Below are 288,358 nucleotides of genomic sequence, written 5' to 3' on the forward strand. Positions count from 1 at the left end.
GTCAGCAAATTTGGCTACAATACACTCGGTCCCTTCATCCAAGTCATTAATATAGATCGTAAATAGTTGAGGCCCCAGCATTGATTCTTGTGGTACTCCACTGGTGACCGTTTGCCAACCTGAAAATGCCCCATTCGCCCCAATTCTGTTTCTTCTTAGTTTGCCAATCCTTTAACCATGCTTATATTACTCCCAACATCATGAGCTCTTATCTTGTGTAGTAACTTTTTATGTGGCACCTTATCGAATGCCTTTTGGAAATCCAAATACACTGCATCTACTGGCTTCCCTTCATCCACACTGCTCATTACATCCCCAAAGAACTCTAATAAATTTATCAAACATGATTGCCCTTTCATAAAACTATGTTGACTGCTTGATTGCATTATGATTTGCTAAATATCCTGCTACTGCTTCCTGAGTGATGGAATCCAGCATTTTCCCAATGACAGATGTTAGACTAACTGGCCTATAGTTTCCTGCTTTCTGTCTCTCTCCTTTCTTGAATAAGCGCATTACATTTGTGCTTTTCCAATCCGCTGGAACCTTTCCAGAATCCAGGGAATTTTGGAATGTATTCACTATCTCTGCAGCCACTTCTTTGAAGACTCTAGGCTGGAGGCCATCAGGTCCATGGGACTTAACAGCCTTTAGTTCCATTAGTTTTCCTAGTACTCTTTTCTAATGATCGTTATTGTTTCAAGTTCCTCCCTTTTGCCCCATGATTTTCTATTATTACTGGAATGCTTTTAATGCCTTCTACTGTGAAAAAAAATACTTGTTCACAGTCTCTGCCATTTCCTTGTTTTCCCTTATTAATTCTCCAGTCTCATCCTGTAAGGGACCAATACTTACTTTAGCTACTCTCTTCCTTTTTATATATTTGTAGAAGCTTTTACTATCTGTTTTTCTTCCTAGTTTACTCTCACACTCTAATTTCTCCCTCTTTACTTTTTTTAGTCATCCTTTGCGGGTTTTAAAACTTTTCCAGTCTTCTGGCCTACCACTAATCTTCACACCATTGTACCCCTTTGGTTTCAATTTGATACCATCCTTAATTTGCTTAGTTAGCCACGGATGGTCCATCCTTCTCATAGAGTCTTTCTCTCTCAATGGAATGTATCTTTGTTGAGAGTTATGAAATATCTCCTTAAATATCTGCCACTGCTTCTCTACTGTCTTACTTTTTAACCTATTTTCCCAGTCTATTTTAGCCAACTCTGCTGTCATAAAATGAAATAAAGGAAATTACAAGGATGAGACATTAGTTTCAGACCCAAATTTCTCACCCTCAAACTGCATGTGAAATTCCACCATGTTGTGATCACTCTTGCCTTCAGGATCCTTTACTACGAGGTCATTAATTAATCCTGTCTCATTATACATTATCAAGTCTAAAATAGCCTGCTCCCTGGTTGGTTCCAGAATGTATCGTTCTAAGAAACTGTCCCTAATACACTATGAACTCATTCTCCAGGCTACCTTTGCCAATTTGATTTGTCCAATCGAATGAAGATTAAAATCACCCACGATTATTGCAGTACCTTTCTTACCAGCCCCCATCATTTCTTAATTTATACTATGCAATCTAGAATGAGAGGTCATAGTTTTAGGATAAGGGGTAGCAGATTTAAAACAGAGATGAGGAGAAATTACTTCTCTCAAAGGGTCGTGAATCTGTGGAATTCACTACCCCAGAGTGCAGTGGATGCCGGGACATTGGATAAATTTAAGAACGAGATAGACAGATTTTTTAATTAGAAATGGGTTGAAGGGTTATGGCGAACGGACAGGAAAGTGGAGCTGAGGCCGAGATGAGATCAGCCATGATCGTATTGAATAGCGGAGCAGGCTCAAGGGACTGAATTGCCTATTCCTGCTCCTAGTTCTTATGTACTCTGTCCTACAGTGTAGCTACTGTTAAGGGAGACTACAAACTACTCCCACCAGTGACTTGCTTCCTTTGTTGTTTCGTATCTTCACCCAAACTGACTCTACATCTTGATCTTTTGAGCCAAGATAATTTCTCACTACTGTACTGATCTCATCCTTTATTAACAGAGCTGCCCGACCACCTTTTCCTTTCTTTCTATCCTTCCAAAATGTCAAATATCCTTGAAAGTTCATTTCCCAGCCTTGGTCACTTTGCAACCATGTCTCTGTAATACTCATTTATTTCTATTTGTGCCATCAATTCATCCATCTTGTTACAAATGCTGTGTGCATTCAGATAAAGAGCCTTTAATTCTGTCAAAGAACAAAACAGCACAGGAACTGGCCATTCGGCCCTCCAAGCCTGCGCCGATCTTGATGCCTGCCGAAACTAACACCTTCTGCACTTCCGGGGCCCATATCCTTCTATTCCCTTCCTATTCATATATTTGTCAAGATGTCTCTTAAACGTCGCTATTGTACCTGCTTCCACCACCTCCCCTGGCAGCAGGTTCCAGGCACTCACCACCCTCTGTGTAAAAAAACTTGCCTCGCACATCCCCTCTAAACTTTGGCTCTCGCACCTTAAACCTACGTCCCCTAGTAACTGACTCTTCCACCCTGGGAAAAAGCTTCTGACTATCCACTCTGTCCATGCCGCTCATAACTTTGTAAACCTCTATCATGTTGCCCCTCCACCTCCGTCATTCCAGTGAAAACAATCCAAGTTCTTCCAACCTCTCCTCATAGCTAATGCCCTCCAGACCAGGCAACATCCTGGTAAACCTCCTCTGTACCCTCTCCAAAGCCTCCACGTCCTTCTGGTAGTGTGGCGACCAGAATTGCACACAATATTCTAAGTGTGGCCTAACTAAGGTTCTGTACAGCTGCAACATGACTTGCCAATTTTTATACTCTATGCCCCGACCGATGAAGGCAAGCATGCCGTATGCCTTCTTGACTACTTTATCCACCTGCATTGCCACTTTCAGTGACCTGTGGACCTGTACGCCCAGATCTCTCTGCCTGTCAATGCTCCTACGGGTTCTGCCATTTACTGTATACCTCCCACCTGCATTAGACCTTCCAAAATGCATTACCTCACATTTGTCCGGATTAAACTCCATCTGCCATTTCTCCGCCCAAGTCTCCAACCGATCTATATCCTGCTGTATCCTCTGACAATCCTCATCACGATCCGCAACTCCACCAACCTTTGTGTCGTCCGCAAACTTACCAATCAGACCAGCTACATTTTCCTCCAAATCATTAATATATACTGCAACAGCAAAGGTCCCAGCACTGATCCCTGTGGAACACCACTAGTCACAGCCCTCCATTCAGAAAAACACCCATCCACTGTTACCCTCTGTCTTCTGTGACTGAGCCAGTTCTGTATCCATCTTGCCAGCTCACCTCTGATCCCGTGTGACTTCACCTTTTGCACCAGTCTGCCATGCGGGACCTTGTCAAAGGCTTTACTGAAGTCTATATAGACAACATCCACCGCCCTTCCTTCATCAATCATCTTTGTCACTTCCTCAAAAAACTCAATCAAATTAGTAAGACACGACCTCCCCTTCACAAAACCATGCTGTCTCTCGCTAATAAGTTCGTTTGTTTCCAAATGGGAGTAAATCCTGTCCCGAATAATCCTCTCCAATAGTTTCCCTACCACCGACGTAAGGCTCACCGGCCTATAATTTCCTGGATTATCCTTACCACCCTTCTTAAATAAAGGAACAACATTGGCTATTCTCCAGTCCTCTGGGACCTCACCTGTAGCCAATGAGGATGCAAAGATTTCTGTCAAGGCCCCAGCAATTTCTTCCCTTGCCTCCCTCAGTATTCTAGGGTAGATCCCATCAGGCCCTGGGGACTTATCTACCTTAATGCTTTGCAAGACACCCAACACCTCCTCCTTTTTGATAATGAGATAACTGAGACTATCTGCACTCCCTTCCCTAGGCTCGTCATCCACCAAGTCCTTCTCCTTGGTGAATACTGATGCAAAGTACTCATTTAGCACCTCGCCCATTTCCTCTGGCTCCACGCATAGATTCCCATCTCTGTCCTTGAGTGGGCCATATATATATATATATATATATATATATATATATATATATATATATATATATATATATATATATAAATAAAAAGCCTTGGGGTTCTCCTTAATCCTGTTTGCCAATGACTTTTCATGACCCCTTTTAGCCCTCCTAACTCCTTGCTTAAGTTCCTTCCTACTGTCTTTATATTCCTCAAGTGCTTCATCTGTTCCTAGCCTTCCAGCCCTTACAAATGCTTCCTTTTTCTTTTTGACTAGGCTCACAATATCCCGTGTTATCCAAGCTTCCCGAAACTTGCCAAACTTGTCTTTCTTCCTCACAGGAACATGCTGGTCCTGGATTCTAATCAGCTGACGTTTGAAAGACTCCCACATGTCAGATGTTGATTTCCCCTCAAACAGCTGCTCCCAATCTAAATTCTTCAGTTCCTGCCTAATATTGTTATAATTAGCCTTCCCCCAATTTAGCACCTTCACCCGAGGACTACTCTTATCCTTATCCACAAGTACCTTAAAACTTATGGAATTATGGTCACTGCTCCCAAAATGCTCCCCCACTGAAACTTTGACCACCTGGCTGGGCTCATTCCCCAATACCAGGTCCAGAATGTCTTTTTACCATTTTTCCCTACTCTGTCCTTCATTGCTGGTACATTATGTTTGTACACTCTGATCATTATCCATATCGCCACCCTGCACTATTGCCTTGTCCTTTCTCTAACTTTCCAAATCTCCCTCACATGAACCCTCCACCTTCCCACTATTTAGGTTAAAGCCCTCGCTACAGCCCTAGTTATACAGTTTGCCAGGACACTGGCCCCAATACAGTTCAGGTGAAGGCCGTTACAATGGGACAGCTCCCTCTTTCCCTAGTACTGGTGCTAGTATCCCATAAACAGAAACCCATTTCTCCCACATCAATCTTTGAGTCACGCATTCAACTCTGATCTTATTTACCCTATGCCAATTTGCTCGTGGCTCAGGTAGTAATCCAGAGATTACTGACATTGTGGTTCTGCTTTTTAATTTAGCCCCTCGGTGCTCATACAGAATCACAGAATAATACAGTGCAGAAGAGGCCCTTCAGCCCATCGAGTCTGCACCGATGCATTAAAACACCTGACCTGTCTACCTAATCCCATTTGCCAGCACTTGGCCCATAGCCTTGAATGTTATGACATGCCAAGTGCTCATCCAGGTACATTTTAAAGGATGTGAGGCAACCTGCATCTACCACCCTCCCAGGCAGGGCATTCCAGAGCGTCACCACCCTCTGGGTAAATAAATTCTTCCTCAAGTCCCCCTTAAACCTCCCACCCCTCACCTTAAACTTGTGACCCCTCGTAACTGATCCTTGAACTAAGGGGAATAGCTGCTCCCTATCCACCCTGTCCATGCCCCTCATAATCTCGTACACCTCGATCAGGTCACCCCTCAGTCTTCTCTGCTCCAGTGAAAACAACCCAAGCCTATCCAACCTCTCGTCATAGCTTAAATGTTCCATCGCAGGCAACATCCTGGTGAATCGCCTCTGCATCCCCTCCAATGCAATCACATCCTTCCTATAACTTGGAGACCAGAATTGCACACAGTACTCCAGCTGTGGCCTTACCAAAGTTCTATACAACTCCAACATGACCTCCCTGCTTTTGTAATCTATGCCTCGATTGATAAAGGCAAGTGTCCCATATGCCTTTTTCACCACCTTATTAACCTGCCCTTCTGCCTTCAGAGTTCTATGGACAAACACGCCAAGGTCCCTTTGTTCCTCGGAACTTCCCAGTGTCAGGCCATTCATTGAATATTTCCATGTCACATTACTCCTTCCAAAGTGTATCACCTCACACATTTCAGCGTTAAATTCCATCTGCCACTTTTCTGCCCATTTGACCATCCCATCTATACCTTCCTGTAACCGAAGACACTCCACCTCACAGTTAACCACTCGGCCAATCTTTGTGTCATCCGCGAACTTACTGATCCTACCCCCCACATAGTCATCTATGTCGTTTGTATAAATGACAAACAATAGGGGACACAGCACAAATCCCTGTGGTACGCCACTGGACACTGGCTTCCAGTCACTAAAACAGCCGTCTGCAGCAGAACCTTTTTCTTAGTGCTACCTATGTCTTTGGTACCCACATGGACCATGACAACTGGATCCTTCCCCTTCCACTCCAAGTTGCTCTCCAGCCCTGAGGAGATGTCCTTAACCCTGGCATCAGGCAGAAAACACAGCCTTCAGGACTTTCGCTCCCAGCTGCAGGGAACAGTATCTATCTCCCTGACTACCTTCACCAAACTACTGCACTTACCTCCCGTGAGAGCAGCAGAGAGGAGTCCAGACGCGCCCGAGTTTGAAAAAACAAGGTGCATGTGTAAATAGCAGGGTTATAGCGTCCCAACAACTAGCAGACTAAAAACGAGTAAAATTACGTATTAATAATAAGGAACAAGTGAGTAGCTGGTGAGTTTTTTTTTTTGAGTAGGGTTTATTTTAACTAGTGAACTGTATCGATTTTTAGTAGGATTTATGAGTACTAGTAAGGTTTTATTAATAATTCTAAGGTGTAGTATTGGTAAGATTTTTTTAAGCAATAGCAAAGGGTCAACTAATAAATAAAGGAATGACAGCAGTGCTTCAACCTCAAGAGTGCACCTCCTGTGCTATGTGGGAGATCCAGGATCCTGGATTCCCATATCCTGGAGAACCACTTGTGCAGGAAGTGTCGTCAATTGCAGCAGCTTGAGCTCTGGGTTTTGGAATTTGAGCGGCAGCTGGCAACACTGCGGGGCATTCATGAGGATGAGAGCTACGTGGATAGCACGTTTATAGATGTGGTCACCGCACAGCTTAAGAGTATGCAGGGAGAGAGGGAATGGGCGACCGCCGGGCAGTCAAAAACAATCAGGCAGATAGTGCAGGAGACCCCGAGTGCATCTCAGTCTCCAACAGGTATTCAGTTCTGAATACTGAGGAAAGTGATGCTTCACCTGGGGAGTGCAGCCAGAGCCAAGTCCATGGCACCACAGATGGCTCAGCTGCACAGGGGGTACATGGAAGACTGGAAGAACCATAGTGATTGGTGATTCAATAGTCAGGGGAACAGACAGGTGTTTCTGTGGCCGCAGGCATGAATCCAGGATAGTGTGTTGCCTCCCTGTTGCTAGGACCAAGGATGTCACTGAGCGGCTGCAGAGCATCCTGAAGGGGGAGGGTGAACAGCCAGCAGTCGTGGTCCACATTGGAACCAACGACATAGGTAGAAAGAGGGATGTGGTCCTGCAGTCAGAATTTAGGGAGCTAGGTAAGAAATTAGCAAGCAGGACCTCAAAAGTCGTCGTCTCCGGATTACGCCCAGTGCCATGTGCAAGTGAGTATAGAAATAGAAGGATAAAGACAGATAAATGCATGGCTGGAAAGATGTTGCAGGAGGGAGGGCTTTAGATTCCTGGGACATTGGGACCGGCTCTGGGGGAGATGGGACCTGTATAGGCTGGACGGGCGGCACCTGAACAGAGACGGGACTGAGTTCCTTGTGGGACATTTTGCTAGTGTTGTTGGGAAGGGTTTAAACTAGTTTGGCAGGGGGATGGGGACCTGAGGGTAGACTCAGTTGGGACAAAATCAGAAATGAAAATGGAAGGTAGAAAAATAATGGATGAGTCTGGAAGACAGAGGAAACAAAGAATAGAAAATTTTTTTTAAAAAGAGTTTGGCAGTGCACGAGGGTATCTATTTCAATGCAAGGAGTATAGCAAATAAAGCAGATAAGCTGAGGTCACATGGTAGTATGATATCAGAGCTATTACAGAAACATGGCGTAAGGAGGGACAGGAACGGCAGCTCAACATTCCTGACTACAGGGTTTTCAGACATGATAGGGAGGGGGATAAGAAAGGAGGGGTAGTGGTAGTTTTGGTCAAGGAAACTATTACAGCTGTGAGGAGGGATGATATGTTGGAAGGTTCATCAAATGAGGCCATATGGATTGAGCTAAGGAACAAAAAAGGGGCAATCACACTGCTGGGAGTGTACTATAGACCCCCAGACAGTCAGAGGGAGATAGAAGAGCAGATATGTAGACAAATCTCTGAGAAGTGTAAGAACAATAGGGCAGTAATAGTAGGGGATTTTAATTACCCCAATATTAACTGGGATAGTTTCAGTGTGAAAGGAATTGAGGGAGCAGAATTCTTGAGGTGCATTCAGGAGAACATTTTTGGCCAGTTTGTAGCAAGTCTAACAAGAGAGGGCGCAATTTTAGACTAACTCTCTTCCTCAAAAGGTGGTGGAAGCAGTCTTTGAATATTTTTAAGGCAGAGGTAGATAGATTCTTGATGAGCAAGGGAGTGAAAGGTTATCGGGGGTAGGTGGTAATGTGGAGTAATCAGTTCAGCTATGAACTTATTAAATGGTGGAGCAGGCTCGAGGGGCCGAGCGGCCTACTCCTGCTCCTAATTCGTATGTTTGTAAATGAAGCTGAACAGCTGGAAGGACTGGCAGTGGAAGAGCATTTTGGTGGTAGTGATCATAATTCAGTCAGTTTTAACATAATTATGGAAAATGACAGAGATAAAACAGAAGTTTAGAGTTCTTAATTGGGGCAAGGCCAATTTTACTAAACTGAGGAGTGATTTAGCGAAAGTAGACTGGAAACAGCTACCTGAAGGTAAATCAGTGTCAGAGCAGTGGGAGGCATTCAAAGGGGAGATTCAAGGGGTTCAGAGTAAACATGTTCCCACAAAGAAAAAGGGTGAGACGGCCAAATCTAGAGCCCCATGAATGTCAATGAGCCTACAGGGTAAGATAAGGCAGAAAAGGAAAGCTTATGTCCGACACCGAGAACTCAATTCTACAAAAAGTCGAGAGGAGTAGAGAAAGTAGAGGGGTGAAATCAAAAGGAAATTAGGAAAGCAAAGAGAGGGTATGAAAGAATATTTACAAGCAAAATCAAGGTGAACCCAAATATGTTTCATCAATACGTTAAGAGTAAGAGGATAACTAAGGAAAGAGTAGGGTCCATAAAAGACCAGAAAGATAACCTATATGTAGGGGCAGAAGATATTGGTACTGTTCTTAATGAGCACTTTTCATCTGTCTGCACAAAAGAGGGGGACGATGCAAGTATTGTAGTTAGGGAAGAGGGGTGTGAAATATTGGATGTGATAAACAGAGGGAGAGAGGAAGTATTAATGGGATTAGCATGCTTGAAAGTTGATAAATCACCAGGGCCAGATGAAATGGATCCTAGGCTTATCAAAGAAGCAAGAGAGGAAATAGCTGAAGGTCTGACCATCATTTTCCAGTCCTCACTGGATACAGGTGTGGTGCCGGAGGATTGGAGAACTGCTAACCTTGTACCTCTGCTTAAAAAGGGAGCGAGGGATAGACTGAATCATTACAGGCCAGTCAGTCTAACCTCAATAGTGGGCAAATTATTGGAATCTATTCTTGAGACAGGATAAACTATCACTTAGAAAGGCACAGGTTAATGAATGATGGTCAGCATGGATTTGGTAAGGGAAGATCTTGTTGATCAAATTTTTTGAAGTAGTAAAAAGGAAAATAGATGAGGGTCGTGCAGTTGATATGGTCTACATGGATTGTAGCAAGGCTTTTGACAAGGTCCCACATGGCAGACTGGTTAAAAAAATAAAATCCTATGGGATCCAGGGAAATGCAGCAAGGTGGATACAAAATTGGCTCAGTGGCAGGAAACAAAGGGTAATTGTTGATAGGTGTTTTAGCAACTGGAGGGCTGTTTCCAGTGGCATTCTGCACGACTCAGACTGAGTCCCCTGCTTTTTGTGGTATATATTAACGATTTGGACATAAATGTAGAGGGGCATGATCAAGAAGTTTATAGACGACACAAAGATTGGCCGTGTGGTAGATAGCAAGGAGGATAGCTGTAGGCTGCAGGAAGATGGGCAGAAAAGTGACAAATGGAATTCAACCACTGAGAAGTGTGAGGATTGCATCTGGGGAGGTCAAACAGGCAAAGGAATAAATGATTAATGGAAAAATACTGAGAAGTGTACAGGGAGTGAGGGACCTTGGAGTGAATGTCCACAGATCCCTGAAGGGTGCAGTACAGGTCGATAATGTGGTTAACAAGGCATATGGAATCCTTTCCTTTATTAGCCGAGGTATAGAATATACGAGCAGGGAGGTTATGCTGGAACTGTATAACTCTTTGTTTAGGCCACAACTTGAGAACTGTGCAGTTCTGGTTACCTCATTACAGAAAGGATGTAATTGCACTAGAGAAGGTACAGAGGAGATTTACGAGGATGTTGCCAGGACTGGAAAAATACAGCTATGAGGAAAGATTGAATAGGCTGGGGTTGTTCTCCTTGGAACAGAGAAGGCTGAGGGGAGATATGATTGAAATGTACAACATTTTGAGGGGCCTGGATAGAGTGGAGGTGAAGGGCCTATTCACCTTAGCAGAGAGGTCAGTGACTAGGAGGCATAGATTTAAAGTGATTGATAGAAAAATTAGAGGGGAGATGAGGAAATCGTTTTTCACCCAGAGGGTGATGGGGGTCTGGAACTCACTGCCTGAAAGGGTAGTTGAGGCAGAAACCCTCAACTCATTCAAAAGAAGTCTGGATACGCACCTCAAGTGCCGTAATCTGCAGGGCTATGGATCAAATGCTGGAAAGTGGGATTAGAATAGGTGGATCGATTTTCGTCTGGCACAAACATGATGGACCAAGTGGTCTCTTTCTGCACCTTAAACTTTCTATGATTCCAACTATACTGTCCCCTATGACTATTGCATTCCTTTTTACTCCCTCCACCCCACCCCACTTGCAATGGCTTCCTGCAGCACAGAGCTGTGGTCAGTTTGCTCATCCTGTCTGCAGTCCCTGTTCTAATCCACACAAGCTGCAAGATCAAAATAATTGGACAAGTGCAAGGACTTAGGCTATCTTCTGGATCCCCATACCTACCTCACTAGTAGTCACACCACCCCTTCCCCCATTCCTGACCATAGACCAAATCTGAAGTACCTAGCCTAAGAGGTGTGACTGTCTCCTGAAAGAAATTGTCCAGGTGACTTTCCCCCTCCCTTGGATACCAGCTAACTCTGTGCCGAAGTTCTTCAAGCTGCAGACATTTACTGCAGATGTTGTTGCTGTGGATCACACTGGTGTCCACCAGCTCCCACATGCTACAGCTGCAACACATCACCTGCCCTGCCATCTTTACTGTGCTTTATTTAACTAATTAGGTTTCAAATTGATAAATATCACACATTGATAACTTACCAGTTTAAACTACTGCCCCGGTTTAGAGGGGGGTGGGGAACCTTTAAACTTACCAACCAATCACCCAACTGCTCACCTAATTAAAGCCTCTGGTCTTCAGCTCTCAGGTTTTGCTGTCTCAGGCTCCCCCTCTTGGATCACTGCTTGTTCCATAAAACAACTCCAGAACTGAAGTTCTGGAATTACCTGAGTGACGGCGGCTGGCGGACCTGCTCTCTCTCTCTCTCTCTGCGGCGGCACTGAGACTCGAAAAAAAAACTTAGTGACATCACGTGAAATCTGCACGGTGATTGATTGGGTGAGTAGCAGCTGTTAGTGCATTTAAATAGCTTAAAAATAAGGGAAAGTTTTTTTTGTTAAAAAAAACTCTAGTGATAAAGTGAGTACTAAAGTGTTTTTTTTTAATTCAGTGTAACTTATTAAGGACTTTAGATTGTAGTGGGTAGAACTAGGCCCCTAGTGTAATTAGTATTTTTTAATTAAGAGAGTAACTAAGTAATCTAAAGGCAAGTCATGACAGGAGAGCTCAGCCCCGTGATATGCTCCTCCTGCGCTATGTGGGAAATCAGGGATGCTTCCAGTGTCCCTGATGACCATGTGTGCAGGAAGTGCATCCATCTGCAGCTACTGGCTACCCGCATTACGGAGCTGGAGCTGCGGGTGGATTCACTGTGGAGCATCCGCGATGCTGAGATCGTGGATAGCACGTTTAGTGAGGTGGTCACACCGCAGGTAATGGCTGCACAGGCAGAAAAGGGATGGGTGACCACCAGGCGGAATAGTAGGCGCAGGCAGGTAGCGCAGGAGTCCCCTGTGGCCATCCCCCTCTCAAACAGATATACCGCATTGGATACTGTTGGGGGGTTGGGGGGGGGATGGATAACCTCCCAGGGGAAAGCAGCAACAGCGAAGTTCGTGGCAACACGGAGGGCGCTGCTGCACAGCAGGGGAGGAAAAGGGGTGGAAGAGCTATAGTGATAGGGGATTCTATCTTAAGGGGTGCAGATAGGCATTTCTGTGGCTGCAAACGAGACTCCAGGATGGTATGTTGCCTCCCTGGTGCTAGGGTCAAGAACGACATAGGTAGAAAGAGGGATGAAGTCCTGCAACAAGAATTTAGGGAGCTGGGTATCAGATTAAAAAGCAGGACCTCAAAGGTTGTAATCTCTGGATTACTCCCTGTGCTACATGCTAGCGAGGATAGGAATAGGAGGATAGAGCAGATGAATGCGTGGCTCAGGAGGTGGTGCAGGAGGGAGAGCTTTAGTTTCCTGGATCACTGGTCTGTTTCTGGCAAAGGTGGGACCTGTTGGACGGGTTGCACCTGAACCAGAACGGGACCAATATCCTTGCTGGGAGGTTTGCTAGTGCTGTGGGGGGGTTAAACTAATTTGGCAGGGGGATGGGATACAGAGTGGAGGTAAAGTAGGGGGTGAAGCACAGCCAAATATGGAAGAGAAACCGAGTCAGTCTGGAGGACAGAGCAAATATAGACCTGTTAGGGCACAAGTGAAAAATGCAAGGCTGGATTGCATATATTTTAATGCAAGGAGTCTTACTAATAAGGCAGATGAACTGAGGACATTGATTAGCACATGGGATTATGAGATTATTGCTATCACAGAGACATGGCTGAGGGAGGGGCAGGACTGGCAACTCAACATTCCAGGGTATAGAATCTTCAGGCGTGATAGGGGAGGGGATAAAAGAGGAGGTGGTATTGCACTGTTGATCAAAGAGTCAATTACTGCAGTAAGGAGGGATGATATTTTAGAAAGTTCCTCAAATGAGGCCATATTGGTAGAACTTAAAAACAAAAAGGGGGCAATCACTTGGCTGGGTGTGTACTACAGACCTCCAAACAGTCAGGGAGAGATAGAGGAGCAGATATGTAGGCAAATCTCAGAGGTGTAAAAATAATAGGGTAACAATAGTAGGGGATTTCAACTTCCCCACTATCAACTGGGATAGTCTTAGTGCAAAAGGCTTAAAGGGGGAGGAATTCTTAAAATGCATACAGGAGAGCTTTTTGAGTCAGTACGTTGGAAGTCCTACAAGAGAAGGGGCAGTACTGGACCTAATCCTAGGGAATGAAGCTGGACAAGTGGTAGAAGTATCAGTGGGGGAGCATTTCGGGCATAGTGACCATAACTCTCTAAGATTTAAGGTAGTTATGGAAAAGGACAAAGACGGGCCAGAAATAAAGGTACTGAATTGGGGAAGGCTGATTTCAATTTGATAAAACAGGTTCTGGCCAAAGTGGACTGAGAGCAGCTACTTATAGGAAAGTCTACATCAGGGCAGTGGGAGTCATTCAAAGAGGAAATAGTGAGGGTTCAGAGCCAACATGTACCTGTTGAGGTGAAGGGTAGGACCATCAAGTCCAGGGAACCCTGGATGTCAAGGGATATAGAGTATTGGATCAGGATAAAAAAGGAGGCTTGTGGCAGATTCAGAGCACTGAAAACAGCGGAGGCATTAGAGGAGTATAGAAAATGTAGGGGGGTACTTAAAGTAATTAGGAGAGTAATTGGTCCCGAAAAGGGGACATGAAAATCATTGGCGGTCAATATAAAGAAAAATCCTAAGGCGTTTTCTAAGTATATTAAGGGCAAGAGGATAACCAGTGAAAGAGCAGGGCCCATTCAGGACCAAAGTGGCAATCTGTGTGTGGAGCCGGAGGACATAGGTGAGGATTTAAATGATTACTTTTCATCTGTTTTCACTGTGGAGAACGACGATGTAGGTGTAGAGATCAGGGAGGGGGATTGCGACATACTTGAACATATTAACATTGAAAGGGAGGAAGTATTAGATGTTTTGGTGGGCTTAAAAGTGGATAAATCCCCAGGCTGTTGTGTGAGGCAAGGGAGGTGATAGCAGGGGCTCAAATTTTCAGATCCTCTCTGGCCACGGGTGAGGTGCCAGAGGACTGGAGGACAGCGAATGTGGTACTATTATTCAAGAAGGGTAGCAGGGATAGACCAGGTAATTACAGGCCGGTAAGTCTAACATCAGTGGTTGGGAAGCTACTGGAAAAAGTGCTGAGGGACAGGATTAATCTCCACTTGGAGAGGCAGGGAGTAATCAGGGATAGTCAGCACAGCTTTGTCGGGGAAGAAATGTGTCTAACTAACTTGATTGAATTTTTTGAGGAGGTGATTAGATGTGTAGATGAGGGTAAAGCTGTTGATGTAGTCTACATGGACTTCAGTAAGGCTTTTGATAACCAATCTCCCATGCGGGACCTTAAGGAGGTAAGAGCCCATGGGATCCAGGGCAATTTGGCAAATTGGATCCGTGGCAGGAAAGAGGGTAATTGTCGAGGGTTGTTTGAGTGGAAGCCTGTGACCAGTGGCGTACCACAGGGATCGGTGCTGGGACCCTTGCTGTTTGTAGTGTACATTAATGATTTAGACATTAATAGAGGAGATATGATAAGTAAGTTCGCAGATGACATGAAAATTGGTGGTGACGTAAATAATGAGGAGGAAAGCCTTAGATTACAAGATGATCTAGATGGGCTGGTAAGATGGGCAGAGCTGTGGCATGGAGTAGTAGAGGCAAATAACACAGATGCATTTAAGGGAAAGCTAGATAAGTGCATGAGGGAGAAATGAATAGGTGGTATGCTGACAGGGATGGAAGGAGGCCTATGTGAAGCATAAATACGGCATGGATCAGTCCCCAGTTGGGCCAAATGACCTTTCTGTGCTGTACATTCAATATAATTCTATGTAACTAGTTTTATGACAACACAAAGCTAGGTGTGAAAAGTAAACTGCAAGGACAAAGAAGCTGTAAAGGGATATAGGCTGGTTAAGTGACTGGGCAAGGTGGCAGAGAAGCATAATGCAGGAAGTGTGAAATCATCAACTTTGATAGGTAAAGCATTTTTTAAAAAGGTGAGAAACTCTCAAATTGGATTCAGAGGGATTTGAAGGCCCTTGTACACAAAGCACACACATGCAGGTCCAGAAAGCAACCAGGAAGGCAAATGGCACATTATACTCCAGTCCTCTTGCAATAAAGGCTCAGTGAGGAAGTCTTGCTGCAATTATATAAGGCTTTGGTGAGACCACACCTGGAGTACTGTATACAGTTTTGGTCTCCTTAGCTAAGGAAGGATATACTTGCCTTAGAGGTGAAATGAAAGTTCACTGGATTGATTCCTGGTATGAAAAGGGCAGTTCTATGAAAGATTAAGTAGAAAGGACCTATATTCTTTGGAGTTTTGAAGAATGAGAGGTGATCTCATTAAAACAAAATTTCCAGACATCTTTTACAGGGTAGATGCTGAGAGGTCGTCCTCCCCCACCCACCCTACCCGGTTGGAGTGTCTAGAACTAAGGTTCACAGTCTCAGGCCAAGACAACTGAGATGAGGGGAAATTTCTGCACTCAGGGTTGTGAACCTTTGGAATTCTGTATCCTAGATGGCTGTGGATCCTCAGATGATGATACCAAGATCGATAGATTTTGGGGCATTAATGGAATCATGGGATTTGGGTGGGAAAGTGGAATTGATGTAGAAGTTCAGCCTTGATCTTATTGAATCGTGGAGCAGGCTCGAGAGGCCATATGTCCTAATCCTGCTTCTATTCTGAGACAATCAAATCTGAATTTTTGACCAAAAATATGAATGAGGCATGGGGATTGTACTATATTTGTGCCAAACAAGTTATGGTGGGTCTAGTACTGATGAATGCAATTGAAATTATCAATTCTCCCTGCCTGGAAGAGATCTAGCAATAATGTTCAGTAAAATAACCAAACAAAGTAACAAAAAAAAACAGCAAAGTGGCAGTCTTGAGCGGGTCCAGGGTGTTTGTTCTGAACTGGAATTCAGTACTTAAGTGTAGTTGGTTTTAGATAAGAGTTTCCTCGTCCTTTGAATCCATTGATTACACACTTAGTGAGTTTGGTCTTTCCAATGTTCAACTGGAAGAAGTTACACCACCAAGAATGAATGCGAGACATGAAGTGGAGGGATTGAGGTGTGGCTTTGGAGAGCTGCGCCACATTGTTAGCTTGTGTATGCGAATGACAAAAAGCACAAGAGTGTAAACAGCAATAATCATGATAATCTTACCAACCTGTGGAGACTGAGAAGGTACACATTTATCACAGAGATTAGAAATTAGAATTCTGTGTCACAAACCATTGTTGAGTAAATTCCATCAAATTATTTTAAGAGTTTCACTGTAAACTGGCTCATTAATTTCATCACTTTTACCATTGTATCTTCAGCTGGCACTTCATTTTCTAAATTCTACTGACCACCTTTACACCATTTTTGACTGTCCCGAGGATCCCACAATCACCTTTGCTCCTGCTGACCAAATAGGGTAAATGTTTTTCGTGAGTGATGCAATACGGTGAAATTCTGATCCTTCTACCTTATATAAAGTTCTGATGAAGGGTCACAGACCTGAAACTTTAACTCTGCTTCTTTCTCCACAGATGCTGCCTGACCTGCTGAGTATTTCCAGCATTTGTTTTTATTTCAGATTCCCAGCATCTGCAGTATTTTGCTTTTATTCTAAGTTACTATGCTTGGCAGGTGCATGATCAAAGCAAGTAATGGATTTCTTCAAGAACGTAGTTGCACTCAACACCAATGATGAATAGGGTACCAACGCAAATTTTATTTTTTGAAAAACCCCTCGTTCTAGTTAATTTCAGAATAACCAATTTGGTGCCAGTGAGTTGAGAAAGTGGCACCCGGTTAGCATTATAATTTTGTAAAAGTTTGATGAACCTGCCACAGCTGGTCAATGCTCGACTTTTCTCAGGTTGCTTTGGAGTGTAGATTGTTTTATAAATTCATGCTTGCATCTAAGGTAATTGGTCAGTAATTTTTCTTAGCTATTTGTGCTTTCCTTGTATAGTAACATTTTCCAGTTTTTATATTTATACATATCGTATGTTTTCAAAATAAAAAGTAATGAGGCCTGAATAACTAATTTCTTGTGAAATACTGCTTCTACTTGTTTACCTTGTGTACTTGCGATCCTTTTGCAGTTACATAAAAACACTCAAGATCAAAGGTCCAATTTAGGTGTTAGGGGAATAGAACATGATCCTTTCTCATTTTATACCCAGTGCAGCTTAAGTTATTTTTACAGTTGTGTTATGCAGATTGTGGGAGAGTAATGTCCACGTGTTTGGTCCCACTTTAACATTACTAAAACTAGCTCCTGTAACCTGATAGCAGCATTTTAGACACAAAAATGTGCATTTTCAATTCTAACACCAGAAATAAGCCAGTTTTAGCACTGTAAATGGCCAGGGTGAGTACGCAGTGGCTTTTTAAAAATATATAGTTGCCAACTCATAATTGGATGTATGCATTTACAATTGCACTTTCAAAATCCCAACTGTCTAACCTTTGGCCCTCCATTTGCCACTTTTCTGCAGCTACTGATTTGCTCGACCACACCCTCACCTGCACCTTTGATGACCTAGTCCCCTATAAAACCATTACTCTCTCTCTCTCTTGCACTGGCTGTTCACCCGGTACAGTCCTCATCTCTCTCTTGCACTGGCTGTTCACCCGGTACAGTCCTCATCTCTCTCTTGCACTGGCTGTTCACCCGGTACAGTCCTCATTTCCACTTAAAGTCCAAGGGATGCAGACTTGAAAACATATGATGGACAACTAGTTTAGCAATCCACTGCCAGATCTCGCTGGACCACACAATGCACCGGCCTGCTCTCATCTGCTCACTATTCCAGAATCATCCTGGAATACAGATATTCCCTGGTTTCTTTTCTGTACTGCAAACCATCTTCTTAAACCCCTCTCCTGTGCCTCCTCCACCCTCATCTCCAACCATCTGCCTCTGCGGTGTCCCTCCCTTGCACTAGCCCACTGGGCCAGACTTCCTCTAAAGCTCCCCACTGCCCTAGCCTCGCATCTTTCTCTAGTTTCTCTCCCATCTCCAAGCTCATCTTGTCCCCGAGACCCACCTCCTGCTCCTTCAACCCTATTCCCACTAAACTGCTGACCACCCAACTTCCACTCCTGGTCCCCATGTCAGCCAATATTTTTAACGGTTCTCTCTTCAGGTGTTATCCCTCTCCTAAAAAAAAAACCCTTAGAAAAGAATCATAAGGTTTACAGCACAGGAGGCCGCCAGTTGGCCCATCGTGTCTGCGCCAGCCGAAAAACTAGTCATCCAGTCTACCCCACCACCCTTGCAAACTACCATAACATCTCAAACCTCCCTTTCCTCTCCAAAATCCTTGAACATGTCACCTCCCAAGTCCATTCCCATCTTTCCCAGAACTGTTTGAATCCTTCCAATCAGGTTTCCACCACCAAAACAGTACCAAAACAACTCTAAGTCACAAATAACATCTTATGTGACTGTGACAAAGGTAAACTTTCCTCCTTGTCCTTCTCAACTTATCTGTAGCCTTTGACCCAATTGACCACACCATTCTCCAACGCTTCTCCACTGTTGGCCAACTGGGTGGTACCGCTCTCACCTGGTTCCATTCTCATCTTTCTAATCATATCCAGGGTATCACTTACAATGACTTTGCTGCTTTCTCCTGCACTGCTACCTCTGGTGACCCCCAAGGATCTATCCTTGGCTCCCTCCCATTTCTCATCTACATGCTGCCGCTTGGTGATTTATCCTAAAACACAGTATTAGTTTTCACATATATGCTTATGGCACCCAGCTCTACCTCAATACTGCTCTCGACTCCTCCACTGTTGCTAAATTATCAGACTGATCATCTGACATTGAATATTAGGTGGGCACAAATTTCCTCCAATTAGAATATTGGGAAGACTGAAGCCATTATTTTCAGTTCCCGCTCCAAACTCCTTTTCCCGAGCTACCGACTCCAGCCCTCTCCCGGGTGTGAGATTAAACCAGTCTGTTTGCAACTTTGGTGTCATATTTGACCCAAAGTTGTGCTTCTGGCCACATAGTCACGCCATCACTTAAGACCGCCTATTTCCACTTGCATAACATTGTCCCTCTCAGCTTATGTTGCTGAAACCCTCATTCATGCCTTGTTCCCTCTAGACTTGACTATTCCAACACATTCCTGGTCTCCCAGGTTCTACCCTCCATAAACCTGAAGTCACCCAAAACTCTGCTGCCCATGTCTTAACTCACACCAAGTCCAGTTCACTTATCACCCTCGATTGCTGACCTACATTGGATATCAAGCAACGTCTTGAAATTCTCATGCATATTTTCAAATCCCTCCATGGCCTCACCCCTCCCCATCTAATATCCTCCAGCCCACAACCCTGAGATATCTGTATTCATCTAATTCTGACCTTGAGCATCCCGAATTTTAATTGCGGCACCATTGGTGACCACGCCTTCAGTTGCCTAGGCTCTAAGTTCTGGAATTCCCTCCCTAAATCTTTTCTCCTTTCTACCTTGCTTTCTTCCCCAAGACTCCTTAAAACCTATCTTTTTTGGTCATCTGACCTAGTATCTCCTTCTGTGGCTCTGTCACATTTTATTTTATAATGCTTTGAAGCACCTTGGGTTGTTTTTACATTAAAGACACTATACAAATAAGTTGTATTTCTGGAGGTTTCATCACGACTTCCAGCCTCCAAACACCCCATCCAGTGTTCTTCCCCATCTTTCAATATTTTTATATCAAAAATGATCAAAGTAAACAAAAATGCTTTTTAATGTTGTGACTTTATCCAAATCTGTGCATAGCAGCAGCCAGATTAATCTTTAATTCCTGTAGACATCAGGACAATCTTGTAGAATTGACAATCCAAGATGCAAACTAAACAAGTGATTAGCATAAACGCACCTTTAAACACTTCCTGTGTCTCGTGATATGTGCTTTCCACGTTACCATAACGATATGCATAAATCCAGCTTGCAAAAGGTCTCCCCGCACCAGCTCACTTCCATTTACCAGAAGTTGAACAAACAACGGTCCCAAATCTGAGTCAGTTTTGCAATTCAGATACACTGGGAACTAGCTTAACACCACATTTTTTTGCTTACATATAATTAACATAATTAACCAGAAAGGAGACTTTAACCCATCTGTTTGCACAGGGCTCTGATTAAAGTTTGAAAAAACCCAAGGGGCCCCATTTAATTTTTGCTTAAACATCAGAATTTATGCAAATTACAAGTCTAATGTATTCCTTAATGACATATTCGAAGACCTAGAAATTTGTGAGTGGGCAAAAATGTTATCAAAATATTGCAATCACTTCATAACTGTATCCATTTTATACTCTTGGGCAGGTTTTATCTCGATACAATGATCAGTAGTTGCATATAGTTTTTAAAATGGAATTCCAAGCAACTAAATTGGCAACTGCAATGTAGGATTTTGTGTATGTTTGACTTTTGATTTTAAACTATAGCCTAAGTCAGGCAAACAGATGATGCTGGATCTGAAACCAAAACTTTATCACTCCTCCGCTCCACCTCATAAAATACTGTACTCATTCCAGCATACAAGTCATTGCCTGCTTACTGCTGAACTACAGTATTTAACCCTTACCAATCCAACATGCATAAAATATTTACCTATCATGATGGCATGCTCTCAGTACAATCAGGGACAATTTACAATGATAGGAATCTGGAAATATTTGGAATTTATGGGCGGCACAGTGGCGCAGTGGTTAGCACCGCAGCCTCACAGCTCCAGCGACCCGGGTTCAATTCCAGGTACTGCCTGTGTGGAGTTTGCAAGTTCTCCCTGTGTCTGCGTGGGTTTCCTCCGGGTGCTCCGGTTTCCTCCCACATGCCAAAGACTTGCAGGTTGATAGGTAAATTGGCCATTAGAAATTGCCCCTAGTATAGGTAGGAGGTAGGGAAAATATAGGGACAGGTGGGGATGTGGCAGGAATATGGGATTAGTGTAGGATTAGTATAAATGGGTGGTTGATGGTCGGCACAGACTTGGTGGGCCGAAGGGCCTGTTTCAGTGCTGTATCTCTAAAAAAAAAAAAAAAAAATTTGACAGGTGGGAAATGGTCAAGTTAAATCACAAGTGATATAGGCTTCCACCAATATTAGCCCACATGATGCATGCTGTAACAAAACATAGTTGAAGGATTAGGTAATTGTTGATCATCTTCCAAAAGTTAGTGGAACGTTCCAATGTTTTGTTTTAAAAAAATGAAGGTCACATTGCATACTGTGAAAAAACAGTCTAGTTTTGGTTTGTTGATGGTTTGGGCTACATTAAACAGTTTTGATGTGCAACAGTTTTAGCGATAACTATTTTTGTTATCTCACCGATCAACAGTCGTTTTAAATGTAGCTTTCAAACAATAGATTTTTTTTTTAAATGGAGGGTTTCTTGATAGCATTACAGGATACAAAAAATTCTAACCCAGGGAGCTGGGATCTGTGCACATAGCTGGGGCCGAAGTAGCCAGGTAACTAAACATTAGAGGTTACTATATTAACAGTGAGGAGAGGAAAGAGGGAAATGCAAAGAACCAACAAGATTATTACTAGTTCATAAAGCTGCTGGTGGAAGTGATTGATTTTTTTTTGGAAGGAGAAGGGAAAAGAAAATCTTCGACATTTTCACAGGAAACATTGCTTAACAATTTAAAAGCTGTTTTTATAGGTAGAAATTGAAAACAGCTTTTACTAATTTCAACTGACTTGGATTTATGTTGTTGTTGCAAAATAATTCCCACTAGGGTTTGAAGGCAAAACATCCCTGAACTATGTCATTGTTTTCTTGCCACAAACTAGGCCTAAATATTTGATGTCACTACACATGTTGCAGACTGTGCCAACAGCACAGATGCAATACACATAACATTTCTGGATACAGTGTTCAGCAAGAAAAGAAAGTAATTCAGATTTGTTACTGAAGGCCTGGATCATCTGTAGGCAATGCTGCGACATCTATCTTTTACAATGCAGCTAATTCATTCCTAGTTAAATATGGAGCAAGGGCAGAATGCTGATTGATCTCAATCTTCAGGGGTCTTTGATTAAAGGCAAACAGGTCACACACCAAGGCAACGCTTACCAAAAGTGAGATAACTGTTTACCTGTGCATAAATTCCAATAATCTTTATTATCCCATCACTAGTGACAGGTAAGTGGTTAGAAACACAACAAACATAGGTTTTAATGTCTTCATAAAACATCTAGGGGTCAAACAAGCATCTGATGGAGATTAGAGTTTGGTGAAGCAAGGAGGTGGTGCTCCATTCTTTTACTTCTTTAACCCTCCAGTATTTGGTTCCTGTTTCGGTGCAGTGGAAAGAGCTGTTTGGTGAGTACCTGGTAAGCTATTCTACTTATAATAAATAGTATGCAAAGTTCAGGTATGGCAGGGCAGCTCTGCCGAGTGGAATGTACAGCCTGTGACATGTGTAAAGTCATGGATGCACCATGTGTCTTAGACAAACATATCTGCAGGAAGGGTTACCGGCTGCAGAAGCTTGAGGTCCAGGTTTCGGAACTCAAGCGGCGGCTTGAGAGTCACTGTTGTGCATCCACAAGGTGGTGACCACCGGGCAGTCTAAGAGAACCAAGCAGGTAGTGCAGGAGTCCCCTGATATGATCTCACTCGCTAATCTGTTTTCCATTTTGGATTCTGGTGAGGGTAATGTTGCCTCAGAGGAGTGCAGTCAGAGCCAAGTGTGGGGCACCACAGGTGGGTCAGCTGCACAGGAGGGAAGAGGAGTGGAAGAGCAGTACTGACAGGGGATTCGTTAGGGGGACAGACAGGCATTTCTGCAGCAGCAAACATGACTCCAGGATGGTGTGTTGCCTCCCTGGTGCCAGGCTCAATGATGTCACTGAGACGCTGCAGGACTTTCTTCTGGGGGAGGGTGAACAGCCAGAGGTCACGATCCACATTGGTACCAATGACATAGATAAGAAAGGGGATGAGGTCCTGAAAGCAGATTTTAGAGACGTAGGAAGATTAAAAAGCAGGACCTCAAAAGCAGTAATCTCAGGATTACTCCCAGTCCCATGTGCAAGTGAGCACAGGAATAGGAGAATTGAGCAATTGAACATGTGGCTGGAGAACTGGTGTAGGAAGGAGGGCATCATATTTCTGAGACATTTGGACTGGTTCTGGGGCAGGTGGGACCTGTACAAGATGGGTGGTAAAAGGAAGAGTGGGGCAGATTAGGGACCAGAAAGGGGATTTTGAAATGGAGGCAGTAGGCATAGCTGAGGTATTAAATGACTACTTTGCACCTGTCTTGACCGAGGAAGGAGATGCAACCCAGGCAATGTTGAAAGAGGAGGTAATTCAGACACTAGAGTCGTTTAAAATTGATAAAGAGGAAGTATTAGATAGGCTGTCTGTACTTAAAGTGGATAAAGCTCCAGGGCCAGATAAGATGCATCCAAGGATACTGAGGGATGTGAGGATGGAAATCGGGGAGGCACTGGCCACAATTTTTCAGTCTTCCTTAGACTGAAGGTGCCAAAGGACTGGAGAACTGCAAATGTTACACCCTTGTTCAAAAAAGGGTGTAAAGATAAGTCCAGCAACTACAGGCCAGTCAGTTTAACTTCGGTGGTGGGAAAGCTTCTAGAAAAAATAATTTGGGACAAAATCAATAGTCACATGGACAAATGCGAGTTAAGTAAGGAAAGCCAGCATGGATCTCAAGGGAAAATCATGTTTAACTAACTTGCTGGAGTTTTTTGAGGAGGCAACAGAGAGGGTTGATGAGGGCAATGCTGTTGATATGGTGGACATGGATTTTCAGAAGGCATTTGACACAGTGCCACACAACAGACGTATGAGGAGACTTGTAGCTTGTGGAATAAAAGGGACGGTAGCGACATGGATACGAAATTGGCTGAGCAACAGGAAACAAAGTAGCGGTTAATGGTTATTTTTTGGGCTCGAGGAAGGTTTGTAGTGGAGTTCCCCAGGAATCAGTGTTGGGACCCTTGCTTTCCCTGATATATATTAATGGCCCAGACCTTGGTGTACAGGGCTCATTTCAAAGTTTGCAGATGATACAAAACTTGGAAGCATTATAAACTGTGAGGAGGACAATGTAGAACTTCAAAAGGACATAGACAAGTTGGTGGAATGGGCAGACAGGTGGCAGATGAAGTTCAATGCAGAGAAATGTGAAGTGGTTAATTTTGGTAGGAAGAACATGGAGAGACAATATAGAATAAAGGGTACAATTCTAAAGGGGGTACAGGAGCAGAGGGGCCTAAATGTACATGTGCATAAGTCATTGAAGGTGGCAGAACAGGTTGAGAGCGCGATTAATAAAGCATACAGCATCCTGGGCTTTATTAATAGGGGCATAGAGTATAAGAGCAAGGAAGTTATGTTGAACTTGGATAAGACACTAGTTTGGCCTCAGCTGGAGTACTGCGTCCAATTCTGGGTGTCGCACTTGAAGAAAGACGCGAGGGCATTGGAGAGAGTACAGAAAAAGATTCACGAGAATGATTCCAGGGGTGAGGAATTTCAGTTATGAAGATAGATTGGAGAAGTTAGGACTGTTTTCCTTGGAGAAGGGAAAGCTGAGAGGTGATTTGATAGAGGTATTCAAAATTATGAGGGGTCTGGACACATTAGAGAGAAACTGTTCCCACTCGTGAAAGGATCGAGAACGAGTGGGCACAGATTTAAACAATTTGCTGAGAGAAGCAAAAGTGGCATGAGGAAAAACTTTTTCCACACAGTGTGGTTAAGGTCGGGAATGCGCTGCCTGAAAACTTGGTGGGGACAGGTTCAACTGAAGTATTCAATTGGGCGGCGCAGTGGTTAGCACCGCAGCCTCACAGCTCCAGTGACCCGGGTTCAGTTCTGGGTACTGCCTGTGTGGAGTTTGCAAGTTCTCCCTGTGTCTGCGTGGGTTTTCACCGGGTGCTCCGGTTTCCTCCCACAGCCAAAGACTTGCAGGTTGATAGGTAAATTAGCCATTGTAAATTGCCCCTAGTGTAGGTAGGTGGTAGGAGAATGGTGGGGATATGGTAGAGAATATGGGATTAATGTAGGATTAGTATAAATGGGTGGTTGTTGGTCGACACAGACTCGGTGGGCCGAAGGGCCTGTTTCAGTGCTGTATCTCTAAATATAAATAAAAAATATAAAAAGGGAATTAGACAGTTATATGTAAAGGAAGAATGTGCAGGGTTATGGGGAGAAGGCAGGGGAATGGAACTGAGGGAGTTGCTCTTTCAGAGAGCCGGTGCAGACACGGTGGGCCAAATGGCCCCCTTCTGCGCTGTAACGATTCTGTGATTCGGTGAAAAGTGGTGCCCGTGATCTGTGCAAATAGTTTTGAGTTGTCATGTAGCTTGACTGTATGTTCTTTTCAGTTTTAAGAAAAACAACAAGCCCTAATGATGGTAACCTAAAAGATATTTTTTGAAACACAAAGTCTTAAAGATTTTTGTTCGATACTTTAAAAAAAAATCGGGTTTGGAAAAATCTATGAAAAAGTGCGTGCCTGTAAAAATACAAGACTATAGCTACACCTTTTGCATCTTATTTACATGTATACATTTATGGATTTAAACATTTACCAGCAGGTTCCTTCCATTTCTTGGATCAACATTTAACACATGGTAGAAAAATTAAACTTTCAGTAAATAGTTTAATATTGTTTACACCAGAAACATTGGCAACACATTTAAATGTCAATTGCTCGTGTGCAAAATGAAATAGCAAATCAGATATACAATTATCACCTGTGATATCTGTCTTAATATTCTTACCTGAACAGAAATATTAACGGTCTTACTTTAAACGTTATAACGGAAGTGAATGTACCTTCCAAAACAGCAGCCAAAAATCACCCCCTTCCCCACACCCAAGGATCAAGGTCAATTGTACACTTTTAAGCCTTTAAAAAAAAACATGCAACAGTTGCAAAAGACTCAATAGCTCATTTACAAATTTACTATTTATAATGCATGTACTGATACACTGACCTTTATAAAAACAAAACAAAGGCAATCTTTTTATATAGACACAACATAATAAACAATTTGTTTAAAAATGTTTGTTAACTGGTTTGTACATTCTTAATTTTGTGTGGATCTAATGGTCTGATTACACTACCAAACAAAAATATTTTGTGCTATCTGGTAAAAGGCCTGCCAAAAAAGGTAGGCAACAAAGTAACCGAACCATTATTTATATCCTGGTTGAATTAGCCAAATTAGCTTCTTGAAAATCTACAAGGGCTGGTGCAGAATAATTGATAAGTTACTCGTTGCCTTTAGGGATATGCTTGTACAAAATCCTTTTATTAAAATTGCACTTAAATTCAAGATGTGTCTTGTATTATGTGACTTACTAATTTTTCACTTTAAGCTGCTTTCCCTTCTCAACTCTATTTTCAAATGCTGTATTCTAGATAATACTAATGTAGCTTTATGTAGGAGCCACAGTAGTAAAACTGTAGAGGACAGCAGCCACCCAAAGTGATTAGCAATAACTAAAACTGCAAGGATCTAACCCTTTTCAATTTGTTGGATACAACAGTCACTATGACACAACCTTTAACTGCACATTTTTCACCAGTCACATCCCAAATCGGAGAGAAATTATGAATTCTGCAACTAATCTGATAAAGCAGCTGTGCGAACATTTTCGTACTGTATTTTGCTGACATTCTAAGGTTTATTTTCTTTCATTCCCACCAGGTAAAGCACAAAGCATGAAAAAAAGAACTGTATAACATCTCTCACCTTCACCTTCATGCAGTCAAGAGGTCAGAAATGATGCACATTAATGATTACAGAGTTTAACAAATTTCCTCATTGGAATCCCAAAAATACATTTATAAAAAGTTGAACTGTACGGCTAAAGTTAAAAGGGAGTACTATTCATTCTTACTTTAATGTACCAGTGAACACAACAATAAAGTGAATACTGCAGTTTTAAAACTTCACTGTGTGGCTGAAAAACTTGTTGGGCCATTGCTTTTTTAAAAAAAAATAAAACCAGAAGCACAAAGTTTTTGTTCGGCTTCACCATGGATCAGAAGACTAGTCATTTTTTCATACTTGCTAAGTCATGTGTAAAAGCAGATCATGCGCTACAGCAAGGCAAAGATAGACAAAAAATCAAAACTAGAGATATTAGTACATACAGTATCTGCTACAGACTTTAGATTAAAAACTGACCATGTAGCACTCTCCTAGTGTTCCATAAAACAATACAATTAGCACCCTACAGTTCATACACTGGAATAACTACAATTACACTGAATTACAGTTTATACTGCCCACTGTAGTTAAAGGTACTTTGCTGTGTAGAGTCAATGCTCCTTTTTTTTTTGTCTGCTTGACATGTTTTAACTACAATAAAACTTTACATTTTCATCCTTACTGCATGCCAAAATTTCTGATCTGTCAAAAGCGAAACTTGGAACCACCAAGCCTTGCTCAAATTATGTTCACATTCAAAATACAAATCAGTGACTGTTTTGCAAAGGAAACTTTACAATTGTACAATGTAATCTACTCAATACACATTGGGGAAAAATGGTTTATGTGGGACAACTGGTCAACAAAGCATACAGCGGCAGCATAGTAAGCATTTAGGCTAAAGAATGCTGTTCTAATGTAATTTTTTGCAACTTTAAAATAGGCTTTATTGTGGGCACTAATTTAAAATGTCACCACTGGGGTTAGGTTCTTTTTTTTTTAAACTCTGCTGTAAATTTCTATGATTCTATGCTATATTTTAGTGGCAAACTGAAAGGGGGTGTACAAATTTCATGATAGAAACTGAATAAGGATATTCTAGACATATACATCTGCTAACGACTCCTTTTCCAATAAATTAGCTCTTTTGACAGTTTTCCAAATTGTGATCTTGACTGCAATTCATTCAACAGTTGCAGCTATATCGGATACCCATAAAATAGCCCTTAGTTTACTGAGATCAATCTCTGCCTTGTAAATTTTGCAGGACAGTAGTCCCTTAGAAAGGGATAAGACAACACAATTGACCTGGACAATAGGTTTATAATGGCTTCATGCAAAGCTTGAAGTGGACATCTACTAACACATGGATCTGAATTTGTCAAATACAGCAGCAAATTGTAGACAAATGACAATTCACTCATTAATAAGCATCACCTTACTGTTGCAGGAGACACAAGTGGTTTCATTTCAGTGTAACTTCTGAGTTTTGCCAACTTTTGAAAGGGAAGTGAAAAAAAATGCAATTTCTTTCAGTAAACCAGTGAAATTTAAGCCTTAAAAATGCAGCAATATTTTTGATAGAGTACAAATCAAACCATTTAAAAGCCTTCCTGTATCCAAAAAGTTGCTGACTACATGCAGTGATATGTACCTATACTAACTTATAAAAGGCAACTGGTAATAGCCTGTACAGAGAATGAATTAACTATTTCTAACTGTGGAACATTTGAGTGAATACAGGACAGAAAAACTGGCTTATATCAATACTATGTGCATCTCATTATTTATAGAACGATTCCTAAAAACTGCATGATGTTTTTCATGGTTCTACTGCACTAGTATTCACATTAACTGAGACTAAAAGGAAACTGCTCACACTTGATTAGCCCACACATACAAGTATTTGGAAAAACACATGCAGCAGCAAAAAATGTATAGTACGAGGAAAATTAGTCCTCCGTACATAGCTTCATGCGCAGATGCAACATGAAGGACAGGAAAAAATACTAAAGCTTTGTTTACTTGAACAGACTTGACACAGATCACCATACGTGCTTGCAAGCTGTAAAAGTATTGAGTAAAAGGTGGTTTTGTCACAGGACTTTGGGGGAGTGAGAATACATTTCTATGTATTCAGGGCCCAAAATTCTTCAGACTTTATATAGAAGTATTTCATATTTATTAAACGTGAACCCTTCCCTTGAGTCATTTAGGAAAATGTTAGTGAGTTTCAGACCATCTGTTTGCTTTGCTCTGAAGCTCCCATTTCTACCCTCAATGGAACAAAATGATAAAATAATGGGTAACAAACTTTAAAAGCCATATTGCTGTGTATACTAGAGAGGTCATAATACAGGTAAACTATGAAGCAGTGTACTTTATGACCAATATATCCATATATGATGCATATTGACTATCAGCATCACAATATTGTTCAAATCAAGTGCTAAATCTTGGTGACTATAAACATTATGGAAAGGATCAAGAATGCAGCAAAATTATTTTTAAGGAAAACATTTCACTCCCAGAAAATCATTTTAGTAGTCTTTCAAATATACAACACACTTGTGTAGGGAGAAGACCTTTTAATCTTTCTATCCTTGGTCTCAATTTGCTTTTTTTCCTATTTCCCTCTTTGGTTTTATTTTTCTTTCCATCCTTTGCTGTCATTTTTTTTTTTTGAGAGTTCTTAATCTTTAATGCCTAGCTTTCCTTCCTTTTTTCATCCCTTTATCAGCCTTTCTCCCTAAATCCTCCCTTCCATCTTTAGACTTCACAATCGGACTTTCAGCGATCACTGAATTAGACTGGGGCATGAAGGAAAATGCCAGACGTGGAACATTTACAGGCTTTTGCAATGATGAACATGATTTAGAATTTACTGGCGGCAAAACAAAGGTGCATGACAACTAGCAGGAAAAACGAAGGGTCGTATTTTATCTGGGCAACGGGCGGGTCTTGGCCACTAGCTGAAGAGATGGTGAGAGCCCGGTGTCCCCTCTTTCCCGGAAGGCTCGCCGCATCACATGCCAATCAACCACTTAACTGGGCAACAGCGGGTCTTCCCCGGGATTAAGGAGCCCGGCGACGGACGTCCCGCCCACTGAGAACTACCAGCCAGAGGCCAGCAGCTCTTTTACTGAGCAGTGCTAGTGCTGGTAATGCACTGTTCTGAGACCTAGGATCATTGCGGGATCCAGGCCACAGGTGAGGTGTGTGTGTGTTGGCAGCAAAAACAAGGAGTGTCTTTGAACGAGGGACACCAGCACCCCCACCCCCCACACACACAGCCGACAACCAGTATGGGTTTACTTGTCATGCTGCCCGTCTGGCAACAGAACCACCTGCTGCTGGGCTAATACGAGCAGTGGGGGTATGAGACCCTAAAATTGGTGTTAGTTGCCCACTTAAGGTCCTCAATTGGCAGTGCAGCAGGAAGGACATCCACAGGCCTTCCCACTTAATTGGGGTAGAGGCAGGAAGGTGGCAGGGTTCCCACCCGTCCACCATCCCACCCAATTAAATGCTCTCCCCACCTTCAAACTTGCCATGGAGGAGAGCATAAAATCCAGCCCTTGACTGAGATTGGCACCTACTTCTTCAGATTGGGATTCCCCAGCTCTTATGCTTGCCATTTTAAGCACAAAAAAGTTAATCAGAACAAAAATACTACACTGTGTATCAACTACGCAGAACAGTATCTTAAATGCACACTATTTTAAAAAGTCATGCTTGTGATTTTGCAAGACCCCACCTCCCCCAAACAAAAAAAAATACTCACATTAACATACATCCACTTAATTCTGCGAGGAAACCTCAATCCAGCACTGTAATTCTTTACAGGTTTTTTTAAAAAATTCTAAATGGCTACGATTCCTCTATTACCAGAAACACATACTGCAGTCTTAGTAAAATTGCTTTTATATATAATGACAATAATGCAATTTATATTTTGTACAGTGTATGCAACATTTCCATTCGTTCAGTCAGACCATGGCCCGATAAGGGCCCTGCATCTTCAGGAACTGGATGATGAAAGACGGACCACCAGCTACAATCTGTGGTGGGAGGTGGCTGAGTGGGCAGTTCTCAATGCTCATGATGGACAACTTGCTGCAGAGTGCCAGCTCAAAGGGAAGGCTGTGTAGGTTTGGATTATCGTTTAAATACAACTCCTCCAGATTTTCCAGTGTACCTGCAAAATATCCAAGTTTTTAATTAACTGAATGAATTTCTTGCATTTGCTTTGCAACTTTTATAAAGGTTAGATTGCACTGACTTAGAAACAAGTATCGTCTGCTTTAAAGCTACTCTCAACTTCCAGGATGAAAGACAGTTAACAAAGACCTCAGTGGTCACTTTTTTTTCCTGAGGTACAGCACTTACTTAACCAGCAAACAAAACTGTAAGGGGTTCATGTCAAAGACTAGAAGTTAGGTTTTATGCCAGTAAGCTCAGTAAGGAGGTAAATTTCCATAACACAAACTTTAATAAATTAATTCAATTAACAACTTAAAATGTACACTTCATTTAAGACTTTCATTCAAGAATGGTTTACATATTATAAGAGCACCTGGTTTTGACCACTGGAGGGCTTTAGTAAATTTAATATAAAATGGCTTCACTATTTTAAAAAAAAGGGTTCTGAAATTCTGCAAGATCACTATTTAAAGGAACTTATTTGCTCAATTATTCGGTACACTTTTATCTATTCTACCACACAGGTTTTCAAACCATAGCTTAAGCACATCCGTAAGTGAGATCAAGAGATTGGCAAGATCAGGTTTCTGTATCTTTCTATATTTGTCTGTTTTCCAATAGATCATTTCAGTTGTGATACATAACAATGTTTTCTGCACTGGCAAGTTTTCTTCTGGAATTGAGGTCAGAGTGCCCCTGAAGTGTGTCAATATTTATGAAGGTTACCATGAATGTGTGAATACCTGCAGTGCATCCTTCACAAAAAGTTTGAAACCTCAGTTTAATCCTTGAAAGGATTATTTATACTAATTGAAAGAAAAGTTGCAATTCCACACAGTGGTAAGAGTTGCAAAACGGAATGCGAGAAAAAGCATGCGAGAGATATTGAACCTAAGAACAATGATGGACAGGTTATCATCCTCTAGTCTATCCAGCCTGTCCCACACAATTGCAATGCCTTGTGCAGCCTACTATATATACACCCCACTCCTGGGAGAGGCGAGAAACCAGATATAAAATCAGGCCAATTTGAAGGGAGAAAAATCCTCCCTGACCCATCTAGGTGAACGAAACTAGTTCCTGAAGCATCTACTTGTAAGAAGTGATGTTCGTCCTAACTAGAAATAAATCCTGCCCTCGCTTGAAGGAACTCAGCGCCCAAACAGGACGGCAGCCTATTCCCAAAGTCCACTCTTCTCGGAGAGGAACCACCTTCTGATATCTAACCTAGATCAGCCGTACACAACTTAAATTTGTGGTCCCCTCTTACACATAAAATTGGGACAAACAGTCAACTGGAACACACGCCATTGCCTTCATCATCTTATAAACTTCAAACAGATCACCCATGAGTCTACATTTCTCTTATGTTCACAGCCTTATTAGCCTATCATCTGAAAGCACAGTATTCAGGGGAGGTGGTGGCATAGTGATTTTGTCACTGGACTAGCAACCCAGAGACCCAGGGTATTACTCTGGGGACATGGGTTTGAATCCCACAGCAGAAGGTGCAATCTGAATTCAATTACTAAAAAATCTGGAATTAAAAAGCTACTCTAATGATGGCCGTGAAGCCATTGTCGATTGTTGTAAAAACCCATCTGGTTCACCAATGTCCTTTAGGGAAGAAAATCTGCTGTCCTTACCTGGTCTGGCCTACATGCGACTCCAGACCCACAGCAATGTGGTTGACTCTTACATACCCTCTGAAATGGCCTAGCAAGCCACTCAGTTGTATCTAACCACTACGAAGTTAATAAAAAGGAATGAAACCAGACGGACCACCCAGCATCGACGTAGGTACCGGAAACTACTACGGCAAACCCAGCCCTGTCGACCCTACAAAGTCCTCCTTACTAACATCTGGGAGCTTGTGCCAAAGTTGGGAGAGCTGTCCCACAGACTAGTCAAGCAACAGCCTGACATAGTCATACTCACAGAATCATACCTTTCAGACAATGAACCAGACACTGCCATCACCATCCCCGGGTATGTCCGGTCCCACCTGCAGGACAGACCCAGCAGAAGTGGAGGCACAGTGGTATACAGTAGGGAGGGAGTTGCCCTGGGAGTCCTCAACATCGACTCCGGACCCCATGAAATCTCATGGCATCAGGTCAAACATGGACAAGGAAACCTCCTGCTGATTACCACCTACCACCCTTCCTCAGCTGATGAGTCAGTACTCCCCCATGTTGACCACCTGGAGGAAGCACTGAGGGGGACAAGGGCGCAGAATATGCTCTGGGTGGGGGACTTCAATGTCCATCACCAAGAGTGGCTTGGTAGCACCACGACTGACCGAGCTGGCCGAGTCCTAAAGGACATATCTGCTAGACTGGGTATGCAGCAGGTGGTGAGGGAACCAACAAGAGGGAAAAACATACTTGACCTTGTCCTCACCAATCTGTCTGCTGCAGATGCATCCATCCATGACAGTATTGGTAGGAGTGACCACTGCACAGTCCTTGTGGATACCGTCCATCGTGTTGTGTGGCACTATCACCGTGCTAAATGGGACAGATTTTGAACAGATCTAGCAATGCAAAACTGAGCATCCATGAGGCGCTGTGGGCCATCAACAAGCAGAATTGTACTCAACCACAATCTGTGATCTCATTGCCCGGCATGTCCCCCACTACCATTACCATCAAGCTAGGAGACCAACCCTGGTTCAATGAAGAGCGCAGGAGGGCATGCCAGGGGCAGCACCAGGCATACCTCAAAATGAGATGTTAACCTGGTGAAGCTACAACAAAGGACTACTTGCATGCCAAACTGCGTAAGCAGCATGCGATAGACAGAGCTAAGCAATCCCATAACCAACGGATCAGATCTAAGCTCTGCAGTACTGCCACATCCAGCCGTGAGTGGTGGACAATTAAATAACTACCTGGAGGTGGCGGCTCCATAAATATCCCCATCCTCAATGATGGGGGAGCCCAGCACATCAGTGCGAAAGGCAGATGCATTTGCAACAATCTTCAGCCAGAAGTGCCGAGTTGATGATCCATCTTGGCCTCCTCCTGAAATCCCCAGCATCACAGATGCCAGGCTTCAGCCAATTCGATTCACTCCGCATGATATCAAGAAACTACTGAAGGCACTGGATACCGCAAAGGCTATGGGCCCTGACAAGATTCCGGCAATAGTACTGAAGACCTGTGCTCCAAAACTTGCCGCACCCCTAGCCAAGCTGTTCCAGTACAGCTACAACACTGGCATCTACCCTGCAATGGGGAAAATTGCTCAGGTATGTCCTGTACACAAAAAGCAGGACAAATCCAACCCAGCCAATTACTGCCCCATCAGTCTACTCTCAATCAGTAAAGTGATGGAAGGGGTCATCAACAGTGCAATCAAGCAGCACTTGCTTAGCAATAACCTGCTCAGTTTGGGTTCCGCCAGGGCCACTCAGTTCCTGACCTCATGACTTTATTTATTTATTTAGAGATACAGCACTGAAACAGGCCCTTCGGCCCACCGAGTCTGTGCCGACCAACAACCACCCATTTATACTAACCTTGTAGTAATCCCATATTCCCTACCACCTACCTACACTAGGGGCAATTTACAATGGCCAATTTACCAATCAACCCGCAAGTCTTTGGTTGTGGGAAGAAACCGGAGCACCCGGCGAAAACCCACGCGGTCACAGGGAGAACTTGAAAACTCCTCACAGGCAGTACCCAGAATTGAACCCGGGTCCCTGGAGCTGTGAGGCTGCGGTGCTAACCACTGTGCTGCCTTGGTTCAAACATGGACAAAAATGCTGAACTCAAAAGATGAGGTGAGAGTGACTGCCCTTGACATCAAGGCAGCATTTGACCGAGTACGGCATCAAGGAGCCCTAGCATAACTGAAGTCAATGAGAAATCAGGGGGAAAACTCTCTGCTGGTTGGAGTCATACCTAACGCAAAGGAAGTTGGTTGTGGTTGTTGGAGGTCAGTCATCTGAGCTTCAGGCCATCACTGCAGGAGTTCCTCAGGGTAGTGTCCCAGGCCCAACCATCTTCAGCTGCTTCATCAATGACCTTCCTTCAATCATTAGGTCAGAAGTGGGGATGTTCGCTGCTGATTGCACAATGTTCAGCACCATTCGCAAATCCTCAGATACTGAAGCAGTCCGTGTAGAAATGCAGCAAGACATAGACAATATCCAGGCTTGGGCTGATAATTGGCAAGTAACATTCGTGCCACACAAGTGCCAGGCAATGACCATCTCCAACAAGAGAGAATCTAACCATCGCCCCTTGACATTGAATGGCATTACCATCGCTGAATCCCCCACTATCAACATCCTAGGGGCTACCATTGACCAGAAACTGAACTGGAGCAGCCATATAAATATCACGGCTACAAGAGCAGGTCAGAAGCTAGGAATCCTGAGACGAGCAACTCATCTCCTGACTCCCCAAAGCCTGTCCACCATCTACAAGGCACAAGTCAGGAGTGTGATGGAATACTCTCCACTTGCCTGGATGGGTGCAGTTCCAACAACTCAAAAAGCTCGGCACCATCCAGGACAAAGCAGCCCACTTGATCGACACCCCATCCACAAACATTCACATCCACCACCGCACACAGTGGCAGCAGTGTGTACCATCTACAAGATGCATTGCAGCAACACACCAAGGCTCCATAGACAGCACCTTTCAAACCCACGGCCTCTTCCAACTAGAAGGACAAGGGCAGCAAATGCATAGGAACACCACCACCTGCAAGTTCCCCTTCAACTCGCACACCATCCTGACTTGGAACTATATCGCCGTTCCTTCACTGTCATTGGGTCAAATTCCTGGAACTCCCTTCCTAACAGCACTGTGGGTGTACCTACCTCACATGGACTGCAGCGGTTCAAGAAGGCAGCTCACCACCACATCAAGGGCAATTAGGGATGGGCAATAAATGCTGGCCTAGCCAGTGACACCCACATCCCATGAATGAATTTTTTTTAAAATTAGCTTTCATATCTATGCTCACAACACCCAGCTCTACCTCACCACCACCTTCTCGACTCCTCCACTGTTGATAAATTATCAGACTGCTTATCAGACATCCAGTACTGGATGAGCAGAAATTTCCTCTAATTAAATACTGGGAAGACTGAAGCCACTGTTTCGGTTCCCACTTCAAACTCCATTTCCTAGCTACGAACTACATCCCTCTCCCTAGCAACAGTTTGAGATTAAGCCAGTTAAGCCAGTCTGCTCGCAACCTTGGTGTCATATTTGACCCAAAGTTGAGCTTCCACTCACATATTCGCACCATCACTAAGACCACCTATTTCCACTTCCGTAATATTGTCAGACTTCACCCGTTTCAGCTCATCTGCTGCTGAAACTCATTCGCACTGTTGTTACCTCTGGACTATATTCCAAATGCACTCCCAGCTGGTCTCCCACATTCTACCCTCTGTAAACCTGAGGTCATCCAAAACTCTGCTGCCTTTGTCTTAACTCACACTAAGTCCCATTCACCAGTCTACTGACTTACACTGACTCCTGGTCAAGCAACATCTTGATTTTAAAATTCTTGTCCTTGTTTTCAAATCCCTGCATGGCCTCACCCCTCTCCATCACTGCAACCTCCTCCAGCGCCACAACCCTCCGAAATATCTGCGCTCATCTAATGCTGGACTCTTGATCATCCCCAATTTTAATCACGCTAACACTGGCGGCTGCCCCTTCAGCTGCCTAGGCCCTACGCCCTGGAATTCCCTCCTTATATCTTTCCACCTTGCTTTCCTCCTTTAAGACACTCCTTAAAAGCTACCTCTTTGACCAATCTTCTGGTCATCTGACCTAATATCTCCTTCGTGGCTCAGTGTCATTTAATTTTATAATGCTCCTTTGATTGGCCTTGGGATGTTTTATGTTAAAGGCATTATACAAATATAGGTTGTTGTTGTTGATAACTAAGGTACTTTATACTGGAAATTAGTCTAGTGGCCCTCCTCTGCACCCTTTTCCAAAGCCTCAATATTATCCATGTGAGGAAACCAAAACAGTATACAGTATTCCAACTGAGGTCTCATCAAGGTCTTGTACGAGCACAAAATTGTATGTCTCTTACAATCAATTGGCGTATGAATGCACCCCAACAGCCCATTTGCTCTAGTTATTGCTTCATAGCATCGCTTCACACTCAGCCAATGCTAGAAGCTTTTACAAATTTGTAAAGAGGGTGGCTAAGTGTAATGTGAGCTTCCTAGTGACAGATGCAGGTGATCTTTTGGGCCTCCTTATCTCGAGAGACAATGGATACGCGCCTGGAGGTGGTCAGTGGTTTGTGAAGCAGCGCCTGGAGTGGCTATAAAGGCCAATTTTAGAGTGACAGGCTCTTCCACAGGTGCTGCAGAGAAATTTGTTTTTCGGGGCTGTTGCACAGTTGGCTCTTCCCTTGCGCCTCTGTCTTTTTTCCTGCCAACTACTAAGTCTCTTTGACTCGCCACATTTTAGCCCTGTCTTTATGGCTGCCCGCCAGCTCTGGCGAACGCTTGCAACTGACTCCCACGACTTGTGATCAATGTCACAGGATTTCATGTCGCGTTTGCAGACGTCTTTAAAGCGGAGACATGGACGGCCGGTGGGTCTGATACCAGTGGCGAGCTCGCTGTACAATGTGTCTTTGGGGATCCTGCCATCTTCCATGCGGCTCACATGGCCAAGCCATCTCAAGCGCCGCTGACTCAGTAGTGTGTATAAGCTGGGGATGTTGGCCGCCTCGAGGACTTCGGTGTTGGAGATACAGTCCTGCCACCTGATGCCAAGTATTCTCCGGAGGCAGCGAAGATGGAATGAATTGAGACGTCGCTCTTGGCTGACATATGCTGTCCAGGCCTCGCTGCCATAGAGGTGATATTGTAATTGGAAATCAGGAAATGGCAGATTAACTAAGCAACTACTTTGTATTGGTCTTCACACTAGAGGATGAGGATAAAATACCAGCGATAAAAATAAAAATAGATTCATCAAGAAAAACGGGGATGGCGAATCTTGAGGTTTAGGGTAGACAAATCTCCACGACCCAATGGTTTCCACCCCAGGCTATTAAAAGTAGGTGAAGAAATTGTTGATGCAATAGAATGATCTTCCAAAACACATTTGATTCAGGAACTGCCCCTCTGGAATGGAAAACTGCCAAGGTCACTCCATTATTTAGGAAGGGTAGGAGAAATTTAGTCTAATACAGTTGGGTAAATTGCTAGAATCTATTAGGAAAAAAGTGACTTAGCATCTGGACAAATACGAGCTGATCAGAGACAGCCAGCATGGATATGTAAAGGGTAGGTCATGTCTGACGAACCAAATTGAACCTTTTGAGGAGGTTAAGGATGATGGTTTATGGATGATATTTATATGGATTTCTGGAAGGTATTCAACAAGATTCCACATAAGAGACTTAAAAATTAGAGCACATGGAACTGGAGGCAACCTATTGACTTAGACAGGAAATTGATTAAGACACACGATGCAGAAGGGATGATGGGTTTTGTACTCAAATTAGCAGGATGGTGGTATCCCTGATGAAAGGTCACTGATCTGAAATGTTAACTCTGCTTCTCTCTCCACAGATTGCTGAGTATTTCCAGCACTTTGTTTTTATTCCTGTCTGCCTACTCAGGCATACATAAAAGATCCAACGGCCTCCCTCAATAAACACCAAAAACATTAACTCGCCATTCATTAATTTGCTGTCTGTGGTATCTTGCTGTGTGTCAGTTGGATGCCCTACATGCGTACAAAACAGTGGCTGACTGCAAGTCAAAGGTAATTCTTTGGTTATAAAGTGCTTGGAATGTTCCGAGAATGTGAAAGTTCTACATAAACGCGAGTTCTGTAATAGTTATAGTTTCCAAAATCACTTAATTTTAATGCTTTTTTCAAAAAAAAAGATTTATTTGTTCCCTTCTTATTCTTGTTAGTTGTTTACTTGGTAATAAAGAGATGAGGGATATGGAGTGAGGGGGTAGAAAGAGAGAGAGTGGACCAGTGAGAAAAAGGTCAATAAATAGATGTAGATCAAATGTTATGCAAAATAATTAGGGCATCAAAATCTGAAAAAACTGAAGATGTATGCGAGAAGATTGTGAGCCATTTCAATCTAGTTCTTAGCTGGTACAGGGTAACACAAAACTAACCAATCTCACCAAACTAACCTTGCCAATCTCACTCAGGCGCTAAGAGGTGCTCCTGTGGCTTGCACAGGAAATAAAAATGTTACATTAGGGCAGCAGGAAGTGCTCTTTTGAGGACAAGGGACATTGCTACGGCAAAATGGAGGGTATTTAATGCAGCACATAACCAAAGAACTCAAACAAAAACATGAAATGCTGGATTCACTCAGCAGGTCTGGCAGCATCTGTGGAAAGAGAAGCAGAGTTAACGTTTCGGGTCAGTGACCCTTCTTCGGAGTTTTTGCTTTTATATTACCAAAGAACTCTTGATGCTTTTATTTTTCATTCTTTCATGGGATATGGGTGCCACTGGCAAGATCAGCCTTTGTTGCCCATCTCTAATTGCCCTGGGCAACTGAGTGGCTTGCTAGGCCATTTCAGAGGGCAGTTAAGAGTCAACCACATTGCTGTGGGTCTGGAGTCACATGTAGGCCAGACCAGATAAGGATGGCAGATTTCCTTCCGTAAAGGCCATTAGTGAACCAGATGGTGTTTTTATGACAATGATAGTTTCATGGAACCATTACTGAGACTAGCTTTCAATTCCAGATTTTTATCAATTAATTGAATTTAAATTCCACCAGTTGCCCTGGTGGGATTTGAACCTGTATCACCATAGCATTAGCTTGCGCCTCTGGATTACTAGCTCAGTGACATTACCACTATGCCACCTGTAATGGGAACTGTTCCATTCTCCAGCAATAACATTTCTCACTTTAAAAGGGCACAACAATTAGAATTAATGACAAGAAAGGTACTATGAATGGAATTTTCATACATGCTAATTCAGGGTGCAATATTTTGGGGATATGCACTATCGGTTGTAGACTTACCAATCTCTTCAGGTAAGTGAGTAAGTAAGTTCTCTCCCAGGCCAAGGTGAGTTAGGCTGGTTAGGTGACCTATCCCTCTAGGAAGCGTAGTCAACTGATTGTTGGTCAAGACCAGTTTCTGTTGGAGAAATATTTATAGTTTTAAGCGTGTGTGCACACAAAATGAAAAAAACTAGAAGGTGCTTCGGGATCGGCAATTACACAAGTGAAGCACCCTCCACAAAAACAAATGGATATTCAACCTCTCACTAATATTGCGATCCCCTCCAAAATTATTAATTTGTAGCCATTTGGGATGTGATCAACAACTGAAAAGGCCATATTTAAAAGAAACTAAGCTTCTGCTGAATCACTCCACTAGAAGATTTTAAATGAAATTCAAACTTGAGACATCAACCTATTACATAAAAAGCAGCATTAACAAGTTGGGACTGCATAAGAAATTTAAAGTATCTACATATGAACAAGGAGGAGTATGCTACTTGGCCCCTCGAGCCTGCTCAAAATTCAATAAGATCATGGTTGATCTGATTGCAACCTCTACTCCACATTCCTGCCGACCCCTGGTAACCTTGTTTATCAAGTATCTATCGACCTCTGCCATAAAAATATTTAAAGACTCTGCTTCCACTGCCTTTGGAGGTTGAGTTCCAAAGATTCACCACCCTCAGAGAAAAAATTCTCATCAGTCTTAAATGGCCGACCCCTTATTTTTAAATAGTGATCCCTAGTTCTAGATTCTTCCACAAGGGGAAACATCCTTTTCACATCTACCGTCAAGACCCCTCAGGATCTTGCAGCTTTCTGCAGTTAGTTGGGAGATGGACTTTAATGCTATAGAACGATTACATGCACATTACAGTAGAGACTAAAATATTCGAAGACGAGGGAGATTTCAATATTAATGAAAGGCTGACTATCCCATTTTGAAATGACTTCAAAACTACAAATAAATGCAAGTAACACTCAAAAGTAACTAACCACAGCATTAATAAAATTGCAACACTTTTTCCAAAATTGATCATAGCTCTCTAAACACAAATAATTGCAGAACACAGTTAGCACCACAGAACATCTATTTGTCTTATGCCAAAAATGTTAAAACATTCAGCGACAGAGCAGCCAAATCTCTCAGCAACAAGGACTGAAAACCCAACTGAAGACAGAGGACTCTGAATACAATATAACTGGAAGACATGCCTGGATATACCAGAATACATAGCACATCTGAAATTATATTTGCCATCATACCATTTTATGCTAAAGTCAGCTTTTCACACTGCATCAGTGTAACTACACAGCTATATTTCTGTAAGATCGTTAAGTTTAACCACAGTGCACTTTGACACAATTCTTATTAGACCGCATGACAGCTCTGGAGCTGCGGATGGACACACTTTGGAGCATCCGCGATGCTGAGGAGGTCGTGGATAGCACGTTTAGCGAATTGGTCACACCGCAGATTAGGATTGCTGAGGGAGAAAGGGAATGGGTGACCAAAAGGCAGAGAAAGAGTAGGAAGGCAGTGCAGGTGTCCCCTGCGGTCATCTCCCTCCAAAACAGGTATACCGTTTTGGATACTGTTGAGGGAGATGGCTCACCAGGGGAAGGCAGCAGTAGCCGTTCATGGCACCGTGGCTGGCTCTGCTGTTCAGAAGGGCGGGAAAAAGAGTGGAAGGGCTATAGTCATAGGGGATTCGATTGTAAGGGGAGTAGATAGGCGGTTCTGTGGTCGAAAACGAGACTCCCGAATGGTATGTTGCCTCCCAGGTGCACGGGTCAGGGATGTCTCAGATCGGCTGCAGAACATTCTGAAAGGGGAGGGTGAACAGCCAGTTGTCATTGTGCACATAGGCACCAATGATATAGGTAAAAAACGGGATGAGGTCCGACAAGCAGAATTTAGGGAGTTAGGAGCCAAGTTAAAAAGCAGGACCTCAGAGGTAGTAATCTCAGGATTGCTACCAGTGCCATGTGATAGTCAGAGTAGAAATGAAAGAATAGTCAGGATGAATGCGTGGCTTGAGAGATAGTGCAGGAGGGAGGGGTTCAGATTTTTGGGACATTGGGACCGGTTCTGGGGGAGGTGGGACTATTACAAATTGGGTGGTCTACACCTGGGCCGGACTGGAACCAATGTCCTTGGGGGTGCTTTTGCTAACGCTGTTGGGGAGGGTTTAAACTAATGTGGCAGGGAGATGGGAACCAAATGAGGTCAGTGGACAGTAAGGAGGTAGTAACTAAAGCCTGTAAGGAACTAGATAATGAAGTCAGCGTGACTAAGGGAAAGAGTAGACGATGAACGCAAAGGGACTGGTCTGAGGTGCATTTGTTTTAATGCAATAAGTGTAGTAGGTAAGGCAGATGAACTTAGGGCTTCGATTAGTACCTGGGAGTATGATGTTATTGCTATTACTGAGACGGTTGAGGGAAGGGCATGAATGGCAACTAAATATCCCAGGATATCGATGCTTCAGGCGGGATAGAGAGGGAGGTAAAAGGGGTGGAGGAGTTGCATTACTGGTCAAAGAGGATATCACAGCTGTGCTGAAGGAGGGCACTATGGAGGACTCGAGCAGTGAGGCAATATGGGCAGAACTCAGAAATAGGAAGGGTGCGGTAACAATGTTGGGGCTGTACTACAGGCCTCCCAACAGCGAGCGTGAGAGGTACAAATATGTAAACAGATTATGGAAAGATGTAGGAGCAACAGGGTGGTGGTGATAGGAGATTTTAATTTTCCCAACATTGACTGGGATTCACTTAGTGTTAGAGGTCTGGATGGAGCAGAATTTGTAAGGAGCATCCAGGAGGGTTTTCTAGAGCAGTATGTAAATAGTCCAACTCGGGAAGGGGCCATACTGGACCTGGTGTTGGGGAATGAGCCCGGCCAGGTGGTTGAAGTTTCAGTAGGGGACTACTTTGGGAATAGTGATCACAATTCCTTAAGTTTTAGAATACTCATGGACAAAGACGAAAGTGGTCCTAAAGGAAGAGTGCTAAATTGGGGGAAGGCCAACTATACCAAAATTCGGCAGGAGCTGGGGAATGTAGATTGGGAGCAGCTGTTTGAAGGTAAATCCACATTTGATATGTGGGAGGCTTTTAAAGAGAGGTTGATTAGCGTGCAGGAGAGACATGTTCCTGTGAAAATGAGGGATAGAAATGGCAAGATTAGGGTACCATGGATGACAGGTGAAATTGTGAGACTAGCTAAGAGGAAAAAGGAAGCATACATAAGGTCTAGGCGGCTGAAGAAATACGAAGCTTTGAAAGAATATCGGGAATGTAGGACCAATCTGAAACGAGGAATTAAGAGGGCTAAAATGGGTCATGAAATATCTTTAGCAAACAGGGTTAAGGAAAATCCCAAAGCCTTTTATTCATATATAAGGAGCAAGAGGGTAACTAGAGAAAGGATTGGCCCACTCAAGGACAAAGGAGGAAAGTTATGCGTGGAGTCAGAGAAAATGGGTGAGATTCTAAACGAGTACTTTGCATCGGTATTCACCGAGGATAGGGACATGACGGATGTTGAGGTTAGGGACAGATGTTTGATTACTCTAGGTCAAGTCGGCATAAGGAGGGAGGAAGTGTTGGGTATTCTAAAAGGCATTAAGGTGGACAAGTCCCCAGGTCTGGATGGGATCTATCCCAGGTTACTGAGGGAAGCAAGAGAGGAAATAGCTGGGGCCTTAACAGATATCTTTGCAGCATCCTTAAACACGGGTGAGGTCCCGGAGGATTGGAGAATTGCTAATGTTGTCCCCTTGTTTAAGAAGGGTAGCAGGGATAATCCAGGTAATTATAGACCGGTGAGCCTGACGTCAGTGGTAGGGAAGCTGCTGGAGAAGATACTGAGGGATAGGATCTATTCCCATTTGGAACAAAATGGGCTTATCAGTGATAGGCAACATGGTTTTGTGCAGGGAAGGTCATGTCTTACCAACTTAATAGAATTCTTTGAGGAAGTGACAAATTTGATTTATGAGACAAGGGCTGTAGATGTCATATACATGGACTTCAGTAAGGTGTTTGATAAGGTTCCCCATGGTAGGCTGATGGAGAAAGTGAAGGCGCATGGGGTCCAAGATGTACTAGCTAGATGGATAAAGAACTGGCTGGGCAACAGGAGACAGAGAGTAGCAGTGGAAGGGAGTTTCTCAAAATGGAGACGTGTGACCAGTGGTGTTCCACAGGGATCCGTGCTGGGACCACTGTTGTTTGTGATATACATAAATGATTTGGAGGAACGTATAGGTGGTCTGATTAGCAAGTTTGCAGACGACACCAAGATTGGTGGAGTAGCAGATAGTGAAGGGGACTGTCAGAGAATACAGATAGATTGGAGAGTTGGGCAGAGAAATGGCAGATGGAGTTCAATCCGGGCAAATGCGAGGTGATGCATTTTGGAAGATCCAATTCAAGAGTGAACTATACAATAAATGGAAAAGTCCTGGGGAAAATTGATGTACAGAGAGATTTGGGTGTTCAGGTCCATTGTTCCCTGAAGGTGGCAACGCAGGTCAATAGAGTGGTCAAGAAGGCATACGGCATGCTTTCCTTCATCGGACGGGGTATTGAGTACAAGGGTTGGCAGGTCATGTTACAGTTGTATAAGACTTTGCTTCGGCCACATTTGGAATACTGCGTGCAATTCTGGTCGCCACATTACCAAAAGGATGTGGATGCTTTGGAGAGGGTGCAGAGGAGATTCACCAGGATGTTGCCTGGTATGGAGGGCGCTAGCTATGAAGAGAGGTTGAGTAGATTAGGATTATTTTCATTAGAAAGACGGAGGTTGAGGGGGGACCTGATTGAGGTGTACAAAATCATGAGAGGTATAGACAGGGTGGATAGCAAGAAGCTTTTTCCCCCCAGAGTGGGGGATTCAATTACGAAGGGTCACGAGCTCAAAGTGAGAGGGGAAAAGTTTAGGGGGGATATGCGTGGAAAGTTCTTTATGCAGAGGGTGGTGGGTGCCTGGAACGCGTTGCCAGCGGAGGTGGTAGACGCGGGCACGATAGCGTCTTTTAAGATGTATCTAGACAGATACATGAATGGGCAGGAAGCAAAGAGATACAGACCCTTAGAAAATAGGCGACATGTTTAGATAGAGGATCTGGATCGGCGCAGGCTTGGAGGGCCGAAGGGCCTGTTCCTGTGCTGTAATTTTCTTTGTTCTTTGTTCGTATGAGGAATAACACTCAAACCCAAATGACGTGCAATAGGTTTTGAAAAAATATTTTATAAGTCATCAGTTGAGCAATACTGCAGGGTTAGGTTTGAGGTCAGAAACTAGGACACTGCAAGGAATACAAAATCTTCTGATTCTGTGCAGAATTTGCAGAGACAGAGCTCCATTATGCTTCAAACAAGAAAATGCCTATTTTTAAAAAATATGATTTTAGACAGGCTGCAAATAAAAATACACAAAAGAGTCATGGGGAAGGCATTGAGCCAAGCTGATTGTGTTGTAATTTACGCGTCATTCTGTGGCAAACAGGCTGTTTGAACCAACCAATGTTGGGGTCAACCGCCAAATAATTAACAGTCCATCTCATTGTCCCGTTTCCATACCCATGTATTCTACTTACCTTTAATCATTTATCTAACTTATTCTTAAAAGTAGACATGATCTCTGGCTCAATCACTAAATCAGATAATCCTTTCCACAACCTCTCAACTCCTGCTCTCGGTCTTAAATCTCGTATATTTAACGGCTCAGAGGTAGCACTCTGGCGTTTGAGTAAGGTGGTTATGGGTTCAAGTACTTGAGCACATAAATGTAGACAGATAGATCAGTGCAGTACTGAGGGAGTGCAGCACTGTCAGAGATATGGTCTTTTGGATGTTTTGTTAAAGGAGGTCTTTCTACCTTCTAAGGTTGATGTAAAATATTGCAAAGACCTATTCACAGAGAAATGAAGCTGTTCTTCTGGTGTCCTAGTCAACATTCATCTCCCAACCAACATCACCAAAACAGATTACCTGTTTTATGTCATGGTTTCTTGTGGGACAATACAATGGTCAAATTGGCTGCTACATTTCCCTACAGTTCATTAGCTGTGAAATGCTTTGCAACGCCTTGTGGTCATGAAAAGCACTATAAAATTGCAAGTTCTCTTTTTAAAAAAAAAATCTATGTTCCTTGTTCAAGACCTCTCAACTACTACAAAGAATCTGGTTCTATCGACGCGTCCCAGTTTTCACAATTTTAAACACTATCAAATCACCTCTTGATCAAATGAAAACTAGAGTTTATAAAGTCTTTCTCCATTTTTGTATTTCCTCATACCAGGGAGCATCCTAACGCATCTGTGCTACACACGCACTATTGCCTCACCATCCTTCCTATAGTGTGGAGTTCAAAATTGCATAGTACTCCAACTGTGGCCTGACTAAAGTTTTATGTAGATTCACCAGTACATCTCAACTATTATGTTCAAACCTCCTGCCATAAAACCCAGAATCTATTAGGGTCTTTAAAAAAGGCCTTATCCACTTGAGGTGCTGTTTTTAACATCTTTGTAATTAAAACTCTCAAATCCCTCTGCTCTTCTGCATTCAACATCTTCCTTCCCACCCCAAAGTATAATTATGCCTTTTGTTAAAAAGGCCAAATGTACCATCTCACATTTACTAACACTAAATTCCATTTGCCACTTTTATGCATATTCCACCATCTTATCAGACTTATTTACCATGCTTATTTTGGTATCATCTACAGATAAGGGCACAACTCGACACAGTCTATATCCTAATTACTGGTTTAGAGATATCATTGGCAGTATTCATAAGTTAAATGCATCAGAATCTGCCACACTCCTTTGAAATACTGCTGCAAAGCAAACTTGCATAAAATGTTTAGAATTATTTCCCTGAAGGTTAGGTTAAAAGAACAAAACTCAATAAACAACAAAGAGACTGAAATTCACACCATATGTATTTGAGTGATAAAATATTTGCCTACCATGAAGAATTCCAGAGGAAATCTGGGCTTGCAAGTCCCAGAAAATAAAAGCAGAGGTTTTCTAAAGCACTTTAGTCTTCTGCTTTGATGGCAAAGAGGGGGTGCATGGCTCATCATCAATGTTTCATCAATGACACTGGAAAAGATCTCCACAGATTTTGGACTCCTCTTAGAACACTTTAAATATTGTTCAAGCCAAATATTGGTACTACTCATTGCTTGCTAGGTATACACTGTTTCTATATAATTATCTTGTTTGTAAATAAACCCACTTTTAGTCTTAGCCTGATGCAATAATCTGACAATAAGATATTCACCACTTTTTGGTGTGGATTACAGATCATGGTGGGCAATGCATTTAGTCTTCTGTATACAGTACTGCAGCAAAAGCATTAGCAGCCCTTTGGCACACTATTGCATTCATTTCATGTAAAAGGGTACAAGTTTCAGCTCGCAAAAGATGTAGGTCCGCTTAAGGAAAGAGCGTTATTACAAAAATAAGAGTTTAAAGTGCTGGGAGAAAGCCCAAAGCCATCATTCTTTATTCCTAAAAAAGGCTTTCATATATATAGTGCCATACATGACCGCAGGACATCCCAAAGCAGTTACAGCCAATGAAGTACTATTGAAATGCAGTCACTGTTGTAATGTAGGAAACAGCAGCCAATTTGCAACAGCAAGGTAATAATCAGATAGTTTGCTTTTGTGATGTTGACTGAGGGATAAATATTGGCCAGCACACTGTGGACAAATCTCCACCTCTACTTTCAAATGTATTATGGGATCGTTTATGTCCACCTGGGAGGACAGACAGTGCCTCAGTATATCCTCTCATCTGTAAGACACCATCTTCAACAACGCCTTCAGTACTGCACTGGAGTGAGCGCCTAGATTTTTGAGCTCAAGCCCTGGAGTGGGACTTGAGCCCACAACCTTTTGACTCAGAGGTGAGTGCTACCAACTGAGCGACAAGTGACAATGTGGCGTCATGGTTATACGTTCTACAATGCTCCTTTATGGCTAACCTTACTGAGAATGGCGAATTGTGTTTCACCTTTGAAACAATGTCTTCGATATCAATGTAGTTATTAGCAGACAAGATGAAGCTTCTATCTAAAGTTTGTGAACTTCCACTGGAATCAGTGCATGGGGATAAACATGATTTATTAATTCAAAGTTTCAATGCATTCGTCAAGGAAGATTTCCCTATGCTTCCTGCAGTATTTGTTTAAATAAGATACAGAAAAAAATAAAGGATAAGAAAACACAATGTAGCCTCAGGAATTTGTCCCGCTATTACTCCAATTTGCCCAAACTAGCATTTAAATGTATTGTGAATTCCCCATTAGTCCTTCACACGCAAATCCCACCTTTTGAGTAAAGAATTTTAACATCTAATATCAGTTTTGAATCCACATTTTATTAATCTATTAACACATATTTGCACCATCACTAAGACCGTCTATTTCTACCTCCGTAACATTGCCCAACTTTGCCAGTGTCTCAGCTCATCTGCTGCTGAAACCCTCATTTGCGCCTTTGTCACCTTTACATCTGACTATTCCAACGACACTCCTGGCTGGTCTCCCACATTCTACTCTCCGTAAACTTGAGGTCATCCAAAACTCCGCTGCCTGCGTTTTTTAAAAAATTCATTTCATTAGATGTGAGCATCACTGGTGAGGCCAATGTTTATTGCCCATCCCTAATTGCCCTTGAGAAGGTGGCGGTGAACTGCCTTCTTGAACCGCTGCAGTCCATCGTGTGTAGGTACTCCCACAGTGCTGTTAGGGAGGGAGTTCCAGGATTTTGATACAGCAACAGTGAAGGAACGGCGATTTAGTTCCAAGTCAGGATGGTGTGTGGCTTGGAGGGGAACCTGCGGGTGGTGGTGTTCCCACACGTCTGCTTTCCTTGTCCTTCTAGGTGGAAGAGATCGCAGGTTTGGAAGGTGCTATCGAAGGAGGTGTGGAGAGTTGCTGCAGTGCATTTTTTATATGGTATGCTCTGCTGCCACTGTGCACTGGTGGTGGTGGAAGTGAATGTTTAAGATGGATGGGGTGTTGATCAAACAGGTTGTTTTGCTCTGGATGGTGTCAAGCTTAAGTGTTACTAGAGTGGCACTCATCCAGGCAAGTGCAGAGTATTCCATCACACTCCTCACTTGCACCTTGTAGAGGTGGACAGGCTTTGGGGAGTCAGGAGGTGGGTTAATTGCCAAAGAATTCCCAGCCTGACCTGCTCTTCTAGCCACAGTACTTATGTGACTGCTCCAGTTCAGTTTCTGGTCGATGGTAGCCCCCCCCAGGATGTTGATAGTGGAGGATTCAGTGATGATAATGCTGTTGAATGTCAAGGGGGAGATGGTTAGGTTCTCTCTTGCTGGAGATCGTCATTGCCTGGCACTTGTGTGGCACAAATGTTACTTGCCACTTATTAGCCCAAGCCTGAATGTCGTCCAGGTCATGCTGCATATTGACATGGATTGCTTCAGTATAAAGGCTGGCTCGGGTCTGCAAATGAAACCCGACCCGAGCCCGACAGAACCACATCCGACCTTAGCTCAACCCGGCCAGAGTCCTTTCATTTTTTTCCCACGCCCGACCCGACCATCAGTTAACCTAGCTTCCGTTTTTCACTTTGTTGCTTATCTGCACAAGCTTAAAAAAAACTAACTAAACTGCCTTTCAAGTCCAAAAAGTATATTAACATTGGAGCCACGTACCGGAGCTGGTGATAGAGTGCATCCGATCCGGCCTGACACGAGCCGAGCCCAAATGCTGGACCCAGAAGAGCGACCCAACCCGAACCAGACACATATCGCCGGGTCCCGTCAGGTTCGGGTCGTGTAGCCATGCTCTACTTCATTATCTGGAGTTGCGATTGGTACTGAACATTGTGCAATCGGCAAACATCCCCACTTCTGACCTTATGATGTAGGGAAGATCATTGATGAAGCAGCTGAAGATGGTTGGGTCTAGGACACGACCCTGAAGAACTCCTGCAGCAATGTCCTGCGGCTGAGAAGAATGGCCTCCAACAACCACCACCATCTCCCTTTGTGCTACATATGACTCCAACCAGTGGAGAGCTTTCCCGATTCACATTGACTTCAATTTGTCTCGGACTCCTTGATGCCACACTCAGTCAAGTGCTGCATTGATATCAAGGACAATCACTCTCACCTCCCCTTGAGTTCAGCTTTTTTTGGCCATGTTTGGACCAAGGCTGTAATGAGATCAGGAGCCAAGTGACTATGGCAGAACCCAAACTGAGCACTGGTGAGCAGGTTGTTGCTCGCTTGATAGCAGTGTCAACAACACCATCCATCACTCTGCTGATGATCGAGAATAGACTGATGGAGCAGTAATTGGCCAGATTGGATTTATCCTGCTTTTTGTGGACAGGACATACCTGGGCAATTTTCCACATTGTTGGATAGATGCCAGTATTGTAGCTGTAGGGGAACAGCTTGGCTAGGGTCACGGCGAGTTCTGCAGCACAAGTCTTCAGTTCTCCTGCCAGGATGTTGTCAGGACCCATAACCTTTGCTGTATGCAGTGCCTTCAGCTGTTTCTCGATAACACCTGAAGTGAATCAAATTGGCTGAAGACTGACATCTGTGATGCTGGGGATCTAAGGAGGCTGCCGAGATGGATCGTCCACTCGGCACTTCTGGCTGAAGACGGCTGCAAATGCTTCAGCCTTTTCTTTCATACTGATGTGCTGGGCTTCTCAATCATTGTGGATATTTGTGCAGCCTCGTCCTCCGGTTATTTAATTGTTCACCACCATTCACGACTGGGTGTGGCAGGACCGAGGGGCTTTTATCTGATCCGTTGGTTGTGGGATTGCTTAGCTCTGTCTATTGCATGCCAAACAGTGGCAGCACAATACAAGTCGTCCTGTGTTGTAGCTTTACCAGATTGACACCTCATTTTGAGGTATGCCTGGTGCTGCTCCTGGCTTGCTCTCCTGCACTCTTTATCGAATCAGTGTTGATCCCTTGGCTTCATGGTAATGGTAGAGAGAGGGATACGAGGTTCACGCAGTTACAGATTGTGGTTGAATACAATTCTGCTATTGTTGCTGGTGCACAGGGCCTCATTAATGCCCAGTTTTGAGCTGCCAGATCTGTTCTGAGTACTAGCTGAGTAGCAGGCGAGTGGGACTGGCTGGACTGTTCCGCAGAGAGCCGGCATGGACTTGATGGGCCAAGTGGCCTTTTTGTTATTTTCATGGGATGTGAGGGTTGCTGGCAAGGCCAGCATTTATTGCCCTTCCCTAATTGCCCTCGAGAAGATGGGTGGTGAGCTGCCGCTTTGAACCACTACACTCCATTTGGTATAGGTACACCCATAGTGCTGTTAGGAACAGAGTTCCAGGTTTTAGACCCAGCAAAAGAACAGCGATACAGATCTAAGTCAGGATGATGTGTGACTTGGAGGGGAACTTGCAGGTGGTGGTGTTCTCCTGTGTCTGCTGCCCTTGTTCTTCGAGGTGGTAGAGGTCATGGGTTTGGAAGGTACTGTTGAAGGTGGCTTGGCGAGTTGTTGCAGTGCATCTTGCAGATGGTACACGCTGCTGTCACTGCGCACCAGTGGTGGAGGGAGCGAATGTTTAATGTGGTGGATAGGGGTGCTGATCAAACAGGCTGCTTTGTCCTGGACGGTGCAGAGTGTTGTTGGAGCTGCACTCATCCAGACAAGTGGAGAATATTCCATCACAACTCCTCATTTGTGCCTTGTAGATGGTAGATAAGCTTTGGGAAGTCAGGAGGAGAGTTACTCGCTGCGGAATGCCCAGCCTCTGATCTGCTCTTGTCATAGTCATACAGCATAGAAACAGGCCCTTCGGACCGTGTCCATGACGACCATAATGCCCATCTATATTAATCCCACCTGCCTGCATTAATTCCATATTCCTCTATGCCTTGCTCTTTCAAGTACCTGTCCAGATGCCTCTTAAATGTCACCACTGTTCCTGCCTCCACCACCTCCTCAGGCAGCTCATTCCAGATACCCACTATTCTTTGTGTGAAAAATTTACCCCTTTGATCCCCTTTAAACCTCCTCCCTCTCACCTTAAATCTATGCCCTCTAGTTTTAGTCACCCCTACCATGGGAAACAGACTCTGGCTATCCACCCTATCTATGCCTCTCATAATTTTATATACCTCTATCATGTCCCCTCTCAGCCTCCTTTGCTCCAGGGAAAACAGACCCAGCCTATGCAATCTCTCTTTATAACTCAAGCCCTCCAAACCAGGCAGCATCCTTGTGAATCTTTTCTGCACCCTCTTGCTTAATCACATCTTTCCGGTAGTGCGGCGATCAGAACTGCACACAGTACTCCAAATGCAGCCTAACCAACGTTATATACAACTGTAACATGACGTCCCAATTCTTGCACTCAATGCCTCGGCCGATGAAGGCAAGCATGCCATACGCCTTCTTCACCACCCTGTCTACCTGTGTTGCCACTTTCAGGGAACTATGTACTTGCACCCCAAGGTCTCTCTGCTCAACAACACTCCCCAGGGCCCTGCCATTCACTGTATATGTCCTACCCTAGTTTAACTTCCCAAAATGCATCACTTCACACTTGTCTGCCACAGTATTTATATGACTGGCCTAGTTAAGTTTCTGGTCAATGGTAATACCTAGGATGTTGATGGTGGAGTATTCAGCGATGGTAATGCCGCTGAATGTCATGGGGAGCTGGTTAGAATCTCTCGTGTTGGAGTTAATCATTGCCTGGTACGTGTGTCATGCATGTTACTTGCTACTTATCAGCCCAAGCTGTGCTGTAAATGACTAAGACGGATAATCATTTCACTTATTACAGTTTAAAAAGTAATCCCATTATAGATTTCAGTTTTATGAAGTTCATGGGAAAAACTTTAAATTAGTAATAGTAATTCCAAAATTTGAATGTGCACAACAGCCTTAATACAAGACCATTTTCTTCTCTCGAGCGTCATTCAATTACATATGTACAATTAATCCCTCAAATACTCTTAACAAAACTTGACAAGTGGAAAGAAAATCAAGGATAAATGTTCTAGATACAAATGCCAAGTGGCATAATGTCTGACTGATTTAGGGGACACATTCTACTTTTATTTTTAAATTTCCAGAGATATTTTATTAAATATCTTTATTGTCTGGGTTAGCCAAACGTGCTCTCAATTTACCGTATTGCAAATTAATATGACTGTGTACCTTACTGAACAGTAACACGCAACTCAAGAGATAGTGCTGATACTGTACACTCCAACCAGGATGGGGGAAAATGGGTTTGGGGCACTGAAGATCTCAAAATCTATCAACTGTAGTAAAATCCACAATGGAAAATCTAGGAATAAAGCATTCCAACAGTTCACTGTTCCAATTAGGCAGTCATGCAGTTTTCTTTAATAAAACAGATGTGCATTGGTTCCAATCCCTGTAACTGCGAAGAACTAAAGGCACGGAGCAAACTTTGAAGATTGAGCTATTACATAAGCTCGAGCACAAAATGGTCAAAATATCAAGGATGGTAGACTATTTTACATGGACTTAGAGGCTAAATTCAAAACACCCACCTGCAGATCCTTAAGGTAAGCAATTTCATTTGGAAGAGATTCAAGCTTATTTTCTTCCAAGTCCAACTCTCGTAGTTTTCTTAGGTGCCCAATGCCATGTGGCAATTTTCTAAGAAGGTTATTGGATAAGATAAGAACCTAGACAAAAACCATTAGAATTAGAATTGGAACATTACAGCGCAGTACAGGCCCTTCGGCCCTCGATGTTGCGCCGACCTGTGAAACCATCTGACCTACACTATTCCATTTTCATCCATATGTCTATCCAATGACCACTTAAATGCCCTTAAAGTTGGCGAGTCTACTACTGTTGCAGGCAGGGCGTGGAACACCCCTACTACTCGCTGAGTAAAGAAACTACCTCTAACATCTGTCCTATATCTATCACCCCTCAACTTAAAGCTATGTCCCCTCGTGTTTGCCATCACCATCCGAGGAAAAAGACTCTCACTATCCACCCTATCTAACCCTCTGATTATCTTATATGTCTCTATTAAGTCACCTCTCCTCCTCCTTCTCTCCAACGAAAACAACCTCAAGTGCCTCAGCCTTTCCTCGTAAGACCTTCCCTCCATACCAGGCAACATCCTAGTAAATCTCCTCTGCACCCTTTCCATAGCTTCCACATCCTTCCTATAATGCGGTGACCAGAACTGCACGCAATACTCCAGGTGCGGTCTCACCAGAGTTTTATACAGCTGCAGCATGACCTCATGGCTCCGAAACTCGATCCCCCTACTAATAAAAGCTAACACACCATATGCCTTCTGAACAGCCCTATTAACCTGGGTAGCAACCTTCAGGGATTTATGCACCTGGACACCAAGATCTCTCTGTTCATCTACACTACCAAGAATCTTCCCATTAGCCCAGTACTCTGCATTCCTGTTACTCCTTCCAAAGTGAATCACCTCACACTTTTCCGCATTAAACTCCATTTGCCATCTCTCAGCCCAGCTCTGCAGCCTATCTATCTCCCTCTGTACCCTATAACATCCTTCGGCACTATCCACAACTCCACCGACCTTCGTGTCATCCGCAAATTTACTAACCCACCCTTCTACACCCTCTTCCAGGTCATTTATAAAAATGACAAACAGCAGTGGCCCCAAAACAGATCCTTGCGGTACACCACGAGTAACTAAACTCCAGGATGAACATTTGCCATCAACCACCACCCTCTGTCTTCTTTCAGCTAGCCAATTTCTGATCTAAAGCTCTAAATTGCCTTCAACCCCATACTTCCGTATTTTCTGCAATAGCCTACCGTGGGGAACCTTATCAAACGCCTTACTGAAATCCATATACACCACATCCACTGCTTTACCCTCATCCACCTGTTTGGTCACCTTCTCGAAAAACTCTAAGGTTTGTGAGGCACGACCTAGCCGTCACAAAACCGTGCTGACTATCGCTAATGAACTTATTCTTTTCAAGATGATTATAAATCCTATCTCTTATAACCTTTTCCAACATTTTACCCACAACCGAAGTAAGGCTCACAGGTCTATAATTACCAGGGCTGTCTCTACTCCCCTTCTTGAACAAGGGGACAACATTTGCTATCCTCCAGTCTTCCGGCACTATCCCTGTCGACAATGACGACATAAAGATCAAGGACAAAGGCTCTGCAATCTCCTCCCTGGCTTCCCAGAGAATCCTAGGATAAATCCCATCTGGCCCAGGGGACTTATCTATTTTCACACTTTCCAAAATTGCCAACACCTCCTCCTTGTGAACCTCAATCCCATCTAGCCTAGTAGCCTGAATCTCAGTATTCTCCTCGACAACATTTTCTTTCTCTACTGTAAATACTGACGAAAAATATTCATTTAACGCTTCCCCTATCTCCTCTGATTCCCCACACAACTTCCCACTACTATCCTTGATTGGCCCTAATCTAACTCTAGTCATTCTTTTATTCCTGATATACCTATAGAAAGCCTTAGGGTTTTCCTTGATCCTATCCGCCAATGACTTCTCGTGTCCTCTCCTTGCTCTTCTTAGCTCTCCCTTTAGACCCTTCCTGGCTAGCTTGTAACTCTCAAGCGCCCTAACTGAGCCTTCACGTCTCATCCTAACATAAGCCTTCTTCTTCCTTTTGACAAGCGCTTCAACTTCTTTAGTAAACCACGGCTCCCTCGCTCGACAACTTCCTCCCTGCCTGACAGGTACATACTTATCAAGGACACGCAGTCCTTGAATAAGCTCCACATTTCGATTGTGCCCATCCCCTGCAGTTTCCTTCCCCATCCTACGCATCCTAAATCTTGCCTAATCGCATCATAATTTCCTTTCCCCCAGCTATAATTCTTGCCATTGTAAGGGTTGGTAAATTTATTTGAATTTTATACCCTAAGGTTCACCCACTTGTTTATTAAAAGAGCACTCAGGCATGAAAAAAGTGAAAACTACAGATCTAATAACACAGGAGCAAATATCCAGGGAAAAGAACAGGCTGAACGGAACAAGGGCAAGTTCAAAAGCATATCGCTCAAGGACAATGAAGAGATACCACAGGAGCAGAAGCCATATTAAAATCCAAGGACGGGAGGTGCTGACAGTGGTAGAACACAGTAACGGAAAAAAAATCTGGCAAGGTCAACAAGAACCATTTAGAATCAAAAAAGATCTTTATCTTTAGGAGAATTAGCAACAGAACCATCAGAATTGAAGAGAGGTAAGAGGATAATTTATAGCATTTTCTGTACGATTTTTGCAAGGAAACAGAAGGATGACTGCTGATGGAGGAGGAATACAGCAGTTGATGCTTCTGAATAAATTTATGCTTAACCTTTGTGCTCCATTTTATTCAGTGCTGTTACAAAAAAGAATAAAATCAAAAACAAAATCATTAACAGATATAAACGACTCTGCATGCTGGCACTAAGCACGGACAGCTTCTAAAATCCATCACATTTCAGGAATTTTGATTTTTTTTTCCTTCACAGAAAGGATTTTCGGATCAAGTTATATTACAGAGTTGAACACTGAATTCGGAAAATTTATGAGGGAAGCTACGGTTGCAGATGTGTACTGAAACAAGACTGGCTATTTGTGAAATGTTACAGCTCAGTCCGCTTCAAACTGCTACAATAAGGGTCAAATCTGCCCGACACACTCATTTTGCTAAGATGGCCCCTATTTGATGTGAAAATAGCATGGGATAGTTTTTTTAAATACTCACTTCAAGGGAATGGGTAAGATACAGAAAGTGAACTTTATGTTTTAACCAAGTGGAATTATCTCTAAGTTCAGTAAATGGCAGGTGTTAAGTGCTCCCCCAGTTAAGGACTCTGATTTTTTTTTTTAAAAAGGTGTTCTTTTATCCCATCAATAGTTTGGGCAGGCAAGCGGATCAAAGACAACAACGAATTACTTCAGACTTAAACATGAATTCTTTTAATCCACAACCAAGCTCTTAAGTACACAGTTTTTGCGTTGGCCCTGCTTACATAAAAACATATCCTTTAACTAATATATAACTATAAGGAGTTTTCAAAGCTTCCAACTGTATAAGCCTCAAGCTGATTTGAGAGCTTGAATATGAATAATTTTTCTGGTCACTAGGAGAACCTTTGGTTTGATGGATAATGCAGTCAAGGATATCTTGCAAACCATGTCTATAGTTGGTAAGCATCAACCTAGTCAACATCTTTCTGGTAAGCTTTGTAGATTTGAATTAGATGGTCAATCTGTTCAGATTTTCTATCTGGAGTACCATTTTCCCTGATTGAAGAATTGACTCTCACTACCCCCTCCTTAAATTATGCTCGTTGTGAGGTAAGTGAATTTATCCCATGCTATTCTAAGTCAGCTAGTCATTGCAGATCCTGTCAATAATTCAATCTTGCAGGCTGAATATGGACCAAATACAGGTTTCCCTCTTCACTCTGCAAACGTATGAATAGAAACATGACAATGACAAGATACTAAAAGGAATGGCCAGAACAGACATAGGCCACAAAAAGGATACAGGTGACTGTTCGCTTTTAAGATACAGGGTCCCAATCTTATTCCATGGCATTTGAAGGACAGGTTAAGACATTTACTTTTGCAAATTATAACAAAAGAAATTCTGCAGGTTGAACGCATTAATTCTGAGCAATTAAGACACCTGAGATTTTCCTGCATTGTGTGTGAAACTAATTTCCACAGTTTCTATAAAAGTGCAGTATAAATCTATTGACTTGTTCACTTTTACAAGTGAAGCCTTTAAGCATTTAGCAGGATATTGTGGTCAGCTTTCTCACCTCCAGGGAAGCCAGTCCTGACACATCCTCTGGAATCTTGGTGAGTTGGTTGGTGGCAAGGTTCAGTTCTACCATGCTTGTCCAGGTTCCAAAGTCCAATGGAAGTGAAGTTAGCTGATTGTCCTATGAACAACAGAAGAGGGGTTCAGGTCCTTCAAATCAGAAAAAAATTGAAACTGGGTGTGCTTTTAAGTAAATTATTGGTATAACTGTTTTTTGATCAAGCCGATCTTTAACTTGAGAAATCTGAAAGCCCTCAAAACTATTGCTTTCTGTAACTATTGATTTAAAAAGAACTTGGCACTTTTTCATAAACTAAAAATTTACTTTAATTCTTGAATTTTCCTTTATATTTAAATGGGATAACAATTACTAAATGAACAGCTAGTAGTGGAAAGACAATTTATCTAATTTTTAATAAATGCCACTGAGTTGTCTGATGGATTGTCATGTGATGGGTGCTTCAGACAATTTAAAAATTAGTGGTAGAAGGATTTCTACAAATTCTAATGTGCAAAAATGACTACACTTCAGTAACTCAATTCCAGATGTGACGGTCTGTAGCACTGGAAAAAGAACAGATAACCTATCAATTACTTTACTAGAAAATGGGAGTTAGAGCAATTTAAAAATGCATAAAAGCAACAAAGGAAGAGCAAACCAACTTGTTTTACCACCTAAAGTAGATCTTTCTATAATTACATTGACGAAAACTCACAACTCCTGCCAAAATGATAATGCTTGATAAATATGGAGTTTGAATATTAATTATGTGAGCAACAAGCAGCAGAAACAACTTTAACAATGACAAATCCTTGACGAGATATTTAAATTTTCATATAAAAGATAGCATAACTGCCAAATTTAGCATGCAAAGCAGTTAAATAAGTGGTAAACAATGGGAAAAGAAGTCTAAAAAACTAGTTGCAGGCAAATATAAGAGCCAGAGCACAAAATGCACCGAACACCACAAGGGACAATGAAGCCCGATAACAATGCGATGAAAACTATAAATGGTCAAGTCAAAGAATTCAAATAGGCTGGGTGCCAGCCTATTGTCAATAAGCATGCATAATGTACACTTCCAATTTATTTCTGAAATCTGAAAAAGGACAGTAAATTTTAAAACTCTACTGGTAATAAATTATTTCCAAAAATTTGGAACTTTAAAATACATGATCAGTTGTGAACAGCAGAAATACTACACAAAGGACAGCCTCAACAGCACTATAAGCATATTACTGAGAAAGTAGATTGCATCCAGTTTAGACCTTAGTTGATTGTAATATAAAATGTTCAGAACTCCTATTCCTGTCAGAATCAAACATTAGAATCAGATTCAGCCTCAACCTGTAGCCTACAAACTTCACCACCTACCTTCATATTCAGCTTACTCAACACTTTTGCTCTGGAGAAGATTCCGAAAGGTATTTTATTGATGCGGTTGTGTTCCATGTTGAGAGAGTAGATAGTTGAAAACTGTGAGGGTCCACCAACTGGATACGACTGGAAACAATTCCTCGCTAATGTTAAACTGGTCAAGTTTGCAAGGCTTGAAAGAAGACCCTGTTTTGGGGGCCGGGAGGGGGAGGGGAAGAAATATTTTAATACTGATCAATTTTTTTTTGCAAAAACATATTTTTAAACATATAATGGCTGTATCAAGTATTTATGGGAAAAATTCACCATCCCTAATCCAGTGGAAAATATTTAACCAAACCTTTTTAAAACAGTCCTTGCAATGGCAAGCATTTTAACATAGGCACTATCTTCACATTATTTAAGGCTAAGGGACTGAAATAGATTTCTCTCAACAAGCTCCCACCATTAAGTCTAATTAACTAATTAATTAATGTCACAAAGTTTAAAAAAAAGTTTTCATAAAGTAATGGAAACTGAAGACAAGAGCATGGCCAACAAATACTATGTCGAAACTATTGCTCAGCCTTCCCTAGAGTATTGCATGGCAAATATTGAGCAACAATTATGAAATTTACCAAATTAAAACTGTGAAATAAAACCACCTTAGTTTATTTTGTTTTATTGTTCCAGCATCAGACCTATGGCTACAGTAACCATCACAAAGCCAGCTCCCAGTAAAAATCAGTAATGTTAATGGGTCCTCCAGTTTTTCTAGTGCATGATTTAAGCCAAAAGCTCAAACTCAGCTCTAGCAAGCAACTGCACTTAATTTTACACAAAATACAGTGAAATCTTTATTTAGCAGTGACAACTGGAACTGAAGCAAGTGGCTAATTAAAGATAGAAGAGAGTTTGTTTTAACTTTGTGCTTTTAGGTTTAGACAGAGGACTGTTGTATCCTGGCATTAGACAGTGAAACATTCAGTTCTAAACTCAAATTGAATACAGTTTCAAACAGGAACCACCACGGAGTAGTTGCTTAATTAAAACAAAGAGTCTATTTACTTATTGTAATTTTTTTTAATGCAGTGGCTATGTTCATACAGTTATTGGGCTTTTAAAAAAGCTACTCAATAGGCATGGTCACCGCAGTGGCAGTGAGACACTTATCAGCAAATCATATCTCAGCCTGACCTGCTACTCCTCTGGCACTTTCGCCACCTTTGAAAATCTCAGTCTGTTCCAACCCTCTCACCTCTCATTCCAAAATCATTCTCTTCCACCCTCCCAAATACGATCAAAAATTTCTCACCAAGATATCTCCCTTAAGTCCAACGGACTCAGATGTGAAAGGATATGGTGGACATCCACTGCCAGATCTGGCTGGACCACATTAAGCACCATCAAGTCCTGCTCTCATCTGCTAAAACTACTCACTGCATTCCATCATGCTTGCTCTCCTCTGAGTTCATTGCATTCTTGTCCTGCCCAAATCTCTCCCTCTATGTAGAGTCCACAACCCATATGCATGACCACTCTCTTAACTTTGCTATCTCAAGTGGTCTTGCTAGTCCCATCAAATCAATCACAGGTAAGGCCATCTCTGATCACTTCCTTGTATCACTCCCCACCACAAATGCCTTCCACACCCCAACCCTACTTCCTTCTGTATCCACCCTTGGAAAAAAACTATCCCCTAATTCACTTACAACTGTACTTTCAAAATCCCAACTGTCTAGGTTTTGGCTCTCAGTTTGCCACAGCATTTCTGCAGCTACTGAATTACTCAACCACACCCGCACCTCCACCTTTGATGCCCCAGTCCCTAAAAAAACCATTACTTTCTCTCACCCTGTCGCTTCCCCCGGTAGGTCCTCATCTCTGCTCCCTTAAGTCCAAGGGACGCAGATGTGAAAGGATATGGTGGACATCCACTGCCAGATCTGGCTGGACCACATTAAGCACCATCGAGTCCTACTCTCATCTGCTAAAACTACTCACTGCATTCCATGATGATCCTGGAAAGAATCCCCGGCTTCTTTCTCTACTGCAAGCCATTGTCTTAAACCCCTCGCCTGTCTCCTTCACCTTCAACAATACATGCAAGCAGCTCGTGGATTTCTTCGTCACCAAGATAGACACCAACTGATCAGCTGCTTCTGCCGCATCCCTCCCTTCCACTAGTCAGCTGGGCCAAAATTCCTGACGTTCCCTACTGCCCTAACCATAACTCACATTTTTCTCTAGTTTCTCTCCCATTTCTTCGTGCTCATCTTGTCCATGAGACACACCTCCTGCTCCCTCAACCCTATTCCCACTAAACTGCTGACCACCCAAGTTGTATGTTAACTGATATTAAAAAAAATCTCTCTTCAGATGTTGTCTCTCTCCTTTAAATCTGCCGTCATCACCCCACTCCTAAAAAAAAAACAACCCTTGATCCCACCGTCTTTGCAAACTACCATCCCATCTCCAACCTCCCTTTCTCTCCAAAGCTCTTAACATGTTGTCGGCTCCCAAATCTGTGCCTATCTTTCCCAGAGCTTCATGTTTGAATCCCTGCAATCAGGTTTCCACCCCTGCCAGAGTACCGAAACAGCTCTTATTAAAAAGTCATGACATCTTGTGTGACTGTGACAAAGGTAAACTATGCCTCATCCTTTTTGACCTGTCTACACCAGTGATGGTTGACCACACCATGCTCCTCCAATGGCTCCCACTGTCATCCAGCTGGGTGGTACTGCTCTCACTTGGTCCCATCCTTATCTAATCAAATCCAGAGTATCGCTTGCAATGGTTCACTTCCCACTCTCATACAGTTACATCTGGCACACCCCTCCCCACCCCCCCGCTCGATCTAGCCTTGGCCCCCTATTTCTTATCTACATGCTCCCCCTCGGCGACATCATCCAAAAGCATAGCATTAGTTTTCACATGTATACTGACAACATCCAGCTCAACCTCACCACCTCTCTCAACTCTTCTAGGGTTTCCAAATCATCAGACTGCTTATCCGACAACCAGTACTGGATGAGCAGAAATGTCCTCCAATTAAATATTGGGAAGACTGAAGCCACTGTTTTCAGCTCCTGCTCCAAAATCAATTCCCTAGCCACAGACTCCATCCATCTCCCTGGCAACAATCTGAAACTAAACCAGTCTGTTCACAAACTTGGTGTCATATCTGACCCTAAGATGAGCTTGCAACCACATATTCACACCATCACTAAAACCGTCTATTTCCACCTGCGTACCATTGTCCGACTTCACCCCTGCCTCAGCTGATATGCCTTTGTTACCTCTACGCTTGATTATTCCAACATACTCCTTGCTCTACTCAGACATTCTACCCTCCGTAAACTTGGTCATCCAAAACTCTGCTGCCTGTGTCTTAACTTGCACCAAGTCCCGTGCACCTATTAAGCCCATGCTCTCTGACCTATATTGGCTTCCACTCAAGCAACACCTTGATTTTAAAATGCTCATCCTGGTTTTCAAATCCCTCCATGGTCTTGCCCCATCCGATCCGTGTAATCTCCTCCAGTTCCACAACTCTCGGAGATATCGGCGCTAAATTAATTCTGGCCTCTTGAGCATCCAATTTTAATTGCTCTACCATGAGTGGCCGTGTCTTCAGCTGCCTAGGCCCTAAAACTCTGGTCAAATTTTGTTTCATAGTGCTTCTGTGAAGCGCCTTGGGACATTTTATTATATTCAAGGTGCTATACAAGTGTAAGTAGCTTTTGTCAGTACAGTCAAGGTAATCAACTGAAGAGTTACACTGCAAGACTCCACATTGCTGTTCTAGTCACTCCAGATATATTAGCAAAATATACATAGCTAGTTTAAAAATGCTTCAAGGATTAAATCATAACACAAAATACTGTCACAGAGCATTGATTTGACTCAGTGTAAATCAGTGGCCTTGATAATATGCTAGAACACACCATTGTTGTAAAAACAGCATATCCTCTGATTCATTGCAATGTTGCAGGAAATCTATTACTAAATGCAAAAACCAGATTGTTTCAGCCAGTGGCTCACTGCTGAGAAGGATTAATTTCTTGTATAATTATCTTTTTTTTTCTGAAGAAAGTAAATATGAACTTAAGACTTCCAAAGATGTGCTCAATTATAACTAGTCTCACCAGAGCCACCATTTTAGGTGTATTTCTAAAGTGCCTTGAGGCTGGCTACATAAAGGCATGCTATTTCAATATCTAATTTGCCTGTGCGGAGTTTGCAAGTTCTCCCTGTGACCGAGTGGGTTTCCACCGGGTGCTCCGGTTTCCTCCCACAGCTAAAGACTTGCAGGTTGATAGGTAAATTGGCCATTGTAAATTGCCTCTAGTGTAGGTAGATGGTAGGAGAATAGTGGGGATGTGGTAGGGAATATGGGATTAATGTAGGAGTAGTATAAATGGGTGGTTGTTAGTTGGCACAGACTCAGTGGGCTGAAGGGCCTGTTTCAGTGCTGCATCTCTAAATATAAAAATAAATAAATATAAAAAGTTTAAATAACCCAAGAACTTCCCTTACTGCACACAATATTTTGAGAGTGGAGTATTTGCTATTTCTACTACTACCATTTATTCAGTTATTCTATCTCTTAACTACCTGGAAGGATATACACCCAAAATGTCAACTTGTCTTCTCTCTATAGATGCTCTATACCTGGTACGTACGTCCAGTATTTTATCATTTCATTTTGCAACATGCTCTGGCCAAAAGAAACTACTGCATAAGCTACCTGAAATATCGCATATTTTCACACCTCCAGCTTTCACTCGTGTTTATATGGGGAGGGGAAACAGAAACTTATCGATCTAACATAGTTTAATTCTTGGCTATCACTTTTTTCTGTCCATTTACTTGAGGTGTTAGCTGGGAAATCTATGCAAGTTTAGATTCAAATATTCTTAAAACTCACATTTTACATTTAGAAGAGCAAGAATGCTCCCATTCTTTATGGTATGGAGAAATGATGGAAAGGCTGTCAAATAACTCCAGTAAAGAAATGCACACTTTTGAATAACCTATATAAAAAAAATTACTCTTAATTTTCAGAAATTCACAGACATTTTACAACCAATTTATCTATTTCTTACCTCAGGTAATGTTGAGATATTATTATTCTCCAGGTTAAGTTCATCCAACTCACTGCACTTTGCCAATGATTTGGGCACAGCCGACAGTCTGTTGTACCTCAGCCCCAAGCGACTCAGACTGGACAGATTACCTGCAAGGAGCAGTGTTAAGGTTCTAGGTCATACTGATCATATTGACATTTTTTGTGTACAAATACATAGGTGGCAAACAGTGCATCTTCCACCAATATATAGCCCTTTAATTTAAGAAAAGGTTGATTAATGTACAGATTTCAACTTGCTGTATTTTGCTATGTAAACAAGTTGGTTTGAAAGTGGTCCCCCACTAAAATTCGTTACAAATTAAGTACAACTTCAAAATATGCCGATATAGAACACAACATATGTTTTGCTGGTTCTACACATCATAGAGCAATCAGAGAGCAGTTACAGCACAGAAGTAGTTCATTTGGCCCATTGAGCCCGCAGTCAGTTTTACTGGTCCCACTCTCCTGCGGCCCTGCAATTTTTTTCCCTTCAAGTGCTTATCATTAAAGCAACATTCCAAGATAACTCCTTACAACTGAATCAAGTATTCATCCAAAAGACCATATCCTTTAATTTAAAAAAATCCTGGTTTTAAAGAAAATATACCTCTTCATTGCTTAATGATCTATTGAGTGTAATCAACTATTTATGAGTGACTCATTAGGGATATTTAGCTCCACCAACACATCTAACCAAATAAACCAAATTCACCAGTTACACTGAAACAAACTCAGTATTGTTCTCCATTGACAGAGTTACAATTTTCCATTCAATGTATTTTGTGGCTCTTTTCTTCAACAACCCCAAAAGTTTTCCAGAGTAGGTAGGTACACTAAGTAAAGGGCACTACTGCCCACCCTTCAATTTGCCATCTGCTTTAAAACTAGCCTCCACTTCCTGTAACAGTACATCGAAAGCACAACTCTTGGGCAACAGCTATCTAACACCCTATCCGGTGTAACCGAGCGCTGGACCAGCCAACATGACTTCACTTTCACAAATGCAAGGTTTTTTTGAAAATCAAAGCACTGAAACCCATCTACAATCAACTGAAAGAGCTGACAACTTAGAGATACAAGTTGGTGCAATGTGAAAATGTTTAGATTCTACAAGAATAAAACTAACCAATGTTTAAAGAGAAATCAAACTACATTGTTGCATGTTGGTATCATCCAAATTGCAAATCAACTGTAGCATCTTAACCTTAACTGCTGTGCCAATATTCATGCTAAATGTTGCAATTATAGCAACATTTGATTCCTACTTAAATCTATATTCCCCTTCTATAATGCTCAAACCAAGAGAACGTAAATTAGGGCATCCCAGCTCAATATAATTAAATGGAATTAAGCTGAATTGGAATTACTAAATTGTCTACTGCTCAGTTCTAACTAGTACTAATGAGCATCAAGACAACCATCAATATTCATTTAAAAATACACATTCATTATAGCAAGTTGAGACCATAATCAATACACTAATGGAGACAAAAATAAACTTCTACTAGGAGAAAAGATGGAAGTATTGAAAGTATTGATAACTGTGACAACAAAAGCAAGACAGAGACTAGGAATTCTGCAACGTTACTCACCTCCTGACTCCCCAGTGCCCGTCTACCATCTACAAAGCACAAGTCACAAGTGTGATGGAATACTCTCCACTTGCCTGGATGAATGCAGCTCCAAAAACACTCAAGAAGCTCGACATCACCCAGAACAAAGCACCCCGCTTAAGTGACACCCCATCCACCACCTTCAACATTCATTCCCTTCACCACTGACGCACAGTGCCACCAGTGTGTACTACTACCTATAAGGTGCACTGCAGCAACTCACCAAGGCTCCACTGACAGCACCTTCCAAACCCATGACCTTTACCACCTAGGAGGACAAGGGCAGCAGATGCATGGGAACAGCACCACCTGCAAGTCCCCCTCCAAGCCACACAACATCCTGACTTGGAACTATATCAGCTATAGCACCATTCCTTCACTGTTGCTGGGTCAAAATTCTGGAACTCCCTTCCTAACAGCACCTACACCCCAAGGACTGCACAGGTTCAAGGCGGCAGCTTACTACCACCTTCTCAAGAGCAACTAGAGATGGGCAATAAATGCTGGCTTAGCCAGCAACACACACATCCCATCGAGTCAGAGAGCACAGAAACAGGCCCTTTGGCCCATCATGTCTGTACCAGCCATCAAGCACCTATCTATTCTAATCCCATTTTCCAGCACTTGGCCTGCAGCCTTGTATGCCATGGAGTTTCAAGTGCTCATCTAAATACTTCTTAATGTTGTGAGGGTTCAAAGAACAAAGAAAATTACAGCACAGGAACAGGCCCTTCAGCCCTCCAAGCCTGCGCCGATCCAGATCCTCTATCTAACCATGTCGCCTATTTTCTAAGGGTCCTGCCTCTACCACCTCTTCAGGCAGTTGGTTCCAGATGTCAACCACCCTCAGTGAAAATGTTTTCCTCAAATCCTCTCTAAACCTCCTGCCCCTTACCTTAAATCTATACTACCTGGTTATTGACCCCTCCACTAAGGTAAAAAGTTTCTTCCTATCTAATCTATCAATGCCCCTCATAATTTTGTATACCTCAATCATGTCCCCCCTCAGCCTTCTCTGCTCCAAGGAAAACAACTCTAGCCTTTTCAGTCTCTTTTCATAGCTGAAATGCTCCAGTCCAGGCAACATCCTGGTGAATCTCCTCTGCACCCTTTCCAGTGCAATCACATCCTTCCTATAGTGTGGTGACCAGAACTGTACACAGTACTCCGGCTGTGGCCTAACTAGCATTTTATACAGCTCCATCATAACCTCCCTGCTCTTGTATTCTATGCCTCAGCTAATAAAGGCAAGTATCCCATATGCCTTCCTAACTACCTTATCTACCTGTGCTACTGCCTTCAGTGACCTATGGACTAGTACACCAAGGCCCCTATGACCATCTGTACTTCCTAGTGTCCTACCATCCATTGTATATTCCCTTGCCTTGTTAGTACTCCCAAAATACATCACGTCTCAGGATTAAATTCCATTTGCCACAGCTCTGCCCATCTTACCAGCCCATCAATATCGTCCTGTAATCTAAGACTTTCCTCCTCACTATTTACGACACCAATTTTCGCGTCATCTGTGAACTTACTGATCATACCTCCTATATTCACGTCTAAATCATTAATGTACACTACAAACAGCAAGGGTCCCAGCACGGATCCCTGTGGTACACCACTGGTCACAGGCTTCCACTCACAGAAACAACCCTCGACCATCACACCCTCTGCCTCCAACCACTAAGCTAATTTTGGATCCAATTTGCCAAATTGCCCTGGATCCCATGGGCTCTTACCTTCTTAACCAATCTCCCATGCAGGACCTTATCAAAAGCCTTACTGAAGTCCATATAGACTACATCAACTACTTCAACCTCATCTACACATCTAATCATCTCCTCAAAAAGTTCAATCAAGTTAGTTATTCATGAATGAATAAAAACATTTTTTTAAAAAAAAGTCACAACTGTGCGCTAAATTTTCTTTCACATTTCTTAAGTCCTCAAATTCCACACACAAACTTTGGAACTACCATAATGTTCTGCAGTGAACGTTTTTGTTTAATTCATTTCATTAATTCTATTGCTAGCTACTTGATAACTGCCAATCGAAAAAAGAAAAGGACTTGCAATTATATGGCAGCTTTAATGACCTGAGCACATCCCAAAACGCTGTTGTAATGTAGGAAACACGGCAGCCAATTTGCACACAGCAAGCTCCCACAAATAGCAATGTGAAAATGACTAGATTTTTTTTTTGAGAGGTTGATTAAGAGATAAATGTTGGCCAGGGTTCCAGGGATAATTCTCCTGCTCTTCGTCAAAATATTGTCTTGGAATCACTTGCACCCATCTGAAGGGACAGGCGGGGCCTCAGTTTAGCCTCTCATCCGAAAGACAGCACCTCCAGTGCAGAACTCCCTCAGTATGGCACTGGAGTGTCAGCCTAGGTTTTGTACTCAAGTCCTTGAGTGGGACTTGAACCCACAACCTTCTAACTCAAATGAAAGTGCTACCAACTGAGGACACAGCTGTCACCTGAAATCTTGTAACTCAGTGCAGACTAGGGATTGAAGCATGGAACTTCCTGATGGTGATTTTACCAAGATAAAAATCAAGCAGCATAGCTAAGAAATTTTGCTCCTCCTTTGTAGTGGTTCTCAGTGGCTTCCAAAACACATTATATTGCACTATGAAAATATTTATTGCAGCTCCAAAAATTGAAAGAATGCTAATCTATGATAAATGTAATTTCTAGATATATGCACGAGACTGAGTAAAAATAAAAATCTTTAGTACCGTGCAGTCCAAAGCTTTCACATAGGAAATACTGTGTGGATTTATAAACCAAAAATTGATTTTAGATAGCTGTCAAAGAGTAGTTTACGTGATATTTTAAATAGTTTAAAAAAATATTTTTCAAACATTGAATACAAGCCTAACTTCCAGACGTAGTAGAATGTTAGCAGATGAGATGACCTAAAGGGATAAAGCTTCCTGAAAAACGAGGAACACTGTAGAACAGGCAGGCACACCACAGAGCGGACCAGAGAGCGGGGGTGGGACATGTTGCTCGATTCGTAATTTACTCAGGATAAACAGACTGTCTCGGGTATTGACCAAGTTGTACTGGATAAGCTCAGTCATTCTGTGCAATGGTATACTCTATTGTTCTTTAATTTTGGTTCTACAGCTGTGACTGGGGAGCTTTTGGTTTGGAATATCTACGAGACTTTTGATACCAGTTTTGAACCAACTTTTGAACTCCATAGGCCAACATAGGAATTGTATCACTCTTGTGCAGCTTTACGTCATTGAAGGTCAGTTATCAGAGTTACTATACAAGACTCAAAGTACGTCTTACTGCTTTCGTGCAAGTCAATATTTAGTTTTTGCCTATATTCATTGGTCCAATGGTGTAGCACATACTGTCTAACCAGAGTGAGGGGACAACACTTTGGGCTATCATGAGATCACCAAGCAGTCCACATCACAACAGGATGCAGTATCTAGTTCAGAGAAAACAGGTCTGTTAATACAGCTCTCTTGTTGTAATCAGATTCAAAGTGTTTGGAGAAAGCCGGTACTGCTTTATGGTGTCGGTGAGAAAAATCCAATATAAAATACAAGAACACAGAGAACCCAATTCAGATAAAAGATTTTAAACAAATTTAAGTTATTCAGTCATTCAAATCACAAAAGTCAATGTAGCAGAGGATAAGTACCACCAATAATTGTTTGATTCTTCAAATTGCATGTTCTTTCACATACCATGAATGTCCTCTAAGTTCTTATTCAGGCAACATATTTAAAATACAGGAAAGCTGAAACTGGAAACCACATTCATTTTGGCCCAGGAGCTTTAGTAGCCTAGATAGCAATGATTGCTTTTACTACCTTAGGTGACACTCATTGCAGAACACAGTTGAAATTTCTTGCTTTCTGACTTGCCTACAACACAAAGCAACTACATTCATTTAATAAGTTGTTTGCAGAGCCCCCATTAAGCAAGCAAAAAACCAATCCTCTTGCGAATTCCGCCTATATTCCATAAAAGCATGAGCTCCCTGAACTTCCGCATCTTTAGAGTTGTGCAACAAATTCTTGATGGGAGACGTATGTAAAGCTACTGGTTGCAGTTTGCCAGTTCGAGTCCTGAAAAACTGCGCAGATGTTTGTTTAATCAAGTTTCATGTCTCATTCCAAAAAGACAAAGAATGCAAATTCTCAATAGCGATGTTTCCAGCATATTCCAGTTAAGGGTGCTCCTAACTCCCCTGATGGGAGTCAAGGAAGGCAATATTCAGTAAGCCTGAGTTACATACAGGGGAAAGATTCATGTTCTTCCTGTAGATTGAGATGCCTTTCTCCTTTTCTTCCCCCCAGTTATATTTATTAAGTTCAGGAATGATACCACTAGGAAAACAAAACACATCCCCATTTCAGCATAAAGGACTGCAAGGTCGGGCATATAGTACTGACAGCTAGCCACAGAGTAAACTAACATCTCCACTCTTCTAATCTCACACTATTCCCGATTGCATCATTGTGACACTTCAATCACCAGCCAATGCCTCTCAACCTGCCAACTTGATACCAAATTAGAAGTAACTTTGGCCTCATCCACTTGGGATGAGTATTTCATATTTCAGGCCCTTAAAGGTAAATTGACAGTATCCCAAACTGAACACTGTTCAAAGAGATTCTGAAGGTGTAATGCAGTGTACTAACTCAGTTATTCAGTAACATTTTCAGATTTCTACCCTGCACATCATCAAGTAACATTTTAGGCTATTCTGACATTTCAACTGGTAAGTTATGAAACAAAAAACATTTCCAAACATGGGATTGGAACATTTCTCTAAGTAAAACTTTACACACAAATGCCACTCAGGTCTCACCTACACCATTTCTAGACTAATTCAATTAACCCTCATTATATAACTAGTTTGTGTTTTAAGTTGAGCGATTTTAGGATCCAGCACAACTTAGCTCGGTGTCTAATTAATGACAGATATGCAGGTACCAGTTAGCTTAAACAGACATGTTGGTTTTCTGAAACAGAATCTATAGGGGAAAACACCATGCGCTTTTCAGATGACCAGCAGCCAATTATCCTCAAAAACCCTTACAAAAAGCAGTGATAATCAAGCCCTGTTAAATGAAATCAAGGTTCAATAATACAAACTAATATTAATCCTTTTTTGAAGTCATATGACTTTCACTTCAACACCCTCTCCATCCCAGCTTAAAAGGAAACAGCAAACAGTTGGGTACTCTGCAACCTGCAGACAAAGCAAATGTGTTAAGCCCTGGAGTACAGAAAAGGTTCCAAAATCAACAATGTAAAAAGAATAATTTAAAAGTTTGAAATATTCAATATCATAGTGTGAAATTCTAGAGACAGAAATCCAAACAGCTGATGTGGTTCAATCCTTTTGCTGAAAACCTGCCCACAATACACGAGTGGGTAAAATAGTAGTCACAGTAACTTTGATTCAATCTGTGGATAAGGATAGCAATTGGAATTTTTTTCATATTAGATCAAATGATTAATGAATTAAGCTTCATATAGAAGACATTGATATTCTGCAATAATAAGCAACTTATTGTCTGCTTTGTGTGCATCAATTTCACTGCCAATCAATGGACAGCAGCATAGTCAAAGTTATCTTCCGACATATTATTGCAGATGAGAAAATCCACAAAATAATGAAGGCACTCTAAAGCAAGCAATGACAAGTCCAATGATACTGTGGCACAAGTCCCCGAGGTAAGAATGTTAGTAATCCAGGAAGAATCCTTACACAAGCTTGGATCGCTACATGAAAACATGCAGTCTGACCCCACTCAGTCCAATTTAAGGACATTCTTTTACAAAGTTCCCCCTCTCACTACCAGATCAGATTAGATCAAATCAAAGCTCTGCAGTTCTGCTACATCCACTTGCGAAACGCAGTGGACAATTAAGCAACTAAACAGAGCAGTAGGCTCCATGAACATCCCCATAAATAATGATGGGGGGGAGCCCAGCAAGCGAGTGCAAAAGAGAAAGCTGAAGCCTTTGCAACCATCTTCAGTCAGATATACCAAGTGGATGATCCACCTCGACCCCATCCTGAGATCCCCAGTGCATTGGCTCCCGCATTTTGCCAAGAGGGAGCAGTGGATTAAACAATGAATGGGTGGGATGGGGTTGGGGGGGGGGGGGGGTGAAACTGTGCCAACTGTATTTGGTAGTGTGGGTTTTTTCCCCCAAAGTTTCAAGATCTGTGTTCTAACTGAAGTGCAATGTAAGAAGCCAGACTTCAGCCAATTCAGTTCACTCCACATGATCAGAAAACAGCTGAATGCAATGGACACAGCAAAGATGATAGGCCCTGACAACATCCAGCCGTAATGAAGACTTGTGCTTCAAAACTAGCTACACCTCTAGCCTCAAGTTGTTTCAAGCATCACTACAAAACTGACATCTGTCCAACAATGTAAAAAATTGAACAGGCATACCTTGTCCACAAAAATCAAAAGAGATCCAATCTGTCCAATTACCACCCCGTCCGTCTAATCTCAATCATGAGCAAAATGATAGAATGTGTCGTTGACAGTGTTATCAAGCAAAGAACAAAGAACAGTACAGCACAGGAACAGGCCATTCGGCCCTCCAAGCCTGCGCCGATCTTGATGCCTGCCTAAACTAAAACCTTCTGCACTTCCGGGGTCCGTATCCCTCTATTCCCATCTATTTATGTATTTGTCAAGATGCCTCTTAAACGTCTCTATGGTACCTGCTTCCACTACCTCCCCCGGCAACAAGTTCCAGGCACACACCACCCTCTGTGTAAAGAACTTGCCTCACACATCCCCTCTAAACTTTGCCCCTCTCACCTGAAACCTATGTCCACCCTGGGAAAAAGCTTCTGACTATCCACTCTGTCCATGCCGCTTATAACTTTGTAAACCCTCCATCATGTCGCCCCTCCACCTCCATCGTTCCAGTGAAAACAATCCGAGTTCCTCCAACCTCTCCTCATAGCTAATGCCCTCCAGACCAGGCAACATCGTAGTAAACCTCTTCTGTACCCTCGCCAAAGCCTCCACGTCCTTCTGGTAGTGCGGCGACCAGAACTGCACGCAATATTCTAAGTGTGGCCTAACTAAAGTTCTGTACAGCTGCAGCATGACTTGCCAATTTTTATACTCTATGCCCCGACCGATGAAGGTAAGCATGCCATATGCCTTCTTGACTACTTTATCCACCTGCGTTGCCACTTTGTGACCTGTGGACCTGTATGCCCAGATCTCTCTGCCTGTCAATACTCCTAAGGGTTCTGCCATTTACTGTATACTTCCCACCTGCATTAGATCTTCCAAAATGCATTACCTCACATTTGTCCGAATTAAACTCCATCTGCCATTTCTCCGCCCAAGTCTCCAACCGATCTATATCCTGCTGTATCCTCTGACAATCCTCATCACTGTCCGCAACTCCACCAACCTTTGTGTCGTCCGCAAACTTACTAATCAGACCAGCTACATTTTCCTCCAAATCATTTATATATACTACAAACAGCAAAGGTCCCAGCACTGATCCCTGCGGAACACCACTCGTCACATCCCTCCATTCAGAAAAGCACCCTTCCACTGCTACCCTCTGTCTTCCATGACTAAGCCAATTCTGTATCCATCTTGCCAGCTCCCCTCTGATCCCATGTGACCTCATCTTTTGTATCAGTCTGCCATGAGGGACCTTGTCAAAGGCTTTACTGAAGTCCATATAGATAACATCCACTGCCCTTCCTTCATCAATCATCTTTGTCACTTCCTCAAAAAACTCAATCAAATTAGTGAGACACGACCTCCCCTTCACAAAACCATGCTGCCTCTCGCTAATAAGTCCATTTGTTTCCAAATGGGAGTAATTCCTGTCCCGAAGAATCCTCTCTAATAATTTCCCTACCACTGACGTAAGGCTCACCGGCCTATAATTTCCTGGATTATCCTTACTACCCTTCTTAAACAAAGGAACAACATTGGCTATTCTCCAATCCTCTGGGACCTCACCTGTAGCCAATGAGGATTCAAAGATTTCTGTCAAGGCACCAGCAATTTCTTCCCTTGTCTCCCTCAGTATTCTGGGGTAGATCCCATCAGGCCCTGGGGACTTATCTACCTTAATGCTTTGCAAGACACCCAACACCTCCTTCCTTTTTGATAATGAGATGACTGAGACTATCTACACTCCCTTCCCTAGGCTCATCATCCACCAAGTCCTTCTCCTTGGTGAATACTAATGCAAAGTACTCATTTAGTACCTCGCCCATTTCCTCTGGCTCCACACATAGATTGCCTTCTCTGTCCTTGAGTGGGCCAACCCTTTCCCTGGTTACCCTCTTGCTCTTTATAAATGTATAAAAAGCCTTGGGATTTTCCTTAATCCTGTTTGCCAATGACTTTTCATAACCCCTTTTAGCCCTCCTGACTCCTTGCTTAAGTTCCTTCCTACTGTCTTTATATTCCTCAAGGGATTCGTCTGTTCCTAGCCTTCCAGCCCTTACGAATGCTTCCTTTTTCTTTTTGACTAGGCTCACAATATCCCGCGTTATCCAAGGTTCCCGAAACTTGCCAAACTTATCCTTCTTCCTCACAGATTCTAATCTGCGGTCCTGGATTCTAATCAACTGACGTTTGAAAGTCTCCCACGTCAGATGTTGATTTACCCTCAAACAGCCGCCCCCAATCTAAATTCTTCAGTTCCTGCCTAATATTGTTATAATTAGCCTTCCCCCAATTTAGCACCTTCACCTTCATTACTCTTATCCTTTTCCACAAATACCTTAAAACTTATGGAATTATGGTCACTGTTTCCGAAATGCTGCCCTACTGAAACTTCGACCGCCTGGCCGGGCTCATTCCCCAATACCAGGTCCAGTACGGCCCCATCCCTTGTTGGACTACCTACGTAGTGTTTCAAGAAGCCCTCCTGGATGCTCCTTACAGATTCTGCCCCATCCAAGCCCCTAGCACTAAGTGAGTCCCAGTCAATATAGGGGAAGTTAAAATCACCCACCACTACAACCCTGTTCCCTTTACATCTTTCCAAAATCTGCCTACATATCTGCTCCTCTACCTCCCGCTGGCTGTTGGGAGGCCTGTAGTAAACCCCCAACATCGCGACTGCACCCTTCCTATTCCTGAGCTCCACCCATATTGCCTCGCTGCATGACCCCTCCAAGGTGTCCTCCCGCAGTACAGCTGTGATATTCTCCTTAACCAGTAATGCAACTCCCCCACCTCTTTTAAGCACCACTTACTCACCAATGCTCAAGTTTGGGTTCTGCCAGGACCACTCAGCTCCAGACATCACGACAGTCTTGGTTCAAACATGGATGAAAGAGCTGAATTTCAGAGTGAGGCGAGAGTGGCTGGTCTTGACATCAAGACAGCACTTGACCGAGTGTGGCATAAAGAAGCCCTAGCAAAACTGGGCAATGGGAATCGGGGGAAATGCTGGCTATAGTCATACCTAGCACAAAAGAAGATGGTTGTGGTTGTTGAAGGCCAAGTATCCCAGCCCCAGGACATTGTTGCAGGAGTTCCTCAAGGCAGTATGCTAGGCCCAACCATCTTCAGCCATTTCACTAATGATCCTTCCTCTATCATAAGGTCAGAAATGGAGATGTTCACTGACGATTGCATCGTGGTAGTTCCATTCGCGACTCCTCAGATAATGTAGCAGTCCATGCCTGCCTGCAGCAAGACCTGGACAACATGCAGGCTTGGGCTAAGTGGAAAGTAATCACACCACACAAAAGCAGGTCAGAGGCTGGGCATTCTGTGGCAAGGGACTCACCTCCAACCTCCCCAAAGCCTTTCCACCATCTACAGGGCACAAGTTAGGAGTGTGATCGAATACTCTCCACTTGCCAGGATGAAAACAGCTCCAACATTCAAGAGGTTCGACACCATTCAGGACAAGTAACCCACTTGACTGCCACACCATTCACCACTTTCAACAATGACTCCCTCCACTGCCGTGCACCATGTCTGCAGTGTGTACCATCTACAAGATGCACTACAACAACCTGCCAACATTTCTTAGACATCTCCCAAATGTGCAACCTGTACCACCTAGAAAGATAAGGGCAGCAGCCACATGGAAATACCAACACCTGCAAGTTCCCTTCCAAGTCACACACCATCCTTCACTGTCACTGGGTTAATTAAATCCAGGAACTCCATACCTAACAGCACTGTGGGAGTACCCTCACCACACAGTACTGTAGTGATGCAAGGTGGTGGCTCACCAATTTCTCAAGGGCATTTAGGGATGGGCAATAAATGATGGCCTTACCAGCAATGTCCACATACCGTGAACGAATACAAAAATTCTGTCTGGCATTATGTTGCGAAGCTGGTGATTTAGAAATGCAAGGCAAGTTAGACAAATGCAACTCAGCAGAAACGTCCAAAAATTAATTCTTCATTTAGGCAATCAAGGTATATTACTTAAATGAAAAGACAAGTCATGGCACACCCACCCATTTCAACTTTCTAATTTATATCTATCCTAAAGGATTAATTGTATTTGTGTTTTATGTTAAGTCTCATTACATTCTTTAAATTATACTTACACTACATATATGCACATCATTTTTTCAAGGCAATTAGAATACACAATTTGTATTGAACACTTCTTTTGGATGCATTTCTGAAAGTCACTATATCAATTCAAGATAGTTAGTTTGTATTAGTTTGAGAGGGGGTGACTAGGCAAAAACTCAGGTTAGTGCTTTACTCGGAAACGGTGGGAAACCATAAATCGTCTGAACAGGAGTTCACCAACAGAGAGTGGGATAGAATCTGCAAGACCAGGCAGTTATGTATGTACATACTGTATAACCTATTTTGAAAGGATTTAAACGGTTGCATAAGCAAGAAACAATCAAGTAATTAAGGCTAGTATAGCAAGAAAACAGCTGAGTCTTGAAGTTTGCTTTAACTAGAGTTCAGTACTGAACCGTAGTTGGCTTGAAACTACTTCGTTATTTTCTTCCAAATCCCGAGTCCATTTAGCACTATATGACAGTGCAAACCTGTGTGCGCAAAACTTAATGAGAATTTTAAAAATCTATGAGCATTAAGGATAACCATGGATGCAAGAAGAGTCTCAGGTTCAAAATTACAGAGTTCAAGAATAAGGGGGCGATATATGGAGGAAAAGTACCTGGAGTACATACTGCAGGAGATTGCTGCCCCACCACTTGAGGGGAATAGTTAGGAAGGGAAATGCAAGTTGAATTCGAGAGGGTTGAGAACAACATGGTAGTGCTAAAGCAAGCGTATATAAAGGCAGCTTAAAAAGAAAGTTTTAGGTATAGAAAGCTGATTAACTGCCAAATAAATGCATTAATACAAATGAACGTAGGAGTATTTACATTTCTTCAGTGCAGAAACATGAATAAGTTATTTTAAAATATATTAAAATTAAACCTTGTTTTTACCGTGTTAAATTCACAGGACAGCTGGATTGAGAGGTGTGTTTTTTTTTTAAATTCATTCGTGAGATGTGGACATTGCTGGCTAGACCAGCATTTATTGCTCATCCCTAACTGCCTTTGAACTCAGTGGCTTGCTAGGCCATTTCAGAGGGCAGTTAAGAGTCAACCACATTGCTGTGGGTCTGGAGTCAGATATAGGCCAGACCAGGTAATAACGGCAGATTTCCTTCCCTAAGGGGCATTAGTGAACCAGATGGGTTTTTACAACAATTGACAATGGTTTCATGGTCACCATTGGACTAGCTTTTTTTTTAATTCCAGATTTACTAATTGGATTCAAATTTCACTATCTGCCGTGGTGGGATTTGGACCCATGTACCCAGAGCACTAGCTGGGCCTCTGGGCTGTTAGTCCAGGGACATGACCACTACACCACTGCCTCCCCCTTTCAGACAATGCGTCTGAACCCAAATTTTCCAGACACATTTGAAGATAATTTGACATTTCAGCAACCATACATGCCCACTTCTGCTGCAGCAACACCTTTCATTTAAACTTAGCACCAGTCATTGCTAAATTACATTCCTGGACTCCGCTATGGCTGGGAGAAGGGCGGATGGTGGAGAAAGAAAGTCAGTCAGTTTCATTAAAATCTGACACCACAGTCAAGCTTTTGAAAAGAACAGACAAGTTCATTCAGGCTTATAAATGCTGCGGGAAGGTTGAAAAAGCAAGATTACAGGCTGGACTGTAGGATAGAATGCAGACATTATTCTGTTTAAGTTGTGCAAGACAATCACCAGAGAGAGACTATATTATGCATTCATTTGTGTCACTACTACAATAAGGTGCATTTGCATAGTGCCTTTACTGTAGAAAAACACCCCAAATCACGAGGCAGAATCAAGAAATGGATGCCAAAAAAGGAGATACAAGGATATGTCATAGATTTGGCCACAGTTGGGGGTATAAAGTTGGGTCTTAAAAGGAGAGGGAAATGGAGAGGTGAATGTCATTTCATAGTGTGGGGCCTGGGACAAGTCAAATAAATTGTGCAACTGAACTAAGCAATTCTCATCATATCTCTTGCTTTGTACATTTCACCTTTCTATGGAATAAAGTAACTGATCACAGCTAAACTTTACCTAGTATAATGTTAACTAGAGAGAGATTAAAGATCTGGCCCAGATCATAAGGAGCTTTACTGTTATAAATAGAACATAAAAGTGGATTTAGAACAGTGAGAATTAACTATAAAAGTTAAGTCCTTCAGACAGTTTACAGGTGTGACTGATGCTCTGGAACAGAACATGTTTACAGTGATCCAAATTTTTTTTAACAGTAATATATTTTTCTAATAGTTAAGCTTAGCTAGCGTGTGTAACGGAATATAAATAGCTCCCAACTGGTACATGGACCTATAATATTCTTATGCATCAGCTTTCCTTTTCTTAACATCTACAGAAACTACCTGGCCTAATTGAAGTTGCCATAGATCCTGCAATCGCAGGAGGTGTAATACCTGCCCATTTACCTCCTCTCTCCTCACTATCCCAGGCCCCAAACACTCCTTTCGGGTGAAGCAGCGATTTACTTGTACTTCTTTCAATGTAGTATACTGTATTCGCTGCTCACAGTGTGGTCTCCTCTACATTGGGGAGACCAAGCGCAGACTGGGTGACCGCTTTGCGGAACATCTCCGCTCAGTCCGCAAGCAGGACCCTGAGCTTCCGGTTGCTTGCCATTTCAACACTCCCCCCTGCTCTCATGCTCACATCTCTGTCCTGGGATTGCTGCAGTGTTCCAGTGAACATCAACGCAAGCTCGAGGAACAGCATCTCATCTACCGATTAGGCACACGACAGCCTGCCGGACTGAACATTGAGTTCAATAATTTCAGAGCATGACAGCCCCCCACTTTACTTTCATTTTTAGTTATTTTTTTCAGGTTGTTTTTCTTCAGGTTTGCACTTGCTGATGTTCTATATTCAGTATATTCACACCTAATCTGTACTAATGCTTTGTCTTTCAAAACACCATTAACATATTGTTTGCCTTTGCTCCGTGACCTTTTGGTCAGCTATGTGGCCTGGTCCAATCTGCACCTTCTCCTTTGTTATCTCTTGCCCAACCCTCACCTCACTTGTTTATAATCTGTGACTTTTCTAATATTTGTCAGTTCCGAAGAAGAGTCACTGACCCGAAACGTTAACTCTGCTTCTCTTTCCACAGATGCTGCCAGACCTGCTGAGTGAATCCAGCATTTCTTGTTTTTGTTTCAGATTTCCAGCATCCGCAGTATTTTGCTTTTATTATTGCCATAGATCAGTTGGTCTGGAAACAAAAGGCCATTAAACACTTTACTGGGAGTTTTCTATAGACTCCCCAATAGCAACAGAGACACGGAGGAACAGATTGGGAGGCAGATTTTGGAAAGGTGCAGAAGTAACAGTGCTGTTGTCATGGGTGACTTCAACTTCCCTAATATTGATTGGAACCTCCTTAGTGCAAATAGTTTGGATGGAGCAGCTTTTGTCAGGTGTGTCCAGGAAGGTTTCCTGACTCAATATGTAGATAGGCCGACTAGAGGGGAAGCTATGTTGGACTTGGTGCTTGGCAACGAACCAGGCCAGGTGGCAGATCTCTCAGTGGGAGAGCATTTCGGTGATAGTGATCACAACTCCCTGACCTTTACTATAGTCATGGAGAGGGACAGGAGCAGGCGGGATGGGAAAATATTTAATTGGAGGAGGGGAAATTACAATGCTATTAGGCAGGAGCTGGGGAGCATAAATTGGCAACAGATGTTCTCAGGGAAATGCACGACAGAAATGTGGAGGTTGTTTAGGGAGCACTTGCTGCGACTGCTGGATCGGTTTGTCCCGATGAGGCAAAGAAGGGATGGTAGGGTGAAGGAACCTTGGATGACAAGAGATGTGGAACAGCTAGTCAAGAGGAAGAAGGAAGCTTACTTAAGGTTGAGGAAGCAAGGATCAGACAGGGCTCTGTGTGTCCTGGGGAGAGGGCAGGTGTTTGTGTCCTGGATAGTGTGGAAGTCTGTTGTAGGTTGCAACGGGCCATTGACAGGATGCAGAGCTGGGCTGACAAGTGGCAGATGGAGTTCAACCTGGAAAAGTGTGAAGTGATTCATTTTGGAAGGTCGAATTTGAATGCAGAATACAGGCTTAAAGACAGGATTCTTGGTAGTGTGGAGGAACAGAGGGATCTTGGGGTCCATGTCCATAGATCGCTCAAAGTTGCCACCCAAGTTGATAGGGTTGTTAAGAAAGCGTATGGTGTGTTGGCTTTCATTAACAAGGGGATTGAGTTTAAGAGCCACGAGGTTATGCTGCAGCTCTATAAAGCCCTGGTTAGACCAAACTTGGAATATTGTGTTCAATTCTGGTCGCCCCATTATAGGAAGGATGTGGAAGCTTTAGAGAGGGTGCAGAGGAGATTTACCAGGATGCTGCCTGGACTGGAGGGCATGTCTTACGATGAAAGGTTGAGGGAGCTAGGGCTTTTCTCATTGGAGCGAAGAAGGATGAGAGGTGATTTGATAGAGGGCTACAAGATGATGAGAGGCATAGATAGAGTGGATAGCCAGAGACTTTTTACCAGGGTGGAAAGGGCGATCACCAGGGGGCATAATTTTAAGGTGATTGGAGGAAGGTTTCGGGGAGATGTCAGAGGTAGGCTCTTTACACAGAGTGGTGGGTGTGTGGAATGCACTGCCAGCGGTGGTAGAAGCAGATGCATTAGGGACATTTAAGCAACTCGTGGATAGGTACATGGATGATAGTAGTATGAAGAGTATGTAGGTAGTTTGTTCCTAGAGTAGGTTAAAGGTTCGGCACAACATCATGGGCCGAAGGGCCTGTACTGTGCTGTACTGTTCTATGAAATCAACAGTGAAATTTGTAGTCAAATTGCAGGGGCATGTATTGATAGATTCATAAATGCAGATTTTAATTATCCAAAAATACACTAGGATTGGAAAAATGTTTGCGATGAAAGGAGTGTTTATTCTTTTGCAGTGTTGTGGATACGTCGTTATTCCAAAAAGAGAGGAAGGAAGCAAAAATGACCTGATTCTGGACAATCAGGTGCAGCAAGATGACCTAAAAGTAAGGGGAGACTTGGAAGCAGTGAACACAAGTAGGTTCAGTGCAAGAATGGAGAAGGAAAAAAATATTGAGAAAAAAAATATAAAAGGATCTTGTCCAGATTTAATGCAAGAAGAAATGGCAAATAGAATTGTAGAACAGCAACAGAAAAGATCATGGAAAGTTATAAAGGTTAAGTTTTCATGAACAAGAGACACTGACAACCGTAGTGTAATTCCCTTGCCAAACAGAGCTAGAACATGCACAACAACTTGCAGTTTTTTAGTGCCTATCATATAATAAAACATCCCAAGGTGCATACAGGTTTGAATGTAGATGGAGTATGAAAAGTACACAATGAAGAATCATCAACTTGGCTGCAAGGATCCTTGGTGAAATGAGATTTGAAATGGCCTCTTCCAGTTCCTGGTGGATAAAAGTGAAACTGGATCCTAGGCAGTTAAGAGAAGCAAGAGAATAAATAGTGGAGGCTTTGACCACCATTTTCCAATCCTCTCTGGCTACAGGCATGGTGCCAGAGGTCTGGAGAACAGCTAACATTCTACCATTGGTTAAAAAGAGACAAAGGGATAGACCAAATAATTAAAGGCCAGTCAGTCTAATATCAGTGGTGCGAAAATTACTGGAAAAATTGAGGGACAGGATAAATGTTCATTTGTAAAGACGTGGATTAATTAAAGACAGCACAGAGTTGTTAAGGGAAGGTAGTGTCTAACTAACATGATTCAACATTTTCAGGAGGTAACAAGGAAGGTCGATGAGGGTAGTGCATTTGATGTAGTCTATATGGATTTTGGCAAGGCTTTTGGTAAGGTCCCACAAGGCAGACTGGTCATAAAAGTAAAAGCCCATTGGATCCAAGGCAAAGTGGCAAGTTGGATCCAAAATTGGCTCAAAGGCAGGAATCAAAGGGTAATAGTCGATGTGTGTTTTTGTAATGAGATGGCCGTTTCCAATGGGGGTTCTGCAGGACTCCTCAGAACTAGGACCCTTGCTTTTTGTGGTATACATCAATGATTTGGGCTTGAATGTAGGATGTATGATTAAGAAGTTAGAGGATACAAAAATTGGCCATGCGGCTAACAAAGAAGAAAGCTATAGACTGCAGGAAGATATCAATGGACTAGTCAGGTGGGCAGGACAGTGGCAAATGGAGTTTAATTCAGGAGGTGAGGGGAAGGATAACAAGGCAAAAGAATACACAATAAATGGTAGGATACTGAGAAGTATAAAGGAACTGAGGGACCTTGGAGTGCATGTCCACAGATCCCTGAAGGTGGCCTGACAGATAAAGTGGTCAAGGAGGCATTTGGGATACTTGCGTTTATTAGCTCAGGCACAGAATATAAAAGCAGTGAGGTTATGCTGGAACTGTAGAAAAACACTGGTTAGACCACAGCTGGAGTACTGCATTCAGTTATAGACACTGCACTATAGGAAATATGTGATTGTGCGACAGAGTACTGAGGAAATTTACGAGGATGTTGCCTGGACTCAAAAATTTTAGTTATGGGGAAAGATTGAATTGGTTAGGGTTGTTTTCTTTGGAACAGAGGAAGCTGAGGGGAGACCTCATTGAAGTGTATAAAATTATGCGGGTAGAGTGAATAGGAAGGCTCTATCCCCTTGGTTCAGGAGTCCATACCAGGGGGCATAGACTTAGGATAAGAGGTAGGAGGTTTAGAGGGGATTCGAGGGGAAATCTTTTTTAATCAGAGGGTGGGAGGGATCTGGAACACCCTGTCTGAAAAGGTTGGTAGAGGCAGAAACCCTCATAACATTTAAAAAGTACTTGGATATGTACTTGAAGTACCATAACCTACAAGGCTATGGATCAAGAGCCAGAAAGTAGGATTAGGCTGAATGGCTCCTTGTCGGTTGGCACAGACACAATGGGCCAAATGACCTTCTTCTGATCTTTAAATTTCGATGATCCTATGACATCAGTCAAAAGTAGAAAACATTTAGCCCTAAACTGCAACCCTCAGCAGCCCTTAAGCTTTACAGGTATTGGAAATGGAAAACACCACTAGTACAGTTGGGATGATTCAAAGTTGGAGTTAAAATACATTAAGGCAAAATACATTAAACTTTACTGTGTTTAACAAAGTGCTTAATGCCAACACTGTGTAGCAAAGGTGATGGCGAGCACTAAACATACTTAATACAGTTGTAACAAAACAGAAAATAATAACTTGCATTTTTATAGCACCTTTAAAGTAGTAACATGTCCCAAGGTGCTTCACAAGAGCATTTGTTATCAGACAAAATTTGTCAGAGATACAGAGATATTAAGGTGACCAAAAGCCTGATCAAAGGCTTTAAGGAGCATCTTAAAAGAAAAAGAGGTAGAGGTGCACAAGTTAGTTTAGCATTCAAAACAATTCAGGATTTATAGGTTTGATGAAAAACTGGTTTCGAGGGTTGGGAGGGCAATGGGGGGAGGAACTGGTCCTTCCATCATAAAATAGTACCAGATTGTTGGTCACTTGTAATTATGAAAAACCAATGCAAACCAAATTCAAATGGTATCAGTTATAAAAAGTCAAATACCAATGAACTCCAAAAAGTGGGGGGGCGGGGGGGGGGGAAACAGCAAAAAAAAAATCCATGCAATTCAGTGCTAAAGTTCACCCAGAAACTTAAGATAAAAATCATTTTTCAGAAAGAAAATAATCCATTCTGCACAATTTTCCATCCTTACAGGCAATCTCCTCTATTATAGAAGCAGCCATTGTATAAACAAATTTACATGCTGTTAACAATTACATTGGGAAACTTCGTGAAACTGGAGTCTCCGGAGACTGAATGGTGCAGTGGTTTAGCACGTTATCCATTCACCTCTAGTAAGAGTTCATTTGAATCTAGCCCATACTACTGGGATGAGAGATTTCTTCCTCTACTAGCTAGGAGATTCTTCGTCAACATGATCTTGGACAATCTTAACAGGATTTTCCATCAGTGTAGGTCTAGAACAGAACCACCTATAATTCAATGCCATTTGTGGTTAGAATATGAAACTTGCTACCATATGGAATAGTTGAGGTGAACAGCAGATACGAAGAAGGGTCACTGACCCGAAACGTTAACTCTGCTTCTCTTTCCACAGATGCTGCCAGACCTGCTGAGTGAATCCAGCATTTCTTGTTTTTGTTACATTTAAGGGGAAGCTGGGTTGTAGTGCATGAGGGAGAAAAGCATGGAAGGATATGCTGATAAGGTTAGAGGTGTAGGAGGCCTGTGTGGAGCACAAATGCCAGCATACCCCTAGGCCAAATGATCTGTTCAGGTGTTGTAAATTCCATCTAATTTGGCTGTCTCGCAAGTCACAATGTCAGCTGGCTTGCGGAAACGGAAAAAATCATTTTGGTGCACAACTGGTATGCTACTGAGGTTAGGGTCATCAATATTGCTGAGAGAGAATAATGTAGAATGCACTGACTTTTAGTCTGTGCTCTACCTGACCCCAATATTAGGTTCTTAAAGAGTAGAAACTTTCCCCCCCCCACCCCGAGCACCAACATCCAGCAACTTGATTTTTTAAAAAATCGGAGAGTCAATCACTGCATCTCCTTCCTCTCACAATAGGCTGAATTATGTTGTCCTGCCGCCAAGAGTGGCAGCGGGTGCAGAAAATGGCGGCTGCCCCACACAGGAGCCGCGCTGCCGCAATTCCGCAGTAGACGTCCACTTAATGTATCGACTGCAGCCACACCCCCCCCCCCCCCCCTCCCACGTGGCGGGGGCGGGCTTGGTGACGCTGTGAACGGCATCAACTGAAGCAGGAGCAGGTGCTGGCACCATCTTAAAAAAGGCAGCCAGCCCGACATGCAAGCTCTGCCTGCGCTGCTCTGAAGCTTGCTGGAGCAACAAGTCAGGACTGTTGCAGAAATCATTCAGAAAGCGACACCACTGGGCACTTCTGGGCATGGCAAAAGGCCGAGCAAGGGCGGCCCCACGGTTCAGTGATGCTTTCCGGCTTATTTTCATCCAGACTGCAAGGAAAAGGCAGGTGGTCCTTATCCCCAGAGACGACAAGAGGTCCTCCTTCCTGACCAACTAAGCCTGGAAAGAGATCGCATAGGAGGTTAGCAGCTGTGGGGTCACCCCATGAGACTGGGTCCAGTGCTGGAAGAGAGTGAATGACCTCCTGCGCTCAAAGGCAAATGGCACATTTCAAAAGTGCTCGGTGTAATCTGGTTGGCACTACACAGTATGCCAAATGGATGCCACTGACATTTCATAGACAGGGAGGTCAGGGAGGATTGATGGCACATGACTGGCTGCATACACAAATCAAATCTCCCTCGTGAATACCTCAACATGGCACACCCATGAAAGGGTGAGTCCATATGCCAGACAAAGCAACCCTCCCCCCCCCAAAGTTGTTGAAGTGCCCATGGTGGTACAACTGTGAAGTTGATGTTTTGCAATGTTCTACATCTGCATTTTTGCTTTCAAGAAAAGAGGGCCCACAATAATAGGGAGGTGTTCAGGACTGGAGGCGGTGTGCTCGACCCGAGGCCTCTTTCGCAAGCCGAGGCAGCAGCCCTGGAGTTAGCCAGGAGCCAAGGAGCACATGCCATCACGGACGTGGAGCTCAAGGTCCCAGTTAGAGTGATTGCCAAACACAAAACGATTCCAAATTTACATCTCCGAGGTTATCATTGCAAAAAGTGTACCATAACACCTAAATGTATGATCTTCACATTAATTGTGCATGATATGGCACTGCACGGATGCAGTCACATGGGCAATGGCTCAACCAGCTCCTTCCAGTCATGTTGGAGAGACGGAGGTTTCAGAGGCAGAAGACTTCAGACGAGTTGCATGATGATGGTTTGTGGTGTGAAGAGCATTTTTTGCACTTCAGGGATTGTGGAAGTGCTCAATAATCAGGAGTTACCTTGCCTCCCTTGCTCGCTGCTCGCCATGTCGGCCCTCCATCAGTGCTCTCTGTGCTCCCATGCGTGGTTGTTCCTGGTTGCCCTGTGTCCTCATCATCGGAGGATGTGTCCTGCTCCCATACCTCTTCATCCTACAAGACCTCCCCACTCTGTACTGCAATGATGTGCAGAACGCAGGACAATGAAGCGCCCAACCCTGTCTGGGGCATACTGTAGGGCTCTACCCGATCTATTGAGGCAGTGGAAGTGCATCTTCAGCACGCCTTGCTCGATGTTAGCTTGGCTGGAGCCATAGCAGACGTTGCAGCGCTCTTCTGCACCATTTCTGGGATTCTTCACTGGCGCCAGAAGTCACGTCATAAAGGGATAGCCCTTATCCCCAAGGATCCACCCCCGAAGGTGAGCTGGTAGAGTGAACAGCAGCAGCACCTGGGACTAGCTCAGTATGTACGAGTCATGGCAGCTGCCAGGTAAGCGGGCACACATTTGCAGGAAGCCCTTTCTGTGTTTGCACACTTGTTGCAGATTGATCGAATGAAAGCCCTATTTGTTTATGTATGCCGCTGGTTGTTCCACGGGAGCCTTAATTGTCACATGCATGCAGTCGACGACTTCTTGTACCTGTGAGCATCCCCTCAATGGCCTCAAATCCAAGGGCTCTCTCGATCTGACTCTCAGGATCTGTCCTGAAGCGCACATAGTTGCCGGCCCTCCCATATAAAGCATCATTAACATCCTTGATACAGTGGTGTACTGCAGATTGAGACTCCCCCGCAAGAGTCGCTGGTGGATCCCTGAAATGATCCAGAGACATAGAGGTTTAGTGTCACCATAACCTTGAGGGCCACAGGCACAGGGCAACCACCAAAGCCTATTGGTTGCAGGTCAGTATTCAACAGTGCGCAGAGGTGTGTGTCGACCTCTTTGGTCATCCACTGTCATCTCTGGCACTGGTGCTCCAACATCTGCAGGTATGTCATCTGAGTCCAATAGACTCGCTGGCGTATCTAGGCTACTCTGTGCCTTGGTGGCTGCTGCTCCTCGAGTCGGAGAGCTTCCTTGTGGGCCACATCTGCTCCTTGGTGCCGCCTTTGGCAGAGATGCCTCATCACGGCAAGAGGATCCAGGAAGACAGGGTGAATCATACCCATCTCTATGCTCCTGGTAACTTCAGGTTACTTCACAAGGTCAATGACACCTATCTGGGCAAAGAGTTGTGTTCATTCCTGCTTCAGCAGTGTCCCAGCATGAGCTGTATGGTATGGCATGAAGTTGCCCGCACAAACATTAAGCGAGTGCAAGCCAGCCTTACCACTGTTATATCATTTTTTGTTGTCTGCACTGGACCACTGACAACAGGAACATACACACTTTCCCAGTTGTGTCTCCAACCCACCCACCGCCCAAAAACAGTTTATTCCACTTCCAGTGTTGCCCCCCTTTCCCCTGCACCATCGGTGCCTGAATGCATTGTGGGCCCCCTTCAAGAAACAATGCAGGATTCTAACCCCTCCTCCTCACGGAGCATGGATGCAGAGGTCCAACCCTCCCCCCCACCCGCCCACCCAAGGCGATTTAACTCGGGTTCACAAAGAAAATGGAGGAGAGCAAGACATCACTTACCACCCTTTACAGGCCCCGGGGATTCTCGCCTCGGTGGCGCCAGCTTTTCAAGGAAGGGAAAGCGAAGGCACGTCAGTGCCACATGTCAAGCTCAGGATTTAAAACTGCTGGTAGAATTTGCAGACGATTACGTTTAAATGTATGCAAAGAGCTATTTAACACATTTAAAATAGGATCCCATTGCAGAGCGACGCAAGTGCTGCCACAGATCCTCGCCGCCGCCAGGAAGATTGGGCGCGGCAATCCCTGTGGTGAGCTCGGTGGCAGCCGCTGCCGCTCCGATTCTCTGGCCCCCACCCCACTGCTACCACGGAACCGGATGTCAGGCTGAGAACACAATCCAGCCCAACGTTTCACAAAACTACTTGGAACTGCTTCTTCCCCAAACACACTGAAAATAGATCAACCCTAAAATGCTCAGATGTTCAAATTAATGTCCAGCCCTTTAGTTTCTTTTATTCATTTTCACTTCAGGACCTCTGTAATGGAAAGTGTAACATTGGTTTGTGGAGGGTAATCAGACAAGAAGTTGATTAAATTACTAGTTTCCCTTTCAGTCAGTCAGATTGCAGGCTTTCATCCCATCTGTCAGTGCTGAATTTGAATGCCCCAGAGGTGAAAAGGTAAGCATTCTACTCTAATACTGGAGCAACATCTGCTGACTAAGAATACAAGCAAAGGAAAAAAACAAACTGCAGAAAAAAAGCTGGCTTTCCATAGTCATAGCCCACGACTCACTGCAAGTTCACAAATAAACTGAAAATCTGGAAACACACAGCAATTGACTCAATCTGTAAAGGGAGAGGGTAGATGACGACCGTTTGGGCACATATCTTCATCAGGACTAATGACCAAAAAGATACTCAGGAACTGAAAAAAGTTTGGAAAGCAGTGGGGGAAGGGGAAGAGAATGAGCAGGAGGGAGAAAAGTTTAATACCAATCACAGAAAGGGTTAATGGGTTGAGTGACCTCCAAAATGCTTAATAGAAAGCTGTTAGATGATAAAGATCAGTGGGAGAAATAAGAATGGAATGTGAAAATAGTTAAGTGGGTGAAAAAATGAACAGTCCACACGAGTGAAAACAAGAATGGGAGCAAAATGGAAAAGGAGAGAAAAAGACGAGCTGCAAATACAGTAAATCCAAAACTGCAACATAAATTGCTGCTGAGTTGTCAAGTCTTCAGGTTTCAAAGTGACAATTAAAAATCCTTGAACAGAGCCGCATGTTTTTCCAGTTTACAAATCTTAAGTGCTAAAACCCAGCATAAAATGCGCCATACAGGAAAAGGAGGAGACAAAAACATTATACACATAGTCCTTCAACTTTACTAGTCTCATGCTTTGTACCTTAGAAAGCCCTGGTATGAAAGATCATGCTGTTAGATACAATGAAATCAAATTAAAACCAAACATAAAAGTTTTATTCATATAGCATGCTAACAATTGTATTTATATAGCACCTTTAAAGTAATTTAAGCGCCCCAAGATGCTTCAGAGGCATTACAAAAAACGACACCAAGCAGCAGTAAGCTCGAGAGATATCAATTAGGAATTAAGTTCGACAGAAAGCAAATTATCAATCTGAAATCTAAGTACACATTGAACTAAGTGGGCATTGCTGAAGCTTTATGTAATAAAACATGACCGAATTTGAAAATAGCATCCGAAATTTCAGTGTCAGCTTTCACATGTATGCTGATTGACACTCATTTCTAACTCACCACCACTTCTCTCAACTTCTCCACTGTTGCTAAATCATCAGACTGCTTATCTGACATCCAGCACTGGATGAGCAGAAATGTCCTCCAATTAAGTATTGGGAAGACTGAAGTCACCGTTTTTGGTCCCCACTCCAAACTTCCTTCCCTTGCTACAGACTCCATCCCTCTCTCTGGCAACAGTCTGAGATCAAGCCATCCGTTCGCAACCTCGGTGTCACACTTAACCCCGACTTGAGATTTCAAGTCATCACTAAGGACACCTATTTCCACCTCCATAATGTTGTCTGACTTTGCCTGTCTCAGCTCATCCGCTGCTGAAATCCTCATTCATGCCTTGGTTACCTCGAGACTTGACAATTCCAACACATTCCTAGCTGGTCTCCCACATTCTACGTTCCATAAACTTGGAATCATCCAAAACTCTGCTGCTCATGTCTTAACTTGCATCCTATCACCCCTGTGGCTCCCTAACCTACACTGGCTCCTGGTCAAGCAACATCTCGATTTTAAAATTCTCATCCTTGTTTTCAAATTCCTCCTTTAATCACTCCAGTTGTCTATGCCCCAAGCTCTGAATACCCTCCCTACACCTCTCCACTTTGCTCCTTCAAAATACTTCAAACCTGCCTCTTTGACCAAGCTTTCGGTCATCTGACCAAATACCTCCTCATGTGGCTCGGTGTCATACTTTGTTTTATAATGCTCCTGTGAAGCACCTTGTGATTTTTTATTATGCTAAAGGTGCTATATACTTCTTGTTGAATTTAAAAAAGTACAGAATACGATGAATGTATAACCAGCTTCAAATTGCATTCTACTCTACAGGAGACTATGGGAAAATGTGAAGCTCAATCCTTCCTCTGCAACTGTACTAATAAAGGCATGATGATCAACATTTGGCAAAGAATTTATATTAAAAAATTAGGTCCACATCTAGAGTTTAACATTGCAGTGCACAGGCCAAACTTATGGTGGTAATTTTCCATGCTCCTCAGTGCCAGCAAAGCCTGATCCAAAAAAATGTTTTTGATGTTAACTGCATCTATTTTACATTCTGCTGCACACATCAACACAGTACAATAGGAGGAAATTTTTATTTTCTATATTCTCCATACAAAGCAGCTTTGAAACCAGACTATATTCACTGTATTCTATACTTCTAAAAAAAATTCTGCAACAGTAGTTACATAGATTTTCAGGTCATCAAAACACTTTTACTTCAATGTGCGTTTTTCTGATTTATTTTGCAGATCGCTTTCTAAAAGATATGCAACATGTTATTGAGGCAACACTTCCAAAAAACCCTTCAGTAAGATTGCTGGCTTCATGGCTCCCGCCCTGTCAGTGCTCATCTACTACAATACCATGAGTGACTGGCACATGTAGCGAGCATCAAGTCTCTCTGGACAAGGAAAGCAGCATTTTGTCATGCTAGGCCCCCACCTGCAAAGAATGAGGCACATGAATTTTGTCATGAACATTGATTTTAAACTGTTACTGGAGTGAACAAAAGGACTTGTTAAACAAGTTATGGGCGGCACAGTGGTGCAGTGGTTAGCACTGCAGCCTCACAGCTCCAGCGACACCGGTTCAATTCTGGGTACTGCCTGTGTGGAGTTTGCAAGTTCTCCCTGTGTCTGCGTGGGTTTCCTCCGGGTGCTCCGGTTTCCTCCCACAGCCAAAAAAAGACTTGCGGGTTGATAGGTAAATTGGCCATTATAAATTGCCCCTAGTATAGGTAGGTGTTAGGGGAATATAGGGACAGGTGAGGATGTGGTAGGAATATGGGATTAATGTAGGATTAGTATAAATGGGTGGTTAATGGTCGGCACAGACTCGGTGGGCCGAAGGGCCTGTTTCAGTGCTGTATCTCTAAATTCTAAAAAAGATCAACTGTGGCTGAAAAAGACATGTGCATATTAACAGACAGTGTTGGGAAGGACAAAGCAGCCATTCCCTGACACATTCAACCCACAATGGACTTTTGATCACCAGACATTGAAGGTGGGGGAGCTCGCATTCCAGGTTGACCACTAAGATGGCCAGATACACAAATGGACATGGCCAAACCAGCTAGTCACATGACTAACCTGCTGGGCAACCTGAGTTTTTAAAATTTGTACAAACAGTTTGAGCAGAAAGTCTGCTTGCTCCTGGACTGAGAAGATCTCACTCCTGTCTGCTCCCATCTCTTTCTCACAAGCATCTGAATCCACTGAAGACACATGAACCCGAAGACAGAAAAGTCTCCTACAGCAAACAAGGTTTAAGAATAATACTGGGCCCCAATGAAAAGCAAGATCTACCGACAATCAGGACTCTACAGTGAGCTCAAAGAACTGTAACAGCAACTGTTCAGATATTGCCTCAAACTTTGCCACTTTATTTTTCTTCTGCTCTTTTCTGTCTCCATTTGCATGCGTGTATCACGTATGCATGCTAGCGTGGGGCGCAGTGTGTATCCATAGGCGTTAACTGAATTAGAGTTTACGTAATTTCAACTTTTCTTTAAATCTAAGAAAGCCTGTTTGTGCTGGTTTCTTTGCCTTATAATTGGAAAGCGGTGAACACGGTGTGTTTAAAATTAAACTCTGTTACAGTAAGATAAAAGCAAAATAATGCAGATGCTAGAAATCTGAAATAGAAACAAGAAATGCCGGAAATACTCAGCAGGTCTGGCAGCATCTGTGGAGAGAGAAGCAGAGTTAACATTTCAGGTCAGTGACCCTTCATCAGAACTTCTCATGAAGGGTCACTGACCTGAAATGTTAACTCTGCTTCTGTCTCCACAGATGCTGCCAGACCTGAGTATTTCCAGCATTTCTTGTTTTTATTTCTGTTACAGTAAGACCAGGTGAAGGCTGAAAGGGAACCAGAAACCTCTTTCTCACCTGGTCACAACAATTTTCTAAGAGGCTTTCACCCTTCAAAACAATTAGTTCCATCCATTGTCTTCATGTGGCACCATTTTGTCCAGTGTCTGACTTATATGTCTAAATTTAACATAACAAGCACATCTTAAAACACCACAGGACAGAGAAACTGGTGCATAGTAAGGTGTAAAAGTAACCCCCAAAAAGAATTTCACATACTTTATAAGTTTTTGTGAACTGAAGTTAACGCCCCAATTTAGGCAATTCTTTCCTACCCTGCACTTAGAGTATGTCCTTAAGGGTACCTCAACAGTGGCAGTAGATAGCCAACTTAACACTACCCACTTAAGAACTTAATAGGAATAGACCTTACGGCCTCTGGAGCCTGCTGTGCCATTCAACACAATCGTGACAGATCGTCGTCCTCAACTCCCCACCTATTTCCCATATCTCGATTCCCTAAGACACCAAAAATCTGTCTCTCTCAGCCTTAAATATATTCAACGATGGAGCATCCACAACCCTCTGGGTAGAAAATTCCTAAGATCCACAACCCTTCGAGTCAAGAAATTTCTCATCTCAGTCTTAAATGATCGGTGCCTTATCCTGAGACTGTGCCAGTGTTCCAGATTCCCCGGCCAGAGGAAACAACCTCTCAGTGTCTACCATGTCAAGCCCCTTCAGAATCTTGTAGGTTTCAATGAGATTACCTCTCATTCTTCTGACCTCTAGCGAGTATAGACCCAATTTACTCAGCCTATCATGAGACAACCCTCTCATCCCAGGAACTAATATAGTGAGCCTTCACTGTATCACCTCCAACGCAAGTATACCTTTCCATAAATTTGGAGACCAAAATTGTGCCCAGTACTCCAGGTGTGGGGCTGAACTTTATTAGTGCACTGCGCTCCGCAGCAGCCTTCTGACATGGAAGGGCTGCCGAACAGCCCCTGCGATATTGCGCGCAGAGCTGATTTAAATAGGGGGCGGGGCGGCCACCCCCGATGACAGAGGGAGCAGCTGTCGTGTCCCCAGCAACGCCGTTCGGCACCGGCGCCATTTTTAAAGGGCTTTAAGCCTTTAACAGATATTAATTTATAAAGTTCCAGTAATGCAGATCTTAAAAAAATAAACAATGATGATAATGGAGGCCCTTCCCCAACCTCCACAATGGTCTTTTAATTGGCCCTCATTGACAAAACTCACTTTATTCCCTACCCGTTCATTTACCCTTCAACCCCTTCCCACCATCCCCACAACCAATAAACGGTGTTTTCCCTGCTCCTCCACGCCCCCACCCCCCAAAGCCTGAAAATTTTATTCCTCCCTCCTCCCCTCACAACTCCATAAGCAGAATTTTACCACCCGCCACAATCCACGGCGTCGAGGAGCTAGTAAAAAAAAAGCTCAGAGTCTCAAAACCCTGTACAATTGGAGCAAGACTTCCTTATTCTTGTACTCCAATCCCCTTGCAATAAAGGCCAACGTGCCATTTGCCTTCTTAATTGTTTGCTGTACCTGCATGCTAACTTTGTGTTCCTTGTATGAGTACACTCAAATCCCTCTGAACATCAACGTTATCAAGTTACACGCCTGTTAAAAAAAATTCTGTTTTTCTATTCTACCAAAGTGAATAACTTCACACTTCCCCGCATTATACACCATCTGCCACCTTGTTGCCCACTCATTTCACCTGTCTATATCTCTTTGCAGGCTCCGTGTCCTCCTCACAACTTATATTCCTACCTAGCTTTGTATCGTCAGCGAACTTAAAGACACTTTACTCTCGGTCTTTTCACCCAAGTCATTAAATAGACTGTAGCTGAGATCCCAGCACCGATCCTTGTGGCACTCCACTAGTCACAGCCTGCCAACTTGAAAATGTCCCGTTTATGCCTATTCTCTGCTTCCTGTCCTAAACTAATCCTCTATCCATTACCCACAACTCCATGAGCTCTTATCTTGGGTGGCACTTTATTGAATGCATTTTGGAAATTCAAGTACACAACATCTACCAACTCCCCTTTAGTCACCCTACTAGTTACATACTCAAAAAAAAACTAATAAGTTTGTCAAACAAGATTTCCCTTTTGTAAAACCATGTTGACTTTGGCTGATCATACAATGATTTTCTAACTGCATTGCAAAGACTTCCTTAATAGGTTCCAGCATTTTCTTGATGACTGAGGTCAGGCTAACTGGCCTGTAGTTCCCCATTTTCTCTCTCCCTCTTTTCTTAAATAGCGGTGTTACATTTGTTAACTTCCAACCCGCTGGGACTGTTCTAGAATCTAGGGAATTTTGAAAATCATAACTAACGCAACCATCACTGCAGCTACCTCTTTTAGAACCCCAAGATGTAGGTCCTGGGGATTTGTCAGATTTTAGTCCCTTAAGTTTCACCAATATTTTTTCTCTTCTGGTATTAATTACCTTAGGTTCCTCACTCATATTAGCTCCTTGGTTCCTCTCTATTGCGGATATGTAATTTGCATCTTCTACTGTGAAGACATACACAAAACATTTGTTCAACGGCTCTGCCATTTCCTCATTCCCCATGATAATTTCTCCTATTTCTGCCTCTAAGGGACCACTGTTTACTTTAGCTACTCGTTTTTAAACACTTGTTAAAGCTCTTACAATCGGTTTTTAGATTCCTGGCCAATTTACTCTCATTCTATTTTTTCCCCTCATCAGCTTTTTGGTGGCCCTTTGCTGGTTTCTAAAATACTCCCAATCCTCAGGCTTACTACTATTCGTTGAGACATTATAAGCCTCTTCTCTTAATCTCACACTATCCTTAATGTCCTTAGTAAACCACAGGTGGATCTCTCGCTGAGTTTTTTTAAAATGGAATGTTTTTTTAGTTTTAGAGATACAGCACTGAAACAGGCCCTTCGGCCCACCGAGTCTGTGCCGACCATTAACCACCCATTTATACTAATCCTACACTAATTCCATATTCCTACCACATCCCCACATGTCCCTATATTTCCCTACCACCTACCTATACTAGGGGCAATTGCTAATGGCCAATTTACCTATCAACCTGCAAGTCTTTGGCATGTGGGAGGAAACCGGAGCACCCGGAGGAAACCCACGCAGACACAGGGAGAACTTGCAAACTCCACACAGGCAGTACCCAGAATTGAACCCGGGTCGCTGGAGCTGTGAGGCTGCGGTGCTAACCACTGCGCCACTGTGCCGCCCCAAAGTTGAACATTTTGCATTGTTTCTTGAAATGGTTCTCACTGTTTATTTACCACCATACCTTTTAGTCTATTTACTCAATCTTAGCCAGCTGTCCCCTCATACCTGTGTAATTGGCTTTGCTTAAGATTCTTGGAACTGGAGTATGTTGCTTTCAAACTTAATATCGAATTCAATTGTATTGTGATCACTTTTCTCCCAGCAGATTTTTTTAAAAACTGAGATTACTAATTAACTCTGCCTCACTGCACAATGCTCGACCTAAAATAGCTTTATCCTGGTTGGTTCCACAACATATTTTTCCAGGAAACTGTCACAAAAGCATTTTACAAACTCATCTTCCAGACCACCTTTGCCAATTTGATACTTTACAAGATGATTAAAGTCCCCCACAATTATTATATTGCCTTTGTTACAAGCTCCAATTATCTTTTGCTTTTAGCTCTGTCCAACTGCATAACTACTGTTAGGGGTCCTATAAACTACCCCATCAGCACTTTCTGACCAGTGTTATTCATAATCCCCACCCGTATGGATTCTACTTCCTGATCTTCTGAGCCAAGATTCTTTCTTACTACTGTCCTTATGTCATCCTTTACGATCAGGGCTACTCCTACCTCCTTTCCATTCTGTCTTTCTTTTCAAAATGTTGTGTACCCTGCAATATTTAGTTCCAAACCTTGGTCATCTTGTAACCACCGCTCTGTAATGGCGATTAGATCTAAACCATTTATCTCTATTTGTGCCACTAGTTCATCTATCTTATTGTAAATGCTTCACGCATTCAGATAAAGAATACTTGTTAGTGAAGGCTGTCCTTTATTTTAAACTTTAAATGCCAAATTGCTGCATTAATGGCAAAATCATGTAGATAGAGCTGGCAGAGTGTTAAAGGTTGTAATTTAATTTGAGGGCTCAGTCTTCTACTTTCAAAATTACAAACTTGAAGTTCAACCTATAATTATATTAATGTTTCTAATAATTGATCTAATTTAGCAGTTTCAAATATACTTACACATCCACTAGTGGATCACCTTTGTGCAAATTGAAAAAAAGAAATGGGCTTACTCCTGGGTTGGCGCAAAATATAACTAGGAGATCTTTTCAAGCTATTTACTTTGCACGCTGTAATGCCTTGGTGTTAAGTGTGCTATGGACACCTCCATAAACTACATTGTTACTTCAGTAACCTCAACACACTGGACTTGAATATCAGTTATAGAATCAAAGGCAGAAATTTAAAGGAGTCATTATAATATTTTGTTAAGGAGCTAATCAAGCAATAAATGCTCTATTCCACAATTTTAATAATGATTGTCTAACTTTTTGTGGCAAATATACAGCTTTGTCTGGTAAATGCAAAAGTTCAGCGAACAACTTACCCCAATCACCCTTCACTTGCTGTAAGCTATAAATACTCCCAAGCAGATATGCAACATGCAGATTTGAGCTAAAATTCCTACATTTCAAATTGCAAATGGGGATTGGAAGGATATAAGGGAGAGATGGAAAATTGCCATTTAGGCTCCTTGTGGACTGCTGAACACTTCAGGGTAGCTACTCATGCAACAAGTGGGACAGTGTCTATAGATCTCTTCCCACATTCACGCTTATCCAATTGTCTTAAATGACATAGAGAGAAGCTGAAAGAGGAAAACAAATAACTAAATGAAAAATTCATTTACATATTACATAATTGAGGCTAATATAAAAAGAAAATACTGTTAATTCTCAGGTCAGACATATAGCCATTCAAGGCTATTGATTTATAATGACAATGAATCAAATTCAGTTTTAGCACAAAGGATTCCAGGATATTCTTCAGCCACTATTTTGGAATTGCACGGAGATTCAATTCAATTTACAATTAGAGCCATTGGTTAAGTGTCTGAATAAGTCAAATTCCACTTTTATTACATGGATCTCTAGGATTTTACCAGGGTTTTGAGGGCTGAACTCTCCAGTTTATTTCATTTTTCCATGGAAAACTATAAAATCAGAAATCTTGGATAAGATCAACTCAAATTGTGGGAAACTAGAAAAAGCTTGTGTTTTTGATTTAGAAACTCAAGAAGAACCCGTAAAAATTAAACCCAGGTATTTCAGAGTATAAATCTATTGCATTAATAACCAAACGTAAGCAGGTGAACAGATAAAAGGAGCAAATCTGTACACATTCAACTATTTCAAGATGGAAAAAGAACCATACATGGCAGTAAGTAATAACTGTCCCCTTACCTATAGTTTCAGGCAGATCAAGAAGCTCATTATGTTGTAGGTCAAGGTTTGTGATTTGTGTGCAATTGCCAATCTCTTTTGGGAGGTGTTCAAGCTGATTGTGAGCCACATCCAGTGTTATGAGGTTACAGAGTTCACCTGTCAAAAAAGGAAAAGTATTGAAAATTTAGATGTTCAAATATTTTGCATTAATAATTCTGATATCTCCTTTGAAACCGATTCATCAAAAACAACCAAGACTAAGTCCAGCCTTTCCATATTAACCCCCAAATGATAAGTGCACAATTACTTATTACTTTTGTTCCATTGGTTCATGGGATGTGGGCATTGCTGGCTCGGCCAGCATTTATTGCCCACCCCTAATTGCCCTTGAAAAGGTAGTGGTGAGCTTGAACCGCTGTAGTCCATGTGAGGTAGATACACCCACAGTGCTATTAGGAAGGGAGTTCCAGGATTTTGATCCTGCACAGAAGGAACGGCGATATAGTTCCAAGTCAGGATGGTGTGTGACTTGGAGGGGAACTTACAGGTGGTGGTGTTCCCATGCATTTGCTGCCTTCGTCCATCTAGTTGGTAGAAGTCGCAGGTTTGGAAGGTATTGTCGAATGAAACTTGGTGCGTTGCTGCAGTGCATCTTGTAGATGGTACATACTGCTGTCACTGTGCGTCGGTGGTTGAGGGAGTGAAAGTTTGTGGATGGGGTGCCAATCAAGCAGGCTGCTTTGTCCTGGATGGTGTCGAGCTTGAGTGTTGTTGGAGTTGCACCCATCTAGGCAAGTGCAGAGTATTCCATCACACTCCTGACTTGTGCCTTGGGAGTCAGGAGGTCAGTTACTCACTGCAGGACTCCTAGCCTCTGACCTGCTCTTGTAGCCACAGTATTTATATGGCTACTCCAGTTCGGTTTCTGGTCAATGGCAACCCCTAGGATGTTGATAGTGGGGGATTCAGCGATCATAATACCATTGAATGTCATGGTGAGATGGTTAGATTCTCTCTTGTTGGAGATGGTCATTGCCTGGCACTTGTGTGGCATGAATGTTACTTGCCACTTATCAGCCCAAGCCTGGATATTGTCCAGGTCTTGCTGCATTTCTACACAGACTGCTTCAATATGAGAAGTCACGAATGGTGCTGAACATTGTACAATCAGCGAACATCCCCACTTCTGACCTAATGATTGAAGGAAGGTCATTGATGAAGGAGCTGAAGATGGTTGGGCCTAGCACACTACCCTGAGGAACTCCTGCAGTGATGTCCTGCAGCTCAGATGATTGACCTCCAACAACTACAACCATCTTCCTTTGCGCTATGTATGACTCCGACCAGCAGAGAGTTTTCCTTGATTCCCATTGACTTCAGTTTTGCTGGGGCTCCTTGATGCCATACTCAGTCAAATGCTGCCTGATGTAAAGGGCAGTCACTCTCATCTTGAATTCAGCTCTTTTGTCCATGTTTGAACCAAGGCTGTAACGAGGTCATGAGCTGAGTGGCCCTGGCGGAACCCAAACTGAGCATCACTGAGCAGGTTATTGCTAAGCAAGTGCCGCTTGATAGCACTGTCGATGACAGCTTTCATCACTTTACTTGAGATTGAGAGTAGACTTGATGGGGCGGTAATTGGCCGGGTTGGACTTGTCCCGCTTTCTGTGTACAGGACATACTTGGGCAGTTTTCCACATTGTCGGGTAGATACCAGTGTTGTAGCTGTACTGGAACAGCTTGGCTAGGGGCACAGCAAGTTCTGGAGCACAGGTCTTCAGTACTATTGCTGGAATATTGTCAGGGCCCATAGATTTGCAGTATCCAGTGCCTTCAGTCATTTCTTGATATCACGCAATGTAAATCAAATTGGCTGAAGTCTGGCATCTGTGATGCTGGGGGCTTCAGGAGGAGGCCGAGATGGATCATCAACTCGGCACTTCTGGCTGAAGATTGTTACAAATGCTTCAGCCTCACCTTTCGCACGAATGTGCTGGGCTCCCCCATCATTTAGGATGGGGATATTTATGGAGCCACCTCCTCCAGCTAGTTGTTTAATTATCCACCACCATTCATGACTGGATGCGGCAGGACTACAGAGCTTAGATCTGAACCGTTGGTTATGGGATTGCTTGGCTGTCTATCGCATGCTGCTTACACAGTTTGGCACGCAGATAGTCCTGTGTTGTAGCTTCACCAGGTTGACACCTCATTTTGAGGTATGCCTGGTGCTGCTCCTGACATGCCCTCCTACACTCTTCATTGAACCAGGGTTGGTCTCCTGGCCTGATGGTAATGGTAGAGTGGGGGACATGACGTCACAGATTGTGGTTGAGTACAATTCTGCTGCTGCTCATGGCTCACAACGCCTCATGGATGCCCAGTTTTGCATTGCTAGATCTGTTCGAAATCTATCCCATTTAGCACGGTGGTAGTGCCACACAACACCATGGAGGGTACCCTCTATGTGAAGGTGGGACTTCGTCTCCAGAACGACTGTGCGGTGATCACTCCTACCAATACTGTCATGGACAGATGCATCTGCGACAGGCAGATTGGTGAGAATGAGGTCAAGTATGTTTTTTCCCTCTTGTCGGTTCCCTCACCACCTGCTGCACACCGAGTCTAGCAGCGAAGTCCTCTGGGACTCGGCCAGCTCGGTCAGTTGTGGTGCTACCGAGCTACTCTTGGTGATAGACATTGAAGTCCCCCACCCAGAGTACATTCTGTGCCCTTGCCACCCTCAGTGCTTCCTCCAAGTAGTGTTCAACCTGGAGGAGTACTGAATCATCTATTGAGGGAGGGCAGTAGGTGGTTATCAGCAGAAGGTTTCCTTGCACAGGTCTTTAACATAATAAATGATCCAGTGTACCTCAGAGGCACTAACAGATACTGAGCATTGAGAAATTAGGGGAGGTGACCAAAGGCACGTTTGAAGAGGTACATTTTAAAAGTGGAGAAATGTGGCACAGCAGATGGGTTAGGTGAGAGTCCCAGAAGGTAGTGCCCTATTAACAAGACAGAGATTAATCGACTATTGCACATAAACATGACAAATTAATTTTTTTTTTTACACTAAACCTAGACAAATCCAAGGCTTATCACAACTGATTTCGGCTTCCCTAGTCCTGATCCAACAGCTGTCATCCAAGCCCCTGGTCCAAAAACTTTGCTTCTCCGAAATTAGCTAAGCCAAAATCTTGAAAATCTGTTGCTCACGAAGACCACATCCATTGAAGTCATAAGTAAAAATTCTGCTCAACTTCAGTGAACACCAAGAGATACCCTCTCCCACTTAGTTCTACTTTTTGTTGTCACTGAAATGACTATTAGTCAGTCATTTTAGAAAGGTTACATTTAAATGTGGATGCTTTTAGAAAGAAATAGCATTCGAGCTGGAAAATTTTGTTTTTATAACAGACACCAACAAATAAATGCTCATGTAAACTCCATTACACAAAGACCCAGTAACACAATTTGTACTGTATCATCCCTTATATTAGTGATTGAAATGCGTTTAGTTACAGATTAATTTATTACAAGCCCATGTGGCACTATACTTTCAGTATAACTACTTGTCATATGTAAAATCATCGGACTATTTTTGAAGTAGTCAGCTTCTTTGAAACCATGGTTAGATGTTGCTAGTTTTTCCAAGTCGAGATGTGCAGAGTTAATTTAACAACTCTGCAGTATTTCATCCTCTTGTAGATGAAACTTCCACAGCACAGCAGCTCTCCCTGTCAAAATTTGTATAATGGAGTGAACATAGTTTTTGTGTTTCTTAATTATCATTATGGCATCTTAGCCGAGGTCTCCATAAACATGGATGATCAATTTGAGTCTATTCTATTATGAAGCCTTAAATTTCTACAATTTATACCAGCTGCATTACTGTCAGTGTTGAAACATCACTTTAGTCATAGATATTAGTCATAGAGCACTGAAACAGGCCCTTTGGCCCACCGAGTCTGTGCCGACCAACAACCACCCATTTTTATACTAATGCGACATTAATCCCATATTCCCTACCATTCTCCTACTACCTACCTACACTAGGGGCAAATTACAATGGCCAATTTATCTATCAACCTGCAAGTCTTTGGCTGTGGGATGAAACCGGAGCACCCGGCGGAAACCCACGTGGTCACAGGGAGAACTTGCAAACTCCACACAGGCAGTACCCAGAACCGAACCAAGGTCTCTGGAGCGGTGAGGCTGCGGTGCTAACCACTGCACCACCCTTGAAATGTAATGATACATCTATATAAAACTTCAGTAAGACCTCAGTTGGAACGCTGTGTGCAGTTTTGAGCTCACTACTATAGGAAGGATGTTGAGGCTCAAGCTAACTATAATAGAGGGGGTACATCACAAATTCCACCAGGATGCCAGCTGGAAGGAAATATAAATGCAAAAGAAAGACTTGAAAAGTTAGGGCTGTTTATTTTAGAAAGGGGTGAATAAATCAAAATGTTTAAAGTTGTGAAGAGATGGAACAGAGTGGACAGAAGCACAATGTTTTCAGGTGTTTTAAACAATGTTTTAGGACTACAGAGTAATGAGATATATGGTGAGATTTATGCTAAAAAGCAGAAAAAAAACCTTTATATATAGGATTACTTAGAATGTACAGCACAAAAACAGGTCATTCAGGCTAACTGGTCCATACTGCTGTTTCTGTTCCATGAACCATCTGCTACCCCTTTTTTGTTTGAATACACAGAGGGTTGTTATGGTATGGACTGCACCTCCAGAGTTGGTGAGTGAAGCAGAGATCGCAACATTTAGGAATCAAAAGTTGTAGGAAAACAAATGAATATGGAGTAGGGCAGCCACAGGGGATTAGGACCGCTCGCATGGAGGATAAACAGCAACAAACTGGTTATGTCATTCTCCCAGTATTTTGTTCGATTCTTTTATGGGATCTATATGTACGCAAATTGGTTGTCACACTTCCCCATGTCACTACACGACAATGGCTGGCATGGCTTCCTAAATCTTCATGCTTGGAATTGGAAAGTCTCTATTCTGAATCTATTCGAAGCTATAATCAATTTGTGTTTGATCAGACATTGGATATAAAATATGGAAGCATTAATTGTCCACATATCATCGCTTAAAATTACAAGTGATAAAACAGTTCTAGTATTTGCAAAATGTAGCCAGAAACTAAGCTGTCACAGAGAAATGCTACCTCTTACACAAATTATATATCTACTTAAAATATACACTCCTGAGGATCAGTAAAGTGGTTCTTATATTTCTTCTACATTGGACCTCACAGCCCTTCAATAAAAGCTAGCTCAAACATAAGCTGAAAAGCTAAGTCATTTATTGACTTGTGTGTTTGGGCCTAATGAACACCAATTGGATGCTTTTGCCCCAAGGGAGAAGGAAGAATAAAACGTTCACAGTTGCTTTTTTTAAAAAAATTTGGTGGTTAAAAAAGGAACCGCTTCTGCATTTCGGTTATATATTTCATGAGCATAAATACTGAAGATCTTCTGTCCTAAGATCATTCATGCGCTCGCGATTAGTCATTTTAGATGAGGTGAATACTCTTTCATTGTCAGCTAAGGTCACCACAACCTCGAAGTGCCTTCAGTTCAGTGGCATCTTCTCTAATCAATGGAAATTGCTCCTGGATCCTAATCGAAAGTCACTGGTCATTAAACAGCATCAAAAACTTCAAAAGGAAAATTCAAATCTAGTTCACCAAGGCATTGGATCACAAAAAAAAAATTGAATGTTTTTTTTACTGTTGCAATTTTTTTTTTAAATCACTATTTAGTTAATGTTTGAATTTGGAAGTTGAATATTTTTCTACATACTAAGGTCATTGTTCTCTCCTCCATGTCATTCCTGCTGCCAATGCCACTTAATCAGTTGTCAAGTATAAGTGGCACAAGTTGCCTTGCCCAATGTTCTCTTTCCTTTCCTATCAAGATAAGGATCCTAACCGTAACCTGCATCACACCATCTAAAAGCAGTGGATGAAAAAATTGAGATGCTGCCCTCTAGTCCTGTTCCATAAAATATTTCAGACGGTACAGTGCAATGCTGTTTTTTCAGGCAGAATATAAAGCAAACTACTCTAGAATGTAATTCAGCTTTTAGCATGAGTAATTATGTTCAGGACCTGAAATATACTACTTTGAATCTTTCCTTCTGGGGGAGGAAGACAAAGTGCGGATTCATAATCAGTCTGTGTTCAGTTAATCGCTTCATGCAGTAAACCTCTCAGTCAATGGCTATGTATTAGTCCTAGACATATGGAGTATCAGCATTAGGTGGGATTTGGGTTTATTTCATGCAAAAAGACCATTAAGTATCCCAGCTGTTTCAGTATATAGCACAAACCATCAGTCCAGTTGTTTAGAGTCAGTAAATAATAAAGTAGACCCTTTTAAAATATAAAGTTTGCTTTATTCCAATATTTCTAACACCTTGCAATTCATTCAACCCAATTAAACCATTGTGGAAAGGGATAATTAAATTATATACAATCAGAAAATCACTATGTATATAGTTGTAGGAGGGGACAAATTGCTGAAGCATTCATCCCAACTGAAGCTATCATCCACACTATTCCTCTCAACACTTTCCTGAGCCTATGTAAACTTAAACTTATCCAAAACTCCATCAGCTCATCCTATACCATACTTTCTATCACCCGTCCTCACCACCATCCACCGACTCCCTATCCCCTACGCGATGAATTCAAAATCCTCTTTTACAATCGTTCCACCAAGCTGCCTTTCCCTATCTTCACCATCCCCTCCAGTCCTGCATGCCAGTGCACACGATTACAATTCTGGCCTGCTGTACATGTCACTTCCTCTGCTTCACCTTCAACAGCATAACCTTCACCTCAATCTGGCCCCATATTATAGAACACTCTCTTCCCAAACCCTTTTGCTTTGGTACTTTTCACACTACCTTCAAAAGCCTCCCAAAAACAGCTCACGAATGATACCTCTTCCTCTACTCTTATATTACTAATGCTTGGTGTTCATTTTTTTCTCCTTTATTAAGTGCTACACTGCAGTTATACAAGAATTTTGTTTAAATTCTACCTTTAAGCTCCAAATGCAATAGCCATTTTGAAAAGGAACCTTTTGATTAAAAATGCAAACCTTTTTTCTATTTTAGCACATGGACAGCAGTCCTCAAACAGTTAACCAGTTTGTTTGACAAGTTCCTCTTACTGGGTGGTGTCAGCTAACTGCCCATTTCAATTATAGTGTGAGCAAAAAGTGAGAAACTGCTAACACCTATGTGTAACTGTGCTTTCTTTATCAATACTATGAAAGCAGCAATGTACAACTGAATAATCCACATTTAAACAACTGAAGCAAATATGAGACATAACTCAGCCTTACAATTAACAAATTCCATTCAAAAGTGAACAGATCCCGAAGAAGCTGCATTAACACAAATATTCCTGCAAAGTGTCTGATCTTAGATAACAAAAATACATACACACAATGCCCTCCCTTTCCCCCTGACAAGTGTAGTGAAACACTATGCTTCACCAAAGTCACAGTAGAAAAGGAAATGAAGTATTGAATGAAAGGCCAACCTTTGTATAGGTTCATATTTCTCTACACTCCATATCAAATATCCTACATAACCACAGCAATGGTAGGCAGACTGGAACAGTGGAAGTCAAGGATGTGATGGGGTATTAAATAGGTACAACGTCCACTCTACTGGCATCAATTACCCATCTGTCTTGGTCCTGTTTCTGTGAGTCAAAGAATTAATTAATAAAGTTACTAGCATTGAAGGAATCTCCTTCCTGCCAAACCAAAAAAAGCAATAAGTTAAAAGGTTCCAATCAATAATAGGATTAAACGGCAATGATACACTGCAACTTTCCAACTATGTTTTAACATTTAGGAACACAGGAGTAGGCCATTCAGCCCAACAAGCCTGCTCCGCCATTCAATTAGATCACGGCTGATCATCTACCTCAATGCTACTTTCCCACACTACCGCCATATCCCTTGATGTCATCAGTATCCAGATATTCATCTATTTCTTTCTTGAACATGCTCAGTGATTGAGCTACCACAGCCCTCTGGGGTACAGAATTCCAAAGATTCACCACCCGTTGAGTGAAGCAATGCCTCCTCATCTCAGTCTTAAATGGCCTACCCCTTAATCGGAGACTACGTCCCCTGGTTCTAGACTCAGCAGCCAGGGGAAACCTACCTACATTCACCGTCAGGATCTGTAATAATTTTGTAAGTTACAATGAGATCACCTCTCATTCTTCAAAACTCTAGAGAATACAGGCCCAGTTTCATCAATCTCTCCTCTTAAGACAAACCCGCCATCCCAGGGGTTAGTCTGATGATCCTCCATTGAACTCCCTCCATGGCAAGCATATTCTTTCTTAGAGGAGATGACCAAAACTGTACATAATACTCCAGGTGCGGTCTCACCAAGGCGCTATACAATTGCAGCAAGATTTCTCTACTTCTGGACTCAAAACCCTTTGCGATGAAGGCCAACATACCATTTGCCTTCCTATTTGCTTGCTGCACCTGCATTCTAGCTTTTATTGACTCACGGACAAGGACACCCAGGTCCTTTTGGACATCAGCACTTCCCAACCTCTCATCATTTAAGAAATATTCTGTCTTTGTTTTTTCGATTAAAGTGGCTAACTTCACACTTATTCGCATTTTATTCCATCGGACATGTTCTTGCCCATTCATTTAGCCTGTCCAAGTTCCCTTGAAGCCTCCTTGCATTTATCCAGCAACTATCGTACTCTTGCATTACTTTACATATATGTTTTGTTACTGCTATCTTCAAGTCAATCACTTTGTATGAAATGGAGTTTCCTCTAGATTATCAGATCTTTTTGAATTGAATTTTGTAACCTCAGAAGTCTGTGGACACAAAAGTCCAGACTCTTCCATCTGGGATGAGCTGGCAACACCAAAAAATTGAAGAGCAAAATATTTCCCTTAACTGCAAAATGTGACATACCCAAAATGGTCATTCTTTAAAAGATAAAATGCATCACACTGGTTTACGCTTCCTTGTTAAATTAGGTAACTTCTTCTTGCAAGTTACACAATTAGATGCTGGGAGAAACTGAAATGCATTTTATAGGACTGATACAATGAATATAGGAATAGGAGCAGGCAATTCAGCATCTCAAGCCAGTTTGGCCATTCTATTAGATCACATCCAATTTCAAATCCATCTCAATTCCATTTACCCGACTTTGCTCCACATCCCTTGATACCCTCAACTAAAATCTATCAATCTCAGTCCTGAAAATTTCAGTTTACCCAGCATCACAGTCTTTTGGGAGTGGGAAGGAGCAAGTTCCAGATTCCCAGTATACTTTGTGTGAAAAGCACTTCCTGGTTTCACTCCTAAATGGTACAGCAATAATTTTTGGATTCAGCCACCAAAGTAAAAATTTTTTTGTTCTACTCTATTGAATCCTTTATTTTAAAAACTTTGGATTAGATCACTCTTAACCATCTAAACCGAAGACAATAAAAACCAGGTTTATGCAATATGTCATCAAGATGTAACCTTTTAGTACCAATATCATTCTGGTGTGAAATCATTCACTTTGAATGAAAGACAAATCAAAATATGATTTAAAGACCAGAAACTGTAGAGTAAAGGGATTAAGGTTTCCATATATGGACTCGATGGGCCAAGTGGTTCTAAACACAAACCATGAAGCTTTTGAATAGGTGCAAAAATGATCAAAATGGAATTTTATTTATTTTTTTTTTTTTAAAGAGATACAGCACTGAAACAGGCCCTTCGGCCCACCGAGTCTGTGCCGACCATCAACCACCCATTTATACTAATCCTACACTAATCCCATATTCCTACCACATCCCCACCTGTCCCTATATTCCCCTACCACCTACCTGCACTAGGGGCAATTTACAATGGCCAATTTACCTATCAACCTGCAAGTCTTTGGCTGTGGGAGGAAACTGGAGCACCCGGCGAAAACCCACGCGGTCACAGGGAGAACTTGCAAACTCCGCATAGGCAGTACCCAGAATTGAACCAGGGTCGCCGGAGCTGTGAGGCTGCGGTGCTAACCACTGCGCCGCTAACCACTGCAAGGCGGTTTGAATACAAGAAAAGTAAGGAGCCTATGTCAGACCCCTACCTGGAGTTCGAAATTGCATTCAACGTTGGGCACCGAACTACTGCAAAGGTTGCAGTGGGGATTCAAAGATAGGAAATTAGGAACTGCAATTTCATTTTGTCTCTAACTACAGTCAATAATATTTAAATTGAAAATTCTTGAACTGGCCTCAAGACTAAGATATTATCGGTGGAATCACATTTATGTTCAAACTTGAAGCTACCAAAGATGAAGCACACATGTTATCATACACAGAACACAGGAGATAAATGCCCAACTAAATAAGCATCTCCAATGGCTATACAACTCCCAATCTTTAAACAACCGAGAAAGTAAATGTGAATACCTTCATGAATAACAATGTTAAAGTCAAAGCCAGTGAATGTGTGGCTCCAGCAATGATTCAAATTTTATTAAAATTCAACAGCTTATATCTTATTTTTATTTTAATCTGAATTGATACTTCGATAGAATATTTGATAATACATTTGCAATACCATTACAGTAACTTTAAGGAAGCTCATTAAGCAACTTATTAGCGGAAGTTACATTGGAATTACTATTTACTGTTAAGCAGCGTTATGTACTAATTAGTGGCGTGGCACTAGAGTTAATAATGCAATGCCACCAATATCACAAATATTTTACAGACTGTTATAAATAGTATTGTCATTTTAAATGTAGATATGGTTTCTTCCAAATATGAGGCTTCATCCATATCTGTCCCTTTGTAGTTCAGTGAATAACTACAAGCAGACTGTAATAAGAATTCACTACAAATTGTCAGACGGTGCCAAGACTTTTGGGACAAGAACACAATGAAAAAAGTATCCTTCAAATATATCATTTAAACATTGAATTATTTCCTCGAAGTGTTTATAAGAATCAAGACTTAACATCCTCCATTAATGGCATTTCCCCACAATTCCAATATCTCTTTAGTAGTAATTATCTTAATTTGCTTTACGGTGATCTATTGAATCCACGTCATGAACGAGATAGCTATTGCAACCTGGCTAATGACAAAACTGGTAGATCACTGGAAATGGGACACTGTGGCATTCAAGTGGAGATTAACTATTACTAATCCGTTGTTCCCATTTACTAAAATAAATTTAAAGCTATAGTCGACAATTCCCTGCATATTTTCAATGTAAAGGGTATAATTGAAGAATCTTGCGAATGTTAGTCATCTGAAATCCAATCTTTGTTCACAGGAATTTTGAAGAAACACATATATCTGCATTGTCATGAAAGAGAGATATAGGAGTGTTTTTTTTTTAATATATACAAAGTAGCCTCAGTATCTATAAAGATATGCATCACAGAACGATCCTGAGATACCAAAGGCACGAGTTTCTTTAAAAAGTAAATACAAAACAATGCTGGATGTTTGGTAGAGATTTACAGGCAGTAATCCATTCTCAGGGTCCAGGTGATGAATCACTCAGACTTCGCTCTTGCAGTTAGAGATGTCATCTGAACCCTTTGACTGAATTACTATCTTGTGATCGACTACCAGCCTTCAAGCATAGTGTTGTCAAAGCATTTTATCAGTGTACAGTTTTGCACAACTTTCACTTCTGATCAGATGACCAGTTATCATCTCTCTGCACATAATGACAAGTGAACAAAAATGATTAAACTTGCATTTAGTGTTGGAGATATTACTCCAATTTGTATAGCTAAACTCAATACACATTTAAAAAATCAATAAAGGATGAACCCCTTCAAACACTGCAACCAGTTATACCACAATAACAGTTTCAATAAACCTGCAACAAAAGGGAGTCAAAATTGTACTGGATGTGCAGGGAAGACAATGAACACACCTACCTATTTCAGCAGGAAGCTGTTTAATTTTGTTCTCGCGGATACTCAGCATTGTAAGTTTGGATAGATTTTTGATGTCCTTCTCCACAGTAGTTATACGGTTAAACCTCAGATAGAGTGTGGTGAGGGAATTCAGCTTGTATACTACTGCAGGAATTTCTCGAAGTTTGTTATGCCGTAGATCAAGCATTCGCAATTTCTTCAAGTTATCAAGAGAGTCAGGCAAACTTGTAAGTGAATTCTCACTTAGTGCCAAGGTGACCAAGTTCACAAGGCATCCGAGTTCTACTGGCAAACACTGCAACTTGTTACTGTACAAATAAAGCTCAGTTAATTGGGTCAATTCCTTGATTGACGTTGGAAGCATGTGAATAGATCTCTTGGCCAAGTCCAAACGCATTGCATTCTCCTCACGGCACTTGTTTAACTCTTTAACCACTTCAGCATTACTTGATTTTTTACGTCCTGGTGCTGGATTTGGCCGTTTTATTGTATTGTCCACTTGGAACTGCACGCCTGGTTGCACCCCACTAGATTCTTTTTTCCCTTCTTTGGCATCTTTCCCTTTGGTCTTGGATTCTTTCTCTTTACCATCTTTCCCAAAGCCACCAGAAGCCTTTGTATCCCTTTCCCTGTCCTTTCCCAATGAAACTTTAGAGTCCTTTTCTTTGCAGTCTTTTTCTTTTCCTAATGTACTGCTCATAGTGGCTGCAAAATAAGTAGCCAACTCTGTATTGTTTAAAAAACACAATGAGCAAATTTTTTATCTTCAAAGATTAAAAGGTTAGTATTTAAAAAGTTCTAGGAAACTAAGTAAAATGGAGCAAGAAGTCTGATACGGTACCAAACTGCACATTTGTTATTAATGGACGTAGTCTCCAGTTTTAATCTGGAAAAGAGCTGCTGTCCACATGTTGAACATCCCAAGTCTCCTGTATCATCAATGTCAGCAAAAGTATTCCTGCAATAAAAAAGATAAAATATGATTAAAGTACTATCAGAAAAGCAACATATCAATTTATTTTAAAAAAAATTGTCTAACTAGTAATACCCAATATGGAAACAGAATGACAATTTTCCTAATTATCTATCATTTGTAATTTGGGAATCCTGTATCTCAATTGCTTTAGTAACCCCAACATCTCAGTTTACTACCTAAAAGCACCAAGGTTTTAGGTTTACTTAAATAACTACCTGCACTGTTCCTAGTGACTGGATGAAGAGGCCCCAGGTAGAGGGAAAAAGAGCCACAAAGAGCACAGATGGTGAGAACGAAAAATAATAGGGTGAGAGGGGAGGAAAAGAGGAGAGAGATTGTAGGGTTAAGAAAGGAACAAGTGAGAATGTGATTCGGCACAGCCCAATAAGGTATCCTTAGAAAAATAAAACAGGCGGTGAGGGGGAGTAGATAGGAACAGCTGATGTTTGAATGCCAATATCCAATTATGTGAGCAGGAGCCAGGGCAGTATTATACAGGTTCGAGAAGCAAAGTATCTCTGGCTTAAAGACTTGATAGATTATACTGATTCTATATTGCAGTGAGCTACAACACTTGCCTGGCTATGAAATAAGGAGCTTGTAAATATGGAAGTAGGAGATGGAGAGAGACAAAAGCCCACAGATATCAAATTGAAAAGTAACATGCCATCCGGATACCTACCTCCTAGGATTTGCAAGAAGGACTCGAGATAATAGACATTCAGGGTGCAAAGCCCATTACAAGCATATATTTTCAGTATTACATTTCTGTATAGAAAATAATCAAGTACAATTTAGCATTGATACAAGGAGCCAATATCATTCACTGATTGCATGGATATGGCTGTAAATCTCAGAAACCAACCTATTTTACCAAATTCATTAGCTCTCCTATTCAAAATCTTCAGTTCCCTCACTGCAGTGTCTGAACTACATCTTGATCATCTAAGTGCTTTTCAACAAAGTAATCAAAGACTTGTTTAAGAGGTTCTTGTTGTCTCTAAACAAGTCTAACCAACAGCACTCATGCCTAACCTTTGACAACTCCACCTCATCGACTGATATTCTTAGCATCAGTATCGCACTTGACTTCAAAGGAACACCAAGCTCCCTTTAAGAAAATAGTTTCCTGTTTGGTCCCAAGCCCTATGTCAAGTCTCGCGAAAACCGGTCAGTTCAAAGACTTAAATCTTCTTCTAGATACTGAACGGTTCTTCCAACATCTCTTTTGCATTGTTGGAAAGCATGCAAGCTAGTACTTTCCAGGCTACTCCTCATTCACATGCAGCCACCAACTGCTCCATTCCAACTCTTCCATTCCAACTTATCACATTTCTGATAAAATCGATAAAATTATCCATATTCCTTTGAATGTCTCACATTTCTTCTAAACTCCCAAGTGAGTCATTCTATGCTCTTTGCCCTCCCTACACTCTTACTGTATTGAAATGAAGACACATCTTCCTTACCTTAAATCATTATTTTCCAATCTCAAAATGTGAAACTCTAATTCTTGCAACAATAATCTTAAAATATGATGCACCAGACGGAAATCACTGTACTTGGCACTGTTCTAAATCGCTAAAATAACCTACATGTTTTGCTTGAATACATAACTAACTTGAAACAATTCAACAGTCAGTATCCAGGCTGTGTTTTGTAAGAATCTTCATGCAAAAATGAAAATAATTAACTAAGCTTGCTGTGAATAGAAACATTACAACACACTGTTTCCTTTCTTCTACCATTGTCATGTTCTTAAAACCCAAACTTGGCATTATGCACTCAACTTCCCGATTTACCTAGTCACATTCTTTTCAACCCTGGCAATGTCCTGCACTAAGGATTTTGGCCCTTTGCCTTGAATTTTCAAATTAAAAAAAGAAATCTGCTCTGCACTAGTTTGTACAGCTTTTTCTTTTTGGAGAGTTTACACTCAAGTCACATGTACAGTTTTACAATACTGAAATCAGACACACTCCTCTTTCTCAGCAAAAGGATTTCACATATTTGCTTGAAGGGCACTTGTGCAATAAATTCTCCTTCCAAACACACTATGCCCCTATATAGTCACGGCCAACAGCGACTGCTAAGTATCTTATGAACTTCTGTGCCATTTGCTCATTTTCTTTTAAAAAGATCTTAAAATCACTTACACTGAAACAGACAGTAGTGTGAAACAAGTTAACTGATATGATGTTCCCTTCACCACGATGAGGTATAAGCCATGGTCAAACTATAATAAAATAATGGTTCTGTACCATACTTTTAGATGAAGAGTTCAATTATTTCACAAAACTTGTAGTTTAAAGCCACTCCACATCCCAACTCTCTGCTCACAGTTTCTCCCAATTTCTCCCTTCATTAGTGATCTTAAATTTATGTCCTCTGGTTACGGATTCACCAAACTGTAGAAATAGATTATATTTACTTATCAAAGCCTCTTAACTGTGAACACCTCTTATCAAATCGCGTCTTAGCCTTTGCTGTTCTAATGAAAACAACAGCCCCAATTTCTCCCGTCTTTCCTCAGAATTTAAACCTCACTTCCCTTATTCTGGAATTAAGAAAGGTAAGAGTCACAAGGCAGATTAACTTCAGAGAGGGGGAAGAAATAGCTCCTAGGTTTGATAAAGTGAGCTGCTTTTTAACTTTACAACTTTAACTTGTGGGTTGAACACAGACCAGACCTCCAAAACATCAAGTTGATCCACTATTTACCACCACCACCAACCTGCCTGGCTGTAGCCATTCAGGCCATAAAAAGGCACCAATTACAAAAATTGGTCTTACCTAAACCTATTTAAACAAGTCAAACTGACCTATTATTTTAATTACTTGTCCACAGACGCTCATCATAAACTGCTTTCTGCTGACAGGATTTCAAAACTATAAAAATAATGACTATGGATTTCTGGCTCTGTCACTGGCCAGCTGATTCTTACTATGTATCTAAAACAAGTTTGAAGAACTCTGGAATTTTATGTCGTATTCTGTGTCAACATTTTCATAATGAGACAGAACAGGCAAAAAACCTATACACAGACAATGCAGGACAAAATGATGGAAAGGTTTAACTTTCAATGGATGTCTATTCCATGAACTGTATTGACTTAAAATATCATTTTCCGAACAAATTTTCTTTTCCACCAGCAAAACCAATTGAAGATGGGAGCAGTAAAGCCACAAATACAACATTGTCAAAATGCTAAACCGGATAGAATACAGCATATTGCATAGGTACTTTTCAATGCTTATTCTTGCCAATAGATTTATTTTTGTACTTCCTGTACAGATAGATGAAGTAAAGTTCATCAACACATTACACAGATTAGTGATTGAAGGCTGAAGCTTTCTGGCCAATTATATACACACACACACACACACACACACACACACACACAGAGTTGGGTGATCTCAGATGTGCCTGCTACAGGGGTACGACACTTTGCCCATTTCCCTGGGTTGGTGGATGATGAAGTCAGCTGGGACTCCTACCAGTTCACCAATCACTGCTGCTTGGAAATGCTCTCCTAATTGTTATCCAGCAATACATACTCGCAGTATGAATGTATGGAAATTAAGAACAATAAGTGGGCTCAGGTGCAATGTTGCACACTTCCAACAGCCTGGACACAAACTGTTCAGATTACCAAGATGAAAAGGCCCAAACGCACTATCCAAGGAACAGTACTCCAAAGTTTCAAAGCTTTCCAGAGATGAACAAAGGAGAAAATTATAAAAGTAGAGCAGCTTTGAAGCAACTTACAGGTTTTCCTCTTTGATAGGATGTAGTACATCAGAAAGAATTAATGCTGTTTCTTTTAAGGCATAGGTTTGTTAAAATAATAAATTTCCAACACCGCATCCTTCAGCAATACCTAGATGCATATTTAATATTTTTTGTCTGGGTCATGTTTATAACAAGTTGGTTTATAATAATTGACATATTTAGTGTAAATACACCTTGCTTCTTGTACAATTCAAACAATGGTGCGCTTTTGAGATAGTTGCAATCCCATTTACTTGATCCCACCATGTCCTGACATAAAACTAGCTTTAAAACCAGATCTTGGGCCAAGTGCTTAGTCAATAGATGTTATCTAATTGCAATCGATGAAAAAAAATCATGGGTTAATTACTTAGAGTCAAAGAGAGATACAGCACTGAAACAGGCCCTTCGGCCCACTGAATCTGTGCCGACCAACAACCACCCATTTATACGAATCCTCCATTGATCCCATATTCCCTACCATATCCCCACCATTCTCCTACCACCTACCTACACTAGGGTCAATTTACAATGGCCAAATTAATTATCAACCTGCAAGTCTTTGGCTGTGGGAGGAAACCGGAGTACCCGGTGGAAATTTACAATGGCCAATTTACCTATCAACCTGCAAGTCTTTGGCTGTGGGAGGAAACCGGAGTACCCAGCGGAAACCCACGCAGTCACAGGGAGAACCTGCAATCTCCACACAGGCAGTACCCAGAACCGAACCCAGGTCGCTGGAGCTGTGAGGCTGTGGTGCTAACCACTGTGCCGCCCACTATATACCCTAACTCCTGCTACTTCTTTTAAATATTTTAAAAGCATACATGCGGAATTCCTCCACATCCTTTGGCTTAACTGGCTTGCTGTTAAGCCAATCATATACATATTAATACTGCACACTCATTTTTCTTACTGATTTATTGACAAATTACAATAAATAAAAGTCAAACTTAATATTTTACTTAAGTAAAAACAAGAAATGCTGGAAACATTCAGCAGGTCCGGCAGCATCTGTGGAGAGAGAAGCAGAGCCAACGCTTCAGGTCAGTGACCCCTCCCCAGAACTGGCAAACATCAGAAATGCAAAACGCTACAAGCAAGCAAAGCTTGAACATAATGTTATATTAAAATTGATTCTGCAACAAAAAGACTAGAAACAATCAAAATTTGTCAGAATAAACCCAAAAAAATTAAACTTGAGTTTTAAATAATAGTGTTACAATTTTATACAAATGAGAATCCTTTTTATCAGATTAGTTAGTTAGTTAGAGATACAGCACTGAAACAGGCCCTTCGGCCCACCGAGTCTGTGCCGACCATCAACCACCCATTTATACTAATCCTACACTAATTCCATATTCCTACCACATCCCCCACCTGTCCCTATATTTTCCCTACCACCTACCTATACTAGGGGCAATTTATAATGGCCAATTTACCTATCAACCTGCAAGTCTTTTGGCATTAATTAACCCTTTCTCATTACAGAATACTAGATTTAAAATAGCCTGTTCTCCCGCCGGTTCCTCACATACTGCTCTAGAAAACCATCCCTAACACACTCCAGAAACTTGTCCTCCACAACATTAGTGCTCATTAGGTTTCCCCAATCTATATGCAGATTGAATTCACTCAATTATTGTATTACGCATGCTACATGCTTCTCTAATCTCCTGATTAATAACATGCCCAACACTACCACTACTGTTTGGCGGCCTATAAACAACTCCTACTAATGTTTGCTGCCCTTGCTGTTTCTTAGCTTCACCCAAACAGGTTCCACATTTTGTTCTTCCAATCGGAGATTCTCCCTTATTAATGTACTGACCCCATCCCTTATTAGTGCAACACCACCTCGTTTTCCTCTTTGCCTGTCCTCCCTAAATGTTGAATATCCTTGAATATTCAGTTCCCAGTCTTAGTCAAGTTGTAGCCACATTTCCGTAATGGCAATTAGATCATACCCATTTACCTCTACTCGTGCCTTTAAATCAGCTACCTTGCGAATGCTGCGTACATTCAGGTAGAGTGCCCTTAAACTTGTCTTTTTGACATTATTCTGCATTCTAAAGCCAAGTTGATACTTGCCTTTGTTTTGCCTGCCTTCTAATTTCGCTTGCTACTTTTCTACTTCCTGTTACCAGCTTTACTTCCTTCCAATTTGAGTTACCCCTCAGGTGCCCATCTCCCTGACAAGCTAGTTTAAACCCTCCCCAAGAGCACTAGCAAATCTCCCTGCAAGGATATTATTAGTCCAGTCCTGTTAAGGTGTAGCTTGTCCATCTTGTACAGGTTCCATCTGCCCCAGACCCGGTCCCAATGCCTCAAATCTGATGCGCACACGCGCCCCCGCCCCCCGCCCCCCACAACACCAATTCTCCAGCCATGTGTTCAATCGATCAATCCTCCTATTCCTATGCTCACTAGCATGTGGCACTGGGAGTAATCCTGAGATTACTGCTCTTAAGGTCCTGCTTTTTAAATTTTCTTCCTAACTCCCCAAAATCTGCTTTCAGGACCTCATACCCCTTCCTACCTAGGTCACTGGTACCAATGTGGACCACGGCCTCTGGCTGTTCATCCTCCCCCCTCAGGGTGCTCTGAAGACACTCCGTGACATCTTGAACCTGGCACCAGGGAGGCAATACACCATCCTGGAGTCATGTTTACTGCCGCAGAAATAGCTGTCTGATCCCAACTATCGAATCCCCTATCACTATTGCTCCTCTGCTCTTCTTCCTCCCATCCTGTGCAGCTGAGCCACCCATGGTGCCACAGACTTTGCTCTGGCCGCACTCCCTTGAGGAACCATCTCCCTCACCAGTTTCCAAAATGGAAAACTGATTAACAAGCAAGATAGACTCATGGGATTCCTGCACTATCTGCCTGGCAATCACCCACCCCTCTCTGCCTGCGTGCTCCTAATGTTCGTTGTGACCACCTCCATAAATGTGCTATCCACATAGTCCTCGGCCTTGCGGATGCATAATAGAGACTCCAGCCGCCTCTCAAGTTCCAAAACCTGGAGCTCAAACTTCTGCAGCCAGTGACCCTTGCTGCAGATGTGTTCATCTAGGACACAAGGTGTGTCCATGATTTCCAACATACCACAGGATGTACATTCCACTTGGCTGAGCTGACCTGCTATGCTGCAACTTTAAAAACTGTTACAATAATAACATCAGTTATTCACCAATCAGCTTCTTCCCCGTATCATAGAAAGAGCCAGGTACTGGAGGATGAAAAAGGAGCACCTCCCTCCTACACTCTACACTCAAAGCAGCACTGAGAAAGCCCTACTTCTATACTTTTTGAAAAACAACTGATTCAAGCTTCTGAAAACCAGTTTAAGCCAGCTACATAAATAACTAGTTGCAGCTGCTCCCAGAGAGCTTGTACACCCCAGTTTTAAGGCTGGAATAAAACTTAACTCTTAGCTCAAGGAGTAATGTTTAGTTAATTGCTAAATTGGAGGAAAAAAACTGGACTTTAGATATAAATTAACCCTTAAAACTCCTTTTCACCAGACTCAGCAGCTCTCAAACGACTGAAGGTACTGGATACTACAAAGGCTATGGACCCTGACAATATTCTGGCAATAGTACTGAGGGCCTGTGCTCCAGAACTTGCCGCGCCCCTATCCAAGCTGTTCCAGTACAGCTACAACACCGGCATTTACCAGGCAATGTGGAAATTTTTTTTATTTCCAAAATATACTTTATTCATAAAAATCTGTAAAAAATACATTACAAAACAGTTCTAAACAGCACCAAGTCAAAAAATACAAACAGTGCAAAGGAGGTCAGTTTCCTTCAATACAGGAGTGAGTTGCCTCACAATCCTTCCATTTCATTTTTCATGCCATATACATTTTTACAGCAAACGAAACTTTTCTCGATACAGTTCGAGGGTTTTCCATGGATCCAGCCCCTCAGTTCAGCTTGGTGGGGGGACCTTACACAGTGGTCTTTCCTCATTGAGCCTTTTCAGAGGCTGCCCCAAGCTTTAATGCATCCCTCAGCTTGTAGTCCTGGATCTTGGAATGTGCCAATCTGCAACATTCGGTCGTGGACAACTCTTTGTGCTGGAAGACCAGCACGTTTTGGGCAGACCAAAGGGTGTCTTTCACCGAAATTCACCTCCAGCATATACAGTACAAATCAAAGAGGACAACTAAAATATCAAATCAAATAAAGATCAAGCAAAACAAGGGTCAGAAATTTGGACTCAAAATTATGTTCTGGGGACCCAAATACTCTCCCGATCTCAAATAGCATCTGCCAGAACCATACTGAGCAACTGAAATAAAACCTTCAGCAGCTTTTAGGGACAAGCACCAGCTCACAAGCCATTTTTTTAAAAATTAGAATAGCCAACTCTGGAAATGGATATCCAGGTAAAAATGGTCTGGGCTTTATAGATATAACTATTATGCAAGATGGTCTATATTTGTCAGTATTAAAAGAAAAGGTTAATTTTCCAATCAGTACAGCCATTTATTTAATTAATTGAACTGTATCGAGGTCAAATATGTTTACAGCTCAAAATTATGGACACATTATACCAATAAATTTTAATAGTTGCAAAAAAAGTAATGTTGATTTGCAGGCAAAATTGGAGAGAAATTTTCTTTGTAGAATTTTATTTAGATCCCTAACCGTGCTGATGCATTCAAAGGCCGATTCCTATTTTTGGCAAATGGTACAATAAATTAGTGTGTAGCATAGCTTTCCTCGTTTTAATTTAAAAGCGTTATCTTGGCCACAGTAAAGGGCACATGTATAGATGCTATTGCATAAATTGATCCATATCACCATTCGAGTTTCAGTAAGAAATCCAACAGCACAGCTTGTCACATTCCAGATGTGATATAAAAAGATAGCACAGTGCTGCAAACATAGATGCTGCTACTTATACCATCCCAGAAGCAAAAATAGATGCACTTCAGATGACTTGAGCCCAAATCGGTTAAGAGGTTGTGCAGTTTGGCATTAGGATTTTTCCTGCCCTCGCCCACAGTCCACTGACAGCACTGTTTGTATCTTAACAGATTGTTTGTTTTCACTCCCGAGGTACAAATCCCACTGGATAGGTTCTTTCATGCATAAAACAAACAGCTCCCCTTTACTATATACTCAGCTCCACAGACAGCAGACTGACCCGAGTGGTGGGTGCGTGGAATGCGCTGCCAGCGGTGGTAGTAGAAGCAGATACATTAGGGACATTTAAGCGACTCTTGGATAGGTACATGGATGATAGTAGAATGAAGGGTAGGTAGGTAGTTTGATCTTAGAATAGGTTAAAGGTTCGGCACAACATCGTGGGCCAAAGGGCCTGTACTGTGCTGTACTGTTCTATGTTCTATGTTCTATATGCAACTGCCACAAATTTTAGAAGTGTACCATGTTGATCACCTTTTCCACAGATTACATTTGTTCAATTTTGCAGCCATACTTGCTGTAGACAGTCTCACATTTTGGGAGTTCAATGCATTCTTTTAAACTTAAAAATCAGCTCACAAGATACACACAAGTAATTCAACCTAGTTTTGGAACAATTAAATTTAATCTTGAAAAAAAGTCTGCAACTTGACACAAGGGACTTGCCATAGAAGTAATGGAAACTCCAACTAATGAATTCTGCAGAAAATCCGCATCTTATAGATTTTCCTTGCCTCGTATCTCCAGTAAAAGGTACGAATCAGAATTAAGCCATTCTCCAACTGCTTGGTAATGAGAAAGATTATATGGTCTTAACATCTTATGTAGGATGCTGTCTTTATAAAAAGAGAGCAGTTTTATCTTCTGTTGTCTGAATAATCAGCCACATAAATCAGTTAATGAACCTATACATCATATCTGCTTCATTCTGCCTAGCCAAGACATACAATTCAGCATTATAAATCAACCCAATACGCTGCAGTAGTCAAATCAAATGCATGACAATATTACACAGCCAGACCGGAGCAAAATCAACTTGTTGCTCAGTTCCCTGGAGAACGAAATGTCAGTGGCAAAACCCAACAATTATCCTGCCTTCCCTTTCACATACGGCAGAGGAATGAAGAGTATTCATAAATTTGCCCAATACAAAATATTCTGTAAAGTTTCTTCAAAAAATATCCGCAACTACTTCTGTACTTTTGGGGGAAGAAAAACATGATCCAAGCAAATCCTTCCCTCATAACTACATACATTACTTCACATCAGTTTTTATAAAAATGTAGGTGGGTAGGAGAAAAAAGGACAAGAGAGAGAGGAAGAAAAAAAGGGAAAGGAAAGAACTTGTGCCTTTAATGACTGCTCAGCCAGCTGAGTACTATTCTGAACAGCAGTCACACCGAAAAAGAAATAAAAGCAAAATACAGCGGATGCTGGAAATCAAATAAAAACAAAATTTTGGAAATACTCAGTAACGCTGACAGCTTCATGGAGAGAAGCCGAGTTAACATTTCAGGTCGGTGCCCTTTCATCAGAACAGAAAAGAAATGTAACACATTTCATGTTAATGAGTTTCGAGCCAGCATGTCAATTATGTAAATCTAAGGTTTAGGGTACTTTAAATAAACTCAATTTCTAACGTCAAGTACATAATAGGAGATTTTCACAATGCCACTTAACCAAATACAAACAATGGAAAACCAGCAAAATAAAAGGTGATTTTGACAGGGAGATGAGAATATTACACTTCCTAAGTACTTTATTTGCTGTGAAGCATTTTATGACGAGCACAATATTAATTCAAGTTCTTTCTCTTTATAGTAATTAGTGCTATCCCTAGGATTTCAGTAAACTGTAATAATGAGTACACGCTCTTGAAAAATAGCCAGCAAGTTATAAATTTTTTCCTTCTAAACTTAGATTGTACCTGGAGACCATTTAGAGTTATATAACACTAGAATGAAGGAATGGTACTAACAGAAGCAATATGTGGCAATGAATTAAGAGTTTCACACAAGAAACATATCGCATAATGTTAAAAGCTCATTGAATTAAGTGTCATTTTTAAAGCCAATAGACTAAATATACCTACTGGCAAATATAACCTGTGCTTTTCCAACACAAGTTAAATAATTCTGCTATGGCATGAACTGTTGGCTATTCATTATTCTCTATGAATTGCATACGGTTTCCTTATCGATGGGATAAATTCTGTATTAAAATCATGCAACGTTTGAGAGCTGGGAAGGCTATAAGAAAAAAATTAGCAGTTCAGGAAAAAAAAAGCTGTGGATATTGCTTTCATAGTTAAACCCAAAACTGCAAGAAAGAAAAATTAAGTTGAGCTATCATGACCGATCTCATACTGATCAGATAAAGACTGCAAGGGTTTGGATGTGTTAAGCCTTGCAAGCAATAGTTCAAGTGCAACTGGTGCAACCACAAAGATATAAATCAGCATTCTCACTCGCGTGTTTAATGCTGGCTGAAAAGTTTGGCGCTAATGAAAAATCATAGTAGATTTACAATTACAATCATTGCGTTAAGTTTTATTACTTTTGTAATAAGCTTTAAGCTTATGAAGAGATCACCTGAATTCTAGAATTACATTTAGCACATGTGAATGCACATTCCAAGTTATAGTTATAAAACTTCATCGGTGATTGGTTGGTGCACTGAATTAGCATTCTGCACTTTCAGCTCTGCAACATAGGCTGACATTCAGCTAAACCTGATGGAATAAAGAATCTCTCCTCTAGGCCCAGTCACAGTCCTATGCCAAATGAGTTTTGTACAAGCTATCTTCTAATGGGTGCAAGACCACAGTAGAAGCTTGCCATGAATTCAATCTCATTTTGCCACAAGAAAATCCGATGTGGAAAATGGAACAAAGCACACTGGCCCAGTAGGGAGTGCTTGAGATTGTGGATCATAACAGCATTTACAGAACACTTCAAAACTTCCCAAAGCACTTTGTGCAACAAAATATTTTCGAAGTTGCTTAAACTAATTAACTATTTAATCTCTCCTATGCATGGTAATGGCTGAGGAAAGACACAAAGAACTCTTTTTACAATAAAGGGGTCACGTCTTTCACATTCTTTTGAACTACTAGAATAGATGCAACACAGTTCAATCCCTCTTTAGAAGGATGGCACCTCCAAGAATACAGCACTCACCCAAAATCTCACTGAAAGGTTGACCTAGATTATGGGCTCAAAGTCTGACTCGAGTCTCAAACCCTTAACGTTTTGACTAACTGAAGTCAGCCTTGCACACTTTTTAGTTAGAGCAAACTTTACTATATAGTCCATGCTATATGCATATACCCAATCTGAGCATTCACGTTCAACATTAAGCATTCCTAACCTGAGAGAAAAGTATGCTATTCCCAAGCATGGACATTCCCTAGAAGTACAAAATACCATAAACAAATATTCAAGAGAGACTTTCCATGGCCCACTCAGTATTTTACAAATTTTTAAAAGCTAGTGTCAATTCGATTTCCTTTCAAAATGCAGACCAGTTTTCTAAATGAAGTCAACCTCTCCTGAAATCACTGGACTTCTCAATATCACTTTAAAACCAGTCTTCAAGGATCACTTTTTAAATACAAAGTAATCTGCATCAATAACACTTGAAACCAGTTTTAAAATAGGATCAACATTATATCTCTTTTCAGCACAACACAACATTTTTTTTTTAAACAGGAGGAATGATTCAAATATAACAGTAGTTAAACATTTAAAGTGGTAAATAATTCACTTTCAATAGGAATCAGATAGGTCTTATAGAGGTACTACAACTTTAAACATTATCCCATTTTCTGATCATTAGTTAGGAAAATTACCAATACGAAAAAGAATGCTCTGCATTTTTCACTTCAAAAACACCAACATCCTTTAGTGCTATCTACGCTTTGCATGGGTGCTTCAGTTATTTATAAATTAATGGCCAGGCATTTATGCATTCAATGTTATTGGAAAAGAATATGCTTGGCACATTAGAGCAGCTAAAGGTCATTACCACAGAGCTTAAACTTTCCCAACATTCTTCAAAGCTTAGACCACCCACAGGCATTCAGACTGCACCAGCCAGGCAGGGGACAGCAAACAATCCACAATCACGGCCAATAGTTTATATTATTTTCAGTTTCAAACTGGCACGCAGATTTTCATTTGTGTTTTAAGTTTTTCTAAAATACACTGTATGCTTATAATCTTATGTCCTTCACAAAAAAAGAGCTACTCCAACATGATGAGACATTCTTAAGAATTTTAAGTGCTTTGACAGATCAGAAGAAAATCACCTTTGATGTTGTAACCTTTAAAGGCTATCATTCTACCCAAGCCTTGGTCCTTTTTTTTTAAACAGGATTTTGCTGCTATGTGTCAATATTTAGCAATCAATAATTCTCTTTTACTTAATAAAATATTCAAACAACTAATTGCCAATTTGCTCAGGAAATGTAAATATCAGTGTAGTAGACAGACATTGAAGTGCTCTGGCACTTTAACTCATGCATGACAAAGCATTTTGTGGAAGCACTGAACGGCGAGGAGAATAGCACCGCAGCCTCACATCTCCAGCGACCCGGGTTCGGTTCTGGGTACTGCCTGTGCGGAGTTTGCAAGTTCTCCCTGTGACCATGTGGATTTCCTTCGGGTGCTCCGGTTTCCTCCCACATGCCAAAGACTTGCAGGTTGATAGGTAAATTGGCCAGCGTAAAAAATAAAATTGCCCCTAGTGTAGGTAGGTGGTAGGAGAATTGAGAGAAGGTGGGGATGTGAGAGGGAAAAATGGGATTTACGTAGGATGAGTATAAATGGGTGGTTGATGGTCGGCGCGGACTCGGCGGGCCAAAGGGCCTGCTTCGGTGCTGTATCTTTCTATGACTCTAATAGTGTAGAACTTCAAATAGGACATAGACAAGTTGTGGAATGGGCAGACAGGTGGCAGATGAAGTTCAATGCAGAGAATTGTGAAGTGATTCATTTTGGTAGGAAGAACATGGAGAGACAATATAGAATAAAGGGTACAATTCTAAAGGGGGTACAGGAGCAGAGGGACCTAGGTATATGTGTGAATAAGTTATTGAAGGTGGAAGGACAAATTGAGAGCGCGTTTAATAAAGCATACAGTATCCTGGGCTTTATTAATAGGGGCATAGCGTACAAGAGCAAGGAAGTTAGGTTGAACTTGTATAGAATATTAGTTCGGCCTCAGCTGGAGTATTGCAACCAGTTCTAGGCGCTGCACGTTAGTAAAGACACAGGGCATTGGAGAGAGTACAGAGAAGATTCACGAGACTGGTTCCAGGGACGAGGATCTTCAGTTATGAAGACAAACTGAAGAAATGAAGAGAGGTGATTTGATAGAGGTATTCAATATTATGAGGGGTCTGGACAGAGTAGATAGAGAGAAACTGTTCCCACTCGTGAAAGGATCGAGAACGAGAGGGCACAGATTTAAAGTATTTGGTACAAGAAGCAAAAGCGACATGAGGAAAACCTTCACACTGAGTGGTTAAGGTCTGGAATGCACGCCTGAGAACTTGGTGGAGGCAAGTTCAACTGAAGCATTCAAAAGGGAATTAGACAGTTTTATGAGAAGGAAGAATGTGCAGGGTTATGGCGAGAAGGCAGGGAAATGGAACTGAGGGAAATGCTCTTTCAGAGAGCCAGTGTGGACATGACAGGCCGAATGGCCGCCTTCTGCACAGTAATGATTCTGTGAGGAGTAACAAATGTGATAGAAAGAGGAAAATAATTTCTAGGTCATCATTTTGATCAGCAGAGCCTTTTAAAGCACAGTATGTTGTTAGAGGTCAGGGAAGACCACCAACCGAAAATTTAAAAGGTCTCTACCTCTGAACAACTTTGCATGTGCAGCTGTGTGCCAGCACTGGCGATCTAAATTACATCCCACAACATAAATGGGGAAATTGAGCACCAGATAATTTCTAAACTCCTATCTTACTGTTTTTTCCTGAACAGTATGCAAGGTTGATACGACTATTAATCAGCTCCAAAACCCATGCAGTTGTCACAAATTATGCAAGATACTGCTTCAAAGCAGTATTATGCATTAAAAAGCAAATTACCTCAAGGGAGAATAGTTCAGCCAAATGGCCTGTTTCTGTGCTGTACAATCTATGCTATTCTAGAATATTTTCCCCTGCACAGTTTTAACAAATTTATTGCATGCAGAGAAGCGGACTGTGCAATGTACCTTAAAGGCACACATCACCACATAACAGCACATAATCCTGCAAAATTAGCATTCAGATTTATATCCAAAAACAAATTACCAAGCTGTCTACAGTTCCCAAACTCTCAACTGATCAATGCAATATGCTATGCCCAAATATTACCAAACATTGAGGTGAGGAGTGAGTGACTGCCCTTGACATCAAGGCAGCATTTGACCGAGTATGGCAGCAAGCAGCCCTAGTAAAACTGGAGTCAATGGGAATCATGAGGAAAACTCTCCGCTGGTTGGAGTCATACCTGGCACTCAGGAAGATGGTTGTGGTTGTTGCAGGTCAATCATCTCAGTCCCAGGACATCACTACAGGAGTTCCTCAGGGCAGTGTCCTAGGCCCAACCATCTTCAGCTGCTTCATCAATGACCTTCCCTCCATCATAAGGCCAGAAGTGGGACTATTCGCTGATGATTGCGCAATGTTCAGCACCATTCATCACTCCCCTTAGATACTGAAGCAGCCCAGGTCCATATGCAGCAAGACATGGACATCATCTAGGCTTGGGTTGATAAGTGGCAAGTAACATTCATGCCACACAAGTGCCAGGCAATGACCATCTCAAACAGGAGAGAATCTGACCATCGCCCCTTGACGTTCAATGGCATTACCATCGCTAAAGCCCCCACTAACATCCCGTGGGTCACGACTGATCAGAAACTGTATTGGACCAGCCACATAAATGCTGCGGCTACAAGAGCAGGTCAGAGGTTGGGAATTCTGCGGCGAATAACTCACCTCCTGTCTCCCCACTGCCTTTCCACCATCTACAAGGCACAAGTCAGATTGTGTGATGGCATACTCTCCACTTGCCCGGATGGGTGCAGCTCCAACAACACTCAAGAAGCTAGACACCAACCAGGACAAAGCAGCCTGCATGAGTGGCACCCCATCCACCACCTTCACCACCAACACGCAGTGGCACCATTGTCTACCATATACAAGATGCACTACAGCGACGCACCAAGGTTCCTTCGACAGCACCATCCAAACCCACGACCTCTACCACCTAAAAGGGCAAGGGCAGATGTATGGAAACACCACCGTCGGCAAGTTCCCCTCCAAGCCACACACTATCCTGACTTGGAACGATATCGCTGCTCCTTCACTGTCGCTGGGTCAAAATCCTGGAACCTCCTTCCTAACAGCACTGTGGGTGTACTGTCATGAAAACCCTACATGCCAAATGGGAAATATTACTTTCATCCGTTGGAACCTTGCCTAAGACCTTTACTGGAAATTGTTACAAATAACTTATAAAAAGAAAAGCTGGCAGCCAAGATAGCCACTGCAATTTACATATGAATCAACAGAGTAGACTGGAGCCAACATGACTGACTCAACCTAGCCAGAACAATGCGGCAATAAAATAAAAGCAAAATACTGCAGATGCTGGAAATCTGAAATAAAAACAAGAAATGCTGGAAATACTCATCAAGTCTGGCAGCATCTGTGGAGAGAGAAGCGGAGTTAACGTTTCAGGTCAGTGACCTTTCATCAGAACAATGGGGCGCTCTCTGATTTAATTACCTGAGATTACTTTATCAACACAGTCATCAGGAGCCATCAACGCCATTGTTTTTGAATGAGCCAACCCCCAAGTGCATGACAGCTTGAGGGAAGAGCCTTGAATTTCAGAACATTCCAGAAGGACCTCATTAAAACACAGACGTTTGGGAATGTCATGTGACTGCTCCGCAGCTCTGGAGAGACTCAGCTTTGTCACTCAGAAGCACACAGTAACTGTAAGCCATCAAGGGAGCAGATCTCTCTCTCTCTCTAGTAAAGATCCAGAGAAGCCCAGGCTACAACTGTTAAAGCCTCAAACCTACAGATCAGCACAGGCAACAACTAAGGGACAAGGATCAAACCTCCTCTTCTACCTTTCAGAGACTGAGAAGCAAGCCCACAACCATGCACGTGGTCCAGTGAGGACTTCAGGACTCCAATTTCAATTGCGGACTCTGGGACTGATATTCAGTATTTAAATTCCATTTATTCCAGACTCTACTCCAACCACAAAAGCTGTTTTCCCTCTGTAATCTATCTGTGTGCGTGTGATTCTTGTGTGTATGTATGCATGGATGCATAGCATACTTTAGTAATTTTTAACCAGTTTAGAGTGTTAAGAATAATAAACATACATCTTTCTTGTTCAAACTCAAGAAAACTTGTCTGATTGGTTCTTTCGCAATTACATTAGAGGAACAGGAGCAAGTGCTCACTGAGGTGGCAAATTCAATCACTGTGTAAAAAGGTTAAACCCTGGTGCCTTCAAATCAGAGAAGGGGAGAAATGGGGAGCCTGAGACCCCTTCCTCACCTGGTCGTGACAGTACCTACACCCCAAGGACTGCAGCGAACTAATAAAAAATTCTTGGTGTTAAGTCGTAGGAGCTGATAAATATTCAGGGATGACCAGATTTGACTACAGGCCAATGTCATTAGCTGAGAGGTACTCACCAGTTGATCTTCCGCCTCATCTCTACAGCAAAGTGACTTTGCCTTGACAGCTAGCAAAATCAGAATTACCTATACATTTCTGAAGAATCTAATTTTTTTTTATTCTTTCATGGGATGTGGGTGTCACTGGCAAGGCCAACATTTGTTGCGCATCCCTAACAGTCCTTGACAACTGAGTGGTTTGCTCGGCCATTTCAGATGGCAGTTAAGAGTCAACCACATTACAGTGGGTCTGGAGTCACAGACCAGGTAAGGAGGGAAGATTTCCTTCCCTAAAGGACATTAGTGAACCAGATGGGTTTTTACAATTTCAAATTTAATTTTATTAAATTAATTGAATTTAAATTCCACCAGCTGCCATGGTGGGATTTGAACCAGTGTCCCAGAACCTGGGCCTCTGGATTACTAGTCCAGTGACATTACCACTACCCCATTGCCTCCCTTCATTAGATGTAATGTTTACCCACATTAATCTTTATTCAAATGAGCTTTGAAGTATTTTAAACTTCATCCGATTGAAGACATTTCTCCCCCCCTCCATATCCAATTTAATTCCCAAACTACCACCAACTTGCTCCTTGCCACCTGCTGTTAACCTTCCTAACAGGGCTAAATATGGCCTATGAAAATTCTACAATGGTTGATAAGTGCCCAATTGAAGACTACTAGCAGCTTGGATATACGAAACATTTAAGCACAAACTTGTATTTTTATTTTCATTGCACCTTACACCACCTTAGGGAGTCAGAGTTATACAGCACAGAAACAGGCCCTGCGGCCCATCGAGGCCCAAAAGCTTTACAGTCAATACATTATTTTTTAAGTTTTGTCACTATTATAATGCAGGAAACATAGTGGTCAATGTACACAACAAGATCCCACAAACCACACAGATAATGGCCAGAGTGTTATCCTCTGGTTAACGGCTCATCCCAAAGATGGCACCTCCGACAATGCAGCACTCCTTCAGTACGGTACTGGGATGCGACAACTCCAAAAAACAGGTACACGCCTGCATGTATAAAAGCAGCACCATGTGTTGGACAATAAAAGCGTGCAACTATTGTTTAAAATAAGAGAATACAATTGAAATAAATGTGTAATCCAATTAACACTACAATTAACAAGCTGCAAGATCCTGTCTTATACCTCTGAAGCATCATGGGGCAATTTTCTATGTTAAAAGCATTATAAAAATTCCACAAAGCTACTGTGAGCATCAGGCATTATGGAAACAAGAGCATTTTTCCACTTACCTTCCCTGCTTGGGCCAAGAAACTGTCAAATCAACCGAAAGTTTGAAGTTATGCAAAGTTAGAAGACACCAAAGGATATCACTGTAAATATGAACTGTGGCTCAGTTGGGAGCACTCTCGCCTCTGAGTCACAAGGTTCCGGGTTCAAGTCCTGAAGTAGGTCTTGAGCATAAAAATCAAGGTCAACAATTCAGTGCAATAGTGAGTGAGTGAGACATGAGACCGAGACCCCATCTGCTTACTTCAGTGGATGAAAAAGATCCCAAAGCACTATTGCGAAGAGCAGGGAGCTTTCCCTGGTGTCCTGGCCAATAATTATCCTTCGATCGACTTCACACAAACAAATTATCTAGTCATCATCACATTGCTGTTTGTGGGAGTTTGTTGCTGTGGTTCCGACAACAGTTTTTTTTTCACGGGATGTGAGCATCATTGGCAAGGCCAGCATTTGTTGCCCATCCTTAAATGACAGCAACAGTGAAGATACAGTGATGCAAACCTAAGTCAGGATGTTGTGTGACTTGGAGGGAAACTTACAAGTGGTTTTGTTCTCATGCGTCTGCTGCCTTAGTCCTTCTGGGTGGTAGAGATCACGGGTTTGAAATGTGCTGCCGAAGGAGGCTTGGCGAGTTGCTGCAGTGCATCTTGTAGATGGTACAAACTGCTGCCACAGTGCGTCGGTGGTGAGGGGAGTGCTGATCAAGTGGGCAGCTTTGTCCTGGATGGTGTCGAGCTTCTTGAGCGTTGTTGGAGCTGCACCCATCTAGGCAAGTGGAGAGCTTCTCATCACACTCCTAAATTGTGCTTTGTAGATGGTAGACAGGCTTTAGGGAGTCAAGGGGTGAGATGTTGTGTAAGTGCCACTTGATAGCACTAACGACTACACCTTCCATCACTTTTCTGATGATCAAGAGTAGACTGATGGAGCAGAAATTGGTCGGATTGAATTTGTCCCGCTTTTTTGTGGACAGGACATACCTGGGTAATTTTCCACATTCTCGGGTAGATGCCAATGTTGTAGCTGAACTGGAACAGCTTGGCTCGGGATGTGACTTCAGCATTATAGCCAGGATATTGTCAGGACCCATAAGCCTTTGCAGTATCCAGTGCCTTCAGATGTTTCGTGATATCACTTGGAGTGAATCGAATTGGCTGGAGACTGCCATCTACGATGCTGAGGACCTCAGGAGCAGGAGGCCAAGATGGATCATCCAGTCTGCCCTTCTGGCTGAAGATGGCTGCAAATGTATCAGCTTTGTCTTTTGCACTGTCATGCTGGGCTCCCCAATCATTGAGGATGGGGATGTTTGTGGAGCCTCCTCCTCCGGTTAGTTGTTTCATTTTCCACCATTCATGACTGGATGCGGCAGGACTACAGAGCTTGGATCTGATCCGTTCTTTGTGGGACCGCTTAGCTCTGTCCATCACATGTTGCTTCCGCTGTTTAGGATATATCTAGCCCTGTGTTGTGCCTTCACCAGGTTGGCACCTCATTTTTAGGTGTGCCTGGTGCTGCTCCTGACATGGCCTCCTGCACCCCTCATTGAACCAGGGTTGATCTTCTAGCTTGATGGTAATGGTAGAGTGGCAGTAATAACAGGACACAAGGTTACAGACAGTGGTTAAATACAATTCTACAGCAGATGGTCCACAGTGCCTCATGAATGCCCAGTTTTCAGCTGCTAGATCTGTTCTGAATCTATCCCATTTAGCACTGTGGTCGTGTCACACAACAAAATGGATGGTATCCTCTGATAAGTCGGCTCACTTTCTTCACAGCGACTGTACAGTGGTCACTTCTACCAATACTGTCATGGACAGATGCATCTGCAACAGTAGATTGGTGAGGGCGAGGTCAAGCAGATACTTCCCTTTTATTGGTTCCCTCACCACCTGCCGCAGGCTACATCCGTCATGACTCAGCCAGCTCTGTCAGCAGTGGTGCTACTGATCTACTCTTGGTGATGGACATTGTAGTCCCCACCCAGATTACATTCTGTGCCCTTGGTATCCTGAGTGGTTCTTCCAAGTGGTGTTGAACCTGAAGGAGTACTGACGCATCAGCTGAGAAGGGGGGTGCGATTGGTAGTAATCAGCAAGAGATTTCCTTGCTCATGTCTGACCTGATGCCATAAGATTTCATGGGGTCCAGAGTCAATGTTGAGGACTCCTAGGGCAACTCCCTCCGACTGTACATCACTGTGCTGCCAACTCTTGTAGGTCTGTCTGCTGGTGAGACAGGACATATCCAAAGATGGTGATAGAGGAGTCTGGGACATTGGCTATAAGGTATGATTTGCTCAGCATGACTATGTCAGACTGTTGCTTGACCAGTCAGTGGGACAGCTCTCCCAGTTTTAGCACAAATCCCCAGATATTAGTAAGTAGGATTTTGCAGGGTCAACTGGGAAGGCTGTGCCATTGTCGGTTCTGGTGCCTAGGTCGATGCTGGGTGGCCCGTCCCATTTTATTCTATTTCAACTTTTCTGTAGTGGTTTGGTACAACAGAGTGGCTAAACAGTGACTAAACTTTAAAAGTACTTCATTGGCTTTGAGGAGTCCAGTCATGAAAAGCACTATATAAATGTAAGGCTTTTTTACACCATGTCCAGCAAGAATGGACCAGGGAAAACCATGAACATTTTAAAAGCCTCTGAGAATACGTAATCTCAGTTACTTTATTTGGCAATTGGATCGAATAGATTACGTATATTAGATAAACAGCAAGAGGCTCAGTGTATCAGTAAAGTATGACACAGCTGGCATGTAGTCAAGAAAAGTATTTTCTAAAGATGGCAAAGAACCAAGGTCATTAGACCATACCAAAACAAGTATAAACTTCAAACCTACAAAATGCTTTAAATACGTGTATGTAACTTGGAAATTTTCCAGAAACTACTTATTATGTGGGATTGGGGATAAAATAAAGCAAAGAACTGGTATAATTATACAAGACTAGAAATGAGCATATCAGAAACAAAATTCCCCTTCCATTTCCAAATATGTTACTTTGCAATCAATTGCCCCCAAAGAAATGATCACTCACTTTTCCATCATGGCAAACTTTGGATATATAAGCACTTGGTAGCATCTTGCAGAACCATTAACCAATGCTTAACAGCTATAATATGCATCAAGTCTTCAGCTTGGTGGAAATACCTGTGTAGGACACTAAACAGTGCATGAGCAATCTTGATGCTCCAGACCAATGCCACCGGAGTTACTTGCCACAAACGGTTTAAGCCTGCTGCAAGAGCCTTTGCCAAGCAGGTTGACACGAGAGTAACTCCCTCTCGAAGATGCTGAGCAACTGATTGGTGTAAGCTACAAACCTAACGGTTTTTCCTTTTTGCTACAAATTCCTTCATATCTTGATCCTAGATGTTATGCATAAGCCAAATGAACCCTCCTATTGAACACCAAGAAGTTCTGTATCACAAAGATCTACTTGGACATGGCGTATACGCCACAAGCTTATCCTGAATTGGGATTCCGCTGTTAAAGATAAGCAAGACCAAAGGATGTGTCAACTCATCTCAGCAAGATCACATAGATTTTTGTGAAGTCACTGTTCCATTACATGTTTACAGACATGGTAAGCTGTTTATGCAAGAAATCCATCATTTGATTACATGATAACTGTCAATTTTTAGTGAAAATCTAAATATTTGAAGCACTATATTCCTTTTTTGAAGTAAAAATAGTTATAGTTCAGAGCAAAGCCATATTTGAAAAAGGATTCCTTTTATTTTTAAAGACAAAACAGGAAGGAATCGGAAAGGAGGTTCAAGGCACTTATAACTGTCCAAGTAATATAGCCAGCATAATAAACTTCCTTGCTTCCAGTAAAAGTGGAAATGGGGGGAATTTAAGGAATCACAAATTGGGTTTAATCACAATATTAAGTTTGGCATAATTATGTAAAATGACAAGAAACAATCAAATGTGAGGAGGGCTAATTTCAGAATGTTGAAAGGGGATATGGTACAAGTGGATAGGAATTAAAGACTGGCAGTAAAATAGTTAATGAGCAATGGGAGGCCTTCAAAGAGGGGATAGCTTGGTGGCAAATTGGACACATTCCCGCAAGTGGGATAACAAAGGCATTGCAAGTTACCCTGGATGACTAAAGATAGAGATGAAAAAGAAACAAACAGGGGACATGCTAAGTGTCAAGCTCATAATACAGTCGAGAACCAAGCTGAATCCAGAAAGGATAGAGAACTGAAAGAAATAAAGGGGAAAAATGAGAGATTAGTGGGCAACACAATAGGGAACCCAAAAGTTTAAAAAACCTTTAAATAGTAAAAAGGTAGTCAAATTAAACGTGGAACTGATCATGAAAAAGGAAATCACCTTATGGAGCCAGAAGGCATGGTTGAGGTACTAAATGAGTACTATTCTTTTGTCTTCAATAAAGAGGATGCCATAAATGTCACAGTAAAGGAAGAGGTAGCAAAAAATTGAATAGGATATAAAGTGTTAAACAGGAACTACTTAAAAAGTTGGCATGTCCAAGGTAGAAAAGTCACCAGTTTGGACTGGAAGCAGATTAGATTACTGAAAGAAGGTGGAGATAGCAGAGGCGCTGGCCACATCTTCCAATCCTCCTCAGAAATGGATGCGGTGCCAGAGGAGTGGAAGATTGCAAACGTTACATCCAATAGAGGAGAGAGCAATCCCGACAACTACAGGCCAAACAATCTAATGACTGCGATGGAGAAACTTTGGGACATTAGAGTCAAAATTAATCACTTGGAAAAATAGGGGTAACTAAATGAGTGTCAGCATGGTTTTGTTAAAAGAAAGTTATGTTTTAATTTGATTGAGTTCTACAATGAAATGATGAGAGTTGATGTTGTAGATAAGAACTTTCAAGATATCTGACAAAGCAGCACATTGAGTTATTAGCAAAATTGAAGCCCCTGGTATTAATGGAACAGTGACAACAATTGGCTAAGAGACAGAAAGCAGAGTAGTAGTGGTGAACTGATTTTCAGACTGGAGGGAAGTACACAATGGTGCCCCCCTCCCCTCCCCCCCACCAGGTGTCAGTATTAGAATCACTACTGCTCTGATATATTATGACCTGGACTTTGAAATTATGCCCTGGGATATCCAAGATTACAGGTGACACAAATCTCAGAAATGTAGTAAACAGTGAGAATAGGAACAGACACTAGTAGGACACAAACTGGTGAAATGAGCAGATACATGGCAGATGCAATTTAACACACTTCTCTGCGAAGTGATGCATTTTAGTAAGAAGAATGAAGAGAGGCAAGACAACTTGTATTTATATAATGCCTTTAACACAGTAAAACAGCGAAAGAAACTTCACAGGAACACTAATAAAATTTGGCACAGTCATATAAGGAGATATTCGTGCACATGACCAAATGCTTCATCAGAAGTAAGTTGAGGAAGGATATGAAGGTCCTTGAGAGGTTTACCAAAATGGCTCCAGGGGTGAGGGATTTTAGTTGCAAGGTTAGCTTGCAGAAGCTGGGGTTGCTCTCCTTGGAACAAAGGAGACGGCAGGAAGATTTGATGTAGGTGCACAAGATGACAGGTTTACATAAGGAAAACTGTTCCCATTAGCTGATGGTACAAGGACTAGAAGACACAGATTTAAGATTTTGAGCAAGAGATGGAGAGGGGATGTGAGGAAGAACTTTTTTTTTAAACCTCTGAGTGGTAATGACCTGGTACTCTTGTCTACTGTTAAGACCACAGCAGGAGCAAGGTGCTGTTAATTCAGTCCCGTCACTCCACAGGTCGCTGCACATTAAGCTTTCACACCCAATCAGAAAACAGCAAAATTAAACACTCTAGTAACCCCAGAATGAAATAGACCAAACCAGGTATCTTTAGACAAGAACAAATTAACTATTTATTAAAAAGCGAAATCTTAAATATTAAGATAAACCTAGATCTAAAGACCTTATAACTTCTTATTTTGACCTAACTCCCCATTCACACACATTCAAAAGTAACAGTAATCAGTTTTTTAAATTAGCTGTCTCTTAAGAATAAACTAAGTAAGTCTTTGTAGGTTACGTTCTTGTTGGATGAGGTCTTCTAATGTGGATTTGATGAAAATAGTCCAGAAGATAGGCATTCAACTCTTCGGCTGCAGCAAGCATTAAACAGTTTCTTGAACAATGAACACAGCAATCCAAACGGTTTCTTGAAAAAAAAGGGCTTTGCTTCTTTACTCTGGGAATTAACTTGGCTTGTATCTCTTGGTAGAATTTTTGCTGAGAGAGAACAAACAGCTTTCTTTCTCTTCAGTTCACCTCGCTGGAAAGTCTCATAATGAACTGGTTCCAGCTGGTTTCTGCCAGTCCCTCACACAGCCAAGTGGAAACATGGTAATGTGACTTCTCTCTCCTGCTGTTGTCCAGGGTAACAAAAAAGGCAACTGTCGCACACTGTCTCTCCAGAACGTTCTCTCCCTTAAAGGTGGACAGTTTTTAACAAAGTCTTAAAAGCACACACACTGCTTTTAATCAGAGGAGAAAAATAATTACAAATCCATAACACTACGAGGGTGGTGGAAGCAAAGACAATGACTTCAAAAGGAAATTGGATGGACACTTGAAGGAAATAAACTGGCAGGACTATGGGGATACAGCAGGGGAAATAGTACTGACTGGATTGCTCAGAGGGTTGGCATAGATTCGATGGGAAGAACAGCCTCCTTCTATGCTGGAAACGATTATGGTTAAGTTTTAAGGACCATCTTAAAGGAGGAAAGAGAGAAGTGGAAAAGTTTAAGGGATTTTTTTTTTTAATTCATTCATGGGATGTGAACAATGCTCGGAGCCAGCATCTATTACCCATCTCTAATTGCCTTTGAGAAGGTGGCTGAACCGCTGCAGTCCATATGGTCTAAGTACACCCAAAGTTGTGTTAGGGAGAGGCAGTGAGGAACGGAAATATACTACCAGCCAGAATGGTGAGTGAAATTTCACAGCTGAGGGCCTCAGCAGCTGAAGACAAAGCTACCAATGGTGGAGTGATTAAAATTGGTACGTGCAAGAAGCCAGAACTGGAGGACCACCAATACCCAACATTTCAAGGACTGCAGATTACAGAGATGGTGGAAGTAGTGGGGGGGGGTGAGGTCATGAGGGATTTGAAATCAAGGATGAGAATTTTAAAATTGTGGCATTGCTTAACCAGGAGTCAATGTAGATCAGCGAGCACAGGGTAATGAAATGAATGGGACTTGGTGCGAGTTAGCACATGGGCAGAATTTTGGATGTCCTAAAGTTCAGAGAGGCTGGAAGATGGCAGGCCAACCAGGAGTGGATTGGAATACTCAAGTCAAAAGGCAACAAAGGCACGAATGAGAGTTTCAGCAGCAGATAAGTTGGGCAGGGGCAGAGTTAGGCAGTGTTATGTAGATGGAAATAGGTGGTCTTAGCGATGGCACTATTGATAAACTAAATGGGTCAATTTGACAGGGTGTGCAGGGATGGAAAGATCTATGGATGTACATATATGATCCTTGAAGATGGCAGAACAATTTGCAAAGGCTGTTAAAAACATATGGGGTCCTTGACTTTATAAACACTGAGAGTGCAGAAGCAAGGAAGTTATGCTAAACCCTTATAAATAACTAGTAAGGCCCCAGCTGAAGTACTGCATTCAATTTCAGGCACCACACATTAGGAAAGGTGTCAAGGCCTTGGATAGAGTGCAGAGGAGATTTACGAGAATGGAACCAAGGAAGCAAGACTTCAGTTATGTGGAGACACTAGAGAAGCTAGGGTTGTTCATCTTGGACCATAAAAAATGAAGGGGAGATTTAACAGATATAAAGCTAAGAAAGATTGATGCTGGATATGTTAATTACCGCATTTCCAAGATAATGTACTTTTGTATCTTAATATGCCTTAACTCCAAAATTCAAAAAAGGATTCTCAACTGCATTAGAGTAAAGTTTCCCATTTCCCACATTAAGAATTGTTGCAGTCTCCAAGGCAATTTAGTATCAAGTTCTAGACAATTTGTGCACTCAAAACCTGAATCATTAGCTTCTGGGCTGTCAGTGAAGTTTCAAAAATGTTACTATTAGCTTGAACAGGCTAGGCGCTTTCACACATTCACTTGCTGGAATACCATATGGTAGCAATTCACTGTTCTTCCCAACTGTCAACATGTCAACTGACTTGTTGAAAAACAGCATGAAATAAGTCAGACTGCTGGAGCAAGCAGACTGATTTAGTACATCACTGCCACAAAAAATTTGCAAAAGAATTACACTGGGTGTGTGCGGAAGGATCAGGAATTAAAAGAGGGGCGAAAATACAGTTGAAATCAAGTGCATCAACAGGGCCACAACTAGTTAAGAAAAAGTACGTGTTGAAAACAGACTGATCACTGCATTCACTTTTAAATTTGAAGTCAGGCTTTTTGTAGGATGTGATTTATTCCATACAAAAATTCTTTTTTAGGTTCACAAAATAACAAAGATACAGCCACCCTAAAAAAGCCATGCTATAAACATTCCACAACCTATTTTCATGGAGGGTATACATAGATGCCAATTAACAGCAAAAGGTGCAACAGGCTAGGCATACAGCACAAGTGAAAGGTCATCAGCTAATCACAGTCATAAGCCAATCGCCCCATGCCAGCTGTCTCAATACAACTGTGGAAATACATTTGACAGGAAGTTTTATTAGCAATTAATGTATTGGAGAAAAGGGCATCACTTATCGCCAACAAAATACCAATTCATGATACAAGAATACAAGAAATAAGAGCAGAAAATGACCACATGGCCCATCAAGCCTGCTCCGCCATTCAATATGATCATGGTTGATCTTGGGCTTCACTTCCACTTTTCTGCAGGCTCCCCATATCCCTTGATTCCCTGCGAGACCAAAAATCTATCTATCCAAGCCTTAAATGTATTCAGTGATGGAGTATTCAGTGATGGAGCATCCACAACCCTCTGGGGTAGAGCATTCGTAAGATTCTCAACCCTTTGAGTGAAGTAATTTCTCATCTCAGTCCTGAATGATTAACCCTTTATCCTGAGACTGTGTCCCCATGTTCTACATTTCCCCGGCCAGTGGGAACAATCTCTCAGCTTCTATCCTATCAAGTCCTTTCAGAATCTTGTATGCCTCAATTAGATCACCTCGCATTCTTCTAAACTCCAGAGAATATAGGTCCAATTTACTCAGCCTCTCATAGGACAATCCCCTCATCCCAGGGATCAATCTAGTAAATCTTCGCTGCACTGCCTCCACTGGAAGTACATCTTTCCTTCAATGTGGAGACCAAAACTGCACACAGTATTCCAGATATGGTCTCACTAAAGTCCTGTACAATTTTAGTAAGACTTCTTTATTCCTGCACTCCAATCCCCTTACAATAAAGGCCAACATGCCATTTGCCTTCCTAATAGCCTGCTGCACCTGCATATTAACTTTGTGCGTTCCTTGTACGAGTACCCCCAAGTCTCTCTGAACATCAACATTTACCAATTTCACACCTTTTAAAAATTATTCTGCGTTTCTTTTACAACCAAAGTGAACATCACACTTTCCGACGTTATACTCCATTTGCCATCTTGTTGCCCACTCACTTAACCTGTCTATCTCTTTGCAGCCTCTCTACATCCTCCCATAATAATAATAATGATACATAAACATCCTGCTTGCCGCATCACATACCAGATCTAATGAATAGAGCGGCACAGTGGCGCAGTGGTTAGCACCGCAGCCTCACAGCTCCAGCGACCCGGGTTCAGTTCTGGGTACTGCCTATGCGGAGTTTGCAAGTTCTCCCTGTGACCGCGTGGGTTTCCGCCGGGTGCTCTGGTTTCCTCCCACAGCCAAAGACTTGCAGGTTGATAGGGAAATTGGCCATTGTAAATTGCCCCGAGTGTAGGTAGGTGGTAGGAGAATGGTGGGGATGTAGTAGGGAATATGGGATTAATGTAGGATTAGTATAAATGGGTGGTTGTTTGTCTGCACAGACTTGGTGGACCGAAGGGCCTGTTTCAGTGCTGTATCTCTAAAATAAAAAACTAAAACTGTATAATAGGCCAACTGAGGGTAGCAAGGGAACAGAATGTACTCGGAGTGGGGGCTTCAATGTCCATCACCAAGAGTGGATCGGCAGCACCACTACTGACCAACTGGCCGAGTCCCAAAAAACATATCTGCCAGACTGAAACAGGTGGTAAGAGAACCAAGAGGGAAAAACATTCTTGACTTCACCTTCACCAATCAACCTGTCGCAAATGCAAACATCCATGGCAATATAGGTAGGAGTGACCACCATACAGTCCTTGTGGAGATGAATTCCCGTCTTCACACCGAGGACACCAGCCTTCGAATAGTGTGGCACTACCACCGTGCCAAATGGGATAGATTCAGAATAGATCTGGCAGCTCAAAACTGGCCACCCATGAGGACCTGTGGGCTGTTAGCAGTATTTAATTCAACCACAATCTTGAACCTCACAGCCCGGTATATCCCTCACTCTACCATTACCATTAAGCCAGGGGATAAAACCTGGTTCAATAAAGAGTGAGAGAGCACATGCCAGGAGCAGCAGCAGCAAGCATACACAAAAAATGGCCAACCTGGTCAAGCTACAACACAAGACTGCATGCCAGAAAGCAGAAGCAGCATGCTATAGACGGAGCTAAGCGATCCCACAAATGGATCAGACCAAAGCTCTTCTTTCTTTCTTTGCTTTTGGGCCTCCTTATCTCGAGAGACAATGGATACGCGCCTGGAGGTGGTCAGTGGTTTGTGAAGCTATGGAGTGACCTCTCCATGGCGCATGCCTGGGCAAATTTATGGAGGTTGAGAGTTGCCCAGTCGTCAAAACCCCCCTCTCGGCCTTTCTGGTGGGGGTCCAATGCAGTCCTTCCATATCCAGTCGTGAATAGTGGTCAACAATTAAGCAATTAATCAGAGGAGGCGGCTCCACAAACACACCCATCCTTTATGAAGGTGGAGCCTAGCATATCAGTGCAAAAGAGGGCAAAGCATTTTCAACCATCTTCAGCCAGAAGTGCCAAGTGGATGATGGATCTCGGATTCCTCCTGAGGGCCCCAGCATCACAGATGCCGGTCTTCAGCCAATTCGATTCACTCCATGTAATTGCAAGAAACGGCTGAAGGCACTGGGTGCAGCAAAGGCTATGGGCCCTGACAACATCCCAGTACTAAAGAACTAGCTGCACCTCTAGCCAAACTGTTCCAGTACAGCTGCAACACTGGCATCTAGTTGGCAATGTGGATAAAAGCCCAGGTTTGCCCTGTCCATAAAAAGCAGGACAAATCCAATCTAGCCAATTACTGCCCCATCAGTCTACTCTCGACCAAAGTGATGGAAGGTGTCGTTGACAATGCCATCAAGCGGCACTGACTCACCAATAACCTGCTCGAGGATGCTCAGTTTGTGTTCTACCAGCATCACTCAGCTCCAGACCTCATTAGAGCCTTGGTCCAAACATGGAACAAAGAGCTGAATGACTGCCCTCAACATCAAGGCAGCATCTGACCAATTATGACGTCAAGGAGCCGTAGCAAAATTGAAGTTAATGGGAATTAGGAGGAAAAATCTCCACTGGTTGGAGTCATTCCTGGCACAAAGGAAGATGGTTGTGGTTGTTGAAGGCCAATCATCTCAGTCGCAGGACAGCAATTCAGGAGTTCCTCAGGATAGTGTCCTAGTCCCAACTATCTTCAGCTTCTTCAACGATCTTCCCTCCATTATGAAATCAGAAGTGGGGATGTTCACTGATGATTGCACAATGTTCAATACCATTCACAACCCCTCAGGTACTGAAGCAAGTCTGTGTCCTTTTGCAGCAAGACCTGCAACATTCAGGCTTGGGCTGATAAGTGGCAAGTAACATTCGCGCCACATAAGTGCCGAGCAATGGCCTTCGCCAATGGAAAATCTAAATCTCCCCATGACATTCAACGGCATTACCATCACTGAATCGTCACCATCAACATCCTGGGGGGTCACCATTGACCAGAAGTTTATCTGGATCAGCCATAAAAATAGTGTGGCTACAAGAGCAGGTCAGAAGCTGGGGATTCTGCAGTGAGCAACCCACCTCCGGAGTCCCCAAAGCTAGTCCACCATCTACAAGGCACAAGTTACCTTCCAAATCTGCAAATAAAAGCAAAATACTGCAGATGCTGGAAATCTGAAATAAAAACAGACAGTGCTGGAAATACTCAGCAGGTCTGGCAGCATTGTGGAGAGAGAAACAGAGTTAACGTTTCAGGTCGACGTTCTGATAAGGTCACAGACCTGAAACATTAACTCTGTTTCTCTCTCCACAGACTTGAATATTTCCAGCACTTCTTGTTTTTATTCCAAACCCACAACTTCTACCAGCTAGGAGGACAAGGCAGGAGATGCATGGGAACACCAATACCTGGAAGTTCCCCTCCAAATCACACCACCCTGGCTTGGAACAATATCACCGTTCCTTTGCTGTGGCTGGGTCAAAATCCTGGAACTCCCTAACAGCACTGTGGGTGTACGTACACCATATGGACTGCAGCGGTTCAAGGTGGCAGCTCACCACCACCTCAAGAGCGATTAGGGATGGGCAATAAATATTAGCCTTGCCAACGATGCTCACATCACATGAATGAATTACAAGGGTGAAATTCAACGTCCATTTGGCTTCAGTTTCCAAAAGCAGTAAGTTATTTCAAATAATAATGAATCAATATACTCTCAAAAATCAATTCTGTCCCATTAAGCCAGGAGGAACACCTTTGAAGAATACAGGAGCAGGAGTAGGCCATTTAGCCCGTCGAGCCTTTACCACGATTCAATTAGATCATGGCTAATCATCTACCTCAATGCCTCTTTCCCACACTACCCCCATATCCCTTGATGTCATTAGTATCCAGATATTCATCGATTTCGGTCTTGAACATGCTCAGTGATTGAGCTTCCACAGCTCTCGGGTTCAGAATTCCAAAGATTCACCACCCGCTAAGTGAAGAAATTCCCCCTCATCTCAGTCTTAAATGGCCTATCCCTTATACTGGTTCTAGACTCAGCAGCCAGGGGAAACATCCCACCTACATCCACCTTGTCACGTCCTGTTAAATTTTGTACGTCTGAATGAGATCACCTCTCATTCTTTGAAACTCTAGCTAATCTAGGCACAATCTCCTCAATCTCTTCTTATAACACAAACCTGCCATCCCAGGGATTAGTCTGATGAACCTCCGTTGCACTCCCTCCGTGGCAAGTATATCTTTCTTTAGATGAGACGACCAAAACTGTACACAATACTCCAGGTGCGGTGTCACTGATTGCAGCATGACTTCTTTACTCCTGTACTCAAAACCCCTTGCGATGAAGGCCAAAATATAATTTGCTTTCCTAATTGCTTGCTGTACCTGCATGTTAGCTTTTAGTAACTCGAACAAGGACACCCATGTCTCTTTGGACATCAGCGCTTCCCAATCTCTCACCATTTAAGAAATATTCTTTTTTTTCTATCAAAGTGGATAACTTCACACATATTTACATTATATTGCATTTGCCATGTTTTTGCCCATTCGCTTAGCCTGTCCAAGTCCCCTTGAAGCCTCTTTGTATCAGGGATTTACAATATTTTTAATCTTAACTACGCTGCTCCTAGTTCTGAACAAGAGGGTTTGTGAAAAAAAATGTTCATTAAATATTATCACCCACGTTAGATTTATTAAATTTGGTTACTTTCTATGATCTTAAAAAAAAATCACAGATTCTTCACATTAGTATTGCAGAGTCATATTAATGAAATGACACTCGTCTCAGTACAAGAGCTCAAAATATATTGTTCAAGACACACCAAAAAGGTTGTTTGAAACCCTGACCACAAAGGCTACATTCCAAATAAGTGAGGAACAAATTAGGACTTGCCAGGAATTTACAGTGCATAACAAAATCCTAATTTACATAAATGTGCATCTACTCGACTTGCAATTAAAAAAAAAATTTTTTAATATGAAACTTTTGTAGGTAAACATCAGATGGCAGGGAAATTAGACCAACAGCATACTTAGATATAAATTTTAAGCATCTCTGTTCTAGGCCGAAGTAAATTAAGTAACTTATGCATTTACGTCGCTCTGTGTAAGATTAGAAATTTAGGTCACTTGGTCAAAAGTAGGAGTCATCTAATATTCTCCTTTTCTTTCTTTCTTTTGGGCCTTCTTATCTCGAGAGACAATGGATACGCGCCTGGAGGTGGTCAGTGGTTTGTGAAGCAGCGCCTGGAGTGGCTATAAAGGCCAATTCTGGAGTGACAGGCTCTTCCACAGGTGCTGCAGAGAAATTTGTTTGTCGGGGCTGTTGCACAGTTGGCTCTCCCCTTGCGCCTCTGTCTTTTTTCCTGCCAACTACTAAGTCTCTTCGACTCGCCACAATTTAGCCCTGTCTTTATGGCTGCCCGCCAGCTCTGGCGAATGCTGGCAACTGACTCCCACGACTTGTGATCAATGTCACACGATTTCATGTCGCGTTTGCAGACGTCTTTATAGCGGAGACATGGACGGCTGGTGGGTCTGATACCAGTGGCGAGCTCGCTGTACAATGTGTCTTTGGGGATCCTGCCATCTTCCATGCGGCTCACATGGCCAAGCCATCTCAAGCGCCGCTGACTCAGTAGTGTGTATAAGCTGGGGGTGTTGGCCGCTTCAAGGACTTCTGTGTTGGAGATATAGTCCTGCCACCTGATGCCAAGTATTTTCCGAAGGCAGCGAAGATGGAATGAATTGAGACGTCGCTCTTGGCTGGCATACGTTGTCCAGGCCTCGCTGCCGTAGAGCAAGGTACTGAGGACACAGGCCTGATACACTCGGACTTTTGTGTTCCGTGTCAGTGTGCCATTTTCCCACACTCTCTTGGCCAGTCTGGACATAGCAGTGGAAGCCTTACCCATGCGCTTGTTGATTTCTGCATCTAGAGACAGGTTACTGGTGATAGTTGAGCCTAGGTAGGTGAACTCTTGAACCACTTCCAGAGCGTGGTCGCCAATATTGATGGATGGAGCATTTCTGACATCCTGCCCCATGATGTTCGTTTTCTTGAGGCTGATGGTTATGCCAAATTCATTGCAGGCAGACGCAAACCTGTCGATGAGACTCTGCAGGCACTCTTCCGTGTGAGATGTTAAAGCAGCATCGTCAGCAAAGAGGAGTTCTCTGATGAGGACTTCCGTACTTTGGACTTCGCTCTTAGACGGGCAAGGTTGAACAACCTGCCCCCTGACCTTGTGTGGAGGAAAATTCCTTCTTCAGAGGATTTGAACGCATGTGAAAGCAGCAGGGAGAAGAAAATCCCAAAAAGTGTGGGTGCGAGAACACAGCCCTGTTTCACACCACTCAGGATAGGAAAGGGCTCTGATGAGGAGCCACCATGTTGAATTGTGCCTTTCATACTGTCATGGAATGAGGTGATGATACTTAGTAGCTTTGGTGGACATCCGATCTTTTCTAGTAGTCTGAAGAGACCACGTCTGCTGACGAGGTCAAAGGCTTTGGTGAGATCAATGAAAGCAATGTAGAGGGGCATCTGTTGTTCACGGCATTTCTCCTGTATCTGACGAAGGGAGAACAGCATGTCAATGGTCGATCTCTCTGCACGAAAGCCACACTGTGCCTCAGGGTAGACGCGCTCGGCCAGCTTCTGGAGCCTGTTCAGAGCGACTCGAGCAAAGACTTTCCCCACTATGCTGAGCAGGGAGATTCCACGGTAGTTGTTGCAGTCACCGCGGTCACCTTTGTTTTTATAGAGGGTGATGTTGGCATCGCGCATGTCCTGGGGTACTGCTCCCTCGTCCCAGCACAGGCATAGCAGTTCATGTAGTGCTGAGAGTATAGCAGGCTTGGCACTCTTGATTATTTCAGGGGTAATGCTGTCCTTCCCTCATCTAATATACAACTCACTAATCAATGACAGCTCCCACTGGGAAGAACAGTGATCTGCTCCTGATCCAGTCAAACTCAGGTCTATTCTTTAGAATTAGAATTAGAACATTACAGCGCAGTACAGGCCCTTCGGCCCTCGATGTTGCGCCGACCTGTGAAACCATCTGACCTACACTATTCCATTTTCATCCATATGTCTATCCAATGACCACTTAAATGCCCTTAAAGTTGGCGAATCTACTACTGCTGCAGGCAGGACGTTCCACGCCTTACTACTCTCTGAGTAAAGAAACTACCTCTGACATCTGTCCTATATCTATCACCCCTCAACTTGAAGCTATGTCCCCTCGTGTTTGCCAGCACCATCCGAGGAAAAAGACGCTCACTATCCACCCTATCTAACCCTCTGATTATCTTATATGCCTCTATTAAGTCACCTCTCCTCCTCCTTCTCTCCAACGAAAACAACCTCAAGTCCCTCAGCCTTTCCTCCTAAGACCTTCCCTCCATACCAGGCAACATCCTAGTAAATCTCCTCTGCACCCTTTCCATAGCTTCCACATCCTTCCTATAATGCGGTGACCAGAACTGCACGCAATACTCCAGGTGCGGTCTCACCAGAGTTTTGTACAGCTGCAGCATGACCTCGTGGCTCCGAAACTCGATCCCCCTACTAATAAAAGCTAACACACCATATGCCTTCTTAACAGCCCTATTAACCTGGGTAGCAACCTTCAGGGATTTATGCACTTGGACACCAAGATCTCTGTTCATCTACACTACCAAGAATCTTCCCATTAGCCCAGTACTCTGCATTCCTGTTACTCCTTCCAAAGTGAATCACCTCACACTTTTCCGCATTAAACTCCATTTGCCATCTCTCAGCCCAGCTCTGCAGCCTATCTATGTCCCTCTGTACCCTACAACATCCTTCGGCACTATCCACAACTCCACCGACCTTAGTGTCATCTGCAAATTTACAAACCCACCCTTCTACACCCTCTTCCAGGTCATTTATAAAAATGACAAACAGCAGTGGCCCCAAAACAGATCCTTGCGGTACACCACTAGTAACTAAACTCCAGGATGAACATTTGCCATCAACCACCACCCTCTGTCTTCTTTCAGCTAGCCAATTTCTGATCCAAAGCTCTAAATCACCTTCAACCCCATACTTCCGTATTTTCTGCAATAGCCTACCGTGGGGAACCTTATCAAACGCCTTACTGAAATCCATATACACCACATCCACTGCTTTACCCTCATCCACCTGTTTGGTCACCTTCTCGAAAAACTCAATAACGTTTGTGAGGCACGACCTACCCGTCACAAAACCGTGCTGACTATCTCTAATGAACTTATTCTTTTCAAGATGATTATAAATCCTGTCTCTTATAACCTTTTCCAACATTTTACCCACAACCGAAGTAAGGCTCACAGGTCTATAATTACCAGGGCTGTCTCTACTCCCCTTCTTGAACAAGGGGACAACATTTGCTATCCTCCAGTCTTCCGGCACTATTCCTGTCGACAATGACGACATAAAGATCAAGGACAAAGGCTCTGCAATCTCCTCCCTAGCTTCCCAGAGAATCCTAGGATAAATCCCATCTGGCCCAGGGGACTTATCTATTTTCACACTTTCCAAAATTGATAACACCTCCTCCTTGTGAACCTCAATCCCATCTAGCCTGGTAGCCTGAATCTCAGTATTCTCAACAACATTTTCTTTCTCTACTGTAAATACTGACGCAAAATATTCATTTAACACTTCCCCTATCTCCTCTGATTCCACACACAACTTCCCACTACTATCCTTGATTGGCCCTAATCTAACTCTAGTCATTCTTTTATTCCTGATATACCTATAAGAAAGCCTTAGGGTTTTCCCTGATCCTATCCGCCAATGACTTCTCGTGTCCTCTCCTTGCTCTTCTTAGCTCTCCCTTTAGATCCTTCCTGGCTAGCTTGTAGCTCTCAAGCGCCCTAACTGAGCCTTCATGTCTCATCCCAACATAAGCCTTCTTCTTCCTCTTGACAAGCGCTTCAACTTCTGTAGTAAACCACGGCTCCCTCGCTCGACAACTTCCTCCCTGCCTCACAGGTACATACTTATCAAGGACACACAGTAGCTGCTCCTTGAATAAGCTCCACATTTCGATTGTTCCCATCCCCTGCAGTTTCCTTCCCCATCCTACGCATCCTAAATCTTGCCTAATCGCATCATAATTTCTTTTCCCCCAGCTATAATTCTTGCCCTGCGGTATATACCTGTCCCTGCCCATCGCTAAGGTAAACCTAACTGAATTGTGATCACTATCACCAAAGTGCTCACCTACACTTTGAAATTCTGATTCTGATATATAAAAGCAAAATACATCAGATGCTGGAAATCTGAAATAAAAACAAAGTGCTGGAAATACTCAGCAGATCAGGCAGCATCTGTGGAAACAGAAACAGTTAACGTTTCAAGTCGATGTTCCGATGAAAGGTCACAGACCTGAAACGTTAACTCTGGTTTTCTCTCCACAGATGCTTTCTTTTTTAATTCATTCATGCATGGGATGTGGGCGTCGCTGGCCAGGCCAGCATTTATTGCCCATCCCTAATTGCTCGATAAGGTGCCTGATCTGCTGAGTATTTCCAGCACTTTGTTTTTATTTCAGGTCCATTCCGGACTGTTGATCTTTGGCTCTTACTCCTTGTCTGTACAGCAGTGGCAGGGCATGGAAATGGTCAGCAGGCATTTAAAATTAAATTTCCCATTCTTTGGAGGGCCACAGCAACTGACTAGGCATCTTACAGTTGGACCATGGATATTTTTCAGCTTTTTGGATGGAAAGTAGCAAGTCTTTTACATGGGCTACCTTATTAGTGAGTAAACGTAGTAACTGATTACCAAGCAAGAGAAATCATCAGAAAATGAACACCTGAATCACTCATATTTCCCTTCAAGACTAAGAACAGTGGCACTCAGCTTCAATTTTATTTTTCAAGTTTTTTTTTTAAATCCATAGTAAACTGAGTGACTATATCTCCAGAACAACCTTTCAATAAAACAAAGTTATAAACAATTATTGGAAAAGCTCGTGTACAGATTTTTTAAAAATGTAAAATGGACACTGGCATGCTCCAAGTCACAATATAGTTTGCCTATTACTTGACACCTCAGCTTTTCTGCCACATCCTCAAGGCCAAAGTTTGGATAATAAATATAATTGTCAGATTTTAAGTCATGCTTTGCAAATTATTATGCAATATTAGTATTCCAAATTTAAGGCTTGCCTTGAGTGGGTTGTTTTATGAAAGCACTGTTGTTTTTGCAACAGAACAGGCCCAACAATATCGGGGTACTTAAACATCTTTATGAATTGTGCAATTAATTCACTTATCAAGTAAGAAAATATATACTTCAAAATTGCAAACATATGCATTTGTGGTAAAAGCATTTCAGCAATTAAGTTTGCCATTTTTACCAACATTTATCCTGGCACAGTTCCTACATAAACACACTTCCACCATAGAAATAAAGGGATCGAGAGGGACACACACACTTGATCAGGTTCACCTCTGGAACAAGATGTCTAGCAAATTAACTGCAAAAATCCCTCTTTGCTCCCATCAATGCTGTACAAATATGAATTGGATCCTCAGATCAGATAAAAAAATATAGATACCTGTGTAGAGTAAATTGGTCGTCCACAAGGAGTACCTGCATGGCTCAATGTCAGGACTTGCTGTGTAAACTCTGAAAAACCTGGTGATTTTACTCCAACGATGCCCAGAATGAGCCACAAAATCTCTATCCAGGAGATTCAAAACAAGAAGTCTTTCGGGTGGGAAACTGGGCAGTCTTTCATGTAGTCACATAAGAGCCCCACAGTGAGCAATGCTGACAGTTTTGCCTGTAACCAAATTATGCTGTCAGGTGACAAAGACAGGTGAATTATAGAGAAATAGATTTCCAGCACACAAGAGACCAATCCTGCACTCCAGAGTGAACAGTCAATAAATGAAAGTTGACTGCACGTTTACCAGGCAATAAATTCATAACATGAAAGAACACATTCATTCTGACGGCAAGTACTCTCAAAGCCAACGGATACCTACCTGCTACTTACTATTTCAACAAGTACATCTCTAGAGTTGTAAATAAGGTCAAAAATAAAATTTCTGACAATAGGTCATAATCCTGAAAAATGAAATCTGTTTCGCCCTGCCATACCTGAGTATTTCCAGCACTTCCTGTTTTTATGGGCGGCACAGTGGCGCAGTGGTTAGCACTGCAGCCTCACAGCTCCAGGGACCCGGGTTTGATTCTGGGTACTGCCTGTGCGGAGTTTGCAAATTCTCCCTGTGACCGCGTGGGTTTTCGCCGGGTGCTCCGGTTTCCTCCCACAGCCAAAGACTTGCAGGTGATAGGTAAATTGGCCATTGTAAATTGCCCCTAGTGTAGGTAGGTGGTAGGGAATATAGGATTACTGTAGGGTTAGTATAAATGGGTGGTTCTTGGTCGGCACAGACTCAGTGGGCCGAAGGGCCTGTTTCAGTGCTGTATCTCTAAATAAAAATAAATAAATTTCAGATGTCCAGCATCTGCAGTATTTTGCTTTTGTATGAAAATTCAATTTGTTTTTTTTAAACTAATGGAAACATCTGTAAATAGACATGGCTGGATTACAATGATATTTTTGATGGATCCTTGTAAATCCAAAAGTATTAATATCTAAAATATCAACTTCCTCCACGTTTAATCCAGAAACACAAAATGCCATCCTGCGCCTATCCTAGTGAAAGGTATTCAAATTAAATGTGAGTTTAAAGCTTTGTGTAATGTTCAGTAAAAAATATTTTCCATAAAAGAATGTACAGTACATCTAAATAACTTGGATGGGAATTGCAAAAAATAAACCAAGGCAAAATATTACCAGCCCCGGTCGTGCTAGAAGCTCCAATATGAAACAATATATGGGTAAGTGGAATGGACTGGGTTAACACTAGAGTTCAAAATCCAGAGTGCTTTTCCAAGGTCAGGTTATTCCCCTTTATGAGAGACTGTTCTTTTAAACATATGAACAGTAAGCTTAAATACATTATATTCTATATTAACACTAGTACTAATAGTTAATTATTTAAACATTTTTTAAAATTCTTTCATGGGATATGGGCGTCACTGGCAAGGCCAGCATTTGTTGCCCATCCCTAACTGCCCTGACAACTGAGTGGCTTGCTAGGCCATTTCAGAGAGCAGTTAAGAGTCAACCATACTGCTGTAGGTCTGGAGTCACATGTAGGCCAGACCAGGTAAGGATGACAGATTTCCTTCCCCAAAGGACATTAGTGAACCAGATGGGTTTCTTTTTAAACAATGATAGTTTCATGGCACCATTAATGACACTAGCTTTCAATTCCAGATTTTTTATTAACTGAATTTAAATTCCTCCAGCTGCCATTGTGGGATTTGAACCCATGTCCTCAAGGTGTTACCCTGGGCTGCTGGATTACTAAATCAGTAACATTACCACGACACCACCATTTCCCCATTAACTACCTGCAAGGGCAGTGGTTTTCAGACTTGTGAGGAGCTGTACAAAAATACTGGTACTCCCTGGAAAACTATCCTGCTTCCAAAAAACAGCACCCGCTACGCAAAAGGTAAACAGTTCTCATTAGTATACCCCAAGAAAAGTAAACAAATATAGACATCTGATCACAATCTACCACACTGTGACCTCACACAGTGAAGTAACTTTTCCAAAAACAAAGTTTGCTTTGTCCGCATCCATACATAAAAACATTTAAACAGATTAAGATGGTGGCACAGATTCACAGCTGGATCTGAGCCAAGTTACCTGAGAGATGGTAGATACTTACCACATTAATGCAGAGGAGAAAAAGCACAAAGTTACAGGGTTTTAGTAGCTGGCTACAGATCAAATTTGACAGAGGTCAAACAGCAGATTACCTGGCATCCCTTTTAACCTGAAAACACTGAGCGTTTTTAAAGCAACATGGAGACAGCTTGGTAGCCAAGTGGTTACGGTGATGACAAGACAGAGGAGCAAAGGTGAATCATCATTGTTTACCAACACTGAAATCAAGAGGGTCCAAGCTGAGCACCCATGGAACACTTTAGAACGTGTCATGGAGAAACATCAACCAACGTTCCAGCCTCCAAGTGCTGCCCAGTGGCCTCGTGTTGATCTGCACGAGTGTAAGAATTTGCTTGGCTGCAATTTCTCCCCACACTGCCCCACCCACACTAAATACAGCCTACCAACACTCATTATCTCACACAGGACTTGGGTACAAAAATCAAGGCCAACACTCCAGTGCAGTACTGAGGAAATGTTGCACTGTCGGAGGTGTCGCCTTTTGGATGAGACCTTTAGCTGAGGCCTTGTGTGCCCTCTTGGGTGGGCACAAAAAATCCCTTGGCACTATTTTGAAGAGCAGGTGAGTTAGCCCAAGTCCTGGCCAATATTTATTCCTCAATCAACATCTCAAATAGATTTTCTGCTCATTATTACATTGTTGTTTGTGGGAGTTTGCGGTGTGCAAATTTCTTCATTTGCACTTCCTACATTACAAAACTGACAACACTTCAAAAGTGCTTTTTTGGCTGTAAAGTGTTTATTTATTTATTTTTATTTATTTAGAGATACAGCACTGAAATAGGCCCTTCGGCCCACTGAGTCTGTGCCGACCAACAACCAATACTAACCCTACAGTAATCCCATATTCCCCACCACCTACCTACACTAGGGGCAATTTACAATGGTCAATTTACCTATCATCTGCAAGTCTTTGGCTGTGGGAGGAAACCGGAGCACCCGGCGAAAACCCACACGGTCACATGGAGAACTTGCAAACTCCGCACAGACAGTACCCAGAATTGAACCCGGGTCCCTGGAGCTGTGAGGCTGCGGTGCTAACCACTGCGCCACTGTGCCGCCCGTGTTGTTGTGGTTGTGAAGGCACTATATAAATGCAAATCTACTTTTCTTATCTGGTATCAGCCTTGGCTCAATCACAACCGAGTCAGAAGGATGTTTGTTTAAGCCTCACTCCACATACTTAGGCACATCATCTACGCTGGCACTTCAATGTAATATGAGGGAGTGCTGCACTGTTAGAGGTGCCACCTTTCAATTGAAGCACTAAACAGAGACCCCATCTGCCCTCAGGTGGGTACAGAAAATACTACGACACTATGCAAAGAGAAAGATGGAGTTCTTCCACTGTTCTGGCCAACATTTATCCCTCAACCAATACCTAAAAAACAGATGGCCTGATCATGTTTCATTACTGCTTGTGGGACCTTGCTGTGCACAAATCGGCTACCATGTTCCCTGCATTACAACAATGACTACGTTTCAAAGTACTTCATTGGCTGTAAAACACTTTGGAAAGTCTTGAGTCATGAATGGTTCAATAATCAATGCAAAGCTTGTTATTTTTTTTTTTACACACATGGCACCTATGCAGCTGTACCCTAACAAGAAGTCAACACTTCCGAGAGGGGAGGGGGAAATGTATTTTCAGTAGGTTTTTTTTTAAAATCCACACCAAAGCACTGAGGCCAAAGCAGAAGAGCTGTCCCCAAATATGCCTTTCCATCATACCAATGTGCTAACTACTGTGTGTAAATTTCTACAAGTACACTGATTTGTTTGGTAGCTGACGCAAACAAAAGCTAAAAATTAATATATCTTATGAGTTCCTGATTGAATGTTCAGAGATTTCTTTTGCCCTCCCTTTTAAAGTATTCTTGATGTCAAACATCATTATTTAGTACAAGCCAAAGGCTATGATACTCAGACACTGAGCACATCAGCAGAAAACATATCAAAAAGGAAAAGTTCAATAGCATTTTGCAAGACATCTAGCATTAAACTTCAGCCCCAAGGTTAGATTATAGAAGCAAAAAAAATTATATTGTTAGCACTTAGTTTTAAACATGTCAGGCAGCATGTACACATTTTGGATCAAAATTTACAATTACCAACATCTAGTTATACAAATGGATCACTTAACTGAAATGTGGGAATCATGTTGCTCTGGCATGTGCCACTTATCTCAACTGCATAATTACTTTACAGGGCTTTTCCTGAGAAATTAGGTTTAGACATGACCTGGAAAGCTCTTGTTTCACTGGTACCTAATATGTTGGATTGTTACCGTACTTAGAAAACCAAACTCATACATGGTATTCCCATTGAAAATAAATAGGGGTTACAATGAGTCTAAGCAAATTATGAGCCCCCACCGCATAAAAACAAAATATACTACATTTTTCATGTTACTACTAAAATTACCATTCTTAGCTCTTACTTCCTCAGTTTTGTGGATTACAAGATTACAATGATTATTCACAAATTAAATCTCATGATACAGTTCTTTAAGTGGCAACTATCCTCTCGTACCTTACCCAAGTAAATCTAGATTAGAGTTAGGTCACAGATCAGCAGGCTTGAGGAGCTAAATGGTCTACTCCTGTTCCTAGATGGGTGCCAGCAGACTAGTCAGCTAAACTTGATCCTATCTTCATGCAGTGTGCACATATACACACGCCCATATACTTTCCAACAAGAGTCACTGCACACTGATCAGGAAACCCAACTGATTTGCCTCCACCTAAACCTGGGACAATGTGGTATATGTCAGCAGCTTTGCTGAAAACAGTTAACTCAGACTAGGCATCGAACTGGGATTCAAAAATACAATCAAGGCATCGGAAATGGCAGTATTATACATTATCTTTATCTTTAATTCAGCAAGAAAATTTAACTTGCATTTGCCTTTCATGATCTCAAAGTCACTAAGTGCTTCTCATCAATTCACACAACAAGACCTCATTAACAAGAAAGATTTGTTTTAATGATGTTGGTTGAGGGATAAAATGTTAGCCAGGACATCAGGAAAACTCCCTGCTCTTCAAATAATGCCACATGATCTTTTGTGCCAACCCAAATTCAAGATCTCATTCTAAAAATGGCACTGTTGACAGTGCAGCACTCCCTCAGGACTGCACTGGTGTCAGACTAGATTATGTGCTCAGGTCTTTGAAGTAGGGCTTCAACGCACAACCTACTCAGAGGACAGAGAGTTCTCTCTCTGAAACAAGGCACCCATTTCTATGCCAGTTAACGTAAAAGAACAGTAAGCAAACAAAAATATGGTAAAATTGTCACCTATTAGTCCCCTAAATAGAATTCCTCCTTGTGGAATTTTGAGACAGAAATAAGTATTGTACTCCTTTTTGTATAACGGTACCAATATGCTTAAAAAAAGCATGTAAGCCAATAAATTGTATTGTTGTGCCAATACACTTCTTGTGTGATCCTCTTAATTCCAGACTTCAAATTATTCTTACCACCGGCAACAGACCTACAGCTATTAGTACTTCATCCTAGTGCATTTTATATAACTCAACATACACAGCTCTCCAGACATAATCCAAAATTGGAAGAACAAAATATGTACTGCTGGGTGGCTTTCACATTTCAAGTGGACACTGTATAAACATTTCACATGCCTACCATTACAGTTCACTGAAATCCTAATGACAACACGGGAAAGCACTTTCATCCTCCATTTATACATTTTAGATGTTTAAAGCATTAGTGAAAACTCAATTTAGGAGCTACATAAAGCTTTTGAACTGCAAGCTGCTGCTGAAAGTTGAGAACTTTAAAATTAACCATTGTAAGTGCAGTAAAGCATGTTGTCCACCAAGTCACAGATATTGAACAACATTTTACCATCAAACTCCATTATTTTGAGCCATCAACTCCCAAAGCCTCGTACTGTTGCATCTCGCACTTGTACCAGCAAGCCAACTGGAGTTAAAGCAGAAAGTGAATTTTCAACTTCAAATAATTGCATGCAAAATAATGGGTTTGCACACTGACTTTTCACAAGTCCAAAGTTTTAATAGTCCAAACTGTTAGGCTTCTAAGCAACAAAAAGAAATTAGCCACCTTCAACTCAGTTCTTGGGCAGCATGAGATCACTACACAACTTTTAATCTAGTACAAATGGTAATTTCAACTCAGCAGAGCCAAAGCAATGGCTGGTATAAGGTACAGAGAAATCTACACTGGTGCATTTTGGAAATGTTCTTCTGAGGTTGGTATGTTAAGGCAGCAAAGAGGGGACTTTGCTCTGAAACTCATTGTGTTGAACCCAACTTGGGAGTGATTGCTGGCACAAAATCAAAGAAGTGCTCCACTCCCTCAGACTGACATGCCTCGGGATAAAATTCACCCAATTTGTTTTTAATGAAAGTTACACAAGAAAACAATTCATGGTAAAGAGTGCCATATTTGGAAAGACAGTAGATTGGATGCAAGATTTAACATATACCCTACAATATAATCACGCCAAGCAGTACTATGTTGGTGGGATAATGCTGCAGGTCCTGATCTATTTGCAATCAACTGCTTCTCTATGGTAGTAAACAAATTATCAACTTAAGTAACACTGGTAATTTATGCAATAAATGAAGCCACCAACATACAACAGTAAACTTTGTATTAGATGCACTATACACCCATTCTATGGTTGTAAACAAACAAATGCACAATAAGAGTAGGCATTTCAATTTAAGAATTCAGTGTACAGAGCTAATATTTACTATTGTGAAAAAAATGAAAGATCCATAATTTGGCTGACAACCAAGGTAAGAGTGCGCATGCTGAAATTTTAGAACAGATATGGAGGATCATTCTTTGTACTAAAAACTGAACTATGCAATTATTTGAATTAAGCAAGAAACTAGAAAATGGGAATTTGATGCTAAAAATTTGAATTACGCAACACTGAATCAAATAGAAGCAAAATACTGCGGATGCTGGAAATCTGAAATAAAAACAAGAAATGCTGGAACCACTCAGCAGGTCTCGCAGCATCTGTGGAAAGAGAAGCAGAGTTAACGTTTCGGGTCAGTGACCCTTCTTCGGAATGGTGAAAGGTACCTCAATGGCTATAGATGGCTGTGGCATGCTTAGACTCAAAAAGGCTGCAATATTTTTTCAGCACATAATCATTTATTTTAGGAAAATTTGCGCTCTACTTCCTGCTTCTTCTCGTTGTCTACAGAGTAACACTCCAAGATCCCTAATTAATTTAAAGCATTAGATGTACCTCCTCCCCCCCACCCTCACAATTAGTTCTCAAGAGTCTTGACATGCCAACAAAAACACCAGTGACAGAGTACATTCTGGGATCAGATTAAGCTACTTGATGTACTAATGTAAACATGTAGTATTTCTTCCCCTTTAAATCAACTGAGCAATTTCACAAAATCAGCCACCCAATTATCTCTCTGTATGTAAGCACATTCTCAACTGACTGCAAGTTCATATAATGCAGTGGTGACATCTTGTGTAAGGAGTCTGATGTCTAACCATACTATTCAGGATATAAGAGATACTGAGCTTTCAAGCATCCATCCATGTGGCAGAAAAGCAGTTTCTCCTAGTCATCAGAACGTGATGTTTAGACAGATTTCATATAAACAACTTGCATTTGTATATCATTAACATAGATAAACATCCCACAATGTTTCAGAGACATAGTCAGACAAAAAAAGGCCAAAGGAGGATATATTAGGAGGAATAACCAAAAGTTTGGTCAAAGATTGCGGTTTTAAGTAGGGTCTCAAAAAAAAAAAGGAAAGCTGGAGACACACAATTAGGGTTTAAAGAGGGAATTCCAGAATATGACGCCTGGACAGCCTGCTTGTTGATTGGAGTGGGGGACAGAGTCGAAGTAATGGAGAGTTCAGAGTAGATTGCATGGCTGAAAGAGGTTAGAGATAGGAAGGAGTAAGGGCATTGTGTGTTCTAAACTTCAGGATGAGAATTTTAGACTGGAGAAGTTGAGGGGCCAGTTGCCAATGTAGGCAAGGAGATGAGTGAGCCAGAGTTGTTATGGGACAGGATAACAGGAACAACAGTTTTGGGTGAGTTGTGGCTTAAAGACTGTGGAGGATGGGAGGCTGTTCAGGACAGCATGGCAAACGTCAGCATGGATTACAGCTTCAGCAGATGGGATCAGTTGGGCACTGCTACGATGTGAAAGTAGGCAGTCTTTGTAACGAAGAGCATATCGGGTTGAATAGGACTGAGTGACGGCCAACAGTCTGGTTCAACCCCTTGACAATAGTCGAGGAGGGGGGATGCAATCAGTTACAGGGTGGGAGGTGGGGTGAGAAAGCAGCGCGGAGGCAGCTGAATGGATGTTGAAATCCTAGTGACAAAGTAGTCTTGATACTTGTTGGAGATGAGGACAACAGGGACAGTGGAGAGGAGTTTAAGGAGACAATTCATAATGGAGTATCTTTGCTTCCTGGAATGATCCTGAAGGGTCAGTTTTGGCAGGAGAGGACCTGATGTGGTCCAAATAGACCTGATGGACAGTTAAACCAGTCGTGCAACAGATATGCTCAAGCCTGCACCATCAGTGACTTGAAGGAGTCAAAATGGGGAGAATGTCAAGAAAATACACAAGATGGAAGAGTAAAGGTTTTACTGCAGACACAAGGTGAGAGAGTAGTTAGGGAGATCAACAGCTGCAGAAGTATCGCGGCAGATGGAAGGCCAAAGGCTAGGCAATTGGCAACTTTAAAGAGCAACCATAGGTGACTTCAGGGAATTTTATGTTCCCACGATAAGTCACAGAAAGAAATATGTTTTGGGGGGGGGGGGGGGGGGGGTTGGGCAGGGGGTGGCGTGAGTGGTGAGGGAACGTAAGGTTGTGATCAAGACCACAGGAGCAGAGAGTCTACACAATAAAGTCAAGACAGTGTTCATGAATATGGATAGTAGAGCTTCTATGGAGAGAGAGGTTCAACAAGGACAGTGAAATCAGAGAAGGGCAAATGGATGAGTTGAAATGGAGACTGAAATCACTATGGATAAAGAATGCTCAGTGCATAGACTGAGGGAAAAAGTAGGGAAGACATCTCAGGGAAAAACTTGGCATAGGGCAGCAGAGAAGAATAATTTTGAAAGACAAACAAGGAGGGGCAGAACAAGACGAGTTACTTGAAGGAAAATGTGTCAGAGCAGTATGTGCTAGAGGGGATAGGGGAAACATCAGTAGTGTGATTTGGTAATACGGGCCATACAGTCACCATCGTTGTTTGGATGACCTTAAGAAGCAAGGTGGCACCACCTGTTCGCCAAATTTCAGTCAAAACTGTGAAGGTCAATGTAATCATTCAGAATAAGGTCATGGACGAAGGGAGCATTGTTTGCAAGTGAAAAGACATTCTGGAGGGAAATGCAGAGAGTGGCAACCATTGTCAACCTGCTGGTAGAGCCCAAGGGGAGAGTGGTGGATGGGGCGAGTGGTGGATGGGTTGAGCAGGAAAGGAAGAAAGTTGCGAAATTGGCTCCCAGTAGGTCCTGAGTGACTCCAATGTTCAGCAAAATGTCATGGAGCTTTCTGATGGCAGAGTGCACAATGGCCAGCTACACAGCTCAAAAGCAGACCTAAAAGACCCCACAAATGTACATAAATAAAAGTGCACACTTTCAAAGAAGTACTCTCATCTAGAGACTCAATTAATATAAAGCAAATGGAACTTTGCTCTTTTGGTTTACAATGTCAAATTTTGATATTTGATATTCCTACTGCTTTGCAATCACATTCCAACTATCTACGCTGGAGTATTCAAATAAATTACAGCTGAATTTCACCCTTTTCTGAATTTCAAATCAGGATTTACAAAAAGTACACTACAATTTTTAACAAAACTACTTCTGACACACACACATCACACTTTAGGCCAGCTGTAAAAGTTGACCTGACCTGCAGCCTTAAACTTACAAGCAATTCACTGACTTCTAATTTACTATGATCTTAACATTACATGAAGTCATACGGGAACAGTTTTAATGGGGCAGCACAGATTAGCAGTTCAATATCACAACGGTGCTCCACACTGCCCTGAAGCAACACTGGAGAAATCCCTTGGTGTTACAAAACTGCACTGCATTTCACCTTTCCTTAATAAACTCTCCTACTAATTCATATAGCGTCAATTTGCAGCGTTGGTTTTAATACAATTCCAAGTATACGCGAAGACTTTACACTGGTATACAAACGAACATGGCATGTTCCTTTCAAACAAGTCACTTTTTTGTTACAAGATGATACATAATGTGAAATATTTAACATTTCTTCCCGTCCAAATCTACAGCTGTACTACAGACATTACTCACATTTTTAAATAGTCTAGGTGCGTGTGAATTGTAACACGCTTTGTAATGCCTCGGTACATTCGACTTTGTCAACAAAGTGATTCAAGTTTGTCAGTTCTCTTTTTTAAAAAAATGCCCTATACTTGAAACCCCATTTCCCCCACCACAATCAGAATCCAGCTCACACACGCCACCCTTAACAGACGATGTTTGCAGATAAATAGATCGGAAAAAGTCTTATTCTTCCCCAAAGCATTCCCTCTAGTTAGCAAATCCTTCAAAATAAATCTTAAAAATGAAGTCAAGTATTGGGAAGGAGTCTTATTTCTTCTAAACCCCCTTCTTTGCCTGAACAAACAAAAAAAAACCCCATGCTAAAATGTGCCAGCTCAGAGCAGACAGAAACTGCGCCGAGTTTGCACAAAAGGAAAACCTAACATATTTGAAAATATATATACATTTATATTACAATATGCATTTCCGCTGTTATTGCTTCCCACAACAGAAGCTCAGTCTCACACCAAACAACGCCCATCCAGACACCGCCACCAGCCGCAGTGGGTCAATGTACATTTGCAGCTTTTACCTGTGCGAGTGGCCGACTTTCCTCCTGCAGCCGTCGTCGGACTGCAGCCCGGAGCCGCGGCTTTTCCTCCCACTCGGTGGCTCAATCTCTTCCAAGGCCCAGCCCCACTGACAGCCCGTCACCAATACGGCAGCACCGGCCCAGTCACCTCCCCACAACCCTACCCACCCACCCCCCCCACCAACCCCCGGGCCCTCCCTCTCCCCGAGCGCCGCTGCCGTTAGCCGGTTTACCCGGAGCCCGGCCGCTGAAAGCCTCAGGGCTGCTGATCCGCGGCCGCTTACAAAGCGAATACGCGGCGGAGATGGTTTAACGCCGATATTTCAGGCCTCGCCGTCACTGTTATTATTGCCCCCGCTCTCCCTCACACACTGACTGAGCTCCGGGCGACACTCCGAACAACTCCCGAGCACCAGCCCGCCGACGGCATTGCGTCACCGCCGCGACGCCCAATTCTGAGGTCATCGCGTAACGTGCGCGCGTTCCCTGTGCACGCCACACCCCGCCAGAGCGCGCCCGTCGGGGGCGCGGCCTCGAAGCCTTTTCTCTGAAATCACCAAAAGGGAGACATAAAGGGGTTGCTTCAAAGTGCATCAACCAAAAAAAACTGGCCCCCTTTGTCGAGAACTAATGCAGAGCTTAACCATAAAGAGAAACAAAAGAAGCTGATAAACTTAAAATAATACAGATGCAGTATAAAAGCAAAAAATGCTGGAAATACTTAGAAGGTCAGGCACCATCAGTGGAGAAAGAAACAGGGTTAACTTGTTAGTCGTGGTTCCATTGGTAGCACTCTTTGAAGGTTTTGGGTTCAAGTCGGGCTCCAGGACTTGAGCACAAAAATCTAGACTGACGCTCCAGTGCAGTATTTGACGGAGTGCTGCACTGTCAAAGGTACCATCTTTCAAATGAGACATTACAATGAAGCCCTGTTTGCTGTCTAAGGTGGATGTACTATTTCGTAAAGGAATTATTCTAGACAATATTTATCCCTCGATGAACTTCACAAAAACATATTATCTCATCATTATCATATTGCTATTTGTGGGAGCTTGCTGTGTGCAAATTGGGTGTGACCTTTTAAAAGTTGCTGGAAAGTGCTTTGGGATGTCACGAAAGGTGAATATAAATGCAAGTCTTTCTTCAACATTTCAGATTAATGATCTCTCGTCAGAACTGATATTATTACAGTAGCTCCTTCTTCTTTGGCCTCCTTGTCTCGAGAGACAATGGGTAAGCGCTTGGAGGTGGTCAGTGGTTTGTGAAGCAGCGCCTGGAGTGGTATTAAAGGCCAATTCTAGAGTGACAGACTCTTCCACAGGCGCTGCAGATAAAATTGGTTGTCAGGGCTGTTACACAGTTGGCTCTCTCCTTGCACTTCTGTCTTTTTTCCTGCCAACTGCTAAGTCTCTTCGACTTGCCACTCTTTAGCCCCGCCTTTACGGCTGTCTGCCAGCTCTGGCGATCACTGGCAACTGACTCCCATGACTTGTGGTCAATATCACAGGACTTCATGATGCATTTGCAGACGTCTTTAAAGTGGAGACATGGACGGCCGGTGGGTCTGATACCAGTGACAAGCTCGCTGTACAATGCATCCTTGGGGATCCTGCCATCTTCCATGCGGCTCACATGGCCAAGGCATCTCAAGCGCCGCTGGCTTAGTAGGGTGTATATGCTGGGGATGTTGGCCGCCTCAAGGACTTCTGTGTTGGAGATACGGTCCTGCCACCTGATGCCAAGGATTCTTCGGAGGCAGCGAAGATGGAATGAGTTGAGACGTCGCTCTTGGCTGACATATGTTGTCCAGGCCTCGCTGCCGTAGAGCACGTTACTGAGGACACAGGCTTGAAACACTCAGACTTTTGTGTTCCGTGTCAGTGCACCATTTTCCCACACCCTCTTGGCCAGTCTGGACATAGCAGCAGAAGCCTTTCCCGTGCGCTTGTTGATTTCTGCATCGAGAGACAGGTTACTGGTGATAGTTGAGCCTGGGTAGGTGAACTCTTGAACCACTTCCAGAGCGTGGTCGCCGATATTGATGGATGGGAAATTTCTGACGTCCTGTCCCATGATGTTCATTTTCTTGAGGCTGATGGTTAGGCTAAATTCGTTGCAGGCAGCCGCAATCCTGTCGATGAGTCTCTGCAGACACTCTTCTGTGTGGGGTGCTAATGCAGCATCGTCAGCAAAGAGGAGTTCCCTGATGAGGACTTTCCGTACTTTGGTCTTCGCTCTAAGATGGACAAGATTGAACAACCTGCCATCTGATCTTGTGTGGAGGAAAGTTCCTTCTTCTGAAGACTTGAACACATGTGAGAGCAGCAGTGAGAAGAAGATCCCACACAGTGTAGGTGCGAGAACACAGCCCTGTTTCCACTCAGGATAGGAAAGGGTCAATTGTGCCTTTCATATTGTCATGGAATGAGGTGATGGTACTTAGTAGCTTTGGTGGACGTCCGATCTTTGCTAGTAGTCTGAAGAGACCGCGTCTCAAGTATATTGTATTACTGTATTATATTATCATCTTATTACCAGTATCCACTGGAACGGTTGCAGGACATCTCTCCACCGGTAAAAACAAGGGGAAGCTCTGTGTTAGGGAGATACAAAAGGAATTATATTAATGTAAGGGACAGCAATCTTTTAATCTATGGAGGTAGGATTTTGCATTTCTATAGTGCCTCTTACCACCTTAGGATGTCTCAAAGTGCTTGACAGCCAATCAAGTACCTTTGAAGTGCTGTGTGTTATTTTCATTGTTAAAACTCATTAAAAAAAATAAAATAGCAGAAAATATAACATAGCTCCATAGATTTAGATCCTGGGGAATCCAAATTGCAAGCCATATATGATTCACATGACCCAGCGATCTGGTCCGTTAAGACCCACAAGCTCCATCTCTATCTTTGTGCTTATATTCCCCCTGACTCACTTTTGTATATCTAAGTTTCTTGCACAACTGGATTGGAACTTAGAATTCACAAGTATGCCATTTTGATTCTCCAGTGGTAAAGCAGCTGTTCCCTCAATGATTGAATTAAGATTTCTCTAACAATTGGGCGGCACAGTGGCGCAGTGGTTAGCACCGCAGCCTCACAGCTCCAGAGACCCGGGTTCAGTTCTGGGTACTGCCTGTGTGGAGTTTGCAAGTTCTCCCTGTGTCTGCGTGAGTTTTCCCAGGGTGCTCCGGTTTCCTCCCACAAGCCAAAAGACTTGCAGGTTGGTAGGTAAATTGGCCATTATAAATTGCCCCTAGTATAGGTAGGTGGTAGGGAAATATAGGGACAGGTGGGGGTGTGGTAGGAATATGGGATTAGTGTCGGATTAGTATAAAATGGGTGGTTGATTGTCAGCACAGACTCGGTGGGCCGAAGGGCCTGTTTCAGTGCTGTATCTCTAAACTAAACAATGGGAGAACAAGCTCTCAAATGTGCAAAACTGAATTAGGCCAATCCAGTGTCATAAGAAATATTTGAACACAAAACAGAATCACAACAACTTGCTATATAGTGACTTTAATGTAATAAAACATCTCAAGGGGCTTCACAGAAGCATTATAAAACAACTTTTGATGCCAAGCTACTGAAAGAATTATTAGGACTGATGGCCAAAAGCTTTGTTGAAGAGGTATATTTTAAGGAGCATCTTAAAGGAGGAGAGAGAGGTGGAGAGATTTAGGGTGGGAATTCAAGAGTTTAGGGTCTAGGCAGCTGAAGGCTCCAATGGTGGAGTGATTAAAATTGGGATGCTCAAGAGGCTAGAACTGGAGGAATGCAGAGCTCTTGGAGGGTTATAGCTCTGTCAGAGATTACAAAGATAGAGAGGGAAGAGGCCATGAAAGGATTTGAAAACAAGGATGAGATTTTTAAAATTGAGGTGTTGCTCGACTAGGATCCAATGTAGGTCAGCGAGCACAGAAGTGAAAGGGAAACAAGACTTGGTGCGACACTGGCAGCAGAGTTTTGGAAGAGTGGTAGTATGGAGAGTGGTAGATGGGAGGCTGGCCAGGAGTGCATTGGAATAGTGAAGTCTAGAGTTAACAAAGGCATGGATGAGGATTTCAGCAGCAGTTGAGATGAGGCAAGGTTGGGCAATGTTACAGAGGTGGAAATAGGCTGTCTTAGTGATCGAGCAGATATGTATTTGGAGCTTATTTCAGGGTCAAATATGACAGCAAGGTTGTGAACAGTCTGGTTCAGCCTCAGGGATGAGGATGGAGTCAATAGCTAAGGAACAGAGTTTGTGCCATGGACCAAAAACAATGGCTTAGGTCTTCCCAGTGTGTAGTTGCAGGAAGCTTCTGCTCATCCAGTACTGGATATCAGACAAGCAGTGAGACAAAAGAGAGTGAGTGGAGGGGTCCAGAGAGTTGGGTGTGGTCAGCATACATGAAGAAACTGCCACTGTGTTTTCGGATGATATCACCAAGGCACATCATGTACCACCTTCTCAAGGGCAATTAGGGATGGGCAATAAATGCTGGCCTTGCCAGCGACAGCCACATTCCATAAAAAAAGGAGGGGGACAAGGACAGATTCTTGGTGGAAAATAGAGGTAATGATGTGCGAGCAGGAAGAAAAGCCATTGCAGCTGATTCTCTGACTACAACTGGAGAGTTAAGAATGGGACCAGGTGAGTGCAGGTCCCATCCAGCTGGGCGACAGTGGAGAGACGTTGGAGGAAGATGGTGTGATCAACCATTGAAGGATTCGAGAGTCGGCAACATATTCAAGGCTTTGATGAAGAAAGGGAGGTTCGAGATGGACTGTGTGCAGGGTTATGGGGAGAAGGCAGGGGAATAGAACTGAGGGAATTGCTTTTTCAGAGACCCACTGTGGACATGATGGGCCGAATGGCCTCCTTCTACGCTGTAATAATCCTGTGATTCTGTGATTCAGTGGCTTGCAAGGACAGAGGGGTCAAACATGTTTTCTTGAGGAGATGGGTGATGATGGCATTTTAGAATGGGAGGGAGACAGTGGACTGAATTTTCTGGCAGGCGTTTGCATCCCGATGTCATGACAATACGGGGACTCAAGCCAGTGCATGTCGTCAAGGCACCCGCCGGCACAGCCGTCCTGGAAGCAGCCTCCTAACTGGATGAATCCGCGTTTGCTGTCCAATTAAGGATGGCAGGCAGGTTCCCAAGATAGGAGCCCCAATCAGAGGACCTGCAGCACAGGCCAACCAGCAGCCCCACCAGGAGAGGTGAGCATTGCTGATGCAGGTAGGGGAACGTGAGGGCGCCTCAATCAAGATGGAGGTGATCTTTGAACAGTTCAGCAATGTTGAAAAATAATGGTCAAAGCTATCAGGTCATCATTGTAAACAGGGAACCCCTTCACAGGATGACTTGTGGCTGCAGCAGTGACCCACAGATTCCCACAGCTCCATGATGGGACAGTGAGAGGAGGCTTCGGGCTGGGTTGGGGGGGCGGGGGTGGTGCCCATCCAATGTCAGGAAGATCCCAGTGGCTTTACCAATTTCCCCCAAGTGGGCACTTAATTATCCTAAATTGGCTACCTGCTGCTACAGGATGGATAGCCAGTGCCGGTTTGACCCTGCCTCCAAGAAGATTGCTTGGAGGCGGCAGCACAGCGGGGAGGTGATCCTATGCTCTACTTTCTCAATTTTCTCCCAGTCCCGCCTCCCAACCCGCTTCCGGGAGACTGAGATAATTCAGCTCAATATCTAAGGAGAGGGAACCATTAACAATATCAGATGACATGGGGGCCAAAAAAGGAAGTTGGGTAGTCAGAGGTTTGGTGGGAATAGAGTCAAGGGAGCAGGAAGTGGACAAGATGAGCTCGGAGGGGCATAAAAGGAGATAGGGGGGAAACAAGATGCAAGTTCCGGGCTTGGGAGTCAGCAGAAAATTTAGGGGCATGTTGGCACAAGAAGTGTAAACACACAGATTGAAATTGGGTCTTTGTGATGTAAGACATGCATCATTAAGGACAGATGCAGCCACCCAGTCTAATCCCACCTTCCAGCATTTGGTCCATAAGGACATATCCAGAAACCTTTTAAATGAGTTGAGGGTTTCTACCTCTACTACCCTTTCCAGACCCCCACCATCCTCTGGGCGAAAAACAATTTCCTCATCTCCCCTCTAATCTTTCTACCAATCACTTTAAATCTATGCCCCCTAGTCACTGACCTCTCTGCTAATGTAAATAGGCCCTTCACCTCCACTCTATCCAGGGCTCTCAGAATTTTGTACATTTCAATCAGATCTCCCCTCAGCCTTCTCTGTTCCATGGAGAAAAACCCCAGCCTATCCAATTTTTCCTCATAGCTGCATTTTTCCAGTCCCGACAACATCCTCATAAATCTCCTCTGTACTCTGTACTATGCCATCAGTTTATTAATCCACTGAGCCATCAGAATAGTGATAAATAATCAATTGAAATTATAAATGTTTCTCTGCCATATCCATAACAAAATAGATTAGATGGTGGTTTAGTATACAACTATCAACACAGGAAGGAATGTTAGATATAAAATTTAAACCAGAAAGCAAGAGATAAATTGCAAATCAATTTAAGCAGATTTTGTGTTATATTTCTGCTCATTCACAGTTAATGGATGAAAAATCTCACCCATGAGTCTCCCTTTCAAAGTGAGATAAATTAAACTTGGTCACATATTTAAACAAAAAAATGAGTTTCGCAACAAATTAGCAAAATGTAAAACATAAGTCTATCATTTAGAGTATCTCAACATTATAGCTGGTGTCTTCTTTCAAACTCTTTATTTACCATAGATTACAGTTTCTAATTTAAAGCAAGCAGTGAACAGATGGAGTGTGCCTGAAGGTTAGCAGTATTGCTTGTCTGCTGCATGCGTGGAAGTGATATGGGACGTCTCTGTACACTCCTGACCTCTTCAATTGATGATGATATATCACGGTGTCAGATCATAAGGCTCAACCTGAACCTAAAACTCAGATCTACTGAAATAAATAACGTTTATACAGGAACAAAATAAACCAGCAGATGAAGTGATTCAATTTTCAACAGCAATACTTAATAAAGTTGTTTCCAAAACCAAAATAATAAATTGTTCCAATTACTTTAACTGAATCTTGTGATGATTGTTATATGGAAAATTTCTATTGTCAGAATTCTCACTCATCAACAACAATAACAACTTACATTTCTCTAGCACCTTTAATGTAATTAAAAAGTTCCAAGGCGCTTCACAGGAGTGTTATAAAACAAAATGGGCGGCACAGTGGTTAGCACTGCAGCCTCACAGCTTCAGCAACCCGGGTTCAATTCTGAGTACTGCCTGTGTGGAGTTTGCACGTTCTCCCTGTGACCGCGTGGGTTTTCACTGGGTGCTCCCGCCAAGACTTGCAGGTGATAGGTAAATTGGCCATTGTAAATTGCCCCTAGTGTAGGTAGGTGGTAGGGAATATGGGATTAATGTAGGGTTAGTATAAATGGGTGGTTCTTGGTCGGCACAGACTTGGTGGGCCGAAGGACCTGTTTCAGTGCTGTATCTCTAAATAAAAAATATGACACCAAGCCACATTAGGAGATATTCAATCAGGTGACCAAAAGCTTGGTCAAAGAGGTAGGTTTTAAGGAGTGTCTTGAATGAGTAAAGAGTGGCTTAGGGAGGGTATTCCAGAGCTCAGGGCATAGGCAAATGAAGGCGTGGGCACCAATGGTGGAGCGATTAAAATTGGGATGCACAGGCGGCCAGAATTAGGGGTGCGCAGAAGCATTGAAGTTTCGCGGAACTAGAGGAGATTACAGAGATAGGGAAGGGTGAGACCATGGAAGGATTTGAAAACAAGGATGAGAATTTTAAAATCGAGGCTTTGCTGGACCGGAAGACAATATAGGTCAGCGAGCACAAGGGTAATAGGGGAACAGGACTTGGTGCGAGTTAAGATGCGGGCAGCAGAGTTTTTGATGACCTCAAGTTTACGGAGGGTAGAATGTGGGAGACAAGCCATGAGTGCATTGGAATAGTTATGTCTAGAGGTAAGAAAGGCATGAATGAGGGTTTCAGCAGCAGATGAGCTGAGATGGGATGAAGTAACGGAGCTGGAAATAGGCGGCCTTAGTGATGGCACGAATATAAGGTCAGAAGCTTATCTCGGGGTCAAATGTGACACCAAGGTTGCGAACAAACTGGTTTAATCTCAGACTGTTACCAGGGTGAGAGATGGAGTCAGTAGCTAGGGAAGCGAGTTTGCAGCAGGGACTGAAAACAATAGCTCCAATCTTCCCAATATTTAATTGGAGGAAATTTCTGCTCATCCAGTACTGGATGTCAGATAGGCAGTCTGATAATTTAGCAATAGTGGAGGCATCGAGAGAAGTAGTGGTAAGGTAGAGCTGGATGTCATCAGCATAAATGTGGGTGGATACTAATGCTGTGCATTTGCATGATGTCACTGAGGGGCAGCATGTAGATGAGAAATAGGAGGGGGCCAAGGATAGATCCTTGGTGGACACCAGAGCGTAATGGTGCAGGAACAAGAAGAGAAGCTAATGCAAGTAATCATCAGGATACGATTAGACAGATAAGATTGGAACCAAGAGAGAACAGTCCCACCCAGCTGGACAGCAGTGGCCAGGCGTTGGAGGAGGATGGTGCGTCAACGACGTCAAAAGCTGCAGCCAGGCTGAGAAGGACGAGGAAGGAAAGTTTACCGTACCGTGACAGGGGCGGGAACCTGATTGGAGGGATTCAAACATGGAGTTCTGTGAATGATGGGCACAGGTTTGGGAGGCGACAACACGCTCAAGGACTTTGGAGAGGAAAGGGAAGTTGGAGTTGGGACGGTGATTTGCAAGGATGGTGGGGTCAAGGGTTTGTGTTTTGCACTGTGAAGTGCAAGGTGAACATTTAAACTGAATGAACAAAACTTCCTCCGGCTGCTACTTAGACATGTCCTACACTTCCTTTCTAATGTAGTCTATCTTTTTTAATGGACACCCCTGCTTCTTTCTTGAGAGGATTGTCATAAAATTAATTATCTCTGGCACCTTAGGACATCCCAAAGCCATGAAGTACAGTCGCTATTGTAATGCAGGGACACGTGGCAGCCAATTTGTGCACAGCAAGCTCTCACAAACAGCAATATGATAATGATCAGATACTCTATTTTAGTGATAATAATTGAGGGATAAGTATTGGCCAGGACACCAGAGATAACACAGAGCCTCGGATTAATGTCTCATCCAAAAGGTAGCACCTCTGACAGTGCAGCCCTCCTTCAGTACTGCACTGGAGTGCCAGCCTATACAATGTTTTTTTTTCAAAAAATATACTTTATTCATAAAATTTGTAAAAGTACATTACATAATAGTTCAAATTTGACATTACAGAAATTCAATACAGTCAAGTTACTTTCAATACTGTATGTGGCACTCTGAGGTGCCTCAACACTTACAATTACATGTTATATTTACAATATACACGCCATGTCAAACATTCTCTGCTGCCTACAGCCCGAGAGGTTTCACACAGGTTCTGGCCCCTCAGTGTACTATAGCCAGAGGACTTCAGAATGTGGCCTTTCCCCATTAAGCCTTTGTGGAGGCTGCCCTCAGCTTTAATGTGTCCTTCAGTATGTCGTCCTGCGCCTTGGAATGTGCCACTCTGCAACAGCTGGTCATGGACAGCTCTTTGCACTGAAATACCAGCAAGTTTCGGGCAGACCAGAGTGTCTTTCACCAAGTCGATGGTCCGACAACTGCAGTTAATGTTTGTCCAGGTGTGCATTCCTGGGACAGCCTGTAGAGCAGAATCCTGTGTTACAGAGCTGTTCAGGATGAACCTCGACAAAAGCCATTGCATCTCTTTCCAGACTATCTTTGCAAAGGCACATTCTAGTAGGAGGTGAGCAATGGTCTTTTCCCCACAAAACCCACCTCGAAGGCAGTGTACAGTGGCATTGAGACTTTGGGTATGCGTGAAGGAGATGACAGGGAGGACCCTTCTCAACACCAGCCAAGCTACTTCTTGATTTGCTTGTATGATGAGGTTTCTGCCAAATAACTTTGATTTTGTCAGCCTATACTATGTTTTTTTCCAAAAATATACTTTATTCATAAAATTTGTAAAAATACATTACATAGCAATTCAAATTTGATATTACATAAAGTGCAATATAGAGTAGTTTCTTTCAATACAGTACATGAGGTGCCACACTAAACTTGTCATTTCAGGTTATATTTACAATGTACATTTACATTACACATCAAACATTCTCTGGTGCTACAGCCCAAGGGGTTTTACACAGGTTCCTCCCTTTGGTATACTGTGGTGGGAAGGCCTTTCCTCATTGAGACTTTGTGGGGCTGCCCCAAGCTTTAGTGCGTACCTCAGCATGTCGTCCTGGCCCTTGCAACACTTGGTCATGGACAGCTCTTTGCACTGGAAGAACAGCAAGCCTATACTATGGGCTGATTTTTATAGAGCCCTGGACGTTGGGAATGATGGCGGCAGGGGCATGAAGATTGCTCTGGATGAAGCCTGTCACCGACCTCGATGCTGGCAGGGCCGGTCCCGATCTTAGCTGCGGCAGCGAGGTCTCGTGGCAACTCCCCCGCCATTCAGTGACAGGACTGCCATTTAAATATTCAAATTAATTTACATACTTAATTGCAAGCCCACTTCCGCCTCTGGTCCCATTGTGATCTTCGTGCCACTAGCCGGCACTCCCGCGCCTTCCGATCCCCGTCCAGGGAATCGAGATGCAACACTTGGGAGGAGGGGGAGGAGGTCAGTTTTTCTGTGTGGGGGGAGAGGGGGGGGAGCAGCGATAAAGTCTTCCCATTGGTGGAGGGGATGGTGGGAGGGGGTATAGTTTATAACTGATGCACTTTGGGGGAAGGGGGGGGGGGAAGGTCATTTGAGGTCATTTTGGGCTGTAGAGGGCAAGTATGTGTTATTGTGATTATTGGGGTTGGGGGATGGTGGTGGTGGTGGTGGTGGTGGGAGAGGTGCAAAAATACCAGTGTTAATTTTTAAAATAAATGTTTAATGGTTTTGTTAAAAATCCCGGAAGGGCTCAAAACCCTTTAAAAATGGCGTCAGCGCCTGCGCACAGGCAGCTGACCCCAATGCCAGTGACGGATGGGCTGCCCCTCCATGTGATTGGGGAGGGCGGCCCACCCCGGATAGTTAAAAGAGCCGCCATGCTTGGAATCGCAGTGGCTCTTAGGCTAGCATCCTGGGTGTGCGGGCCACCAATTTTCTCTCGGCGGCGGGCCTATAGAATCCAACCCTATGTGTTCAAGTCTCTGGAGTGGGAGATCAACACACAACCTTCTGATGCAGAAGCGAGAGTGAAGCTAACACCTATCACAGTGGAATGTAACTTGCTATCATTGCATAAATAAACAATTCCACAAATACAGTTAACTACCTTTCTCATCAAACTTAAAAATTCATGTTTCTGAATTAATTACCTTTGAATTATTCACTCATTCTAGTCTGGTTTCCTATGTTTAGTGCTGTCATTCCTCAGGCCTTTTGCATTGCTTGACTAGTTGTAAGATAGAAGGGGTTTACAAACAGCAACTTCTGATACCCTCTGTAAATGACGAGTATGGCTATCAACCAGTAAGAAAACCTTTATTTGTTAAGTGCCTTTCAGACCCAAAGTGTGCTGTTGCTCTTGAAACTCAGCAGGCTTTAAGCTGCATTCTAAAGAAAGACAGCATTCTGCGATTTTTGTTGATAGAGGTGTGTGCAAAGATAGATGCTGGCATATTCGGGGAGTTATGGCCTGCTACCTGGGTGAGCTTCTTCATTCAAAAGACAAAATGAAAGCTGTGGGACATCCCATGAATCTCAAGCTCCAAACAGCTGAAAGAGACTTCAAACCCAGAAAAGATACTAATGTGGCTACAATTTTATGATGAATTATGATAAGAATGACACCTAAAGTGTGATCAGTATACAAGTGCGGTAACTACAAAACTAATATATATGTAGACCAATGAACACTGGTATTCTCACAACAGCCAGAAGTAACACTTTTTTTAAAATTAACATTATACCATATAAGGCACAATGCTACTAAGTTGGAGCTCTCTATTATCTGGCCTATCTCTATAAGATCACAATGTTTGATTACTGTAAATAAGTGCTGGTTTTGCAGGCCGAGCTTAATTGCTGTTGGTGAATGAAGCTTGCAAATTGTTAGTTGCTAATAAATCTCCTTTTGCAAACTTCTGTAATAGCAAATAAACTGCAATTGTGAAAAGTCTCTCCGTCTTTCTGTGTTTCTGCAACACTTACGACGCCCTCAAAACTTTTATCATAATAGATATTTGCTGATTGTAAATAAAAAGCCTGTTTACCATTATCTTACATACTGCACCACACGAAGACTTGTGCACTAAAGCAAGTTTCTCTTTTAAAAATGGAATTTTCCTGAGCACTGTAATCCTAATGACAGTTGCCATGGAAATGAATACTGTATGAAAGTGTACACTCCAGACTTCCTTCTGCACACTCAGAATATCTGCTGAATTCAGAAAGAGGAAGATGCTTCCAATTTGCTTTGTCTCTAGCTCACTTTCCAGCAGGTGTGTTCCTTGATGTTTATACCATATCTTCGGTTTCCAGAGTGATAGAAGAATATTCACTATGACCTTTAAAGTTGTACCTACAACAAATCAGTCACATGCCTCAATTCCTACTGCAAAACACAACTTCAAACACAGACATTTAATCGCAAACTAGAGTGGCAAAATATTAGCCTTGAAATGACTAATGGCAATGTTAGCAGATGAACACTTATTTGTACGGTACCCCTCTGTCCATTTTATTAACACAAGAGTTAACTGTTTGATTTTGAATGAATTAACAACAACTTGCATTCATATAGTGCCTTTCGTGTGGAAAAAAACGCTCCAAGCTGCTTCACAGAAACGCAGTCAGAAAAAGACAGATGCCAAAACAAAGCAGGAGGGGTGACCAAAAGCTTGGCCAAAGCGCTAGGGTTGAGGGAGGATCTTAAACGAGAGGAAGGACGTAGCAGGATGGAGCAGTTCCACGAAGGAATTCCAAAGCATGCCATCTACGCCACTGAATGTGCGCTTCCAATCATAGGCAACTGGAGTGGGGATTGACAAGAAACCAAAGTTGAAGGAGAATTGTAGAGCGTGAGGAGGTTATGGACATAAGGAGGGATGAGACCAAGGGAGGATTTAAACATGAGGATGAAACTGTTAAATTTGAGGCATTGGGGTGGGGTCAGGAGCCAATGTAGGTCAGCAAGGAGAATGATGACAGGAGAGTTTTGGATGGTTACAGAGAGTGGAGGATGGAAGGCCAACCAGGAAAGCTTCAGAATAGTTGAGTCTAGAGATGATAGACTGAGGCAGGGGCAGAGGTGAAAAGTAGAAGTAGAAGTAAATGGTCTTTGTGATAGGGAGTATATGTGGTCAAAAGCTCCGCTCTGGGTCAAATAAGACATCATGATTGCAAACAGACTGGCTTAGCTTGAGACAATGGCCAAGGTTGGGGTTGCAATCAGTGGCAAGGGTTCAGAGCCCATGGTGGGGGGCCGAAGATGGTGAGTTTGGTTTCTCAACTGATTAACCAGAGCAAATTGCAGCTCATTCACAACTGGATAGCGGACAAGCAGTCTGACAGCACAAAACCAGTGGAGGGGCTGCGAAGAGAGATGCTGGAACACAAGAACACAAGAAGTAGGAGCAGGAATAGGCCATTCAGCCCCTCGAGCCTGCCCTGCCATTCAATAAGATCAAGGCTGATCTGTCCCAAGCCTCAACTCCTCGTTTGGGGAGTTATGCTCCGCATAACCCTCAAATCTCCGAGATTTCAAAAATCTATTTACTTCCTCCTTAAATACAATTAGTGACCTAGCCTCCACAACTCTCTGAGGTCGAGAATTCCAGAGATTCACCACTCTCTGAGAGAAGAAATTCCTTCGCATCTCAGTTTTAAATGTGTGCCCCATTATTCTCGAACTCCCATAGTTCGAGATTCCTCCACTAGTGGGAACATATTCTCAACATCTACCCTCCTTAGAATCTTCTATGTTTCAATAAGATCACTTCTCATTCTTCTAAACTCCAATGAATAGAGGTCTAACCTGTTTAGCTCTTCTTCATAAGACAACCCCTTCATCCCAGGAATCAGCCTAGTGAACCTTTTCTGAACTGCCTCCACTGCTAGTATATCCTTCCTTAAATACGGGGACCAAAACTGTACACAGTACTCCAGGTGTGGCCTCACCATCACCCTGTACAGTTGTAATAAGACTTCTCTATTTTTTAACTCTAACCCCCTAGCAATAAAGGCCAAAATTCTATTTGCCTTCCTAATTACCTGCTGCACCTGCATGCTAACGTTTTGTGTTTCCTGTACAAGAACACCCAGATCCCTCTGTACTGCAGTATTTTGCAGTCTTTCTCCATCTAAATAATAATCTGCCTTTTTATTCTTCCTACCAAAGTGCATTACCAAACACTTTCCCACATTGAACACCATCTGCCAAGTTTTTGCCCACTCACTTTAACTATCTATATCCCTTTGCAGATTCTTTGTGTCCTCATCACAACATGCCTTCCCACCTATTTTTGTATCATCAGCAAACTTGGATACACTACACTCTGTCCCTTCCTCCAAGTCATTAATATAGATAGTAAATAGTTGAGGCCCTAGGACCGATCCTTGTGGCACCCCACTAGTTACGGCTTTCCAAAAGAAAAAGACTCATTGATTCCGACTCTCTGCCTTCTGTGTGTTAGCCAATCCTCAATCCATGCCAACACATTACCCCCAATACCCTGAGCTCCTATTTTATGTAATAACCTTTTATGTGGCACCTTATCGAATGCCTTCTGAAAATTCAAATATACTACATCTACCGGTTCTGCTTTATCCACTCTGTTTGTTATATCCTCAAAGAACTCTAACAAAGTTGTCAAACATGATTTCCCTTTCATAAAACCATGTTGACTCTGTTTGATTACATTACGTTTTTGCTATTTCTTCCTTAATAATGGACTCTAGCATTTTCCCAATGACAGATGTTAAGCTAACTGGTCTATAGTTTCCTGCTTTCTGTCTCCCTGCTTTCTTGAATGGGGGGGGTCACACTAGCGGTTTTCCAATCCGCTGGTACCCTACCGGAATCCAGTGAGTTTTGGTATATTATGACCAATGTCTCTACTATCTCTGCAGCCACTTCTTTTAAAACCATTGGATGCAGGCCATCAGGTCCTGGCGACTTGTCTGTCTTTAGTCCCATCAGTTTGTCCAGCACCTTTTCCCTCGTGATAGAGATTGTTACAAGTTCCTCCCTCCCATTTACACCTTGCTCATCTATTGTTGGGATGTTTATAGTGTCCTCCACCGTGAAGACCAATGCAAAATATTGATTTAAATTATCTGCCATTTCCCTGTTCCCTGTTATTAATTCCCCAGTCTCATCCTCTAACTGTCCCACTCTTACTTTAGCTACTCTCTTCCTTTTTATATACCTGTAGAAGCTCTTACTGTTTGTTTTTAATATTTCCTCCCAACTTACTCTCATAATCAATTTTCTCTCTCTATTAGTTTTTTAGTCATCCGCTGCTGGTTTCTAAAAAATTCCCAATCCTCTGGCCTAACACTAGCTTTCGCCACTTTGTACGCCTCTGTTTTTGATTTGATACTCTCCTTAACTTCCTTTGTTATCCATGGATGGTTCATCGTTTTCTTCACGTCCTTCCTTCTGACCGGAATAAATGTTTGCTGAGTATTATGAAATATCTACTTAAAAGTCTGCCTCTGCTCATCTACTGACTTCCCCTATAGTCTATATATAGCCTGCTTTAGACAATTCTTTCTTCATACCTCTGTAATTGCCCTTGTTTAAGTTGAAGACACTGGTTTGAGACTCGAGTTGCTCACCCTCAAACTGAATTTGAAATTCTACCGTGTTATGATCGCTTCCCTCTGGAGGATCCTTAACTACGAGATCTTTTATTAATCCTACCTCATTACACATTACCAAGTCTAACATAACCTGTTCCCTGGTAGGTTCTGCAACATATTGCTCGAAGTAACAATCCCTGAGGCACTCTACAAATTTGTCTTCCATGCTACCCTTGCCAATTTGATTTGTCCAGTCTATATGCAGATTAAAATCACCCATGATAATTGCAGTGCCCTTCTTACATGCCTCCATTATTTCCTGATTAATATTTTGTCCTACAGAAAGGCAACTCCTCAGGGGCCTATAGACCACTCCCACCCGTGATTTCTTTCCCTTACTATTCCTTATTTCCACCCAAACTGATTCTACATCATGATCTATTACACCTACATCATTACTCACAACTGCACTGATCCCTTCCTTTAATCACAAAGCTACCCCACCTCCTTTTCCTTTCTGCATATTCTTCCGGAATGTCGAATATCCTTGAATATTGAGATTCCAGTCCTGGTCATCCGGCAACCATGTCTCTGTGATAACTATCAAATCATATTCATTTATTTCTATCTGTGCCATCAGCTCATCTATCTTGTTACAAATGCTAAGTGCATTCAGATAAAGAGCCATAAGCTTAGACTTTTTACCATTTTTACCTAATCTGGTTCTAATTTCTGCTGTACTCTTATGCTCATATTCTCTGTCCCTATCTGTCACACTCTGCTTAATGCATGCCCCTTCACTATCCTGCACCTCTGCTCTCTCGTTACTTTTCGACTTTTTAAATTTCCCTTCAATTGAACCCTCCCCCCACTATTTAGTTTAAAGCCTTATCTACAACCCTAGTTATATGATTCGCCAGGACACTGGTCCCAGCATGGTTCAAGTGCAGCCTATCCCAACGCAACACCAGTATTGGTGCTAGTGTCCCATGAATCGGAACCCATTTCTCCCACACCAATCTTTGAGCCACACATTTACCTCTCTAATCTTATTTACCCTACACCAATTTGCACGTGGCTTAGGTAGTAATCCGGAGATTATTACCTTTGTGTTCTGCTTTTTAATTTAGCCCCAAGTTGCTCATGGTCCCTCAGCAGAACCTCTTTCCTAGTCCTACCTATGTTGTTGGTACCTACACGACAACTGGATCATTCCCCTCCCACTCCAAGTTCCTCTCGAGCCCAGAAAAGATGTCCTTAACCTTGGCACCAGGTAGGCCTTTGGGACTCTCTATCTCTGCTGCAGAGAACAGTATCTATTCCCCTAACTATGCTATCCCCTATGACTACAACATTTCTATTTTCTCCCCCACTTGAACGGCGCTCTGAACCATGGTGCTGTGGTCGGTTTGCTCATCCTCCCTGCAGTCTGTGTCCTTGTCCACATCAGGAGCAAGAACTTCGTACCTATTGGATAAGGGCACTGGCTGAGACTCCTTCAAAGCTAAATTCTGGATCCCCATACCTGCCTCACTCGCAGTCACACCCTCCTGTCCCCGACCACGGTCCAAATTGGATGTAATTAATCCAAGGGGTGTGACTGTCTCCTGAAACACAGGTAACTCTCCCCCTCCCTGATGTGTCGCAGAATCCGCAGCTCAGACTCCAGCTCATCAACTCTGAGCCGAAGGTCCTCGAGCTGCCAACACTTGCTGCAGATGTGGTCACTGTGGATCGCATCGGCGGCAACCAGCACCCACATATTACAGCTGCAACACATTGCCTGCCCAGCCATCTTGATTGTATGTCATTAATTAATTTGGATCTCAGTATTTAAAAAAAAATTATTTAAGTGTACTCTTAACATCTAAACACGTCTCCTGATTTAAGTCACTTGGTCAAAACAAAAACAAAAAAACAAAAAAGAAACACGGAAGAAATACCCACCAATCACTTACCAGCTCTCTTGTGATGTCACACTGATTTTCGCTGGTCAAGCAGGTCCAAAAAGCAGGTCTCCGCCACCGCCGCTGCTTCTGGTGTCGAGCCTCACTCTCCGCTCCTTTTATACCCCGGCTCCTCTCACCGCCACCGCCGCTGCTTCTGGTCTCGGGCCTCGCTCTCCGCTCCTTTTATACCCCGGCTCCTCTCACCACCGGTGCTGCTTCTGGTGTCGAGCCTCGCTCTCCACTCCTTTTATACCCCGGCTCCTCTCACCACCGCCGCTGCTTCTGGAGAAGTAGAGTTGGATGTCATCAGCATACATGCAGAGGCTGATCCCATGTCTGCTGATGAAGCGAACAAGGCAGTTCCCAGTTATAAATGAGGACATAGAAATTTATAATGGGAAAAGTTGACACAAAGTGTACACAGATGCAGAATTGATGACAGAGAAAGCATTTTTATCCTTTTGGCCTTGCCAATAGAACCATCTTGCAATTTCATCATTCATTGTTCGCATTTTCAGATTCAGTGGTGGATTAGAATTGCTTTACCTCAGTGTTATTTTATTTGCATTGGTGTTAATTTTATTTTATTTTATGGAGTGTAAGAGGTGGCCAAGCAGTTGAACGGCAAATGAATTATACAGAACTTACAGCACAGAAAGAGGTCACTTGGCCCAACTAGTCCATGCTAGTTTATGCTCCACATGAGACTTCTTTCACCCCTTTCCATCTAATCCTAACAGCATTACTTTCTATTCATTTTTCCCTCAAGTGTTTATTGAATTCAACATTCTCACCACTCTCTGGGTAAAGAACTTTCCCCTGAACTCTCTACTAGATTTATTAATGACTATCTTACATTTATGGCCCCTACTTTTGGTCTCCTTCACAAGTGGAAACATCTTTGTTTACCCTATCAAATGCTTTCATAACCTTAAAGATCTCTATCAGCTCACCCCTCAACCTTCTCTTTTCAAGAGAAAAGAGCCCCAGTCTGTTCAATCTTTCCTGATAAGTATAACCTCTCGATTCTGGCATCATGCTTGTAAATCTTTTTTGCATCTTCTTCAGTGCCTCTAAACCCTAAGTGCAACTATTTGTTACAATTACGCACTCCTCAAGTAATAGATACTTTAAACTTTTGTCAAAATATCTTTTTTTAATTTTCTTTTTCCACATACGTATTATTACAAAATGTTGTTCTGATGTGAAATTAGGGTTGCACAGAAACAAGGAATGAACAATGAGTGCAGTTTATTAGACCAGTCCCCCAAGCTTTTCTGGTCTGTCTTCTCTGTTAGCATGAGTAAATGTGTCATCAGTAAAACAATGCCCTCGGGAATTAAATTTCAAACACAGCATGAAGATAAGAGCAGCATTAACGACTTACAATCCTGCAGTTTCTGCTGGACAAAAGTACCCCAATTCTGAGATTTTCTGCGATAAATTAAGACGGGTGAAATTCTTGGTTTCTTTCACAATCTTTGGGTTAAAATACTTGTCCAGATCTTTTTCCTTTCTTTCTTTTTATGCTTGGCAAGGTCTTGTGTGGTTGACTTGACCAGGCACGCAGTGATCTGTGAATACATAGGAGGCAGGAATACTTACTGCTACATGCAGACATCTGTTGCAGGAAATATAAAGAAATCTGGGGATAGCAATTCGTATATGCTCCACATTAAGAAGTCTGCATAAAAAATAGAATATTAACATTTATTTGGAGAATGCATGCATTTCAGTAAGTAATTTTTAATGCATATGCTTCCATTACCAATTCTGACATTGAGCTTTTACAATGGCTCAATGGGAAAATGCATTGTATGCATTAGCACTTAAGCATACAGACTAGAAAGGTAGCTTGAACTCATTCATACCAACCTAGACAACTAGCAAAATGTGATCAACACCTTAAAGAAAACTGTCTGTGCTCCAGAAAAACTGACACATCTAGAATAACTCTGATTGTAAGCCTATGACATCTGAAAACAAGTAGTTACTAGGGCTTTGTAACATAATCTGGAGGTGGACTTTTATTGGAGGAAAACGGCATAAGTGCATGAAAGCCTGAAGGAGGAAGTCCAAATGTTGAAGGCCCAAAATTGGTGGTGTTTCTAGTGGAATCTGGAAATAACTCCAAAAGATTGATTTTTTTAAATGTTAAAAATATTTTCTCTCCAACTCTAAGCATTTTTATTCTTCACACTGATTGATTTTTAATCTTTCAGTAGACCCATCTGTTACGACCAGGTGAGAAAGGTGTCTAGGGGTCCCTTTTAGCCTTCACCTAGTCTTATTGTAACAGGGTTTAATTTTTAAACACACTCTGTTTTGAGTTCCCCCTTGGTGAACCCTTGTTCACCACTTTCCAATTATAAGGCAAAGAAATGAACATAAACAGGCTTTCTTAGGTTTAAAGAAGAAAAGTGAAATTTATTAAACCTTAAACTTAAACTCTAATACAGTAAATGCCTATGGATACAAGCTGCGCCCCACGCTAGCTTGCATATGTGATACGCACAGGCAAATAGGGACAGAAAAGAGAAGAAAAATAAAGTTAAAAAGTTTGAGGCAATCTCTGAAGGGGGGTTTTTACTGTGCTTCGAGCTTGCTGTAGTCCTTGATTGTAGGTAGTCTTGCTTTTTGTTGGGGCCCAGTATTCTTCTTAAACCGTGTTCACTGTAGGAGACTTTTCTCCCTTGGGGTTTATGTGTCTTCAATGGGTCTTCAGTTCCGTGAGAAAGAGATGGGAGCAGACAGGAGAAAATAGCTTTCTGACTTTCAAACACTCTGTGGCAAGTTCAAATTAAAAAAAAACTCCAACAGTCAGTTAGTCATGTGACTAAACTGGTCTGACCACGTCTGTTTGTGTATTGGCCATCTTAGCAGTTAACCTGGAATGCTAGCCTTTCCACCTTCAATATCTGGTAATCAAAAGTCCATAGTGGATTAAATTGGAGCAGGGAGTGGCCCCTTTGTCCGTTCCAAGTACTGTCTGTTACTATGCAAATGTCTTTCCAGTCAGGGGCTTGGCAATTCCTTGTGATAGGCCCTCTTTTCTTCCCAGCCACAATTTTAAGTTTTAATGTTCATGTGGCGTAATAATGTGTGCCTCAGTCTTGGCAGGTGGGGGCCTGCATGACACATCAGACTATAATTTGCGCAGAGTGCCTCAACAGTCACGTTCTCATCCAATGCTCCCCCCACCCCCATTTACAATGACACGTTCTCATCCAACTCTCCCTTTCACAGAGACATGGCCTTCCCATTTGATACTGACATGCTTCTCCCTCTTCCTCTCAAATCAACCTACTCTTCTTCCATCCCATTCAAGCTAACACTCTTCTCCCCCCACTCCCCCAACCCTTAATTCAAACTGGCATTCTTCTTTGCCACCCTGTGGCCCTTTAAGCTGGCACTCTTCTTCCCCAATTCAAGTTGGTACCCTTTCCATGCCCCACCCAGCCCTCCTTCATGGTTCAAGATGGTACTCCATCCCCCCAATCAACATCAGCATTCTTCCTTCCTACATATTGACACTTTCCTTTTCCCAGCCCCAGAAAATCACTCCCAGCTTCTCCCTACTTCCTCCCCAAAGCCTTATTACTTTGTCCTGCCCTGTGCCCTTCATTTTTCCCTTTCATCTCACCTTCATCACCATCTAGTTCCATCTCATCTTCATTTCACCTCCCTTCATTGTTATCCATTCCACCCCATTTCCATGCATTCTTCTGCCTCCTTCTCCCCTCTGTACCACTTCTACCCAAGTCCTGTTTCTGACTGGAATGATTTCACTCACGAATTGCTGTTCACATAGCTATTGATACATACACTACTGACACTCTCCCTCCTTATTGCTTCTCAGTTAATGCTGACACTCAAGCATATGTGGCACTGAGGGAATGGGCATTGGTCCACACAAATGTTTGTTAGCAAATGGCAATATATTAACCAGGCTCCAAAAATACTGACTGTCAGCACAAAACACCAACGGCTGGTATGTACGTGGATTGTGCAAAGTTAGCTGATTTCAGCAACAGTGGTATTGAAGGCTCAACATTTGACCATGGGCTGGGAAAGAACAAAACATAAGCCATTCTGATCTTTATGTAGTGGGTCCCACTGTTACTAGCACATATGTGGATATCAGGTAAGAAACAGTCATTGTGGTAGATGTTACTCTCACAAAGGCAACAGTCATGGAATATGAAATAAACTGGTGGAATTATGAAATAAACATCATCTGTTGAACTGAACTACAAAGCAATGGACACATTTGTGCCACAGACAAAAATGGAATAGAGGTCAGGTGACCCCTCCTGTACTGTCAATAAACATGTTTGTCTGTTGAAGATGAAACCCATTATCTACGTCTGAATTAGTTTTTGGGAAAACACATTGAAATGAAAAACAGCTCATTCCATGCTAACAACTCCTAGCTGCAGAAATGGAGCTAACAAAGACTTTTGCAGACAGACTGACTCTGAAGCCAAGGACAAAATAATAGGTGTGAAATATTTATCAAAATGGACCACATTCAGATGCCATCATATAACAATGGTTCACATATCTTGGCACAATGTATGAATCACCCAAAGGGAAACAACCCTTAGTCACATTACTGACAACCCAACCTGACAAGTTTCTATCTTAAAAGGTATCTTTCTAGAGAGAGAGAAGCAGAACAGCCAGAGAAAGTTTTTCCAGCCAGAACAGCTGTGAGATAGTTCCAGCTAAGCAGGAGCCCTGCTGATAACATCTTTTCACTACTGCAGCAGAGAAATAGCGAGGTGACTTTGGAACTCCTCCATCTGTGGAAGTGAACCAGCATTTCCCACTATTGACTTCGGATTGAGGTTCAACCACAAGGAGCTTACAACACTTTATCCTTTTCAAGACAATGAACATTCAGGCCTGCACCGATGAAATATTTTCTCCCAAAAAAACTTCCAAAGGATTTTTTAAAATAACAAACTCTTTTACAGCAATTGGACTCTAATTGCATATTACACTCTACTCTCTATCTTTTCGTATGTGTGTGTGTGTGTGTGTGTGTGTGTGAAGAACATCAAGTATAAAGGACATTGTGTGAAATGGGTGAACATCCAGAGTTCTGAGGGAAGCAGCTGTGCCATGAGGTGATTTAAAAAGCCCTTAATATTTCAGTCAGTTTTTAAACGCCCTCATAAATTTTATTTTTGTTTCTATTCTGCTGATCCTTACATTCTCATTGACTTTTGTGCCATTGATTCAAATTTCCCCCTCTCCCAGCAGTACCAGGCCTGGCAGCAATGGAAATCCCCTATTTCATGTGCTTTGAAGAAGAGGACCTGTGGATGGTTGACAGGCAAGGTCAGGCTGCATGAGAGATGCTCTTTGCCCACCCACCAGGTCTCCCACACCAGCATCTCCAGTTTCCTGGCCTCTTCTCGACTAGACAATGATTTCATGCTTAGAGGAAGCTGGGACAGAAAATCCTCTGGCATCACTACGATATCCGAGTGCCAGAATAACATTCATGTTTGATGCTTCCTTAGCAGCATGCTAATCATAGCATGATGGAACTGCATGAAAAGAGGCATGGCAGCTTGGTCAACTGGCATCCTACTCTGATGGATTGCATGCCACCAGCCATATTTGTACTGCTTGATGCATCAACGTGGCAATGACAGGTTCCAACCAGCAAAAGGGCAGACACGCTCAGGTGATGTAAATGAAATAACCTTGGAAACTGGCTGCAAACAGCAGCACATTTCCATTTGAGTCTGGCAAACACTCACCATGTACCAGCTAGGTCTAAACAACACCACTAATGGAAATCTAGTCTGACTGTGTAGATTCACACATAAACAAAAGTCATGCTGGCAAAGTACCAGAGTGGTGCTGTGTCAATTACTGCCTCCAGTCAAAGAGAAGAAAATTTTAAAAGAAGGAGCAAACAAGATCAAGGAATGAAACATGTAATAGTACGAGCCATGTCCTGCACTCAGTTGATGGCTCCAAGATAACCCGATATAAAAAAGAGGTAATATTATTCCTGTGTTAATGAAAGTAATTAAATGTTACCATCATTCCATCCACTGAATTGATTAGTTTCAAATACTTTCTCATCATTACTTATCCATAGTAAAGTTTGTTGTATTTGTTTACTTTTAAATGCAATCATATATGATCAGAGAACAAAAGGCAATATTTTAGCCATTGCATCAAACTGATAACAGTATTCTGTACAAGTACTCTTCTTCCTGCCTGCATTGGCTGCATCTCTTGATTCCTGATAAGCAGATCTTGTGACCACCTATAGTTCTTTATCTCACTATTTGTTAATTAGCTCTCGCTGTACTGTCCCATCTTGGCAATAAGTGCCAGAATTAAAACTTTGAAGAAATACTCTTTTTTGTGTCTTTTAGTATCTTGTGATTTTGAACAGATGGTATCATAAACTCTTGTCTCTCCTTTGAGGTGACATAGAGTGACTGATTAACAGTGATCTTGTCTGCATGCCCCTCTTTAGAGGAGGGATTCTGAACTGGGGGTCCTCAGTCCTGGGGATTCACAAGAAGGTTTCAAAGGGTCCGCCAAAAATAAGATTCTAGCTGACATTCTCCACTGTCCAGCACTTCTTATCACTGACTGGCAATGATGCCAGCCATTCATGACTTCATTTACATCAGGAGGGCAGAGCTGTGGGAAAACAGCTCAGTGTGACCAATAAAGATTGAGGGTGAGAAGCACAGAGCCCATCAGAATCGGGAGTATCTTTTTTTACTCTTTCATGGGATGTGAGTGTTGCTGGCAAGGCCAGCATTTGTTGTCCATCCCTAATTTCCCTAGAGAAGGTGGTGGTGGTGAGCCACCTTCTTGAACCACTGCAGTCCGTATGGTGTAGGTACACTCACCGTGCTGTTAGGAAGTGAGTTCCAGATTTTTGACACAGCAACAGTGAAGGAAAGGCGATATAGTTCCAAGTCAGGATGGTGTGTACAGCTTAGAGGGGAACTTGCAGACAGTAGTGATCCCATGCATCTTCTGCCCTTGATCTTCTGGGTGGTAGAGGTCGCAGGTTTGGAAGATGTTGTCGAAGGACGCTTGGCAAGTTGCTGCAGTGCAATTTGTATATGATGCACACTGCTGCCACTGTGCACCTGTGGTGGAGGGAATGAAAAGGGTGCCGAACAAATGAGCTGCTTTGTCCTGGATGGTGTCGAGCTTCTTGAGTGTTGTTAGAGCTGCACTCATCCAGGGAAGTGGGGAATATTCCATCACATTCCTGACTTGTGCCTTGTAAATGGTGGACAGGCTTTGGAATAAAATCAGAATGTACTGTAAGCACTTGGCTTTGAAAGTCAGGAGATGAGTTATGTCGCAGAACTCCCAGCCTCTGACCTACTCTTGTAGCCACAGTATTTATATGACTGGTTCAATCAAGTATCTGGTCAATGGTAACCTCCAGGATGTTGATGGTGGGGGATGCAGCGATAGTAATGCCATTGAACATCAAGGGGAAATGGATAGATTCTCTCTAGTTTGAGATGGTCATTGCCAGGCACTTGTGTGACATGAAAATTACTTGGCACTTATCAGCCCAAGCCTGAATGTTGTCCAGGTCTTGCTGCATGCGGGCAAGGACTGTTTCGGTATCTGAGAAGTTGCAAATGGTACTGAAAGCTGTGCAATCATCAATTAACATTCCACTTCTGACCTTATGATTGAAGGAAGGCCATTGATGAAGCAGCTGAAGGTGGTTAGGCCTAGGACACTACCCTGAGGAACTCCTGCAGCAATGTCCCGGGTTTGAGATGATTGGCCTCCAACAGCCACAACCATCTTCCTTTGTGCTAGGTATGACTCCAACCAGTGGAGAATTTTCCCTCTAAATCCTGTTGATTTCAATTTTACTAGGCTCCTTGATACCACACTCAGTCAAATGCTGCCTTGATGTCCAAGTCAGTCACTCTCACCTCATCTCTGTAATTCGGTTCTTTTGTCCATGTTTGGACAAAGGCTGTGATGAGATCTGGATCAGAGTGCCCCAGTGGAACCCAAACTGAGCATTGGTGAGCAGGTTATTGGTGAGTACCACTTGAAAGCACTGACGACAATACATTCCATTACTTTGCTGATGATCGAGAGTAGACTGATAGGACGGTAATTGGCTGGATTGGGTTTGTCCTGCTTTTGTGGACAGGACATACCTGAGCAATTTTCCACATTGTTGGATAGATGATAATGTTGTAGCTGTACTAGAACAGCTTGGCTAGGGGCATGGCTAGTTCTGGAGCATAGGTCTTCAGTACTACAATCGAATGTTTTCGGAGTTCATAGCCTTTACTACCCAGTGCCTTCAAACATTTCTTGATATCACGCGGAGTGAATCAAATTAGCTGAAGACTGGCAACTGTGATGCTGGGGACCTCAGGGGGAGGCTGAGATGGATCATCCACATGGCACTTCTGGCTGAAGATGGATGCAAATGCTTCAGCCTTATCTTTTGCACTGACGTGCTGGACTCCCCCATCATTGAGGATGGAAATATTTGTGGAACCTCCTTCTCCTGTTAGTTGTTTCACTGTCCACCACCATTCATGACTGGATGTGGCAGGACTGAAGAGCTTTGATCTGATCTGTTGGTTGTGGGATTGCTTAGTTCTGTCTATCCCATGCTGCTTCCGATGTTTAGCATGCATGTAGTCCTGAGTTGTCACTTCACCTGGTTCGCACCTCACGTTTACATATGCCTGGTGCTGCTCCTGGCATGCTCTCCTGCACTCCTCATTGAACTAGGGTTGATCCCCTGGCTTGATGATAATGGTAGAGTGAGGGATATGATGGGCCATGTGGTTACAGATTGTGGTTGAATACAATTCTGCTGCTGCTTTCAGCCCACAACACCTCATGGATGCCCAGTTTTGCGCTGCTGGATCTGTTCTAAATCTATCCCATTTAGCATGGTGGTAGTGCCACACAACATGACAGACAGTATCCTTAGCATGAAGACAGGATTTCATCTCCACAAGGACTGTGCAGCAGCCACGCCTATCAGTACTGTTATGGACAGATGCATCTGCAACAGGTAGATTGGTGAGGGCAAGGTCAAGTAGGTTTTTCCGTATTGTTGGTTCTCTCACTACCTGCCACAGGCCCAATCTGGAAGATATGTCCTTCAGGACTCAGCCAGCTCGGTCAATAGTGGTGCTACTGAGCTACTCTTGGTGATGGACATTGAAGTCCCCCACCAAGAGTATATTCTGTGCCCTTGCTACCTTCAGTGCTTCATCCAAGTGGTACTCAACATGGAGTACTGAGTTATCAGCTGAGGGAGGACGGTAGGTCATAATCTGCATGAGGTTCCCTTGCCCATGTTTGACCTGATGCCATGAAACTTCATGGGGCCCGGAGTCAATGTTGAGGACTCCCAGGACCACTTCTCCTGACTGTATACCACTGTGCCGTCACCTCTGGCGGGTCTGTCCTGCCGGTGGGGCGTGGTATATTTCGGTGAGTATGACTGGCTGTTACTTGATTAGTCTGTGGGACAGCCCTCCCAATTGTGACACAGGTCCCCAGATTTTAGTAAGGAGGACTTTGTAGGGTCGAGTGGGCAGGATGTACCTTTATTGTTTCCAGTGCCTAGGTCAACGCCAGGCAGTCCATCCAGTTTTATTCTTTTTAGACTTTTCTGTAGCGGTTTGGTACAACTGGGTGGCTTGCTAGGCCATTTCAGAGGGCAGTTAAGAGTCAACCACATTACTATGGTTCTGGAGTCACATACAGGCCAGATCAGGTAAGAACAGCAGAGTTCCTTCCCTAAAGGACATTAGTGAACCATAATCTGATAGTCTCTTGGTCATGATTACTGAGACTAGCTTTTTATTCCAAACTGCTACAATGCAGCTGTCGCACCAGCTCGCACAGCTTGTGCCCGAGCTGTCCTCAGTGCAGCCGCAACCTTCATAGACTTGTACAAGGGGTCTGGATATCTTGCCCTGAGCGAGGTGGGTGAGGCACCAGTGCAGTCCCTCTGTGTCAAATATGACCACACACATAGATGTTCTGGATAAAGTGCTGACCCTAATCCAGATAATGACTGCAATTGACAGCTGAACACACAGGAACTGTTACAGAGTCTGGACTGTACAAGAGACAACATAATGATGAATTAATCAGTGCATAGGTGCCTAATTCAGGTACTGGAAATAAATAATACTGATATGGTGGGGAGGGACCACTGCCAGGCTGACCTTAACATTGGGCTACATTGTGTGTTGTTCATCACTTTTGGCTTCTGTTATTATTAAAACTGGATTTCAATTTAATAACTATTGGAAAGGAAACTGAATAAATACCAAACTATTTTTTTAAGTGACTGCAGTAGGGGTTATGTTTATTTTGCTGCAGCAAAACTGGCTGCCATCCTCTGATACTGCGTCTGGGCCTCCCGCATGATCCCATCCAACTGTTGGTCACAAACTTTCCGGTGATTAAAAATTAACAAACCTCTTTGGGAATTTTGATACTTCTTTTAAAAGGTCAGGAAAAAGCATTTATTAATATTTTTGCAGACGTCTCAGCTTGTATCCAGTTTTGTGTAGGTTTAGAAACTTGCAGCTCTTTAATGGGGCACGTTATTTATAATTTTATGATGAAAGCTGGGAAAATCCTTAGGATATTTTCTCACTCTGCTGCAAATGCCATTATTTCCCAGTCATGGTGTACCAGCAGTGCTCTGCACTGAATACCATGGGACACCACTTACAAATCTGATTAAACTGTCTTAGTGTGAACAAATGTGGTCCTAGGTCCTTTCCATAAAATCATTATAATTACAGATGAGGCAGGCCATTCGGCCCACCTTAATTCAACCACCGAGTTTCACATTAAGTAAGTAAAACAAAAATAATAAGTATGTTTGTTTAAATGTATAACTAATTTTTAAACAGAAAAATACTTGCATTGTGTTACAGGAGGTCCATGTAATTGTTACAACATTGCGAGGGGGGCCTCAGAAGCAAACAGGTTGAGAACCTGTGGTCTGCAGGACAGGGTGTGAAATGAAATTGAGTTGCAGGTGGGAATAACAATATGGCTACAGTCAGTTTCACTCACCTATTTATACCATAGCAGCTCCGGTAGTGACATGATAACTGGAATGACACTGCTTGAAATTAATGAAATCTTAAAAATAAACATTTATTTGATGAATTATTTTTGACTGGTAGTAAATCACAGTATCAGCTGCTAACTGTCAATTGTGCCAAACCAAAATAGCTCCTCTTAAAAAAATTGCTGGAAATACTCAGTTGGTAAGGCAGCATCTGTGAAAAGAGAAGCAGAGTTAACATTTCAAGTTGATGACATTTCGTTAGAACTGGAAAAATTACAGATGTAACAGGTTTTAAGCAAGCACAGAGGCAGAGAAAGAGGGAAGGGGAGCAATGAACAAAAGGGAAGGTGTGTGATAGAATGAAAGGCAGGAGAGATTGAAAAGGTGCATGGCAAAAAGGGGATGGCAATGGATCAAGTAAAGAAACAAAAGTTAGGGAGAGGAGCTGTGAATGGAAACAGAAGTATTAGCAGCAAAAAAAAAATGGGAGCAGTAGTTACAGTCCTTTAAACTCCATTCTTCAACATTGTCAAGTAGTGCAACCTAACCTTGTGAGATTTTGTATGGTTCCTGTTGTATTTTGTAGCGTAGCTGGGACATTCTGGAGAAAGTTGATCTTCTGCTGAAACTGAGACTAAGAACTGTTTTTTTATATAATACTATATTGTTACGACCAGGTGATAAAGGGGTCTAGGGATTCCCTCTCAGCCTTTGCCTGGTTTAACCGTTACAGGGTTTAATTTTAAAAACACTGTGTTTTAGTTTCCCCTCAGTGAATACTTGTTCACCGCTTTCCAATTGTAAGGCAAAGATATCAATTAGACAGGTCTTCTTAGATTTAAACAAGAAAGGTGGAAGTTTATTAATCTTAAACTCTAATCCGGTTAACGACTACGAATATGCGACACGACCACGCTAGCATGCATACGCGATAAACACACTCGCAGATAGAGACAGAAAAAGTCGAAAGAATAAAGGGGAAAAGTTTGAGGCAATAGCTGGGTTGTAATTACAGTCCTTTGAGTTTGATGTGGAGTCTTAGGTTGCCGGTAAGTCTTGCCATTTGTTGGGGACCAATGCACGCTTTAACTTGTTTCGATGCAGGAATTTTTTCTCTCGAAGTTTAAGCGACTTCAGTGGGTCCGGAGGTTTGTGAGAAAGCGAGAGAGCACCAGCCAGGAGACAGGCTCTCTTCTCCAGGTTCAGTTGCAATCTGCAGTCTGTCTTCAAACTGTCCTGTGTGTAGTTCAAAAAAAAACCTGGGCCAGAAGGTTAGTCATAGAGTGATACAGTACTGAAAAAGGCCCTTCGGCCCACTGAGTCTGTGCCGACCATCAACCACCCATTTATACTAATCCTACATTAATCCCATATTCCCTACCACATCCCCTCCTACATTAATCCCATATTCCCCACCACCTACCTACACTAGGGGCAATTTACAATGGCCAATTTACCTATCAACCTGCAAGTCTTTGGCTGTGGGAGGAAACCGGAGCACCCGGAGGAAACCCACTTGGTCACAGGGAGAACTTGCAAACTCCACACAGGCAGTACCCAGAACTGAACCCGGGTCGCTGGAGCTGTGAGGCTGCGGTGCTAACCACTGCACCACTGTGCCGCCCTTATGTGATCAACTGGTTTAACCATTCCTGCGTTTGTGGATTCTCCATCTTAGCAGACACTGGAATGCGAGCTTCCTTACACCTTTAATGTCTGGTGATCAAAATCCATTTGGGTTAATTGGACCAGGGAGTAGTTACTTTGTCCCTCCAAGCACCATCTCTTAGTATGCTAATGTCCTCCAGCCAAATGTCTGGGGATCTCTTTAAACAAATCATTTCTTCACTCCAGCAACAGTTTAAAATTAATTTTCATTTGATGAAATTAATATGCCTCATTCTTGGCAGGTGGGGGTCTTCATGACAATATACACTCTCATCAAACTTCCTAAGCTAGCATCCTTCGTGCTGCTATCAACTCTTCTCCCAAGCCTAATTTCATGTGACTGTTACATCATCACTTTGACAGTGGGAGGGGTTTCTCTCACTGTCATCAGCATGAACTCTTTACATCTTTATACTGCATCTCCCCCAAGTTTTTGTGCAACATTTTGTCAAACATATATACACTTGACTTATCTACTACCCTCTCTCCCCCAGGTCTCTAACTTCACAGATTTAGTCAGTTAGGAAGTTTGACAACGCTCCCCGATCTGACTGTAGTCTGACTGGATGATCAGCAGTCCTCCTTGGACGCCTGGATTGCTGACTTGGCTGATCTTCATTACGGACTGTTGCATATTTTTAGGTTTGGGTTTGTTCCTCTTCATCTGTGTTTTCCAAATGAATGATTGGCTGTTGCTTGTGGGGAATGGGGATAATATTTGTCCTATTTCTTCGCATGTTTCCTTCTGTCATGTGTATCACATACGATCGCTGGTAATTCTCATGTCTGTGGATTACTGTACCTTCCCTTTCTAGGTCACATATCCATACTCTTTTACCATTAGTCAATTTGGGTAAGTTTCTGGTTCAAAATCTTCTATTATAATTTCGGGTATGTTGCCTTCTATATGAGTTTTCTCTGTTTCTTACTATATCATTGTCCTGGACATCTAATGCTGGAAGCAATTTTTTAAGGTAACACAGGAAGCTGTGTTCTTATCTTCCTGCCCATCAGTAGTTCTGCAGGTGATAATCCACACACCAACAGCGTAGATCGATAAATTAGAAGTGAGATTGGAAGATCTTCATTCTTCTTTAGTAAAGACTTTATGGTTCTTATCTCTTTCTGCCTCACCATTCAACTGTGGATATCTTAGTGAACATTTGAGATGTAGAAATCCCATCTTCATCACAAACTGAGTAAAATATTCATTTGCAAACTGTGGTCCATTATCTGACAATATTTCATCACGGATGCCATGGGGTGGAATTTTGTGCTGGCGGCGGGGGTCTCGACGTCGGGGGAGACCGATGACGAGATCCCTGCGTCAGCTCTTGTACGGAAGGCTGTCGAATTTAGTGTCAAACACACACTTAGCTGGACAGCCACGAGCCTTCTGTACAATTTAGCACTCCGTCACTGGCAGTCCCGGCCTTGCAGAGCGCATTTTGTAGCCTAGCTAGGGCGTTCTGGAGAAAGTCTCAGACTCAGGATAAAGTCAATTAAGAACTCTTTATTATTTACATAATACTATCAACACTATCATCAAGCCTCCTAAACTAACATCCTTCATGCTGTGCTCTCTTCTTCTATCCAGCCTAACCACATGTGACTGTTGCATCGTCACTCTTACAGTGGAAGGGGTTGCTCTCACTATCTTCAACATTCTCCCTTTACATCTTTATACTGCAATTCCTATGTATTTTCATAAAGAAAGAAATCCCCTACTACAGCAAATGGTATCAGCACATGGGCTTCAAAGAGAGCTGCACAAGAGCCATTTATTGGGAATTTTTCAGATTGAAAAGAGCTCAAGAACTCCCTCTGCAGGATTGATAATAACTTTCTTCACAATGCTACTTTGCAGCATTGAACTGAGAGGAAGAGTTTCAATACTGCAAAGATTGAGTTTCAATTCCTGTACTTTTTTTTCTCCTAAAACATGCAAACATGACTTTCTCTCAGCATTCTTAAAATGATTGCCAAGGCAAAAAATCTAACATCTGGATAAAACTAATCAGCACTCGGTAACCTATCTATATATCATTTTAGAACTGAGTATCTTTACTGCACCTGAGTCAGCTAATTAGTTTGTAGATTGAGATAATCTATGAAAAAGCCCTGAGCCAGCACTTGTCTCATTTTCAATTACTTGCATATTTATAGCATCAATAACAAAATGTCAAGAAGGAACTTGCAATTATATGTCCTTGAAACACTTCAAAGTACTTCACAGCCAATAAAATACTTCTGAATTACAGACACTGTTTCGCAGGCAAATAATTTGCTCACAGCAAGATCCCACAGACAGCAATGAAATAACTGATCAGATAATCTGTTCTTTTTTTTTATTTTAGAGATACAGCACTGAAACAGGCCCTTCGACCCACCGAGTCTGTGCTGACCATCAACCACCCATTTTATACTAATCCTACACTAATCCCATATTCCTACCACATCCCCACCTGTCCCTATAATCCCCTACCACCTACCTATACTAGGGGCAATTTATAATGGCCAATTTACCTATCAACCTGCAAGTCTTTTGGCTGTGGGAGGAAATCGGAGCACCCGGAGAAAACCCTCGCGGTCACAGGTAGAACTTGCAAACTCCACACAGGCAGTACCCAGAATTGAACCCGGGTCGCTGGAGCTGTGAGGCTGCGGTGCTAACCACTGCGCCACTGTGCCGCCTCTTTTGGTGGAATTGACTAAATAAATATTGACCAGGTCACCTTGTTCTTATTTGCATGAGATCTTGTGAGGTCTACCTCAGCAGGCAGACGGGAACTTAACGTTTTAGGCACTTTTGACAGTGTAGAATTCCCTTAATACTGCACTGAAATATCAGCCTAAATTAAGTGCTCAAGGCCTAAAGCAGAGCGTGAACCCATGACTACTGACAGTATGGCGTAGGGCCAGATTTTACTGGCCCCGGGATGACAGGCTGGGAGGAGGGTGGGCTGGTAAAATGCAGGGGAGACACAATGGGACAGCGACACAGCCATGCTGTGGGGAAATTTCCCAGCCGTGGGAACGGCCGCAGCTTGGTTGCTCGCTGACTAGAGTCAGACAGACAATTTGAATAATTAAAGGCTCAATTAAGGGCTATTTTCCCAGGCCGCAAGTGCAGAGCAGCCTCCTAGAGGCTTCCTGGGGGGTTGGGGCCATCGGAGCCAGAGGTTCCATTGGCCCAAGGAGGAGGTCACCCGCCGTGGCCTGCCTGCTTGGCCCCGGCAAAAACAAAACTTTGTCACCTCTGTGAGGGAGGAGTCCTCGCGTTTCCCTTGCTGCCTCAGTTGCGGCCACCTCCCTCGGTAGCACTACCAAGGCTGCAGAGAGGCCAGCTCTCTGAATGAGCTGGCAGTGTGGGAGGCCCATCCTCCTTAATTGGCCGCCTCCCCTGCCTGCTGGCTCTTGATTGCCATCTCCTGGCAATATCACAGGGAAAGTCCCGCCTCCCACCCGAACGTGCTGGCCCCCCAATAAACACTCTGACATTGGGACCCCCCTCCCCCCGAGGTGTCTGAAAGCTCTCTTACCAGATAGACAGGGAGACACCAGCAGTGAGTGAGACAAGAGACAAGGTAGTAATCAGAGATGGTCTTGTCAATGATTCTGGAGGTAGAAAGGCAGCATGTGGCAGCAAAGTCCAGTGGGTAGCTAATTTATGTGCAGCACCAGTTGAAGTACTATAGGAAAGCAAAGGTCAAAAGGTCTCAAGGTCAGAAGCCCAGAAGCCAGCTTGTCCATTGCAAGTGGCCCTTTAAGATTCTGGCTCGCTTTCTCAGATTGCAATATCTGAGAAGCAGCTGCCAACAACATGCCTCTCAACAGGTACATTTCTTACTCTCCATGGAGTAAGGAATATTACCTGGTGACTATTAATACTGCTGGAGTTAAATAGGAGTGGGATCAAGTCCCACCAAGAGGAGCTTTGCCCAACTTGCAGTCAAGTGTGGGGAGGGAGTATTGTTGGCCCTATTGCTTATTCAGTAAAAAAAAATCAAAGGGTTAATGCCACACAAATGCAGTAGCAAAAATATTGCTGTCAACAGAATCTTTAATCATACCAACTGGCACCAAGACTGTTAAAATAAGCAGTGATTGTGAGAACCTATGTGGTTAAGCAGCTCTTTCTATTCATGGACTGGAGACAATGGCTGTCGCTTGTAACATTAAGAAAGCCTCACAAACCACATTGATAGATCAATTTCTATAAGTCTTTAAAAATTTAACCAGATTGATATAGTCTCACAGGATTGCAAAGCAAGATTTCTTGCTCCTGTAAAACTGGGCTGGAATATGCTGGCAAAAATAATTATGGGTTTAATGGCCATTATTAATTTATAAATCATCCAGCAATCTGTGGCGAAGTAAAGTTGCAAATCACCAAAAATTGCTGTTAGCCTCATGAAAACAACTTTAACCTTTCAATGAATTTCAAGAAATTGCTGTGCCTGTGCATTAATTATGAATTACATTCACTGCAGAATGGTACGGCTGGTACTTAACAGTGTAAGAGCACTTTAATGACGAGACTTATGTTCCTGTAGCACCATTCAAACTCTGCAGCCTAGAAAGGGAACAAAAACTGTGGCGTCTCATTTCTGCAGAGAGTAAATTATTCTAAAAATTAAAATGTGATTTTTTTTCAGTTTTTCTTGATTTTCCTTTCTGGCTCTTTTCTTTTTCTCTTTTAATCCGATCTTTCTTTCCCTCAGTTTACTCCGCTTTCTATACCTGATTTGACTCAAATTCACCCTATTTCCTTCTTCTTTGTTTCTTTCTCAATCCTTAAATTTCATTGGTTATGTGCATAGACTGTTCATTCTGTTATTCACCAACGTTCTAGATGCCCTGCTGACTTTGCCGCTCTGTTATTAGCTCACACTTCCAGCAATATGTGATGCAAAATGTTTTCAGGTTGAAGGGTGAGGGAGAAAGTATCCCCTAGTAGGGCGTGTTGAGATGTTCTGCTCCAGCAAATTCCAGGCCACTGGCACGGCCAGTTCCTCTGTTTCAATATTTCTCCAATCAGATTAAAGGGTGTTTGTTTATTTATCTGGCATGTTTGCACCTACCTATAGTGCACACTGGAACAAACCACTAACATGGTAAAAATAGAGCACTGAATAAATTAAACCAAATCAAATTTATGCACTTATATTTCTTGCTCATTCACACCTGTATTGCACTTAACTTTATGTTACGTATTGAGTTTGCATGGTCACTTAATGATGTACATAATACAACCTTTATTATACTTTACTGAGCTGCACAAATAATTTTAGACTTTTAACAGTTAGTCTATATTAAGCCAATGAGGATTTGATAGAATTTCTGCACCAAAACATTGCATTTTCAATCTAGAAAGTTCATTATTTTTTAAAGCAAGTGCCAATTAGACATGTATATCCAAAGTGATACAATTTATCACATTGCAATTTGACACTTCAGTTACATTTCCATACATTCTTATGCACCTTACTCAGAGAAATAACATTCACATTTTAGTTATAAAGTGAGTGCTCTATTAGTCCAAGGCTAGGTATGATAAACTAATTCTGTCTCATAATTGATTTGTAGCTTTTTCTTTCAAATTCTGTCCATTGGTTGATAATGAAGCTTTTTTTTCACCTTCCTCTCTTTAGATGCTAGACAACCCCCAGTCTACCTACAGAAGTTTCTGAAATTGCCTTCATACTATGTTAAGAACCTTCCAGAAATGTGACTGTATTTTAGAATGTATAATCAACAAGGTAAACAACCATCTCCTCCAACTGACTAAAGGATTTTTTCAATTATTATATGCTGAAAAGGTCAAAGTTGCCTCTACCATGCTTTAGGACCAGGTAGCTCACCTCGGATTTCCATGGATATGATGGAAATAAATTATTAGTGTTCCCTGGAACTTCCAAATATTATGTTTTACCTTACTTAGAGAATACTGCAAATCAAAGAAAAGCCCACAATCCTACGCTTCTCTTCAATATATTTTGCAATTTTTAACATTTCTAATATTATTCGTTCCTTTATTATATCTCTCTGGATTGTTGCATCATTTGAGGGAGCAGCAAACATTTAGAATTAATAGATTATATCAGTTTTTGTACATAATGTAACAGAATGAGTACATATTTCTAATGTTAGCCACATAACAAAATATGGAATCTGAAAAGTCCACATGAAGAAATAAACTTTGTTCAGAGACATTCCTGGAGGTGTCATCACGTGACCTTCTGCCTCCAACCGCCCCACTCCAAACACCTGCCAGACTGAATCATTTTAAATCTGAGATTGGTAGATTTTTGCTAGACAAAGGTGTAAAAGGATATGGAGCTAAAGTAGTAGATGGAGTGAAGATACACATCAACCATGATCTCACTGAATGGCAGGAATATGCTCAAGGAGCTGAATGGCCCACTCATGTTCTTATGTAGTCGCCCAACACACCTATACTTGTGCTACCCTGCTTTCCCATGCCAATTGGAAAGTGAAGAGGTTGCTCATTACCTGACTGAATGATTCCTGATTGTTAATCAAGCAGCTTTTTCCCCCTTTGCCAATATTCTTACAAGTGTTTGGAATTTTTTTAAAACACAATTCTTGACACCCTAATATAAAAGCAAAATACTGCGTTTGCTGGAAATCTGAAATAAAAACAGAAAGTGCTGGAAATACTCAGCACATCTGGCAGCATCTGTGCAGAGAGAAGCAGAGTTAACATTTCAGGTCAGTGACCATTCATCAGAACTGGTAAAGGTTAGAAATGTAATAGGTTTTAAGCAAATAAAGCCAGGGTGGGGAGGAAAGAGAACAAAAGGAAGGTGTGTGATAGGACAATGGGCCAGAGATTAACTAACAAGGCGCAGGTAAATAGAGTGGTCAAGAAGGCATACGGCATGCTTTCCTTCATCGGACGGGGCATTGAGTACAAGAGTTGGCAGGTCATGTTACAGTTGTACAGGACTTTGGTTCGGCCACATTTGGAATACTGCGTACAGTTCTGGTCGCCACATTATCAAAAGGATGTGGATGCTTTGGAGAGGGTGCAGAGGAGGTTCACCAGGATGTTGCCTGGTATGGAGGGCGCTAGCTATGAAGAGAGGTTGAGCAGATTAGGATTATTTTCATTAGAAAGACGGAGGTTGAGGGGGGACCTGATTGAGGTGTACAAAATCATGAGAGGTATAGACAGGGTGGATAGCAAGAGGCTTTTTCCCAGAGTGGGGGTTTCAATTACTAGAGGACACGAGTTCAAAGTGAAAGGGGAAAAGTTTAGGGGGGATATGCGTGGAAAGTTCTTTACGCAGAGGGTGGTGGGCACCTGGAACGCATTGCCAGCAGAGGTGGTAGATGCGGGCACGATGGAGTCTTTTAAGATGTATCTAGACAGATACATGAATGGGCAGGAAGAAAAGAGATACAGAACCTTAGAAAATAGGCGACATGTTTAGAGAGAGGATCTGGATCGGCGCAGGCTTGGAGGGCCGAAGGGCCTGTTCCTGTGCTGTAATTATCTTTGTTCTTTGTTTGTTCTTTGAGGTCATAGCAAAGGCAAAGACAGTGTGCTAATGGTGTGGTGAAAGACAAAGCATTAGTGCAGAGGGAGTGTTAATGACAGAATAATGAGCAGCCCCAGCCAAAAGCACAAACATGAAAAATCCAGTCGGCAGGCATATGGTAAAGAACAAAAAACTGGAACAAAATAAAATAACCCTTATGGTTTATCTCCTGGGTTGCTTGCAGCAATGTACTGGAGATTAATCTTCATTTCCTGGAGATTTGGTAAACTACCAATAGTGAATACCTACAGCTTTTGCAAGAAAGACATGGTGCAAACGGTAACAACCTTTACTTTTGCGTGCTAATCAAGGTCCTTGCACACATGCTTAAAAGCTTCCACGGCGAGAGACCTCCCAATTGCGCAATACCTCAGCAGGGGGCGGGGTTTTTGCCTAATAGTGACGTCTGGCGATATGCGCGTGACGCTAAAAGGTTGCATGCTTGCGCGATGAGGTCATGGTTTACGTACGTACGTGTGGAAGGATTGACGCTAAAGGCTGGTGTCGCAGTGTTGGGTTTGTGTGCGCCATTCATCTTTTCGGTGCGGGGGCAACGGCAACGTACGAATGAAATTTTCCCCGCACTCGGGTTTAAGCCCCGAAAGGTTGGGTGGTGGTACTGAGCCGGGTGGAGCGCATAGAATCACTTTATGTTAATTCACGGCGAGAAAAAAAGCAGGGTGACGCCAAAAGCTGGGCAGGCCGCGATGTTGCTATGGAAACGGTTGCTGTCAATCTTAGCAGCACCGTCCCGCCTCCTCTGCGTCAGTGCCAGTCTCAGGACCACCAGCAGCAGAGAGTTAGGTGTGGCATTGCATGTGCACTAACCTGATTTTACTGGATTCATAGTAACTTTTGGGTATTTTTTTTGAAAAATGTTAATTGCAGAGTGAGCCTAAGAATTAACAGTTCGTCTTCCAGTGCAATATTGAGGAAGTGTTGCACGGTCGGAGGTGTCCGTCTTCTGCAATGAAACATTAAACTGCGCTCTCAGGCGGGCCAAAAGAATCTCAAACAATAACGTGATAATGGCCGGGTAATCTGTTTTGATGATATTGATTGAAGGATAAATATTGGCTCGGACACCAGGAATAATGCCCCTAGAGGCCTGCTCGGGTCTGCAAATGAGACCTGACTGGAGACCGACAGAACCCCTGAGTCCGTCCATTTTTTCTCGCGCCAGACTCGACCTGACCAATTAACTTACCTTTTGTTTTTCACTTTGTTCTTTACCTGCACAAGCATGCTTAAAATAACTAACAAAACCACCTTTTAAAGTCCAAAAAGTAAATTAACATTAGAGTCACTTACCTGATGGAGCGTGTCGGATTCGGCCTGACCTGGAAGTGCGACCCGACCCCGACATGTTATCAGGTCCTATCGGCTTCAGGTCGGGTAGCAAGCCATTAAACGCCCCGGCTCTTCTTTGAAATAGTGCATTGGGATCTTTTACACCCACTTCTTGGACTTAAAGCCTTACTCGAAAGACGGCACCTCCGACAGCACAACACTCCTTCAGTACTTAGTCTGCATCCTGTTGACGACATGAATGCACTCTCCTTATCTCTCCATCTTGCTAAACATCTTTTAAAAGTGTCCTCAAAATCTACTGTTTTGGCCAAGCTTTTGGTCACCTCCTGTAAACTTTTGGTTAACTGTTTTGACCTCTTTAGGTACCTTAGTGGTAGCATTGCAACATTAGTGACTCCACTGGTTACAACAGCATTTTTAAACTTGAATTGAGATTTTAAAGCATTACCAGAATAATTATCTTTGCAGGTTAAGTCTCACAGCTCCAGGGACCTGAGTTCGATTCCGGGTACTGCCTGTGTGGAGTTTGCAAGTTCTCCCTGTGTCTGCGTGGGTTTTCTCCGGGTGCTCCGGTTTCCTCCCACAAGCCAAAAGACTTGCAGGTTGATAGGTAAATTCGCCATTATAAATTGTCACTAGTATAGGTAGGTGGTAGGGAAATATAGGGACAGGTGGGGATGTTTGGTGGGAATATGGGATTAGTGTAGGATTAGTCTAAATGGGTGGTTGATGTTCGGCACAGACTCGGTGGGCCGAAGGGCCTGTTTCAGTGCTGTATCTCTAATCTAAATAATCTAAAAAAAATGATTTGCAGCAGAGCATGTTAACTTCCATTTATATAGCGTTGTTAATGTAGTAAAACTTCCCAAGGCACTTAATCATTTTGTCCATTTCCCTGTTATAAGGAATCGGTTCAACATAAACTTAGTTATGCATTTATCAGAATTCATCTGAAGCTGCACGGGTTAAATGTGGACAAGAAAACAGCCATGTTTCATTTCTCATTCTTCAAAAAGTGAGATCTTAACCATTGACAATTTAAGTCCACAACAATAGTAATTCCTTGTTTTATTTTCAGGACATGAAACGCATTGCAGATACAATTTGAAAGTGGTTAAAAATGCCAGAAGTAAAGTCCATGTTTCGAGAAGTCCTTCCTAAACAAGGTGTGTCTTTGTTTAACTCATTGTGTTCTGCTGTTCTGAATTGATGCCATTTGCCATAATCTGAATATATTCTGAAATGTTAGCACCTTATGTCATCTTCCTAAGATCAAGAATTTTAGGACAAATCTTTTTCAGTGAATCAGCTGAACCTATTTTAATAGAAAACCAAGATAATCTGGATGTTGGAAATCTGCAATAAAAATAGAAAATGCTGCAAACACTCAGCAGTTCAGGCAACATCTGTGGAGACAGAAATAGCATTAATCTTTCATCAGAACTGAACTGAAGCATTAACTCTGTTTTCCTCTCCACAGATGCTGCATGAATTGTTGAGCATTTCCTCCATTTTCTGTTTTAATCCAAACTGTACTTGAGAAAACATTTTGTAGCAACTGATGAGCTATTTATTTATTCAGATACATGAGGCAGATAGCATCTGGATCATGGAATATGAATAGTGAATACACTCCTCGAAAACTAATCCTGAGCTGATTGGTTACCTGGCACCAGAGTCAGAAATAATATTTCTGGCAGTTACTGAAAGCGTTGCGTGAGAGACAGCAATTTCCCAACGGATTTTCATAAACCCTATTGGATGTGGTCCAGAAACAAGCATTATTCAAAAAGTCAGGACCTCCTAACAAAGTGTACTTTTGCTGTAACATCTGTTTTATAGGATTTGAAAAGATATGATATGCCATTCCTAATATTTGTTTATTTTGGTGATGTACTGGGTGGCACAGGCAATTAAGTGGTGATATAAAAATCTCTTGTTTGTCTGCTGGCTGTAAAGATACTGTATAAAATGAGTTTGAGTAGTGTTGACCCAGTTCTTATTTAGCACAGAACTACAGGTGTAAACTCTCTGTAACACAACACTAATTTATCAGTGTCAGTCAGAGGATATCGTAATAGCGCAGGAAGTTGAAAAAAAAATCACACGGGTACAGGATGTTCTGATGCAGGGATTAGAGAGCTGGAGTAAAGGGAGCTATAGCTGATTTGCGATTACCAGATAGAAATAGAAAAATGTTCTCTTCTAGCCTTGGTCAATAAGTGAAGTATTGTTTATTGTAGTAATATTCAGTGCATGTCTCTTGAATAAATAGCTCTGCCTCTTATGTGTTTTCTTATGCAATAAATCAAATAGTTTTGGGTTCTGTTTGTTGAAAACTCCACAGTTCTCATAGGGGAAGAGAGAGAGACACATCTCATTGTGGAATATAGATAGTGTAAAACAGTATCTGATTGCTGATCCTGTTATTTAATGTGAATTAGTGTAGCACTTCACATTTCCAACCTCAATGTAGGTCAAAGGTCATCTGGCATAGATGTGGTTTTGACCCTATTCCATTAGTATCTACAAAACACAACCACCAGCAAATCGAACTTGTACTGCAAATGTGTAGAAAAGATGGGCTGAAACATGAATTGGTTCTAAAATACTGTACCTCTTTGCTTTAGATTTTTTTTGAGCTTATTTATATCAATGGTTCAGGAACCTTTCTATTTTTGCATCCTGAACAAAGTGGAAGTTGTAAACTGAAATTTAAGAAAATACAAAGGGAAGCTCAAGAGATGAATGGCACAAGAACTGGTACGAGTAGCTTGGCAGCAACAATTGTGGGTCATAGCTTTAAGATTTGCAGCTATTAGATTTGCATATTCTACAAATAGAATAGAGCTGTAAGCATTTGAGATTCCTACTTAGAACCTATACTGCAATGACTTGTATTGGGAGTTACTACAAAGATCAATAAAATGTGCATACTTAGTGATTGGTCTCTTTATATATCTTCTTCTTTGGCCTCCTTGTCTCGGGAGACAATGGGTAAGCGCCTTCAGGTGGTCAGTGGTTTGTGGAGCAGCGCCTGGAGTGGCTATAAAGGCCAATACGAGAGTGACAGACTCTACCACAGGTGCTGCAGATAAAGTTGGTTGCTCTTTATATTACAGACTGGTAAATCAGCCAAGTGGCACACTTGTATAGAATGGATGTCAAATTAATCTACCATAAAATTATTAGTTCTGTGACAATAATCAGTTTTCCTCTTAATGCTGCACATACCACTAGAATTAATGGCGATTAGAACACAAAATGCTTTTAAAAACAAGCTGCACAGTAAATATAAAGAACACAATCAGAATATTTTCTGGCCACTTAAAGTGCGTTGTTAATCAACCTATGTAGTGTTTATTATTAAGTGTTATTTTGCCCTGGTACTTCAGAAAGTACATGCAAGATCTGGTGTGCATACAGACTAGGGAAGTCCCTGATTTGTGTTGAGTTAGTTGAATCCTAGCCACGTCAGAAGTAGTGGTACTACACTATCCTGGGCCTGGGAAGACATACCAGCCATGAGTCATGTAAATATTCAGTATTCAAGAATGAGCATTAATACTCTGAAGTAATTATTTACAAAAAAGGGAGAAGGAATATAGAGAAACAAATTCCTGAGTATTACGCAGGTGTTCTAGCGAGCCACATAACTAGGGAAGTAGAGAGGGTTTTAAACTGAATAGTGGGGGCAAGGGATCAAATTTGGAAAGATATGGTAAATTGAGGAGTAAAGACAAGGCAAGAGAGAAAGGTACTAATATAAGAAATGATAAACATTGTCACAGTCAGGGACAGAGCATACAAATCTAAGAGTAAATAAACAGATAAGGCTAGAGGTTACAAAAATAATAAAAGGACAAACCAAAGGCTCTGTATCTGAATGGAAGTAGCATTTGAAACAAAATAGATGAACTGAGAGTGCAAGTAGAAATAAATAAGTACGATCTGATAGCCATTAGAGACATGGCTGCAGGACGACATGAATTGGGACCTGAATATTGAAGGGTACATGGCATTTAGGAAGGTCAGGAAGCTAGGAAAAGGTGGAGGGGTAGCTTTGTTAATTAATGATTGTATTAGCACAATAGAGAGGGATGACCTAAGTTCAGGAGACCAGGATGTAGAAGCAGTTTGGGTAGAGATGAGAAATCAAAGGCAAGAAGTCACTTATAGGAGTGGTGCACAGGCCACCTAACATTAACCATACTATGGGACGGGATATAAAAGACGACATAATGACAGCTTGCCAGAAAAGTACAGCGATAATTATGGGGGATTTAAACCTACGTATAGACTGGAAAAATCAGATGGGCAGAGGTAGCCTAGATAAGGAGTAATAGAATGTTTTTGGGATAATTTCTTGGAACAATACGTTATGGAGCCAACCAGAGAGCAGGCCATACTAGACCTGGTATTGTGCAATGAGATAGGATTAATTAATGATCTCATAGTTAAGGCACCCCTAGGTAGCAGCGATCATATGATTGAATTTTACATTCAGTTTGAGGGAGAGAAGAGTGGGGCCAAGGCTAGTATTTTAAACTTAAATAAGGGCAACTATGAAGGCATGAAAGCAGAGCTAGCTAAAGTGAACTGGAAAATTAGGTTATGGGATGGGTCAATAGAGATGCAGTGGCAGGCATTTAAGGGGATATTTCAGAATACACAGAATAGATACACTTCAATGAGAAAGAAAAATTCCAAGGTTGGGCCCGCCATCTGTGGTTAACTAAAACAGTCAAACTTAAAGAAAAAGCCTATAATTGTGCAAAGATGGGAGGCAGGTCAGAATATTGGACAAAATATAAAAAACAGCAAAGAATGACTAAAAGATTGATGAGGGTAAAATTAGAGTACGAGAGAAAGCTAGCTAGAAATATAAAGACAGATAGTAATGAATGTTGGTCCTATAGAAAGTGAGTCTGGGAAATTAATAATGGATAATAGGAGATGACAGATGAATTGAACAGATATTTTGCATTCACTATTGAGGATACAGGTAACATCCCAGTATTAGCTGTAAGTCAGGAAATGGAAGGGAGGGAGGAACTCAAGAAAATTACAATCACCAGGGAAGTGTTACTGAACAAATTGTTGGAGTTGCGGGCTGACAAGTCCCCGGGTTCTGACGAATTTCATCCTAGGGTGTTAAAGAAGTGGCTAGTGAGATAGTTGATGTGTTAGTTTTAATTTCCAAAATTTCCTAGATTCGGGGAAAATAGCGAATGTAACTCCTTTATTCAAAAAGGGAGACTGAAAGCAGTAAACTACAGGCCAGTTAGCTTAATATCTATCTTAGGGAAAATGTTAGAAGCTATTAATGACATTATAGCAGGGCATTTAGAAAAATTCAAGGTAATCTGGCAGTCAAAATGCCTTTGTGAAAGGGAAATCATGTTTAACCAATTTATTGGAGTTCTTTGAGGGAGTTACATGTGCTGTGGATAAAGGGGAACCGGTGGATATATTGTACTTAGATTTCCAGTAGGCATTTGATAAGGTGCCACATCAAAGGTTATTGCAGACAATAAAAGCTCATGGTGTAGGGGGTAACATATTGGCATAGATAGAAGAATGGCTAGCTAACAGGAAACAGAGTGCAGGCATAAATGGGTCATTTTCTGGTTGGCAAGATGTAACGAGTGGTGTGCCACAGGGATCTGTGCTGGGGCCTTATCTTTTTACAATTTATATAAATGACTTAGATGAAGGGACCGAAGGTATGGTTGCTAAATTTGCTGATGACACAAAGATACATAGGAAAGTAACTTGTGAAAAGGACATAAGGGGGCTACAAAGGAATATAGATAGGTGAAATGAGTGGGCAAAGACCTGGCAAATTGAGTTTAATGTGGGAAAGTGTGAAATTGTCCACTTTGGCAGGAAGAATAAAAAAGTATATTATCTAAATGGAGAGAGATTGCAGAGCTCTGAGATGCAGAAGGATCTGGGTGTCCTGGTGCATGAATCGCAAAAGGTTACTATGCAGGTACAGCAAGTAATTAGGAAAGCTAATAGAATGTTATAGTTTATCGCGAGGGGAATTGAATGCAAAAGTAGGGAGGCTATGCTTCAGTTATACAGGATATTGGCGAGACCACATCTGGAGTACTGTGTACAGTACTAGTCTTATTTAAGGATGGATGTAAATGCATTGGAGGCAGTATAGAGAAGGCTTACCAAATTAATACCTGGAATGGGCAGGCTGTCTTATGAGGAAAGATTGGACAGGCTAGGCTTGTATCTGCTGGAATTTAGAAGATGTTGCCTGGTATGGAGGGAAGGTCTTACGAGGAAAAGCTGAGGGACTTGAGGTTGTTTTCGTTGGAGAGGAGGAGAGGTGACTTAATAGAGACATATAAGATAATCAGAGGGTTAGATAGGGTGGATAGTGAGAGTCTTTTTCCTTGGATGGTGATGGCAAACACGAGGGGACATAGCTTCAAGTTGAGGGGTGATATAGGACAGATGTCAGAGGTAGTTTCTTTACTCGGAGAGTAGTAGGGGCGTGGAACGCCCTGCCTGCAACAGTAGTAGACTCGCCAACTTTAAGGGCATTTAAGTGGTCATTGGATAGACATATGGATGAAAATGGAATAGTGTAGGTCAGATGGTTTCACAGGTCGGCGCAACATCGAGGGCCGAAGAGCCTGTACTGCGCTGTAATGTTCTACATCTAGTAAGAGGTGATTTGATTGAAACATAAGATCCTGAGGGTCTTGACAGGGTGGATGTGGAAAGGATGTTTCCCCATGTGGGAGAATCTGAAACCAGGGGGTCACTGTTTAAAAATAAGGGATCGCCCATTTAAGACAGATGGAGAAATATTTTCTGAGTGTATTGAGTCTTTGGAATTCTCTTCCTCAAAAGGTGGTCGAAGCAGAGTCTTTGAAAATGTTCAAGGCAGGGGTAGATAGATTCTTGATAAGCAAGGGGGTGGAAGGTTATTGGGGGTAGGTGGAAATGTGGAGTAATCAGTTTAGCCATGAACTTATTGAATGGCGGAGTAGGCTCTAAGGGCTGAGTGGCCTACTCCTGCTCTTAATTCGTATGTCTCTTTTAATCCATTATTAATTTCCACTAGGTCAGCTCTCCTTTGAGGATGTTCCCACTATGGTGCTGTGCAAACCAAAGCTGCTGCCACTTAAATCAGTAACACTGGAGAAGATGGAGAAAATGCAGAGGGAAGCACAGGAAAGCATACGGCAACAGGAATTGGCACAAAGAGAACAGCAATAAGATCATTTTCCTCAATCCCACTGGATTGATTGTATCTGTAAAACCTTACACAATTGTATTCCAAGTTGTAATATTTTACCAACAATTATCAGTTTTGTGAACTTCACATTGACATTTTGTAACTGTTTTACCTTTGCTTTTAGGTTTAGTTGTTCACATCAAATATAAAGAAAACAGTCCTACTGCAAGCTCACATACCACTTACACCATATACAACATACAGTAGCAGATTAATCAGCTTCAAGTAAACAGTTAAACCATGCATGGGCATTAGTCAAATAATCACTTATGTGGGGGTAACTCAAGCCTCACTATCACAATGTAATTGATCAATGTTCCTGAGTGCAGTTCTATGGTGTAGGTTTAACATTGACATACAAGCAGAACTTATGTCATGGCTATTTAGGCAATAATTAGAAGTGAGGCAACTATTATGAAACAAAAACAAGAAATGCTGGAATCACTCAGCAGGTCTTTGCTTGAAGTAAAATTGCATTCTTCAGATCAAAAGTTACATCATTTGCATCATCAGCTCAGAGAATGACAAGATTCAAGCTCTACTACCACAAATTCCAAATGTTGTTGTTGCTTCACAACTGAGTCAGTAGGTTTTGGGTTTAAGCTTCACTTCAGGACTGCAGAACATAATCTAGACTGAAGGGAATGTTGCAATGGCAGAGGTGCTGCCGTATGGATGAGATGTTACAGTAAGGTTCCCTCTGCCTGTTGTGATGGTTTAGGTGGGCATTGCCGAGTCAAAGGTAAAGGAATCCTGGTATTCTAACCAACATCACAACAGATTAAATGACCAGTTATCCAATTGACGCTGGTGGGATCTTAACTGCGTACAAATTGGCTGTCCACGTAGTAACCCAATGAAACTTGTTGAATGTGAAGCGGTGAGATATGATAAAGCTAAGAACTTGCATTCATAGCTTCAGTTTCATTTGAAGTTAGAATCAACAGAATTTTCTTAGCGAGCTGGGTGGTTTCCATTTTCATTAAAAATTATAAATTTCGGAAGAAATCCCACAGATGCCACTAGTTTTTTTTAATTTAAAAAATTTTAGAACTGAAACTTTCTATTAGTAATGTGTTAGTTTTAGTTCTGAACATTGCTTCTCTTGTTTGCCCCCTCCACCATTTCATTCAGAATTGGTACCAGTCAGCCAGTCCACTCCTCTATGCTTTAGGGATGCAGCAATTAGGCAAATCATATGTGGAAATGTTTAGTCCGGTTGGTTATGACATGCCAATTACTTTAAAGAAACTAAACAGTGAAATCTTATACCCAAGTAACCGAAAGAACTTCAGCACTTGAGATCTGAATTCATATTTCAGAACAATTTCAGGGAAACTTCCTGGGGTGTTAAAATAGGGGTGAACCTATTGCAGTGCCACAAGGACACCTTGCTTGTGTATGTCAGTTTTCTTACACTGCAGTACTAATTCCTATTGGTCATTAATAAATCTTTCTAGGTCAAGTACAGCCTGCAACTTATCAAAGATCTAGCAGAGTTCAGCATCCATTAATCATCTGTCATTGCCTTTATTGATTTAGACATCCATTGTCCTTTTGAAGCTGCAAATTATATATCTTTAAATGCACTATGCCATTTTAGGAGTTGAGCAGTATATGAATCTATAGGCTCCAGTGACCTTACAAAATTGTGCTTATTTCCTGTTTTCAGCTCTTATTTGTTCTACTCAATCAAAAATTCAGAAGATACAAATTTTCTCCTGGAGTTTTTAAATATACAATTTAAGATAGTGTGCCTACTTGTATATATTAATCATTCACCATATTTATAGCCAGTAAAACAGCACCGTTTACTAAAAGGCAGGGATTCTCACTAATTGGGTGTCACAATCCCAATGACTGAATTCGAATGGTCCCAAGCATGTCACCATTTCAGTTTTTGGTAAAATGAGAATGTCTTAAAATATACTGTAAACTGGAGCTGGGGTCAGAAACCAGGCTCAGGTTTGCAAATGGCACCAAATGGGGGTGGAGAAGGGAAGTGCATGGTTCATACAACTGGAAAGAGGCAAATTAAAAACAGGATTAGAATGGATCGGCATAGACTGATGAGGAATTGTTATTTAACTGTGCACAAATACATTGTAATGAGACCATGGTACAGATTTAAAAAAGGATATAACATAAAATGAGTGGAATCTGAGGGTATTAGTAGGCAACATGCTAAAACCAATAACTTGCAGCAGTAGTACAGAAAGCTAAGTGGATCTCAATATATAGCCAGGGCAGTGCACAAATCCCAGGTGATTAGGTACCAGGCACTGGTACAGACACAGGATTGGGTACAATGCTGGTCACCATTTTACAGCAAAGATATGCAATTTCTGCCCTAAATTTTTCCCACATTCTAACTGTATAACTTCTAACTGTATAAACCAGTTACACCTAAATTACTTATGTACCTTCCCTTTTCGATGTGGCAATCTCAAATATATGAGGATTCACTTAATTCCATTAAAAATCTTGAATGTTTTCCCAGATTAAATAATTCCGATCTCTTGAACCTTTCCTCGTGACTTAGATTAAAGGCCTGCCACTCGACCCGAACCCAATGGGACCCAACAACATGTCGGGTCAGGTTGCACTTCTGGGTCCAGCATTCGGGCTCGGGTCGGACACGCTCTATCACAGTGGCTCCACTGTTAATTTAATTTTTGGACGAGAAAGGTGGTTTTGTTATTTTAAGCTTGTGCAGATCAGCAACAAAGTGAAAAACGGAAGGTAAGTTAACTGATGGTCGGGTCAGGTACAGGAGAAAATGGAAGGGCTCGGGCTGGGTTGGATGTGGTTCTGTCGGGCTCGGGTTGGGTTTTTTTTTTGCAGACCCAAGCAGGCCTTTAGCTTAGATGTCTTAAGTGAGGCAGCCAGTGCATGGCTGACTACGGTATTATTGGAACCAAAGAGATGCAGTGCATAGGATTTTCTGGTCCAGTTCTTCCCTGTGCTTCTAACCATAACAATTTGCGAAGTAGTGGTGGTGGGGGAAAAGACAAAAATTTGCACTTTAAAAACCAACTTTATTTTGATTTTCATATTCTGCAAGGAAGAAAAGTACACCCACTGTCATATTCCATCTTCAAAATCAATTTTTAATGCCAGAAATTATTTGTACCATAAATCAATTGGACATTTTATACATTCTGCTGGAAATTGTACAGAAATAAAAAAGGTAGGGTCCAGCTTTTTTTAAACTGCTTGAAGCATTGCATTTTTAGCATTAGCAGCCAAGAAGAGATCCATTACACACAGCACGTGTAACCCATTCAGAGAGATTTCAGTATTTAAGCCAGTCCTTTTGAAGACCATAGTATTCAGAAAGGCTTGGCAGTAAAGTTTTTACAAGACTATGGAATGATCAGATTGCCTATGTATATCCGTAAGTAGCTTATTTTTATTTACCACAAGCGTGTGGGACCGCTGTTAATTCTTTATTCCTCCACCCCTGGAAAAAAAAAACTTATATTAAGTGCTTTTTGGTTCTATTTTCATAGCGAATGCTTCGAAAATATTTAATGAGGTTTAACCCATGCCCAATGCTCACATTCAATGAGCTATGTGGACTTAAAAGCTATAATCAAAAAATTGACTGCACGAAACAAAAAAGAATTGCAGGAACTTGTGCTCGATCACCTCTGAAAACTCTCATTTGAAGCGCCCGCCATCTCCTTCACTCACAAAACGTTTGCGTCCCCTTAAAGATGAAGACAGAGTTAAACAAAATAAATTAGCACTGCAAAGTCTCAGCAATTAAGAATTATCTGTCCTATATTAACCAATAGCAATTATGTAGTAGGTACTCTGTATACTAACTTCAGGTAATGTTAAAAAGCTTGAATTGGACTAGGCTTGTTCAAAATGGGTTGAACAAAATGTAGCATTAACCATGTACAAGTATGAGAAAATGAAGTTAATCTAAATAACTGCACTTTAAACTTCTAGTTTCTAAAACTAGAAATTTTAAGCACGTAGCACATTAGTTCAGGTAACCATAACTACCCCCAAGAAGTACTCTTGAATCTTTTAATTCATTCGTGGGATATGGGTGCCGCTGGCTAGCATTTACTGCCCAGCCCAGTTAGCCCTCGGGAACATGGTGATGGGCCTTCTTCCCGAACTGTTGCATTTCACGTGAAGATATTGTTCGTTCCAGGGTTTTGGCCCAGCCATGTTGACGGAATGGCAATATCTGTCCAAATTGGAATGATGTACAACTTGGAGGGAAGTTGCATTCCTATGTACCTACTGCCCTTGTTCTTCAAGATGGTAGAGGCCACAGGTTTGGATGGTGCTGCTAAAGAAGCCTTGGCAAGTTGCTGCAGTGTACCCTGTAGATAGGAAATTACTATGCTTGCAGTGTATACTAACAATTGAGTGTAAGTTATAGGGTGGTAATTGGCCATGTTGGATTTGTGGATTTATATATAAATGTGCATACATGATGCACATCAGAAGTGAGAGCAGTGTCAGAACATGGTGGCTGGGTGGGAGGAGGGTGAAGGGGAGGCAAGGGAAGACTAAATATTATATATTGCAAAAATATAAATGTGCTCTCTATATACACACAATTGCACTATATATATATATATATATATATATATATATAGAGAAGAGAGCAAAAACCTTCCTTCTCCACGATGAAACTCTAAACACTAAAAGACTCTTTAAAAGTTGGATGTTTCACTGTAAAAGGGCTTCAAGAATGCAGGTCAAAATTGAAAAAGGGGGAGAAATTGCAGAGTGCAATCAGACACCCTTTCAAAATATCTTCTATGTAGTTATTTGAGTCTACTGCATCTTCCTAGTACACCCAGTGTACTAGATGCATGACAGGCAATTTCTGAAATATAATTTTGGATTCAGTTTAAACAGCAAATCAGTTGGTTGAGTGATCTACCATAACGTTTACTCACCTGGAGGGACAAAGATCCCTCAACTGTTTCACTATGATCCCCATTTGATGGCACTGTTCCACAAACTGTTCCATCACTGTGTAAGCCTGCGGCACATCTAAATGAATATCTGGAATTTCCTTGTACACTCTCTCAAAACCCTGCAATATATTAAAAAAAACAGAATTTTTAGTGCATTTTTTTTGTAAGCAGCAGAATCCATTTTGCCAAGTCCTGTACTAAAAAATACAACTTTTATGTTTCATAAGACAAATTTGACCATCAATGCTCAGTATAGAAACTATGGGATGTTTGACATACTACAGAAAATGATTTAAATAGATAATCCAAAAAACATTTGCAAATAAACTTTCTGAATAACGCAAATAAACTCTGAATAACTGATGATGCGATCAGTCACTTTTTTTCTCGCCATTCTGTCTGCAATCTTTGTTCACTCCATTCCCCCCTCCCCAAAGCACATTCTTCCTACTTGCTCACAAAACCATAAATTTATACCAACGAAGTGTCGCGACAAAGAAATCGTAGGTAGCGTGTGCAACCAAACAATTCTACAGAGAAGGAGATGCAACATCTCAATCCAGACAAGGTTGGATGTCAGCTACTTGGAAATGTCAGGCATAAACTGAAGCACCAGCACTTATCAGTACAGGGTCTCAGTGCACACATAGTCCTAGTTAATCCTTTTATTTTAAAAAATCTTTTGCAAGTGTCCTAATAAGGCACATTAACGCTAAACTAAAAGTTACAAACATATTAGCAAACATTCAAAAGTGAGGTTGCAAAGTCTTTAAGAGGTTTCCTCGACCAACTCTGAAGCCTAAAGCACCAATAGTCAACCCTATTAAGGCTGTAGTGGTGGGTGGGCTTTCAGCACAAGTTGCATTGTTGCCCAGTAGGTGGCCTACTTACTCTGTTCATTTGGTCCACAGTAATGATTGATGATTCCCACAAGGATTTAAGCAGCTTCAGTATCATTTTGAAGGTAGTTTCCCCAGTTGATTCCAGAACCATCACTATAGCCTAAACATAAATATTTTGAATGCCACAACCAAAAATAACTCAGATACCTGTTAGCGTCAAAAAAAATTGTATCAGCAGCTATTAATGAGCTATTTTTAAACAAACTCTAAAACCAAGTTACTGCAATAAAATATTGTAATATATTATCAAGCAGTTAATTGCATACTCAAAGGCCTTCCAAACCAAAGTTTTAGAGAAAGCATTAAAATAAAAGCAAAATACTGCAGATGCTGGAAATCTGAAATAAAAACAAAGTGCTGGAAATACTCAGCAGGTCAGACAGCATTTGTGGAGAGAGAAGCAGAGTTAACGTTTTTCAAAACTGGCAACGGTTAGAAAATTTTTGGTTTTAAGCAAGTAAAGGTGGGGGTGGTGGACAAGAGAACTAAAGGGAAGGTGTGTGATAGGGCAAACGGCAAGAGAAATTAAATAACAAAGACGTCATGGGACAAAGGAAAAGTGTGTGTTAATGGTTGTGGTGTAAGACAAAGCATTAGCCCATATTGAGTGTTAACGGCAGAATAATGAGCAACTCTGTCCAAAAGCATAATATGAAAAAACAAGTTTAAGGCAGGCACATGGTTAAATAAAAAAAATTTAAAGAAAATAAATTTTTTTTATTTAAAAAAGGCCAATCATGCTCTGAAATTGTTGAACCCAGTGAGTCCGCCAGGCTGTAGAGTGCCTAATCGAAAGACGAGGTGCTGCTCCTCAAGCTTGCGTTGAGGTTCGCTGGGGCACTGCATCAGGCCAAGGACAGAAATGTGAGCATGAGAGCAGTGTGGTATGCCGAAATGGCAAACAACCAGAGGCTCGGGATCATGCTTTTAGACTGAGCGGAGGTGTTTGCTGAAGTACTGGTACTTCCTTTAGCAATTTACTTGTGTTTCCTTCAATTTAGTATACTGTATTCACTGCTCACAATGCAGTCACCTCTACATTGTGCAGACCAAGCATAGATTGGATGACCACTTTGCGGAACACCTCCACTCGGTCTGCAAGCATGACCCCGAGCTACTTGTCCCTTGACTATGCATGCTCTGACCTCATTCATTAATCTATTATGTGGTACCTTATTGAAGGCCTTTTGGAAATCTAGATACATGTTGCATCCACCTATTACCCTTATCTATCCTGTCACTTCTCTAAGGAATTCAATGAGATTGGTCAAACAAGACCTTCCAATTATTCATTATATTTTGCTTCCTAGCTGTTTCTCTATTTTCTCCTTGAGTAGGGATTCCATTATTTTTCTTACAACTGATGTTAAGCTGACTGGAGTATAGTTCCCTGGACATGATCCATCCCCCTTTCTCAAATATCGGTATAAGATTTGCTACCTGCTAGTCCTCTGGCACCACACCTTTTTCTAACAAATTATTAAATATATGTAATAGTGCCTCTGCTATCTCTCCCCTAGATTATTTTAAAATGTATGGATGCATTCCATCTGGACCAGGTGTCTTATCCTCGGAGTTTCATTAGTTTATTTAATATTTTTAAATGCAGTTATATTATACAATTTCTAATCTAATCTTCCAATGTCATATACACTTCATCAGTCTCCCTGGTAAATACTGAAGCAAAATATTAATATTTGTGCCTATCGTTGCCTGTTATTTTATCTTGATCAACCCCCCGTGGCCCTATTCACATCCCAACTTTCCTTTTTTAAATGTGCCTGTAGAATGCTCCTTGATAATTTAATTTCATAGTTCCTCTTTGCCTTCCTCCTAATCTTTGTCCTCTCTCTGGTCATGCTCTCCCCTGCTGTCCATGAACTTCGTGCTAGTCTCTTTCATTACCCTCAATTTCTATGTCATGTCTTTATTTATCCAAGGTGTCTCAGAGTTTAGTGTGCTCTTATATGTTTAGCGGAATATTTTTTTCATGGGCTTTGTTGAACAATGTTTCAAAGGTTTTCCATTGCTGTTCTACATTGTTTGCCATTATTATTGTCATTTTATTTTACCAAGTTATCTCAGCCCCTCAAAAAAAAATCAGCTTTTCTCCAAATTATTACTCTTCTTTGTCACACTATCTGCCCTTCTTAATTATTAACCTAAACTATTAAATTAGAATCACTTTTACCTCGATATTCCAATTTTACTTTCCTTACCTTAGATACTCTGATTATTTCAATATCATAGACATTCTATTATTTTAAATAAATTTAAGTGGTCATTGGATAAACATATGGATGAAAATGGAATAGTGTAGGTCAGATGGTTTCACAGGTCGGCGCAACATCGAGGGCCGAAGGGCCTGTACTGCGCTGTAATGTTCTAATATCTAATATCTAATATCTAAATATATACTCTACTTGCATGCATTCATTTATTTTTACCTTATACACAAGTTCATGGTGAAAGTGTGGCACTTCGAGTTCCCGCAGGCAGCGTTCAGCTTCTGCTACATCGCCAGACACTTGGTATTCCTTCAGCAACATGTCAATCTATCAGAGTAACAATGGGGCGGGGGGAGGCAGTAGTGGCAGGGGGAAAAGAAGGTACAGTCAAACTCTCTGCAGCCACTCACAACACAACCAGCTCTCAAAACCTGCCCATTTAGTTACCACTATTAAACTTGCACAGATTAATTATTGCAGACTTCCAGTCAGGTTGGCTAAAAGTTCTGAGAAATTAATCCAATAAAATTCCAGGCATTCAAATTATTTGGATTATAAAAAGTTTAGCTAATCTTGCAAAAATAATACAATTGCTACACAATGAAGTTTCTTACTGGGTTCATGCACATACTTTTACACTGCCACATAGAATCATAGAATAGTACAGCACAGGAGGTGACCATTCGGCCCATCAGATCTGCACCCATTCTTTTGAAGAGCAGTCCAGTTATACTCACCCTCTCATTTCCCATATCTCTAATAGTTTCCTTCAAGTATTTATCCAATTCTTTTTTTTTGAAGGCTTTTAAATCCACCACCCTAACCACTCACTGCTTAAAAAGGTTCATGTTGCCTCTGGTTCTTTTGTCAATCACCTTAAATCAGTGCCCTCTGGTTATCGACTCTTCAGCCATTAGAAACAGTTTCGCTTAGTTACTCTATCTTCTATCAAATATCCTCTAAGGATATTCTCTTCATGAAACTGTACTCCCTCATCCCCGGAACCATTCTAACAAATCTCTTCTGCATCTTCGCCAAGGCTGTGATATCCTTCCAAAAGTGTGATGCCCAGAAGACACCATACTCTAGCTGAGGCCAAACTAGTGTTTTATATAGATTTAGCATAACTTATTGCTTTTTGTACTGGAGTCAGCCATAATGACACCAAAATAGTCCACATCAAATTCTCAGATAAACTTTTGGGGTGGTGTTATGAACAGTGGACTCTGTAGTATGATTACGTTTTTTAAAAAACTATGATTTTAATGTAGTTCAAGGAGAATTCAGAGGAGACATGTAACCTCATCAATTCTACCTAAAGACAGGGATCCTGGGTACCATGCAAACAAGGAACCCAGATCAAAGACCCCTTTGAAGGCAGAGTGCAAGGTTGTAATACCTGAAGAACAATGGGTTTCACTCTCACAGACACTCAGATTATAAACCGGGAGCAAGGGGCTCTGAAGGTGCAAAATCAAGCTGAAATTTTTAACACCTGGAAACAAAGGAAGGCCCAGGTGGTTCTGCTGTGGCCAGACTTGTGGACTCTTGAGAAAGGCAAATGACCGTTTGATTCTGGATAAAAGACCGGAAGACACAAAGACCAACAGTAGTAGCCTCAGGCAACAGCAAGAGCAAACATCTGCTCTTAGAACACTGATACAGCAAAAGGCTAAGACTTGAACCCAATTCAAAAGCTGAGGCTGGTGGAAGAAAAAAGACCAAGGGGGCCATCAGTGATTGCCTTATTCACAGAAGTCTAGGTCGAAAGTCCTCGAAAGAAGTTAGCCAAGAGGACATCAAGTTTGAGAAGGACTGGGAGGAGTTTGGGAATTTTAACAACAAAGATATTGCTTCAATGAGGACACTAATGTATAAATGTGGTGTGGGGTTTTCAAGTGTTTTAATAAGTTAATGGGAAATACCTTCCTCTGCAATTTAGTGCATTAGCTACTCACAAAATATGTTTAGTTAATGTTGATTTTTAGTTTAGTTACTATAGTAAATGTCTTAAAATGCGAAATCTTGTGTACTTCTTTAACTTGGTGTGGGGAGTCCATATCTCTTGTTTTAACGTTAACGACCTCAGTGAGGTCATAATTGCTGAGCGAGCCCACATAACTTTATTCCAGTATGAGTTAGCGGTTGAGAAGGAGGGAGAGATGTGGCCGGGGGGGCGGGTGGGAATGTAAATACATCAAAGCTTCCAAAATCAGGGAACTTGCAGCAGTGATTTCAAAAAGTGACATCACAATTATAATGCCATTTAATCATAATGTCCAACCTTTTTCTCTTTGTGGACCATTAGGTTACACAGCATGGAGTCCCACAGACCATATGTGAATAATTACAATAGGAAACACGGCATCCAAAGAATAATTTACTGCTGACAACACTATGTTTGCCATTTTTAATCTTGCCATTCCCACTGCTGACTGGCTGCTCCTTCTCTCCCTATTGCCTGGCTAGCTGCTTCTGTCCTTAATGATGCACGTCTTACATCACAATTTCAATCATTGTGTTTACACTTCTTGTGCCAAAATTCCCTGAGGTTTTCTGCTGACTCAACAGGTGGATAGTACGGAAGACCATCGGGAAGGCAAGGAAAATATGAAAAGCAGTGTAGGCATTATAATGCAAGCAATATATTGCAATGGATTTCATCAATAGTGGATATACCAGTTACCAGAATATTTTGGTGACCATCAGAATAGCTTTGTAAGGGGTTTAGATTCAACTTCTACTTATGACTGCTTGATCACAAATCAAATTTGCAGCTGAAGGAATTGCCCAGCAGCAGTCATGACTGATGGATCTTTCATGTTGGTGAAAGATTCTCAAAAGGACTTCCTATATTTATTATACAATCTACTTTAGGCCCTTTTTAAATTTCTAGATTTAAGATGTTATGTAGATAATGGCCCAAACTGCATACAATACCCACTCCATACAACAGTATTTCTCAACTTTCATGTAAGTTATAATGGGGGAAATACTGTATTAGATTTTTTTTTTAAAAAAGGGTTCCTTTTATTATTTGAAATTACCACAAAATATTTTAGGCTACAAAATCCAATTCTAGTTTTAGAAATATGATCAAACAAGACAACTGCACTTTCATCCGAGCTAAACATTGTACACACAACTACAAAAATCACTTAAAATGATGTACCTCTTGGACAAGTTGTTCAACTGGCCTTTGTCCACCTCCTGTTCCCCATACATTGTCCAGACGCAGACCACCCCTCTTCATACTGAGCAACACGGCTGCTCTACCTAAAGCAGCTCTAGATAGATTGGCCAGGGTCGGCGGGGGGGGGGGGGGGGGGGGGGGAGAAAGAGGGGGAGGGGAGGAAGAAAAGTTCTGTTAACCTCAACCACATTTAGTCAATTGATCAAATACTGCAGGTTACTTCCAAATCTCCTGAGACTGAACAAGTATTAATAGAGTCACTAGAGTTAACAGTTTTTGATAATGAGCATTAAAACTCAAATATGCAGTTTCTTGACTGCAAGAGCTTAAAAAACATTGTAGTATTCTGTGGATGAACCCTAAAGTGCACATTATAAGAAGTATCTATTGTATGCAGTTTCCTAAAATACAAGTCAAAACTCAAAACACTTACCTGGCATTCTCACAATCCACCTTCCCTTTATAACTTTCAATGTAACTTTTTGACAGGATTTCATCTGCCACAGCTCTTGCAATGAACTGGCCTACGAGCTGGAAAGGAAAACAAAACGTTTATTAAGCATTTTCTTTCGAGTCACTTTATTCAATCACAAAAGGCATGCGAAGAGATAAGTTTTTAAAAAAACTTTGCAGTTTTGTTGCATCTCACTACAATGGAGGGAACAATTAGCAGCAGTTCCTGCAGTGCATCTTAGTTTAAATCCAGGAGTGACCCGGAGAGAAACTTTCTAATAAAGACTGCCTTTCTAACATGGTTGAGACAAAATTGAAGCATAAAACCACCTCTGAACTGCACAGAACAATCCTTCATCCATCATAAAGGATAATTTATTGAGATCAACCAACTGATCCCTGTTGAAGCAAGGCATTTGACCCATTAAACAGGAAGAACAGTTCAGTTCTACAGGGGAAGTACTGTCAACATACCATAAAATCCTTGTGTTCATTTTCTATTTGTTTTGACTCCTACCATTGATTAACAGATGGAAAACAGGAATACAGTCTGCTAGACACCTGTAGGTGTCCACAATAGCATGTTGTTTCTCACTTTATAAAATGGGCCTCTACTTAGTCAGTCTAGCCTGTCTCTGGAGTACTCCAATGATGGACAGCAGAGATGAAAAGAGGACAGGGATAACCTCTTTTACACAGTGAGTTGTTGTAGCAGGGAATGCTTTGGCAACCAGCCAAACATGAGTTTCAAAGAAAATCAGCGTGCAAAACGGTTCTTACAGCTATTATATGACTGACTATCAACATGGTGTACTCATGTTAGCAGCTTCTGTACATTAAAGAGGTGAACATCGGGGGTTATTTATGACACTATTATTCCCTCCCTCCCGAGGCTACAATCGCAACTAATGTGTTACATAAAGCATTGGAGGCAAATCAACACCCTAAGTTCCCCATAAGTTCTGCTTTTAATTAGCCACAGTGGGCAGTTGCGAAGTTAAAGTGAGGTACTTTGCTGCAGAAAGCAAAAAGATTTAAAAAAATTATTGGCCTCCAGTTTATTTTAACTGGGTCCTTTAACCTGCTATATGAAAACCTGGTTCGCCCCTAGTCCTAATGGGACTCCCCTGATGTCCAGCCCCATCCACCACCCCACCCCACCATTTCCTTTAGCTGGAAAGCAAGGTAAGGAAAGAACAGCACTGAACCCCATTCATTTGTTTACATACCCAGCCAGGTAGTCCATGAACAGAGGCCAACCAACAATGAAAAGCAAGTCTTTGAATACCACAAAACAGCCAGCCACAAAAGGTGAATATCACCTATTCAAATGACTTTTGATATCACTTCTCTCACTTGAATTATAGAAATAGACTATACTGGTACTTGAGTTATAGGAACAGACATTCTTTTTTAACCTTATCTGTATAATAAATTAGGTATACTTATTTTCAAAAGGGAACAAAACATTTTTTGTAAAGTTACAGCTTCCAAGTTGCTTTACAATATCGTCTTTAATCAGATTTTAATACAATAAAGTTTTAAACAGAAAGCAAGCCTGAGTTGAGTAATAAGGGAAAATAATCTTTCATCCATGCAAATCAGTCAATGGGCATAAAATATTTGCAGTGTCTGAGATTCAAGACAAAAGTTGGGGTCTACTCTTCATTCAGTCTTGGCACTAAAACAAAATGGGAATAATCCATAGTTCACAAAAGCAACACTAAATTCCTACTTTATGTTAACAGTTAAAATCAATAACTGAACATCACTGAAAAAAGATTAAACTGTACTTGCTTGTGCTTCAGATTTTCCTCTCCCCTATCTTTTGCCTAATTATACTAGAAAGCAAAAGTGGAGCCAGACTAAAACACTTGCTGTCTAGGATGCCTCTCACTCACTGTCCTTAAAAACAGTCCAGGCCTCAATATGCAATGCACAATTACAGACATACCACTTGTTCAACTGAGTTTTTCTGGCACTTTCAGTTTTAGTTTCAGATTTTCCAGTACCTGCAGTATTTTTTTTTTGAGGTAAGCAACAAAAAGTCACAGAAGCTCTTTCGCCTGTGATGGCCCAGCATTTACCGTCCCAAAGTAGAGACTGAAACTAGCAGGATGATTCACAATTTATGCATGCAATGCAATATAGAGATTTGGTTTATATGAAGCATGTAACTGCAACAAGTTGTCCCAGCTATGCTACAACTGAGAAAAAGAAATGCAGCCTGTAATGATTTGCTTTGTCTTCGTAAAATTAGAAAAATTACTAGGCAAGTATTTTCACTCAGAAAGAAAGGTAAATAAAACAAAACATCTAAAATTGGACATACTGAGCTGAAGTATGCCAATTTCCAGACTACACAAATGGAACCGGTTTAGGAAATACAGAACAAAATCAACCAATGTGAACCTGAGAAATTTAATCTGTGATTTGATCCATAGATATAGTACATGTTAAACTGAGTCCAGGTTACGTTTTGAGAAACAATTCTCACCATTGCCATCTGGTCAACCATAGCATATTAAAGATTTTTCATTACTTAAGCTTTACTTCTCAAATATAGTTTAAGAAGATTCAGGTTATATTAATCTATAGCTACCCATATCAAAAATGCAATAAATGAGAAGATGCACATGAAAAGTGAGTGAAAGAATTTGCTTCTGGAGTTTCCAATAAGTAATGGAAGCTTATATAGAACATTACAAATGTTGAATGCTTTTGGATCATCCAAGTCAACTGCAGCTTGCAAAAAGAGCTACAAGCAGAAACACACATCAACAGTTCTCTTTGGTGAAACAAAGTGATAAATCTACTTTGTTCTGATGAGCACTAGACCTACTTGATGCAACGGCTCTCTGTAGCATGAGCTACTACAAACATACAATTAGTGATGGTATTAGCAGAATAGAGGGGGATGACCAAGTACAGGAAACCAGGATGCAGAAGCAATTTGGGTACAGATGAGAAATCAAAGGCGAGATATCACTTGTGGGAGTGGTGTACAGGCCACCTAATGTTAACCACACTGTAGGATGGGGTATAAAGGAAGAAATAATGGCAGCTTGCCAGAAAGGTACAGGATAATTATGGGGGATTTAAACCTACATACAGACTGGAAAAAGCAGATGAGGAGTACACAGAATGTCTTCGGGATAATTTCTTGGAACAGTACGTTCTGGAGCCAACCAGAGAGCAGGCTATACTAGACCTGGTATTGTGCAATGAGACAGGTTTAATTAATTACCTCATAGTTAAGGTGCCCCTAGGTAGCAGCGATCATAAGATGATTAAATTTTACATTCAGTTTGAGGGAGAGAAGAGTGAGTCCAAGACTAGTATTTTAAACTTAAATAAGGGAAATTATGAGGGCATAAAAGCAGAGCTAGCCAACGTGAACTGACAAATTAGGTTAAGGGATAGGTCAGAGATGCAGTGGTAGATATTTAAGGGGATATTTCAGAATACATTGCAACAAGAAAAATTCCAAGGGTGGGACCCGCCATCCGCAGTTAACTAAAACAGTTAAAGATAGTGTCATGCAGGCCCCCACCTGCCAAGAATGAGGCACATTAATTTCGTCACATGGACATTATATTTCAAATTGTTGCTGGGAAGAGGAGAAGGCCTGTTACAAGGAATTGCCTGGCCCGTGGCCAGAAAGACATTGTTGCATATTAGCAGACAGTGTTGGAACAAAAGGAACTATCCCCTGCTCCCACGTAATACACAGAACAGACCCGGTCAAACCAGTCACATGACCACCCTGCTGGCCAACTTGGGGAGTTTTAAATTGTAGAGACAGTGTTTGAACAGGCAGAAAGTTCTTGGCTCCTGGGTTGAAAAGAGCCTCTCCTGTCTGCTCCCATCTCTTTCTCACCAGCTTCAGAATACACTGAAGACACATGAACTCCAAGAGAGAGAAAAGTCTCCTACAGTAAACAAGGTTTAAGAATACTGCGGGCTGACAAGTCCCTGGGTCCTGATGGATTTCATCCTAGGGTGTTAAAAGAAGTGGCTAGTGAGATAGTTGATGCATTAGTTTTAATTTTCTAAAATTCCCTAGATTCGGGGAAAGTTCCGTTAGATTGGAAAACAGCAAATGTAACTCCTTTATTCAAAAAGGGAGGGAGAGAGAAAGCAGGAAACAGGCCAGTTAGATTAACATCTGTCTTAGGGAAAATGTTAGAAGCTATTATTAAAAGACGCTATTGCAGGGCACTCAGAAAAATTCAAGGTAATCAGGCAGAGTCAACATGGTTTTGTGAAAGGGAAATCATGTTTAACCAATTTATTGGAGTTCTTTGAGGAAGTTACATGTGCTGTGGATAAAGGGGAACCGGTGGATGTATTGTACTTAGATTTCCAGAAGGCATTTGATAAGGTGCCACATCAAAGGTTATTGCAGACAATAAAAGCTCATGGTGTAGGGGCTAACATATTGGCATGGATAGAAGATTGGCTGGCTAACAGGAAACAGAGAGTAGGCATAAATAGGTAATTTCCTGGATGGCAGGATGCATTGAGTGGTGTGCCACAGGGATCTGTGTTGGGGCCTCAACTTTTTACAATTTATATGAATGACTAAGATGAAGGGACCGAAGGTATGGTTGCTAAATTTGCTGATGACACAAAGATACGTAGGAAAGTAACTTTGAAGGGGACATAAGGGGGCTACAAAAGGATATAAATAGGTTAAGTGAGTGGGCAAAGACCTGGAAAATGGAATATAATGTGGGAAAGAGAGAAATTGTCCAGTTTGGCAGGAAGAATAAAAAAATGCATTATCTAAATGGTGAGAGATTGCAGAGCTCGGAGATGCAGAGGGATCTGGATGTCCTAGTGCATGAATCGCAAAAGGTTACTATGCAGGTACAGTACGTAATTAGGAATTTTAAAAGAACGTTATCGTTTATTGTGAGGGGAATTGAATACAAAAGTAGGGAGGTTATGCTTCAGCTATACGGGGCTTTGGTGAGACCACATCTGGAGTATTGTGTACAGTACTGGTCTCCTTAATTAAGGAAGGATGTAAATGTGTTGGAGGCAGTACAGAGGTTTACTAGACTAATACCTGAAATGGGTGGGCTGTCTTATGAGGAACGATTGGACAGGCTAGGCTTGTATCTGCTGGAATTTAGAAGAGTAAGAGGCGACTTGATTGAAACATAAGATCTAGGGTCCTAACAGGGTGGATGTGGAAAGGATGTTTCCCCTTGTGGGAGAACCTAGAACTAGGGGGTCACTGTTTAAGAATAAGGGGTCACCCATTTAAGACAGAGATGAGGAGAAATTTTGTCTCTGAGGGTCGTGAGTTTTTGAAGTTCTCTTCCTCGAAAGGCAGTGGAAGCAGAGTCTTTGAAAATGTTTAAGGCAGAGGTAGACAGATTCTTGATAAGCAAGGGGGTAAAAGGTTATTGGGGGTAGCTGGAGTAATCAGTTCAGCCATGAACTTATTGAATGGTGGAGCAGGCTCGAGGGGCTGAGTGGCCTACTCCTAATTCGTATGTTCGTAAAACGACTGGCAGGAAAACCAACTGGTCTGTCAAGCCTGCCCCTCACTAATCAAAGTGCTTCACCCATTTAGGGTAAACCATTTGGGGTGCTGCAAGGATCAGTGCTGGGGCTCTGCTGTCTGCAATCTATATTAATGACATAGATGAAGCACCTGAGCGTGATGTATCCAAGTTTTATCCAAAGCTGGGTGGGAAAGTAGGCTGTGAAGGACATAAAGAGTCTGCAAAGGGGTATAAATAGGTTAAGTGTGGGCAAGAAGGCAACAGAGTAAAATGTGAGGAAATGTGAGGTTAGTGTGTTTGGCAGGAATATAAAAAGAAAATATTTTTAAAATGGCGAGAATTTAAATGTAGGTGTTCACTGGGATTTGGGTGTTCTTGTATACAGAAAGCAGAAAGCTCACAGGCAGGTACAGCCAGCAATTAGGAAGGAAAATGGCATGTTGGTCTTTATTTCAAGAAGGTTGGAGTACAACAGCAACGAAGTCTTGTTGCAATTGCATAGGGCCTTGTTAAGACCACACCTGGAGTGCTATATACAGTTTTGGTCTCCGTACCCAAGAAAGGATATACTTTCTTTGGAGGGAGTGCAGCGATGATTCACTAGATTGATTCCTGGGATGAGAAGCTTGTCCTATGAGAGACTGAGCAGAAGGACCTGTTCTAAATTCACTGTGTCTCCTGACAATGCAGAACATGCGCAGAGCGATCGTTGATGTCATCAGTGCATCCGAACACTTGCAGTATGAATCAGTGCATATATGCTGACGTCACCACGCGTCGAGCAGGCCAGCAGCCAACTGGGGGAGTGGGGGGGGAGAATGAGGAGCAGTGGCGAAGCGAGCGGCGAGCAGTCGGAAGCAGCGGGAGGGAATGGTGAGGGAGGAGCGACAAGCAGATGGACGTGGGAGGGAATGGAGAACTGAACATGGCGATTGAAACCACGATCGCAGCCATTGGGGGTGGGGAGGGGTGGTGGTGTTTGGGTTTAATTTGCTTTTTTGTCAAATTGAGCAGTGCCATCTTTAGTTCTAGCAGCTGTCTGAGACATGGCAGTGACATTTCAGTCGACGAGAATGCATTTGCGCATGTGCCAGTATTGCACCACCTAGTGGTTGAGTTGTCAGCAAAAGTATCCTTCTAAATTTCAGAGTATGGAAAGTGATCTCACTGAAACACAAAAGATGAGGGCTCGACAGCGTAGCTGCTCAAAGGCGGTTTCCTTGGTTAGAGTCTAGAACTCGGGGCAGTCTCAGAATAAGGGGTTGGCCATTTAGGACTGAGATAAGGAGAAATTTCTTCACTCAGAGGGTTGTGAATTGGGATTTTCAACCTGAGCGGGCTGTGGATGCTTACATGTTTGGTATACTCAAGGCTGAGATAGATAGACTTGCAGGCTCTAACGGAATCAAGGGATTTGGGGAAAATCGGGCAGGAAAATTGAGTTGAAGTCGAGAATCAGCCATGACCTTATACGAATAGTGAAGCAGGCCCGTGGGGCAGTAGGATCTCCTATTCCTGAGACCACAACAACTTGCATTTATATAGTACCTTTTGCATAATAAAATGCCCCATGGTGCTTTACAGGAGCATTAACAAAATTTGACACGAAGCCACATAAGGAGACATTAAAACAGGTGAGAAGGTGGTGCTAATGAGCAGCTTACAGGAAGAGAGAGGCAGAGGGACTTAGGGAGGGAATCAGAGTTCAAATTACTTCATTAAACCTTTCCCCACTCAGTAATTTCTATGTACATAACATATTTCTCTAGCAGTGTGTCACAAAACTAAAAGCTACCCACAGCACTAAGCTTGAAAGTCACAGTATCTCCTTGCAAATGTCTGAACAGAGAGGCCCAAGCAGAATCAAGAGAGCAAAATGAAATGCTGAGATATCTGTTCTGTCCAAGTATCACTACAGTAGTTTGCTCGCACAGCTCAAAAGACAATAAACGTAAATTACAAACTTAATATATCACAATACTGCCGAGGACAGTTTTATCCAGCCTGAACACGAGTGAGTTGGTATCCAGATTATATTCTCCTATGGTCACATGATTGCGGGTGCGCAGGAAAAAAGCAGCAGCTGTGATCAGCTTACTGATATGCTGGTAACCAGGTTTCTGTATCAATCGCAAAAAGTCCAAGAAAAGCAGGTGAGAAATGGAAGTCTTTGGTCCAGGATGGGGGCAAGTAAAATTTTTCCACATCCAGACCTTTTAGAAATGCAAGAAAACAGCTAGTCTACAAAACCAAAGCCAATTAAAAACCAATACACAAGAAGCAGGAGTAGGCCATTTGGACCCTCACCTGCCCAGCCATTCAATAAGATCATCGCTCATCTGATCTTGGCCTCAACAGCACTTTCCTACCTGTTCCCCTTAACTCCTGACTCCCCTATAGTTCGAAAATCCGTCCAATGCAGTTTCCACAGCTCTCTGGGACAGAGAATTCCAAAGATTCACGACCTTCTGAGAGAACAAATTCTTCATCTTCTGTCTCAAATGGGAGACCCCATATTCTCAAACTATGCTCCCTAGTTCTAGATTTCCCCTTCAAGGGGAAGCATCCTCCCAGCATCTACAGTCAATGCACTCAATTTTATATGTTTCAATAGATCATCTCTCATTCTTCTAAACTCCAATAAGTATAGGCCCAATCTGCTCAACCTTTCTTCATAAGACAACCCCTTCACCCCAAGAATCAAACTAGTGAACATTTTCTGAACCGTCTCCAATCCAAGTATATCCCTCCTTAAATGAGGAGATCAAAACTGTACGCAGTTTTCTTAGTGCGGTCTCACCAATGCCCTGTACAATTGTAGCAAGACTTGCCTATTTTTATTCTCCATCCCCCTTGCAATAAAGGCCAACATTCCATTTGCCTTCCTAATTTCTTGATGTACCTGCATGTTAACTTTTTGTGATTCATATACGAGGACACCCAGATCCCTCTGTAGCCCCTCTCCGTTTAAATATTTCACATTTTTTCTTCCCATCAAAGTGGATAACTTCACATTTTCCTAACATTATAGTCCATCTGCCAAAATGTTGCCCACTCAAACTAAATGTATTCTTTTGCAGACTCTGTGTCCTTCTCAACTTACTTTCCCACCTATCTTTGTATCGTCAGCGTATCTGGCTACAATACACTCAGTCCCTTCATCCAAGTATTTAATACAGACTAAATGCCACCGATCACTGTGGCACCCCACTACTTCGTTTGCCAACCTGAAAATAACCCATTTCTCCCAACTCCCTTTTCTGTTGGCCATCGTTCCATCCACGCCAATATATTACTCCCAACACCAAATACACATCTTCTGATTCCCCTATCCACCCTGCTTGTTACATCAAAGGACTAATAAATTTGTCCAAAAAAAATCCTTTCATAAAATCATGTTGACGCTACTTGATTGCATTATGACTTGTTACGACCAGGTGAGAAACAGGTCTAGGGTTCCCTTTCAGCATTCACTTGGTCTTACTGTAACAGGGTTTTATTTTTAAACACGCTACTTTTTAGCTCCCCCTTGGTGAATCCTTGCTCACCGTTTTCCAATTATAAGGTAAAGAAACGAGCACAAACAGGTGAAATTTTATTAAACTCTAATTCGGTTAACGCCTATGGATACGCGACGCGTCCACGCTAGCATGCATACGCGATACACACTTGCAAATAGAGACAGAAAAGAGAAAAAAAATAAAGTGGAAAGGTTTGAGGCAATCTCTGAGGAAGGTTTTTTGTTACTGTGCTTCGAGCTCACTGTAGAGTCCTTAATTGAAGATATGGTCTTGCTTTTCAATAGGGCCCAGTATTCTTCTTAAACCTTGTTCACTGTAAGAGACTTTTCTCTCTTGGAGTTCATGTGTCTTCAGTGGGTTTTGGAGTTCCGTGAGAAAGAGATGGGAGCAGACAGGAGAAGAGGAGGTCTTTATCAGTTCAGCAGCGAAGAGCTTTCTGCCAGTTCAAACACTGTCTCTACAATTTAAAACTCCCCAAGTTGGCCAGCAAGGTAGTCACGTGACTGGCATAACCACTTCTGGCTTTGTGTATTGGGTGGGTCAGGGAATGGTCCTTTGTCTACAAATACTGTCTGTTAATATGCAAAAATGTCTTTCCGACGATTTGAAATTTAATATCCGTGTGGCTACATTAATATGACTCATTCTTGGCAGGTGGGGGCCTGCATGACAGTTTCTAAAATGTCCTGCCACGTCTTCCTTAATAATGGATTCCAGCATTTTCCCAATGACAGATGTAAAGCTAACTGGCCTATAGTTTCCTGCTTTCTGCCTCTCTCCTTTCATGAATAGTGGCGTTACATTTGCTGTTTTTCAATCCTCTGGGACCTTTCTAGAATCTAGGGAACTTTGAAAGATTACAACCAATGCATCCACAATCTCTGCAGCCACTTCTTTTAAGACCCTGGGATGCAGGCCATTAGGTCCAGGGAACTTGTCAGCCTTAGTTCCATTGGTTTGCCCAGTATTTTTACTCTAATGACAGTGATTGTTTCAAGTTCCTCCCTCCCTTTTGGCCCATGATTTTCTGCTGCTATTGGGATGCTTTTCGTGTCTTCTACCACAAAGACAGATACAAAATACTTATTCAAAGTCTTTGCCATTTCCTTGTTTCCCATTAATTCCCTAGTCTCATCCTCTAAAGGGACCCGTGTTCACTTTAGCTACTATCTTCCTTCTTGTACACTTGTAGAAGCTCTTAGTCTGTTATGATATTTCTTGCTAATTTACTCTCATTCTAATTTCTCCCTCTTCATTATATTTTTAAGTAATCTTTTGTTGGTTTCTAAAATTTTCCCCAAACTTCTGACCTACCACTAATCTTTGCAGCATTGTATACCCTTTCTTTCAATTTGATCCCATCCTTAACTTCTTTAAGGAGCCACAAATGGTTCATCCTTGTCAAGCCTTTCTCGATGAAATCTAATCAGCCACAAAATCACTTGCAATGGCTTCCCTTCCTATTCTTGCACTGTTACCTTTGGTGTCCCCCAAAGAACTACCTTAATCATCTATTTCTCATCTACATGCTGCCTCTCAGTGAAATCATCCAAAAGCACAGCGTTGTTTTTAACATGTGTGCTGATAACACCCGGCTCTACCTCACCACCACCTCTCTCAACTTCTTCACTGATGCTAAACTATCAGACTGCTTATCTGACATCCAGTGCTGGATAAACTGAAATTTCCTCCAATTAAATATTGGGGAAGACTGAACTTCCAGCCACATATTCGCGGCATCACTAAGATCACCTATTTCCACCTCTAACTGCCCCTGTCTCAGCTTATCTGCTGAAACCCTCATTCATGCCTTCGTTAACTCTAGACATGACTATTCCAATGCACTCCTGGCTGGTCTCCCACATTTTACTCTCCGTAAACCTAAAGTCATCCAAAACTCTGCTGCCTGTGCCTTAACTTGCACCAAGTCCCGTTCCCCTATTACCCCTGAGCTCATTGACCTACATTGGCTCCCTGTCAAGCAATGTCTTGATTTTAAAATTCTCATCCTTGTTTTCAATTCCCTCCATGGCCTCACCCCTCCCTATCTCTAATCTCATCCAGCCCTGCAACCCTCCGCGATATCTGCATTTCTCTAACCATGGCCTCTTGAGCAATCCCGATTTTAATCGCTCCACTATTGGTGGCTGCGCCTTCATTTGCCTAGGCCCCAAGCTCTGGAATGGCCTTCCTACACCTCTCCGCCTCTCTAACTCACTTTCCTCCTTTAAGACAGTCCTTAAAACCTACCTCTATTAGAAAACTTTTGGTCATCTGACCCAATATCTCCTTATGTAGCTCGGTGTCATTATTTTATAATGTTCCTGTGAAGCACTTTAGGACATTTTATTACATTAAAGGCACTATATAAATACAAGTTATTGTTGTTGGAATATACCTTTGTACTTGTAGTACCATCATGCACCCAAATAATGAGCATGTATGTGGAGGAACATAAATTACACTGCAATCGGAAATATATTCCAGATTCACCAATTCTCAAATACTTCACCCATCCAGAAATGGCAAAGAGCTTAGTAGGTACACATAGTGTGTCTCAAAGATTTCAATAAATGCAATCCCCTGGGAAGACTTAAGAAACACATGCCCCAAATTAAGAACATTATGCAGACATAAAAAAAAACTTACAAAATACAGCACAAAAGGACTATTCCTTTGGAACAGAAGTACAATTTTTAAAAATTAAATAGAACAGCCTAGGGAATATAGGCTTACAGGATTAGATACTGACCTTTCATCACCAGGACTTGGATTCAAATCCATGACAAGGGTTTTCTTTGAAACAATTTGAGCAGTCTTCATCTGGATGGGGCAATTTTGTGTTTGTCAGAACATAATTCAGCACTGATTATTAAATGGCAAACAGGCTTAAAAGAATGGCTGGTGAGGAAAAATAGAAAAATGCTATCCTGGTGCAATAGGAATGTTCGCAGGATTAGGGCTGATGCACATTTTTCAGAGAGTAAAGGGAGCTTTAATTTGCGTCCAGCTGGGAGTGTTCGATGCTGACATGAAGTGTCTGGAATGGAAAGCATTCTCTTCCCCAGCCAACATTCCTTACCTTGATGAATGCAAAAATAAAACAAATAAGCCTCATCTAGCATTTCATGCACTCACCTGTGGCGCTCCAGGAGTGTCCAAGGCTAGTTCTGGCAAATCCTTCAGCAACATATCAAAGGATTTTTCCACATCATTTGTAGTAAGCACTTTCCCACACAGATCAGACAGAAGTCTGGAAGTGAGCTCACGGTGGCTGGCCTTCCCCTCTAAAGCCAATGATACTGCTAGCACTGGCACGGTACATTTCATTTCTCCAAGGTTCAAGTTATTCAGCAGCTCCTGCATAACAATCAACATAGAATACAACAATGTTAATGAAACAGCCTAGGAAAAGTTAGGATTTGAGAAATGGGAAGGAAACATCAAAGCATTTCAAAATTAAGAGATCTGTCCAAACAAATAATCTGAGGGGAGGGGGGAAAAAGAACCAATTGTGGCAATACCTCATATATAGAGGATAAGTTCCCACAGAACAAGGCATTAAACAGTACATTTTTCAGAATACTGATTGGGATCATGAAGCCACAGATCTATTGTTGGCACTGTGATCAGTGTTGTATATTCCGGACCTTTCCTTCCACAGCCCAGAGGCACTCTGAAAGAAGGGACTGTAGAACCAGAAGGGGAAGGTGGAGGTGGGGGCAAGAAAGATAACCATAAACTATATTAACAGTTTCAAAGAGTGTTTAGTCCCTTTTACCATTGCTAAAATGTTTGGATAAAAGTGCTATTACCAAAAAATTGGTAGTTTTTGTAACAAGCAGCATGCTGAGCACAAGACCACAATATTTAGTTCAAGTTACCTTGCTAGCTATATGAAGAGCAGAACAGGTCTAACATACAGTCAAATATGATTCCACAAACATGTGGAATGATTGTGCTGAATCTGCTTTTCTGTGTCTCGAAAATGTGGTTTGGGTTTTAACCAACTCCATCTTGGAATATATCCAAACTGCTCATGATTGATTCTGTATAATTCTCTGGTCACATTAGATCTGCCCGGAAAGGAAGCCAAATAATTTCCACCACATCGGCATAATCTCACTTCATTGCTGCTTCAAGAAAAGTATTCTTAATAATGCCATAATTTAGAATATATGGAAGGGAACACATGCACAAGTACACAGTTGCATGCTAAGCTCCAAACAAATCTTACTAAATGTGGTCCAAAGACCAGAATGACATTTCAACATGAGAGATCATAATTGTCTCAACAGCCAACAATAAAACAGGCATAAATAGTTTACTTCAAAACTTGACACCATTCAAAAAAAAAAGCAGGAAGTTCTGTGTCCTTGCTGACATTTATCCCTCAATCACCACCACCAAAACAAATTAATTGGTCATTTGTCTCACTGCTAAGGGGCACTGCTATATGCAAACTGGCTGCCATGCATATTTACATAACAACAGTGACTACACATTTCAAAGTTCATTCTTTGGCTATTTAGAGATTTTGAGGATGTGAGAAGGGCCACAGCAAGTGCAGATACATTCTTTATTCCAATAAATAACAGCTACTTGCATTTGTATATCGTCTTCAATGTCCCAAAGCACTTCACAGGGGCGTTATCGAACAAAATTTGACACTCAGTTAGGTAACAAGATATTAGGACAGATAGCCAAAAGCTTGGTCAAAGAAGGTTTTAAGGAGCATCTTAAAAGGAGAGGTAGAGAAGCAGAGATGTTTAGGGAGGTAATTCCAGAATTGAAGGGCTTAGGTAATTGAAGGCATGGTCATCAAAAGCGGGGTGATGAAAATGAGGGAGGCTTGTGGAATGTAGAGCTGGAGGTGGTCATGGAGGTAGGGAGGCACAAAGCAATGGAGGGATTTCAACACTCGGATGAAAATTTTATATTTGTGTTGCCAGACTGGGTGCCAATGTATATCAGTGAACATGGAATGATGGGTGAACGAGACTTGGTGAGAGTTCAAATACGGCCAGCAGCGTTTTGGAGCAGCTGAATTTTACATAGGATGGAAGGTAGGAGGTTGGCCAAACCTGCCATCTGTCACTAACTCCAAGCCAACTCTAGCCAGCACAGGACATGAAAAATTATCTGCAAACCACCAATTAAATTTTTGGTAAAAGGAACAGGTATCTCCATTTCATACCTAGTTAATTGACCTTTAACATTCAGTCCTGTTCCTCCAACTTCCATTTGAGGAAAATAAAACATTTTTAAATGAGTTGAAACATATTTTTGATCATCAGTAATGGCTGATGAGCAGTTTAGTTTAGTTTAGAGATACAGGACTGAAACAGGCCCTTCGGCCCACCGAGTCTGTGCCGACCATCAACCACCCATTTATACTAATCCTACACGAATCCTGTTCAGAGCGACTCGAGCAAAGACTATCCCCACTATGCTGAGCAGGGAGATTCCACGGTAGCTGTTGCAGTCACCGCAGTCACCTTTGTTTTTATAGAGGGTGATGATATTGGCATCGCGCATGTCCTGAGGTACTGCTCCCTCGTCCCAGCACAGGCATAGCAGTTCATGTAGTGCTGAGAGTATAGCAGGCTTGGCACTCTTGATTATTTCAGGGGTAATGCTGTCCTTCCCAGCTGTCCTTCTCTATAAAAACAAAGGTGACCGTGGTGACTGCAACAACTACCGTGGAATCTCCCTGCTCAGCATGGTGGGGAAAGTCTTTGCTCGAGTCGCTCTAATCAGGCTCCAGAAGCTGGCCGAGTGCGTCTACCCTGAGGCACAGTGTGGCTTTCGTGCAGCGAGATCGACCGTCGACATGCTGTTCTCCCTTCGTCAGATACAGGAGAAATGCCGTGAACAACAGATGCCCCTCTACATTGCTTTCATTGATCTCACCAAAGCCTTTGACCTCGTCAGCAGACGTGGTCTCTTCAGACTACTAGAAAAGATTGGATGTCCACCGAAGCTACTAAGTATCATCACCTCATTCCATGACAATATGAAAGGCACAATTCAACATGGTGGCTCCTCATCAGACCCCTTTCCTATCCTGAGTGGCGTGAAACAGGGCTGTGTTCTCGCACCCACACTTTTTGGGATTTTCTTCTCCCTGCTGCTCTCACATGCGTTCAGGTCCTCTGAAGAAGGAATTTTCCTCCACACGAGATCAGGGGGCAGGTTGTTCAACCTTGCCCGTCTAAGAGCGAAGTCCAAAGTACGGAAAGTCCTCATCAGGGAACTCGTCTTTGCTGATGATGCTGCTTTAACATCTCACACGGAAGAGTGCCTGCAGAGTCTCATCGACAGGTTTGCGGCTGCCTGCAATGAATTTGGCCTAACCATCAGCCTCAAGAAAACGAACATCATGGGGCAGGACGTCAGAAATGCTCCATCCAACAATACTGGCGACCACGCTCTGGAAGTGGTTCAAGAGTTCACCTACCTAGGCTCAACTATCACCAGTAACCTGTCTCTAGATGCAGAAATCAACAAGCGCATGGGAAAGGCTTCCACTGCTACGTCCAGACTGGCCAAGAGAGTGTGGGAAAATGGCACACTGACACGGAACACAAAAGTCCAAGTGTATCAAGCCTGTGTCCTCAGTACCTTGCTCTATGGCAGCGAGGCCTGGACAACGTATGTCAGCCAAGAGCAACGTCTCAATTCATTCTTTCTTCGCTGCCTCCGGAGAATACTTGGCATCAGGTGGCAGGACCGTATCACCAACACAGAAGTCCTCGAGGCGGCCAACATCCCCAGCTTATACACACTACTGAGTCAGCGGCACTTGAGATGGTTTGGCCATGTGAGCCGCATGGAAGATGGCAGGATCCCCAAAGACACATTGTACAGCGAGCTCGCCACTGGTATCAGACCCACCGGCCGTCCATGTCTCCGCTTTAAAGACGTCTGCAAACGCGACTTGAAGTCCTGTGACATTGATCACAAGTCGTGGGAGTCAGTTGCCAGCCATAAAGGCGGGGCTAAAGTGTGGCGAGTTGAAGAGACTTAGCAGTTGGCAGTAAAAAAAAGACAGAGGCGCAAGGAGAGAGCCAACTGTGTAACAGCCCCGACAAACAAATTTTTCTGCAGCACCTGTGGATGAGCCTGTCACTCTAGAATTGGCCTTTATAGCCACTCCAGGCACTGCTCCACACACCACTGACCACCTCCAGGCGCTTACCCATTGTCTCTCGAGACAAGGAGGCCAAAGAACACTAATCCCATATTCCTACCACATCCCCACCTGTCCCTATATTTCCCTACCACCTACCTCTACTAGGGGCAATTTATAATGGCCAATTTACCTACCAACCTGCAAGTCTTTTGGCTGTGGGAGGAAACCGGAGCACCCGGAGAAAACCCACGCAGACACAGGGAGAACTTGCAAACTCCACACAGGCAGTACCCAGAATTGAACCCGGGTCGCTGGAGCTGTGAGGCTGCAGTGCTAACCACTGCGCCGCCCAAAAGTCACACCTTTTACTAGCTCTACTTCCTCCAAAGTGTATATTAGTTCGTGCCTGAACCAAGTCTATCCATAAATTTACTAATTAAATAAAGGAAATTTGCAAAATGGTGACCACAATTTTGTTTTGAAAAGAGCAGCTGGCATAATATAGAAATGGATGCACTGAGGATCATCTTCAAACCACTCTGGCGATCGCCAGAGCTGGCGGGCAACCATAAAGGAGGGGCTAAAGCGTGGCGAGTCGAAGAGACTTAGTAGTTGGCAGGAAAAAAGACAGAAGTGCAAGGAGAGAGCCAACTGTGTAACAGCCCCGACAACCAATTTTATCTGCAGCACCTGTGGAAGAGTCTGTCACTCTAGAATTTGTCTTTATAGCCTCTCCAGGCACTGCTGCACAAACCACTGACCACCTCCAGGCGCTTACCCATTGTCTCTCGAGACAAGGAGGCCAAAGAAGAGGATCATCTTCAAATCCTCACTAGATATAGGCGAGGTACCAGAGGATTGAAGGTCTGCGAACATTGTACCATTGTTTAAAAAGGGTGTGAGGGAGGGATAGGTGAAATAGTTACAGTCTGACCTCGGTGGTGGGTAAATTATTAGAATCTATTCTGATAAACTGCCACTTAGAAAGGCACGGATTAATCAGGGATAGTCAGCATGGATTTGTTAAGGGAAGGTTGTGTCTTACTAACTTAATTGAATTCTTTGAGAAGTAACAAGGAGGATTGATGAGGTTAGTGCAGTGGATGTGGTCTACATGGATTTATCTGACAAGGTGCCACATGGCAGACTGGTCAGAAAAATGAAAGCCCATGGGATACAGGGGAAACTGACAAGTTGGATCCAAAATTGGCTCAGTGACAGGAAACAAAGGGTAGTGGTTGACGAATGTTTTTGCGAATGGAAAGCAGCTTCCAGTGGTGTTCCACAGGGCTCAGTGTTGGGTCCCTCGCTGTTTATGGTATATTTTAATGATTTGGACTTAAATATGGGAGGCATGATTGGGAAATTTGAAAATGACACAAAAATTGGCCGCGTAGTTGATAGTGAAGAGGATTATCTGTAGACTCCAGAATATCAATGGTTTGGTTGAGTGGGCAGAAAAGTGGCAAATGGAATTCAATCTGGAGAAGTGAGAGGAAATGCATTTGGGGACGACAAACAAAGCAAGGGAATACACAATAAACAGGAGGATATTGAGAGGTGTAGAAGAAGTGAGACAGCTTGGAGTGCATGTCCACAGGTCCCTGAAGGTGGCAGGACAGGTAAATAGAGTGGTAAAGGCGGCATATGGAATGTTTTCCTTTATTGGCCGAGGTACAGAATACAAAAGCTGGGATGTAATGCTGGAACTGTATAAAACGCTGGTTAGGCCACAGCTGGAGTATTTCGTACAGTTCTGGTCACCATATTACAGGAAGGACATAATTGCTCTGGAGAGTGTACAGAGAAGATTTACAAGAATGTTGCCAGGGCTTGAAAGTTGCAGCTATGAGGAAAGATTGGATAGGCTAGGGTTACCCTCCTTAGAGCAGAAGAGGCTAAGGGGTGACTTAATTGAAGTGTACAAAATTATGAGGGGCTTAGATAGAGTAGACAGGAAGGACCTGTTTCCCCGAGCAGAGAGGGTGGTGCATGTCTGGAATTCACTGCACTGATTGGAGGTGGAGGCAGAAACCCTCAACTCTTTTTAAAAGGCCATGCACCTGAAGTGCTGTAACCTGCAAGGCTGCAGACCAGGTGCTGAAAGGTGGGATTAGATTGGGTGGTTAGTTTTATCAGCCGGCGCAGACACAATGGGCTGAATGGCTTCCTTCTGTGCTGTAACTTTTCTATGATTCTAAGTATCAACTACTATGTCTTCTATAATTGTAACAATCCTTAATAAAAGTGATGTCTAAGAAAATTAAATGAAAGGTATCAATCAAGCGAGCATTGATTTTCATGAGAGGCAGTCCGTAACTCTCAAATCATCCAAACTAGTCCCACTTACGAAAAATAAGCCATTTCAACAGTAATTTTATTGCTAAATAAAATGATATTGTCATATCTGATGGCTTCCCAATTTATGAATGCTTTCTATTATTTGCAAGCTATTTACAATTAAGAATGGAACAGTAACACACAATAGAATTTCCAGTAATTAAAAAAAAAATATGCGTTCATAGAATGTGAATGATGCTGGCAAGGCATTTATTGCCGATTCTTAACTGCCCTCGAGAAGGCGGTTGTTGGCCACCTTCTTGAACCGCTGCAGTCCATATGGTATAGGTGCACACACAGTGCTGTTGGGGACAGTCCCAGGATTTTGACCCAGCGACGAAGCAATTACCTTCCGGGAGAGCAGCAGAGAGGAGCAGACCTGCGGGAAGGACAAGGAGCGGGAAGCTGATAAATATAGCCCGAGGATCGCAGCCTAGAGAACTTACCTCCTAGGAGACCAGTGGAGAGGAGCGGACCTGCAGGAAAAACACAGAGCAGGGAGCAGATAAATACAACCTGAAGATCACGGCCTAGAGAACTTACCTTCCGGGAGAGCGTTAGAGAGGAGTCCAAGCGTACTAGAGTTTGAGAACAAAGTGAACAGTGACAGTGAACAGTGCTACAACACAGGACTAACTGCGTGCCAAACTGCGTAAGCAGCATGCGCTAGACAGAGCTAAGCGATCCCAGAACCAACGCATCAGATCTAAGCTGTGCAGTCCTGGCACATCCAGCAGTGAATGGTGGTGGACAGCTAAACAACTAACTGGAGGAGGTGGCTCCTCAAATATCCCCATCCTCAATGATGGGAGAGCCCAGCACATCAGTGCGAAAGATAAAGCTGAAGCATTTGCAACAATCTTCAGCCAGAAGTGCCGAGTTGATGATCCATCTCTGCCTCCTCCTGAAGTCCCCAGCATCACAGATGCTGAACTTCAGCCAATTCGATTCACTCCACGTAATATCAAGAAACGACCCTGACAATATTCCAGCAATAGTACTGAAGACCTGTGCTCCAGAACTTGCTGTGCTCCTAGCCAAGCTGTTCCAGTACAGCTACAACACTGGCATCTACCCGGCAATGTGGAAAATTGCCCAGGTATGTCCTGTACACAAAAAGCAGGACAGGTCCAACCAGTCCAATTACCGCCCCATCGGCCTCCTCTCAATCATCAGTAAAGTGATGGACGGTGTCATCAACAGTGCCATCAAGCAGCACTTGCTTAGCAATAACCTGCTCAGTGATGCTCGGTTTGGGTTCTGCCAGGGCCACTCAGCCCCTGACCTCATTACAGCCTTGGTTCAAACATGGACAAAAGAACTGAATTCAAGAGGTGAGGTCAAGGGCAGTCACTCACCTCACATCAAGGCAGCACTTGACCGAGTATGGCATCAAGGAGCCCTAGCAAAACTGACGTCAACGGGAATCAGGGGGAAAACCCTCCGCTACTTGGAGTCATACCTAGCGCAAAGGAAGATGGTTGCGGTTGTTGGAAGTCAATCATCTGAGCTCCAGGACATCACTGCAGGAGTTCCTCAGGGTAGTGTCCTAGGCCCAACCATCTTCAGCTGCTTCATCAATGACCTTCCTTCTATCATAAGGTCAGAAGTGGGGATGTTCGCTGATGATTGCACAATGTTCAGCACCATTAGTGACTCCTCAGATACTGAAGCAGTCCGTGCAGAAATGCAGCAAGACCTGGACAATATCCAGGCTTGGGCTGATAAGTGGCAAGTAACATTCGCGCCACACATGTGCCAGGCAATGACCATTTCCAACAAGAGAGAATCTAACCATCTCCGTTTGACATTCAATGGCATTACCATCGCTGAATCCCCCACTATCAACATCCTAGGGGCTACCATTGACCAGAAATTGAACTGGAGTAGCCACATAAATACCGTGGCTACAAGAGCAGGTTAGAGGCTAGGAATCCTGAGGCAAGTAACTCACCTCCTGACTCCCCAAAGCCTGTCCACCATCTACAAGGCACAAGTCAGGAGTGTGATGGAATACTCCCCACTTGCCTGGATGGGTGCAGCTCCAACAACATTCAAGAAGCTCGACACCATCCAGGACAAAGCAGCCCGCTTGATTGGCACCCCATCTACAAACATTCACTCCCTCCACCACCGACGCACAGTGGCAGCAGTGTGTACCATCTGCAAGATGCACTGCAGCAATGCACCAAGGCTCCTTAGACAGCACCTTCCAAACCCACGACCTCTACCAACTAGAAGGGCAAGGGCAGCAAATGCATGGGAACATCACCACATGCAAGTTCCCCTCCAAGTCACACACCATCCTGACTTGGAACTATATTGCCGTTCCTTCACTGTTACTGGGTCAAAATCTGGAACTCCTTTCCTAACAGCACTGTGGGTGTACCTACCCCAAATGGACTGCAGCGGTTCAAGAAGACAGCTCACCACCACCTTCTCAAGGGCAATTAGGGATGGACAATAAATCTTGGCCTGGCCAGCGATGCCCAAATTCCATGAATGAATTTTAAAAAACACAGGAAAAACTTGGTGGTTACTGGTTGGTGAGTAACTGCCGTTAGGGAGTATCAGGAAATATCTGAGTTAGTACACCACTGTTAGGGTGTGTGCGTAAATAGCTTAATAAACAGGAACAAGTGAGTAGCTGTTTTTTTTGTGTAAGGTTTATTTTAACTAGTGAACTGTATTGATTTCTAGTAGGATTTATCAGTATTAATAATTCTAAAGATGTTGTCGTATTGGTAAGGTTTTTTTTTTAGCAGTAGCAAAGGGTCCTCTAATAAATAAAGGTATGGCAGGGTTGCTTCAACCTCGAGAGTACGCCTCCTGTGCTACGTGGGAGCTCCAGGATGCGGGAAGCATCCTGGACAACTATTGGTGCAGGAAGTGTTGTCAATTGAAGCAGCTTGAGCTCTGGGCTTTGGAACTTGAGCAGCAGCTAGCGACACTGCGGTGCATTCATGCGGATGAGAGATATGCGGATAGCACATTTATAGATGTGGTCATCCCACAGCTTAAAGAGTATGCAGGGAGAGATGGAATAGGTGACGACCAGGCAGTCAACAACAATCAGGCAGCGTTTCTGTGGCCACAGACATGAATAATCCAGGATGGTGTGTTGCTTCCCTGGTGCCAGGGTCAATGATGTCACTGAGCGGCTGCAGAGCATCCTGAAGGGGGACGATGAGCAGCCAGCAGTCGTAGTCCACAATGGAACAAACGACACAGGCAGAAAGAGGGATGTGGTCTTGCAGTCAGAACTTAGGAAGCTAGGGAAGAAATTAGCAAGTAGGACCTCAAAAGTCGTAATCTCCAGATTACTTCCAGTGCCACGCGCAAGTGAGTATACAAATAGGAGGATAAGACAGATGAATGCGTGGCTGGAAACATGGTGCAGGAGGGAGTGCTTTAGATTTCTGGGACATTGGGACCAGCTCTGGGGGAGATGGGACCTGTACGGGACGAACTGGTTGCACCTCAACAGAGCCGGGACGGAGTTCCTTGTGGGACATTTTGCTCGAGCGGTTGGGGAGTGTTTAAACTAGATTGGCAGGGGGATAGGGATCTGAGGGTAGACTCAGTTGGTACAAAATCAGTAATGAAAATGGAAAGCAGAAAAATAATAGATGAGTCTGGAAGACAGAGGAAACAAAGGTTAGAAAATTTTTTTTTAAAAGTTCGGCAATGCTCAAGGGTATCTACTTCAATGCAAAGAGTATAGCAAATAAAGCAGATGAGCTGAGGGCACAGATCAGATACGAGGCAGTATGATATCATAGCTATTACAGAAACATGGCTAAGGAGGGACAGGAATGGCAACTCAACGTTCCTGGTTGAGGGGGGGGGGCGGAAGCAGAAAAGAGGGGGAATGGCAATTCTGGCCAAGGAAACTATTACAGTTGTGAGGAGGGATGATATGTTGGAAGGTTCATCAAATGAGGCCATATGGATTGAGCTAAGCAACAAGAAAAAGGGGCAATCACACTGCTGGGAGTGTACTATAGACTCCCAAACAGTTAGAGGGAGATAGAAGAGCAGATATGTAGGCAAATCTCTGAGAAGTGCAAGAACAATAGGCAGTAACAGTAGGGGATTTTAATGACCCCATTATTAACTGGGATAGTTTTAGTGTGAAAGGAAATGAGGGAGCAGAATTCTCGAGGTGCATTCAGGAGAACATTTTTGCCCAGTATGTAGCAAGTCCATCAAGGGAAGGTGCAGTTTTAGACTCCGTTTTAGGAAATGAAGATGGCAGGTGGAAGGGGTGAGCGTTTTGGTGGTAATGATCATAATTCAATCAGTTTTAACATAATTATGGAAACAAAGTGATTACTGATAACACAGCCGGCAGCTTAAGTCATCCGACTGCGCCAATCTGTGCACATGCGCAGATTGGTTCCTACCCTCTGCGCATGCGCTGCGTTCCACAGTGCCAGGACTGGTTGACGCATGCGCAGGTGATGTCATCGCGTAACATGGGCAGATGGATTGGCGCATGCGCAGATGACATCATCGCAATGCGGGCAAGGGTGGAGGAAAGAGGGGGGTTTGGGGGGCAGGTACAGAGCGGGTGCGGGGAGAGCGCAGTCGAAGACCTTGCTGGTGGCGGGTGCGCTCTCCTTCTCTCCACCCGACCCCCGCTTGCTCGCACCCCACCCCCCCCACTCCCTGGCCCGCTCGCTTGCTCCCGCCCCACTCTCCACACCCCAGCACCCCCTCCCCGCTCGCTCCCCAGCCCACGGTCCGCTCGCTCACCTCCCCCACCACCACCCCCCCCCCACTCCAGCCATTGTGTGCTGCAATGTGTTTAGGTTGTCATCGTGTGATTATTTGAGTAGTGCCATCTTTAATCCTGGCAGCTGCCTGACGTCGCAGACTGACGTTTTAGTGGCACAGGCTGCATTTGCGCATGTGCCATTGCAGCTCAACCTAGTGATGGCATTGTCAGCAAACACAGCCACTGATAAAACATCTTTGGGTTCACCTCGATTTGCTTGCCAATGTTCTTTCATGCCCTCTCTTTGCTTTCCTAATTTCCTTTTTGATTTCACCCCTCCATTTTCTATACTCCTCTCGGGCTTTCTGTAGAGTTTTGGTGTCGGACATAAGCTTTCCTTTTCTACCTTATCTTACCCTATAGGCTCCTTGACATCATGAGGCTCTAGATTTGGCCATCTCACCCTTTTTTCTTTGTGAGAACATGTTTACTCAGAACCTCTTGAATCTCCCTTTACCTTCAAGTAGCTGTTTCCAGTCCACTTTCGCTAAATCACTCCTCAGTTTAGCAAAATTGGCCTTGTCCCAATTAAGAACTCTAACTCCAGTTCTATCTCTATCCTTTTCCTTTATCAATACATTAAGAGGAAGAGGATAACTAAGGAGAGAGTAGGGCCCATAAAAGACCAAAAAGGTAACCCAAGTTTGGGGGCTGGGAGATATCAGTATGGTTCTTAAAGAATACTTTGCCTCTGTCTTCACAAAAGAGGGGGATGATGCAGATATTGTAGTTAAGGAGGAAGAGTGTGAAGTATTGGATGTGATAAACATAGGGAGAGAGGAAGTATTAATGGGATTAACATCCTTGAAAGTTGATAAATCACCAGTGCCAGATGAAATGTATCCCAGGCTGTTAAAAGAAGCAAGAGAGAAAACAGCAGAGGGTCTGACCATCATTTTCCAGTCTTTACTGGATACAGATTTGGTGCAGGAGGATTGGAGAACTGCTAATATTGTATCTCTGTTTAAAAAGGGAGTGAAGGATAGACCGAATAATTACAGGCCAGTCAGTCTAACCTCAGTAGTGGCAAATTATTGGAATCTATTCTGAGAGAGAAGATAAACTGTCACTTAGAAAGGCACAGGTTAATCAAGGATAGTCAGCATGGATTTGTTCAGGGAAGATCTTGTTTGACCAACTTGATTGAATTTTTTTTGAAATATTAACAAGGAAGATAGATGAGGGTCGTGCAGTTGATGTGGTCTACATGGATTTTAGCAAGGCTTTTGACAAGGTCCCACATGGCAGACTGGTTAAAAAAAAAATCCCATGGGATCCAGGGAAATGCAGCAAGGTGGATACAAATTTGGCTCAGTGGTAGGAAACAAAGGGTAATTGTTGACAGGTGTTTTAGTGACCGGAGGGCTGTTTCCAGTGGCGTTCTGCAGGGCTCAGTACTAGGTTACCTGATTTTTGTGGTATATATTAACGACTTGGACGTAAATGTAGGGGGCATGATCAAGAAGTTTGCAGAGACACAAAGATTGGCCATGTGGTAGATAGTGAGGAGGATAGCTGTCGGCTGCAGAAAGACATAGATGATCTGGTCAGATGGGCAGAAAAGTGGCAAATGGAATTTAACTTGGAGAAGTGTGAGGTGATGCATTTGGGGAAGTCAAACAAGGCAAAGGCACACATGACTAATGGGAAAATACTGAGAAGTGTAGAGGAAGTGAGGGACTGTGAAGTGAATCTCCTCAGACCCCTGAAGGTAGCAGGACAGGTCGATAAGGTGGTTAAGAAGGCATATGGAATCCTTTCCTTTATTAATCGAGGCATAGAATACACGAGCAAGGAGGTTATGCTGGAACTGTATAACTCATTGGTTAGGCCACAACTTGAGTACTGTGTGCAGTTCTGATCACCTCATTACAGAAAGGATATAATTGCACTAGAGAGGGTACAAAGGAGATTTACGAGGATGTTGCCAGGACTGGAAAAACGCAGCTGTGAGGAAAGATTGGATAGGATGGGGTTGTTCTCCTTGGAACAGAGAAGGCTGAGGGGAGATATGATTGAAATGTACAACATTTTGAAGGGTCTGGATACAGTGGAGGTGAAGGGTCTATTCACCTTAGCAGAGGTCAGTGATGAGGGGGCATAGATTTAAAGTGATTGGTAGAAAGATTAGAGGGGAGGTGAGGAAAACCTTTTTCCCCCCCCAGAGGGTGGTGGGGATCTGGAACTCACTGCCTGAAAGGATAGTTGAGGCAGAGACCCTTAACTCATTCAAAAGGAGTCTGGATTTGCACCTCAAGTGCCGTAATTTGCAGGGCTACGTACCGAAGGCTGGAAGGTGGGATGAGAATAGGTGAATAGTTTTTTGGCCAGCACAGACACGGTGGGTCAAGTGGCCTCTTTCTGTGCCTTAAACTTTCTATGATTCTATGAATACATTTCCAAGTCAGGATGGTATGTGACTTGGAGGGGGGTGCTTGCAGGTGGTGGTGTTCCATGCCCTTGCTCTTCTTGGTGGTAGAGGTCACAGGTTTGGAAGGTGCTGTCAAAAGGAACCTTGGTGAGTTGCTGCAGTGCATCTTGTAGACGGTACACAATGCTGTCACTCCACACCAGTAGTGGAGGGTACACCAATCAAACAGGCTGCTTTGTATTGGATGATGTCGAGCTTTTGAGTGTTGTTGGAGCACTCATCCAGACAAGTAGAAAATATTTGATCACACTCTTGACTTGTGCCTTGGAGAAGTGTGAAGCTAAGACTTAGTGAGTTCTAAGATAGCCACCCCAGATCCATTATGTTCAGCTTCCAGGAGCTGCCATTTGTTTTTGATTACCATACAGCATTACACTTCTAAAAAGCTAGGAAGACCTTGTTTCGAACAACCACCATCCATGGATAATTTAATCTGGCAATGGGATATTCAGCATTAATACGCTTTCCAGACATTTCAAAGACTAACTTTACATTTAAGCTGTAATGGAGCCCAACAGAGGCAGCAAGTAGCTAAAGCATAAGTGTGTGGGAACCAGAGCAGTCCTATGAAAAGCAAGTGCCGGAATGTAGGTAAAGAGACTCGATACACAGCTGTCAAAAGAATTGAGGATATTACAGTCATAATTTTACTTAAGCCTACGTTGTTCTGAACGCATCCTAAATATTTAACTTCTGTAATTAAATCTAGTTATTTAATTTAGAATCCAAGTCAAGCTTGAGTGCAGTATGATGATAATGCCATCTTCCAAACTGGTTTGGAAAGATAAAAGCGGACTGGAAACTAGCAGCATAGTAGGGCTGTGAAAGTCTGAAGGACACAAGGTCTCTTCAGAGGCAGAAATATCACAGGGTTGCAACTTCAGTTTGTAGGGGGACTCTAGGTTCACTTAGATGAAGTGTGCTGAGACTGCTGCAAGATTTAACAGTTTATTAAAATACCCAAAATCTACATCATACTGGTAACAGCAAATTTAAAAAACACTTACACAGTCGCATCTATAAATACAAACATACATACAATAGCACATTTGTAATTTAGAAGCTCAGATAACATGAACAATTTCAGAAGATGGAAAACCATTTATAAGTGACTAGACAACTGAACATGCAACCACTGACATGAGCCAACACATGCCCTTTTGGGGGGTTAAATCCTATATGTATCTCACACGCAATTATTGCCTCCAGTTGGTCAGTGGTAATACGAAGATTTGGAAAATTATGAAACTCATCTATGCATGAAGCATTTAATTAAATGGCTGCTTCCTGCACATGACTAACGTAATAATAGAATCTGTTAAGAATACTTGAATTAAAAATTAAGAAAATAACTATAAACAAGCTTCACAAAATATTCGAAATAAAAAACAATACCCATTTTTTAGTGTTTGAAGACAAATATGGGCAGAGGTAAAGTGATTCAAATGAGCAATATAATGAAAAGCATTTTACTCAAAGCAAATTAAATATGTAGAGTCAAATCTCCCACGCTACCACCCAATAATTCTTTAACATGACTTCCTTTCTGAAAGAATCACAAACATCTATAAAATTACTCCATTTTAAAATCTACCTATAGGAAAAAGCTACAATGTTTAAAAGTAAAGAATCTTAACAATTTCAAATAGCTCCACTCATTTTATATTTAAATTAAAAATATTTGAATACATACCAGAACCTCATTAGTATCTCCATGTTCAAAGTATTCTTGTACAATTGGAGTCACGGTTTTCTGAAAAACACCTTCATCTAATGGTAGAACCACTGTTTCATACACGCAATTCTCCTGTTGAGATTTACAATAAAACTAAAATCTTATGTAATGGTACTGTAAACTGAAACATGTTTCCTAGTCTATAATAGATTTTTCCATCGGCATTTTGTGATAGGTCAGTGGTTTGATTTGGTGGGCGGAACCTGGAGCACACACCTTGGTTACTGGGCTCTGGCCCCTGGCGCCCCCTGCTCTCGCCGCTTCCTGGCCTTGGTTATTGGGCTCCTGATGATTGATTTGTGGGGGCGGGGGGTGATGAGGGGGCAGGACGGCAGGGAAGGGAAGGGATGGGGATGGCATAGGAAGAAGGGGTGGAATGGGCAATGGAATGGGGATGAGAGAGGGATGAAAGGAATGGGATGGATATGGCATGAGATGGGGATTTCAAGAAGTACTGTTGCAATAAATATACCAATTTCACTACAAACACTCTGTGGGTCTCTGCTGGTTCAGAATACTTAGCCTGTGAAACATGATGAAGCTAGAGAGACAGAGAGTGATCTGCTTATTAAAGAGAAGGGGACATTACATGAATTGGCATCAGCCACAGAGTAGAAAATATGTTTCATTAAACTAACTGTGGATATTTAGCTTTTTCTCATCTCCTGAAGGCAGTAACATCTGATTGGGTACGGTTCCATGGATGCCTACAACTTTCAAATGTTTCCACTTGTATGGATCTCTCTTGCATGAGTTTAGCGTTATGTGGAAAGAAAGATCACAATTGAGTTCGTCCTTAGGACGAGACAGTAAACTTAGCCCTACTGGCCTTTGAAGTGGATTAGCAATGATCTTGCGGCACTATTCAAAAAGTTGGAAGTTCTCCCAGTTTCTTGGTCAACACACTTCTCTTAACCTATACCTCCAAAAATAGATTAACTGGATATGCATCTCAACAGCATTTGCATAAAACTATTAACAGAGAAATTGTGACTAGACTATAAAGTAATTCACTGCACATGAAAGCACCTTGGGACATCCAGAGTCAAATAAGCACAAGTTTCTTCTTTACACCCAACTTCTGCAAGCATCAATTAAGATCAATATCCCAGTCAATGTTCAGTTTGGGGGCAGAGGCCAAGTGTGGTGACCTCACCACTGACAGCTGTGATAAACTATTTCACTACAGACCAGGAAACTGCATAGCTCAGTAACACTTGCAGTCCATTTATCCGTGCAGATTTTTGGGCATTGTTGAGAGATATGTAGGTTGAAAGATAGATTAAGCAGTGATCACACTTTGTACGTTAAATGAACAAGTTCAGTTCTAAACTCTACCAGCTTTTGGACAGTCCCCATCATCAGCACTGCTCATCAGAAACCTCTGCTGTGGGGATACATGTTGACAGTAACCCTCTCCCACATCAAGGAAGAAAGGAGTACTTCGGGAGATCTGTTTCAATCTGACCAACTATGCAAAATATTTCTATTTATCCTACAAAATTACATTATTCCTTTGTTCGCCAATTTTGAAAAATAAGAGGAATACAATTAACCATAGGTTATTTCATAAGTCATGTTACCAACCAACAAGGCTTCAAAGAGATTACTATCTGATACGCACTCACCTGATCTTCGTCATAATTAGGATCTCTGACATCCACTTCCTCCAGATCATACACCTCACCAGGTGTCCCCCAGACACCTTTACCTCCTGCTCCACCTACCAACACAATTTGAATTTTGAATAACTTAAAATAATACATATTTGCTATTTTTTTTTTTAAAGCCCAAGTTTATACAAGCTTTCCGCTAACCTATTTTAAAAAGTGGTACAAATACCATATTTGGGTTTCAGAACTATAATCTGGGGCATGGTTAAAAAAAAAGACATTTCTAATAGAAATAATTCTGATACAGGCACTATAGGGAGTGCTGACTGAAGTGGCATTTGATGTCAACAAATTATAGTAACTGCTATCCTATCTAAACATTTCCTCCCATCCCAATTGCACTTGATTCAGTACAACCAGTTCAACTTTACACATCCTCCTAATTTGCCATTTTTGTCCAAAAAGTAGTAAGCCCTGACTTTTTATTTTCATACCACAAATATATAAATTTATATACAGGATAACCATAAACAAATAAATTTTATTAACAAGATTTCCAATGAGCTCCACTTCCCTGTGCGATCATGATTATTTGATTCCTCTCACACTTGTGCAGGGTTAGTAAATGGGTTGTACTAATGTGGCTCCTGCAAAAATAATTACTATTGTGAATGGATAAATGCATTCCTGTATGGCTTTGACATTATAGGAATCCTTAACATAGTTTTACACCAGATTTCAAAAAATGCTAGCATCTGTGGGTAACCCTCTAGAGCACAGTATCTCAAGAATTGGTTTAATCTTTCCTCACTGGTTGGTACAGCCTTGACAAAACTTTTCAAATTTCTGTGATCTTCTTGGTTACATTTATACACTATTCATAAACACTGCATTTTTCAGATAGCTGCAGTAATGAGGAAAGGACATACAAAAATGCGTTTTCTGGGCATCGATTCTCCCTCCAGTATTCTAATTTCTAGAAGCCGCTCCTATAAAGTCAAGATCCATAAACTGTTCAACTACAAATTCTGGAATGTACCCATCACTAACTCCCCCTTTGAACTGGAGAGAAAGTTGCACCATAAACCTCTATTTCACTCCTAAGAAGAATCTTGCTCCTACTCACTCAACTGCAAATTATGAACTCATGATTTAGGAAATCACATATACAAATCTACATCCTATAGATGATCATGCATGCAAATCTATATCCTATTAAAGTAGTGTAACTTAAATGTCTACACATACTTTTCCCACCCCTTCTAACACCATCCACACCCATTGCACTCAGATTTTTCCTATCTACTATCTCAGCAAAATATGCAACAGCCATCTCAACAAAGTTCCGCACTGGTTTAAAGTCCACAACACATCAATCCATAATCATATGACGTACACAGATGGGCTAGCCAGAAATGTTTCAGATGGCACTCTAGGGTTGCAACCAAGACTCCAGTTCAAGGTTCAGTGTAGATGGTAAAAGAGCCTGCAATTAACTCATGCTGCACTTGATGTGGTTAATAGATGCAAAAGGTGAAGATAATCCATTCTCCAGCATGGACACCCCTTCCCACTTACAAATTCAGTTTGAAAATAAATATATATCCAAAACATAAACTTTACCCACTACATTTATTTGTTTATAATTACACTGTAGCTAATAGCCCATTTAGATTAAAGCATCTGCCTCAAAGAACTATAATGTAAATGAGGTGGTGTGAATGCTTTCAGAAGCAGGGAACAGAATGTTCATCACTTCTGAAAGCGAAGCTCTTCCTGGTGTCACCTGACTTTGGGTTGTTACTATATTCTGGCCACAAGCAGTCCACCTATACCAGCCAACAAGAGTATCTCCATCTCTGGGAAGGTCTACAGCCAGAATGCTAAAATTGCAAACGTGGATCAACTGCACACCCTTCTCTGGTGCTGTTAAAAACCACTAGCAAATCCAAGCTTCTGCAATATAAATGAGGCAGTGTAAATAGGCAAGTTCAAATCAGCTCTGGAAGCAATATCAGGGTGAATGCACAGCCCCAACCTCAGGCATCAAGAAACTTTACTCCCCAAAACCCTGCATCTTGTTAAGCTGAGGCATAATTTCTGAATATTAATGCTTTATCTAATTCCTCCAGTACACTTGATTCTGCAAGGAATTAAAGATTACAGCATTCTAATTCTAACCAGGGCTATTTACATAGCAAACTGCAGTTTCCTACTGGCCTACTGAAAAGAATCATGAAATGCCACAATTTCCCGCAGATACAATTCCTGTCAAGACCCAGCTATGACATCAGTTCTAGCCAGCCATTTTATGCCTGGCATCAGAGTAGGCATTCATTACAGCATCAGCCAGAAGTTCATCCAAAATAGGCTGAAGAAAGAACCTTAGGTACACAATTCATCTTTAAAGACTTTGTCCAAGAGGTTACATTGCTGAAATCCTTAACCCATGACTGTCACTTCAATTACTCCAGTGCTCTCCTCATCAAGCTCCCAAGTTCTATCTCTACGATCCAAGTGTTAACCTGTCTCATCATCCCCAGCCTCCCCAATTTCACCGCTCCCTATTCCCCAGTGCATCAGTCTCAAAGTCTCTCTGCTCATTTACAAGTCCCTCTATAGTTTTGCCTCTCCTTATATCGAGAAGTCCCACAAGCACAACAGAGTAGGAAGTCATGGAATAGGAGCTAAAGTAGTACATTGCAATAACTAGATTATAAATAGGATCCACAAACTGAAAAGTGCAGTTGAAAAAGGTGATAGGAAATGTGCTATAAACATAAATGATAGAGGAGAATCTCATACCTACCAAACAAACTTACTGAAATAGTAAACAAAGTAGTGGCATGTTTACATTAAGTGGTTAAGCCTAGCTTGCTTCTCACAATGCAAAGAACCTGCAACCTATATCAACCACACTTTTATACTTAATTGTTCTTTTTATACTCTCACCAATTAAGTATCTTTGAAACCCCCTGACAGAATCAAAGATTTGAAATGAAGCAAGCTGATAAAACACTTTAAAACAATTTAAATTACTGTCTGTTCCCTTCAAAAACAACTAGTAGAAATAGGTGTTATTTGAATTAATATTAAGTAACCTGGTTCCTCCCTCAAGCAAACTGAACAGCAGCCGAACAAATAGTTACTGTAACATTGTAACCCATCAAGTTGGGGCATAATTTCTATGAATGAAGTGGAATTTTAACACCTTATACAATGGCAGAATTAAAGAAGCCATTGTTTAAATCTTAGAAAAAAACACTTTTTTGTTCTAACTACAACTGCCTTATTAGGCTAAAGTAAAATGGTAAATAGCAGATGGACAAAATACAAATCTAGAATTTGTATTGGCAATGTACAAGATGCTGAATCAGACCCCATCTAATTGTAGAGTTCTGGTAATTAGAATTAGAATTAGAACATTACAGCGCAGTACAGGCCCTTCGGCCCTCGATGTTGCGCCGACCTGTGAAACCATCTGACCTACACTATTCCATTTTCATCCATATGTCTATCCAATGACCACTTAAATGCCCTTAAAGTTGGCGAGTCTACTACTGTTGCAGGCAGGGCGTTCCACGCCCTTACTACTCTCTGAGTAAAGAAACTACCTCTGACATCTGTCCTATATCTATCACCCCTCAACTTAAAGCTATAGGAAGGATATTTATTGCCTTCAAGATGCTTTAAAGACAAGTAACCAAGGTGAGTCCAGATATTGGTATTTTCAGTTATGAGGACAGGTCAAGAAAGTTAAGCTCTCTTTGGAAGATTGAAGATAATGAAATTTTCAAGATATTGAAAGGAACCAATGAAGGTGATCCATGCAAATTGCTCATGAAGATCTTAAAATACCAAAAAGGATACAAGTTAAAAAAGAGTAAGAGGAGAAGTCATGTGAAACTAGGGTAACAGAATTCTGAATAACGTTACCAAGGAAGGCTACTGAAGCAAATAACAGGAGCATGCAGACTGCAAGATACACCTGTATCAAACAATGCCACTGAGCTCAATGGCCGGTTATTTTCCTGAAAATGTTATGCTTAGAAAATGTTGCAAGACTTTACCTCAGTTCTCAGCCCACATCTTCCTCCTCAAAATGTTCTGCATAGAAAGTGCATCCTTGAATGTTAATCAGTTCCAAATTAAAACCTCAAGTACTTGCCTTTCTTGGGCAGTCCTCTTCCTTTTCCCATCCGTGACTTCCTGTCCAACATTTTTCCCTTTGGACTAGTGGGAATAATACTCCGACTACTCTCCCCATTATCACTGAGAGAATCTCCTCGTCCAGAATCCCGAGAAGAGTTCTTCCTCAAACGTCTCTTGGCTTTGGCCTTGAGCCGAGCTTCATGAATGGACGTCTCTTGTGATGTCCAGTTCCCATTGATTTCATTTGGCAGCATAATGGCTTCAGTTTGATCTTCATCTCCAGACAACAGGTTACTAGTGCTGTTGTCAAGTTCTGAAACAGCAAGTTGAGCCATTAAGTCAACAATGGTGTTCAACAATTAAGTAAAAGTACAATATAAAGTGTACTTTTTAAAGGCGGAGTCTAGTACAACAGAAAAACAATTAACACCAGTAGCAGCTGACACTTCCACCTGCAAGATCTGTGACAAAGGTGAATCTCAACATAAGAAAGAAAATAATACACCCTACTTCAACTGGCCTGCAGTATGCACACCTCCTGTGAGCTAAACCACACATGGATATTGCCTACAAACTAGTGTACAAGCTATTCACCTGCTCTACTGTCTAAAAGCAAAAACGCAAAGCACTTACAAACAAAAACAGATGTTGCCTAGCCTGCTTAGAAGGGTGAATTATTCTCAGATGAGATAGCAAACTTTTAGGATTTACATTATATGCAAATAGTACTTAGGACAACACAAGGGGTTAGAGTAGAACTTTGCCCTCTGCGATTCCTGCACCTGTCATCCTTCCATTAAGTAACATGAAACAGTGTACTACAAACTGTACTAGCCTTCTCTTCCTTTAAGACACTCCTTATAAAAGTTATCTCTTTGACCAAGCATTTTATCACTCCACCGCCATCTGACTACGTTTCTGTGGAGCACCTTGGGATATTTGCTTACCTTAAAGGCATCTTAAAGGGTAGCTGGGTCATTTGAGACCTCAGGTGGTGATCGCCCTGCCTTTTTGCGAGTTGCCCCATGTTCAGGGTTACGAGCCAATGGTGGAACCAGCAAATTTTCGGTGGTGACGGCGAAAGAGCTAGAACCTCGAGGGACAACGGCTGCTTACAGGCGGAGGATCCTTCAGGAAGAGGACTTGTTTTTCCTTTAAAGCACATATGAGGAAGGCAACAGGAAACCACCTCATGTACTTTTCCCTTGTCATATTGCTCAATTCTCATGGAAGTTATTTAAAAAAAGGAAGGCTCTTAACAGCAACTGAAGAGGAAAGCACAGGACCTTGAGGTGTGAAGAAATGACCAGAGCACCTGTCCTTGGGAAGATTGCCACTACTACAAAAGGCACTATATAAATGCAAGTTGCGATACATACCTTTCTTACTAAGAATATACTGCTTAGAATGATTATTTGACGGCTTAATACTGAAGCCAAGTACACAAATCCATCAGAAGGCTTCTCTACATCACATTGTTTTATTCCTAAGGCAGGTCCATTGGCAAGAAATTACAAATACATGCAAATTTCAACAAAAGCTGGACATGTAAACAGGATACTACATAAAGAGTACATCGGCTGATAGGTAACCCCTTTCACTTGCAGCCTCTCGATCAGGACTTTTCTCAGCTTTCATTATATTGGTACTATGATCAATACTCGTGATCTATTCTCTCATTCTTTCCAAGCTTCAAATAGATCACCCTTATTCCACTTCTATGGACAGTCATTGTATTGAAATCAAAACTCTATCTTCCACTCAAAAACAAAAACCCTCAAAAGTGAAACTTACTTATCACAGTCACTCTTTTCGCCAATAAGCTTTTAAAATCTAAGAAAAAGAAAGACTTGCATTTATATGGTGCCTTTTATGACCACCGGACGTCTCAAAGTGCTTTACAGCAGATGCAGCACTTTTGATGTGTGGTCACTGTTGTAGGAAACGTGGGAGTCAATTTGTACACAGCAAGCTCCTACGAACAGCAATGTGATAATGACCAGATAATATGCTTTTTTTGGTGATGTCGATTAAGGGATAAATATAGGCCAGGACACCGGGGATAACACCCCTGCTCTTCTTTAAATAGCATGCCATCATAATGTCGCATCTATTTGGGCCGCTCTTGCTCTATTCAACCTTGGTAACATTCTGAAGAAATTAGCCTTTGCCTTTCACATTGCTTTCTCAATGAAAAAAACACACAATAGAAAATGCAGAATAGAAATTTGACAAGTATCTATAGCAGCTGTAAACTGTTTCTGACATATACCATACATAGGTTTATCTGCTCAAATTATACTACATCAGTTAAACCATATGAACATGTTTAACAGGGATGAACTCAGAGTTTCATCTCAACTACCTGCTTGCATCATTCTTTCAAAGCATGCCTGAAACTCTGCCTCATAACAGTTGGTAATATTTCTAATGACAGTGCGCTATATGGCCCTATATGCTGTTAAATGATTAAAGTTTTAATATTTTTCAGGTTGTCTCTCCCTGGTACTACGGAAATCAGTAGCACTACACTGCATGTCTGGCAATGATGTGTCACAGACACCAAATGTGTGCTAACTATGGCAGCAAAGCTTTAGCTTTGCTTCTTAAACTGGTAAACTGAGAGAAGACCTTCCATAACCAACATAAAACAAGATGTTAAAAGAACTACAGCCCATCAATGATTTAGCATATTAAATTAAAATGCTGGAATACCAGGTGAATTACTTTTGTTTAATCAATTTAAAAGTGTGAACAAAAATTGCAAATTCACACCCACAAGCATTGAGTTCAGTCTCAATTTGACTTTGTTGTTTCAGGAGGAAAGTACAGCAATCAGGAAAGACTCTCGTGGCGTTTGCACTTGGGAGTAGAAGGAAGGCAAGAAAAGACTAAGGGTGAATAGAAACACACAAGGACAAAAAAGGTAGCTTAACAATGTTAAAATAGCTCCTGCTGTATGAAAGAAAGGTTCACATGGTCAGGTACACCACACAGTGATTTGTAACATCATACAAGTAAATTCAACTTCTAATTTAAAAGTTGAAAGTATATTCCACTGAATTACTGTTAAATGATACTTGAACATTATTAGTGTGCCACTTTTTAACATTTTATATGCATTAAAGCTGCTGGTTGGAGACCTGAATTTTTACATTTATGGAAAACTTACTCCTGAAACCAAGTGTTACCAATCATGAAGGCACTGGTACAGAAATAGAGTTGTAAAGCTCCCGAGTGTGTATTAACTAAGGTTCAACAATCAACTTTTTATTTGAAAAATGCCAGAAGTGAGATCCCTTGATTGCTCAGTTGGTAACTGCAGGAAAAGAGCAGTATAGACTGTGAAGGTCAGGCCACATTAAGCCCAGAATAATATATTTTGTTTATGGAAGGCAAAATATTTTGTACAACAAAGAATACAAATTCACATCCACAAAACTCCGTAGTGAGTTCACGATTTCAGCTTGGCTTTCAAGAGGAAGAGGCTATCAGCTCAGTTACAGAATGACACTCGTGGAGAGGAGGATAATTGACCCTGTGCTTTACATTGGGGGAAGGTGAACATAAAAAGACAAGTATTCTATTATTCACCATCCAGAAGGACCTGTTGGAAGATCTTTAAGAGGGCAGAATTAGCTTTGGCTGTCACGGTCACATTAGTGAATAGTCGGTTGTTGCACCCTGCAGAAGAATGGTGGATCTGAAACTGCATCTCAAAATCAGCACCTTCAGAGATGGGGCCGAAAAGGGAAAAAAGATACACCATTTTGGGAGAGTGAAGGATATGGCAAGACTTCCCAGTGTTTAACCAAAACTGTTTTTTAACTGCTTTAGTGATTTCAAGTTCCACATCCAAAAAAGCACGGTCCTGTATAACCTCTAAATAAATGCTATTCCTCAAACTTTTTTTGTTGAAACGTTACATTTAACTAAAAAGCCAAGCCTCAACAAAAATCATCTCTTTTTGGAATTAGAATATTAGCCAGTTGAGAGTCAAGCAGACTTTTTATTTGGACAGTTCAGAAGAGTGATTTGAAGTATGGCTGTTCACCGGCTAACAAGAATTAGGTAAATCTGTATGCTATTTTGATCTGGACACCAACACCATCGTTACTAAATTCCAAGTTAATAAAAGGCTACTGAAGACTCAATCAAATGATACAGGAAATCACCCCCATTTTGGGAATTCTTCCAACACAACTGTATAACTGAGTTTGGATGATCAGCCATGATTGTATTGAACGGCGGTGCAGGCTCGAAGGGCTGAATGGCCTACTCCTGCTCCTATTTTTCTATGTTTCTATAAGAATAGATTTGAGGCTGATCTCACTGAACCCCTTACAAACAGTAAGGACATGTAGAAGCACGTGGCAGTCACTGCAACAACAGTCTGAAACAGGAAAAAGAGGCTCCAATTGGAATGCCAGCCACAGATAAGACAATTTTGCTAAGTTACGTAGTTTTTAAAGTGTAGACATTTCAGTCTTATAAATTTTAATGAAATCTCTAGGTTACAGTCATTATAGAGACCCAGTCTAGCAACAGTCCTTTGAAGAGCTGTCAAAACAGTTACTACCCTGGCTAAGAATTAAAGAATTTGGGGCGGCACAGTGGCGCAGTGGTTAGCACTGCAGCCTCACAGCTCCAGGGATCCGGGTTCGATTCTGGGTACTGCCTGTGTGGAGTTTGCAAGTTCTCCCTGTGTCTGCGTGGGTTTTCTCCCACAAGCCAAAAGACTTGCAGGTTGATAGGTAAATTGGCCATTATAAATTGTCACTAGTATAGGTAGGTGGTAGGGAAATATAGGGACAGGTTGGTAGGAAATGTTTGGTAGGAATATGGGATTAGTGTAGGATTAGTATAAATGGGTGGTTGATGGTCGGCACAGACTCGGTGGGCCGAAGGGCCTGTTTCAGTGCTGTATCTCTAATCTAATCTAAAGCCACACTTTTTAAAAAATGTTAATTTAACAAGGTGTTGCAACACAAACCATCACTATTTAAACAGGATGAATCACGCACCATGCTGCAGATTGGTAGAAAAGACCAAGTACTTTATTAACAGAAGTTGAAAGATAAAGGGAGAGAGGGAGAAGAGAAACTATCCTAAACAAATGGGAAATAGACTGCATTATAACACTTGACCAATTTTAGGATTTGGATTCCTGTGAACATCTCCAAAGTTGGATTTCAGGATTCACAAGGAGACAAGAAAACCTTCACGAGGCAAAAATACAACAGAGCATTGAAAGTGAATGCCTGTATCACCTCTCCCCATAGAATAATTTCAAATATTTATTTTAATCTTTGCCGATGTTTGAATATGGCTTAAACAGTGTATTGTTGGGATCAACTGGCATGGAAATCACTAAGCCAACAATGTGAGAGCACTGAAAATTGTCAGGCTGTGCCTGTATCATTACTAAAAGCTCAAAGTTATGATATTCGTTAACCTGATTTTAATCTCCAACTAATTTCAAGGAGTAACTTGCGCAGTCAACAAAGTGGAACAAAATCAGGAAAGACAGTACTTCAATAAAGCCACGGATCAACCTTAACCGCATAGGTAGAGACCAAGCCTTTTGGAAAAATATATTCAGCATAGGCTTGCAGAAATTTCAAGCTGCCCTCAAATGAGACAACTTGCATTTATACAGCAGCTTTAAAATAGAAACTTGTCCCAAGGTGTTTCACAGAAGCTTATTCAGACAAAAATGGACAGAAGCAAAGAAGGCGATATTATGAGGGATGCCGAAAAGCTTGGCCAAAGAGATCAGTTTTAAGGAGCGTATTAAAGGAGGTGAAGGCGAAGAGGCAGACAAGTTTAGAAAGGAAAATACAGAACTTAGGACCTAAACAACTAAAAGCTCAGCAGCCAATGGTGGGGCATGCTCAAGAAGAATGCAGTGTTTGCGAAGGGTTTTTAGGATAGAACATAGGGCACTTGGTGCAAACTAGGTTATACAGAGAGTTTTGATTGTGCTTAGACTTAAGGAAGGCAGAAGCTGAGAGGCGGACCATTGGAATTGTCGGGTCTGGAGGTACCAAAATATGGAGTTTGTGGTGGGGTGGGGATGGGGAAGATTATGGCTTCAGAATTCCCAATGTTTAACTGAAGGAAAATGGTCTGGATATCAGTCAAGCAGACTGGCAATGCATAGGAAAGGTCAAGAGAGTGACCACAAATATTACTCTCTGTCATAGAACAAAAATGAAATTAACTTTAAAAGATATGTTCTGCCCCACTTTGAAAATGGTTACAAGATCCATCCCTCAATCCTGGTTTGTCCCACCTTTTGTCCAGCAGTGACAGACATAACAGTGTCGCTATCACACACCAGCTGGAAAACAAGGGCTGCAGGTGCACAATACTGACATGGTCTAGTACATCCAATACATCAAAGACGTTATGGCAACAAGCATTTTAAAAGTTTGCCAAATAAATTTTATTTAACAGAAGCAGTACAATTGTACTACAAATAAAAGTGGTAGCCTGGTTCAGTGTTATAGATTCAAGCCCAACTTCAGGACTTGCACTAAAATTACCATGCATTATTGAGGTAATACTGCATGGTTGGAAGTGAATCCAGGTTTCCTATTCCAGTAGTTCAGCTAGACAAAGTCCACAAGGCAATCTTGAAAAAGAGTATGCTCAGTATTCTGTTCAACAAATCTCCTCAACTAATAACACAAAATAGGTCATTTATTGCTGCCTGTAAAACAGTTATTGCATTCATCCACATTACAGTCACTGTATAAAGTTCAAGATGTAGAGATGTGATAAAGTGTAGCTATATGTAAACACAAGGTTGCTTTCACAGATGTCAAATAAACAGCTTCTTGAAATAAAAACAGAAAGTGTTGGAAAACCCCTTCAGAACTAGTTCTGAAGAATGGTCACTGACCTGAAACGTTAACTCTGCTTCTCTCTCCACAGATGCTGCCAGACCTGCTAAGTTTTTCCAGCACTTTCTGTTTTTATTTCAGATTTCCAGCATTTGCAGTATTTTGCTTTTATTAAACAGCTTCTTGAGTTAGATATAAAACAGCAAGGTTACCTGGGTAGTGCAGTAAAGATCATTTTAATTCTAATAGAGCTTAAATAAATGGGGCAGTGGGGGGCAGAAGAGACGAGTTACCAACTTGTACGTACAGTATAACATAGGCGATCAAAGGGTTAAAAAAAATTAATACACGCAATTTCCTCAAGAAGTCCAAAACAAAGTGGTCACAAAAAAAGGTTTGCAAGCTCTTAAAGTGACAATGTATATTGGGAAGGAAGTAAACCAAATAATCCCAATGGCTCCACCACAACACGTGGTCTTTCAAAGTGCTTCCTTGGAAGTTCCTAACTGAAAGTATTTACTTTTGAAGAAATACTAGCAACACATTAAAAGAAAAATGCATCACTTTTTAAAAAAAATAAAAACTCACCTTATCGAAGAGATGCAATTAGGGGGAAAGCAGAAAGAGAACTTTTAAATCCCAAACCAAACGCTAGCCTTACACACCCTGTGTGTTTATTCCACATTTTAAAACCATATTTTAAACAGAATTCCTGCAGGCAAATCATTACCCAATCACCAAGTTCTCTCTCTCTCTCTCACACACACACATACACAGTACCTGCTGGAGAGCTGTTGAATTTCGTCTCAGCCTCTGTTGCCATGTTGCTGAAGGATTTGAGTCGAAGGGTTGATCTTTCTGAGCTCTGAGTAGGAGATGTTGCTCTGGGACAATCCCCTGCCCCCTCGGCCTGTTTTCCTCCCTCCCCCCCACCCCCGCGCCTGCAGCGTCTCGAACTTAAATGAAAACAAATCCGTTGTTTCGTCTAAACTGAGCTCTTGAGTGAGGAGAATAAAAAGCTAGTGATTCAGTACAGCCTTTTTTTTTAACATATATATATATATATATTTTAAAATGATTAAATAATAGGGATGTTCAGGGCTCCCGGCTGCACAGATTTGATTTCATAATACGGAACCCTCTCTCTCTGTCTAATTCCTTCTAGTCGCCTCAACGCCTTCCAGTGGCTTCTGTTTGTTTTTCCACCCCACGACCTCATGTCACGTGGGTAGCAACAGCATTGTTCATTCGTCACCTTCGCTGCGCATCGGACCAATCGCAGCAAAGACGAGAGCAAAGTAAGCCCTTCACTCCGGCGACCAATCAGTGTCCACAAGGGCGAAGACATCGCGAGCCTCCTCCCACCCCCACTTCTCGGCCGGGGTTGTCTCGGTGCTGCCATCCACGCTGGAGGACTTACCAATAATTGCACTGCAAATGTATTCACATGAAGGCTGCTGAGACGGGATTCTTGGCTTTATTCATAGAGGCATAGAGAACAAAAGCAGGGAAATTGTGTTAAACCTTTGTGAAACACTGGTTCGGCCGTAGCTGCATTATTGCATTCAATTCTGGGCATCATGTCTTGGAGAGGATGTAGAGAAGATTTACTAGAATGGTGCCAGGGATGAGGGACCTTAGTTATGTGGGGAGACGAGAGAAGCTGTGGTTGTTCTCTTTGGATCAAAGAGGGTTAAGAGGAGTGGAAGCAGAAAAGAGAGTTAACGTTTAAGGTCAATGACCCTTCATCAGAACTAGTAAAAGTTAGAAATGTAATAGGTTTTAAGTAGGTCAAACGGGGGAGGGTGGAAAAATAATAAAAGGAAAAGTCTGGGATAGGGCAGAAGACTGGAGAAATTGATTGACTGAAGAGTTGGTGGAGCAGAGCCAAAGGGAGTGGTAATGAGACAAGTAAAGAAACAAAGTATGCGTCACGAAGTGGTGTCAAGGGCAGAATAATAAACAGCTGCTGTCCAAAAGCAAATCAAGAGAAAAACAAGATTAAGGCCGAAATATGTAAAGAAAAGGAATCAAAATGGCGGTCTGAAACATTCAGCGGTGTTGGTGGATGGAAACTCATTGGACCTCCATTCGAGGAAGAAGTGGAGAGCGCTCAGACCGTCCTGGTGGGGGATGGAAATGTAGAGCGATTGTATCTCCATGGTGAAGAGGAGATGGTTAGGGCCAGAAAATTGAAAACTGTTAACATGGCGGAGGGCATCAGAAGAGTCACAGATGTAAGTGGGGAGGGATTGGACAAGGGGAGAAAAGATAGGGTCAAGATAGGAAGAAATCACATGAGTGGAGCAGGAACAGGGCTCTCTCCCTGAACTGGAAAACTTAAGCATCTTTGCTTCCAATTTCCACCCTTTTCTCACCTTCACATGGTCCATCTCTGACTCTTCCCTTCCCCTCCTCAATTTATCGGTCTCCATTTCTGGTGATAGGCTATCAACCAATATTCATTATAAGCCCACTGACTCCCACAACTACCTCAACTACACTTCCTCACACCCTGCTTCCTGTATGCATTCCATTCTCCCAGTTGCTCCATCTCCGTCACATCTGTTCCAATGATGCAACCTTCCACACTAGTGCTTCTGATATGTCTTCCTTTTTTTTCAACCAAGGATTCCCCCACACCCTGGTTGACAGGATGCTCGACCGTGTTCAACCCATTTCCCACACTTCTGTCCTGACTTTCCCTCCCAGAGCCACGATGGGGTTCTGCTTGTCCTCACCTTCCACCCCACACACCTCTGTATTCAACGGATCATCCTCTGCCACTTCTGCCACCCCCGGTGTGAAGCCACCACCAAACATAGCTTCCCCTCCCCTTTCAGCATTCCGAAGGGAGCATTCCCTCTGCAACACCCTAGCCCACACCTCAATCACCCCCAACACCAGGCACCCTTTCCATACAAATGTAGGAGATGCAACACCTACCCTTTTACCTCCTCTCTCCTCACTGTCCAAGGCCCCAAACATTCCTTCCAGGTGAAACACAAATTTACCTGAACTTCTTTCAATTTAGTACACTGTATTCACTGCTCGCAATGTGGTCTGCTCTACATTGGAGAAACCAACGCAGATCGGGCGACCGCTTTGTGGAATACCTCCGGTCAGTCTGCAAGCATGACCCTGAGCTTCCAGTGACCTGCCATTTTAATTCTCCACCTTTCTCTTTCAAGCTGACATCCCTGTCCTCCGCTTACTGCAGTGTTCTAATGAAGCACAAAGCAAGCTTGAGGAACAGCACCTCACCTTTCGATTAGGCACTTTACAGCCTTCTGGAATCAACATCGAGTTCAGCAATTTTAGGCCGTAATCTCTGCCCCTATTTCGATTCTTTCTCTTTGCATGTTTTAGCCTTAATCTTGTTTCTCGCTTTTTTTTTTCTTGTTTTTGCTTTTGGATGGCAGTTGTTCATTATTCTACCATTGACACCTGCTCATGACATATCTTTTGTTTCTTAACTTGTCCATTACCATTCCCTTTGGCCCCGCTGCACCAACTCTTTTGGCATTTAATGTCTCCTGTCTCCTGCCCTATCCCAAACCTTCCCTTTTGCTTTTTTTCCACCCATTCCCATATGACCTAATTAAAACCTATTACATTTCTACTTTTGCTAGTTCTGATGAAGAGTCATTGATGTGAAGCACTAATTCTGTTTCTCTCCACAGATGCTGCCAGATTGGCTGAGTATTTCCAGCATTTTCTGATTTTATTCCAAAGAGAAAGGACTCTGCTGTGCAAGAGCATTTTCCAGACCATCCCAAAATAGTTTTGATATATTGCAAGTTATTGCTATTGTAAAGAAGCGCTGCCTGAGTTTCCAAGTGCTAACAAACTCTAGATTCCACCCAAAATAATATCCTTAACAGGATAGCTGGAGGCCACTCCAAAAAGGCCCAAACACTTGTAATGTTTTGTGGAATCCGAAAGAGCAGGCACTTTGGGTGTACCTACCCCACAATGGCCTGCAGCAGTTCAGGAAGGCAGCTCTCAACCACCTTCTCAAGGGCAATTAGGGATGGGCAATAAATGCTCTCCTAGCCAGCGACGCCCATATCCCATGAACAAATAAAAAAAAAACACTTCTCTGGGTTCCACAAAACAACAGTAGGTCATTCCAGCCCACCGTGCAACCCTCCCACTCCACCCCCAAATAGCCTTAATTTCTCTCATCCTCTCAACCGTTCTTACTTCACCCCTCCCCTGCCAACGCTCCCCCCTTCCCCCCACCCCCCTCCTCCCACCAGCATCCCCCACCTCAGATTTATCTCTGGGCCTCAGCATTGACTGAAATTTGTGAAACCCTAACAGGCATTGGGATAACTCATTGGCAATCGCAGCTGACCTGATTTATTCTGACGACGCCCAATGATGAAATTACTTTGGTTCTCAGGCTTGTCTGTTCAGGCATGTTGTTGCTGAGCACTGCTGGAATCATGCTTGCTTTGGACCACAGAGGGATTTAGGCCCCCTATGTATCCATTACAATAAACAATTTGAAACCGATTCTTTCAAGCGAGAAATAGTTCCTGATGTACTTTGCGTGACATCTGCTCATCTTTTTGTATTGCTATTTCTCACCATTCTTTGTTTGTGTAAAGTCCTCTTTATAATGGCCTCGCTGAAAATCACTGAACCTCTCTAACTGGAGATAGCCAAGTTAGCCATATTTGTATGTCAGAGGCAAAGTGGTCAGATAGAGTTCCCTATACACCATGATTCTTTAAATTTATGGGGGTAAAAAGTGGAAACTGTAAATATGGAAATTTGAAATAAAGTTTAAATTGCTAGAAATACACAACAGATCTGCTACTATTTGGAAAGAGAAAAGACAGATGATAGATGAACCTTCTGTTTCACTTTTATTTTGCTCAGTTAATCAGCCTCCCAGTTTCCAGTTATGATTTAAGTAGCCAGATAATCATGCACCTGAATTTCCATTGTGCACTTCCAGCCTGCCAGCAGTTTACAGAAACACATCCTTGGAATAAACTAAATGCTTTCGGACTGAGCGGAGGTGTTCCGAAAGCACGATCCCGAGCTTACGGCCGTTTGCCATTTCAACACCGCCTCCCACACCCCACCAACCCCCACCACGCCACCCCCCCCCCCCCCACCCCGCTCTCATGCCGACATTTCTGTCTTTAGCCTGCTCCAGTGTTCCAGTGAACATCAACGCAAATTCGAGGAGTAGCACCTGATCTTTCAATTAGGCACTCTACAGCCTTGCGGACTGAACATTGAGTTCAACAATTTCAGAGCACGACTGGCCTTTTTTATATTTTTGTTTTATTTTATTTTATTTTTTAACCATTTGGCTGTTTTTCATGTAGACAGAGCTGCTCATTATTCCGCTATTAACACTCTCTCTGGACTAATGCTTTGTCTTTCATCACAAGCATCAACACTCTCTTTGCCTTTGTCCCAAGACAGCTTTGTTATTTAATTTCTCCTGCCCTCTGCCCTATCACACACCTTCCCTTTTGTTCTCTTCCCCACTACCCCTGCCCCCCACCCCCTTCACTTGCTTAAAACCTAATTCTTTTGGAACGTTTGCCAGTTCTGATGAAAGGTCACAGACCTGAAACGTTAAATCTGCTTCTCTCTCCCCAGATGCTGCCTGAAATGCTGAGTATTTCCAGCACTTTCTGTTTATATTTCAGATTTCCAGCATCTGCAGTATTTTGCTTTTATTTATCTGTTTTATTGCCATTTGTGGGACCTTGCTGTGCACAAATTGGCTGCCGCATTTCTTACATTGCAACAGTGACTACGATTCAAAAGGCGCTTTAGGACATCCTGAGGCAGTAAGAGGCGATATATAAATGCAAGTTCTTTCTTTAGTCCTCTTCAAATGACCATTGGTACCATTAGACACGTTTCAAACAGACATTAAGGGCTGGATTTTATCTGCCTGAGGAAAACATGTTGATGAGTTAATTTTCTGTTTGCCTACAACAGAATGAGATCCAGGTGATTTTCATGCCCATGCCTGATTTATATCCCGTCAATTTTGTTTTTATTTATTAAAAAGAATTAAAATCATCGCTCAGTTTTTGCAACTGCCTCCTCTGAAATCTAAGCTGAGACACTGACACATAGATATCTTATAAATGGGTCACTAATTACATCATTGCCTATCGCTATTTCCCAACAAGTAATGTACGAGAAGCCTGTTTGTAGGTTATGAAAATGGAGACCACACCATTAGCAACACAGATTCTCCATAATTAACTCAACATTTCACAATAGCTTTTTTGTACCTGTTTTCCAAAACTGTACTTGAACATTGTTAGGGAATTATAATCTTACATATTTGGGCATGTTTTAGTCTTGCTGTAGTCAGTAGAAAGCAACTAATATTCTCTCAATCTGTATTCTAACCAAATATATCAGAAGATGGAAGAATCCAAACTACTACTCATTGGCTTAATTTTACAGCCTCCTGATGTCGAGGGTCATGGTGGGAGAGGGAGAGGTGGAAAATGCCTCCAGCAGAGGCCCACCATGGGCCTTGACGCCGGGTAGGGCCGGCCCGAAATTGCCAGTGGTGGCGAGGCCTCATGGTGGACCTCCCCACCCGCCCCCCCCCCCCACCCCTCCCTGCTGCTCAGCGACGGGAGCCCCATTTGAATATTTAAATTTATTTCAATAAATGAATTGATTACTTGCCCACTCCCGCCATCCGTCCCTGAGCGATATTGGTGCAGGTGACTGTCACACCCATGCTTTCGGATCACTGTCCGGTGTTCTGGGGCGGAACACTGGTGGGGAGGGGGGAGCAGGTAAGTTTCTCAGTGCGGGGGCAAGGGGGGAGCAATGTCAGAGTAATTTCATTGGTCTAGGGGGTGGTGGGAAGGGGTAAAGTTTAAAGTTGCTGAACTTTGGTGGGTGGGGTGGAAGGTCAGGAGCACAAGGTAAGTGTTATTGGTGGGGGGGGGGAGAGGGCAGGTAATTACTTATATGCTTATGGTGGGAGAGGGTCAGGAACACATTATTTAATTTTTAAAAATCAGCATTCCTTTAAATATTTAAATTGCAATGTAGGGCTCAAAGCCCTTTAAAAATGACGTCAGTGCCTGTGCAAAGGTGGCTGACGCCATTGCCGGGGACGGACCACCTGCCCCCTCCATGTGATCGGCGGGGGAGGGGGCGGGGGGGCAGTGGGGTGAGGGGGCCATCTGCCCCGGCCATTTAAATGAGTTGCTGCGTTTAATATCGCAGCAGTTCCATGACGTGCGGTCCGCGCGGGTGGTCCGCCATTATTTACGTATTGGCAGCGGGAATGTAAAATCAAGCCCATTATCTCAAATACAGTTGTAGAAATAATTGGAGAAAAATATGGCCCTTTCTTATTATCACACGATAGCGAGTAGGAGATACAAAATGTGAAGTATTTAAGTCTGACTTGTATAATTGCCATATTCCATAAAGCATTCCAACAACATGCTTTAAAGCACCAGATAAAGAATCATCAGCAACTCCTTTATACTTTGTTTAGAAGATCAAAACACATGAACATTAATCATATTGAAAATTACCATTCCTTCACTTCCTGACTGTGCCATCATGACAAAAATGAACAGCTCAACTCCCTCCCAAATTACAAAAAAGCCTACAGAACAATTTTTATAAAGACAGAACCTCTTTAATTATATTCCCTGGAGCCATTGGGTACCCCGACTGACTAATGTACAACAACAATAACTTCAATTTATATGGCAACTTTTAACATCATAAAACGTCCCACCGCACTTCACATGAGTGTTATCAAACAAAATCTGACAAGCGAGCCACATAAGGGAATATTAGGGCAGCTGACCAATAGCTTGTGATTCACTTGTCCTTCACTAAATTTCCAAGCTCAGAGTGCCTCCTGTAACGGCGAATTTTCCAACCTCATGCTTTCCTGCTAGAAGCGCATGCAGAAATATGGGTATGTTCTGTATTTGATGTTCTGATTATTTAGTTTTTAGAAAACTCCACACAGTTTGTGACTGAATTTCTGACACATGCTTCTGGCAGGTTAGGCTCCCAATGGAAGCAAAAAGCTAAAACATTGCTCCCATACCGTCACACATCTCACAGCCAATGTCACGTGGAAGAATTCAATCTGTGAGGCCAAGGAAATCGCTATTAAGTCAGAAGGTTAAATTATGAAGAAAGAAATTGTTGGCATTTGCATCGGCTCAAATGCTTGGACTGACTTTTAGAACATTACATCGATAGATCCACAGCAGGTTGTTTCAGTTGTACAGTTGGATGAATATGCACATTCTTGACAGCTCTTAGCAGCCTGATAACAGCTTGTCAACTGACCAGATGTTGGGGCTGAGTGATAAGGAATGAAGCAATGTTTCCTGAATGCTCACTGTAAATGTATCTCAGCGCGCCACTGAATTACTGTCCTTAGCCATGAGAGGTGGAAGCAGTGCCCATAGGATGACACATTGAAATGCTGAAGAATATCTGTGGGAGTGGTTTGCAGCATTTCCTTTATAACTTGTCGTTTTATGTATAGCTTGAGTGTCTTGTTAAATTTCTGTTACAACCAGGTGAGAAAGGAGTCTAGGGGTTCCCTCTCAGCCTATTCCTGGTTTGACCATAACAGGGTTTAATTTTTTTAAACACTGTGTTTTTAGCTTCCCCTCAGTGAATCCTTGTTCACAGCTCTCCAATTGTAATGGCAAAGAAATCAACCAGACAGGTTTTCATAAATTTAAACAAGAAAGGTGTAAGTTTATGAACCTTAAAGCTCTAATTTGGTTAAAACTACTAAAAATATGTGACACGACCATGCTAGCATGCACACGCAATAAACACATGCAGATAGAGACAGAAAGGGAGAAAGAATCAAGGGGAAAGGTTTGAAGCAATAGCTAGAGTTCATGTGCTGTCTTTTGAGTTCAATGTAAAATCTTTGATTGCAGTTAAATCTTGCCATCATGTTGGGGCCCAGTGTACTCTTTCAAACTTGTTTCGATGGTTTTCTGTCTTGGCTTAGTTTCTTCCATGGGTCCCTGTCTTTGTGTGAGAGGGAGAGAGAGAGAGAGCCAGGGAGAGACCTTCCTTCTCTTTTGTCTTCAAATTGCAGTCTGACTCAAACTGTTCTGTGAGCACAATTTAAAACTCCAAGTTGGCCAGCAGGTTAATCATGCAACTAACCCCTTATGTGGGAACAACCTCTCCTGCGGTTTGTGAATTGTCCATCTTAGCAGACACCCTCTGTAGGGGTGGTGGGGGGGTGGAATGGAATGCTGGCTTTTTACACATTCAGTGTCTAGTGATCAAAATCCATTTGGGTTAGTTGAATCAGGGAGCAGTTCCATTGTCTTCTCCAGGCAACTGTCTCTTGGAATGCAAATGTTTCCAGCCACTGTCCTTTTAAAATACAGGTACAGCCATATTTCAGTCCAGTAAGAGTTTCAAAATTAATGTTCCATATGACGAAATTAGTATGCCTCATTCTTGGCAGGTGAGGTTTCTATTACAGTCTGGACAAGTTAAAGGGCAGTCCTTGACCTCTTACTGCATTCTGTCTGAGTGAAGATGATGGTGTTATCAGGGCTGCTAAAAGCATCAAGCGGAATCAACAATGAAGCAGAGGAATGCTTAGTGGGCGGCACAGTGGCGCAGTGGTTAGCACTGCAGCCTCACAGTTCCAGCGACCCGGGTTCGATTCCGGGTACTGCCTGTGTGGAGTTTGCAAGTTCTCTCTGTGTCTGCGTGGGTTTTCTCCGAGTGCTCCGGTTTCCTCCCACAAGCCAAAGACTTGCAGGTTGGTAGGTAAATTGGCCATTATAAATTGCCACTAGTATAGGTAGGTGGTAGGGGAAATATAGGGACAGGTGGGGATGTGGTAGGAATATGGGATCAGTGTAGGATTAGTATAAATGGGTGGTTTATGGTCGGCACAGACTCGGTGGGCCGAAGGGCCTGTTTCAGTGCTGTATCTCTAAACTAAACTAAATGAAGCTCACATCTGCACCTGAATCAAAATTTAACAGGCCGTTAGAATGCTGAAGGGAAAATTTGGATATATTGATAGGCCCAGGGGCTCTTTCCATGCTGTTCCCAATGTTACCTCCTGCTTTGTGATCGTCTTCTGTGTTCTCTACAATTTTGCTCTTCATAAAGGCCAAGAAATAGAGATTTCTGAGACCAAGACGGAATCAGAAACTGGAACTCCTGAGACATGAGAAAGATACAGCAGGGTCACAGGCATCTGTTGGGAAGGAACTGCGAGGCAAATTCATCAGAAAGACTTTCAGTAATGTGTGATAACATTATTATTCGATAACATCCGTAATCACCAGTATTCCCAACCTAATTTATATGTACAACCTTTTGAAACACTCCGTTCATCAATTAAAAGCAAAAGCCCCAAAAGGACCCCAAGTCCACAAATATTTTTTCACTTTCAGTGTAACTTCATATTTTCAATAGACAAATCAGATATAAACCATAAGAATATTTCCAGCAACAGTTATTTAAAGGTTTTTGAACTTTCTAACCGAGAAGCCATTAAAAGGATGAAGGAAAGTGTGAGTGAATTTCTGATGGCTGTCTATGCTGTTAATGGTTCTGTCATCCGGTCAATTTCTTTCTCTGTCTTTTCTTCCCTAATTCCAGTTCATGTGGTGAATAAAGGCAAAGAAATGTGATAGGGTTCCTACAATCCACTATATCCTTATTGTTGTACTCATGTAAGGATCTTCTTAGAGTATGAATGTCAAAAAAACAAAATCTTTTTAAGATCTTCAAACATGTTCTGAACTCACGTGTTTCGTCCCCAATCACCTGAGCTTAGTAAGATCTGTATCTAGTAGCTTCTTCCTCATAGAAACATTGAATAACTTACGGCACAGAGGAAGGCCATTTGGCCCACCATATCCATGCCAGTAATAACTGGGTTAATGGACAAATGTCTGTTGTTTCTCAACACATAGCTTGTCATTATGTGCAATTAGTTTTTGCATGTTTTTACTTGGTTGTTACTTTAAGTCACTGACTGGGTTATTTACATAAAGTTACACAGAATTTGCAGCACAGGGACAGGCCATTCGGCCCAACTTATCTATGCTGGTGTTTATGCTCCACATGAACTTCCTCTCACCTCACTTCATCTAATCCTATTCGCATATCCTTTTCTCCCTCGTGTTTATTTGGCTTCCCTTTAAATGTATCTATGCTATTCGCTTTAACCATGTGGTAACGAGATCCTCATTCTAACCACGCTCTGGGTAAAGAAATATCTCCTGAATTCCCTATTGGATTTATTTATCTACGGCCCCTAGTTTTCATCTCACCCACAAGTGGAAACATAATCACCACAACTGTCCTTCCAAATCACTAATTTTAAATAACTCTTGACCTCTTTTGCAGAGAAAAGAGCCCAGCGATAATGAGGGCATTTGTATTACTTCTTTTATGGAACTCGCATATTAAAAATTGTTGTTCAAAAGGCACACATGGATTGTAGGATTCTCCAGTGATATAAAGGGCTGTACAGTGTTACGGCCCTTCCTCCTATTTGACTGCTTACAACCTCGATGAGTGTTTTACCTTTACTGTGATTGTGAAGGAACCAATCGGACAGTTTTTCTTGAGTTTAAACGAGAAAGAGGTAAGTTTATTATACTTAACACTCTAACCCCAATTTAAAAATACTAAAAAAATACACTACACATTCACGCACACATTCACACGAGAATCACATGCACACAATTAGATTACAGAGGGAAAAAATAGATTTGGTGGTTGGATTAAAGTCCAGAATAAATGGAACTTAAATACACAGTCTGTGAAGTGGATGATCTGGTAGTCCTCGGATGAAGCTGTATTCTTGACATCCTCACTGGTCAAAGTGCACTTCAGCTGGTTTGCTTTGCTTAGGGTAAAATTAAGCCAATGAGTAATAGTTTGGCTCTCTTCCCTTGGTCACTGGCTGTAGCAGTCTGTAGGCTTGGAGGGTCCCCCAGTTGCAGACAGTTTTCAAACTTGATGGTTTCTGGGAAGAGAGAGAGAGGGAAGCCTGCAGCTTTCTCTGCTGCTGCGCACTCAGTTACTGCTTGTCTCTTTGTCTGTGTAACAACTCCCCTGAGATGGACAGACAGTCACATGGTTGCTTCAGGTTTTCTGGACCCTCCTAATGAAATTTAAGGTTCCACATTCCGAGAATGTCAATTTATACTTGGAGGGGGTTTGCTCTTTCAAGGTCAATATATGATGATTGCCTTGACTGCCATGCTAATGAACCCAATTAAGGTAATTCAATCACTTAGAGCAAGCCATTGACCTGGCTGGGCTTCTTGTTGGACTTTTGTCTCCAGTTTAATATCCTGGTATTTGAGATCCAAATTGCAGTGGCTGTCTTGGCTGTTAGTTTTTTGAAAAGTTACTGTAGGATTTTTTTCCCATTAGAAGTCTAATGTAAGTTTCCAACCGATGAAATTAATATTTCTCATTTGGCATTTAGAGTTTTCTTGACAATAGTTTATTTAGTTCACGTTTATACCTTTAAGTTTTTACTGAACATTTAGAGTTAATATTGGTCTGTACTCTGTAAAGTTTAAAATATAGATAAACAGCGGGTTGCTGCCCTCACATTTATCTATGTTGAACTTGCGTCTAGAGCAGAGGAAAGTCCTGGAGGTTAGGGAGTTGCCATTCACTGCCTGGGCTATCTCCTTCCACATGGCTCTGGCTCTTATACCCACAACCACCATGACTAACTTCAGTTAGGAACATACAAAGAGATGAAAAAGAAATACAGGGAAAAAAACAGTGTGCTTATCAATCCAATCCCATACTTCTACACATCTGACTGACCTCCGACTTTCCCCACCCACCAGTCATGCTATCTCCTGAGATAAGCAAAAAAGAATGAAGAATTCCAGGCCAAATTTGGGGGAAAAAACACAATCTGGGAAATTGCTCCCCAACTCCCAAAGGCAATTGAACAGGTTCCAGGAAACTACAGTGACTGGAAGACATATGCCCCAATAATCCACCTACTTTCTATAGTAATGAAATGGGCCACAGCCAGGGATTCATCCAGCTCTCCTTTGAATGTCAGCAGCTAATCTGCACACTTCATGAGCCAGCAACTTGTTCCATAGGCCAACAGCTCTCTGTGAAAAGAAGTACTCCTTACATCAAAACTTGTTCTGTGCTTATATCATTTTTGGGCTGCACAGTGGTGCAGTGGTTAGCACCGCAGCCTCACAGCTCCAGGGACCCGGGTTCGATCCTGGGTGCTGCCTGTGCGGAGTTTGCAAGTTCTCCCTGTGTCTGCATGGGTTTTCGCCGGATGCTCCGGTTTCCTCCCACATCCAAAAGACTTGCAGGTGATAGGTAAATTGACCGTTGTAAATTGCCCCTAGTGTAGGGAGGTGATAGAGAATATGGGATTACTGTAGGGTTAGCATAAATGGGTGGTTGTTGGTTGGCACAGACTCGGTGGGCCGAAGGGCCTGTTTCAGTGCTGTATCTCTAAATAAAAAAAATAAAATAAAAAAATAAATCATATATACTCATGTCCTCTGGTCCTCCCTAACCTGTCTACCTCAACAAATCTGTCCGCATGGACCAAATCTAATCCTTTCAACATTTCAAAGACCTCAATTTGATCTCCTTGAAGTCTATATTTTTCTAGAATAAAAAGCCCCAACTGTCCAAGCTATTAGGGCAACTAAGGGCTTTTAAACTAGCTAGAAGAATATTAATTCATTCTACAAGAAGTCAAGTCTTTCTTTTTACTGGTACCTGCTTTTGGAATTTTGTCTTCAGCTTGCAGTCCAGCAATAAATACTGCTGCTGCAGTCTTTAAAGTGCTTCCCCCCTCCCCATTTATTTACCATCCTTCTTGGCTTGTAGCTCGATCCAATCCAACAGTATGCACATTAGTTCACTTTCTGGTGAGGTACCAATAGTTTTCATAGTATTGCAGTTTTTAACCACCCTCTTCTATGGAAAATGCCTGGTCTCTACTCAGCAACTACCCACAGGGACATGATTAAGTCAGGAACTTGCTGTGGGGAATTGCAATCACAGACCCTTGTCTCATCCCTCAGTGACATAGAGTACTGACTTTCAATTCTTTCTGTGTTGGAGACTACAAAAACTCACAGGCTTCATTCCCCAACTCCAAAAAGACGATGGAGGTTGCACAAAGAAAACAGTGCCAGCTTTGCATATGGACAGAAATCTGATGATGTAGACATTTATGAATCTTTTTTATCGACCCCTTGGAGTTCAATTTGATAACTTGTCATAGGAACATAGGAACAGGAATAGGCCATTCAGCCCCCTTGAGCCTGCTCCACTGTTCAATTAGATCTTGGTTGATTTGTACATCAACTCCATTTCTTGCTCTTATTCTATACCTGTATTGTAACTCCACCTACTTGCCTTGCTTCTGTAACCCTTAATACCCTTGCCTAACAAATATCTATTAAGCCCAGTTCTGAAATTTTCAATTGACCCCAGCCTCAACAGCTTTTTGAAGGAGACAATTCCAGATTTCCACTCCCTTGTGTGTGAAGAAGCACTTCCTGGCATCACCCCTGAATGTCTTTGTTGTAATTTTAAGGTTATGTCCCTTTGTTCTGGACTCCACCGCAACCCTCCCCCCGGACCCCCAACCAGGGGAAATAATTTATCTCTATCTCAACTCCTTTAATGATATATGATGTTGGACTTACATCGAAAATAGCCTTCAATCAAGACACTGTTTCGGACTCTGGCCTTGAACATTGTTATAAAATATACAACATATGGATAGTTAACAATAACTTGAGTTATAGGGCACACCCTCACGGTAGCACAGTTAAGACCAGGACAACTTGATATCTCACCATTCCTTGGCTTTGTCACAGACCTTTGGAGCTCCAACACACTACATCACATCACTGTATTTTTTTGTGAAAGTACTGTTTGACAAACAAAAAGTCAGTAATATGCGACAGACCAAAATATCATCTAATGTGGTTTGTGGTTTGACCTTTTGTACTAGTTTTCTATTTTCTATCTCTGTTGCAATGCAACTGTCAAGAAATTTTGTTATCTTAGTTTTTGAGCTGCAGCATTGGTTGAAAGAAGGAGTCAGTTATTGCTGGCTTAAAATTCTCTGTAATTTAGCTACATACTTACTAAGGCTACGAATCACAATAGTTCAATCGCCACAGCCTACTGAGACTTAGTTGGGCTAAAAAAATTTTAAAGTTTAGAATTATTGAATTTGTGTCCTGATACTTTAGCACCAATCTGCAAAACCATTCATTTCTCAATATTAAATGATTTTAGATATTGATCTTTTTTTGTCTATGACTTTCTTTGCCATAAGCTTCCTCTTGCAGAAGTTGATACCATCCATTGACTTAATTTAGAGATTACTTTCTACAATTTGGACTCCCATCAGGATGGGAGCTGCTTATATAGCCTTAGATTGGGCCTCAGATGAGGAGCAAGATGACCGATAACAGCACCAGCAACAGCACTCACAGTAGCTTGTTGCTCACTGACCTATATCAGCACAGCAGGCAGAGGACCAGCAGAGACCAGACCAGCAGAGAGTGGACCAGCAGAGAGGTGCAGCTCGCAGGAGGCATTACCCATGAAATAGAGTCAACAGGCAGATGATCAGTTTCCTTGAAATGTCTGGACACCAGTGTCTCAGGAGACTCAGGATGTCACAAAGTGTATTGTCAGACATCTGCAGCCTCCTGGAAGACCTGCTGCCTGCTGGACCAGGTGACCATGCGTTTGCAGTCTCTGTCAAAGTCACCATCGCCCTCAATGTTCTTCACTGGATTTTTCCAGGGCTCTGCCACAGACATAGGCAGGATCTTCCAGTTGGCCCCACACTAATGCACAAGACAGGTGACCGATGGTTTTTTTTCTAGGGCCAGCAATTATGTCAACTTTGCTGGTGAGGATACCAGTCAGAGTGAGCGGACGCTCAGCTTTGTGGCTCTGCCTGGCTTCCCACAGGTGCAGGGTGCCATCAACTGCACACACATGGCAATCTGGGCACTCCCAGAACAACCAGGAGTATTTGTCAATCACTCCATCAATGTGCATCTCGCGCAAAACCACAAAAAGAACTTTATATAGGTGCAGGCAGGATTCCTGGGTGGCTACTTTGATGCTTTTGTCCTGCGACAGTTCAAGCTCCCTCATGTTTTCACACCTGGAAGCAGACTTAAAGGATGGTTCTAGATGGCAAGGGATACCCACTGCAAATTTGGCTCATGACACCAATTAGAAACCCCAATACTGAAGCACAGCAGCACTATAATGAATGCCATATCACCACCAGAAGTGTGAATGAACAAGCCTTCAGCATGCTGAAGATGTGCTTCAGGCACCTGGACGTATCTGGAGGTGCCCTTGTATGCAGCAGCCAGGGTCTCATTGTGGTTTGCCATGCTCTGTACAACACTGAACCTACAGGAGGAACATGGCAAAGAGCTCAGACCTTCCTCAGATGATCCAGAGGAGAAGGAGGAAGTCAAATAGGAAATTTGAAAGGAATGAACCCCCCACATTGCTGCCTGGGATGCCAGGGATGCCCGTATTAATGCAAAGTTCACTTAGGTTGCACCAGTGCATCAAGTCAGCAGCATAAGCAATGGCCACTCTTCCCCCTTCTCACACCCCTGCCAATGCCACAGACACAATGCGATCCTGCAACAAACCAACCACCCCTGTAACAACCTTCCAGGGCCACCATGAATTCCTGTTCTCACATTTATCATCAAACAAGTTGTGAAGGCCATTTACCAACAAGCACCCAAGGATGGACAAAACGGGGAAGTAGTGGAAAAGAATATGATCTGAATAAGTAACAAAAACCTAATCAGCACAACATTTTATCAGACACCCATGTGCATACCGTTGTGCAACTACAGTGCCTTACTCTTCCTTCCTCTGCTACTCCTGTGTGCAACCGGTGTGTCTTCAGCAGGGATAGAGGGAGCCTGCTCTGACTGTTGAGATTCAGTGGTGAGTAACTGACCTCCTGACTCCCCAAAGCCTGACCACCAATTACAAGGCACAAGTTAGGAGTGTGATGGAATACTCTCCACTTGCCTGGATGGGTGTAACTCCAACAACACTCAAGAAGCTCGACACCATCCAAGACAAAGCAGCCCACTTGATTGACACCTCATTCACTGGCTTAAACATTCATTCCCTCCATCACCGGCACATAGTGGCAGCAGTGTGCACCATCTACAGAGTCATAGATTCATAGAGTCATTTATGCCACAAAAAGGAGGCCATTCAGCCCATCAAGTCCATGTCAGCTCTCCGTGGAGCTATCCAGTCAGTCCCACTCCCACGCTCGATCCCCGTAGCCCTGCAAGTCTATTCCCTTCAAGTGGCCATCCAATTTCCTTTTGAACTCATTGATTACCTCCAATTCACCACCCTTGTGGGTAGTGACTTCCAGATCATTACCATCAACTGCGTAAAAAAGTTATTCTTCGTATTCCCCTTGCATCTCTTGCCCAAAACCTTCAATCTGTGTCCCTTAGTCCTTGTACCATTAGTTAATGGGAGCAGTTTATCCATGTCTACTGGATGTACTGCAGCAACTCACCAAGGCTCCTTAGACAGGACCTCCCAAACCCTCGAACTCTATCACCTAGAAGAACAAGGGCAGCAGAAGCATGGGAACATTACCACCTGCAAGTTCCCCTCCAAGTCACTCACTATCCTGACTTGGAACAATACCGCCATCCTTTTACTGTCATTGGTTCAAAATCATGGAATGTCCACCCTAACAGCACTGTGGGTATACCTACACCACAGGGATTACATCGGTTCAAGAAGGCAGCTCACCACCAACTTCCCAAGGGCATTTACTAGATTGATACCTGGAATGAGCAGGTTGTCTCATGAGGAAAGGTTGGACAGACTGGGCTTGTTTTCACTGGTGTTTAGAAGAGTGCAGGGAGACTTGATTGAAGTTTATAAGGTCCTGAATGGTCTTGACAAGGTGGATGTGAAAAGGATGTTTCCTCTTGTGGGTGAATCTAGAACTAGCGGGCACTGTTTTAAAAGTAGGGGTCACCCTTTTAGGAGAGAGATGAGGAGAATTTTTTTTCTCCGAAAGTGTTGTGCAACTTTGGAACTCTTCGCCTCAGAAGGTGGTGGAGGCAGGGTCATTGAATAATTTTAAGGCAGAGGTAGATAGATTCTTGTTAGGCAAGGGAATCAAAGGTTATTGGGGTCGATGGGAGTGTGGAATTTGAAACACAAACAACTCAGCCATAATCTTACTGAATGGCAGAGCAGGCTTGAGGGGCCAAATAGCCTACTTCTGCTCCTAATTTGTATGTTCGTATGTTCATATTTTCGTATTTAGGGATGGGCAACAAATGCTGACCTTGCCAGCGATGTTCACTCCCAAGATCAAATAATAGCAATGTTGGGAAGCTGGGACATGAGAATGTACTGCGGAATAGATAGGATGAGCATTGATGGACCTGATAGTCTTATCCCACTTGTTTTTCCCTTTGTTTTGTTTTCTTTTACAGTTTTCTTATTTTAATTCAGATATTTGGTGTCGTTTTTTGGTGGCTTTGGCTGATGGAAGGGATATTGGCTAGGACATCTGAAGAACCCTCTACTTTCCTCATGAACAGCCCTGGAATCTTTTATATCCACCAACAACTTTAATTTATATAGCACCTTTAATGTTATAAAATGTCACAAGGTTCTTCACAGGAGTCTAATCAGCCATATAAGGAGATATTAGGCAAGGTGAGCAAAAGTCTGGGCAAAGATCTAGGCTATAAGAAACATCTTAAAAGAGGGAAGAGAGGTAGAGAGGGGGAAATGTTTAGGATGGAAATTCCAGAGCTGAGGGCCCAGCCAGTTGAAGTCATGGGTACTAATGGTGGATGAAAATCAGGGATGGACAAGAAGCCAGAATTGGAGGAACAAAAGTTTCCCTGAGGCGTTGCAGGGTTGGCGGAAGTTACAGACATAGGGAGGTACCAGGCAATGCAGGGATTTGACTGTTAGCATGGGAATTTTAAATTTGAGGTATTGCTAATGTAAGTCAGCAAGCATGGAGATGATGGGTGAATAGGACTGTGAGGGAATCTTGTTTTAAATGACTTGATCAGACTCAGCTGTGATACCTAATATGGCCAAATAAGCTGTTGGTAGTCATATTCTAACCCCATATGTGAAGAATGATTGTTGGGCTAGGTGACAGAGGGCTTCTGACACCTGTGGAACATAGTCCAGCACCAACCAATGCCTTCCGGTGAGCATGGGGAAGAAAACTGGAAAAATGATCTCATGAGTCTCTAGCAATAAAACAATCAATGTAAATCTTTCAATAAAATGTTTATTAAATTCAGATCTGTTTGCCTGATACAACTTTCTAAATAATAGTGTTTTCTACAAGATTTCCACTGCTTCTAATAAATTATACAGAATTGGAAAAAAAATAGTTTTAATTATATGCTCTTGAATCGAGCAACATGTTATTTAGACATAAATTAATACCCATATGAAATGGTCCAAGTAAAATTCTTTCATCAAACCAATACATTTAATCATGATCTCAGTGACAATTAGAAACTACAAATTCCCTGAATATGATTTGCCTGGTCAGTGAAGAATAAGGATAAAGATGCCTTTCTAAAGTACCGCAATAATCAAAAGGATTCTCTCTCTCTCTGTCAGCCCTTTCTTGGCCTGGTGTGGTACTTATGCTTCACATCCTGGAACAATCCTTAAGAAGTAGGCCTTCGTTCCATTTGTTCTTTGATTTTGGTGATTCTGAAGCTTAATCTTAATTGGCTGTTTCAGGATGGATTAGATCTTTTACTTTCAAACTGTGGCATAATCCCAACTTCTTCCTCTGTTCCAGGAGTTCTGGCTCTTTCACCTTCCTTCAGGCTTTCTTCAGCTAACTGTGCAAGGTATTTCTGTCACGGAAAGAAAAGTCTTTCATAAATAACCAAAAGCTTGCAAAAAGACTCAAGATAAAACTTCTGCAAAAGTTGTGCAAATTACAAAACTAATCATAATTATGCCACACAGATTACCACCTAATCATTTAAAATTAATCCCCAGACATTTTAAATTCTGATTGGCAATAGCTCCATCATTTGAAGATAATATTCAAGCATTTTAAATATTTCCCTTTAACATCAATGTGACATTTACATCCCCTCTCATGATATTGTGACTTGAGCATCCACTCTATCTACTCTTTGAAACTGTCGAATCATCCAGTGAAAGATAATGTATAGAACAAAGTACAGCATCTTAATTTTGTAACTAAATTTAACGTATATTTGGAAGATTTTAAAAAGGAAAAACTTGCATTTATATAGAGCCTTTCACAACCACAGGATGTCCCAAAGCACTTTACAGCCAATGATGTACTTTTGAAGTCTAGTCGCTGATGTAATGTAGGAAATTTTCAACTCGCCACACACTTTAAAAAGTGGATTAGTCATTCAAGATTGCAGACCAGTAATATTAGACTAACTTCTAAAACAGTATGGATTGCCATGGGGCACCTCAACTCAGCAGTACTATACTACTAGACAGTAAAATATTGACACCAATCCTTCTTTAACAAGTATAGGATTGTTTCACAGATCTCTGAAGTGGTGGAGAACTGTTACACAGATCATCGGGGAAGTTCACTACTGTTATATTGATAAAAACCACAGAATACTATAAAACATCTCTATCTAGAAAGTATAGGACTGTTACACTGATCTCCTTAGCAGCAGAGGTCCATTATACCATTTACTTAGGTAGGACAATATTGCAGAAAACATGAAACAAAAAAATAATCCTGAACAGAGTAAATCAACCATGATAATAATGTAAACAAAAGCATACTTCTAATACTCAGCATTATTAACCTAGATGAGTGGATCCCCTGTAATGTTGCATCAGTGAGTCAGAGGTTAGAATGTTGTGAGGAGCAGTGGAGAGGAAATTGCTGTTGATGTTCTAACTGAGGGTTAACTATGAATTACTGAATGTTTGCTCATGAATTTGGTGTTTTCAATCCATGTGCCAAAAGATTCTACAGGGTCAATCAGCCTGGTTAAGATCATGTCTTGAGACTTCCCATACAACTCCCACCCCTCACCATTTTAATATATTCTGGCTGCAGATCTGGTGCCTGCTCCAGATAAGTGGGGATCCTACTTAAAAGATCAACATTTCCAGGAGAGGTGGGCACTGCTGAGGCAGGTCAGAGACCTCAAGGGTGTCTCAACTTGGAGACATAAAATTAAGTTAATAATGCAGAGCGGGGAAGGTGGAAGCAAAATTGAAGTGAAAGCTCTGTGGGCAGTCGTTGGAGCCGCAGAACTGGCCTTCCTTCCTGCAGGCCTATTAGTGGGGCATGGACCCTCTGGCTCCGATGCCCCCCAGCCTGCTGCAGGGAAACTGCTTCCATGGAATTGGCAGCCTCCCCGTGCATCAGGGGATCACTATGCTGCTGGCAAAATGCCAGCGAGACCATAAAATCACCCCTAACAGGGGTCTTAAGTATTTAAAGAGGGGCAGGTAGCCAACATGCATCCTGGAGGCAGGAATGCATTGGGGAGTGACTCCCCACTACTTTCCCGGCCTCCCACCCTCCAACCGTGTCTCCAAGGGGCTGGGAAAAGGGGCCAAGGTGTTCAGGAAAGATAAGGAAGGAAAGAAAGGAGGAGGAATGGCAGTATTGACGAAGTAGAATGTTACCGTGCTGGAGAGAGAGGATGTCCGAGACGGGTCAAGGACAAAACCTATTTGGTTAGAACTAAGAAACAATAGAGGTCCCATTGCACTACTGATATATTCCATAGGCCATCAATTGGTGGGAAAGATATAGAGGAACAAATTTATAAAGAAATTATAGGAAGGTGCAAAAATTATAGGCTTGTTATAATGAGGGCTTTAATTATCCTAATATAGTCTGGGATAGTGATAATATAATGGGCAAAGAGGGTTAAGAGTTTCTGAAGTGTGCTCAGGAGAATTTTCGAGATCAGTATGTTTCCAGTTCAACGAGGAAGGAGGCATTGCTGGATCTCGTTCTGGGGAATGAGGTAGGAACATTTAGGGGACAGTGATCATAATATCATAAGGTTTAGGTTAGCTATGGAAAAAAGACAAGCAATCCAGAGTAAAAATAATTAATTAAGGGAGGGTGCCATTTCAATGGGGTGAGAATGGATCTGGCCCAAGTAAATTGGAATCAAAGATTGGCAGGAAAAACTGGAACAGAATAATTTGCTGCCTTTAAAGAAGAGATAGTTTGGGTACAATCGAGGTACATTCCCATGAGGAGGAAAGGTAGGACAAACAAAGCTAGAGCTCCCTGGATGACAAAAGAGATGGAGAATAACTTGAAGCAGAAAAAGGGCTTGTTTGACAAGATGTCAGACTGATAATGCAAATGAGAAGGAGGCTGAATGTAGAAGGTTCAGAGGTGAAGTGAAAAAATAAGAGCAGCAAAGAAAGAATATGGGAAGAGACTCGCAGCTAACATAAAAGGGAATCCAAAAGTCTTCTTTCGGCATATTGATAATAAAAGGGTGGTAAAAGGAGGAGTGGGGCTGAATGGGGACCAAAAAGGGGATTTACGCATGGAGACAGATGGTGAGGTACTAAATGAAAACTTTGCATCTATCTTTACCAAGGAAGACGATGCTGCCAAAGACATAGTCAAAGAGGAGGTAGTTGAGACACTGGATGGGCTAAAAATTGAGGTATTAGAAAGGCTGGCTGTACTTAAAGTTGGTAAGTCATCTGGACTAGGTCAGATGCATCTGAGCATACTGAGGGAAGTAAGGGTGGAAATTGCAGAGGCACTGGCCATAATCTGTCATAGAGTTTTACTGCACAGAAACAGGCCCTTCGGCCCAACGTGCCTGCACCGACCATCAAGCACCTGTCCAATCTAATCCCATTTTCCTGCACTTGGCCCGTAGCCTTGTATGCTATGGCGTTTCAAGTGCTCATCTAAATACTTCTTAAATGTTGTGACGGTTCCTGCCTCTACCACCCCTTCAGGCAGCGTGTTCCAGATTCCAACCACCCTCTGGGTGAAAATTTTTTTCCTCAACTCCCCTCTAAACTTCCTGCCTCTTACCTTAAATCTATGCCCCTTGGTTATTGAAACCTTTGCTAAGGGAAAAGGTTTCTTCCTATCTATCCTATCAATACCCCTCATAATTTTGTATACCTCAATCAGGTCCCCCCTCAGCCTTCTCCACTCCAAGGAAAACAACCACAGCCTATCTAGTCTCACTTCATAACTGAAATGCTCCAGCCCAGGCAACATCCTGGTGGATCTCCTCTGCACCCTCTCCAGTGCAATCACATCCTTCCTGTAGTGTGGTGACCAGAACTGTACACAGTACTCCAGCTGTGGCCTAACCAGTGTTTTATGCAGCTCTAACATAACCTCCCTGCTCTTATAGTCTATGCCTCGGCTAATAAAGGAAAGTATCCCATATGCCTTCCTAACTACCTTATCTACCTGTGCTGCTGCCTTCAGTGATCTATGGACAAGTACACCAAGGTCCCTCTGTACTTCCTAGGGTCCTACCATCCATTGTATATTCCCTTGCCTTGTTAGTCCTCCCAAAGTTCTCAGGATTAAATTCCTTCTGCCACTGCTCCACCCATCTTACCAGCCCAACTATATCGTCCTGTAATCTAAGGTTTTCCTCCTCATTATTTACGACACCACCAATTTTCGTGTCGTCTGCGAACTTACTGATCATACTTCCTATATTCACGTCTAAATCATTAATGTACACTACCAACAGCAAGGGTCCCAGCACCGATCCCTACAGTACCCCACTGGTCACAAGCCTCCATCAGCAAAAACAACCCTCAACCATCACCCTCTGCCTCCTTCCACTAGACTAATTTTGGATTCAATTTACCAAATTACCCTGGATCCCATGGGCTCTTCCAATCCTCCTTAGGAACAAGGTTGGTGCCAGAGGAATGGAGAATTGCAAACGTCACACCCTTGTTCAAAAAAGGGTGTAAGGATAAGCCCAGCAACTACAGGCCAATTGGTTTAACCTTGGTAGTGGGAAAGCTTTTAGAAATTATAATCCGGGACATAATTAACAGTCACTTGGACTAATATGGATCAATTAACTAAAGCCAGCAGAGATTTGGTAAGGGAAAATCGTGTTTAACTAACTTGCTTTTTGATGAGGTATCAGAGAAGGTTGATGAGGGTAATGTAGTTAATATGGTGTACATCGGCTTCTAAAAGCAGTTGATAAAGTGCCACATAACAGGCTTATCAGCAAAGTTAAGGACCATGGAATAAAAGGGACTGTGACAGTATTATATATGAAGATGACTGAGTGACAGGAATCAGAGTAGCGGTGAATTCTTTGAACTGGAGGAAGCTATTGTGGTATTACCCTTTTTGGCATCTATATTAATGATCTAGACTTGGGTGTGCAGGGGCAATTAAAAAATTTGGAGATGACACAAAACATGAAAGTATCGTGAACTGTGAGGAGGATAGTGACAGACTTCAAGAAGTCATAGACAGGCTGGTGGAATGAGTGGGCACGTGGCAAATGAAATTTAATGCGGAGAAGTATAAAATGATTCATTTTGGTAGGAAGAACAAGGCGAGGCAATATAAAATAAAGGGCACAATTCTAAAGTGGGTGCAGGAGCAGAGGAATCTGGGGGTGTAAGTGCACAAATTGTTGAAGGTGGCAGGGCAGGTTGAAAAAGTGGTTAATAAGGCACACAGAATCCTGGGCTTTATGAATACAAAAGCAAAGAAATTATGGTGAACCTTTATTAAAAACTGGTTCGGCCTCAAGTGGAGTACTGTGTTCAATTCTGGGCACCACACTTTAGGAAGGATGTGAAGGCATTAGAGTATTAGTGGTAGATTAATTATATTGTTAAAGACACACAAGTGAAAGGCATTGTTTAATTAAGGACTTAGAGGGGATAGCAAGAGAGCCTGCTGGGACACCGATGGTTAAACAGGAGGCAGAGATATGTAATGTTGCATTTTGTGAATAAACCGACTACCAAGAAAAGGATCTGTGTCTAGCTTCATTCTTCACCATTTGGCTTGGATCCGTGTAGCATAGAGAGAGTGCAGAAAAGATTTACGAGACTAGTCCGAGGGATAAGGGACTTCAGTTTTGTGGAGGTCTGGAGAAGCTGGGGTTGTCTTTCTCAGAAAAGAGAAGGTTGAGAGGAGATTGAATAGCGGTATTCCAAATCATGAGGGGTCTGGATGAAGTAGATAGGGAGAAATTGTTCCCACTGGCGGAAGGGTTGAAAACCAGAAAACACTATCTAAGGTGAATGGAAAAAGAACCAAAGGTGACATGAGGAAAAATTGTTTTGCACAGCAAGCAGTTAGGATCTGGAATGATAATCGTCTGTATAAGGAAAGGGCGGGGAAGTGGGACTAGTTGAGTTGCTCTTGCAGAGAGCCAGCACTGACATGACAGGCTGAATGGTCTCCTTCTGTGTCGTAACTATTCTATGGCAATGTAAAGTTTAATGGATCACATATGATCTGTAGAAAGAATGGACATTGGTGGCCTAACTGGCCTTCTCTTGTTTCCAGTTTGTTTATGTTCTTATATTATTTGATTCATTGGAAAATGTCAGGTTATACGGAACTTCTCCTTCCCAATGAGATGGAAGTGATTTATTTCCATAAGGCACTACATGCAGTTACACACTGCTGACTAATAGAATTTAACCAGGTGAAGTTAGTAAGCATTGAGACACCCACCTGTTGTTTTCTGATTAGGGGTAAACTGAGTCAACGTTCTAAACATGCAGGTTGTCTTCATTGGAGCACTTTTAACAATCTATTTATATTTGAACATGTACCACGTGGCCAACTGTATCTCTGTAGTTATGTAAGATAAAGTCAGCAATCTTACATCTCCTGGAGTGTTGTTTTTGCTCCCTGTGGATGTCCTCCATGAGACCCAAGCCCTTCGTTTGACCCTTTGTTAATTTTAATGTAATGCCTTTAAGGGCTAACTAGTGAGATATTCAATCTGAGTGTACTGACTGGTTTTGTGCTTCCTGTACTGGACTGTCTCCAAGAAACAGTCATCTAGTTACCATGCTCCATGAAATTTGGATTTGTGTCAGCTATTTTTTGCTCCGGCCAGAGAACTAAACATTCCAAATTTAATGAGTAACCCTATATCTAGTCAATTATTTCAGACTGTGATGTTGCTTCATTTGAAGTCTGGAAGTACTAACCCTTAAGGGACTTCCAGTACTGCTGTGGCATTAATGTCAGTAATGCCAGTGACATTACAAACCAGCGGAAAAACTCCTGATCCTTTTAAAGCATAGCGGTGTGTCACAGTCACGAATAGCAGTACTTCCATTTAATTCATTTTATATAAGAAACACAAAGCTAGTGCTATCCTAACGACAGTCCATTAGCACTAAAGCACGACAAGATGCCTTACCCAGGCACTTGATTTTCCAATGAGATTTAAGTGCGTGTCCATGTTCCCCTTTACTTCATCAATACACTCCAGAAAATGTAGTGTTTTTTTGCTATGTTTGATTGAACTGAAATCTTCTACAATGTGTACCTACAATAACCCCCACTGCCTTCACAATCTATTTTCTTAAGACAAAAGTGACCCATTCCTGCATCTGTTCCTGTCCCAGGCCTCATAGCAGCCCAGAGACAGGCAGGGTACTTACTGATTGTATGTAGATTTAACCAGTTTAAATTTTAAGAAAAATATTTTTGGATCACTTCACATAGGATAATTAACAGTAGAACCAAATTCTGGTGAAGGGTTACAACTAGACATTAAACTGTGTTTTTTCTTGTTAGAAGCTAATCAATCCACTGTGCATTTCAAACATTTGTTTTCTTGAAACATATAAGACTGCAAGTTACTGTAGGTGGCAATGGCGGACAAATGCATTTAAAATAAATGGGTTAACGCAATCCACAAATTCTCTGCTAATGCAATCCCCTTTTCAAAAAAACATTCCACTGTTACTCTCCAGTCCTGTGAGCCAACTGCTCCTTCCGCTTCACCTCAGCTCCCTTGCTTCGCACTTTTCTAAAACTTATCCTAACCTAATCTGGTGTTCCACTTTTTGTACTGACATTTTTCCTTTCACTTCAACCTTGCCATATTTTGCTACTTCCATGATGCTCCCCCACATTTAGCTCACCAACTTGGACAAAATTAGTTTGGTTTTAAGTTCCAAGCTTCTAAAAAAAAAAAACACTTCTGACTCTAGGGCCGTTCTGATTCAGACATGTTTCACCTGAGCGATACTCAGTCTGCAGGACATGGAGAGAAGGTCCTCCTTCATCTGAGTGAGAGCAAGCATCCGTTAATAACCAAAGTCAACCATCCAATGGCAGAATTACTGCAAGGCTCCAGAGTCTCCACCTGACACTCCTTTGCCCTGTTAACCCTGATTTTTCACCACAGTGAAATGAAAACACACAAGTTTAATCATAGTGCAACAACATCCCCATTACTTTATCACATAACAGTTTGATGTCACATGCAACAGAATCACCCACAAAGTGACATCACCGACATGCAGGTCTGTGCTCACAGCCACCCCTACAGGTTACTCCCCCTGTGGCTGAGGATGAGATTGAAGCAGGCTGCTTGCTAGTGCCTGTCTGGGTCTAAGCTGCCCATGGCAGTCAGCCTCAGTGCAGAGGTACTTGGGGGGCACCTCCAAAGACTGCTGCACTGGCATCATTGCAGGGGCAGCCTCTTTCACAAGGCTGACTCTGCAGATGCTTTGTCTGTCGGAGGGGCCCTGGAGTCAGATGATGACGGAGTCCATGAAGGGTGGCCCCCTCATCACCATCTCTTGCCACATCTGTCCATTCATGGCACCCTTGATCTCTAGAGGGAACCACCAGCTGGGGCACAGCTGGCATCCACTCCAGACAGCAGCATGCATTCTGTCCATATCAGAGCACTATTCCTGCAACCACTGTGAGTGCTGCCACACATGGCTCTGAGGTTAGCCACTCTCTCAAGAGAGGAGCTTAAGCATTCAAAGCACAGAGACATTATGGAGTACATGAGATGAATAGACTCCTCTATTCTCATCCCATAACTCCTCAGTGCCTCAGGTAACTGACATGTGGACACACATCTCACACTGGTTCTCCAGGTAGAGCCTGTTTTGTGACTCCCCAGGCTCTGCATCCCCACCCTGCTGAGCAGGGCTGTGCCTGTCCTCCATCCTCCGAGGGGAACTGGCCACATCTGACACTGCCTCCACCGTATCCTCCTGCTCTGACATGAACTGTGCTTCACCCTATGCCACCATCTCTAATAATGCATGAGGACCCACCAAGGTGTGAGTATCTGTGCTGGTGGACAGTGTGCAAGAAAGATGTGACGGTGCAGGCTCTGGGGTGTCTTCCTCCTCTGACTGCTTTAGAACATGGTGGTGGTGTCTTAATTCCTTCTCCTCTGCAGCTGGCCCTGTGGGAGATATAAGAGAAGGTGGTCATGAGAAATCAGCACAATAATCAGATGCTTCTATTGTTTGAAATAATGAGATGGCAGCTTATGCACTGACAGCTCATCACACATGGAGGATTGCTATGCATCCCCTGAACCTGGAGATGTTGAGATCTTTTCACACTGTCTAGGTTAGACTCTCATTTCTCCATCTCCAACATCCTTGTAACTTGCCACTCTGGCCAGATCAAGGGTCAGCACCTCAAAAATGCATCAGTGACATGAACAGAAGAACCCCACTGTCCAAGCGTGTCTCCCTGGCATTGTTCTCCCATTCGGCCTGTGAGGTGAAGAAAGATGCCATTAGGACAACATTCCTTTCCCTCACATCTTGCAAGTTCATTCACATAGAACATTGCAGAATTCCCTGTCATCCCACTGTCCAATAGTGCTCAGATAATGACCTATGCTTATGGGTCATCAGTGATGCAATGTACAAATCTCTTCTATGGTCAGGAGAACACTATGCACCCACAGGAGACCCCTCTCTTTCACACATTGGTGACTGCTGACCAGGAGGCATGCCATCTGCATCTATCTTTGGGCTCACCTCTCTTACACTGAACCCATTTCCTCCTCATCAGTCCTCTGCTGTTGACCTTATGAGCCACCTGCAGCTATGCCTTCTTGGCCAGCCTTGCAAGCTTTCTTATGCCACTTGCATGGAACAGGATACTTCTCTATGCTATCA

The 288,358-nt window shown here is 42.3% G+C and overlaps 4 protein-coding genes and 1 long non-coding RNA gene across 12 annotated transcripts in view; 1 reads left to right on the plus strand and 4 right to left on the minus strand.

Annotated features, from left to right (window-relative positions):
* Positions 1-25,844: 25,844 nt before the first annotated feature.
* On the minus strand, positions 25,845-160,998 carry shoc2 (SHOC2 leucine rich repeat scaffold protein). The gene is made up of 10 exons (XM_068053004.1): positions 160,575-160,998; positions 111,011-111,127; positions 110,170-110,895; positions 98,205-98,342; positions 64,422-64,552; positions 59,329-59,517; positions 57,952-58,074; positions 53,699-53,836; positions 40,140-40,257; positions 25,845-31,122 (listed from the first exon to the last, which is right to left on the minus strand). The coding sequence occupies exons 3-10, from the start codon at positions 110,867-110,869 to the stop codon at positions 30,914-30,916; spliced, it is 1,746 nt and encodes a 581-aa protein (XP_067909105.1). The 5' UTR covers positions 110,870-110,895; positions 111,011-111,127; positions 160,575-160,998; the 3' UTR covers positions 25,845-30,913.
* An 8,929-nt stretch (positions 160,999-169,927) lies between these two features.
* On the minus strand, positions 169,928-193,546 carry LOC137380729 (uncharacterized). 3 transcript variants are annotated; one of them, XR_010977072.1, is made up of 4 exons: positions 189,495-193,546; positions 179,782-179,968; positions 178,404-178,676; positions 169,928-173,221 (listed from the first exon to the last, which is right to left on the minus strand). It is a non-coding gene; the product is annotated as an uncharacterized lncRNA (long non-coding RNA). The 3 variants fall into 3 exon arrangements; XR_010977073.1 differs by having other exon boundaries at positions 178,404-178,733; XR_010977071.1 differs by having other exon boundaries at positions 178,404-179,968.
* Positions 193,547-199,160: 5,614 nt separating this feature from the next.
* bbip1 (BBSome interacting protein 1) lies at positions 199,161-207,396 on the plus strand. Of its 4 annotated transcripts, none has more exons than XM_068053009.1 (3): positions 199,161-199,244; positions 201,118-201,205; positions 207,130-207,396. In XM_068053009.1, exons 2-3 carry the CDS (start codon positions 201,160-201,162, stop codon positions 207,282-207,284), a joined length of 201 nt encoding a protein of 66 aa, XP_067909110.1. In that variant the 5' UTR covers positions 199,161-199,244; positions 201,118-201,159; the 3' UTR covers positions 207,285-207,396. The 4 variants fall into 4 exon arrangements, with proteins under 4 accessions (XP_067909110.1, XP_067909112.1, XP_067909111.1 ...); XM_068053011.1 differs by having other exon boundaries at positions 199,194-199,289; XM_068053010.1 differs by lacking the exon at positions 199,161-199,244 and adding an exon at positions 199,297-199,532.
* Positions 207,397-210,392: 2,996 nt separating this feature from the next.
* Positions 210,393-260,316, minus strand: pdcd4b (programmed cell death 4b). 3 transcript variants are annotated; one of them, XM_068053006.1, is made up of 11 exons: positions 259,886-260,315; positions 252,274-252,570; positions 248,121-248,215; positions 246,451-246,585; positions 231,210-231,431; positions 219,012-219,109; positions 218,558-218,672; positions 215,605-215,712; positions 213,147-213,257; positions 212,235-212,374; positions 210,393-211,015 (listed from the first exon to the last, which is right to left on the minus strand). In XM_068053006.1, the coding sequence occupies exons 1-11, from the start codon at positions 259,926-259,928 to the stop codon at positions 210,967-210,969; spliced, it is 1,413 nt and encodes a 470-aa protein (XP_067909107.1). In that variant the 5' UTR covers positions 259,929-260,315; the 3' UTR covers positions 210,393-210,966. The 3 variants fall into 3 exon arrangements, with proteins under 3 accessions (XP_067909107.1, XP_067909108.1, XP_067909109.1); XM_068053007.1 differs by having other exon boundaries at positions 246,451-246,564; positions 259,886-260,314; XM_068053008.1 differs by lacking the exon at positions 252,274-252,570 and having other exon boundaries at positions 259,886-260,316.
* An 18,306-nt stretch (positions 260,317-278,622) lies between these two features.
* rbm20 (RNA binding motif protein 20) overlaps positions 278,623-288,358 on the minus strand; it is a 231,325-nt gene continuing 221,589 nt past the window's right edge. Inside the window, exon 14 of the mRNA XM_068053005.1 lies at positions 278,623-279,072. Within this exon, the coding sequence (XP_067909106.1) occupies positions 278,950-279,072 (123 nt within the window). The 3' untranslated portion in view covers positions 278,623-278,949. The remainder of the gene's footprint in view (positions 279,073-288,358) is intronic.

This window comes from Heterodontus francisci, chromosome 20, assembly GCF_036365525.1.
Source record: "Heterodontus francisci isolate sHetFra1 chromosome 20, sHetFra1.hap1, whole genome shotgun sequence".
Classification (NCBI taxonomy): Eukaryota; Metazoa; Chordata; class Chondrichthyes; order Heterodontiformes; family Heterodontidae; genus Heterodontus; species Heterodontus francisci.

What these genes read in the sequence shown, in the direction of transcription:
- pdcd4b (XM_068053006.1), bottom strand. Translation starts at nt 259,928, where the DNA reads ATGGCAACAGAGGCTGAGACGAAATTCAACAGCTCTCCAGCAG. An exon ending in TTGAACAACTTGTCCAAGAG is followed by an intron (nt 215,713 to 218,557) that starts GTACATCATTTT and finishes TTACTCTGATAG; the next exon opens with ATTGACATGTTGCTGAAGGA. An exon ending in CTGTGGACCAAATGAACAGA is followed by an intron (nt 212,375 to 213,146) that starts GTAAGTAGGCCA and finishes AATATATTGCAG; the next exon opens with GGTTTTGAGAGAGTGTACAA.
- bbip1 (XM_068053009.1), top strand. Translation starts at nt 201,160, where the DNA reads ATGCCAGAAGTAAAGTCCATGTTTCGAGAAGTCCTTCCTAAACAAG. An exon ending in AGAAGTCCTTCCTAAACAAG is followed by an intron (nt 201,206 to 207,129) that starts GTGTGTCTTTGT and finishes AATTTCCACTAG; the next exon opens with GTCAGCTCTCCTTTGAGGAT.
- shoc2 (XM_068053004.1), bottom strand. Translation starts at nt 110,869, where the DNA reads ATGAGCAGTACATTAGGAAAAGAAAAAGACTGCAAAGAAAAGGACTCT. An exon ending in TGATCTGCCTGAAACTATAG is followed by an intron (nt 64,553 to 98,204) that starts GTAAGGGGACAG and finishes TGCTCCTTGCAG; the next exon opens with GTAATCTGTCCAGTCTGAGT. An exon ending in CAGGACTGGCTTCCCTGGAG is followed by an intron (nt 53,837 to 57,951) that starts GTGAGAAAGCTG and finishes GTTTTTGTCTAG; the next exon opens with GTTCTTATCTTATCCAATAA.